The following is a 252,372-nucleotide window of genomic DNA, read 5'->3' as shown; positions in this document are numbered from 1 at the left end:
AGGCTCTGCAGGCTCACCCCCCTGGGAGACCCTTCTGGTGTGAGCAGGAGGGAGGGATCCCCCTTTTATCCTCCATCATCTTGTCAGGAGAATAGACAGTGCCTCTGGGCATGGACAATTTTTAAAAACCACAAACTTTTAAACTTTCTTTGGCCAAAATGTTCCTGATTTTAAGCAGGTAATAAGGAGCAAGGGAAAACAGTCTTGGCATGCAAGCAGGGAAGAGGTGCTGTACCACCAGCACTAACAGAGTTTTTACCGTTAATAGAAATATATTTTTCACAAGTGGAAAAACTCTTCGAATCTCTCAAGCCTAATTAGTCAGCGGCAGGTCTGGAGGGCTAGGGGCTGGGAACACTGCAAGCCTCAGTTCTCCTCCCCCAGCTATCAGCAGAACGAGGACCAGGCATTACCACGGACTGCGTGAAATCGCTCACCCCGGCGAAGTGCATTTGCTCTTCTTCTGGAGGTCAGGGATTATTTACTGGCTGCTGAAGAGAAGCCAGTTTAGCCACAGTGTCTATTACCTTCCTCTAGAAATCCCCCTGAGGAGAAGCTGAGTAAGCTGAACCAGTAGATGCTGAGGTCAGAGCAATGCTTTCCTCCTAAAGCAGCTGTTGCCACATACAACCAAACAGAAGAAAAAAACCAAAGAAAACAAGACAAGCAACAACAACAACAACAACAACAAAAAAAAAAGGAAGGGAGGGAGGAAAAATGTGCTCAGGGATTTGTTCTGTCACCATGTAGGTCTCTTGCTGTGTGCAGCTGCAAGGCAAAGCTGAAAAAATGGGAAGAATGTGTCTTTTGTTCAAATAAGGACTGCAGCAAGTCGATCCTGCTGTTCCTATGGGCTTGGGATTCATCCTTTTTTTCCTAACTAACCAATCTGAGGTTTAGATGCGTGTGTTTTCCTCCCTGGTCCTGCAGGCCTGCTGGAAACATCTTCAAGCGTTTCCTCCTCCAGGCAAAGGATCAGCAGAAATGGGAGATGGGGGGAAGGCGTCTCAGCTCATGGGCCAGAACTTCTGCTTCTACAGAGTTTCAGAGCAGCAGAGCGCTGCAGGGGGCTTGAATGAGACTAAGGTGGGGAACACAACTGCTTGTCACTGACCTTCTGATCAGCGTGTGGCCCTCCGAGTCTGTACACTCAGTGGAAATCAGGTCCTGACAGTGTTTTCCACTTGAAACCCTATGAAGGCGAATGAGAAGAACCCTGGGGAAATTGGTCGTAACCAGAAAATGGCATAAGGCACCTTACGAGCCTTATTGCGGTGTGTGGGATTCCCCCCTGACCTGCCTGGGGACACCTCCGTACAGCGAGCCATGGCAGCATCCCTGCCCGGCCGGGCGGCTTGGGGTCCTGGCTTGGACCTGGGAGCGGCAGAGGACACTGCCTGCCTGCACCAGGGAAGTAGGAAATGCTTCAGTAAGACCTGCCGGGTGTGCACTGTGCTTGCTTTGGTCCAGGTGATTCCCCAGAAAACCACAGTCCAGGCCAAACGGGTGGCTCAGCACTGGCACTGCCACAGCTCCGCTGCCACAGCCTGATGGGAGCGGCGCAGCAGCCTCTGCCCCCACTCCTGCAGCAGCCAAGCACCCCTAAAGGAAGAAAAGAGTGTGAGGACAGGAAGATCATCCTCCCAGCTGCTCCTGAGCCCACCAGAAAGCCCTGCCTTCTCCCCAGCATGTCCTGTCAGGGACTGTCCCTGGGGGGCACGGAAAAGCATCTTCCTTCCAAACCTGAGAACAGGAGTTGGTCTTTGCAAGTTACCACAGGAAACACTCCGCTTTCTGAGCAAAAACACTGAAAAAAAGCATCTGCATGGCACACCCATTCGCGCTGAGATCCAGTACACGCAGCTAGAAATTGCATCGGCTTGATCCAGGGGTGGTTTTGTTTTGAGGACCATGATTTCAGGCAATGTCTTCCTCGGCATCTCTCTGTCCCGTTCTGCTTTGGTTGCCTGAAAATTGCCTTCCCACATTGCTCAGAGTTTCTGCAAGTGTCTGTGTTGCTGCCCCCCACCCTGGCCCTCACTGAGTTTTCCTGGGTTCTCACAGATGTTGTGGGTAGCGTCACACAGTTACCATCCAAACCAGGGTGGGACTGCCTGCCCCAAGGCAATTCCACAGTGGCATCTGCTTTCTGCTTCTCCAAAGTGGGATCCTCTCCCACTGCAGGGTTTGGATCTTCCCTTTCACAGCTCTTCTGCAGTGCCTGTGCTCAGTGCAGCACGTCACCGGCTGCAGTGGCTTCAAGGCAAATCCACCCCGTAGCTCTCTGCCTTCTAAGGAAATGGAAGAAAGAAGGGCACTGACAGCTCAGCCACGATTTAAAGCATCCATGAAGTAGAGAAGAAAGATCAGCCCAAACACGTGCCTTGCTGGCTTAGCTAATTAGAGTGGAAGTGGTGAAACCCTCCTTGATGAGCAGTAGCAGGTCATGAGAGCTGAGTCACCAAGACACCTATCTGTCAGCAGGTGATGTGGGAAATGCCAGCCATCTCTCAGAGGACCCACACATGTGATGGCACGTGCCGCTCAGGTCGCAGATGTTCAAAGGGATCGGATTTAACTGAGCATCTTACTGAGGCAATGGAGGGTGGCTGTCACACCACGATTAACACAAGCGAAGGGAGTCCTGCATATAGCACCGTAAGGATACTTTTACTTTCAGTGCTGGCTTGCTTTATACAGCCTGGGTGCAGGCAGGAACTCCACCAAAACAAGTTTGCAAAAGGAACATTTTGTTTGTGGAAGGAACCTGGAATTTCCCAAGGTAAGAGCAGCGGGTTTAACTGATTGCATTTCCATCGAGCAGCTGGCACCCTTTTCAGCACCCCACCTCAGCCTCGCCAGCCTCCTTGCAGGCTGAGAGGGCTCCAGCTCCTCTGGCTGAGGGCCAGCCCTGGAGCTCAGCACCCGTCTACCTGGTGCCAGGCCTGTTTACCAGGTGAGCCCTCGTACGTGAGCAGAGGCAACGCCTGCATACTGGGACGGCAGTGCCGCTCGTCTCCTCTCCTCCCTGATGCACAGAGGCCCAGGGGGCTGCAGGGCTGGAGACTGATGCTGCCAGTCAGCAGGGTGAAGCACTGAGAGCCAGCAGACTCTTCCAGTTGTCTGTGCTTTCTCAATTTCAATAGGGCAGACACTCGGTCATGCAAGTTGCTGTTTTGTCTGGCAGTTTCTCGTGGCAGTCCCATCTACCAGCACGTCCAACATCTATTTCCCTGGTGTCCTCCTGGCCTTGGCTGCTCTCTTGAGGGGGGCCCTCTCCTACCTGCAACCTGCTCTGGGCTCCCAGGTGTTTGCAGGCAGTCCTACCAGCTTCTCCTGCTTGTTCCCATGATAAGCCCTCAGAGCCCTCTCTGTCTTTTTATACAGAAAGTGGACAAACTTCACCTCTCCATTCCTCTGGACACAGCAAAGCCTCTTTGCCTGCTGTTAGGAAGAGCTGCTGCTGCTGCCCACCCTGGTAACTTGGTGGATTTCTAGGAGGGGTTTCCTGCATGCACGGGGCCACAAGCACTTCTCTTCCTCCAGACTCAGCGCTGGAAGAGGATTTCAGTCTCCCTGCTCTCACCTACCCCTCCCGCTGAAGGCTGTTCCCCCTCAGATGGCTGGTGGGGTAATTAGAGTACATTTCCCTGTCTTTGCTTCAGGCAGAATTATATAGGTTAATTTAAACCCGTCTAAGCCACCCTGGCTGGTTCTGTCTGAACTGAACTAGGGGAAAGCTCATGCAATCCTCCCTGCCAGCTGCAATGCAGGTACCACAGTGGCCAGGCTGACCAGGGACCGTGGCTCTTCCCCCAGCAAAGCTGAGGCTGAAGCAAGCCCTGTCCTGGCAGCATGCTTCTCCACGAGGGGCCGAAAACCACAAACCAGTCCCGTGCTACATGGAGGCACTAGTCAGCTGGAAATGCCGAGCACAGGCTCTGCCTGAAGATCTGCCTCTCAACACCCAGACTCTTGGCTCAGCTGGAACTGGGTGTTTCCTAGGGTCTGGTGTTCGCAGCCTTTCTCTTTTCCTCCTGAAATACGCTAAAGGTGACAGTCTCCCAGGTGAACATAATGAACTTCCAGCTAGGGCATGCACCCAAGAAAGGAGTTTCTTGCCCCTCAGCCCAAGGGCAGCCACACACATCTCCATGGAAAATGGGCCCTGGACCCCCAGCAGGAGAGAGAGCAAGAAGAGGGGACGTGCTGTCCCCTTCCCTAATACCAGGGACTCAGGGTGGTGGTGCTGGGCCAGGCGCGGAGTGTGCCAGAGCATGGGATTAGGCTGCTCAGCCAGGAGGGAGAGAAGATCTAGCAGTCCTTCCTCCCAGAAGGGTGCATGCGATGTCCGTTGAAGGGTCCTCAGGTGAGGTGCATACCCGTGCAGACCCCCGGCTGCTCAGGGACCTGCAAGCCAAGCAGAGAGGAACCACTAATGAGTTGTGCACGGGGCAGGAGGTAGGCAGCTGCTGAGCACAGGCTTTCCAAGTGGCAGGCTGGGATACAGGCTTTCACAGCCTACCAGCATCCTGATTTAGGGTCTTAAATCTCTTCTGGGATCCGTGCCCAAGTGCTAATTTCCGCTATGCTACTGGAGAACAAGTAGTTTTTCCTGAAGCTGGGATATAATAGCTGCTGTATTTCTGTGGCACTTCAGATTACACTTCTGTGGGCCCTGCAGCATCAGCTCCAGCTGGGATTGGATTATGCTGCTCTTAATTCTCCTGCTGCTGGGTAGTTAAGATAGTCACAGACGTGGGCAGAAGCATCTGCCTGGACAGGTCTGCACTACTAGTTGCCTAGGAGCCTAAGCGATGGCAAGGTTATAGCCCAGTGTTTCCAGCATTGGTCATGGCTGAAGACAACACACCAGACTGGAAAGACGTCTGGGTTGTGACTGTGGTGGCCTTATTAAGTGTCAAACTCAGCCTGTTGCTCAACAAGCTGTTTTCTTCATGTAACCCAGTGTCCCTGACACAGCTTGAAATAGCCTGGCTGGCAAATAAATTGCAGTGCAGCAAGCAACGTGAGCAGCTCCCTCAGTGGCTCTGCATGCGCCCAGGGCTGATCATCCCCAGCACAAATTATGGGTTTGCTCAACTCTGAGGATGGGGCCTCTGTTTTGCAGTATAAGTATAAGAAAACACGAGCTCAGATTGCCCCAAGCACAGCTTTGATTCTTACGTTGCGCAAGTGCTCAGCAAGCGCGTGCAGCTACTGCAGCGCCTGCCAGAGTTAGTGCTGGGGCCGATGGAGGAGAGCGACCTTGGAAGCTGTCACGACATCCTGGATGCTGAGGATGTTGTTGCAAAACCTCCTGCTGGGGGCTTCCCTGCTCACGTAACCTCTGGCATCACCTTCCTGCAGAGTTGTCTCTGGTGGCCGATAGAGGTTGCCAGCTGCTGCGGCAAAACCTTCTAGGAACGGACTTGTTTATCCCCTTCAAACTGCTAAATCTGATTAAACGCAGCACAAGAGTTCAATGAGCTGGGAAAACAACTTTGCACAGGAGTCTGTGTGACCAGAGCGCTGGCTGTCGGAAGCCAGGACCGGCCGTGCTGGCGGCTCCAGGGTGGTTGGGAGAAAGAGGGAAAGCATCAGGATCACACCAGCCAGAGCAAACCCTGGAAGCTGTGCCAATTTGCAGGTAGCTCTGCAGCTGGGGTGGCGCCTGTCTCCAAGCTCTGGCACTGCTGTGTGGCTACAGCGTGTCCCTCCAGGCCTCTTGCCAGGAGCTGGAACGAGGTTGATGGCCCGTGGTTTTAGGGAGGTGACTTTATCTGGGTGATAGAAAGGTTTGGGGGTGGGGGGATTCCCAGTTTTACATGTCATTGGTGTTTGGGTGGCTGTGAACTCGTGGCAACAGAAAAGCAAGCTGTACCAAAATTAATTACAAGCTACTCCATGCGCAGCCCTGGCTGCTGAATTAGTGGCAGGATTCTGCCCAAACCAGGGCTCAGGGCAGCCAGGAACACGAACAGCCAGCCGGCATGCACGTGTGGGCACATGGAAGCGACCACGGGGGCAGAGCACAGCTCCGTCCTTGACGAGCGATCTGCAGGGGAGGATTCCTCTGACCTTTTCCCCGGAGATTTGCTGAGCACAGAGCAGTTACCCCGTATCTGCTGCCTCCCTGGACATGCTCACTTTTCACCCTTGGAAATTCTGTCTGTGCTGAAGCTGAGGATTTTGGCAGGCTGACATGGAGCAACCCCAGCAAAACAGCAGCTGGGACCAAGTCACTTGAGTGTTTGGAAATCCTGGACTCTTGGTTGCACAACTGCAGCGCCCTGGCTGTACTGCGCAGATCCTTCCCTCACGTACCGGAGGTCCATGCGTGCAACCCACTGAGCTTACCGCACGCAGGCAGCTTCTCTCAGCACAGGCACCTTTATTTCAGGCCAGGAAACCCCAAACAGAAATAGGGCAACCCCTGCCGACCCAAGCAGCTTGCTGGAATTTCTCCCTAGCAATGCACTGGGTGTTTTTTTCCCAGCAAACCATGACCCAGCTTGCTTGCAACGAGTCGCACGCTTTTCCTCGCCGCAGAGCTGAAGCCTACTGCTCAGACCCAGCCCCTTCGGCCAGCCTGCGGAGATAGGCCCTGCAGTGTGCCCAGCTGCCAGCTGCAGAGGCAAGGGCTGCAGCTCCCAGCTGCTTTGGCAGGGAGCCATGGCTTGTGTGCTGGGCTGCCTGCCCCAGAAGATCTTTGCATTTAGCTGAGCAGGAGCAAGTTGAAGTGGTGGAGTGTTAGTGTGGAGTTCAGCTCCTGGCTCTTTAGCTGAGTGTTACCTAAGCCTTGCTCAGAGCATGTCTAGATAGAAAATGCTGCTTTCTTCTAGCAAGATAATTCCTCTCCTGAGGGGCAGCACCCATGGAGTGTTGCAGTTGTGCATGTTCCAGAGGAAGTGAAAGGGGGAAAATATTCCAGCTGTTTCCCCCAGCCCTGTCTCCTCCTATGCAGAATGGGTTTCTGCTACCCAGTACTACAGTGCCGGGGAGCAAGAAAGGGCTGGTCTGCAGCACCCTGTGCTACCCCGGGGTGCACTCCTTTCTGTGTGCCCCAGATCAGGGGGACAGAAGGAGAGGCCACGGGAGCACTTTTCACAGCACAGCTCTGCCATTACCCCTGGTCCTGATTGACCTCCTTCTCCCTGCTGTGCTGGCCAGCCTGAGGCTGGAGGTACATCCCTGGCCTTGGCATTCCCGTTAGCTTGTGCAGGCAGCTCCTTGCTCCCTGTCCTGGGCACCAGATGTGCTCAGTGGACTACAGCAAGCAGGCAGGCTTGTAAAAGCAAGGCGATGCAATGCCTATCATTGTCTTACGTCTTTCGAAAGAGCTGGTCTTTTATCTCCCAGCACCACATCCCGCTGCCCTTGCACATCTATGCACACAGAAAAGTCCTTTGTAAGGAGGAAATGGCCTGTTTGGAAAATACCCTGCAATGCACTCTGCCAGCCGGTCCTGCAAAGAAAGCTCTGTGTGGCTCTGCACTTGCTGAGATGTGGTAAAAAAATCTCCAAGGAGCAACCTGAAGGAGCGACGGGCCTTTTCAGTAGATGCAGGTAAGTGCAGGGAAGGACCACGCAGCCAGGGTGTGAGGTGGGAAGGAAACAGGAAGACCTGTCACTGCTTCGTGCGTTTTACTCTCAAAGCAGCAGTTGTTTTCTCTGTTTCCCTTAAAAGAAAGAAAGGCAAAGATGATTCACGTCCCATTCCCCAGCTCTGCCTTGAAGCAGTGTTGGTGTGACTAAGGTACTCACTGCATCATTTCTTTCTCCATCTGATGCTGAGAAGGTGGTAGCAGGGCAGGCTGTGATTAAGTGGAATTTCTTGATGTTGAAAGACGTTTGAAAATGGTCCTGGTGATTAATAAAAAGACTTGAGGCTCCACAGGAAAATCTGATCCTATAAATACTTTTCTGAAGATCATGAACCTTTTGAAAGTCCCGTGTGTGAAAGCTTAGAGAATGGCATTTGCATAGAGTGCCTCTGCCAGCGGGGCTGAGCAAAGGTGAAACCCCACGCACAGCAGCAGCACCTCCCCAGCCAGAAATCCTCCTGAATTTCCACGTAGTTCTGGTTACTGGAGTCCACAGCCTTTTGCCTTACCTCTTTGCACATAGCTGATGGAAGCCTGCTGACTGAGTAGATCCTAAAGCACCTGAGGGAGGCCCGGTGCACAGGGACAGCCCAGATCTGCTGTCCCAGCAGACATCAAAGTGGGTACTACTTTCATAGCTGGAAGCACCAACTGCTTTAACACCGTAGGTGCTGGTTTAACCAGTTCATATTCCTTGCGGCCACACAGAGGAGGGGACCGGTAGCACATACTCTCTGGGCAGCTCTGCAAACACCTCATTAAAAGCAGTCCCTGGCCTGGGGAAAGCTTACAGCCCAAAACCGGGGCAGAGATCCTGCGGGCCAGAGCCTGGTGTGAGCTGAGACTCCGTGTCCTAGGGCAGCATTTTGTGTCTGCTGGTCAGCGAGGAGCAGCAGAGATGCAGCCAGCCCTGGCCTTTGCCAGCCCACGCAGCTGATGTTACCAGAACGTGCTTTACAAGAGAGGTGATGTTTTACATTCTCGATGTCCTAGGTGCTGTTAAGGAGCAGGCTGAGCCCTCCCATGCTGCAGCACAAACCACTGACTACCTGTGCCTCTGGTTTCCCCAGTGGAAACTTAGAGTGTTTGTACCACAAGTGCTCTGAGAGGCTGATACCACATTCGGTCAGACTGACTGCTGTTATGGCAATTCCTAATTTAAATTGCTGGCTGTTTGCTAGCAAAAACATTTCTTTCCCTCTCCCTCATTCCTTCAGTGTTGATCAGCCTGTTCTGTCCTGGCTTCTCCCAGGGAGGTTTCCTCCCAGGACAACTGTAGCCCCAGTTGGCAGATGCTGGAAGCATACAGCTCTCGCAGAGGCCCCTTCTGGGGACTCTCAAAACGGTGCCAGCAGCGTATCTGGCATTGCACGTGAGACCTGTGAGGCGCTGTGCAGGGACAGAGGCCCAACAGGTTGCTTATTAGCAAGAGGGAGATGCTCTGGGTTTATGCAGGAGCAAGTTCATTAGGTGTATGATTACAGCTGTGCAAGAACTAATTCAGCTGCCAGCAGTAACAGGGAGGGAGACACCAATGTAGCTGCTGCATGACATCTGAGAAGAATCATCCTATCTGCAGCTTGATGCAGCTCATGCCACATACACACAGTTCAAATCATTTCCTCTTTCTTCTACATTTCTTGTAATGCTAAAGGCAGCCGTGCGTGTTGAGCTCGTGCTTTTAAAGAGCAGACCTTCAGTGCATATTTCCATCGTGTCTGCGTAGGAGCCAAAAAAAAGAAGCCCCAGCTGGTGTGGATGGGATAAAGGGACTTACTCCTTAGCCAGGAGAGCTGTCAGTCATTGCAGCAAGACCCGTGTCAGTCATAAGTTACAACTATGCAGCTCGCTTATGCCTGTGCTCAGGAGCCACAGAGCTGAGCAGCTTCCCTGCTGAGGCCTTCGCGTCTTGCAGATATTTGCATTTACCATCACTGCCCCTTTTTCTCACCACTGTTTCATAAAAAAAGGTAAAATGAAATCCCATGCAAAGCAGCTCAGTCACTCCGCGCCAGCTTGCACTTTCCTTTCCCGAAGAGCTCCTGGAGGCTCAGTTCAGCGCTGGTGAGCTCCTGCTAGCTTCAACCAAGATTGAAAGCACCTGCTGCCTCTCTGCTTTAACCCTTAATGGGCGACATTTGCAGTGCTTGCTCTCATTTTGAAGGTTGCTTTCTTCTGAGCGTCATGACTTTACATCCACTGATGGTGAGTTATGCCTTGAAGTCTGGATTTCCACGTGCTGGTGGCAGACTGGTGAGGTTAAGCGGGACTGTGCTCTGCATGCTTCACTGATCTCACACATCTTTGACTTCCTCCTGTGGTTTGCTGAAGCAGGTCCCTGACAGCTAACAGGGCAGGGCTTGGGTGCCAGGCCCTGGGGTGCCGCAGGGATGGGGACACCTTCTGCTCCAACTGTGCACATCAGGAGCACTTGTGCCTGATGGCTGGCCCCGGGCAGGGACTGAGCTGCCACCAGGAGCCTTGTGTGTGTCACAGCACTGCTCCTTGGGCTAAGTGATGATGAAACGTGATAAAAAAGTTTGCCCTGTCGTTAGAGCACACTTGCCTTTTAGTTCACCCGTAGAAGCTCCCTTTGCGATGGGGCCCAACGGTGCTGCCTTCTTCTTCACCTCTGCCCTGGGCCAGGGTCATATCCAGCCTAAGGCAAAAGCTCTCGGGGCTCTGCAGTGCCAGTGGGCAGGCGTGGGGGAAGGGACACCGTGGGCCAGGGTCACTTATGCCATGCCAGTGACCGGCGCAGCAGCATCTTCACCGACAGCATTCACCGGCGCACCCCAGCTCAGGTGGGATGCTTGCCACCACTGCCTGAAGGGAGGCTTTCCCCAAATAATTTCTTTGCTCTCCTCAGAGACAGGTCTCAGGTGCTATGAGGATTGGAGATACAGATGATGTTTCACGTGCCATTAAGCAAAATGATTAATAAGGCTACATGGAGCCGTCTTTATCCTGTGCTTACAAGGAACATGCAATTTCTCTTGACAGCATTCAAGGGCCCAGCTGTAAACTCAGCGAAGTGGAACAGATGCAGAGAGAACCTTTTTCTTACGGCGTTGTTGGTTGAGAAGCCATGTGCGGTGGTGTTCCATGACAAATGTGCTTGCAATGCGAGGGACTTGCCTTCAGGAAGAGGACACACCGAGCTGCGTTTGCTTTACTGCTGAATGAAAGCATCTGCATGGGAAATACCTAACACTCCCCGGGTCTGTGCGTTGGCTTCACGCCTTGGGTTGAATCAGTCTCCAGGCATGGTCTAAGGCATGGGCCAAACATCCAGCAGTGGGACACCGGTTGGTGTCAGAATCAGCATCCGTTTACCTGCCAGAAGCCATACGCTTGCCACGGATTGATTTGCAGCCCCAAAACCTCCAGCACAAGACTGCCCTCAGGATCAATTTTGAATATATCACCTCCTGTGAGCTGAGCTTTCTTCTTGGTATATTTAGAGCAACCAAAAGTTGGAGGCGATGGGTAGAGGGAATAGGATGTACACGTGCGAGGGGGCTGGATGCTGTGACAGCGAGAGGCAGCCAAGCAGACCTGATGGAAGGCTGCCAGCTGTAAGGCGAACTGAAGACTTGCCCTCACACAAGCATGAGGACTTTAATAGCAATTATAGAGATGGCAATTGGATGCAGATTTGGGGGCTGGCTGTTCAGAGATGGCACGGTAAGCCCCAGGTTGGAGGTATGCCCAGTTCACATGACTCAGGAGAAGAGTAGGAGAGGAAATTCTGCTGTGTTGCAACTGCAAAAACTTAGGAGAAAAAAATGTTCAGGTGAGTTAGAAAACAAATACCTGAAGGTTCCAATAAGTAAGAAAAAATGAAATAAATTCTTGTCTTCTGAGTCTACAGAAGTGATCTGTTTCAGTTGGGAAGTTCTCAATATGATTTTAATCGTATGATTTTTTTAAACAATACATTGTTTCTAACTGAAACAAACCAGAGCAAAACAAAAAACTTGGCTCTTTTGAAGTATTCCACTTGTTCTTAAATTTGAAGTGGAAAATTTGGAGATACTGACACTCATTCCCAGGATGACGCCGTGCCGCTGGGCTCACACCTTCTGCACACACAAGTCTCTGTGAGAGATGTCTGTGGTCCTACTTGTGGCACAGAGCTGCCACGTGCTCTGCTGAGATGCTCTTCTCTAATTTTTTGCAGTGCATGGATGCAGCTCGGTCCTCTTGCCTTCCGCCCCTCAGCACGGCTGGTTTTAGGAAGAGGCTTCCTAAAGCACCATGCCTGGGAAGGCTTGGTCATGCTGCCGTTTGTCGGGAACTGCTCATGGAAGGAAGCCAACTGCCAAGTAACCTGTGCAGGTTCTCTTTCCTGCTTTGCCCAGACTTCTCTGATAGAGGAAACTACGAGTTATTAGTTCCTTACTCCACCAGCCCCTCAGATACAGGAGTGGCTTGCAGAGGGAAGTGGGTGATCAAGTCACCTTGGGAGCCAGCTGCATGGAGAAGGGAAACTGGCTTTGTGTGCCACGGCCCAGGGGCCGAAGGCAGCCCTGGCCAGAAGCCCTGGCCTTTCCTGGACCTGCTCACCTCCCATCCCCTGGGACAGAGCCAGAGGGGAGGATGGTGTGGGAAAAGCTTAAGCATTTCTGTGTGACAAGTGCTGCTGCTGGGCTGTGAGGGGGATGAGACCACCTCGGCAGTGGACCTGGGGGACCTGCTGGACCCGTGTCTGCTGCCAGTGATGTCTTGCCCAGCATTTGCACCGCGGTGGCACTGCTGCCATTTCCCCCTCTGCCTTCTTGCCATTTCACAGCTGCTGAACACACCCTCACGCTGTTTGATCGCCTGTTTAAACCTGGCCAACCGCAGGCAAAGCCTGCCAGCCTCCCACACCGCTGCCGGCTAACCCCGTTTCCAGCTAATTATTTCAGTTTCCACAGGTTTGAGCTCCGTCCCGCAAGCGTGATGGCCGAGGCAGGAGCCACAGCAGTTTGCCAGCTGTCCCTGGCTGCGGTGGGGTGCTCGGGCAGTGGGGCAGCCTGTGCTTCAGCCTGCTGCCGGGGTCAGGGCTGCGAGGATGGGGCACGGCGAGCTCTGGGGTGGACGGACAGGCAGGCGGTGCTGGATGTTTTCCTGCAGCTCAGGAAATTTCATAGAGAGGTGGATTCGTGTTGGAGAGGAGGTGGAGGGCGAGTGTGCTGGAGGGCGAGTGGGTGGTGTGAATCCCCCTTCTCAGGAGGGTTTTCCCCAAGCCAGGCTGCGCACAGCCCGGGGCAAGGAGCCTTCACGCAGCCTGGGGGAGGGCTACCTTGTTTGCTGGGGCGAAATGTTTCAGAGCAGCTGCTGCCAGGAGTCAGAGCTAAGTTTTTAGATGAAATCCAGAAACACCAGCCTTGACGCATGCCAGAATGGAAACCTTTCCACTTAGAAAAAACTGAAAGAGGAGGATGGTTTCATTCTGCGTGCTGCACAGGCTGGGCAGCCATCCTCACCAACTGGCACACGTGCTGGGCTGTGGCTGAGGCACGGCGTGTCCTCTTCCCGTGCAGAGAGGAAAAACACCCCACGGGTCCTCCCATGCTTTCCAACACCATCTCCCCATCTCTCCCATCTCCTCTAACACTGGCTGTGTCCCACTCAGCCCCTGGGCACTGCCCAGTGCAAACAAGGAGCCGCAGCCTCACAAAGACCTTCTGTAGGGCCTTGGGAAACTCCCTCCTCCAAGCTACTGAAATCCGGGGGTAATAATTAACCGAGTTAAGAGTTGCACTGTAATTGTAGCTGTGCACCCTTCAGGGGGTGCGTGCATGTGAAAAATATTTGTGTTCTAAAGCTGTTCCTTGCAGCACTTTGCACACATTTGCTCATATTTTGCTTTCAGCTGGAGGGAGGAAGAGCTTCCCCGTGAGAGATGGGCAGGAAAACGAATCTGAAGTAGCTTATGACTGGGAGTGGGAAAAGGATTTAAACGAAAGGGGTGTAGGCCTGTTCCTCCGGGGCAGGGAAGCCCCTGGGGCTGGTGGTGGGCAGGCAGGAGGCTGCACTCCCAGTGCCGCAGAGGCAATGGAGCCCAGCGCCGCAGCTCGCGGCTGCCGTAAAGGGGTAAAAGTGCAGAAGGGAGTGAGCGGGGAAAACCCCGGCTCTCTTCTGACAGGGACTGGAAAGTCCTGTTTGGAAAATTGGACAAGGAGACACTCCTGGGAAAATCTGAGCACTGGAGCAAGGGAAGGGAGGGCAGTCAAACCCTCAGGGTGTCGGGGGGAATTTCTGTTACAATCCCTCTGGACTTTGGCTTCTTACCTTATGGCCCGATAAATGTGTCAGCGTTTAAAGGGAGCCTTTTGGCCCTGATGTTAATGCTTCAGAGAGCTGTCTGAAGGGACAGGGAGGTGAGGGGTGCCAGGTATGTGACAGGCGCTTGCTGAGGATGTGAAATGGCTGTCCCAACAGCATGTGCCATCCTGGGTTGTGCAAGGAGACAGGGGTTTCCTGCTGCCTTGTCCCTTGGGATCCAGCACAGCTCTTGCTCTCCAGCAAAGCACTGGTGCTGGGAGCAGAGCAATGCCGGAAAATGCCCTTCCTCCAGCCTCCTGAAGTGAGGGCAGGCTTTCATCCAGGGAGAGAGAGGGCCCTCCCTGCCATCCCTGCTCTTCATTCTGCAATCCTTTCTTCTAGGAACAACCAGATGCTTAATTATTGCCACAGTCCAGATTTTGCAGAAAAACGATCTGTACTGGATTCCTGCCCAGCCCAGAGCCCACCACCACGGAAGATTTTCCATTAACACAAGTCACAAACGATACTTCCCGTCCTTCTCAGAGACCACAGTGGTTTTCCTCAGGTTTTATTGCTGGCTCCACTTTTTTCCTTCCCTCACTCAACCATCTTGCTCATCCAAATCTGAACTGAAGCTGCGAGGCAAAGCCAGCAGCCGTGGGGCTGCCACTTTGGGGGACAGATTAAAGGTCCTGGTGGCCTCACTGCCTCCTGGTGCATCAAGTCCTGCATCAGGTCGGCAGATGGGTCGGGCAGCTGGATGCAGGGTGCATGGTTGGTAAACACTGTCTGTTGGCCCCCATCTGGCCCTATAGTTCCTCTTGGTGTGTAAAATGCTTAGTCAACAGGGACCCCCTTCCTAACACCGAAAGGCTGAAGGCTGAGGAGGAGGACAGCAAGAGTCAAGGCCCCCAGGTTAGGACTGTGGCCCCTCGTGATGCCCCAGCCCATCAGCAGGCAGGCAGCTCCCGCGGCCGCCCGTCCCATCTCTGCTGAAGGAGCTGGGCCACCCACAGCTCTGCATCAAGCAGCGTGAGAGGAGCACGCTGCACTATAACCCCAGAGCAGCAGAGCGAGCAGGCACGGAGGGTTCACCGTTCAGCTGAAAGGGTTTTGCTTGTGACTGCAAAGGTCAGGCTGGCGCTGGAGCCAGCGGGACAATGAAGCCTCCTTGTGCACGTCCCCAGGTGCAGGGTTGCCTTTTGCCCTTGCTTTTAACACTTTCCAAAGCTGCACCGAATGGAAGAGAAGGGTTCCTGATTTACTAGGGGAAAATCAGGCCCTGGGCTTTGCTCTCCACCGTTGCCACCCTGGCAGCCTGCATTTTATCTGTCACCACCGTAAGGTTCTTGAGGAGTCCAGGGCTGATGCTGGGTAAGCTGAAAGGCAGGAGAGCAGGGACGGAAGGTGGCCCCTGGGTTGTGGTTGAGGCGAGGGAGGTCTGCAGGGAGCTGGAGTGTGAGGAGGAAGAGGAGGGTGTGGGAGGAAATGGAGAGTTCAGCTCTTTGTGCGCAATATAAGGAAGTATGGGAATATCCCTGCAGGATTACCAGAGATTTACAAGAACGGGCAGTGGGGAAAGGCTGAAAACAAAAATGCAGCCTCATGCTGTGCAGTGTCATGATGAGTGAATGACTTCATGGTGAGCTGGTGCCGGAGAAGAGGGACGGCAACCTGTGCAAAGGTGCTCACCCTGGAAGGGCGAAGAAGGCAAGCAGAGGCATATACAGACGTTGAGGGCAGTAAGAGTGGAGGACACAGGTATGACAGGAGCTGAGGAAAGGGAGGAGGCTAATGGAGAGAGGGTCAGAGTGAGGAGACTAAAACTGAACTTTACAGGACCTTGATCTGCAGCAGCATGGCTGTTCTTGAAGCTTGCTGAGCCACCCAGGGTAAGTGGTGAAGGTGCTGGGAGAGAATTTTGAGCCCTGAGCCAGTGCGGGGAAGCACTGGTAGAAGGACAAGCAAGAGCAAGCTAGCATGCTCTGCTAATAGTGGCCGTGGTGGCTGAATAAGGAAAAAGTGATGCTGGACAGAATAAACGCGTAAGGAGTTCTTTCTCCAAGTCCTACAAATGGGACTGTGCAACATACCTGCCAGTGTGCCAGGAAGGTAGCACAAAGGCAGGTTATCACCAAAACCACCCTCAGGAGATCTTTCTAAAGTCATAGGTGTGGAAAAGCCAGAGACAGGGTGGACATGCAAGAGTTAAGGGCATGTGTTCAAAACTGGGGGTGTGGGTGACCTACAGTGGGCAATCTGATTACAACATCAAGTGAACAGGCAGAACTCAGCACTACCAATGCACAAACACACAACATGCCCCAGCCTATTTTGCTAACAAACACACATTCTCGCATCAATCTCAGTCCCACTTGTTTTATCTGTGGTTCCTTTGCATATGATGGTTACTTTCGCATGACTGACAAAACAGTAGCATGATCAGCATGCGGTACCTGGGCAATGATTTATTTAGCTGTAAAACTTCCTTGTAGAATTTTTGCAAGATTATAGCAGCACCTTCCTAAGGTGCCGTTTGTCTTAACGTTGCAATGGGCAGCAGAGAACATACCACTGCCTCTGAAACTACTCGACCAACCTAGTACTACTGATAACTGCACTTTCCTCCCTCTCTCTGGCCTTCGAATAAAAAGTATTTGCATTCAGGTGGTATCTATTTAAATATTTGCATACTAGGTCCAGCCGTGTACCCGAGCACTTCCAGAACACTGATATCTATAGCTGGTGAATGCCTTCACCGGGCCTTGACAGCATTGCCAGCTCCTGTTTTGCAAGGGGGAAACTGAAGCGTAGCTAGTGAGAGGAACATTGCCTTTTCTATTTCTAGCTGTGGCGACATCGTGTTTAGTCCTTGGCATTCTTTGCTGTCAGAAAACCTGTAGGAGCAGGTGGATAAACCCTCCTAGTCCCCATCCCCAGCTCAGATTCAGCAGTTGTTTGGAGTGCAGGGTGACTCTGCAAGAAAAAAAGAAAGAGTTTGGCAGATTCTCACCCAGCCCCACACCTGGAAAACTGTGCAGGTTTGCAATGCGAGCATGACCCTGTCTGCCAGAAGGAAGTTTCAGCTCATACCTGGGCCACGCTCATGCAATGAGAGTGGAAGGGAAATAAAAATGACTCAGGTTGACAATTGTATATAATCCTTTCCACGGCAGCCTTTGGCTCCCATGCAAATAAGGAAGCACCCAGCCAGCTGTGCTGCTCTTCCTCATGCCATGAGCCCTCCTTAGAGCAGGCTGTGTGTCAGGAACCCCTCGGGAAGGGTAGAGCAGGAAAAGGACTAAGTGTCCCTGTGCAACCTAGAGCTGTGGCCTTCTCCGGAGCCTGAGCCGTGCCGGGTGCCAGCAGCACAGAAGTCCCCTGGCCGACGCTCTTGGCAGAGCTCAGTCCTGCGTCAGCAGCTCTGCCGCACCCCGTCCCTGTCCGGGGGGTTACGGCACAGAAGGAACAGGGCACGGTCACCCTTCACGCAGCCCATCCTTTACATGGTCACATGGCGAGCTAAAATCTGTGGCTAAAATTAGTCCTGTGCTGCGATGCACTGCCAACAGATCAGGTGCAGGTGAGAATTTGAGCAAAATGCTTCTGTCTGCCTGAGTGCTGCGGGAGAGAAATGTGCAGGAATAACTGAAGCGGGTTAAAGCCACATTCCCTGCTGCTGTGAACTGGGCAAGGAGAGCCTGCAGTGGGGAGAGCAGGAGGCCCACGCCTGAATTCCAGGGGTGGAAGGCAGCAGCACATGCTCCTGTGTGTTCCCTCTTCCCGTGGAAATCCCCTTTGGAAAATCCGAAGGTGTCCAAGTTCAAACGGGAGCCGGGCTGGGTGATAAACGAGAGGGCGAATGGGCATAGGACTGGGCTGCAGACCTCCAGCCTTCCCCGGCAAGTCCTGGCATGAGCTGCCCGTATTGGAGCTGGAACAAAAGGTGTCAACCAGGGTGGGTGGGTGGTTGCTACCACAGCCAGCCTCAAAATCCCTCTCTAGGGGCCGGGTGGCCTGGTGCTTGGGTGAGAGGGGGAACCCCAGCCCCCTGACCCGCCTGCCGCAATGGGTGCAGGAAACACCACCTACGACTACTTCCAAAATTAGCTGCAGCAGAAGGGCTGAGAGCTGTGAGCTGCTCAGATGCCTCGCCGCTGCTGAGGTGAACCACCTAAAACCCCTGAGCCTGTGACTTTATCGGTCTGCTAGGAGTTGAATGTTTCTTAAAAAGCAAACCAAGTGGATTCCCGTGTACGTCAGGACAACAAACTGGGCAATGAACCATTTCACAGACCAGGTGCAGTAATCTGACTTTTTTTAATAAATACATATCTCACATGTACCAAAATAATTATAAACAAAAAAATGTACACTATTTACACAATATACAATTGCTAAAAAGTGTAGCAATTATGACACACATGGTGTGAAACACACTGTTTCCAATGCCCACAGTTAACATTATTGCTACTTTCTCCTAGCAGCCAGGAGGTCCCCAGCGCCTGGGTTTGACTCCTCCGCCTGGGACATCCCACCGAGAGCAGCCGAGGTTGGTCAGGACGGCCAGGTTGCACCGCCAGTCCAAGACAAATTAACACGCAGTCTCCGAGAAGATGGGGTGTTGGTATGAGCCTGCTTTGCCACGAGAGGACACGTGTCCCTCATGGTATTTAATGCCACAAGATAGCTCTCTGTAACTAGCAGGCTGAATGTGTAGTTTGTTACCTTCACAGGGTTGAGAAGACTGGCTATGTGGCTCTATCAGGTGGTGTGAATAACCACAGATCTCTAGTGATGCTACACATCCCGCTCCTGTATTTAAACACATGCCAGAACCTGGAGCCGCCCTGTTACAATTACACACTCCTTGCTGGGCAGTGTAGTATTTCCCTCCTGGTTTTTCCCTCTGCATTGCGACTTTCTTTTTCAATGAAGAAAGTCAGTCCTTTTTCTATACATATGTACACAGTCACTCCTTTTCCCAGGAAGCTCTGCTTTAAAATGTCAGCTGTCGTCCTCCAATACGGCAGTCATCATATATAAGCTGCAAGAAAAAACATTAAGGCTGTTAATGCAAAACTCTTACTGGGAGCACCATATCCACTCTGGGATAACTGCCAAAGTCTGCATGCCCTGACTTCAGCAGCGTATAAAATTTCTACACTAAAATGGTTACGTTTGCCAGCACTGAGAACGTTAGAAAAACAAATGCTGGGAGGAGAAAACCACCCATTAACTTGAATTTTATCTCACAAGGTTCTGTGGGTGTCAGCAAGAGAACGGTGTTCAGAGAACCATGTGGCGTGAAGCTAACCTCTGTTCCCTTGTGTTATTTTTTACATTTTATTCTTATTCTATTTATGTGCTTGCCCCATCTGCCATCTTGCTGACGGTTGACAGCTTAACCTTACTTCACGGGCTATTTATACCCATCTGTATACAGGTAAGAGGTCACTCGAGCATGTCATCAGAGGAGGACCAACAAAAAAAACCTACACAGGGCAGGATTTTCCACTTCCTCTTGAAAAGGCGCAAACAGCTACTTACTTCATCCTCTGTGAATTCAGGCTCCGATTCACTGCTCTCCTCATCCTCGCTTTCTGGCAACATCTGCAGCTCGGCTGTGGTCAGCTGCTTCAGCTGTTCCTGTATGCTGGAGTTGTCTCTTCCCCATGTGAGCTGATAGGGGGAATAGCCCTGGTAGGTCACTTTGTTCACATCTGCCCCATGTTTCACAAGAAGCGACACCAAGTCTGAATTCTGCAGGTCGACAGCCAAATGTAGTGCCGTTCTGCCACTGCACGGCTCCTGCGTGAAAATAACACAAGGTTTGGCATGTTAGGAGAGCCAGAGCTGGTGCCAGACCCGTCGATTCTTATGACTACACAGCCTTGCTCATTTAAATTCACGGCGTATGTTACATACCTGAGCATTTACATCTGCTCCCAAGGACAGCAAGTATTCGACAATAGCCAGGTATCCTTGAATAGATGCCAAATGGAGACATGTATGTCCTGCAAAACACAAACGAAGGGAAAATCTGAGTAAGGCTAACCTAATGCCCTGTCATTCAGTTAAAATCAAGATGACAGGACAGGACTGCATCTAAGTTTGCAATTCATCCATGGCAAAAGGGTGTTTTCCAGAAGAGCTTTCCAGCTTCCACTAAGTATGAATAACAGGGTTGGATTTTGGAAAGGTTTCTTAGATATTTTATTCCAGTGTTTGACTGCAACTTTTTACAACCCAAAAAACCAGGAGCACCGCAGAGGTACTCACTAAGAAGGCAAAATTCAGCACCATGAGAGCCAATAATCAACAATGAAGAGGCCTACAAGGCAGTGACATTTTAAAGAATTCAGACACTGCTGTGTGCTTGGGGGTCCTCAACTCTCACATGTGCATAACGATCCTTCTCCACCTCTCCAGAGATCTTTGAGCTCTATGGGACATCAACCCCAGGCTCAGCACAGCACACCCACAGTGTTGTACAGCGGCGTGCCCGTACCATTGTAGTTGGTTGCCTGCAGGACAGCGAGGAGATGGTGTGGCTGGCAGTACTGCGTGAGGACGCTGACGCTCCTGAGGGAGCCCTGCTGGCAGGCGATGTGCAGAGGGGTGTTTCCTCGGAAATCTCTGATTTCCAGGTCACATCCAGCCTTCAGAAGATGCTCAGCAATTTCAGGCTGATCGGTGATCACTGCCAGGTGAAGAGGAGTCTGCAAGCAAAAGAGAAAACGCAGACCCATAAGTTACACTGCCAGCCTGGCAGCAACATCTGGACAAAGAGACTCTTTGACCACTTGGTGATTTGTTCCCCCAATTAAAACCAGACCCCATAAACTCAGTTCTTTATGCTTCCCAACATATTGTAGAGTTGCCCTTTAGTCTGGAAGGGATGAGCTTAGGGCTCTCCGGATACTGAGCAGTCAATCCATATGAAGGGTATCATTACCATCCCGGCAAAGAGGGATGCAACCCATTGCATCATATCTGAAAAATGCGGGTGTTAAATGCCACTCTCGGGGAGAGGAAGCGTTGTACTAAGACCGGCTGGAGCCAGCTGGGGACTTTCCTGAATGCAGGCTTTGAGTTGAGTAGGCTTTGATTTAATCGATTCCGTCAATTAAAAAAAAAAATATTCAAAGCAGGTCTTTTTATGGGGGGGAATTCCCCAAAGGGCTTTCGTGGGGCTGGCAGGGGCTGATCTGGGTTCCAGGCTGCGGAGGTGTCAGTACCTGGCTGAGGTTGTTCTGGAAGTTGAGGAAAGCGCGGTCCCCGGCCGTCTGCCGGATCGCCTCCAGGCTCAGGGCCTTTTCCTCGTGAATGATCGCCAAGTGGAGAAAACTGCAGGGAAAAGAAAAAAAAAAACAGTCATAAAAATAAATAAATACAACTACACGTTAACTGACGTTAAAAGCCCCGGACCCCACGTCAGAAGCCCCCACAGCGCCCAGGGGGCAGAGGCGGGCCCGGGGCAGGGTCATGCGCGGGTGTCGCAAGCCGGGGCTTTCGGCGGCCGGGGTTTTCCGCGGGCGCGGAGCCGCCCGGCCCTGGCGCCCCTCCAGGGACTTTCCGCCCGGCCCTGCCTCCCCTCCCGCCTCCCCGCCCCGCCGCGGCACGGCACGGCACGGCACGGCACGGCACGGCACGGCACGGCACGGCGCCTCCCCGCCGGCAGCGCATCCCGCCCCGGGCCCGCCGCCCGCGCCCCCCTCCTCCCCGACCCCCACTTACGTGTCCCCGTCCTCCGTCAGCTGCTGCGCCCAGGCGGGCGGTTCGCGGGGCTGCAGGCGTATGTCCTCCAGCTCCTTCACCAGCTGCCGGTACTCCTCCTCCTTCATGGAGTCCAGGCCGCTGTCGTGGCGATCGTCGAGCGGGAAGCCGCCCTGACGCTCTTTCTTCGCTTGCTCGTAGCCCTCCATCACCGGCGGCTCGACGGGGCGGCGGGCGCGGATCATGGCGGCGGCGCTGCGGCTTCGCTGCGAGTGAGTGGCGGCGGCGGCGGCGCTTCGCATATACACCCCGGCGAGGGGATTTCTGCGGGGGAGGAGCCGCCGAGGACGGGAATTTCCAGCCAGTCAAAGCCCGACCGACGGGTCTGGTCCTGCTCGGCGCCGCCGGCGGTGGCAGGGAGGGCGGATCGGCTGGGGCCGGTCCCGGCCCTCCCCTCGCAGCCCCTCCCGTGGCGGCGGAGGGGAGGGAACAGGCCGGCCCGGGAGGGGACTTGGCGTTTTTCCACGGCAGGGGGGAAGTACTCGCCTCCCCGGCGTCCCCGCCGGTACTTCCCTGCAGCGCCCCGGGCGGCCGCCCCTTGCCGGCTTTCCCGGGGGGCTTTCCCCGTCCTGCCCGGCCCTGGGGCTCCCGGTGCCCCCTCCCCGGCGGGCACCGGCTGTGCGCACCGCCGCGGGGTCCCGCTGCCTGCTGCGGGGGGGGCACACACTGCGGGGGGGCACACGTTGCGGGGGGCCCGGCGCGCTAAGAACCACCCGGAGGTGCGGGGCACTGCACCCTGCACCCCCCCTCCCCGGCTGTGCAGCACGGGGGGGCTGGGGGGGCTGAGGCCCGGCGGCCGGGCTGGGAGCGTGGGGAGCTGGGGTGACCCCCCCGGTAGAAGCTCTGCCAGCCGTGAGCTGCCCCCCGCCGCCCACACCTGCTCAGGAGCAGCCCCTCACCCTGCCAGGACCACCGCTGCTGAGAGGCGCTCCCTCGGGAGCCAGCGCTGCTCTTCAGAGCAGGAGCAGGCCGAGCAGCCAGCCCAGGGTACCAAGTTCTTCCTGAAAGTTCAGGGGACCCACCAGCACCCAGAGCAATGCTGGGGCGGCAGCCCATCAGCACGCTGCCCGGCATCGCTTTCTGGAGAGATTCGGGTATGGCTACGGGTGTCGCATGGTCACGGTACCCACGCGTGTGCGGGTGCTGCATCAGTGTTCAGAGCATTTCACATCTCTGCTGTGGAAGTTTCCGCTCTGTTTCAGTGGAGTAAAAAGGAGAATCCTGCACCACTCCTGTATGCCCAGTCTGGTCCAGCACTAAACAGGCCCCTTTCAAAAAGTACATATCCCTAATGAAACAAACCTTTTTAAGAAGAAACAACACCTTCTGCCATTATTCTTACTTTCTCTGGCCATTGCTAACGATTCCTCTCTGCTCCCTTTCACTGCGGTTGTGCCATCTGCGGGTAATGAAAACTGGGTAGGTGCAGGCTCTCATAGGGATAAAAGGCACTGACTGCAGGGCTGGCAGCACTGAATTTTTCCCTGGTGAATTTTTGCTTCTACTTCTCTGATGTGGGGGATTCCCATGAAGAATTTTTCTTCTCTTGCAACTATTGCAGCCCTCACTGAGTAACAGTGTCTGCATTTTTCCCCTTTTGTCATTTTCCCATGGGATGGCATCCCTTTGAACAAGAACTTATGAGAAAATCCAAAGATGAAAGGAGGAGCCAGAGGAGAGGGTGAACATCTGACTTTCTATGAGCAGATGTTCCTGATTTTCAGCCCAGCTGTGCCATTCCTGGACTTTTTTTCATCGTTCATCACTCGGCCTGGGACAACCCGGTGGTGCTTTTGGGCAGGTTTAGAAAAAAGCCGTACAACTCTTTTATAGGTTAAGGGTTATGAAAGTTTTGGGAGCTTCTTGAAACAGTTTCCGCTTTTTGATGTAAATTGGCAGGAGAGATTTAATTAACAAATGAATCCCCTCCTACCTGCTTCCCTGCAAAAAAAAAACAAACAGGGAGGGTGGGAGTTGGAAAGCAAGCTCCTGCTCTGACTAGCAAGGGAATCGAGCCCAGCCGGGACCACGCTGCCTCCAGTTGGGGTTTTGCTAAAACTAAGCAGAAATTAAACTTCAAAACTTCCTGTCTTCGCTGTGATGGCTGCAAACCGAGTTCAGCAAAGCGAGTTCTTTGCTTCCTTCTGTACGTGACCTCCAGCTGCTCTCACAGGCGAACGCGGGGCTATTTTTAGGGAGCATTTGCCAGCAGAAACCTCTTTTCGGAGGCACGCGAGGTGCTTTTTATTTTGTGCGCGTTTCAACTCGGCAGTGCTGCAGCCGGTTGTAGGTGAGGGAAAGGAGGTGGAAAATGTTTTCTGGATGGAAAGTCGTGCTCAGGCCAGCCCACTTCCTGCCCCAGGGAGATGCTGCTGCCCCACAGCGCTCTGTGGCCTGGCCCTGGGTGTCACGGGGGGCCCCAGACATGGGCCAGCACCCCTGGGTACGAGGCAGCCAAAAGCACGGCTCGGGAAGGGAGTCAGCCCTAAACCCCCACCCGCATGTAAAGCAGTAGCCAGCTGCAGAGGCAGGGGCAAGCAGAACCTTTGTTAACATTAAAACAAATAAGGCTGCTGTCTTCTCTGTAAGCCCCCACAGCTAACGAGGTCGTCAGTTCTGCAGTATTTGCCTAAAGGGATGGCATACAGAAGATGGTATAAAGGTTTGGAAGTGGTGGTGAAGGTTGTTGATGCTGCTTTTGTGCTGCTGAGGTACTGTCCTTTTTTTTTTTTTTTTTTTTGTAAATTAACACATTCTAGCACTTCTATACAATTTTCTGCATGGTCCACATAAGGAAAAAGAGTTTAAAGAAACAAACTTGCCTTTTGGATCTATGGGTTTTGGGTATAGGGTGGAGCCTATCACAGCCCTGGTTTCCTATGTGGCCTTCACCCGGGTGTTGGAGTTCTGGGGGGCTCAGACAGAGCAGTACCTACCCAGGGACAGGGGCTGGCCCGGCTGGAACAGGAGCCGAACTTTAGGAACACTGCAATCATCTGTGCCAAACTGAACCCTCTTTGTCTTCTTGTGCATTCTGATTTAATATCTCTGCTATGTCTGCATTAATTTCACAGGGGTGGGTTTTTTACGCTCATCAGCTTGAGAGGAGATTAGCATTCTCTGCATTATTTTTTTTTTTATTTGGGATTATGTTGATAGTCTCCGCTGCCTGGTCCAGCTGGCACTTCAAGAGCAAGGGGCTACCTAAAAGTCACTTTAGCAATGTAAAAGGCCGTAACCACAAGAGGTGGTTTTGCACCTGATACCTAAGGGCGAGATTTTGCAAAAGCCTGGTCCACCCTGGGTGCCCAGAGCACTCGACTGGCAGGGCTGTGGAGCTGCAGGGCTGAGATGTTTGTTTTTATTCTAGCTTGCAGAAAGCAGCTGGCAGGGCTCCGAGAAGCAGCCTGGCGTGCCTGAATGCTGAAAAGGGGCAGTAGGGTTTTAATCAGTTTTTAAAGTACATGAAAGATTCTCGTGCTGCTTCCTCCAGCAAACACATTAAACTGTAATTTCCTGATTGCCACACTAATCATGAGAACCGTCTAGTGCTGTCGCTGTGGTGCTGTTGATTTACCAGAGTCAGTCCCTCAACTCCATCCTTTCGCGATTGCTGCTGCAGATACCTGTTAACCATTTCCTCTCATTTAATCTGGAGGACTATGCATGGCTCCCAGTAAATGTACCAGGAAAGGCAGTTCACAACATCCAGCAGGATCTTGGTCCAGGCTGTTAAAACCAAATGCAAAGCAAATTGGTGAAGTAAACCTGCTGTCTGCACGCGTGCATGCACATGCAGATACCCCTCTGGAACAGGACTCCAGTTTATTGCTCCAGAACTCTATGGACTTGGCTAGTGTGATGAAAGCCAGGGAACACTGAATGTTGTCATTCTGATAATATTTTGCAATTAAAATCTGCATATCTCAGTCTCCCATTTGCTGCTGCTATAGAGATAAGGACCAGGCAGCTCCAAACAATTGGTCCAGTGGTAAACAAGGAAACCCTATTTCCCTCCTGCTTCCTAAAAATAATAATATCTGTCACTAATCTGAAAGCTTAAAAAAAATGGCCAAATGAGAAGAAGGAAAGTTGAGCAAAGTCCATTTTTTTCAGCTGGGACACCCAGGTTGATGGTGTTACATGTGCCATATGGCCTGTATCCCTATCTTCTCAAACTTTTTCATCGAAGGCTATTATGGGTCAGTCAGATACTCCAAAAAGCAATGTGGTGGATGCAGTAGGAAGCATTTCTCCACCTTATTTTAGCTGATACACTATCCCAGCAAACAGTCTGGGGAGTAATTTTTGGCACATAAAACCAGGGTCAAAATTAGGGCATTTAAAATCCTACCCACATCCCACAGGTACAGAAATGGAGTTAACTCAAGTGTCGTGGCCAGAGCGTAATGGACCTAGATTTCTGGCTGGCTACACTAGTCTCTGGTTTTATTTTTAGACTGCAGCTTATTTTTGGCATCTCCTAAACTGGTGTATTGCATCCCTAAGAAGATCTGCATTTCTCTGTGTGAACTGTGGGCCGTTTATGTATCAATTGGTTGCATTTCTGGGGATCCTTAGGGATGAGATGTACTATATCAATTTAAACGGCTTTTATTGTTATGCCTTAAGGGTAAATATAGGTCAAGTAATTTGAAATTGGCAACCCCTTGGAAGACAAGTTTTCCCAGGTGTCGTTCCCATTTCTCACATGGAAGTTTTGTTAAAGCATGTTGCTTGTAAAGCTTCAAGCTGATGCTCGCTGCCTGGTGCAGTAAAGCTTGCTGCCACATGTGTTTCATGTAGGAAAGAAGACACTTGGGCTGGAGGAAAAGAAGAAGCAGAGGCAGGTCTCTCGAGCTCGTACAATTTTCCCTTCAGCAATATGAATAACGTTGCTCCCCATCAGTACAGCCCCCTCTGTGGTTCCAGACAGAGTGGAAGCACCTGGTGGGGAAAGTATGAACTGGGAGCACGCAAATAATTAAAAAGGGACTTTCCCTCTGCAGGGAGCTGTGACATTTGGTAATGCTGCAGTCTCTTGTTCTTCCCAGCAAGTAGGAACCTTGCAAAGGTGGAGAAAGGAGCACATGCAGACAAGTGACCCGGTGAGAATTCGGGAGGGAGAGCCCTGCCTGGCAGAGGGTGAGCGTGGGCAGCCAGCAGGGCTGGGCCAAGGAGGGAGGTGCCTTTCCTTACTGTTTGGGTTACGGATCCAGAGGGTCAAAGCTGGATCTGGATAGAAATTTCTCTGTTGTACCAGATGGTATTTTGAGAAAACTAAAGACCTGCGCTGTGTTACACTGGGCTGTCCAAGCGGGAGGCTGTGCACAGGCAGCGAGAGCATCCATCTCAGCAGTTTGCTCCGAGCCTCCTTGTGCTCCTGTGCAACCCTTGTGCCTAAAGCTAACGGGTGCAAATCATCCTGGATAAACATAAAAAGGCCAGTACGCTGCTTCTCTGAGCAGTGGGGGCCTGCCACGGCAGACAGGCACATGGCAAGCCTTAATTAGAAGCTGAACTGCATGTGGGCCCAGGGATTTCCCTGGGGACGGATGTGGCCAACGCAGGGGCTAACGCACCGCACCGAGAGCTGTAGTGGTGTGCCTGAGCTAGCAGGGGAGCTGCCAGGGGAGGAAGCAGGAAATACTAGACAATACTAAGACCATAACCCTGAGAGGAAAAAAAAAAACCAAAACAACAAAACCACCAGAACAACAGAAGATGAACTTTGGGCTGGGTGCTTCCTGAAAAAGCCCTGGGACTGCCAGCTGAGGGACTGTCTCGAAGCCATTTCCTCTGGTGCACACCCTCTCTGGAGGAGGGCATGCTCTTTGCTCTCTGCTCCTGCTCCCGTGGAAGTCCTTTGGAGCCCCAAAGCCCAGCAGACTGCATGGCTCTGGGAGGGGTAACCCCCATCTGGCACCCACAAATGGCCTGAGGCTGGCAGTGGGTCTCAGCAGCAGCTGCTGCTGAGATGGTGCTAAGTGAGGCTTGGCTTTAAGGACGCAAAATGGCCATCAGGGAGTTCCAGGGCTCTGCTTGGGAAGTTCCTATGGTTTTAGCTTCAGTTTTTTCTGGAGCGGTTATGGGCTGTGCTCGGAGCCAAAGCATTGGCTGTGCCAGCGGGGAGCACGCGTGGCATTGCCAAGGGCTGGATATTCCTCTGGTGCCACGTCCTGGGCCAGCCCATCCTTCTGCCTGCAAATGGCTGTCGAGAGTGGGACTGCTGTGCCTGGGGCAGCTCAGTTATTCTTGGCAGAAGAGCTCCAAGGGACAGCAAAGAGTTCGGCTGCATTTATAGGGGTGTTAGGTGAGCTCTGATTTATGGTCTGAAATGCTAAAAGCAGGCTCAGGGGGGTTAAATGCAGATTCTTCCAAACTCCAAACATCCCATGCTCTGCACTCTCTGGGTATCGCCTGCGCTCCCAGGACACAGGTTCACCAGATGGGTTATAAAAGAAATAAAATCCTCGTTTCCTCACACAGCTCCTGTTCCCTCGTATTCCCATTTATTTTCATGCGGCCAACTGCTTACTCTGAGCATGACCTCTCCCGGGGCAGGTGATGGCTGGCAGTGAGTTTGGGGCCACCATCACTTGTGGGATCGGGGGGACAAGCAGTGCTGCCCTGTGGGGCTGCTTCACCCCTGCTGCTGGGCCAGTGGCCAGCGGCTGGCTGTGCCAGCCGGTCCTGCGGTACTTGACCTGTCTGTAGTAAAGGGGAACTGGAAGCAACAGTTTGTCTTTCAGAGGGTGCCAGGACCAGTGATTCATTACTGGAGTCACACTGGGGAGGAAAAGGGAGCAGATGGAGGCGACACGCAGATTTTCCAGCCTGGATGGAGTTTAAATTTATCTCTTTCCAAGACTGCATCCATTCCTGGGATGATTTCCCATTTAGCATATGCCTTTTAGGGCTCTGATTTCTTCAGATTTCGTGGGTGTTGTTTACTAACTTATGGCTGTGGTGTTTTCCAGACAGAAATATCTCTCTGGGATAGGATTCTGCCTTTCTTGCACAGGCAGTTTGTGCACAGGCAATACATTCAGTTCTTCTGCAAACTCCCTGCCCTGTGTGTGCACCATGGTGACATCTGGAGGGCCTGCACGTGGCATAGCCCAGAGGGCACATGGTGCTGGCCTTCCCTAGATGTCCAGGAAGCCTGAACAAATGGGGAAAAGCTAATCCTTGATTTTTTCCCAGGCCAGATTTCTGAGCAGGGAAAAACATAACTTGCCTGGGAAAAGTCTGACCTCTGGCAACGCAGACTTAGGGCCATGGGTTTGGTTTTATGCTTGAGACAGGAAGATTCATGGAGGCTCTGACACACATTTGTGGGAAAGCCAGCAAGGGAAGTGAGATGGGAGGGGGTGATTTTCCCCAGAGCACTGCAGAGAAGCCGTATCGGTCCCTCTTTGAAACAAATTTTTGACAGTCACACTATTTAATTCTTTTGCCTGCACCCACAGGCATGAACCTTTTTCTTGGCTGCATCCCCTGCCTCCCAAAGCCCAGCATCCCACTCTGGCCATGGCAGCTACCTCCTATAGCCTCACCATCTGGCAATTCTTTGCCCCTGGAGACCTGGAAGGCAGAAGACATCACAGTCAAAGTATCCTTATCTCCCAGGAGCCTAACAGGACCTTGTGTCTCACCTTCCATGTAGATACAGCAACACCCAGTCCATCATGCTATATTCGTATCTTCTCTTCTAAGGGCAGTCCTCCCTCACCCGCACTGTCTGCTGTTCCTGTCACAGTGGTGTCACTCAGTGTGTCTGTCTGTCCCACTGGCACTTCTGTACGCTGACCTCTGCCCAGGACAGCCTCCTGGCACTGCTCAGCAAAGCTGCATGCCCATGCGGTCCTGCAGTTCCTTAAGACATCTGGGGTGTGTGTGAGTAACGAACAGCAGAAGGGCACCTGTGGACGGTGTGCATGAGATGCCCTCTCCCACCCTTCCCAGCGAGCAGCATCAGGTCCCTGTTACCTTAAGGTCACCCAGGCTGCCTAAGCACGGAGAGGGCTGAGCCCTCCTGCGTGGGGCTGTGCGACAGCCCCCCTTGCTCTCTGGGCTGGGGGTGCAGTGCCTCTGCTCCCCTTTTGGTTGGGAACCACCTGCCAGTCTCTGTGACCCCTTGCATATGTTCAGCTTAGCTGACCTCAAGTAACATGTAGTGGAATGAAAAGCGAGCCAGGTCACCCAGTTTCACATACACCATGACTGTGAGACCCAGTCATGCTCCTGTACCCCTTAGTGCCTTCCCTCAGCTGCCTCATCCAGAGGTCTCTGGTAAGCATTGCTTTGATGCTACTGATCCTGAGGTCATCAGTGGTCTGGGGAGACCTTGTACCTGGAGAAGATGTTGATCACAAGGAAGCAGGCATGGCTACACTTGCTGCCGTAGCAGTGGTCTGCTCATTTGGGCTTTTCCAGACAGGTTCAGGTGGGAAAACTTTAACATCAGCTCTGAGGTCTACATGGGCACTGTGCTGTGCAGGCAGAACCTCATCTGTGTCCCTCTGAATGTGGTGAGGGACACCTGTGGAGAGATGCCCGGAGCCTGACTACCACATGAGCCCTCCCATGTAGGCAGGCACCGCTGCAGGGCTGGGGCTCAGCCTGCGCTTGGGGCAGCAGGGCTGAGCCCCTCTGTGGAGGAGGGGGCAGGGGAGCAGCATAAGCAGGGTCTTTGCTCATCAGGGCAAGGGTTGGGTGTGCTTATGAGGGTGGAGGAGGAAACAGCTTATGTGGGCTGTTGCACTGCTGCTCTCACAGGTGGCACCCACTCAAGCAGAGTTTGGAAAAAACCCGTTTTGGCTTAGTTTAGCTCAGTTTTTAACCCTGTTAGGGTGAGCTGCTGTAAGAAATCATCCCACATATGATCAGGCATGCACTGGTGGAGGCAGGAACAGTTTCCAGATGGTTGCTTTCCTAAAGACCATCCAGAGGGATCCGAATGCACCATCTTACAGAAAGGATGGGGCCTCTGGGAGGTGGATTGGGCAGAAAAAAGCCTGTTTGCAGGAGCCCAGTTGTACACTAGTTTCAGCTGCATCATGAAAGTGAGTCATTCAATAAAAACAATTAGCTGAAGAAATATCACTAAACAGTAATAATTATCCAAATGTCCTAGCATTGACCATTTAGATGACTAAATCCACACAATCAATTGTGTTAGTGAATGTTAATTCAAATCTAATAACCTTCTGGTTTATTTGATTATGTATAAAGGATTCACCTGCAGTGCTGTGACAGGATGGGGCTGCAGAGCAGCCGGGTGCTCGGGCACCTGCCTGCCTTGTGGCCTCCGTGCACGTGTTGTCCCCAGACTGCCAACAGCAGATGTGTTGTCCACCGGTCAGGCTGGGGAGCAGAAGAGCGGTGAGATGATGTCTAGGGACCCTTCGGCTGGGCAGGCAGCAGCTATCATGGGCTTCAGAGGGACTTGTGCCCACACAGAAATGTGGTGTGGCCTCTCAGGAGAGGCTATGTTCTCCTTTCTGGCTCCCTGTCTGAAAGGTCTCATGGGGGTCTGAATCTCCTAAACTGGATGACTGGGTGAAATCACACAAAGACCAGAAATCCACGTTGTCTGCCTAAGAATAAAAAGGTAAGGAGGGAACGCATGCTCAGAAATTATTATTACAGTTTCAGCAAAGAATAAATCACAGTCTGTAAGTCATGTTGGAAACTGACACTCTGGAGCCGGCTTTTACTCTCTCCTTGTGTCCTCCTCACTGTGGTACCTAGGCTCTGGAGGCACACAGGTCTTCTCTGAAGTGCTTCAGGCTCTGGATGAACTGTGTGATACATGCTCCATTTTATTGTGGATGGATGCTGCTTTGTGGTATCTGGACATTGGCATTATGAGTATCGAGAAAAAATGGATGTTATAGATCCAGTGGGATTCAGCTTGGTGCTGGAATTGCCCTCAGCCTTTCTGCAAAGGTGCAGTGAGTTCCTGCATCCCTGCTGCCCACAGAGCCACTCTGAGCTAGTATCTGTGGGTGTTTGGAAGAGATGAATTCTGGAAAGCTTGTTCTTTATCAGTATTTCAAGAAAGGAATCATCAAGGGTACCAGGAAGGCAGCCTGCCCTGAAAACTGATGTCTACTGTGGTATTTTTACATCTCTGTAGAAATCATTATGTTTAGCTCTCCTTGCGGTCTGCAAATGCAGGAAGAAGCGAGCGCATGTGGCGCAGGGACCGGTGATGCACTTTCACAACACGGGGTGCCAGGGATGGTGAAAACCCAGCGCCTCCGAGCTCAGCGCCCATCAGACTGTGCTCACGCCTCTCATGCCCATGCCCCATCTGTTGAACCACGTTGTTCCCCCCTGGTGAAAAACGGTGCTGGCATCGACAAGGTGAACTTCTCGCTATAGTTGCCTGCTATCTGTTCTCGCTATGACATCGCAGGGTTTTCTAAGCGGGGCTAACACACGGTAAATCACCACCGCATGCTGCAGCAGGTCCGGCTCCATCCCGCTTGTGCTCAGCATCCGTAGCAGGTCCGGCGGTGGGGGCAGGAGCTGCCCCAGGATACTGGGAACATTGACCTGCTGAGGGAGCCTGGCCGCGCTGTGGGTAGCACATGGGGCAGCAGGGGCAGCCCTGGTACCACAAGGGCAGGGCTTCTCTGCCTCTCTGCTCCTGCCAGCATTCGTTGGCTCTCTGAGGCCGGCTGGGCTTAGGAGTTTTTTTAGGTCATTCCGTGTAACACGATCATATTGGAGTAGAATTCTTCTACCTAATCAAATGAAACTTCATGCAGTTAGTTTGTCATTAGCATCTACTAACGAATGTGATTGTGGGGATTTAGCTTCTCACATGGTTAATAGGAAGGCATTTAGATAATTACAGCTGTCTAGTGTCTTTCCACTGCTAATCGCTTTTACTGCCTGGTTCATTTCCAGACCAGCAAGTGAAACTCTGGCACATAGTTGTGCAGGGCAACTGCCGCTGTGGTTACGCATTGCTGTGTACCTGGTACGATGCTTTGTAAGCACGAAGTCAGTTCCCAGCTCCAACATAAGTTTCATATGAACTTCAGAAAGTCACAGCCTTGCTGTGATCCAGCTTTCCCACTTGGCTCCGCCATGCCAGGTCATGTAGTCCAGCACTCTTTCTCTGACATCTAGGGAAGAAAAAACAGAAGCAGATAAATATGTAATGGTTCTGCTCCTGGACGGTGAATCCAGCTTTCAAAGCTTTAGGAGCTTTCTAAGCACCTGTGTTTAGCAGCTACTTTTCCTAAATGCTGCAGTGAATTTATCTAATCCCTTGGTGGGCTTCTCCACATCTTTGGTCTCCACAATATCCTGTGACAATGAGATTGAATTATACATGTGCTGAAAATAAAACTCCACCAAAACTTCCTGGTGTTTATTTTAAGACTACGAGGTGGTATTTTAATTGAGAAAAAGGAATAATTTGGTTACGTGAAACAGGGAATGAGATTTGTTCTTTACCTTTTTAGGCCACCTGGGATGTGACTGGGTTGTCACCACCCTCTGCTGCCTCTTTTCCAAGCTTCAGCTCATCCTGCTTCTAACCTGGTTGGTTTTTGTTCATATGGGAGCCTTTCCATACCTGGTCACCTTTTACAGAACTTATATTTTTTCTGGTGATCCCTTTGATACAGAGTGCAAACTGTATTTAAAAAGGTTTTATAGAAAGGCGTCCTTTCTATAAACGACATAAAGAAATCATGTTTTCTGATTTTTTCTCTATTTATTCCTACTAATTCTGATAGTTCTTTCTGCAGTTTTGTTCACATGGGGTGCTGATATCAAGTATCCACCGTGGCTCTGAGATTCCTTTCCTAGTAAAAATAATTAATTTAAAGCCTTTGACATATATAAACAGATTTTCCCCCTTAAGTACTGTATAGTGCATTTATTGACGTGGAATTTAATGCAAAATCTGACTTCTTATTGCTCTGCTACATCACATTGCGAAATATTTCTGCACTTCTCCGCTGTAGTTTAATCTTTTCTGAATAATTCTGTACCAGCTGCAGCCTTTGCTGCTTTGCTCCATTTACTAGATCGTTTATGGATATGGTAAAGAACTGGCCACTGTTTTCTTTGAAGACAAAACCTAGGGGAGGAAAGACGTCTATTATACAAGCTCAGTGTCGTATGTCCCAGTGATGATGATAATGATAATTCTCATGAACTTTGGTGTGGTTGCTTTGTCCTTTGATGGCTCTTTGGTTAGTAGCAAAAAATGCAGTAGCTGTTTGGAACAGTACTGTCTTTTTAGGAGCTAAATGGGTCAAGGGTTTCCTGACAGCAGGGGAGATTTTTGTACTGGTGAGATGAAAAGAAATGGAAGGAAGCTGTTTCTGGCTAACAATTGAATTGAAATTAAGAGCTGTGCCCACTGGTCTAAGAGAGGGGAGTAGCCGGGCACCCTGAGACACTTGAGCATCCCTCCTAGCAGTCACTCCTCAGTTTATTAGGCCTTTTACATTTGAATATTTTATTTACAACAACAATTCTTCTTCGATTTTACCATGACTTGCCCCTGGCCCTTTGCCGTGTGCTTCTAGGGCAGGTTTGGTGCGGCACCCCGCAGCGCCCGCAGTGCCGGTGCGGGGGTGGCGGGAGCGCATCCCCCGCCGCGGGCGCTGGCGCTGCGCAGTGCGGTGCGGTGTTTCCCTCTAGTGGTGCCTGAGCCCTCCAGCAAAGCCCAGCGTCCCCGCCGAGGCTTTCCGAGCCCGCAAACCCCACCTGTCCTTCGGTGACCGGCCCCCGGGGGTGGCAGCTTGCCTCCGGGCGAGCAGCAGCGGCTGTACAGCAAAACCAGAGCCGTGTCCCCTTCTTCATTAGACTCCCAAGGCATGTCTTTATGAAGGAGGCTTGATCTCTTCTTGTACACCCCAAGTCATCGTTAGCTGTTGCTCTCAAGTCCACCGGTGTTTGGCACGGCAATCGTGGCACAGCCAAAAAGCCTACTTGCAGGAATCCGTATTTGGGCAAGTTAGGGTGCTGGAGCATGGAGGCTGTTCCCAATCTCCTGCTGCATCTTTGGGGAAGTCCATGTCAGGCTGCGTGCCTCTCTCACTGATTTGCTGTTATCTAGCGTGACAAGCAGCAGGCAGAAACCGAGGAGAACTGGTGAAAATAAGCATGCTTGAAATCTCCAGCAAACAAAGCATTGAACGTATTGGGACTGAGGCAAAATACCTCATATAGACAAGAAACTCTTCACAAATAACAACCAAAGGTATTCTCTAGCCACCACATAAACCTGGTAAGCTCCTTCTTCACAGCAATTTGGAGGGCCTTCAGGCTTTCTAGAGATGTTCTGGGTCAGGGGATTTTCACACCCTTGGAAAAATATCCCATGCCTCAAGGCAGTTGGAAATGGGTAGCTAAATCCTTCAGCTCCTCTTAGAGCTGATGTAAATGCCGTCAACAGGTGAGTGTATTTTAGAGATCTTTAAAGGCACAAGCTCAGTGCACCGTGGAGCTCGCCAGCTGGAGCCCAAAGGTGACGGAACTCTGCCCGCAGGGTGCTGCCCAAGGACAGGGTGCCCTGTGCCCCACCTCCCCGAGCAATTTGGAGTTACACGGGGCAAGCATCATTGAATACAAGAAAGCCCGATGCAGGTGTTTGTAACCTGTCCTGTGCACCATTCAGCAAATCAAAGACTTGGGAGGAGCCAGGTGCAGGACATGCAGACCGCAGCTGCCAGGTCTGTTTGCACTGCATCGTTACCTTGTGCTATCGTGTCACTGTGTTTCAGAGCAAACCTCTCTCCTCTGGCTCAGTTTGACTGCACAGTCTCTTCTGAGACAAGCAAGACTGTGGGTAGGGCAAAGGCTGAGGGAATGTCACCTGTTGCTGATCCATATTTGACCATCTTGGGACCCTCATGCTGGCAAAGTCAGTTAGATTCTCCAGTACTACCTTTGTCCTCGCTTCCTCCATGTGCTTTCCTGCTGACGTGCCACCTCTCTCCCAGCCCCTTCAGCAGCAGCTGCTGGAAGCCATTGAACGGCTTCTTCTCATCAGTGTCTTGGTGCAGCTCCAGCTCCCGAACCCTCAAGCTGCACTGACTGCTGAATTGCAAACCCTCTTTTTAATTTTTCACATGTGTGCGCCATCATGAAAATGGCATTTTGCAAGGATTATCAAAAGTTCACCCTAGTAAAGCTCCCTAAGCATAGAGCATCCTTCTTCATATCTGGTTTTCCTCTTCCCCTTCAGAAAGACCTCAGACCTGGGGAGAGTAGGTGGCATACTTAACAGGTTTGGACAGATGAATATGGGAAAAGATTACATGGGTCTCTTGATGAGAAAAAGAAACGTTGTTTTGTTCCTCAGCATGTGGTAGGGGAAGCAGGTGATTCTTCTGATTATTGCTCTTAAAATTAAAAAGCTGTTACGGGTACTTTAGAACCGTATTAGTGTGTTGAAGTGGTAATGTTAATAGTTAAAATAAATAATATTATTAATTTATGTTCATTAATGTTATATCTTTTAAATATTATTGTTATTATATTAAGTCTTGTAGGAATAGCTTTAAAGGTTCTTAATCAACTCTTACTCAGGCAAAGCACCAGCACCGGGAACGGCAGAGCAATGTCTGGCAGATGCGCATCCAGCGCTGGGAGGGATGAAATCGCAGCACTTGGGCGGAACTCAGACACTTCGGTTCACAGCTGTGATGGTGAGAACTGCCTCTCAGCAGCCGTCTGACCCTGTCCTGAGGTCTGTCAACGCCACACTTCCAAGTGGCAAAGGACTTCAGCCACTGAGAGTCCGATGCTTCAGCCCCCATGCAGACCCAGGGCTCTCTGGGATCCTCAGCCCATTACCCTGCAGAGGCTTGTGTGAGTGAGCTTGGTACACGGGGGGCAGCTGGTGCTTTCTTTAGAAACAGCCTCTGCTCTCTTTTTTCACCAGGTCAATAGTTAATGTACTAGGAAGCTGGACTGCATCCCTGCCTCCCGCTGTGTCTTGGCAGCACCCAGGCAGTGGGTCTGCCATGCCTCACTTTCGGCACGGTGCTGCTTCGTGTAGACTCTTCAAAATTTTGTTTGTTGCAGAAAAGAGCAAATGGGAAAACATTTACACAGAAGAGGTGGTGTCAGCTCCAGCCCCTGCTCACAGATAGCCAGTGGCTGTTTCGTGGGAAAGAGAAGCTCTTGCTGGAGCATGGCCTGAAGCCCTGGACACCCTTCTCCCCAGGCGAGCACTCCCTTTCCTTCACCATCTTTCGCGGTCTCCCGAGGATGCTGAATGTTTACAAGAGGTCAAAAGTGAATGGACCTCTATCTATTAAATCTATTAAATACAAAGACGCCACTGAAGAATTGCCTGAGCCAAAGATTGCTGGCTGTTGAGAGGATATTCACAGGAAATAATGCTTTATGCTTCCCTGTTCCTAGACTTTTCCTCAAGCACCTGCTTTTGGCCACTGTAGGAGACAAAATACTAGGCTAGATAGGCTTTCAGCAAGCAAACAGGATTTTTTTAATAAAAATATATTTATAAAATCTAAAATATAAAAGATAGAATATGTTTATATTTATAAAGCTACATAATGTTAGCATGTTACAAAACCCCAAGGTTTTCGTGAATGAGTCTTTGGCAGTGATTCTAGTTGGATCAGAAAGATAAATATTTATCAAATAATAAAGTAATACAAATGAGAATAACAGCATTAAGGTTGCAAAGTTAAGCACTTAGAGAGAAGATGATATCAAAATAAGGGGGGTTGTAATCTTAGGATTGTAACTTGTGGAAAAATACGATTCTGTTGCCCTCCTGTGTGTACTGGGAGGTAGACTTGCTTTGTAGAGTAACAATCTGTATCTGACATAGTGTTGCTCCCTGGTTCAGATCACAGGGTGGAGGGCGACGAGGGTCAAATTAGCAGCACAGGGTGAGGGAAAGAGTAGCCTGCAGAGTCCGACCTCCACGTCCTGCCTGCGGGAGCCTGTGGGTAGGGAGAGGAGTTGCTGGTGAACACGGAGGATGGCTGCTGAGCACTGAGACCCTGCCTCTGGGAGCATGCCAGGGCAATGCTGGGGGTCAGTGCTGGGGGTCTCGAGGGGAACCACATTTTTCAACAGAGGGCAGAGTCGGCTTCTCGTTTCTGGGTGCTAACTGAGGGCACCTGGTGCTGAGCTGTTGCAATGTTTATCCCCGCCGCACCTCAGGTTAACTAAAGCTGTGCGTGGCTGCCAGCTCCACTTATTATCTAGCAAAATTTCTACTTCACAGCCCAGTTCTAAATTTCTTTTTCACAGGAAACAGGATTAACTCACAGTATATGTAAGTACATACTTTGAAAGATGTATCTTTGTTTATGCAGTGTCCAGGTAGTCATTTACAGTTATGTACTTTAATATAAAAAATAAGAGCGAGTGCTTTGATGGCAACAGTACTGATAGCCAGAACGTTGTCTAATGCTTTACATGCAAGTACATGCAAAGGGCGTTCTTGAAAAATGGTATGTGTTGGTATAAACATTCTTGCATTGTGATCAGGTATGTGTATACAGGTAGCTCGTCATGTTGCTAGCCTGATAACTCTGAGCAGACAGCAACTGATACAGACAACCTGTCCCCTGACAGACAAGCACTGTTTGCATTGCCTGATGCTGCAAGGTGAAGCGATGATGGCCCCTCTGTGCAGGACCTCCCCAGCCTGCTGGGCAGATGTCCTGGCAGCCTTTGGCACCTGAAGGTGGATTCTGCTCCCTTAGCCCCCAGATTTTCATAAGCCGACAAAGGTTCTGTGTTCCTGTCATGTCTCATCTTTCAAGTTCCCTGTTTGTGTCTGGTAACACTTCCACGTACCTTAATAGTTGCCTTCCCACCTCAAATGTAATATTTTTATATTTCAGGGTCGTGGTTGTCAGCTTTCCCCCTCTCCATCTCTTCTGCTTGGGGAGCCTTCCCTCAGTGGTGGCATTGCTGGACTTTGGGGTGAGGTTAGGGTCAGGGGTGGGCTATGGACACCAAATGTTGCTCATGCCTGTACAGGCTTCTTGGTCTGCAGTAAAAATAAGGGGAGTTTCCTTTGGAACAGCCATTATGTGGGAAAACCCACAGAGATTAAAGGTGGGTTCATCACGCCTAGACTGAGTTGCCTGTGATCCCAGCTGGGCCACAGAGAGACCAAACAGGCTGTCTGGAAGGTCTGGGTTAGGCTATGGTGAGTTGTCTCCGAAGATGTCTGTCTTCCATTGAGCATGGAAGGTGTTTAACCAATTGATTTAAGTTACACACCTATTTTTTTTAAGGATCTTAACATTTGGTGATGTGAGGAGGAACATCCTGACCATATGATCCTAGAGTCGGTTATTGTGACATGAAAGGTGCTTTTTTATTAAAAAAAAAAAAGAAAAACAAACAACAAAACCCTAGCCAGTTTCATAATCTATTAAAGGATGACTGAGAGCTGAGCAAAATAGTGCGCTTTTCTAATACGTTGCTGTAGTTGTGCCTTGCCTGGATAAAAAAGTTACCATGAAAAAACACACCTGCAACTCGACCTGAAAATTGCCTCCCAACAGTTAATGAAGATATTGCTTCCCTCTGTGATGAAGTTAAAATGTAATTAAGATTATGTTGCTTTGGAAAAGTCATTGATGATGTGGTGGGTAGAGGGAGGCAAGACTGCTGAGATGAAATGTGCTGGAAATTAGCATGAGGTGTTATGCACTCACAGCAACCTTCTGCGTGTTCTGGAGGTTTGTCATGAGAGTGTCTATTGAGGGAGGTGATGCTTTGACTGTGATACGCAGCATGAAAACATGGGATAAACAGGAGGGCTGGTGTGATAGGGAATTTTCTAGAGATTTAGGTCTAAACTCAATGTAAGCAGATTACTAGGAGGGTGGAAGTGTGTGTAAATAACGATTGGTATCGTTTATCTCTGTGGAAGCATGGGAGAACTTCCCCTCGAAGTGAGAAGAGCAATCTCTAAAACAAAAACTTCTAAAAGATTCTCTGCTCAGATTTTGTTACTTCCCAACATGTCTAGAAGTTACCGTGGAACTGCAGCAAAGAGAGTGAAGTTTTATTTTTGGTTTTTTGTTTTTATTGTCCATTCTTATAATTAAAATAATTGGAAACTGTCAGTTAGCAGCAAAGTTAAAATAAAAAGAAAAAAAATTGCACAAACTACCCAAACAAAACAAAAAACCCTATAGGTGTTGACACATCCTATCATCAGGTTTAGAAGGTAAGTACAAGAAAAACGATTGTTATCAGGTGTGAATTAACATACAGTGAGTTTGCTCGCAACTGAAGAAGGTGACAGATATAACATATGCATTAATAAAACTCCAAATGAAAGGTATGGCCATCATTAGGGATGGTACTTGGAGAAATGCTATTGATTCCAGAAATTGAATTTAATTTGATGGCTTTTACTGTAATTAACGCAATGGTTTGTACCTCCATAGATCTCTTAACATTATTATCTAAGGTGACAAATTATGAAATTAAATGTTCATTTAAGATGTAATTCAAATTTTCTAAAGGTTTTCTTGAGTCAATGGGTCTTGGTTAATTTCCTTAGAGCTAACAGACCTGTGCTGGTTTTTTTCTTATCCTGCCAGTTTTCTGCCGATGATAGTACTCCTGATTTACATCCACGCTGCAATGAAGGCAACATACACAAAGGAAACAGTCACAGGCTCTGATGACTCCTTGTCAGCCCATATTGCATATATTTTGCAAGCTTGAAAGGTATTTTCTTTGTAGCATTACATTTTAATGGTACTGAATGTAACGTGCACGTATAATAACAATAATTCACTTTCCTTTTGTTTGCCTATTTACCTTGTCATAGATCTGCTAGATGCAGGGTCTGGTTCTCTTCTCTTTTACACCTGTTTTACCCGAGAGCTGTTTATTTTGATGGAGTTACTCCTGATTTAGACCCGTGTATATGAATCTGTTATCTGAGAGAGGTAAATTAATGCTTTTAATCAAGACCACTCTTCTGCCTACCCATCAACATCAAAGCCTAGACATGCTATTAGTTATTGAGAAAGGAAGCACAGTGTGAGTAAGCAGCTGTCAGCTATCTCTGGCTCCCCCATTACCAGAATTTTAGCACCATTACCTCCAAACCATGAATACTTTTATCCTCACAGTCACTTGGAAAGGCTATATATCCCCATTTTACAGACCAAAGCCACAGAAGGATGCAGAATTTAGGCAGAAATGAGGCACCTAAGTCCAAATCTAATCCTCAAGACCACTTTGTGCAGCTGGTACCCAAAGTCTCCCTACTTTGAAGGTGCCTTTGTGGGACTTCAATGTCCACAACATACCTGAAGATTTCTTTCTGGCCATACCTTGAAGAACCTCAGTCTTGCCAGGGCATAGTAATGCATGGCTAAGCTTTCACATAATCAGAGCCTGTGGCTTCAGGCCACCACATACTCTGAGTGCGCTGAAATCCTCAAGCCAGGTTTCACATTTAATACCAGTGGAATCACTTTTTGGTTTCTTCCCTTTTGCCAGATACAAAAAGCTCTGGCAGCCTTATCACTGCTCTCACAGCTGGTAGTTGAATGAATAGATCAGCCAAGCGGGTGTAGGTGAGATAGCAGCAGACCCTCTGGGAGGATTCAGATCTGTCTGTACATGCTTCCAGTTAACTTTTTTTTACCGATTTGTATCCAATTTACTGAAAGCCATGAATCTCACTGAGGCATGGTGAAGAAGATGCAGTGCACCATCTCCATCTCTGCATGCCATCATCTCAGGCAGAACCATGCCACTGTGCTGAACTTGTTTCCTCAGAGATAGGTAGGAAATATGGGATTGTGTGCTACACTTCTTGTGGTCTGGCCGAAATATTCCTGTAGGCAGCCCTGCTTTAAGGTGCTTCATGGAATAACTGTTAGATGGAAAAATATGAACCATTCTTGGAGCAGGGGCTGGAACAGGTGGCTAAATTTTCCTCTGGTTGTCTTAGCCACCAAGTAACAAAGTTGATCTCCTTCTTCCCGCCTTCTTCATGAGTATTTGAATATTCTGAGAACAGGGACCTCATTTCTACAGGAGTGGAGAGTGCCCCAATACAGCGGACTCTGTCATCAGATGGTGAGGGACACTCTTAGGGCAGGGAAGGGTGGGCTCTCCCTGGACAGGTAAAAGCATTGAGTCTGGTTTCCAGTGTCTCGGGTGAATGTGCTGAACTGTCGTATGAGGGTGTAAAACATGGTGTAACACATTACAGAAACACATAATCCCTCCTTCGGTTTTCCAAACAGATAGCTAACATGCCTACCTGGGGAAGAGGGTGCCGGTCTCCGAATCCCAAGCAAGCAGAGGCACTTGTAATGCAGAGCTGGGGCATGGAAGTCCTAAGGAAGGTTGGAAATTAAGATGTAGGAGCCTTAACATTGTCCACTCGTGTGTTTCCCTGCGATGGCCGCTGTGCACCGTTCTCGGCGCTCCGGGAGATGTTGGACCCGCAGGGAGGGGCGGCGGCGGGTACCGGCCCGGGGGGCGGGCGAGGTCCCCCTGCGCGCGCTGGGAGTGACAACCAGGTTTAAAGGGCACTGAGGCGCTTCGGGGCAGGGATAAGACACGTGGCGGGGCGGGGGTCTGCCCCGCTCTCCAGCCTGCTGATTAACGGGGTGGGGGGGGGAGCAAGGGCGGGGGGACCCGCGCCTGGGGAGGCGGGGGGAACCGGGGGAAAGCGCGGCGGGGCCGGCCTGGGGACCGGGGGAGCGGCGGGGCCGGGGACACGGCGGGGGGCGCGGCGGGGCGGGGCGGGGGCAGCCCGGGCGGCGCCCGTGGGAGCTGTCCCGCCCCGCGGTGCTGAAACGCCCCGTAACGGCAGCGCCGCGGTGGCGGCTAATCCCGGCCTGGCCCCGCGCTAATCCTGCCGCTCTCCAGCAGAGACCAGTAAGTACCCGGGACGTGAAGAGCAAGGGCCAATTAATTTTTTAAAATACACGGTCCCGCGTATAGACTGCAGTCCCTCTTTATTTGTCGGCTAATTATAGCTGTAATTGCTTTGCTATTTATCCGTGGAGCAGCTTCCCTTATATTGAGGATAACGGCATTAGGAGGCCTCGTGAAGAATACTAATTACTTAAACCCAGAACTTTAGATTTCAGGTCTTAAAGGCAAACGGAGGAATTAATTAAAAAAGGAGATTCGAGCCAGGGTAGGCTGTTAAATGCACTGAGACAATATATGTGCTAGGCTGCTGACCTGAGCAATATTCCTTACTGACAGCACTGGCAGAAAAGAAAACGAGGGAATAAAATTGATAAGCAATTCAGCTATAGAATTATTTTAAGGAGACAGAAAAGTGCACGTTTAGCAAAACAAACATCGTGCTCCGATACTGTTGTAATATTAATTGATGAAAAATTAGTAATAGGTACTCCCAATGGAGAAAGAGTTCTTTAAGCTAAAAAACTAAAAGCTAAACTTCTAGTTTTACTTCTGCACATGTAATTTGTCAGAGAAGTATTGAAAAAATTATAATTAATAGTAAAAAGACAATAAATTTCTATTAATGCCTACAAATACATCTTCGTTACTCACATAATGACTAATAGAAACATTCAGAAAGTAGTTAAGAGAGATTTTTTTAAAACCTAATGGCCAAGAAATATAATCGTACCGTACCTCAGTAATTGTTAAAGGAAGGACCCATTATCTTAATTATGTTTCTGGAGCAAACATTATTTCAATGTGATAAAAGATGACATGACACTAAAGGTAAAGCTACAGCAGATGTTACATGAGTAACAAGCCAATATGCCCACATTCTGGTAATTTCTCCCCCCCAGACATGTTCTCATTAATCTGTGATTAATAGGATTTGAGTATAGTAAATGATGTTGATCTATTGTCTGTCTTTGTCCCACACCATAGAGAGAGCAATTTGTCAGCTTGGGTTTTGTGTGACTATTTAATAGCAAAGAGAGGGAGAGAAAAGACGCTAATCTTCTAATTGGCATCTATAGAGAAAGGTCTAAGAACACTGCTTGCCTGGAAACAGCTTGCGTGCAATTCCTATGCCTGTGAGGCTGAGGCAGCCAGCCGTACAACCCAGGGTGCCTATGGAAAAGGGAACTGTATGGATCTATCACATAATCACCCACCGTTGAAAGGGAGACTGGAGAGCATGGCACGCCGTAGAACAAGGTGCAGTTGCTAACTCTTCAAAGTCTGTTAAGTTTCAGCCTGTTACATGTCAAGGGAGTACTTCTTGACTGGTGTGACTTTAATAAAGACAGAAAGCTTCGTCCTTCCCAGAGCAGAAAGAAGAACGAGGCAGGGGACGAACGGGGGGCAGTGACGGAGACCAGAACATGGGAATCAATGGAGGGAACATGAAGTACCCAAATGCCTTTCCAGTGATGTCAGGTGAACAATGGGTTCGTGCTAAGATGGTGCCACTTATAATCTAACTGTCCTCCTTAGGTGCTAAGGTTACCTAACAATGTGATTGTCCCTCCCATAGGACAAAATACAAAATAATTTCACAATTAAGTCACTAGTCCCAGCTCAGGAAAGCATGCAAACTGCTGTTTAAAACTAGGCATGAGGACAAGTGCTTTGCCTTTCCCCCACCCCTGGCTGTCTATTCAATGTCCTCCAAATGGTCAGAATCAAGACTTGATTCTGAGTGCAGCGGAGGAATGGATCTCTCTGGCACACCCACATTGCATAAAATGTGGGTTTGTTTCATGTAATGATTTGTTGAGTGGTGAACGTAGCTGTGGAGTTCCTCATTCAGTTTAACCACCTGAGATGTTCTGGGGCAATACAACTATTTAAGGTAGTGCAGCAACTCTCTAAAAATAGGATTTTTTTGGAGGACTTATGCCAGTTTTTTACTGGTGCAATTTAGGGCACATTTCTGTAAGTAGTTTGATCAATCCAATGGGTGGAACCAGTAAGTTGCATTAAAGAAGGGTGGGACTATCTTAAACCAGCTTTGCCACATGGAAATTGTGCTGTGGACCTGAGCGTAAAGTTGTTTCTACCTATATAACTCTTCAGTGGCTATAACACAAAAAAAATCTCTGCTGTCTCTGTTTTAATGCTAATGCATGTGAGCAGGATTTAATGGAAACTGATGAAGGATAAAGACTGGATAAAAAGATGTTTCACTAGAGGAAGAATAAACGCACAGACAGAATTGACTCTGATTTAAAATGGAGAATAGTGTAGGGAAAAGAGCTGATAGTCATGAGGTTAATAAAAAGGCTTCCAATAGTGTGTATTTGAGTTTACAGTATTTACTGCCACATTTCATAATCACATCCCTGTTTGAAGCCACCAGAGTCCACTGTTCAGGTGTATGAAACCAGCACCTGGGCATGTACAGCAGCTGACGTGGTGGCCGGGCTCCGCAGTGAAAATGTTGTCGGGATTTGGAGAGCAGATGTGAGTCTGGGCAGGGACAAAGCACGTGGGGAAGTGGGGAGAATTGTAGCATCTTATATATGAATTTACAAAAATCGAGCATTTCCCTGCTGCTTGGTGATGTTACTTGTGGGCATGCTGAGCACAATTATCACCAAGCACAGAGGGTAGCCCTTTTTCTGCCTTTGGGGGTGAGCACTGACATTTGTCCCCATTTCAGGCATGGCAGAAAGAACACAGCCAAACTGTCCCCATGGAAACACCCAAAAACTTTCCCAGTGGAAAGAGCTCCCTAAGTAGAGATGCTGGATCTATTAATCCCACATCAGAGCGTGCAGTGCCAAAACCCCTGCCTGAGCTGGGGCCGTGTGAGTGAGCTGCAGTGTAGCAGTATATCCATGTCGGCACATCTCTGGTTTCTAGCTTGCTTGTCTTTCAGAGGGAGGAAGATGTCTGTCTTGCTTTGCCACACGAGCTTGTGCAGCACAATGCCAGGCTGTCATGCAATGTAGATTTGTGGTCTGAAACTTGGGGGTCTCCACCTTGTGCTCTGGTCTGATGAACCCCGATGGGACACTTGCTCTTCTTCTGGACTGCTGTGATCAAGCAAGGGAGGATTTCATCCTCCAAAACTGGAAGGTCTTGGGGCACCTCTAGGGTCAGGGTACGACAGCCTTGGAGAATTGCGGAGTATCCTAGGTGATCTGGTTGCCTCCACCACCCTCCTCAATTCCCTTGGTAGAGGAAGGAGAGGGCCTGCAGCCTGGGAGGACTACTTAACCAGCCTGTTTACGGAGAAGTTTTCATAGGTGTCCCTGTAGTGGTCAATGGGAGAAGAGGGGCAGAACACACCCTCCGTAACTCCAGCCTTCTGCCATCATTTGAGGCTTTTCTTGTTGTTGGGCTGTAGTGGCACAGAGATAATAAAGCCTTCGGAGCCTGCACACATCTGTCTGCAGGCAGGCGTTGTGCAAGGACAGGGGAACCACAGGGAACCAAAACAAGAACAGATAGCCACACATCCCTTTTTAGAGGTTAGGGTGCTTTATCCTGTCCCAGATAGAGAAAAAAATGTTCCAGCTCACAGGGAGTTTCAATCTAAATGCATACACCTAGGTAAGCTCAAATCTTACGTAGTACTTTTGCACAGATATACGTTGTGGCCAGGTTCAAATACTGCAAGTTCTAGTTCTTTTATGATGAGGTTAGGTTTTATTTTTAAAATGCTCAGAGCTCTGAGAATGGGAAGGTTTGTAAGGAAATGAGTAATCAAAATGCCCCCAAATGCTCTCTCTGAGTAGACCAGGAGGTGCTGGGAGGCTGCGGGTGGCTGTCTGTGATCTGGACTTCATCTGACAAAGTCCTCTGCATCAGGACATAAATTTATTGTGTCTGTCCATCAACACAGCTCATTACACGGAACTTGAACTTAAGCTGTGACATATTTTCCGATAGATTAATCTCTATCTAGCATGTGAAGTTGTTGCGAGCACTATTTGTTATTTGATATTTCATGCTCTCAGCCTGCTCAAAAAGCTGCTGAGCTAAGGAAGATCAAAATGCAGAGTGACATTTCTCTTTAGAAAGCCATTATTATAGAAAGACTGTTAAAATGTGAGAATACAGTGATAGTAGCGAGTGTTATAAAACTGTTTATTTAAAACATGACCTGCTTTCTGCCTGTCCCTTAATATCACTGTGCTTAGAGGGGGAAGGAGGCTGTATTTGAAGCAGTTATCTCCTAGGCTATAGCATCTGGTGATATTAAAATGTCATCAGATGAAAATATATGCAACAGTGTCAACCTCATTTGAATATGAAATGCAAAGACAATCCAAGGCAGACAACTGCTTGTTTAGAGTGATATCTGAATCCAAAGGCTGGATCATCAATAATAGATTAAGGGGTTTTTTTGCTTGTTGTAAATTAGAGGTCGGATGGGTATTGCTGTTTTGTTTTTTAATCATTTATTACATTAGGAAGGCTGGCTGTTAGAAAACACTAAGCAGAGTAAAAATGTAAAATACAAATTGGGAAGAATTAATTTTAAAATCTGACACTAGAATAAAGCTTCAAAACCCTGTATCAACTACACTGAAAATTAGATAGTAACATTCTGGTAGTTCTGTCAAAGTCAAATACAGAAGCAATTGTTAAGTGTTGATAGGCAGTGGACAGAAGGTGTAATCCACTGGGAAGGTTTTGATCCAAAATGAAACAGTTTTCTACCCCTGCTAGTCAGGCAGAAATCTAATTACTCTCTTTTGATCTCTATGGAGAGGTAAACCAAAGAGTTATAGGTTATGGACAGTTTTATTGATTTTTATCTCAGAAATCAACAAGTGCAGGCTTTACACTTTACACATACTTGCTTAGCTGGTGTTAGGATCAAATATTTCAAACTGGCTTTCCCTGCTACCAAGTCAATAAGCATTTTAGTTGTTTTGTTCAAGTTGTACTGTTGATGTTAATATTGCAGAACTTTTTTGCACTTAGAAGCTTTGGGGGAAAAGATAGCCAGGTTTATATCTGGGTGTTTTAAAGCAGAAGTCTAAACATTTGTTTATCCATTTACTTGTTTTTCCTCTTGCAAGAAGCAACGTTATATTATGGCAGTAACTAGACAAGTATCTGTATTTTTAGCTTTGCGTATGAGAAATGGATCTTCATGGTAAAGGCAGCAGAACCAGAGTCTGAACAGGAAGGGTCTGCTGGTTCCTGGAGGTTTAGAATCCCTTCGATTGACAAGGTAGAGAAGGGTAACTGCCATGCAGCCGGTAACAGCACCTAAAACCATTTCTGGAGTGCTCCCAAGACATTTCTAAGGTAGTCCTGGAGTGCGAGGGAGGAGAAGGCTTTCTGCTTCTGGAGTTTGCAGTGAAACTTTGAGACCAACCAGATGCAAACTCCACTGCTCATATGCTAGCACAGAAACGTACCTCAGTCCTTTGTCCTGTCTCTGTGGGTGCAGACATTGCCACAAACACCCACTCTCATCAGCTGCAGCTTACGGCAATATTTAATCTTTAAACAACCCCACCCATTCTTCTCCAAGCTACTTACCATAAATCCTATGTAATTTTGCAGGATGAGTTCAGACACAGGCCAAAATGGTCAATGGAGAGGGAAGTCCTTGTTTTTCACGCAGACCCACTATAGGCATTTTTGATTAAGTTTAAATCTACGGGAAAGATTTCACTGCTACTCTTACCCTTAAAACCTTGGCATGCAATCGTGTCCCTAGCTCAGCAAGCAGGAGTTGTGCCATCAGGCTAAAAGATGTCAAGATTTCATGCCAGCTTTTTAAAGGTATAATTATTTGGGGCCTATTGTTGTTAATTACACATTTTCATGCAATCTAATTGGTCTTCAAGAATGTGCATCGAGTCAGGCTCTGCTTGTTCATGCACACAAAAAAGCCAGTCATTCGCATTTAGCTCCGCTGTCAGAGCCACAGGCACAGTCACAGAACCTAGGATGAGTGTAGCTTCAAGATTATTTTGATAGCTTCTCTTCGTCGTGTCCTGGGAGATAAGGCTGTTTCTCCCACAGCTGCATTTTTTCCTGAATGACTGACAACCCCTTTAGAGGAGATCAGCCCCTTTTTGTGCCCTTTCACTCACTCGGAGGTTATCAGCTAAAACTGCACTCAGCATTCAATCACATCTTTCCCCTGTGGCCGTAACTCCTGTTAACACAATTAACCTTCTGATGGGAACATAAAATGAATCTAGGGAGGGAAAAAGAGCAGAAATACATTCCCATGTTAAGGATTAAATGGCCATAGTGCTTATAGCAGTGGTTTTTCACCTCTTTCCATAACACTGTGTGGAAGGGGCTATTAGCAGGAATTCACCTGCCACAAAATTCTCCCTAGCAATCCCAGCAGCTCTTATTTTACCAGAAATATTTTTACTTCAGGGTTGAGGGAGAGTATTATGGGACATAAAACCAGATTTCCAGCCAGATGAAAATCTGTATTTGTTTGTGTTTTGGTTTGCTGACCACCCCTCCGAATAAATCTAAATCTGAAAGATACCAATTGACAGCCAACGTTTCCCTTTTGGGGGGAGGTGGGGGGATGAGGGGGACAAATAACGCTTCTTCTTTTGTGTTTCTTTTTCTATGACAGTATTTTGAAATGATAAACAGACCCATTGCATATTCACCTTTGTTGTCATTTACTGGCTGTGTTTCTGTCCTGAGCTCTGGGTTTCTCTGCGTGTGTCACCCCGGCTGTGCCCTAGCGTGTACCTACTCTAAGCATGTTTTAGCCCATGGTATTTTTGAGTGATCTAAATACACCCCCAGCCCTCCTGAAGCTGAAATATGAATATTCATTCATTTTTTCCCTTTTTATCTCACTCTCTGCTCCATGGGTGGCTCGTCCTGAAGAGGCAGGGGGCTGGGGTGGAGGCCAGCAATGCCCACCTTGGGTACCATGCACAGGCTGCAGCATGTTTTCTGGTGAAGTTTAGTTCCTCTGAAAGGGAGGAGCAAGCCTGACATCAGCTTTCCTCACTTTAATTACTGTAAGTGATGCACGCACCCCACAGGTGCTCTGCTGGTCTGGCACTGAATAAACCTCTGGTCTGGCTCGGCATCCCACTCTGGTTATCTTGAGCGAGCTAATGCTCTGCTTGGTTTTCCTCTACAAAAATGTCTGTGGAGGATCTTCCCTCAATTTTAAGTGCACCAAAGTCCTTGAGCAAAGACCTGGGCAGGTATTGGAACTGCTGAGGCAAAGCACTGGGAGGACACTCCCTTGGGTACATTGGCTCCCAGCGGTGAGGTGAAGGTGGAATGGGGTTGGGATGCACTTATTGTCCAACCAGCTGAGCCTTTATCCCCTCTGTGGTCAGGAGAAGGGCTTGGAGGTGCTGGGCCTTTCGACTTTCTCTGGTCTTGCCTACTCAGAAGTGTTGTCCGGCAGCAGATACCTGGCTGTGTGTGGTTTCACTACTCCAGGCATTTGTAGGATGCTGCGGTGAAACCTGTGACTGAACAAGGGATGGAAAATAAATACCACTTTTCTAGCCTAGGCATGTCCCCAAGCACAGACAGTGGTTCAACTAAGCAGCAGCTAAATGAGATGAGGACATTTTGTGTTTTCCTGTAGGATTACAATAACGCTGATTTTGACCTTGCCCCATTTACCAGGTTTGCATAAAATCAGTAAGTGTCTGGGTCTAGCTGCTGACGGTGTACCTGCACTCTTCCTCTGCTGGTTGAGTCGGTTTAATGCAATGCCTCTGGTAGCAGATCTAGGGAACTTTGATCATTGTAGCATCAGGTATTTAGCATGCAAGTGCCAAATTTGTATTTTCAGCAGAGTAGAGCTAATTGCTTGAACAGTAACTGAAGCAGGCAGCGAAAGAGAACAAGCTGCTTTTTGATATCTGTAATTCTTACAAGTTTTTACATGTTGCAATATAAGGAATAGGTTTATAATGCAAACTGTAAAAACAAACAGACACAGCAAGATAATTGAATTTTTGGGACAGACTTTAATAATGCCCAGTCTGCTTTGCATGTTGTTACATTTTCAAGTTTCTTCCTCACTTTCTTGCTACAGCCCTGCCTTCCTAAACAGGGGTCTGGGGGACGATCCCCGTGTGTATGGACTTTCCAGTGTTGCTGCTGTCGATTTGCAAGTGTCATGACATTAAAACTTGTGTTGAAAACCCCACAGTTAATGCTGGAATGTGTCCCTGGCAAAATAAAAGAAAGTCTTTGCAGCTAGAGACAAATGCCTTGCACTGCTGAAGAAGAGCCAAGGGAGCTCTGTGAACCTGCCCGTTTGCAGATGAAGCAGCTGTTGGGCTTGTAGGAGAAGAGCAAGGAAACACAGCTGATGGGGAAAGGAAGATGCAAGGATATCAACTGACAACCAAAGGTTGGGCTAATTTTCATTGTAGGGTTTTTTTCTCTGTTTTGTAGCTCTTTTCCCTTTTCAGTTCAGATGAGTTAGCCGTTCGCCTGTCCTTGTCCTGAGAATTGATTGTTGCTTCCATGGGAGATTGCTGGCATGAAGAAAACACTTACAGTAATTAAAGTGAGGAAAGCTGATGTCAGGCTTGCTTCCCCCTTTCAGAGGAACTAAACTTCACCAGAAAACAGTTTTGTTTCAAAGCAGGCTTCATTCCAGTGGATGGAGTATCCATACAGACACAACTGAAACACGGCTTATTGTAGCTCTGCATCAATGGAGCACAACTGTGGAGCTCTGCGGTGGAGATCACACTTGAGGTAAGGGTACAACAGAAGAACTGCACATAAAAAGGCCAATAAAGGACGAGGCAAGGTTAAATAATATTGCATCCCTGGCTCGCTTGCCACAAGAGACACCAGTTAGCTGCTGCCCTTCCCCGTGCAACTGCCTCCAGCTCAAGCAGCCTCTCGCACATTCCTGCTGTGGTACCTTTAAAGGACACAAAGGCCAGGTGTGTTTGGCAGGGTCGCAGGGAGGTGGCCACCAGGAGATGGGGTGTGTGCTGGGGCAGGGGGTGCGTCCAGGACACAGTGTACAGAAGTGATTTCTGCTGAGCTGAGCTGGCTGTGAAGCTCGCAACCTGCTGGGCTGAGGGCAACCTTTCAACTCAGGTTTTCCCACTGAAGAGAGAGATGTAGATACAAACTGAATGGCTGAAAAAATGTGAATTCAGGATGTAGTGAGCAGCTCTTATCCTCCTGAAAGACATGTGCACTGGGGTGTTATGTAAATCCTGAAAGGATACAGCTGCCAGCTCATCCCGTTGTTGAAAGGGATTAAGTCTCCGCGAGCACTGGGAGCTCAGGGATTATGGTTCAGCATCCAGAAGGGGATGCACCCAGGGTGATTTACAGTGTTTAAGGGCTTTCTGCCTTCACTCAACACCTATAGCTGTTAGGATTTCTTTTGCTTGGTTTCTGGAGGTGGCAGAAAATATACTCTTACCAGGTTCTGCTGAAATGCAGAACATTGTGGACTCTCTTTTCCTAGATCCACACCTGGATGTGCTACTGAAAAACAGTATTTGAGAGATGGCTGTCTTTTTCTGCTAAACCAGGTCAGCTTTACCCAGAGCAGCTACCACGTATGTCCTCCTTCATTGCCCGAGACCCATGTCTGTACCAAGTGGATCTGTCACTGATCTTCTCCCAGAAGAGCCTTGCTCTATTTTATAGTCCACAGCACTTCGGATTACTTCTTCATGTAAAAGTTCACTGTTGCGGGTCCAGCCCCTGGGAATTACAGCATCTGAGCTGGCTCTGCAGTACTGGGGTGATGCCGTTATTAATCCTTCTGATAGGGCTGGAGCAGTCACTGTCTGGTGGAAGAGCTTGTGCATTACTACATAATACATCAAACCTCCGGTGTGGCAGCTTCTTCCAAAGAGCAGATAAATTTTCCACTGCCCTGTGTGCCTCTGTGCAGGGGTCTGCCACCGTGTGTACCGGGGATCTGCTTTTCAGCATCAGGGGACTCAGCTAAGAGAGGGGCAGGTGAGATTTGACTATTCTGAAAAATGTGACCTGCTTAAGATACCACTTAACACGGCCATGGGGTTTTGTAAGAGTCTTCTCATAAAGTTCTTGAAGAGAAGTAAAAGGGTCTTAACTGGGAAATACACGGAAACAATTCTGTAATATAAATTATTCACTCTTCCTCATCTTTTGCTGGTGGAGGTGGTGGGACAATCTCCTGCACCAGTGACTGTGGGAAAGCCATACCTTTGCCCTGCCTTTTAAATATATTTTTTCTTTCAGATATACTCCTTTTGTTAAAACTCTGGAGAATAACTGAGGCTGTACGGGTCTAGGCTGTCCACTGCTGTTTTACACTCTGCATGATCTAGTTTTGCTTATCTGAGGATGAAGCTCAGAAAACAAAAAAGAAACCAAGGGAAGATGCTAACAGGGTTGGACCTGCTGTTTCAAAATATCTGCTATTCTCCATTTTTCTGGGCTTGTGCTTCCTATCCCTTTTGTTCCAGTAGGCATCACTTGATGAAAAAGAAGTACAATCCATTGGTCTGCATTTCAGAAAGTAGTCTTTAAACTTCCAAACACAGAAGACATTTTCACCTGTATTTTCCAGGCACAAAACCTGCATGTGTAAAAATATCAGAGCAAAATTGGCAGTGTGTGCCTGGAGGTCCCTTTGAAAAAATGGATCCATTCAAAATCGTATTTCACCCTCAGTCCTAAATAACTGATTTATGTTCCAGGTGAATTTCTACAGCAATTTACAGTTCTTCTACTTTTTCAATTATCCATTTTCCCCCTATTGAGATCTTACTCATTTTCATTTACTTCTGCAAAATCTTTTTTCCTGCTCACAGCACCATTATGCCTTCCCCGACTACTTCTTTGAAATTAAGTGCTTGGTTCTTTATCTTTTCATCATTAATTACCAATGTCTTTTTGACCTCTGCTTTGTAAGCTACCGTGTCGTATTTCTACTTCCTATCTTCTAGGCTCGGTTTAGATTTTTTTTTTTTCTTCAACAGCCTGCTCTGAATAGCTTTGTTCTTGTTTTTCAGTCCATTCCCAGAATGGCCACACAGCCGAACCTTTGCCCTCCTCTCTTGTTTTTCATCTTGTCTGTATTATATCAATGGCCTAGTTAAAAATGCATTTTATAGCTCTCTGAGGCCAAGCTCCTCTCCGTTGTTCTAATTACACTGATTATAATCTATACAGGTATCTCAATAACCTTTTGCTACGCCTGTGGGCCAGCTAGCACCTCTCCTTTGAGGGCCAGATGCAGTCGGGTGCGAACAGAAGCGGGTGTTGCTGTAGGACTGGGGGTTTGGTTTAGGAGATGGGAATAATATGAACAGAAGCCACCCTGTGAATGTTGGCTTAGTGAAATGTTGGTTTAAAGGGCTGAGGATTTTTTCTTGCGGAAAAATGGTGAACTTTTATGGCAACCTCTTCAGTGAGATGGATGACACTTTGGTAGTTTGGGAAGGTTCAAGCCTGTCCTTAGGTATCCACATTATTTCTTGGGCTGGTTCCACATAGATCATTTCACCATACATTGCAGTGGCCTTTTCATTTGCTTCTTTCTTCATAAGCATTCCCAAAGTTCTTTATTTTGTAATTGAAAAAAAATCAAATAGTTCATCAGTTATTTTCCTGTCTTTGCCAAATCTCCCATTAGCGTCAGTGGAGCCTCATTTAGCCAGCGAGGTTAGACTCCACCATCGCCTTTAAGTATTCCTTTCTCGGGAGTGATGGCTAGGAAGGAAGGATGGCTGGTTTTTTTTTTTTCAAAACCGTGAGAGCGGCTGGGCCTTCTTGCTGAAATATATTTTATAAATGTGTAAAGGGAGACATGATAAATGCAGGCATTTGCTGTCATTTTGTTCTTTTAAATAAATAACTGAGTATAATGAGTCTCAGCCACAGAACGAACATAATGAACCTCCAAAAAAGATGTTGTCTGAGAGCAATATTTACCACTGAGGAAGGGATTGTTACAGAAACAAAAATTGTTTAGACGGTAGTGGGTGAGATAAGAATCTATTAAAGGAATTAAAAGAGAAGATGATTCATCACACATTTCTGCTTATTTGTAAGAAGAGACACATGAAAGGCAGGGATTTCAAAACATTTATATTAGAAAAACATCAATAACAAAGCCCCCTGATTTAATTTTTCAGTCTCTTGGGCTTCAAAAGAAGATGTGACTTTTCCACGTTTGCCTTGAAAAACAAACAGCACTGGAAACTAGCAAGGGCTCGGTTTGCTTCGCTGCATTTCACGTTTAGATCAGCCACCTATACATGGTATTTACACCATTTTCTTCTGTGTGAAAAACTAGGAACTGCTTTTGTTGCATGGACAGCCAGATCGCCAATTCGTTTCAAAGGGGTGAAGCGTTTCTCCCGATGCTGCTGCCGAGGCTGCTTGCGGTGCGCCGAGGAAAGCCTGTCTCACCTACTGCTCGTCCTGCATACGCTCCCGTGCTCCAGTCAGCCTGCTGCCCTCCCTGCTGAGAAACCCTCTGCAGCAGGGATCGGGGTAGTCATCAACCGCCTGTGTCCTGCTTTCCCCTGTCACTGGCACGAGGACATTGCAATGGTGTGATAGGGACGTACTTTTATAAGGTTATTTGGGTACTGGAGCAAGGTCTCGCAGCACAACTATGGTAGAAAATTTTTCTTCAAGTGTTATTCATAGCAGAATACAGAGAATGTAGATAATAATATCATGTAACAATTGATATCGATAATGTATGATTAATCTATTATATAACATAATAACACAGGATTTCTGCGGGTATGTTTGCTGTAGGGGGATAACAGAGAACAAAGCAATGAAAGCAGGAAAGAGAGAAAGAAGTGAAACCAAAGGAGAACGTGTACATAAACAAGCAAGCTGTTAACCAGCGTTGTGACTCTGTTGGAAGAAATCAGGAGTTACAGTTTAGAAAATCTCAATTCCTTTTGTTGTACAGCTCAAGTTTTGATGAACAATGTTTTTTCAGCTGTCTCCTGTAAGTTGACATCTACTAAACAGCCTTTGAAAATGAACTGGCTTGTACCCGGTCCTGCTAATTTGGATGGGGCAGTGGGTAAAATCCTGACATGGTGGAAAGCGGCAGTGACTTCCCCAGCAGGGGAGTGGTACGTCAAGGACTAAACACAATTCTAAGGTTGAGCAGCAGTTGGGAAAGACAGAGCCGGGGAGGAGAGGGAAGAGCAAGATTTGGTTCTTCCCTGAGTGAGTGGTGCCCTGGGGAGCCGGAGCCGCCTGGCCGAGCATCACTGGGAAGAGCTGCATTGTTGCTGCAGTGCTGCAGCTCTGCTCCCCTCCTCTGACTCTGCCTCAGCAGAGCCCAGTGCTATAGACCTAGTGCTATAGACCTAGCCCTACAGCTCCCCGACTCCGAGGGAACGTACAGCATCTTCAGGAAAATGAAGCTGAGCTGAGTTCAGGGCCACGGGGTCAGTGTCAAACTCCTGCCAAGCTTCTCCAGTTCGCCCCATGGGCTCATTCCCATGGATGTTCCCATCTCCCAGGATACAGGGTACTGGGAGGGGAGGGGGGATGAAAGGGGTGAGGAGGCCCTGGCATCTTGCACGGTCCTTTGAAAGGTGCTCTTAGATCTAAGAAGGTCAGTGGAAAGTTAGGGGAGCTACACCCCTGTGTGGAGGCATCTGCCCCATCCCCCGAAACACCGCCATCCCCTCAGGGGCTGGGCACAGCAGGCTCTGGGGCTTTGCTTTTTAGGAAAAAAAATTACTCGTTCCTGAAGTACAGCTTGGAGGGGGGGTGGGGAGGGGGAGAAAACCCCCATTTTGAGAATTAAGGAAAACTTTATCAGGCTTTTTTATTTTAATGGCAATTTTTCACTTTACCCTATGCCATTTAAAAATGCTGAACTGCATTTTCGCTCCCACTTAAAGGTGCGATGAGCCTTGTAAACATGAACTGGGCACAGGACATTTCAGCCCGAGAGCCGACTGTTTTGCAGATTCATAATGGTCTAAAGAAAAGTGCCTTTACACTAAGAAATACCACACAGCCATAGGAGTCACTGCCTTGTTCGCTACAACACCCAGTGCTTATTTTAAATCCCAACTCCGCTATTCTTTATTGCTATTTTCATTTCTGATACAGTTCTGCTTGTGTATCTTCCAACTGAACATACTGTGCTTCTGTTTAACTGTCTATTTATAGTCATAAGAGAAATAAACATATAAAATAAATGCATCTTGATGCACAGCTGTGCAGGAGTACAGATGTTTTATTAATGAAAATGAATCCAGCTTTTTGTAAGTCATGGCAGCAATATAACATATCATTGTTTGCTTCTCCGCTAGATGGTCCCTGCTGTTTTTACATAGAAATTCCTGTAATACTTAATGGACATCTGGAAGAATTCAGCCAATTAATCGAATTCACGCAGGAGCTAGGCTAATGGCTGTCTGAAAGGCAGATTACATTAAATCAAACTTGCAATATGAATGAAAGTACTTAATCATACATGCAACATTCATTAGACGCGGCACAGCAAGTGTTTTGATTACTTTAATGAAAGATCAGGTAAAGTGCATCAACTGAACAGATTGAAGAGACAGCATGCTTACAAATGTTTGATTATGTTGACTATCAACAGAAACGGTGCCAGTAATTTATAGCAAAACATATTTGGAAGAGGAGGAGGAGGATGGAGCTGGCAAACTTGGGAGGGGAAGTGAAATTTGGGCCTCACCTCCAAGTGCTTTAATTAATAGTCAGGATAGCGAGACTTTAATCAAATGTCACGAAAGCAGCAAAACAGATGTATTTGGAGAATCCTGTATGGCAACAGCTAGGGATCACTTATGTTTGCAGTACTTAGAGCCTGATGCTGGTTTTGAGTCCCCTGTGTTTTGTCTGACTCTGCAGTAAACAGAGCCAAGTCCTAACCGGAAAAAAATATTTTCAAAACAATGAGATTCATGCTTGATTTTTCAGCCTGCAAAAGGTAATGATTTCAGCTTGGTGCCGCTCTTCCCTTCGGGCTCTGCAGGAGACTCCCCCCAGCCGCCACTGCCCTCTGCGGCGAGCGCTGGCTCCCGGCGAGGACAGCGGGGCTGAAGAGGAGCTTTGGCTGCGGGATATCCCCAGGCACCGCCGCGTTTCCCCTTCTCCGACCTCGTCAGCCAGTACAGCCCTTTGTCGTTGCCCCTGGGTGATGACCCAGCAAAGATGGGCAGTCTCCAGCCTGGTATATCTGCTGAGAGCCAGTGCTGCAGCATCGTCCCTCCAAAGCTTCACGCACGGTGGGCATTTGCCAGGTCTCATTTGGGGACGAGCAGGGCAGCTGACTGCAGAGGCCAAAGGCACACTTTCAGAAAAGAGCAGCAGGTCTCTGGTCAGTGCTGCTTTTCCTTTGCCCCTGCCCCTTCGTACTCCCCACACAGAAATGAAGCACTGTTTCCTTCTGGGAGCTGTCCTGCTCCTTCTCGCTTTTGTAAGAGGCAGGCACCCAGCTCAGGTGTGGCTTATTTCCTTGTAATGCAATTTTCCTACTGGTTTCTTCAGGTGCTGCTCTGCCCAGTTGTTTCTAGCCAGCTTTCTGTTGGTTTGCTCTCCTTCCCCCATTCCCTGCCACAGTTTTTCCTTACCACTGCCTCCCACGCTCCACCTGCCCCTTTCCTGCGCTGCCATCTGCTTTGCAGCGGCCAGGATGTGCCTGCACCTTATTCCTCAATAATTCCTGCCATTCCTTTGCATAGGCAAGCAAAGCTGCAATAAAATCCTTCTGGCAGAAGCTACCTGCAGCTTGGGCAGGCCAGGGAAGTGGGAATTCAGTGGGGCCTGAAGAAAACGGAGGGAGAAGTAGACAGGGTGCCATGGAGAGGGGCTGTGAAAGGTCTTGAGCGACAGCCCGGAAGAATTGCCTGTTGCCTCTCCGAACCAGAGGAGTTTCATGGAGGAAGCTGGCCTTCGCACAGGGGCATGAAAAAATTCTTGGTGAGCAGAAAGAAGAAAAAGGTAAGTATTTTCCTGAGCGCTTAGCTCCCTGAACCATGTTCCTGCAGGACTGGACGTGCTCCAGCACCAGCAGAGAAGAGCAAGGCAAAGTGTGGCCATAACAAAGTATGTGTGGCTGCGATTCACCTGGTCCTGCTCTCTGCTCTCCAAAAGCCTCCTGGATTGAGCCCTGTTGGGACATTAAGCAAACTGCAGGTGTCTCTGTCCTGCCTGAACTTTACTGGAGGTAGGCATGGAGCGTAGACACTGCTCCAGAAGCTTCATTTCCTCCTGCTGCCCTCCTCTTGCCTCCTCACTCCTTGCTCTGTTCGCATGCAGAACTGCTCACCTATCTGCATGTACATCTGCACGCAGTGCAGCTGCGACTCTGCCTCGCTGAAAGCCACTATTGCTATTCAATATAATTAATAACTGTGACCTTTCTGTACAAGGAGTATCTTTTTCAGTGAATTACAACATGTAATGATGTTTGTAGGAAACAGACTGCCGAGTATCTCATGCCAAAGGAAGCCAAAGCTTCCTATTTATGACATGGGGAGATCAATAAATAACTCCATTACAGGCAAATCTGTCATAGCAAATGGCTTCAGCCTGTGAGGTACAAGCCAAAATCCAGCTGAAATCTGTAATGAAATAACAAAAGTCGTAACGGTCCCATCGAGGCTCTCGGATGACTTGTACGAGTTTGGGAATGCCAGGCTGCTCCCTGGAGAGGACCTGGTGTCCCCGCGATGGGCTGATGCAGGCAAAGATGGGGAAGAACCCAACACGCGGGAGCACTCATTTGGCCCTCCCGCTGCTGCGTACTTACGGAGCAGGGGCCTGAGCTGCAGCATCACTGTCCTCTCAATGTCAGCTTAGTGATGGCAGCATGGTGACATTAACAGCATCACTTCATTTATGAAAAAAGAGGAAGGTTGAGTATTTCCATAGTGTCTTCAAATCCCTCTAGCCTGAGTACCTTCACAGAACCGTGTTTCCTACCTTCTCTTACAGAAAGCTTTTTGTTAATATTTGAGCAATGAAGAAAACAGCAGCTGTTAGCATCGTTTTCCCCTCGAGGCAGATTGTCCTCAGGTAAAACGAAACACAATTAAGGTACCAGCAAGGTCAGTTATATTAGACAATCCATATCCTCATAATGCAGATATTTCCTTCAGTGTCTGTCACTAGCATCAAATCCCCAACTGCAGCAAGATAATTGGCAGCTTCCTTCTAGGGGGAAGATAAAATGGCTTGTGCTGCCACCAAAAACAGCTTGGATTTTGTTTGTGTAAGTGCTGGAGCCTGGGGGTGGTATCGCTCATCTAGCTATATTGCTGGACAGTCATGTATCAAGGACAGGCTTCTGAGGCGGCTTCTGTCTCCCTCCCATTTACTGCTCCTTTAATTACAAACCAGATGTTGGGGGAAGATTTAAAAGTCAACTTTATTTGAAATTCTGAAATATAAAAAACTCAACCACAACAATTTTTTTTGTGGTGGGGAGGGGAAACATGAAGGAGAGAAATGTTCTTTAATCCTTTGCTTATAGTGTTTTTCTATTTTATTTTTAACTCTTATTTTTTAAAGTTGTGGTTATTTTTTCTTTTATTAAGTGGCCAAAGGCATTTTTCTTTTTTCTTTCTGCCCCCTCAGCCCCCAGAAGAGTTTTTAGGCTTTTCTCTGAGAACCAGACCTCACTCGAGACCTCTTCCCTCCCAGCCGGGATTGCTGTCATACATTCCTTTCGCTGTTTATGCCCCGAGACTGTTCAGAAACATCAAATGCAGCTGCCTGCTTGCTTGACAACCTTTTAATTGGGGACCACATTGCACCTCCTCTCCAGTGTCCACGTAGGCTCCCAGGTGACCAGCAAGGAGCCAGCGCTGGCCTCATGCTCTGCTGGAGACATGGCTGGGGCTGGGAGCAACGGGACTCCTGCCTCGCAGCCACAGATTGTGGTCCCTGGGCGGTGTGAGGGCGCTGGGACAGAGAAGGACCTGGGTGATGAGCTGCTGGTGCTGTACTCTTGAGGCCCCTGGCAAACAGATGGAGCATCCTCCACAATCATGGAATCATTTAGGTTGGAAAAGACCTTTAAGATCATTGAGTCCAACTATTAACCTAGCACTGCCAAGTCCACCACTAAACCGTATCTCTAATGGAAGGCACCAGGAGCTCTCTGCTCCAACAGGTGAAGGTATCTAGAGGAACCTGAAGCCTGGTCCTTGCTTTGGAAGGTCCTCAAGAAGTTGACCCTGCCATCATTGAGTCTGGCTGCTGAATCTTGACAAGGCTTGAATGGATCCCACAGGCTTATTTTAGCAGTAAAGTTGAGTGTACAAGGGTAAAGGTCCCCTCACACAAACCAGGAAGCTTCTGCCAAAAGGGAGGCAGAGCAGTGCCGTACCACTCACGCTCCCGTTCCCTAACACACCAGCATGCAGTCCCAGCCAGAATGGAGAGAATGGTCCGAGGAGGCAAAGGATGTAAGAAGATGTACTGGTTCCTCTTGTTCTCAGCCTGCCAGTTCCCCACTACTGGAAGTTTGATTTCCTATTTACTGTGGGATTAACACTTTGGTTAATCTAAGGTCATCTAAGGATGACTCTCATACCTAAGTGGCCAATAGGTTTGATCAAGTCCAACCTGATTTTATCAGACTGCAGAGAACGCACTGTAAGGTCAGGAGCAATGACATTGTTCAGTTCCTCGCTTAGGAAAGCCTCAACCTTAAATAAAGTTCCCCTGGTGTATGATGTTCAGGCGGGTTAAGTGCTGCACTCTCAGCTACGTGATGGGACTAGCGGCATGCAATAAGTCAATGGGGAAAAAAAAATCCAGCAAATTTCTACAGGATGTGTGTACACACAGAATTGGTAAATATTGTTATAAATTATCTGAATTTTCTAATTGTACCATTTTTTGGAGGGAATAAAAGCTGCAGGCAAGAAGACAAACCCATGTAACAGTCTGGAAAGCTTAGAAGACGCAAGATCTGGGTGTAATGCTGGTCCCCATGGTTAAACTCACTTGTGAATGTGGGGAGGGAGGGAAAATAATCTGCAATCGTAGAATAACGACCCTGCGAGTGGGAGTCTGGGCACTGGGAGCCAGCACTGGGGCAGGGGCAGCCTGGGGAAACCAGTATGTTCACTGAGACCACCAAGGCACAAGGTGGTTGCAACAATCTGAATCCCAAAGCAATTTTGCTGTGGTTTTTGTTAAAGATCCACGGGTGCTGGCACGTGCTGCACCAAGACCAATGGCGGGATGATGGGTTCCGCAGTTTTGGGCCCCACCTCAGAAACCGATAATTGGGAGGCAGGCGGGGAAGGCTATGAGAAGGCTGCGCTGCGAGGGCACTGCGGCACACGGCACATAGGGGAGGCACAGGGCCCCACGGAATCACGGGGAAGAGTGGAGGAGCGCGGCGGGCACGGCAGGCACGGCGGCGGGTGGGGGTGTGGAGCAGTGACTCCACCTCTGCCACTTTGGAAGGGGAGGCTCTAAGCTACCCCAGGGCCATGTCAGACCATGGCACTGGGGCCTGAAGATACTCCCCGTCACAACTCCAGCCTCTGGCTTTTCCTGGAAAAATGTTCAGAATGCCAGTAAAGGTGCTCAGTGCACCTGCTTTCCAACCAGCACTTCACCTCCTGCTCCTCCTCTGTCGGGAGAGGCATCGCTGGGTTCCTCACCCCTTGGGACAGAAGCGGAGCTGGACGTTCCTCCCACAGGCTATTTATGCAACGTGACAAAAGCAAATGAAATATTAATGGGAACGTTGCTTGCAATGGGAAACTGGAAAGACTATTTAGGTATGGCTTGGAGGGACAGTACAAACCAGTGGGTCTGTAAGCAGAGATCCAGCTACTCAGTGAGAAATGTAGCTGGGAAGTCCCAGTTACACTTGTCAACGCAAATATTGGGCAAAAATCACACAGCAAGTCAGTGCGCCTAGTTGGCCCCAGTTACAGCGGTTTGTACTAACAAAAGGTGATCTCTAGCCCGCAGAGCCTATAATCTAATCTAAAATTCAGTGCAACCATGAAAATGGAGGAAAATGGGAGAGTAATGTAAAACATGATTAAGACTTTGCTAAGCAAAAATAATCTGAGCACTTACACAGACAAGCGGTTGAGCGTTTTGAGCAGGTGGGGCAGGTTCTGTTCTTGCACCAAGGCTGTAAACCTTTCTTGCCACCTCTGGAAAGCCCCCTCGACCTAGAGGCGCCGGTCCTCCCTTGCTCCCGGTGCTCCCTCGCTTCTCCTGCTAGGGGATGCTCCCACCGCGCCGAGTGCGCCCGTGCGCCCGGGGCCGGGGGTGTCCGTCCCTGGGGAAGGGATGGAGGGAGGCTCCAGCGTGGTCCTTGTCCCCTGCACGCCATCTTGTGCGCCGTGCGAGCGGGCGGGCTGCGGGCAGGGCAGCGCCGTCCTGCCTCCCGCCGGGCGCGGTGAGGGACCGGGGGCACAGGGGCTGCGGGCACGGGCGGGGGGGCGGATGGCTCCCCGCCGCCGTGGCACCGCGCTCCCCACCCACGCAACGGCGTTTCCGAAAGGGCCATTAGCGGTGTGGCGGCACCGGCACTGCCTTGCCTCGGGGTGCCCGCGCTGCCCCCCGGCTCACGGCACTCACGAAGGGGCCGGGCATTGCACCGGGGCGGGGTGGGGGTGTGTGGGGGTGCGGGTGGGGGTGTGTGGGGGTGTGTGTGGAGCTTTGGGCCCTCTTGCAGTTCTGTGCAGCCACCCACGGGTGAAGCCGCCGGCGGACCGCAGCCGCTGCACTGAGCGGCGATGCGGCGGCTTAAGCGGGAGCGGCCCCGCCGCTCTTCCACCGGGAGCCCACCGGGGCACCAGATCTTTGCGGCTGCGGTGGGAGAGCTGCTGTGGCGGTGCCGAAGGACGGAGCGGGCTCCCAGCTCCCGCTGCCCCTCAGCCGCCAGCCACGGGGGCGGCCCCGGCGGCGGGCGAAGGCTCCGGCACACGCACCCACCGCGGGCGCCCCCCCGGCCCGCGGTCCCTCTCCCGTCCCGGCGCACGCTGCCGCTCCCCCGGCCCCGCCGGCCGCCGCGTCCCCCGCCTCCGCAGCCCCAGCGCCCCCTCCCCGCCAGCGGGGAGCCCCGGCCCGGCCCGGCCCGGCCCGGCCGCCGCCTCCCCCCGCCGCCAGCGCCGGCCCCAACTCCTCATTGGCCGCCGCCGCCGGAGGGAGGATGACGCCCGGGCGGGAGCGGGGCCGGGGGTATAAAGGCCGGGCGGGCCGGTGCCGCCGCGCTCCCGCCGCCCCGCCCCGCCATGCCGCGCGGCTTCCTCGTCAAGCGCAGCCGGCGCCCCGGCGGCTCCTACCGGGCGCGCCCGCGGGAGCGGGATCCGGAGCGGGACCAGCCGCCCGCCCCGCCGCCGCCGCCCCCGCCGCCCGTCGCCGGGGACAGCCCCGCCGGTAGGCAGGGGGCGGAGGAGGAGGAGGAGGAGGGCGAGGAGGAGGAGGGCGCCGTCGCCGCCGCCGCTTGCCCCGCGACGTGGCCCCCCGGCGGCGGCCGCGGCGGCCCCGGGCTCGCCCCGCCGGAGGGGCCGGCCGCCTGGGGGGCAGCGGGGCCTTGCAGCGCGGCGGGGCCGCGGGCGGCTCTCTTCGAGCGCTGCCTCAGCTCCCCCGCCTCCGCCGAGTCCTTCCCCCTGGCCGCCTCCTTCCCGCCCGCCGAGAAGCTGCTGCTGCAGCCCCGCACGCCGCTGCCCGCCCCGCCGTCGCTGCCCGCGCTGAAGCGGCCGCCGCGGGCCAAGGCGCCGGGCAAGAAGGGCAAGGCCACGCGGAAGCTGAGCTTCGCCGACGAGGTGACCACCTCGCCCGTGCTGGGGCTGCGCATCAAGGAGGAGGGGCCCGAGGGCCGGCCGGGGCCGGCGCCGCCGGCGGGGCGCACGCCGCTGGGCGAGTTCATCTGCCAGCTGTGCAAGGAGCAGTACGCGGACCCGCTGGCGCTGGCCCAGCACCGCTGCTCCCGCATCGTGCGCGTCGAGTACCGCTGCCCCGAGTGCCACAAGATCTTCAGCTGCCCCGCCAACCTGGCCTCGCACCGCCGCTGGCACAAGCCGCGGCCCGGCCCCAGCGCCGACGGCCCCGCCGCCCCGCCGGGCAAGGAGAACAGCCCCGAGCGGCGGCCCCGCGGCCCCGCCGCGCCCCCGGCCCAGCCGCCCCGTCAGCACCGCGGCGGCGCGGAGAGCGCCGGCGGCGCCCCGGCCCCCCCCGGCCCCGCTCCCGGCGGCCCCGGCGGGGAGGCCTTCGCCTGCCCATGCTGCCAGAAGCGGTTCCGGCGGCAGGCCTACCTCCGCAAGCACCTGGGCACCCACGGGGCGGCGCGGCCCGCCGCCTACGGCCCGCCGGAGCGGGGGCAGCTCGCCTTCGCCTGCCACCTCTGCGGCGCCCGCTTCCCCTCGGCGGACATCAGGGACAAGCACCGGCTGTGGCACGCCGTGCGGGAGGAGCTGCTGCTGCCGCCGCCGCCGCCGGCCGGGCCCCCCGAGGGCGGCGCGGCGGGCGGCGAGCGGCAGGGCTTCCCCTGCAAGCACTGCCCCGCCACCTTCTTCAGCGCGCCCGGGCTGGCGCGGCACGCCAGCAAGTGCCACCCGCCGGAGAGCAGGCAGGTCCTGCTGCTCCAGGTGCCCGTCCGGCCGGGCTGCTAGGCCGGCGGCCGCCCCCGCGATGGGATCGCTCCGGGAGCCCGGGCGAGCCGAGCGAGTCCCGTCCGTGCTGTAATTCCTATGGAAAGTCGCCGTACTCGCAGCTACCACGGCGGAGGAGCCGCCCGCGGACCCCCGCCTCCCCGGCCGGTGGGTAGCGGCGCCGGGCACGGCGGCAGGCGCTGAGAGCCCCGCGGGGGCGGGAGGCGGAGCTGCCCCGCGCTGCCGGGGCCGGCGGCGGCCGGGCGGGGGGACCCGGGCCCAGCCGGGATCTGCCGTGGCGCGGGCAGTGGCCGGGGGGCCGGGGCTGGGCCCGCCGAGCGCCCGCCGTCCGTGGCCAGTCTCGGGTCGCAGTGCCGCGGTGCGGGCCGTGTTCGGAGGAGGGGAATTATTTTTCCCGAGAGAAGGAGCCCGGTCTAGTGACCTTGTTTAATAGCCTCGGCCCCCGAGCTTCTGCATTTCGGTTGTTGTGAGGTGTTTTGTTTGCTGTACTCTGTACTAAGGTAGTCGAGAAGGTAAATGTTCATATTAAGTCAATGTCGAGTCCTATGATAGCTAGCAAAACGTATGGAAAATTATTCGTGCTGTCAGCTTAACTGAAATACGAGGTGTTGATCTATAGCCAAGTACGCAGCTCCCGCTTCCCCCGCGTTCCCGGGCGCCGGCGATCCGCGCCTCCCCGGCAGCCGCCCCTTGCACCACCCGCCCCGTCGGGGCGCCCCGGCCCGGGTCACCGGCCCGGGCGGGCACAGGGTCCGGGTCCCCGCCCCAGCCTTTTCGGGCGGCCTCCGCCCCCCGCTGCCGTGAGCGGCACCGCTGCCGTGCGCTCCGCCGAGCCCCGGGGGCAGCGGGAACCGTGTGCGCGGGTGACGGGCTCCCTTGTCCCCAGCAAGACCTACCTTTGGCAAAGCAACCCGAGGGGCGTATTCCCTGGCTTTAACGGTAGTCTGGCCAAACGCTTGGAAATCCTGTCAAACGTACCAGCTACTGACATTTCGGTCGGTATTTATTTATTAATTTATTTATTTATTTATTTTGCCACGCATCGCTGCTTCTTTCTAAACGGGACTGCAGGTTGAGGCCAGAAATAAGGGGGAGCAAATTCAATAAAGGATTCAAAACAAAGCTTATGCCTTTCTTGAATTCGGCAGGACAAAGTGGCTCAGCCGGTGATTTCTGAAGAATTGATCCCGACCGTAGTCTTTGTTCTAACACTCTGAAATGAGCATGCAAAATATGTCAATCTTTTGATTAGCATCCTCTAAGGCCATTATTTTTGTAGTTTTCTATTTTGTTACACCCAACAAAAGATTCACGTGTATCATGCCCAAAGGCTGAATGCAAGCGATAAGTGCTTTATTTTCAATGTGCTTAACGGACTTCCTAGTTTTAGTTCCAGGACCTGGACAAATGCATTAATACAATATAACTTAAAGCAGCCAAGATTTGCTGTCTGATGAAGGAGGCTAAACTTGCAGCGAGCTCTTCTCATATGCCAGAAATAAAGCATATTATCTTAAGTTGTGCATTTTTCCATCATTTGTTGGTAACGGACGCTTAGGTAAAAGTGCCCATTTATGCAGTTAAATGAGTTCTCCCCTGGAAAAGGTCACTACGTTTTTTTTTTAAATCATCGCTCTCCTTTCTCCAGTTGTGCAGCCAAAGACGAAGGGCTCCGGACCACAGAAACCTGACAGTTATTTATTAAGTGCTCCTGCAGTTAGTGCTCAAACCACCAGCCTGCAGGCGGGAATGTTCTGCACTCTTGAGTTCCCTGCGGAGCTACGCGTATTGTATTTACAAAATCTGGGGAAAAGTTTTCAGTATGGCATTCTTGCTTTGGGTTGGGAAAGAGCTCCTAAGAACTCATGTGTACTTATGAAATACTGATGAAAACTAAGCTGTGCATTGCACTTAACTGCTCCATGCGCAATATGCTATTCTTCTATAAATTGGAGTAAGAATCTAATCGCTGAGGTGAATGACTAATATACAAAAGCTGGTAAGAATAATTTTATTGTCTTATTAAATAGCATGTCTTCTCTTCAACCATTACAAATTTGTAGATACTACATCAATGACGATACATAATTTATCTTTTTATTGTTGCCCATATGATATATTTACACATGCAGTTAGTACTGATGTCATGCTACATTTTGTTAACAGCATTTTGTTGTTTGCCAGACTCAAAATGTGAGCATTTCATCTTCTGTAGGAAAATACCTCTGGGTGGGTGGAACGTGTGTACTAACCTGCACTCACAGGGTTGGAATTGTCAGCATTTCAGGCCAGGCTCCTGGAGCACGTTCCCTTTTCTTCCCTAGTACACATCATCAGAGCAATGAATTTCTATCAGGAAAGTGCCCTTTTTTTTTTTCCTTCCTTTTTTTTTAATGTAAGAAATAAGAATGTATTTCTAGACCCAGCAGCCTGGTGATAAAGGCTAAAACCCATGAAACTCAATGGCATTTACTATTGATACCGCTTGGAAAAGCAAACGTTATAAAAATATTTGGAAGCCAAGCATAAGTAGAATTTCAGCACAGTGGTGGTTTTTTTCTGGCATAGATTATGGCATCACCTGCACAGTTAATGAAATGATACATTGCTTCGTGAAGAAAGAGTTGGTGCTACGAGCAAGTTATTTTGTTTGGACTCTGTAATGCTTGAAAGCCCGCTGAACTATTTTATTCTTAACATAAATAATCTGTACACATCCTGTGCATTAACATTGTGACATCTGACAAAGACTTTACAAACGTAACTTCAATTTAAAATTGTACATTCATTTTCAAATTGTACATATTTCTTTCTTTGTTACAGAGAAAATTGCAGTGGGGCACAATAAATATAGTGTAATCAAACTGCAGTCTCCAATTCCATATATGACTCAAGATCAACCAGCGTTAAAAATGACTACTGTTAAGATATCGCAATCATCCAGGAAGGTAAAAGGTGCAGAGGACAAACTGCACTGCACTGCACTGCACCAAAAAAAAAAAAAAAGTCAGCCTGGAGTTTGATAAAAAACCCAAAAGTTAAAATATTAAAGTAAAATTCCAGTGTCACTGTTTAAAAGAAACATACAGAAAAGGGGGATGCAGGGGATGGGCACACACAGATTAGAGACATTATCCTTTCATTGAAGGCGGTGAGTCACTGCGGGAAGGGTGGCCGACCGCTGGTCACTGGGAAGCTGCAGGCATCTCGCCACTTAGGACTTGTTGGCTGAGCCAGAGGAGCGGCGCAGTTTCATGGACATGCGGCTTTTGCTAGTCCGAGGAGACATTGGAGAGGCTAAGTCTGTTCCATCCACCTGTGCTGTTGCTGCTGCTGGAGTTTCTCCCGGCTGAGTCTCTGGGCAGAAGCCTGCAGAGGACAGCAAGAACCAGACAGGTCAGTGCTGCCTGCCGCACTCGCAGCACGGGATCTATTTCAGAAGGGGCAGAGAGGAATTTCAGTGCTGCTGTCACTCCCACAGCCTCTCCTAGCCCTTTACCGGCTGTGGGTGACGGTACTGCACGCCGAGCTAGCAACTGCCACAAACCCACCTCTAGAGAAATGATGCCAGAAACCACTGAGCTACAGGACTGCAGACCCCCCCTCACCCTCAGCACCCGAGGCAGCACTGAATGGGCGATGCTCTCCCGCTAACCGGGAGAGCAAGCACCTCCAGTTCCCTCGCGGGGATGGGGAGCCTTTATCCAAAACACAACCCAGAAGAATCCAGTCTTTAATGAGAACATGAAGGTTAAGAGCTTGTTGCACATGAAGGGAGCTCTGGGAATGCAGCTGAAGAGGTGGAGTGAATCAGGGGCCAGCTGGGAGAGGATGTCTTCTCCCATCCCAACTTTAGTTGGTGCTTCCAAAGGCAAATTCCTACAGGGCCCACAAGGCAGAAGCTTGAACAGATCCTACTAACTGGATGCACTATACGTTAACGTTTCTTTGTAAAAGGAACAAGATGAATTTGAGACAACGGCATGTCGTGCATTAGCCCAGCGCCCAGAGCTGTGCTCCAGCGTGCCCCGCGCCCTTGCTGCAGGAGGACAGGGCTCCTCCTTACAAACAGCCCATCTCCAAATCTTCCCTCGTAGGCACACAAAAGGAAAAGGAGAAAATACGACATGAGAATTAAGCTCTCCTTCCCGTGTGCACAAAATTAACGCTATGCACTCACATCCACAAAACTGAATGGCATTTTAATTAGCCATTTACAGAGACTGACAGCCTGATTGAACTCGACTACCTCAGTGGCCACCGATCGCTTCTGACCCATATAAATTACGGACAGAAGCTTAGTCCCGCAGAAGTCAATGGGGAAACCCCTGCTGACTTCAGTAAGCCAGAAATGACTTGCTATTTCTTCCACATCATGCTATTACTGGTAATTCTTTAAAATAATAATGCAATAATCAGAACCGAAGATCTCTCCCCCTCAGTACACATTTTATATATAAGGGGTGCAAAACCCATTCAAAACCGATCACAATTTATTTGGAAAGACTCCTCTAAAATCAAACGAGGCCATCAGGTAAGGAGTCTAAGAGTACATTTAAAACATACTGTCATAAACCTCTGTGATTTAGTGACCTGGCTGTCCTCCTTGCCTGGTCCATCACCTGCCTGCTCCAGAGGGAGGGCACAGCACTTTCTATCTTTTTCAAACTGACACAACCCATCGAAGTGACAGGGAGGAGAAAGGGCTGTTATTTGCTCCCCAGCTGGTGATGGTAATTCTGTTCATGAACTAGGTACTTCATGGCCAAACAATCTGGAAAAGCACAATAATGCCTGACTCACTATGCCTTATACAAAAAGGCAGGCAGGGAAACATGCACTCTCATTTTCTGAAATTCTATCTTGTTCTAATTTTACAAGGAATTAAAGCATTTCAAATGGTGGAAGTTAGAGAACAGAAAATAACCGTTGTTGTTTTGCACAGCATACCATTCACAGCTAGCGTGAAAGACCTTCCGTTTCAAGCCTTTGCCCTTTACCTTGATGTGGCCAATGCTTTCTAGTGGAGGTTTTGGAAGGAGAAGAAATATCACAGCATTTCTTTCTTTGTTGAGAATGAAGAAGTGATGAGGAAGGAGTGGAAAGAAGTGAGGAAGGGGGAGGAGAAAAGATAAAAGATAACAGGTGTGAGACATGAGACACGAACCGCAGAGATTGAAGGGTATTAACAGATGAGCACAGAAAACGGAATTTCGCATTTCATTATGCAATTGCTGCTCATGCTACAGGTTAAAAAGAGTGATGAGTTAGTTATGTGCAATGAAGCAACAGCTCTGAAATCCAGCATCATACTTACCAACTAAGCATTACAAGAAAAAAAAAAAAAAAGAAGGGAGAGAGAAAGAAAAGATTTCTATAACATTATCCAGATCCAGCAAACTTATTCATAGCAACTGAGATACATCCTAAACATTGTCTGAAATGCTTGCTTAAAGTCTGTGAAAACAGTTAAATACTCACACACATACACACAATTGAGAAGGAAAAACAAATGGCAACTTGATATATGGCTTCTGCTCCCCAGCTGTTTCACAGTATGCTAAAATTACAGCCAGTCTCAACATGAGACACCTGAAATCACGTGAAGAATAAAACCCAGAGTATTTAAGCTAGTCTGCATCTAAGGGTCAAACCCTAGTGTGAAATTTTACCACGGGTTGGATAAAGACAATCTTAACACCTCCCTCCCCCCTGTTATTTCAATTACGGTATTATTTTGGTTGTATCTTAAAATTAACGCTTCCAATTCCTGCAGGCAGAAGCACTGATTCACACGTAATCCCATGTTTTTAAAGAAACTGACTTAAAACTATTGAAGAACAGAAGTCATGTAAAGTGATTTTCACATCTGAACATACCACACCAGAAGAGTGAAGAATAACGGCACTTAAAATAGATTTAAAGGTCTGACAGCAATCAACAAACTGATTAGTAACTAAATTTCTTTGGATTTTAGATAAGCATATATATCTATATATACATACATACGCACATACACACACGTGGATATAAAATGTGGCATACAGAAATTTTGCAGGTTTTGTTTCCCCTTCACAATTTTAAAACCTTCACTGTAAAATGTTATTATCTTTCTCTCTCTAGACAGTGAAATATTTAGTTATCCAAAATATAAAAATAGGGTTAAATAAGAAGGCTTTATTGACAACTGACCTAGAAACGGAAAGTTCTGTAAAATAAGATGTGTTGAGGTTTTTAAGAGTTTGAAAAATGTCAGGAAGTGATCCATATTTTTCAACTCTTAGGGCTGACAAGCGACAAATATCATAACCTGATGGGCTATGATATTTTGGGGCTGTAATGTAAGGCCATTTCAGTTGCTTCTGAACAAGGAGGTGGATCAACAAAGTTGAAATGCGACATTTTCACCCTCCATTTGAAAATTTTAGGATCTCCTATTAATAGCGTGTTGGTTGTTTGACTCGGAAATTAACTATTTAAATGTAAACCAGAATCCTAACTACACACAGACTTAGAAGTGAGGTGAGGTGGAGGAATCCAGAGGTATCATAACACACGCATTGCCATGACTCATCCCACTCATCAGTTCTGACTTTCAAAGAGGTGAGAAATTCACCAAGCAGAACTGACAGGGTGCTGGTAAGCCAGGGTGCATGGTAAGGCTGCTCTCAGTGCTTCTGGCTTTATCGCACCTTGTTGCCTGGGTCAACATTTTCCTGAGTGCCATCTCTGAGAATGACCACAGAGGAAAATATAATTTGTGCATGTTGGTAGATTTTGATGGTCCTTTAAGATACTTCATTGCCCCTCACCTGACCTCTAGGGAAGATGGCAATCTTTTTTGTGCAGCTTGTGCCCTTTGCCACTCTTACAAATTCCAGTCCAAATCCAGCCAAGTCATCCATGATGCTCAACAGAGCCTTGCTAGAGTCAAGTCAATTAAGTCTCTCACTAATTTTGGGAGATGAGGAAAGGAAGCAAGAAGTGGATGCAGAAGGACTGCAAACGCAGCTGCAAAGCGAGATGATGAGGAAGAGACCGTCTAAAGACCTAGGCGACTGGAACTGAGTAGGAGAGAAAGAACTAAGAGCCAGACACAGGAAAGAACACAGCAAAAATGATGAAGTTTATGGCAAAAGAGCAACAGAGTCCACGTCCAGTGAAGAATGCTCTTCAGAACCTGCCTGGAAACATGAGTGTTGGTCAGCTAGTATCTGTGAAACCTACTGGCAGAATTCCCAACCTTTCCACTAGCGGAGATTCAGGCAGAGATCAGACAGCTTACCCTTGCCACCATTTACTGCCCTATCTCAGTCTGCAGGAGGTGGGGCTGGATCTAGAGGTTGCAGTTTTGCTTATGAATCATGTGGCTGTTCATCAGTGTTAGGGAATTTCTCTTTTGCCCTACGCCTTAAAACAAAAATGGAAGGAATTACACAAGGAAAGTGTTGTCACAAGACAATAAATTCCTAAAGCCAAACGTTCAGAAACTAGAAAACGTCAGGATTATAATTTCTTTCTGTCCCCTCGCGTGTATCATGGGATGCTTTTTAATTGCACAGTCATATTCTATTTTTTTCAGTAAACCCATTTCATTAAATGTAGAAAGTTGATCTGTTTGGGTTTCTAGCTGCCCACACTGAATTTACTGCCTCAAAGTGCTGAGGAGCCTCAGCTTACCATCACCCAAGCAGTTGACTTATGGACAATAGTTAACACGTAAGGTTTCAGCTTCAGTTGTTCCAATACGAAATTTTGGGAAAATTTCAGTAAGTTTTGAGGTTTTGCTCTGATTTGGAATGAAAAAAACACTTCCTAAGTTTGGACTGGAGAAGGGATAATGAGAAACTCTTCCCGGCCCTGCCAGACATACCAGCCCTCGCTTCTGCATCTCAGCTTCACTTCCAATCACAAATTTCAACCAGCACCATCAACAGATGTTGCTCAGACCCTTCTACGGTGAGAAAAGCACCATCACTCTCACCCCCAAAGGGGTAACACAGTCCCAGAAAGATTCTCAGTTCAAAGTGACACAGCAAGCAAGCAGCAGGCGGGATGAAGATGCAGGCTGCTGGGGTTTTGTGCCCGGCTGAGGTGCTGATACCCCGACACCCCCCTGCCTCCTTGCCTGTACGGTGGCATCCCACTTACTTCAGGAGCGGGGCAGCAGAATTGTTCTGAGCAAGGCTCAGAAACACAGGCTCAGAAAAATACTGGAACGATTGTTGGGGTCAAAAAGTCTGATGCTAATGTAAAAAGACTAATGTAGAGATTGATAAGATTTACTGTTCTGAGGCACAATTTTCAGTAGGAAGAGAGGGGACAAAAGATAAGAGAAAACCCAAACCCAAGCCGTCAGTACATTTTGAAGCTCAGAGTCTCAGCGTTATGGGGTCAATACGCCCTTCAATATCATCGAGCTTACCATTGACAGTTCCCTCAGCCCAGTCTGCTGTCACAGAAACCTGGGTTGCTCGATCGCTCTGTAGGAGGGGTTACTCCCTTTAACAGAGTCTTTGCAGTTATTTCGTTTAACAGTCAGCACAACATAAAAAATCCTGAGGCAACTGAATTATATTCTGTGATTCAGTGCAGGTAACTCTCATTTTTTTTAAATGCACACATCTACTACAATAGTCAGGTTCCTAAACACGGGACGGTGGACTTGTCAGATAATTTGACAAGGCAGACTAAGTATCTCGATAAAACAGCAGCAGCCACAATTGTGCTGAAGAACAACCACTGTAAGGAAGGAAACAGCTTCTGCTGAGGGCTGAGCCTTTGGTAAAATATCAATTCAACCTGGGGAAACAGTTTGTTACCAAATGGCATGCTCTCTATTTGCTCCGATTATCATAGCTCGAATGAAAAAAACTGGCATGCTGAAACCGGCCAACGGGACCCCAACAACAACAAAATTACAACACCTGGTGATGGGCTGTAGGAGCTTCACAGTTTCTATAGATCTTTCTTAGAAGAAGAAATGGTATATAATATTTTATAAAAATTAAACATATTCAGCAATTGTAATCTTTGAGATCATAATCCAATTAAAGAATCAAGTCTGTAATATCTAAAATGTGGATTTTTTTCTAGTCTTTTCTGGTCAATTAATTTTCCTTTTAAAAATACACACAGACGAAGTAATTAATATTTAAAAAAATAATTGTGATGTATTTTTAGAAGCTGGTCAGAAATTTTCAGGCGACATGGACATGTCTGGCAGGGAGCCTGCAAGGTTTTGTCTGAGCCATCTTGGGGGTGATGAGTGCGTGTGGATTCCCAGGCAGGACTCCAGTGCCACTCCTATGTGCAATCCTGGCACAATTCAGAGCTCTGTACCGATTTTTCAAGAAATCTGCTTGTTTCAGGGACTCTGGAAACTTATGGGTATCTATCTTTTAATAGCACATCTGGTGGACTCTTTCTTGGGATGATGGTCCGTCAGAGTTCTGGGTCATCTGTAGCCACCTGGCTTACAGGTCTGCCTTCGCCAGAACTGGAAACCAGTGGTTTCCAGACTAACCCCAAGCCCTGGGGCAACCTTTTTGGCAGATTACTGCCAAATTTCTACCTGCCTCAGGCTTTAGAATTTGTGCCCTCCAGAGTCAGCTTAGAGGCAGATGGTGTGGTGTTACTCCAGGCACTCTGTCCTGGAGCCGAGTATCCGAGCTGCAGGAGCCCCAGGCGGAACAGGGCTCAGCCAGCCTCCAGGCTGCAAGCGGGACTGCCAGAGCATCCCCCGCTTCCCTGGGCTGACATGGAAGCTTAGAGTCTGGCAGGTCTGGGGACAGGTCCTTGGACTCTGGTGCCGGGTCACACTGTGCTGCATGTCTGTCCTAGGAAGCTCCTGGCTGCTCCTGACACTGACGTGTTGGTCAGGTCCACTGCACAGCACAAGGTCCAGAAGAACGTGGTCCTCAGGACCAGACATCACGTTTCACAGTATACACACACGCATACACGCGGATGTGAAATACATCACAAGCTCCTATTAACGAGATTCCCACAGAAAATTGTTACATTTGATAGAAACGTTAAGTCTAAAATCAAGTTTCTAAAAATCATAATCTTTTTCCAGGTCACGTTAGAGAATGCCAAGGATGACTAGGACAATTTTTAAAGGCATACAGGAATTGCCACTGTAGAGCAGCGTTCTCTGATGCACCAAACTAGTACAGAAAAGCAGCTTTGCTTCACCCTGAAAGAATGAACTAGAGGAAGAGGGCAGAACGATTTAGCCTGGAACGAGGCTTCCGAAAGCAAACAGGCAGAACTGATACAAGTGCACTAGAATATAGAATATATGCTAGCCATAAAGTGTCTGAATACTTACTGAGTGCATTAGGTAGGAAATGTGGCAAGGACTGGTACCCCTGGTTATTGTTTTTAATGTTTCTAGTTACAGATTTTTTCCTACTCAAATGCTTTCATACGTTAAATTATATTACTATTTTTAATACTGATTTAATCAGTTTTAAATTACATTCAATTGTTTCTCTCTCATCTTGACTATTTGCACTAGCATAACTATTATACCACTTAGACTTTGAACCTGCACCTCATTTCTACTTATGGTTTATACTTTCAAGTGAAGGAGTCTCAACGTTTTAACATCTCTGTCATTCTTTCTGCAGTCATTATCACAACTCTTCTATAATTTAGAGTTTATTTTTGCGATTAGGAAACAAATTTTGATGACAACTTGCCCAATTGTTCTTACAGAATTTATTTTATTTAGTTTTACAGCTTTTCCACAGAAGCATTTTGATTTATTCATCATCAAATAAAGGTTTCAGAACCAGGAATTTCAAGTGTTACAAATTCTTCTTCTCCTTCTCTCCTATGTTATCACTGCAGAATGTCTTACAACATCAATGAAAGACAGTACAGGGTACAAAACACACCACTGCCATCCAGCACTACTTGTCATGCTGAGAAACAAAGGTCGACACAATAAAGTGTTACTCATTCAACAACTGTCTCTATCATTAGTTACCTTAATCCCAGAACCAGTGTTAGTGCTTCATGCAGACCTGAGGTTAGTAAAAGACTAAAACTTTAAGAAGATGTAGTGTTCATTTCTCAATCAGTGTGAAATTCTTTTTAGTGTGAACAAGGGCAACAAGGAAAGTTCGCATACAATTTGGTTACAAGCTTAGTGCTCTAGTAAAAGTAAGAGGAACAAAGGGGGTTTTTGGACACTTTGTCTTACCTTCAGATAAACAGAACTGATATTTAATGATCTAAAAAGAGGGGAAATAAAATAATGAAATAATCATAAGGAGTTCAAGAAATGTCAGAACAGGAAGGCCTTGAGTTACTCATTTTCTTTTACTGATTTTTCTCATTAGTAACTGAAAATGCAGTATCCTCTTATAAAACAGGTATTTTACTGGAAAGCAGAAATGACCTTAAAACCAACTTTGCAGCTAATAACCTGGAAACGAACCGGATGATTGCAAGGCGCTCAGATTTCCAATTTAAAACTTTACATTCTAAAAATGTAGTGAGCCATAAAACTCTCTTAAGAGGAAGGTGTACTTTATATTAAATAATGTATCTACCCAAATTAGCCCAGATGAAGGAGTACCAGTGCTTCCATGGAGACTTTATACAGGGGAATGTGATAAAATTCACTGTAAAAATACAGGGTCTGGTTGCTATAATTGAGGCAGCTTGCCAACTCTTAATGCCAGGCATTGGCTCATGATGCCAGGCAACAGAATAAAGATTTAAAGGCAACTTTGCCCTGGTTCTCAAATATGTACATACAGTTTCTCCAATTAATGGTAACTCTTAATGATGTCCAGAGGTCTGAATTTTTAGTCTTTATAAGTAAAGATACTGCATTTCAAGTAAGAGTGTAAAAAAGGAATTATTTACTGTACTTCTTACCTGTCTCTGAGGGCAAATGGTGGTAAGGTGCTGGACAGAAAACCTGAGCAGCAAAATCCTCAAATGTTGTAGGCTCTAGATGATGTTGAACAATTGTTTGCAGATATCGAGCTCTCTCCTCATAACTGGTTTAGCCAAGAATTAAGGATGAATTTACATCGTGTACTGTAACTGTTAGATATCAGTGCCTAGTAATTCAGGATTCCTGTTTTTGTTAAATACATGTCATATATTTCACTGACTGTACACACTTACTTTTAATTCTTTACATAACTATAATATTATCTGAATCACTGATGTAATATTAACTGTAAGATAAACATGATTAATGTAAACCTTACAGTTCAACTATCTTTTCATGTCTGATGCAAAGTTTTCTGAAATTTTTTTCAAACAACAACCACTTAAATACTCTCTTCTAAATAACTGATTGGCCTGTACTCTGCCCACAATTAAATATAAAAATGTCACAATTTTTAAGCGACATAGCATGAAAAATAACCTTAGCATTAGCAAAATAAATGATTTTGCACTTTTCTGTAACAAACTGCTTCCTTAATCCCTAAACACACACACACAGAGTTAAGATAAATACATAGCGAAATTTAAGTATTGGGAAAACCACCTTGCCAATTATGCCATGAAAACAAGCAAGAACATTTGTAAAGAATCCGCAGGACCTTAAAATACTGGCTAACGGGGTGTCGGCAGGGCACTGACAGCAAAATACTGTACTTCTTCCTTTTCCCTGTGTTCTCCCTCTCTGATATTATTGACAAGAGACTGGTATCTTGAAGTGTTGTTGCTCTTGAAGAACCCTCTCCAGGCTCCTTGTTCCAGCAGGCCTGATTGTGCTGTTAGCACAGACAGAGCGAGAAAAAGAGAGAATATTTCTGCTGTTCATGAAAGCAACTATGGAAATGGCTGTCAAAATGTAGAGCAGCAGGCAGCAACATACAATTATCAAGAAAAACTACCATGCTGACTTCATGTCGTATAGTTCCTGAACTGAGAAATCAGTTAACCTTTTCTCTCGCAACTTTCAAAGTCCTCCAACCGGACTCAATACGTTGAATGAGGGGGATGTGCTGCAGTTATCTTATAGAACCGTAAAACGATCAGAAATTTTCTGTGGCATCTACACTTGTGCACACTTTTTTTTTCATAGTTTATTTGTAGATAGTGAGATTCATTTTCTCCTTCTCTCGTTCTGTTTTGCTAAAAACCCCCAGAATAAATCAGCATGTTGTGGAGGAATGGGCTCAGAATCAGCTTCTTGAAGGTTCTGGGTTCTGACTTCAGGTTTGGGGGAAAAGGGATAGTGAGAAAGCCACTTTTCTGGATCAAATTCACCACCTGTGAAATGGGGATAATATTAATCTTACACACATTTTTTTAGCAATCCCAACATAAAAACTGCATTACAAGTGGTAAGTATTCTTAATAAGTGCAAACATTTAAAATAGATAACAATCCTATTTGCAGTCATGATAAGCAATAAAATTCCTAGCCCTATTAAAGCTGGAAAAAATACATTTTGTCTCAGCTTATAAAACTATACTTCAACAATTACAGAACTTTTCCCATGAAACCTTTTTCCAGTTGCTTTCTGTACAGTATTTATAGTAGATTTTGCAGGATATCTAAATAGAAAAAACTTACAGAGAATATACTATTTGAAAACAACTTGTAGTGAATTAAATGATCTTCATCGCATTTCCTTAGACCATAACTCGGTTACACAGTGAAACAATTTTTCCTCCAAAAGCCATGTTCCAAATCCTTTCTGGATCCCAAGAACCTCAGCAGAAGTCTCAGTCTGGAGAAGCTATAATAGGAGCACTGGGACAAGAGAAAATACAAAAATCTCCCATTGTAAGGGTTCTTAGGTTGGGGGATAAACACAGCACTGAGCCTTAACAGACACGAGTAATATAGCACAGTTTTTAAGAGGCTATGTACAAGTGGTAGAGGATGAAACTGATGGTTGAAGTCTAAATAATACTATGTATCTCACAACTTGTTGAAAAGCACTTTTTTCATTGGGGGAGATTCACAGCTGCTGAATTTTCTGCAGTTAATAGAGTCCTTTGATTCACAGCAGTGCCCCTTGCACAAAAAATACTGGCCTTTGTGTATTACCAGAAACTAATTTTCTATTTGGCTGAAAAGGGAAAAATGGGGTTATTGCTTCTCCCTCCTACAGAGCTTTTCATTATGCCTGATGCACTCAACTTCTAAGCTCTTCTGAGAAAAAAAAAATAACTGAAGAGGCAAGAGGTAGAAAAATGAGCTTGTTAGCACATTAGAAGTGAAGTATCTTGGTGGGCCCTAGAAATTCCCAGTGGTGTGTTAACTTATCACTCTATGCATGCTGGCACTGATAGTCTCCCAATTGATCACTCTCTTTTCGCACCAAAGGTGCTGCCAGGAAGCAAAGGCTGAAGGCCCACAGGAGAACAGGCTGCTATCAAAACAAGCTGTTTTTAAAAGTCTGCTTGAATGGGTAAAATGTTTCATGAAAAAGTAGGGTGGAGACACCTACCTGCTTTTAAAATGCTCTACTTTCAGAGGTCTCTAAAGGAAACCTTTTAGTTTATCCTATTATACCCAAAGCTTATACACAAATAAGGCAAAAATGAAGGAAAGTTACTGCTTTGAACGTGACAAGGACATTCCCATTCTCCAACCTGGGTACCTATCTCTTAACCAAATAAAGGAGTCTTGACACAGATGCTGACTGAGGAGGATAATGATGTTTTCATTACACAGTGGAGAGGGCATGCTTGTATCAGTTCTAGAAGTTTAATTCAAATGCACACTTGGTACACTCAGAGAAAAGTAATTCAGCTGGCCAGGTTGCCACTCGTCCTAACAATCCACAAAACCATCTGCAGCTTGTTACAAACAGAACCGCACTTAAAAACTAAACAAAAAACTGATACCAACACCAAGTCCAAAGCTTGCTGTATTCTGTGCTAAGAAATGACACACTCTCCTCCAAAGAACTCCTTCACTGCATTGGAGACTGAGTAGCCGGGATTGGGTTACTTTTCTCTTCTATTCACTTACACTTTGAGAACATTTTACTACTTTAAAACTCCAAATCTGTATGCTTTTGTGGCTGAGACAATCTTGTTCCATGTTGCGTTTGAATGCAACTATCTGCAAGAGCGACCATAAACTCACGGTAGTTAATTTCTACATTACTTCTAATAGGCTGGATATTTATTTCTTTAAAACGCTGCTCTCTAGGGAAGAGTTATCGGCACCTACAAATTGAGTGGCACATACAAACTCAATGGCTAGTAATAATCGGGCAATGAAAGCTGTATTCTTACTGTGAGTGGATGTTGCCACTGGCGTCAGCAATTAAGATGGAATGGGAAGGATGCATGGACAAACCAATGGATAAAGACTCTGGCACAGAGAGTGACTAAACACTTAAACAACAGCGTTGTGGGCTTTCTGCTTCTGAAGAAGGTGCTAACTGGAACAGAAGAGAATGGATAAGAAGGTAAGATATACATTGATTATACGGCACTCACCCAAACCTGTCAGCTAAAAATTTGCAGATCTATAATCCGCAAAAAGCGTAAGAACTTCTAATGAATTCGTTATACTTTTTTCAGAAGGTATTATTCTGAAAAATACAATCGCTACAAGAAAAAAGTCAGGGATCGTACCTTTATACGTGACTCAGGTTGTAGTCACTCCAGCTAAAACTTCATCTGCATTATAATCCATTTTACTTATCAGCTAAATCTGCAATTATTTCCATTAATACTGAAAATACTGTACTTTCCATTATTACCACAGACATGCCATTTTTTTAGACCCGTTGATTTGCAGTTGGGAACAAGCACCACAATCCTGACTGCCAGATCACCTACTTATGCTTAATCTGTCCCAAAACCAACATCTCATGGCCTCACCTAGTAGCTCTCCATCCCTGTTGACTGTATGATGTTCTGTTTTAACTCCAGCTCTGGTTAGATTCCGATGGCAGAATACATTACAACTTGCAGATTCTTTTTGCATAATCTAAGCTAAACCTTTTTCTAGCCATCTACATGAACAAATTATCTAGACTCTTACTTCACATCCCGGTTACAGCCATATCCTCTTCTCTGGCCTCAACAAATGAATTTTAATTCCTCCTTACACCTACACTGAGCATTGCAGGCACTGCTTAGATGGGTTATTCTCTTCAGGTACCGCCATCAGTCTGCCACCTCCTAGCACAAAGGCAGGCTAACTTACTTTAACTTTACAGTCCATACCCATTTGATCCATTTTATCAAAACTGCTCTTGCCTCCCGTCAGTTAATGCAGACAGTCCCTCTCATTCATCCTGACATTTTTGCACCGGCACTTTTGGACTTCTTTCCATGTGGCTGCTTCTGCCTAGCACCAGGTCTCCGCAACTGCCCACGAAACAATCCCCCCTCAAACTCTCCCCTTTGCTATGATGTTTATTGAAAAAGAAACACGGAAAACACCTTGGAAGACAAGTCTGTTGCTGTGTAGGCTACACAACTATTTGTGCCATCTACTATTGTTTCACATTTCCCTGAATTTGGCATCTGCCTTCACTTGTTGCCTTCGGTTTTATACTTGGCTTTTTTACTTCTGAGGGACAAACATCTGTCTTGTGCTGCACTCCCACCTCAGCATAGACTGGGGGGTTTGTGCCACAATAATGCAAGCAAAACTTGTCTCTTCATCTACCATCTTAACTTTTTTCCTTTACATCCATAACAATTCCCTCACACTGCTGCTTTTTTTTTTTTTTTTAATCCATGGCTTTGTCATCCCTCAGTTTGGTGAGAAAATGGTTGCTACATTTCCCCACATCTCTAGTTGTTTAGTCTTTATTCTTCCTTTCCTGTATATTTAACCATGCAATCTCCACAAAATCCCATGTTCCCCATTGTTCAGCCTCTTCTACCGTCTCTTTCAAGTCCTTCTGCTGATTCATCTCCTCATAGTCATTTCCATAGATCTACTGTGTCATCCTGACCATGTGTTTTCTTCCCTCTTCTTATTCACACCTCCCAGTTTTAGAACTGAATAAAATGCATTACAATAAATCTATCTAGTATTTTGCGGTTAAAGAAGAGTGTATGCATGATTAGTAATCATGCATGATGTTACAATCACCCAGGGAATACCAATCCTAAAATGTCATTAACCTGAGGCTGAAAAAATGAACAAAAAGCAGTTTCAACACAGAGTAGAATTTCCAAGACTTTAATTAAGGATACGGCACTTGACAATTCTGTAATCTGCTACCAGAGCATCTAAGCGCTAGGTTCACAAAAGGGCTGGAGAAGAAATCCTAGCGCCTGTTCCATCTGATAATAAACGTTTTTTGAGCAGGGACTGGAATCCAGGGACTCGACTCTCCCAGGGAAGCACCATAACCATCAGGCTATACAGATGCACAGGTACTTTCCCTGAGATTCAGAGGACGTCTTATTTTATGAAACGAAGGGCAATTTCAGCAGTGAACGGAGCGTGCCTGATTACAAAATGTCCTCAGTCCCAATGGTTAGAACAGTTTTGTGAGAGGCAGGAGATGTGGCTTCAAAATTGGAAACCGCTCTCATTTCCTGGCTGATTGATATAGCGGCAGTTACCTCCCGGTGTGTTTGTGTGGGCTGTAATCCAGCCAGTACACCTTCAGAACTCCTAGCACTGCTGCCTTGCAGGCCAGATGAGCAACGAAATAGCTACCTACTCGTTGGATAAAGAGAGGCATGAACTGGGCATGTGGCTATTGAGGATACAGCAAGGACTCAGGCAGCTCCAGTGTGTGCCCAGGGAACAGTGGCAATGAAAGCTTTAGATACCTGTGACCTTCAGAGATATCCAAGACTAGGCATTTGCTGTGTGGACATTCTTATCACCTATATTTTAGACTCGGGCACCTATAAAGGCCAGGCAGGAGGAACTTGGGTCAGTCATACAGAGTATTTCTGTAACAAAATGCTCTCAAGACTTCTGGGATAAAAAAATACAGAAAATTTTTTATCAAGACCTATTTCCTCTGAAGGGAAGGATTTATGCTGGGGAACCTACTCAATGACAGAAGCTTAAAAAAAGGCTAAAGAGATGCACAGTTCATTAATACATTAGAACGGTGATGGAATTATTTGTAATGTCAGATCAATATTTCATTTGTTCAACAAAATTTAAGAGGAATCCGCTTGTGAAGTACCTGAAGTCATCAATGGCAGAAATTCTGTATTTTTCCAAAAGTCAAAAGAAAGTATTTACCACTTCAGGTACCACAATAAAATGTTTAGCCTCAGCTTCCATTTTAGTAGATGGCTTCAAGACTATGTCTGGATGACTTAAAATGCATAAAGATCACTATAGTTTAAGAAATAACCTCGAAGGATGAACTTCCAAGCTGTAAGCTCAACAGTGCTGCAGGCCTCCCTACACCCCTACTCATGGGCTGGTCAAGTCCAGTACACTGACAACAGGACTTCTTTTTTAGGAAACAACAACAACCACCACAAAAAAAAAAAAATAAATCGGGATTATAACAAAGAGGACTCTCTTTGTGAAAGGGAGTAAGGATGTAGGCTCTTTGCTCAATTTTCTTCCATCACTGTGTCTCATGCAGAAAAAAGGAACAAAAGTTGCAATGAGACACTTCCATGAAAGTCTGATTCATAAATCCTCCCTCCTGATGCTTATGTATTTATATATATGTGTACACCTGTGTAGTATATCACAATATAACTGTATATTGGAATATATGACCACAATACTGACGGTGTGTAGCACCTGAGATTCTTTGATTCCAGTGCTAAGAGGAGGTTTTGATGATTGCCTAGAAATACCTGTCAGAAAAAAGCCAGAGAATGCACTTCTGAATAGCAAGATAGACTTTTTCAGGTTAAATTACAAACTACTGTCGGAAATGCATGTACAGCTGCATCATTGGCAGTTCCACCTGCTAGCAAAATCATCTAAGAAGTCAATATATATTGATATGATTGTGGAGAGTATGACTTTGTCACCCAGGCATTTGGAAAATAATTTAGACAAGCAGAAACCAAAGCACCGCTCTATCCTTAACCAGAAAATGAAAATCCTCCACCCAGAGATACTCGCTTACAGGATCAATGGGCACTTGCAAAAGGTTTTTTAATTGCATGTATATGTTTTAAGTAAAGCTACATAAGATGGCACCCCCTTGTTTACCAGATTTGCCCCCTCAGCAAATTTAGAAGCATACCTCTTTTTTTCTAAAAAAAACCCCAAATCTGTAATATTGTCAACATACAAAAATGCTCCCGGGACATTAAAGACCAAAGGAAACAAAGAAACAGTGAGGCACAGTGAATGGCATATGATGGCAAGAGATTTTAAGTTTCTTGCTCTCTGGCCTGAAAAGGCATGCAAAGCCCACAGAATTAACTGCTACAGTCTGAGGTACTTCAAATGATGAAAGCATCAAAATTATCGGGCAGACTTTTCCTAGTAAATTACAAATCCTGACATCAGCATGTAAAAGGAGGATGGCCTCCTGTAAAAAGATAACAAGTACAGGTTAGGACCCAGGTTTCACAGAAGCTGAAAAGTAAAGTTAGCCACAGCAGAATCTGACTTCAAAAGGAAGACAAAACCCACACATCCCAGAGATGGAAGTTTATTCTGGGAAATCTTGCTCTGAAAGAAGAGATTGTGTAGTGGTTGTCAAACCTGCTGAACTCATACTGAGTCACAGCAATTTGTACTCTTTGTTGGCTCTTAGAATTAAGGATGTGAGTTGGGCTGCTATTGATCCAGCGTTGGAAGCCCTGCAACTAGCTGTGTTTTGTATGTAGGTGGGTGATCAGTATCAACTGGCCACACTGAGAGGAATAGTTACAAAGTTCTCTTATATTCTGAAAAGTGACTCTGTAGAAGTGGCATCATGGTGTTCGCTATTTATTGCATTTCAGTGATTTCCACATCTAGTTTGCACAGTATACAAATAAAGAGATTCTTTTTTTTTTTTTTTTTTTTTTCCCCCAGCTACAACTTCTGTTTACTTGAGTCAACTCGGTTTCTCAGAGTCTGTCTGGTCTCTTTTCTGTTTCTTAAACACTGCCAATATTGAAAATGGCATATAAATATTTTGCTCTGTGCATCTGTTTACACAGCTATGCTGTAAATGAAAGCAGCTTCTGCATATGCAATTGGAACTTAGCCACCAAGCTGATGATGTGTAAAGCAGAATTCAGTTCATTCTCCTCATATCTGATGCAAGTTATTCAGGTGAAAGAGAAGTAAAGAAATTATTATGCTTGACACTACCAAACAGGGGAAAGAATTAAAAATTCTACAGTCTTCTAAAGTAGTTTTTTTTCTCTACTGAAACCATATTTTTAATACTACTGACAGCATTTTGGAATAAAATGTAACAGTATATTTTCTTAGTCATAAAAATGGAACATAAAACTCAGAGGAATCAAAGTTACATTTTCAAAGTAAACTTTTATGTTGCATTTCATGAAAATATTTTAAAACTGCAGAAGAGGATCAGTGTTAATCATCCAAAATCACTAACTTTAAGAAATACGATCTATATATGTCAATCTACTAATTAAAGTAGGTATCTCATTAAAAATGAAAACAAATATGAAAAACATGTTAACAAACTAAGACTGTAGAGTTTAAGAAAACATAAAAGTTAATAACTAACATATTTAATAAAAATCTTTTTTCAACACAAGTTGTAATTGCAAAAGGGCTTTCTGAGGCAGTATCTGAAGTGTATTTCTTCATGAAGAAAATAAGGGAATACATAATAGATAAATCCATAGAAATTAATGCCATCACTCCAGATCTTGCAATTTGTTTCCAACACATGTAGTTGCATCATTCTTTAAATGAATATAATGAAAATTACTTTGCATTTTTTTACACTACTAGAAAGTTCAATACATCTGTGATAAATTTAAAGTGATCAGGCCAATTATAACAACACATACTTTTGCCATTTAGAGGCTTTTTTCTTTAAGAATACTAACCTTACCTAAAGGAGATTACTTCCAGTATATCTACCCTATGGCTAAATGGTTACAAGTCCTGCAAGGTAAATAGGCTAGATGAAGTTGCAGCCACTGAGTGTTTCCCAGTCAATGCTATTTCCGCCTGGTTTACTAACATGTTATATATTGAAAGGCGTTGACTCTTATCTGAATTTATATAAGAATCTTAATTTTTACAGTGTAAGCACTTTCAAAATTGCTAAATTACTGCAAGAAACTGTAATTGATGCTGACATTTTCATTTAAAAACCCAATACTTTTAACATTCTGCAACACTATCCTTCCAGGAAAATCCTTGATATATTGTTTATTTTTATGCTGCTCCACCAGATCTTACAGCTAACTAAATTCTTCAGTGGTTTATAACATCAGCTGGGAAGAAAAAGCTGTGATTCATCAGCGCAGACAAAGCTGAGCTTTAATCCATTCCTATAACCATATTGCCAAGTCTATATTGTTTACATTGCGTCTCAATTAAGAGACAGGCAGGACACCTGGTACTTCTTTATCTAAGTCCCACGGGCTGCCAGATGACTCAAAATCCATAACAGGTGCTAAGGCAGTGTGAGTGTAGCACCATTAACACAGGCTGGAATTGGATAAAATTTGGACTATGCTTAACCACTTAAAACACTCAATTATGAAATGAAAAATGTAACCAGGAGCACCAAGCTCCTTCACAAAAGGCACTTATAAAGATACGTAGAATTGAAGTGCAAGTGTAACAGACTTAATATAAAGTCTAATTTTAGTATAAATATTCTCCAGAATTAAACTATATAAACCCCAGCTATCTAAAATTAAAAAGCTGGGTTTTTTTAAGCTAACCATATAAATATATCTACTTATTAAACTGAATGTATTCTAATTCTGATCATCTGCTTAGGCAGCAAAACTGACAAAACTGATGCTCAGGCTTCTAGCAATTTCAAAGGGAAAAAAGTCTGAATTAACAATACTTGTTGTTCAACTCTGCAGAACCCAGAATTTATTTTATTTTAAGGACTTTGGCAAGTGAAAGCATCTTACTGAAGGATTTATAAACAATGAAGTTAAAGTGAAAACCGATATGAGAAAAGATGCTCCTTTGCACCAAAAAGTGCCCCTGCAGATCTCTTTTCAGCACTTTTTCAGCTGTGGTGACTGAACAGAGTATTAAGCTTAGACACTGACACAACACACTGCATGAGAGAAAAAACGAGTATCAGAAATTTTACAGTGGACAATTACTTAAGAACTATCTGTATCTAAATGTGCAGTAATCCAATTAAGTTTCTATTTAATATTGTAATTATCGAGAACACAATATAGTGATTTTATTTCCAGAGTAAGCAGTAACAAAGTACAGTAAACTGTCATTTAAGACAGTGTCATAGTATCTATGATAAGCAGCATATTGGCTTAAACTAATGCACTATATGCCTCTAGGGAACAACAGGCTCAGAGACTGGGTTTTAACATCAGAATCTATCCATTAATCTTGACTTAAATATAATCTACTCTGCAGAAAGAGGAAGAATGGGCATTCAATGAATTATCCGTTTGAAATACAGCAGAGGCATATTAACACAAACATATAGCAGAAAGGCTCGGTTTCGGTACTGTTTGTTGTGTATTGTATGTTTTACAAACCCTGAGCTGCATTTTAGCATGAAATTAAAAAGACTGTAAGATCAAATGGCTAGCAGTGTCGGAGGGATAAATACCTCAACACTGTAACAGATTACTCATCAGCTTTACCGGCCGTGTGGTTAGAAGACTAATGACAGAATTTACAAACACCCCACTCGTCCGTGTTTTACTAACAGGCTACAGAGGTGAAAACAAAACAGTGAAGGAAACGGTGCTGAAGCCCTTATGCGGGCAGAATTCCTACTCCAACTTCCAGGGAGGATTTATCTTACTAATGTATCCAAGATGGGAATCGATGAACCTATAAGGTATGTTGTGCTAATTGTTTTGAAGCCCATTACAGCTGCCACGGCTTCAGGCCCTCTTTGGAGCGATGCTCCTGCCAGCAGACAGAACAGCTCGCAGGCAGCCGTGGCTTCGCAGCAGGCAGCCGCGGCGGCACAGGGCCAACGGGCCAAGGGACTGAAGTTTATTAAGGATGTGGCACCAAACGTGCCGACGAGAGATGCTGAGGTGCTGCAGGCACCGCTTCAGCCCACAGATAATGTGGAATAGCGCGGGCCAGGGGGGAATGCACAGCCCCAGGCATTAACTCCTGATCGTGGGAGGGGATTTACCCCCACACCACACTCAGCATTGCACCGGTTTTAACTCAAGTCATCAAGGCTGACGAGTGTAAAAATACAGAAGTAAAGCTGGCTCTTTGCTCTCTGGTGTTAGCATGAATGCTGAAAGCCCACTGTCTTTCTATGTTCAAATATTTATATTTCTACCTTAAATATTCTCTCTGTATATAGACATATTCATCGATGAAAGAAACAGTAAAGAAAGTGCCTTTCATGAAGATACCACCACAATCTGTAAAATCACACAAATAAAAATTATATTGGTATTAAATATTGCCTACTAAAAAGACTGCACATACAGATACATATTAATTTGCAATTCTACACGACCCAGTAACAAAGCAAACTCCTCTCATGATACATTTCGTCACTAATTACAGGCTGTACCTTAATAAACTTTAGAACTGCCTTCCTTTTTTTCTTTCATACCAATTTCTCTTTACCCTGGGTTGCTGCAGTGCCGGTATGAGATAGTCTACTTACAAGTCACTTTGGAGGCTATTAAAGTTGGTTTTAAAAACAATGTAAAACTCGAAGACAGGCTTCTGCTATTTAAAGGAAGGAAAGAAATATGAATTTTCAGTTACTTCCCTCTTTCTTTATTTTGAAGGGCAATTAGCGAAGCAGCCCCTTCACCCTCCTCCCCAATGCTGTCAAGCTGTTGAGAGCAGTTTGCAGCACTACAATGGTACTATTGTGAACACAGCCTGGGCTTCCTTCCCACAGAGAGTTAAATGGGCAGTTCCTGCTGCCCATGATTGGTGTCCAGCGAAACACTACTTAAGAGCCAGGTTTTATCAGTTCCACGCCAAAGAAGTGAAGCCAGGGAACCCAAGCCTTCCTATCATGCTGAACCATATGCCAACCCTGCTGGCCCCAAAGGTTTATCACTAAGAATCAGGATCCATCATGTCCCCTGTGAAATTTCACTTCACATACCTTCTGTGAAACGCATGGCTTCGCTGAAAACTGACCTTTTTCCACAATTGGCAAGAACAGATGGACGGTAACTATGGTTTGGCAAGCAGAAACTAAAAGATTTTCTAATAGTCTGCATTCTTCTGTGTTTGGGAGGAGAAGCATTCAGAAGGAGATAGATGTATTCGTGACCCACAGATCTATTCAGGTGCAGTTAATCAGCAATTAAACTATTTTCTTAACATCTAGAAAGTACTGACATTAATGTGATCGGCCAGGCTATGATTAGGACTCATGTCCTTTGGACCACCATATGGTAATTCCAATTACTATAATACTAACTTTTAATCCTTGCTTTATGCTAGTTTATTCTGTTTCTTTATTAAGTATGCGGCACATAGAGAATAAACAATACAAATACACCCTTCCTTATTATAATTTTGACCTGTTTAATTTGTGAATATTGTTACATGAAGTATATTCCATCTCCAGCTAGGTATTTCTACATACTGACAGGTATCATATATAACCTCTTTTTTTAGTAACTGAAATACAGACCTGTAGGAGAACAAAGACAACCAATGTGCTAGCTTCTATTAATCTCCTCATTATTTTTTTTTTGGTACCTATCATCTTCTAATCCCTCTGTTGGCACTGGAAAGCATGCCCCAACAGTCTTGATTATCATAAGTGGAATGACGCAGAAACAGTTTGCCAATATCTTATTCAACTCACTCAAAAATATCATTTTATCTCACAGACACTACTGTTTGTCAGTTTTGCTTGTTACGAATGATCTCCCGCACTTCCCACCTTATATTAAATACTCCGATATAAAATATTAGAATCAACCATATACAATGGTATGTACTTATTCTTTATATATAGACACAGCTTTTACTGTTTTAATGTACAAATCTTTTCAAGTTGCTTGCAAGTCACTTATCTATTATTAGGGCTGAATTTATGACTAGAAAGGATCAAATCAATAAACAATGCTGTCTTTTTCGACATAAAAATAGGGCTATAGGGCTTAAAGAGTTTAAAAACATTTATTTCTTTAATTTTTAGAAACACCAGGAAAAATTGTTAATCTTCCCTGCTTTTATTCAGAGACTTGTGAGAGCTATCAAAGAAATCTGTATGAATTTTAATACCTTAAGGGGGCAAGAGTCTTAACATTTTAACAAAGGGCTTTTGTTATCCAAAATGTTTAATTAATTAATAAGGTTAAGTAGGTATTAACAAAAAACCTGTCATTTTGTGTTATGTACACAGCAATCAACTCTGTGTAAGATTGAACCAGTTTATCTTTTTCATTCCAGTTTAAGGACTCTCAGCCTTCTCCCTGCAAATTTTTGTTTAAAAGAGGGATCTATGCACATTTAAAACACATTTTATAATGGAAAAGTCATTGTTCTACTAACTTCCAGTTTACAACAGACAAAAATTTCTTACCTTAAAAAGATGCAGTAACAAAGAGGAACTCCCCTCCCTCAAGCAATCTGTACTGACAGATCCAAATTCAGGAGTTCTGGAAGGCTGACAAAGCACTTCAATGCTTTTCAGGGTAGCCCACTAACATCCTTTTATTCTAAAACAAAATGCCACTGGCATAAGCCTATCCATATTTTATACAGAAATCAGCAGAACCAATACCCCCCTTTGGATGGGTAATTCAGATGGGTGCAATTTATAAAGAATGCAGAAGTAAAAGAACCTAGAATATATTTTTCTTAACAGCATAAAAAGATTTGAGTCTCCCCATAATTTTCTACAACATCAGCAAAGCATTCAGCTCTTTATAAGTGCAATTATCAGCAGAAAATTGTAGAGACAATCAGTTTTGTCTCCTTTGATATTTTGCTTTTTTACCACTTTTAAGAGTCTCATACATCTCATTAGAGAAGACTAACTAGTAAATAAAGCTGTACTACCAATTAAAAACCAAGTTATATATATCTTGCGCCGATGATAACAGCATTATACTTACACCCATGTGCTTACACACACTATAGCTCTTCCAGAGGCACTCCCAGCATCCCAGTTTGTATCTGCGGATAGCCCGTAAGAGGCGGCAGAGCCAGCAGAGCTACCTGGGCCAGGGAAGGTAGGTTATGTGGGATTAGAAGCGGGGCAATTACTGAAGAAAATATGTTTACCTGAACATGTACAAATCCAGAACTGCTGCTAAAGAAAAGTATGTATGTGTTGCGTGAAAAACCGCGCAGACTATACACTACATTACAACATAGCTTTCAAGCCTCACACTTCAAGTTATTCCTCACATTAAAAATACATGAAAGCCAATTGAAATGATGTGTATGTCTACATGAAAATGCAGCAAACCCAGCAACTTGGTACACACAACTGCAAGTATTTCTCCAGCAGTTATTTGAAGTGTCTATATGACAAATGCTAAGGCAAGAGTTTAAAAACCTATCACAAATGTTCATTCAATCAGTTGTCTCTAGTGGCTAAAATCAAAGGCATTTAAAGTGATGCTTTGGAATTATTCATTGCAAAACAATCCTATTCTTTCAACAGGTAACTAATAAAAGATGGCTGAGAACAGGCTTGCACTACCCCTGAGGTCCAATTGTTACTCAGAACACTGCCTATTTTTGCTCCCTGGTGCTGCATTTTAACTCTAATTGCATGATCAAGGCAATAAATTGGACTCAGGGGACAAAAAAACCCTACAAAAGTACCTACCCTGACAAAACCAGAGGTTGCAAGAAAATGCACTTCAAACAGAAGTGAGGCAAGACGAGACAAGCGAAGGAGAGGTATCAAGGCTGGAAAGACAGTCATTAATACTGACAGATCACTGTAATTCTGGCTGTCAAGGTGATCGATTTAAGCAGCATATGCCAATCAATACTCTCCTCATTTACTGAGCAGCATGAGATATATATTTAGGTAAGATGTCCCTAAGACAGGATTTCAAACCATACTTAACGAACATAAATAGCACAATTTATGCTTTGGAATCTTAGCTGTCTTTTCATTTGGCCTTTTTTTAATCGGGCAAACCTCAGTGTGATGTTATCCATACGAAAGTTATTTTAAATGATTCTGTTACATCACACTGCCATCATGTATACCATTTCTTTATGTGAGATACTTTGAACTCTACCAATTTTCCATATAACGTATTAAAACACTAATCTCGAACATCAACATTCTTAAATGCAGCTGCTATTTAAGTACTGAGCATTTTGCTTATTTTGCATTAGTGGTTTGCCATTCTGAGTACCACCGCCACCCATGGTTTACAAGAAATCCAATCTTCCCGGTATTTCCCCTAGAATTTTCCTTACAACAGTCTCTTATTGTTCAAATAGACTTGTGACATCAAAAGAAAATACATTAATTTGATATAATAGTTCAGGGGGAAAATTCTGTGAGGATAATAAAAACAGCTCTTACTGTGACTGCACACTTACTGCATACCACACGCACACACACATGCATGACGGTATATTGAGATATAAAACTTTCCTCTTATATTGAGGTCTTATACAGAGAAACTGTTACATGATTTCTTGAAACTGAAACACCTGAACAGATACTTATAAATGCCTTGGAAATCTTCAGTTTTTCATGTTATACCATTGTATGTAGGCATTCAATTAATCACATTTTGAATTATAAAAAGATCAAGTGAGCTGTCAGCAGAACTAGGATTTGGAAGAACAGCAAAACTGAGCACATCAAAGTACAAGAAAGACTGAACATCGTATTCCCCACCTGAAGATTCTTGCTTGAACTTGGAAAACCATTTCCATTGCTAAACAGTAAAACAGATTTTAGAAATAACTCTATGTTCTTCCAGAAAAAACAGCAGGGGTCATATGATGAACTCATCCATGGCTCTTACTTGACTTCATATCAGATAACCCTACAACGGTATGATTCAGGGATGGGATATTCACTAAAATCCTAAAATTTTCAATTATTTGTTGTAAAGCATATAAAGTAGTATCTACAAAGTGCATCATGCATTATTTCTAATGTCTATTTTTTCCCACCTATGAGGTAACAGGTATGTTGAAACCTTATTAAATGTATCAAAATTGTATTGGCAGAAGTATAGCAAAGTTTGCCAAGATTCTTGGCATATGGCAGTTCAAAAAAATTCTAAATCAGAACATATTAATGGCATACATTATTCCTTTCACTATAACAAAATTAATGGCCCTGTGAAAAATAAATTCATGAAATATATTTAAGGAGACAGAGCACCCCTTATGGCTTTTCCATTTGATACACAGTTATCATTGATGCAGTGTCACTGTAATTTTATTTTTTTTTTTCCTTACAGACGCTCATGCTTCTATATGATAGAAAACTTACTGGACTTAAGAGAAAAGGAAACTGGCATTGCCAAAATCAGTACTTTCCAGCTTTAGCTTCTAAGTTTGTGGTTAGTGAGAAATCTCCAAAATCTTCACAAATTCTAGTTTGAAAATGTAAATCAAATAAATAATCTTAATTAAATGAAACAAATGTGGCCAGAGAATCTGAAGAATCTCTTTGCTTGCTATATGTCATTAATAACAAATACTTTCTTTTTAAAGATAAGCTTTCCAGTGTCTGCAGTTCTATCTTCCGGCAGATAATGGTCAAGCAGGCACAACAAACAGCGATACTACCAGTTCCAATAAAATCCTTTCTTGTTTCACATAGCTGAGTATCACATAAGAAAGCTTCTTCTGAGCTATGAGTTTTTAATACAGAGGAAACTTCTAACAAACCACTCAAAGATATTATTTTATTCATAAAGAAGTTACTGTCTTGTCAGATGCCAAGCAGGGTTAATAACTTCCCTTTCTCTGGAAGACGACTGTCTAAAAAGGTTAGCTACAATGCATCAAGTACCAACTGCTTAGGCATACAATGTAAAAAAAAAGATGGGGGATATGTAAATCTTCTAGTTTTGATAAAAGAATATTAATTTACCCAATCATTTAGGTTAAGCTTTATTCTCTAATATTTTGTAGGTGGAATAATTAAAACAGCATTATATTTTTACTATTTTAATTCATCTGTTTCATATCACCAAAAAAAAAAGAAATTCAAAAAAAGAAATTAGGTCAAAGGCTTTGTAGATTATTATAAAGAAATGAAAATTATGCAACGCTGGTTATGGATAAAACAGTCATCAATATTCCAGGTTCTAAAACTTCAACAAACTGCGGATTTCAAAGATGCTAAATAGCATTTGTTACTGTGTGTCTAGCTACATATCGGGTAGCAACCTTTGGGAGAGGAATACTACATAAGGCAGAAAGCACGGTGTCTGAATTGCACTATCTGAAGCGCAGATCATTTGGAGTAATTGTTAACACTCTGAAATTTGTGTGCAATGTGCAAAAAGTGACACTAGTTGTTGCACAATTGGAATTTCATTCCCACAAGGTTACTAGTACTTCTCCTGTTTTGTTGTAATAATTTTAACAAGTTGGATCACTGGAGGTGCCTACCACACCAAGTACAGATTGTTATCTTGGTGCGCCTCTTGGCATCTGGCTAACATCTGTTGTTTATTCAGGAAGTTCAAGTAAAATTTCATATGAAGCCACCTTTCAATTGTTCAAAATATTTAGTATTGATCCATTTCCTACACATGGTAGATTCTAAATTCAGAATGTGGCAAAGTGCTTGCTCTGAGATGCAAGCCATGAATGAAACTATTCCTATCAGGAATTTCTTTGCACTTTAGTAAATAAAATATTTAACAATCCCCTAAACATTAGCCTCCTTGTTCTACATCAGGGTGAAAACAATTGTTTTCAACATTCAGTCCCAATACCACACCTGCAGTTATAAGTCTTGGAAGTTTTCCTAGCGTGTCTGCAGCTGGAGTGTATTCAGGAGATGGCATGTACTTCTTAAGATAAGGACAAACGCAATCAGAAGAAGAAACACATCAGCTATGAGATAGAGAAGGGGTGCTGCTGCTTCATTAGCATGACAATACAAGTATTCTGTATTGTCACTTGTGGCTGTATGCACGCATGCCGCCTGTTGGTGAGGGGGTACTGTTAACGACAAAGCCAGGCCACCAAAATATAGTGAGGGACTGCAGAATCGTTGAAGGGGAAACTAAAGCAAATGCCACAAATCAATGCAGACTCCCCCCAAAACAGCAATATCCTCTTCACGCAGCTGCAGTGATGAATATGCCAAGCATCACGTTAAAGCAGGATACCTGCCATGCGCGACTGATGTTGGCTGATAAATTGAGTAAATTTTTCCTCTTAAAATACTACAATACAGAAACATACCACTATAGTATTCTGAGCAAAGAATAAAAACCCGCAGCAGATGAAACCTTTGAAAATCATTAATAAAATCAAATCTTCAAAGTGTTTTGGTATCCAAGTTTGCTATCAGAAGTGTCAAAACAATGTCAGAAAGAGGAAGGTGATTGACGGAGTATGTCAAACTCAGAAAGCCACTTCAGCCCATACAATACATGCTCGAAGTCGGGGCAGACTATAAAAGGGAGATGAGCAGAATTTCCTGTATCCATGCAACCATTATTATACTATTCACACGTACTACCCATTGCCACATCCTGATTAACAGACTAGTGCAATAAGGAAAAAGTTGCAATCAGGTTACATGAAGAGGACTGAATATCCCTTCTGATTACAAATGGCAGCTGATTTTTTCAGTCAGGTCTGCACTTAGAAAATGCACTACCTGGGAGGATGGATAAGCCCTCCTTGGAAGCAGGAGGGCCAAATGCAGTGCCACTTTCTTACCATCCTGTACGCAAGCAAATCAACACAGTCCTAGTAAAATTAAGAGCTTACCCTGATCCATCTCCACAAAGATCTACAAAGTGACATTGTAAATATTCCTCAAAAGCAGACAAACACAAACCTACGCATGTATCACCAACTCCACGCTGAGTCAAAACGTGCCCACCAAGTATTACACAGCACAGCAAAACAAACCACACAGCGGCAGGCACAGAGTCACCCAGACACTGGTGCTGGCTTTGAAATGAACTATTTCTGCTGGTCTGCTACGCTAACAGGAGAGCTAATGCAGATGTGTAGGGCTTGAAAGGGGTTGTTTGACAGAAGCTGCAAGCCTTCTTGCTCCTTAAGATGCACGTTCAACTGAATGTCTACTAACCGTCATCAAAGTTCCTAATAAACTGACACTGTTCCAGTATATTTGATACTCATAAGTAAACAAAAATTAATTTCGAGCAGATTGCTTCAGAATTCTCTTTCACTGATACTGATACGGTCCTGGATACATGGGAAGCCTTGATTATCGGCTTCTTTTTTCCAGCTGGGTCTCTGTCTTTGGTGTACTTTCTAAAAACCAGCTTTTTTGTTCATTTTTTCCCCCTCCCTCTTCAAACATACTGCTTTCACCACTCTGAGCCCTCTTTTTCTTTGCTCCAGCCACACTCCCAACACAAGGAAAGACCACCTTAATCAATGAGTCCTGAATTCCACAACAGACATTAAGTCTGGCGGGGTCTCCAGAAAAGCTATTTAACCACAGACCATAAAATACTCTTCCCCACAGCCTTCAGTCCACAACAAACTTAAAAGCCAGTAGTGAATTGCTTCAGCCATAGCTAAAATATGCCAGAGGAAAAAAGCAGGAGACACTGAAGACAGTCCTTGATGTCTTCAATTCCCTGCTATGGCAGGAACATAATTAGATTCAATTTTCAAATACTCCCAGTTAACAGACCATATCCATGTTACAGGAAACACCCACCAGTCTTTGCCATTCTTGTAGGAGGGAAATTCCTTCTTGACCTCAAATTTGGCCATGGGTTGAACACCAAGAACATGTCCATGACATTTTAAATCAAGAGTTTTTTAAACCACTGAGAGCCAGGCCAAACTTTGAAGTTTAACATTTTTTTGCTGTTCTCCACTGACACAACTGACTCAACCATAGCCTAATTCAAGCCAGGGAAGTTTGCAGAGTATTTTCTAATTTCACGCCAAGCAAACAGCTTTTGAAGAAGTGCCCACACCCCCATTTTTTATTTTTAAAGTATTCTAAAATGCACTGAATATAAGATACCCCAAGCCAGGTAGAAAAAGAATACCACCAACTACTTAACAAAGCTGCCCTTTAACATCAGTGCCTATCAACTGGTGCTTCATAAGCTTACCAAGTGATGACACAAAACCCATCAATCAATACTATATAATATTAAATATACATAATGCTTTCCAGTTACATGCTAACCATGTTAGGAGACAAATATTAACATTTCAGTGGAGGCCATGTTATGTCATAAATGACATGCAGTGCTTTGATGCACATAAAAAAGTACAATTTGGAGCACTGAATTCAAAGTGCAATACGCAGCTCTTAGGAACGGGCCAATTCCCAGACACTGAGCTGGCAAGCTATGTCCAAGGAATTTATTACAACTTCCATATTCTGTAAAGAAGCTTAAACATACAAGGCTGTGGGGGTTTCTGGTACTGAAAGTCTGCTATTTCAAAGTGAATTGTTTTCCAATTGCTCATCACTATACATCAAAATAATGCTATAAGCCATCAGTTTTCATGGTATAACGATGATAATACATTTTAAATTCTTTGATTAAGCCATTTGAGTAATGACAACAAGATCAGACCTCTCCAAACATAAAAATACAATGAATCAACATCTGTCAACTACAGAAATGGCACAAACGTCATTTAATGCGATCACATCAAACACTATCCATCATTCATCTGTAAATCCACTTCATCGTATCTAAGCCAAAACTCTGTCAATAATAACAGTGAGCCTTAGGAAAACCAGAGAATTTTAGCAACAATCTATCACATGACAAATACAAGTATCTCCAGCTTGGGCAGAAATTAAGCACAGAATTTATTTTGGATCAAAATTTAAACATCTTTTAATTTATGAAATGAAAAAATACTATGTTCTTGTTGTTTTAACTAACAGGTATATAACAGAACTCAATCTTAAGAAAGAGAGGTATAAGTGACTGACTTACCTTACGTTTTTTAATTTCTGGTGGTAAATCTGTTCTTCTATGATCAGCCCTTTCAAAAAAAACTACAATCTCAATTCCAATAAATAAGAGAGATAATATTTTCTGACATCTTTACAAAGACATGAACAACGTTTTGACAACAACTTTGTATTCTGAGCAGAATAATACAATCTGTATGACAAATATGTAACAAATTTCTCATGTTGACAGAAAGCTGCATTCACATCCTTTTTATAACTAGAAAACAAAACTAAGTCACATTAATGCTTGATAAATACTTAATAACTTTAAGGAAAGAAAGATTATTAACACCATGACATTGCTACTTTAGAAAGTCTACTCACAAAATGGTCATTAAAATAATTTTGTTAACAAAAAATGATAAGTACATGTTGTAAAACACTAGAAACGGGCAATTTTTCAGCATCGGATCTATTCTTCACTTAATTAAAAAAGCTGGTCTTCATCTAAATACTATTCTATGTGTATAAGTTTCCTAAGGGCACCATCACCATGAAACAAATAAAAATATTTTCCCTATGTTAATGGGAAAAAAATATGACAGATATGAAGATCGTATCTGTAGAACTGCAAGGGAATGTATATACTCCAGAAATCATGTGAGTGAAAGGATACAAGTTTTGGTATAATGGGATTAATGATTTCAAAGCACGGCTTGCATTTATAGCTGTTGCACGAACCATAATAGGAAGAATTTTTCCATTCACAATAGCACCATCAAAGAGTGGACCAAAAAATGGAACCTGAATAAAAAAATTAAGAAATTCAACATAAAGCAAGATCTTAGCTATAACAATTAGCAATCAACATTAACAATAGAGCACTCAAATATATCTTTTTTTCCCCTCCTCATTGCTAGATAATCAGACCAGTTATTGTGCTCCATGACAGACCTTTTCTCTTGTGGAAATATACAGCCATATAACTGCTTGATATCCTTGGTAACAGATAACACAGCATTTGAAGAAAATTAAGCAACCATCTGAATATTATGTCTCATCAAAGCATTTTTCCACGTTTGCTGCAAAAATCCCAGGTACAGTCATGCATATGATGTTTACGAGGTTGAAAGGCTCGATGACAATATTGTAAGCGGTAGTAAACAAAAGGACTAATTGCTCAAAATAATATTTATCATGGCTTTAGATATAACATGTTCATAAGGACCAACTCAATGTGTAACTGTCATACAATTACTGGTGGACCGACCCTCACCTCCCATTTTCTTTTCTTCTTCTATCTGCACTTTTTATCTATAGTTTCTACACAAATGGACTGTAAGCCCTTTACAAGAGAAATCTCTGGTGAAAGTTTGGCCTCTAGACACTAAGTGTAAAGCTGTATTTGTGACATCAGTAGAAAACCTTGATGTTTAGTACAGGTAACACTGAAAAGGTTTACAGAGCAGATGGTTCTATTATTTTGGCATTATATTTCTCTCTAATCAATCATCATTTTGCGATTAAAAAGGACAAAATTAAAACTCGGTTAAGTATCTTCATTTCCTGTATATGTGAATAAAGTTCGGAAGCTGCTAGCATAAAAGCATGTGAAGAAGAGCAAAGTTCGGGCATCAGGCCAGCATAGGGAGCAGTGTACACTAAATATTCTTCCTGCTAAGATGAAACAAATGCTGCAAAAGAATTTCAGATCCCTGTATTATTTTTGCCCTCAGTCATTTAATGTAGTTTTGAGATGGAAGGCACTTCTCATGTACAAGGACAACTGTTGGACTTAACAACAATCCCTGCTCTTCGTAGTTTTCTTAACCTGCACACTCCCAGTAACGCAACTCTGTGTACTTAAAGTAGTAAAAGAAACACAAGAAACCCAGTAATAACAAGACCATGTACTGGGTATCGTTTCATGCCTGTCATCAGATAGGGGCAGTCATCATATAGAGGGAATTCCTATTTCTGTCATACTTCATTTATTAATATTAGTGCTTGTAGAAAGAATTTTAATAGTTAAAGTACAGAAATTCATAGCAAGTGACATCACACAGAGAAATTACACAGTAAAACCACTCATGACTACTTTTACTTCGTCAGTGTTCACTACCTTAAACCACTGTATGAAGAACAGGGCCAGCACAGACATTTGAGGAACAGTCGTTAGGAAGAGCATGTGCTCATATGCTTAAGAACTGAATCGCCTTGCTTTGCTACATTAATCTCCACATTCTGTGGAGGTAAAGCTAAAGTGAAAACTAGCTTTGTGACAAAGAAAGGGGAATATGACATGGATGGAGAAAGCTGGAGAAAGCTATTATTCATCCACCACAGTCACATATCAAATTTGATTTAAAAGTTTGCCAAGTTCATCTTAATATTTACATGATTACACAAAATATTCTAGCTTTGTTTCCAGTTTATGATGCTAGCAGATATGCTTGGCAGGATCCGGCCTTTGCAATGTTAAATGGCTGATTTTACTACGCGTTGTACTCGGAGCTCTTCCTCCTACCACCACTGCAACTGTCAATGCTAAAGACACATCGCTCTGTGGATTAATCTCTTATACCAAAACCTCAGACTGTAAACAAAACTCAGTTCATATCAAACATACAAAGGCAACACACAAAAAACCCCAAACCACCAAACTCTTACCTCAGGCTTTTTCATGATCTGGATACTAAACATATGGTTTTTCATGGGGTAGATAACTATAAGAACATCACCAAATTCTGTCGGAATTATTCCTCTTCTATAATCTCGAGTATGCTCCGACCAGACAATGTGTACTTCATCATTTCCTAAATGTCTTAGCTGGAAAAGCAGGGATAAAAACCCATCAGTTTAAACATATTCTATAGCCATACAGCTACACTAAATGCTCGTATTTCAAAAGGACAAACCCACTAAAATAAATGAAGAAAAATTAGTAAAATAACCAAATTACACTATAGTGCTCTTACAATTTCAATGACAGTATTAGTTCGTAGTATTGGGTTGTGCTATATATTTGTATACATTGGTATCAGTGTCTATTTAAATTAACATATGTCAAATTAAAAAAACAAAACCAAAACCAAAAGATCTGTTTTCTACTGAAAGCTAAATTTTTGTTGATAGTCTCTCAAGATCACAGAACGAGTCAATCTCATTTACTAAAATGCTTTCAAGTTGCCATCACTGACAGCCAGCAAACTACTAAATTCTATATGAACTTTTAAAGGATATGAATGAACATGTGTTTAAAAGTTTCGTATGTAAGCAGTCTTTAACCTCATCATTCTAGCCAAATTCCAAACTGGCTACTACAAATGAAAAGCTGTTAATGGAGAATAGCTACTGCATTTTCCATGGCCCCCGGATTAACTAACTAAATGCTCATTTCCCATGAAACCTGTATAACTTTGTAAAAACAACACCCTGCCCCTCAAAAACCCCAAATGGCTCTTGATTTGGCTCAGAATGGCCAAATGGGTTCCTCAAAATCCACGCTGTATGCTCAATTGTAATCATATAACCAGATTAAGGAATATCTTGAACACTTTGGAACTACCTGCACTGAAGCTCCCAAAATGCTTGTACTGCTAAGCATTACCATCTGATAAACAAATGTTAACATCACGGAGAGAGGCTTTGCATATACTGATTAAATACACTTGGATTATTAAACGTGAGTTTCGTTCCAGTAAGGGATATTTCTGAAAATTCAAGATGGAATCTCATTTTTTCCTTGCTTCACCAGTTACAGCTGACAATTGTCTTCACCCCCAGTTTTCAGTTTGTTTGCACAGCCTTAGGTCAGTAGAATTTGTCAAATAATCATCTTGATGCTATGCAAAAGACAGCACTGTGAACTGCTGTTAACGGGTAACATGCAGATACTAATCTGAACACTTACAAGAAGTTACTGTGTATAAAAAGACAACAATTTTCTGTACTCATTTTCAGAATGCAACTGTACTTTAAATAAAAGCAAAACATACACAGTTATCAGAAAATTTTCATTGCAAGTATTCACTTGTTTATTTTACAAAACCTCCTGGAATGCTGCCTTCATCTTATCTGAAGGCTTATATTGGCTGCCAGAAGCAGACTTACGGAAAAAAAAAAAAGGTAAAGTTAAAAATTAATCTGCCTCCGCTCTTCTCTGCTAGCTTTAAATTCTATCAGACTGAAAAACAGGGCTGTATTTCTGCAAAACAAATATTTTCTGCAGTGTTGGACTGGGCAAAGGACAGATGGCATCAATACCCTACATCTTGTCTGATGCTCAAAAAGTGATTTATTTTGCCTGGACCAGATCATACATGCATCTAACCCACAATGACTGCAGTTCCTTTTAAGTGAGCTGGTCTTGCCTCTTCTGTGTGTAGATGGCTGAATTATTCCGAACAACGCTTAGTTAGGGATGCTCTTGTGCCAACTGTAAACTCAGCTCAACAACAGACCAGGTTGCAACAACATTCTCTATGGTGAGTTTTATTTGAATAGATCAGAACAAAACCAAGCAACAGACTGAATGACTGATATGCAATACACACACACCAGCTAGATAAACCCTGGCTGACACTTAACAATGGCAAACATCACAGGAGACAACTAAGTGTAGAATTGTTCTGAGGGCTTGAACCTCTCCTGCCTTCCTTGCTGAAGCGCCAGTCAAACTATCTGCTGAAATATGACAATGACAGAAGGGTACGAGGGCCTGATGGCCCCACGCTTAGAAGCAAGTGAAAAGCTCAGGGAGGATGAGGCTGCCTAACTGAAGAGAAAGCAAGAGGCAAATCAGTTTAGGTATAAAATCTTGTGGAGTGTGAAAAAACTACATGATCCTAGATTGAGGGGTGGCCATCTGGTGCGCTGACTGAACTGAACTCATTGAACTGGCTGCCAAAAAGCAGAACTAGGACTGACGGACCCACCACTGCTCTGCACCAGCCCTATTTCAGCAATATTTAACTATTTACTGAAAGAATTAGCCCTCCTTTACTTACCATCTATGGGTTCAAAGACAACAAACTCAGAAGCAGGGATGGTGACAGTGTACATCCCAAATAAATGGCGTTCAAATCCAAAACATATAGAAGAGTTCAGATAGTGCAGCTTCTTGAGGGCATCGCTGCCTCCGAATTTCATTTATCAAAGGCTGTCCCTGTGTACCCGTCACGGATACCCGCAGCCAACCAGACAGGGCACCAGCTCTTGCACAGCTGTGAAAGCTACCCAGGCAGAGCATCACTACTGACACGTGCTTTCACATCAGACTGACACTGATTTTAGTGGGATAAAAGCATACTGTGCCGTTTTTCCAGAGGAGGAGTACTGACAAGGGATATGTGTTTTTTCGTGCCAAGTGTGCTGAAGCCGTTGGTGACTTTTTTCAAAGTTTGCTTTATAACCCCATAGAGTGAGGTGTGAGGATACATGCCAGGCTAAAAGCACTAACTTCTTCAGAGGAAAAGGAAAATGGATCAGATTATTCCGAGGAGTTTCAAGTCCCGCCAGGTGTATTTTACCTCATGATTACTATCAAGAACGATGTGGCAAAGATCCAGGTTAGATAAAGCACAGAATGGCATCTCTGTGTCATACAATGGTTTGAGAGTCAAAAGCAGATGGTGCAAGCAGGTGGATGAGGGTATAAACCATGAACGGCGGTTTAGAACCAGATGTAAATACTCAATATCAAAACTATGATCAGTGCCTTGTTTCCATTATAGGAGGTAGAAGACTAACAAAAATAAGAGACAAATAAACAAGATTGGGTGCTGCTGATTTCTTCTTTGTGTTTGGAGAATAATTAGGTTCTGGGTAAGTCATTCTGTTCCTTTTTCAGGAGCAAATCAGAAGAAGTTCTGACACTAACATAGTGCTCCTTATTGCTTCTTTCAGATGTCCACACCTTAGTTGGCAAGCAAAGCTTACAAAAAAGCAAAGCTTATGGTGGTAACTTGACCCATCAACACTTGATTCATGGAAGAGTTCCAATTGTCTTGAATTGTCTGAAATTGTCTTGAAAAGATTTCCAAGGTCTGCTAGATTTTGCATAAACTTTTTAAAAAGACAAATTTCAGGTTTTCTTAATTTCAGTTCCCTACTGAAGGACCTTGAAATTGAGCAGTGCCCCATGACAAGGCTCTCCTGCAAGCACAGCAAACATTTGGAGAATCCATCATTCACTGTAACTATTACATCACAGGGGAGCCAGAGATTGAGCTCTTCCAACTGTAATCTGGATTCTTTGTGTCTTTGTATTGAATTGGAAGCATCCCAGAACTTGGTGTCCTGGACACAAGAGGGACAAAGAGCTACAACCACCTCTGCTCATTGAAACCTGAAGGACAGACAGCAACATGATTTCCCAAGAAGAAGGCGTGGTCCCAGTGTTACCTAACAGAATCAGATTTGGTGCACGCAGAATGTACAGGTGCCAAGACTGAAATCTGTGTCAATGGTTACTCAAAACTCACCACCAGTTGTGTAAGCCACTACATCTTCACACTTGTTTCCTTGTCTTCCCAAATTTACAGCTTTGTACGTGCGTAAATCACAGTAAGCAAAACAAAGCGTAAATCCTTATTAGTGATGCAATAATATAAATAATAAAAAGCTCTAAAATAACGTTATACTTCAGTAAGCAGTAATACACTATAGCTGCAACATCTGGAACTATAGGTTACACACCAATATTCTAAAACTCTAAATACTGCATAAGTTCAGATCAAACTGCTATAAGGAGTTTATTATTTAAGCCAAGGCAAGACACAAGACAGAGATGGACAAATGCAAAGAAATTGTAAAAAGGCATTAAAGATTAGAAAAAAGTCTTTTATAGCAGCATTCTTCACGACCGAAAGTGTCAAGGTCAAAGAAAGGAAGGTTCAGCTATGGAAACAGTTTGGGCTATAGTGGATAAATTTTAACTGTGTGTATGGAAAAGCTATGTTGCAAGAAATGTTAGGTAGAAAAAAGAATAGAGTCTTAAGCACAGACTGAATGTAAGAATCTAGAAAGTGGACCAAATTAAAGATGATTTCAGGCTATGGGCACAAGTGACAGGCACAATGGTCATGTTATCCGTGGTGATCCAGAAAGGTGGCAATGAGAAAGAGATTAAGAGCTCTGTTTTAGCCATTTTAAACCTGAGCTGTCGGGAAGACAGCCCTGAGGAGATGTCAGAGACAAACAGATTTTTTTAGGCTTGCTTTGAAACTCTACTCCATTAAAACAAATATATAAAAATGACCGACTGTTAGGTTACCTGAAATTTCAAATTTAACTCAAAATACTTTAAAATATTCTTACTCTATAGCCATCATCATGTGTCAGCTCTCCTAATACATTTATGTTAACTGAATACAAAAGAAACGTGAAATAAATATAACCAGGAGGGATGATCAAATCTAATTTTGATACATTAGTGTCATATGCTGTACATGTTACAATAGCAGCCAGACTTAATACTAAGCTGCAGGCTATACTGAAATTTCCAAATGGCAGATTGTTCTAAGTGATACCAAGTATAATTGAAGTAATAAACGATAGTAAAAGCAAAGCACACTGTCAGGAAGAATTTAAGTATTTACTTTTTAAAATTAAATGAGTTAGGTTTGGAAAGGCAAGACAAGTGAAATAATGCAGGGCTCAATTTACAGAAAATTCCTTTTATTTATCTGTTGCATTAACCCTTGAACTCTTGCCAAAATTACTGTAATTTCTAATACCCACTTACCTAAAGGAGGGAGGAAAAAAGCTATTATATTTTCTTATGATACAACAGCTAGCCCCAACTTTTTTCTTCTTCAAAAATGGAAGTGTTTATTATAAAAAGAACAGAAGGAGCAGAAACATCTGAAGTAACGGCTTAATGCAGCTACTTTTGCCCACTAAATGTAAGCAGCACTGCTGTCTACAGCACACGCACCCTCTAGTTGAATTTTTCACAAAACTTTGTTTCAACAATTATGGTGTGTTTTTTTTTTTTAAAGCAACATGTGTATTTAATTGTTACTCCAAAAAATATTGTACTAATAATTTACATCTATAAACCTCCAAGTTCCCAACACATGTTAATACCACAATAAAAAAGCTAGCTATAAATACCAGGAGCAATAAATCTTTTACGTTGTTAGGACAATGTCACACATAGTCTAGAATCACGTTATACACCCAAAGCCCAAGATGAACTAGTATTCCGATCATTAACAGTATCACTACTACTTTTCATTTACAGATCTTGTGTATAATATTCTCACCTGCAATGCCTTCACTCCTTTATCAGGCTAAAGAAGGAGGAGCTAGACAGGTGATAAGCTGCAGAAGCACACACATAGGCTTTCTCACTCTGTGAGCTGAGCCTTCACAGTTTCACTTAATCCTGATATTTGCATTGCAAGTTTGTTCTTGTAAGGGTAGTGCAAATACTTTTTACTCTAACCTTTAATTTTAAGAAAACCAAAAGGGATTGCATTATCAGCATTAAATCTTTAATCTACTACTTGCAAATTAAATACCTATTTTATATAGGCATTTTAATGTTAAGTTCCTTTACACATTCAGAGGATTTTCAGCAGTTCTCTCTAAATTCACGTCTTTTCTTGCTTTCATTCACATCTTCAGAAACAAGTGCTTCAGAGGTATCCAAGACACTTAAAACTTTTATTTACTACTCTGTAAGACTGATGGAAAATAAGTTTAAAATTGGCTTAGCCTCTGCAACAGCAGAATCTTGATTTTGCAGTGGTTCGACTGGCAGGAAGAAGTTCTGTTTTAATTTAATTTAATTTCCATTTATAAGATGAACCTATCATGCACCTCTAGGCACATTTACAATATAAAAAACAGTGGCAGTTCTAAGCCAACTACTGCAAGTTTGCTTGTTTTTATCCCACTGAATGAAATAAGACAAAGGAAGTACATGAAAGACCTGCAGAGAAGCACAAAACTAAGTTTCTTTGGAGGTCACGAATAGTACATGCACTCAGAACAATTAAAATTGTTAGCACATACACAACAGCTCTCAAATTGTTTTTGAGGTCCCCTGTAGTGTGTGTGAGCTGGACAGCATCTCATGAAACACATTCCTTTTGCAGTCTAAGCAAATTAAGCCTAAGAATTAAGCCTGTTTTCCTACTCATGCCTCTTGATATCACTTGCTGGTTTCTCCCAAGATGCAAATTTCAGTTGATGTTTTTCTCAGGTTTGGGATGATTTTCATAGCATCTCTCTATGGTGCCTGTTACTTGATGTCTAATGCTTCTTCTCCTGCGGTCTTACCTGCTGAGTAGGAATACAAAGAGTCCCCCTCACTCTATCTCCTTTACTTATCCTACCTCCATTAAACATACGTGAATTAACACCTTTGAAATATGTCTCTACTAAATTCAATTGAAATGGGCCAAAAGGGCTTAGGGAAGGGAGGAGAGACATAAAGGCAGCCTCACAAGCCTCCATTCACAGGGAAACTGGGCTTAAAAAGAACAAAAACCACACATGGAGAAGAACAGGGAAAAGTGTCACGCAGAAGTGAAGCAGCTTGACCCAACAGCCCATCAGCAGCTGAGCTACAAATACAATCCCAATCTTTTGATACACCCTACATATCATACAGACCTCAAATACTCCAGATTACTGATGAGTGAGACTGTGGGTAAAAGAGGAGAGAAATAGGCCTGGGGCAAGCTGCAGTTGTTACAAAATCCAGCTGACACCATTTTCACAAGCTAAAATGACAGGAGGTCTGGACCTGCACCGAACCTCGCCTGGCAGCAACAGCTATACGTACACCGAGGTGATCGTGGAAACAGACACGAGATCTTCCCTGTGTGTTCTGCTGAAGTCCACATCATTCCAAATTATTTATTATTAATTAATTTTCACTCTGACCCATCTTCCCCCTTGTCAACATTTTTAATGTTCTAATTCAAAGAGATTATAACTAAATACTATGAGAATAATTGCAAGCTGTGTCATATAAAACCAAGTTTCTGTTTAAAAAATACAGAAGCCAGTCAAGTTAAAAAATATATATACACACACACACTGTTCTATACTAGAACAGCACCAACAATCTTCTTTTTAAATTTGCTATTTTTACTAGTAAACCACTTTTATAAATCATTTAACAACCTAAGTATTACCCTGGCTTCTACTTCAGGAAATAAAAACCAGAAAGGATCCAGCACCACGGGCGTATAAGAAAAAACATTTTTTAATTAAAAAAAAACCAAACCAAACAAACCAACCTAAGATACAACAGTGACAAGTTAGAACTTATAGTCAGTCTATAATAATAACAATAATATTTTTTTCTTCAAGTTGAACACAAAGAACAAAAAAGTCATTAATAATTGAAGCTTGCCAGAGGCATGGCTATTTCTCTCTTTACTGTCTACTGTCTAATTTAATTACAAGTATTAAACTCCTTGCTGAGGTCAACCAGCTTCAGTTCCTCCAATATTACACTTCAACCAGTGCTCATTAACGTGTCTACTGAAAGGATTAGCACATCTGAAGATGTATGTATGCAGGGCCGGGGACAGTCTAATGATAGCCAATTGTTCATTTATAATAGGACACATGTTCGAGACTGTAACTTATTATCACTAATGTGGAATTTATTAAATTCTAAAGAAAAAAATACCAATACAGCAAACCATTTTTTTCTTAATGTGGCTATGAGAGATCATATCACTGTTGAGCATCTGTGCCTGCTCCAAGACAAAACACCTTATATACAATAATCACTGTTGAATTCTTTACATTTTTAACTTTTTTTTTAAGGGAAATTAAGAGACAGCGCATGACTCTTAAGTAAATACAAAATCATCTTAGAAAGTTCTCACCACATATGTATTAATTGGCATTTAAAGTCTGAAAGTACTAAAACGTCATGCAGATGCAATGCTTTTTCTTCTACACAAATCATTACCTCCCTGCATTTTTCAGAACTACATGTGTGATCCTGCCAACAGCTGCAATGATGGCAAAAATCACCGGTATGGCAAAATTAGAAATTGATAGAGAATAATTTATATGGCTTAACCTACTTCAATAAAATACCAACTATTAGCAGGTGAAGGTGTTACAGTATTTTATGGTTTTTTAGAAAAAGTTACTGGATTTTCTTTGTCTCCAATTCCTCTGGGTTTATTACCAAAAGAAAATCTGTTATTCAGAAACACCTACCTTTTTTGTTAAAGAGTCATCTGAATCAGAAGGCATTCTTGTTGACACATGGAACATTACTTCTACTGTCGAGGTAGCAAAATATGGAGTGGTCAATCCAGTGCTTTTGTTTTTTTGCAGTCCTCCCATAAAGCCACAATGGTTTGTGAGATTCACCTAGAAATAAAGCCCAGAAAGGATTACAAGAAAAAAAAATTATCAGCTGATAAATACATTCTTTACACTTTAAAATGCGCTTTCAACTGATTTTTTAAAAGTGAAGATTCTTTTCACAACAGCACAGTTATGCTTTTCTAAAGAGCTCAGACTCGCTGACTAGACTGGTAATAAGCTGCAGCACAGTGGCATTCTATATTCCATGGTCAACACAGATGCTGCTGTGAGGATGAGGTTAGAGAAAAGGAAAGTTGTGTAAACGAATATTTACTGCATTATGCCCTGATCACTTGACTGCAGTCACTTTCATGTGCTTTTTGAATTTTTCAGAATTCTGTGATATTACATCAGCCTTGACCTGAGCTCTGAAGAAACCCCTGTGTGTGTCAGACAGTTTTAAATTGTCTTTTTACCTTCCATAAATTTTCTTGAGAAATTTTCATTCCGTGAATATGAAAAAAAATCACAGGACACTAACTGGTAATTTGTAAATAAGTCTGTTGAGTCTCAGTTCTATGGGATATATATTATATTGAAATAAGTAAGATGCTTAGTGTGCTATTTCACTTTTAAAACACTGCCTAAAGGAAGCTATGTCTCCGATGTGGATACATTTAATCTCTGCCCACATATATTTCCTTTTCTATTAATAAAGGATGCAGAACTTAATGTTAAGAGGTTAAAATATTAGATGTTTCATCATGGAATATTAATCTAAACTAGCAACTCTTTAATTGAGGTAATAAAGGCCAAGAGAATTAACCTGCTAAAGAAGGAAATTTGAAGCCACTAATGTGGCTTGCTTTTTTTTCCTTCTGAAGAATCAGGAATGTGGGAAATAAACACCTATGTTCATGACAGTCATAGACTTCTAGCAGTTTTTCTATGTTCTTGTGGAAAAGTCAGAGCCATTACCCATACAGCTAATCTGGTAATGCTCTTGGACACCTAAGGAGCAAAAAAAAACCCCCAAAACCCCAAAATGAACACTCATGTGGACATTCCTGATGAACGCAAGTTGCAAGAAGAACAAAAACCCTTGCAGTTTCTTATGCAGCCAGCCAGGAGCAGGAGCAATTCCTGTACTTCTGTGCAATGGGCTGAGTTGAACTTCACTTCCATTGTAATCCTGTGTGGTCAGAAAGGAAGGATGCAAAAAAGAAAAACCTCTTAACAGTATCAAAGTAGTGATGGAAGAGCTGCAAGCCCATATAGATGATGGGGTATTTCTGGCTGCTGGAAGAGACACGGAGTGGAGTGTGTGAACAGATACATGCCTGCAGTGGAAGGCTGGAAGAAGGGAGCAAGAGAGAAGCTGTGCATTTGTACTTCTTGGATTCCCAAATTTGAACAACGCTCAAACTTCAATGGACTTAACACTTTAAAGGCTTACAAGGAAATCAAGACGCCTCCTAAACAGTTCATGAAAGCCAAGTACAGGACTGCATGTTAAAGAATCATCTCTGGCTGCACAAACTTTCTTGAAATAACTAGTATTGTTAATGAAATTAAAATGGAAATTCTTCTCTACATCCTACTTGCTAACCAGTGTATTTCAGTACTTGTGAGTAATGCTGAAGAGCCAAAGACTTGTAATATCTAAAGGGATCTGTAATTTTCTCTGTAAACAAACTCAGGATAAAATTTTTTTAATAAATACCTCCCAGCCAAGACCAGCTACAAAATCCTCATAGGCTTGACTTCCCCCAGTATTGGTAAGAATGGAGTGTTTATCTTCTTGTCCCTCGGCAACATAAAACACTGCAATCTTGTGTGTCTCTCGGCTGTAAAACAGAGAATGGTCAAAGCATGACAGGGCCTTTACTAATATGAAAGCAAAATACGCAAACAGTACAAACACAGCATGGCTTTTAAAACAGCAAAAAAGATAGTGGAAGTACAACTATATGGCTTCTTTCTGAAAACCCTCTGTACTTCCATATTCCCATTCTGTCTTTTCTAGTCTGGTCTTCTCTAGAGCCTGCAGTTTTGCTATACGCTAACAGCATTTACCCCTTTCACCATTTCGAAGGTGTAGGATGGTGCTGGCAGTGCCAATCACTAATGGAATAGCCGAGCTTCTGAAATAAGCAAAACCTGTGACACAGGCATCACCGACACCGCACTGCCCATTAACAACGACACTGCCTTGTGAATGCTGTGCCATATACAGCTTATGCAACTAAATGAAGAATCTTTAAGTACTATAGCAATGCCTTCAGTTCTCATCTTGTTGTTAGACACTGGAGCAACTGAAGGTGTTTTCTCACACTTCTAAAACCTCCAGGGATTTTATTTTAACTTTTACAAAACCAAAGGTTTTAATCCTGTGCCACAACTCCAACTAGAAGTCCATGTCTTCAAATGCTAATAGCATGGGAAAACAGCTAAAAATTAGCCAAAGCTTAAAATGTGGAAACTGATATACCAAAGCTTAAAATGTGGAAACCGATATACCAAAGCTTTAAAACTCTTCCATGTTATGCATACAAATGGTCATAATTTCAAGTTACTTTGAAGTTTGTTCCACGTCATGATATTCCACTTATAGAGTCTCACTCTGCAAATGACACCAATGTAACTTCAATATAACACCAATAACTACAACACAGTGCAAAATACATGAATAATTTACAAAACTATCTTAAAAATTAGTTCGGCGCTCACATCTTTGCAATTAGAGCCTTTTAAGTACAGACACACTTTAAACAAATAAGTAGACAGCCATTAAAAGAATTTACCATTGTCTGGAGTCCAAATTTCTGAGTTCTCGAAGTAACTTCTCATTTTTCTTCAGGAGATGAAAGCTCCTTCTAAATAGAGAAATTTGTAACTCTTTTATCACTTGTTCACTAATGGATACAGAACAGTACAAGAATGGTACAAGAACATTTCCAGGTCCATTCAAGAACAGTCAACAAATGCTTCTACCTTTTCAATAGTCCTTTCTTACATAAAATATTAAGATATCTTTTAAAAAATATACATGCATTTTTTTTTTTTTTACTCCAGGAAATCATCTATATCCATTATAGCCCTGAGCACAACCTTCACTTCCTTCCACTTTCTTCTGTCAACCTATTTGATACAACTGCAATCGATCTCTTCTCTACAGAAGAAGAGATGGAACTCCCCTTGAAACATATGTAAGCTGTACACTTTATTAGGCCATAATATATACGCTCAGTGACAAAAGACACTCCCATAACCTACTGTCCTAGGGAGTTAGTGCATTAAACACAGAGCTTTTGCTGTTCTGAACTGCAGAAGAGAGCAGAACACAGCTCACTAGTCACCCAGCCAGCTGTAACAATTTAAAGAAAAAAACAAACCAATATGTCAGAGCAAGAAAGGCACTTTTAGTTTCTTTTAAACTGTGCTTAAGATGCTTCCCACAAAACACAGTGGAATGAGTTTAAGAGCAGTACTGTTCAAAACCAGACTGCCTTGAGGAATTAAAGACCCAATCAAGAAGGGTTATAACAGCAAAGTTTTCTCTGATTTCAGTGGTATTTCAGTGACACAGATTATTTTTGTTTTACAGAATACCCATTTCCCTTTCATAGTAAGAAAATATTTCAATGCCATTATTACGGAATTTGACAAGCCATGGCTAAAGAAGATTTCAGAAACACCCTTAAATACTAGGATGCTAATATTTGAACATACCCATATGTATATGCATGCATACACCTAACAACACCCACACAAAATTAACAGTGTAAACAGAGACATTACTGTTGTAACTGAACAGGGCTTGTCTCCTGTTGTTCTAAACAATACCCAAACATTGCCAACATTGAAATAAATAGTAGGGGACACGTCTTTCTTGTTAGCTAACTCAGATGCAATGCTTTGAGGATGCATGCAAGCATGCTCTTAGCAGGCAAAGCAGCAGGACACTGTCCAGCAACACAATAGCTGAGAATGTGACACTTTCAGAGTCTCATTCTGGCATAGAAAGGTACTGATCTTTGCAGGCACATACGTGGGAAGCAAAGAAAGCAAAAAAAGATGCCTTCTTTACCCATGGTAGTACCCCTTAGTACAGCTGGTGAAAGGATTATTAGAAAAGATACCACTCCTTCAATTTGCCTTCCAACACCGTTCTAAGGAAAGAACGTAAACAGCAATAAAGGCAACAGGTTCCTCCTTTCTGTCTCTCTAAATGACAGGTTGAAATGCAGAAGAAAACTGCCATTTCCCTCGTAGTTGCAACCCCCCTCTCTTGTTGGCTGGCCTGGAGTATTTTTGGCTTAGCCACTCTATGATCAACTATTATTACATGGTAAGAATAGCACAATTGCTTAAAAGAAAGCTCTTAAATTGTGAACCTTTTCTTTTTACCTTTTATCCCAAGAATTCATTCCCAGTATACTGAGAAGTAATCTGCAGTAATAAAATGCTGACTGGGGCTTTTGTGAGGTTGGCTCATCCTGCTCCATAGCCCTCATATTTAAATCATTGAAATGTTTTTCAACAAACTCCCTCTCTTCTGTGTGCTGTTTCAGAATTGCATTGATGACGTCGTTCTCCTGCTTCTCTGAGATGCAGACTGGTTGAGGAGCAGGAATGTTGAGTGAGACACCAGTTCTCTGTAAGCATTCAGGGCTTGTAACACCTAAATACTGCAGGAGCTCATCAAGGGCATCTTCTTCATCCCTAATCGTATCCCATGTTGGTACAGTGTCTCTAAACTTCCTTTTTACTTGGAGTGTAATTCCATCCCTTGCAGACACATCCTCCACATGCTCGAAAGATGAAAGACCATCTTCTGGTTTATCTTGTTGAGATAAAGAAAGTGCAAAAGATGTTTGTTGTGAAGATCCACATAAAGATGATGGTCCGTACAAAATGGCCGAATCCCACGAGTATTTGCCAGACAGATCACGCACTATAATCCTAACATTTGAATTAGCAGATGCAAGTCCAGCAGACAGTCCTCCCCCAGGCATGTCGTGTTCTGCTTGGATTTGTATGCAAGACACCAGAGAAGTATTGTTCAACACAAAGAACTGAAGGTTTGGGTTCTCAAAAAGTTCAGGAGAAAGTTCAGGACTTTCACTGTATGGGTTGTCATTGTTTTCACACACTTGGCTGGTTAGCATAGCAGGACCTCCGCTCATGGGATAGTGGCCTAAGTGGTTCACTAGATGTGTTATCACAGTACGAGCAGCAACAGAAATTAATCCTTGTTGCATGTGAGTTTTCACTACGAGAGAAAGAACACAGGCTTTTAAAAGAAGAGTTCAGAAAACAACGCTGAGATTTACATATTTCTTTTGGTCTCTGTCATGAGTTTGAAACGGGATGAGCAATGCAAGGTTAGGATACATCCAAGTCAGTAATGGAAAACATGTATTTTGATGAACTCTGGTCTCATACATCAATAGCATGAAAAATCACAGGAATGTTAAAGAAGCACCTTCATTATTTTACAGCCTACCATACCTCCTTTACCATAGTTTTGTAATCAACACGGTTCTTCTAAAATACACAGTTTCTTAATATAGTGAAAATAAATCTTAAATTGCTGAAGAAGGAGAGATGATAACTGCGTTGTAAGAAGTCCATTTCCAACTGTAATGGATTTTTATATTTATACACATCATTACGTTGTGAAAAACAAAGGAACATAGATGCACAAAACCTCTAATCCATCTTAATTTCCCTGGGGAGTATATAGCTGTAGATTAGGCTGAGAATACTACTGAATGATGTTAAAGTACCAAATCAAAGACCAGGCTATCTATACTGAACACGATCTAACAGTAGCAAAAATTTTCAAACCCCAAATCTCACGCCCTAAGTGCATTTTGAGAAGTTTCAGGCTGGAAAAACTTGGAGGAAGAAGCGCTTAGCTGTGCCTCTCATGTGAAATCCATCTTGTGAGATGAACTGGTATTTCAATATGGTTTTACAACCTCCTCCTTTGCTGCACACCTTCCACTTGGATGCAACGTTACCTGAATTCACAAAAGGAATTTCTTAATGTTTATAGCACACCCAGCTAACCCAGTACTTTATTGTTATTGGATTCTTCTATCAAATCCACTTTGCATTATCCATGACGTACAGAGCTGGTCAAAGTGACTCTGTCAGGCAGACAATCCTCAACTGGCTATGGGTACCCACCCATACACAAAAGTATTACAGTGCAGAATATAACAGGTAGAACACAAAACAGGATGAATATGGCAAAGCACACATTTCCCTCTTGTAACAGGACCTGAGTGTCCTAAATTTGGGATTTACAAAGGGAAGATGAATCAAGACCATACTTCCTCAGGATTACATCATATATTTTAAACTATACTAAATACTGAAAACTCCTGCAAATAATTCCCACCTTTTTTCTCACCAAAACTGCATCAAACAAGAACGTTCTGAACCACGTTACTTTTTCATTCAGTATTTACTGAAAAAATGTCATCTCTTGAATGTGAAAGTACGCTACAATTAAATTATCTCCTTTTATATTATGTATACACAATAAAAACCATGTTTACTAAACAAATTTCTTTTTGCAGTTTAAAGTGTCTTAATTGGTTTAACGGGAAAAATACAGGTAAATTTGTAATGCACATTGACTGTTATGACAGATCTTTAGTTTCTGAAGCACTGGGATGCATTCTCATTACAAAAATAAACAATTAGTACATACTTGCCTCCCTGCCCCAAGGTTTGGGTAAAGCATGTTAAGAGATGTTTGGGATTCTGGCTGTTCTCTACCTTTAGGGAGCACTAGATCTGAACTGCAAAAAGGGAAACACTTCATCCAGTAAACAGTTGGCAAAATCAACTAATTGCCCAAATCAACTTAATATTTATGCTATTCCAAAACTCAGATAAACTTAAATATTTTAATGAGCTAAGGCCCTGAAAACTAATATAAACAAATTAGATATTATAATTTCATTATCTATAACCTTCTCGCGGTTTAAAATCTACAAATACAAAAACATGCAGTGAAGTTGAATGAAATGCTCAAACATTGATAGCGTACAAGGAAATTAAGTTATAGTGCCATCTGCTGAAATATAAGAAGGAACTGTGAGCAAGTTTATACTAGACAAAGAAGAAGTAAGTTGGATTCTTGTTGAATAATTTATCAGTGCAGTACCAACCAGCACCTGGGTGATGAAGAGGCTGGCTCATCTCTGTCAGGATATTTACGCCAAGTGTTTAGCACTTGGCACTGCACACGTAAGGTAATACTCTTCCCAGGTTCCTAGGAGCAAAGACATGTGAGCTTCCCTGCCACCTGAAACCTCACACTGTGTAGGTTAAATGCCTTCCATTAAGTTCTGCAGAAAAACATGAAGAGATCAGAGGGACCTGTTAGCTTAAAAGTTATTACTATTACTGTTTGGTGACAAACCCTAAAGATCTCAAAACTGACCATGGCTGTATTGTGCCTGCGTGCATAAATTTACTCTCTTAGGAGCCTAAAGGGACACATGGAAAAGAAAGGTGATACAGTGATACAAAGAGTGGAACATCAGATTTAAATTTGGAAGGTCCCTTCCCAGTCCCACCACAGTTTTTCTCTGAAAAATTTGCTCTTGAATTAAAATAAAAAATAAAAGAATTGGGATATAAATCTGTCATTGCCTCCTTTATAAAATGAGCACAGTACTCCTCACTTGAGTCTCCTCTTAGAATACAGTACTGTTGATCTAAAAATGACACAGAAAACTTAAATCAGAAATATGAAAAGAAGCATACTGAAAAGTAAATGGTAAGATGTAACATGTAATCGGTTATGTTGAAATAAAATAACGCAATCAAAGCATTTTTGTCACACAGCAAATCAGATTCTGGTGATGGTTTCCCTTAGCAAAAAAAACCAATACCCCAAACTCAGTAATGCTTTCTGAAAATAGGACAATTTTAAATTAAATTTGCAACTTAAAGTTTACATATTAATAATTTGTTCCTAGAAGCACATCTCCTCAATCAGGACCAACTGGACAATCAATACATTAGAACTCTTTAAAATGAGTATCTAACCCATGCTCTTTGTTTCTGGAGGGCAGATTAAAATACACGGTAACGCAAGCCATCACAGCTTTACCACAATTCTACAAACTAAGTCATATCATTACATGTTACAGCAGCGTAGCTGGCTGCTTCATCAACCTGTCTTCCTGAGTAAACACATCTCTGCTCTCTTTACAATAGTACGGTCTTTTGCTTGGGCAATGTAATTTATACATGTACATGATCACTCAGTAATTTTCTGGAAGCATGTTAGATTAGCTATTTTTCTCAGTCCCTGAAACTACCTTTTGTGGAAAGGCTGAAGGTCCATCACCACTAATTTTATCAGTGGCATGAATGGAGGATTCCTGAATTTCCTCAAGATGTGTTGTTAACTCTTTAATTCAACTTTGGCTGAACAGCTTCTAAACAACTACAGTTATGCAGCAGAAGGAAAAAGTAATGACTGAGAGTGGAATTTAACTCTCCTCACCCTTTTAGCTATCTAAAGAATGATGCACCTGTAGACTATTCATCTCCGTTAGAAACCTGAATTGGAGAAGGGATGAATCACTCTCTAGAAACTCTTCTCTTTCTCCATGACATTTAGAGCAAGCCTAAAAGAGTTCAGTTTAGCTTACCTACCTGTATTTTACATTAGCTTACGGAAGTCTCACTCCTTTCTGATTTTAAACTTCAGGTACAGAGAAGATGCAGTTACAGAGAACGCATCTGTAGAAGACCCCTCAGAAAACACAAACTGCTAATCTGGATGTACCACGTATAAAGTGTTTTTTTAAAAAGTGTACTTCTTGTCTCCTTTCAGGAAAAAGGCAAACAGCAAAGCCTTAAAAGTATTTCTATTTCTTAAAAGAAAGCTAAGACTAAACATAAGATGGGGAAAACTTTTTTCTTCAGAAATTGAAATACATTAGGAAAAATTATTGATCTATGCAAAAAGGTTTAAAATATGTTTGAGGAAATATCACAAATGGAGGGAAATTCATGAAATCAATAATTGATAGAGCACTGTGTCTATGCAATGCGACTCCTACCTTCCAATCGCAACTCTAACCGATCTGTGATCTATGAAGAACAGGTTTCACAATGTTTTTGCCCATAATTGCAAAAAAAGGCCCATAAAATATTATTTCCTTATGATTAGACTATTCAATAGTTTGATTTTGCAACCTCTTAACGTTAGAAGATGTACAGAACTTTTTGTTTAATGCTACATATTTTCACATAACCAGGTTCCCTGTCAGCACCAGCGTCACAAAACCCCCTCAGTTTTACTTTTTCCTAAACATTTGCATCATTTAATATAAACAACAAAGTTTTGAGGGAGAGGTTCCCTTTCATTTCTCCCTCATATACGTTTATGGTCCTGTAAGGACAAGTCAAAGCCCAGAAGCTGGTGAGCAGATCACGGCACAACACAGTCACTTAGCTAGGCTGCACAGTGAATGGCTATAATGTACCCTGCCCTTGCAGAAAGCGTACCTCTTGTCAGCGTGACACTGAAACCAGGCTGCTTAGATGCCATTAGCACAGGCAGCACCTGTGTGCCTGTACTGTAGCTAAAGGAAGCTGTTGTCAATACTAGCTAGAGGAACAATTCCTCAGCCTTCATGCAAGGCAAGCCCTGTGGTTCCTTAGATGTATGAAGGCACCACAGACTTGCTGTCGGCAAGTTCTGATGATGCCAAGAAAAGCTTCCTACTGATGTCTCTATTGTCAGCTGCTAAAAGTTCATTCTGGTTTAAATATAAGACTTTAATATATTTAAAAGTCAATTTCAAAATTCTTCTTTGTGTATCTTGTATTGCAATCTACCACTTTACCCGAAACCTCGAGAGGAGACAAAAACAATTCCACAGATAATCCCAGCTGTAACAGATGCCTTGTGAGAGACAGCACTTGGAAAGTTACTGAAACAGAGAGGGAAACTGTCCTCTCCTCTCCCCACATCGTCTGTTCCCAGAGGATTTAACGCATCTTTGCCCTGCCACTTGCTGCAGGGCTTGCTCCTGCCCCTCAACAGATCCTGTCCCCACTACACAGCTGGAGCACTGAAAGGCCCATATCCTCATGGTCTCATACCACATCATACTGTGGGGTTAAGCGTCCATAAAACTTGTAATGGATTTGACCTTGAACTACCTAAGGCATAACAGGGCATGTCAATGAAACTGATCAAAAGCACCCTTAAGAACTGTCTTAAGAATTGTCTTAAGAATTGTGGCACTTCAGTACTTTCAGCTTTGCTTGTGACCTAAGGAAGGAGTCTAGCCATCCCCACCTGGTCTACGTAGAACTTCCCTATTTCCCTACAATTGCTGTCCTGCCTATTTCCACTCCTTCAAAAAAGATATCACGATAGCACTTTTACTCTGCTAAAAAAGAGGTTGATCCATTGGCATACTGCTCTGCTGGTAGGTTGTACTAACCGACCCCCCCGTCTTGACGGAGTCCCAGACTGGTTGTTATCCACTAACTTTACTCCTCTCACTCCCCCAACAATGCCAAGGAGAACAGATGCTGTGCAGTCAGTTAAGCACTGCCAATTTTATTCTCTGCCTGGCAATGTGGACGAGAACTGCCAAGGCTGCAAGACCAGGGTTGCATTTTAATGCTGTAGTTTGCCAATTAAATATCACGATCTGACTTACAATTCCAGAGCCCTGAAACTTTAAAAACACATCAGCCTTCCTTAACTTATCTGTAGAGATAAAAGGAACATCTGAAATTAGTTTTATTTAGAAATTTTACAAGAAATCATAAAAGAACAGATCACATGCGGAAATACAAAATGAAGATATTGATGCTAAGGCTTTGTACAACTACATTCATTTAAAGAGAAATCTATTCAGGGTTGTCTTTTCAGATTGTCAGATTAAAAAAGCCACACAGCATTTGCTGCTAACCCATAATTACAGATTATTACAGAATACAAAAGATGCCAGGCATAAAAAGCTACTACAATTCACTACACTGTAATAGAACATGCAGTGGAAGTTAATTTTGGCAAATACTTTAAATATTAGCTTTACATAATATGTATAGGTGAGACTGTAATTAGGACAGAATGAATCCTTCGAAGCCTCTTTCATTCTGACCCAGCAGATGATTACTTTTTACTAATAAGACCACAGCCATTTGACAAAAAGCCAACTATAGTACCTTGCTTCATTCTTCAGTAAATTTAATAATTACAGCTCCTCCTGCCAATAGTTCTCAAATCAGACTTGTTCAATCCAATACTGAGCTTATTAGGGGACAGCTCTATGTTTAGAATTCTTTGGCCAAAAAAGTACTTGAGGATGATGAAGCATGCCTTAGACAAGGGCACAATGATTAGCCATTTTCTCTACATAAAAAACAGCACGTAGTCACTACAGACCACAAAATCACCTGCTGTTAGCACACAGCTGCTACAAAGAGCTGCTGCATTTATCTGATTCTTAATACCTTTAAGGAAGCCTAAATGGAACAACTTAATATGGAAGGAGAATAGCACTACACAGAGTTTCTGGTATCCGTATTAATCTCATCTTTTTCAATTTTCTTCCCAATGTAGCCATTTGATATTTACCAGATACACTGCATAATACATGCTACTCCTCTGCAGCTTAGTTTCTGGATTCTTTGTTTTTATATTCAAGTTGTGAAGAAAACATTCATTTCTGGGTCTCTTTAGGTTCTAAGCAGATGAAAGAAAATTCCTCTCTTTATAGACAACTGTGGTTTTAAACAGTGTAAACACAAACAACAAACCATGATAGACTAAAAAAATTGACAGAAACCTTTCAATATTGAAAGCTCACATAGGAAAAAAATCCAGATTATTCTTAGAAAAAGAAGCAAAATTAAAAAAAAATTAGTTTACTGAAAGTAAAATGAAAAGCAACATTTATCCATGTTGCAGTACTGAACACTTCTTGCTGACAGAGTGCAGAAGCATCCATATCAAATCAATCTTCATGTCATTCAGAAGATACTTATTTCAGTTAATCGAACAGTAATTGCTCAAAATTATGTTAGCTCATTCCATACTAATGGTCTTACCTAGTGTCTAGGTACAATTTCAAACATGCTTTAGACCAACACTTCAATACTGGAAGCCAAGATAAAATCTTTTTGAAAGAAAATGTATTTAGGCAATTTGACAAACCTTCAGTGACTGGCTGAAGTTTAGAAGACCTCTCCGAGTCTGGAGAATGCAGTGGTTCTGGTTCCTTCAAGCTTTCTAAATGCATAAAAGGATCATAATCCACGCATGCCAAATCAGAAAGGCTTAGAGGAAAATATTTAGGGTTGCTAAAACACTGAGACCCATAGACACATCCATGCAGAACCTAGAACAAAACCAGAATTTCATGACATTAACTAGTGAAATTACTACTTGATAAGATTTAGAAGGAATGAAGTTTATTTTTATTTAAGGTTTTTAACTGTTAGAATAAGGTAGGCAGGATAAAATTTGGAAAATTTTAAATGCTTAATGTTTTCAGAAACAAAAACTGGTCTGCAAAGAAAATTGTTAAAACAGCATCTACACTGAAGTGGAATTTAACAACAAGAAACAAAACTTACAACAAATCACTAAGCTACCTTTATTTTTAGATCTCCTATTTTCTTTAATTACATATGCTAGGTCTAAGCTGCTGGAGGTTTTAATCCCTTTCCCTTGCAAAAAAACCCCACCACCCTATCTTTGTTCTGTGTCCCTAAAGACAGTAATTACAACTTGGTGCTTTTTACTTTGCTTACTGCTGAATAATATTGCTTGGTATATAAAAGCTACATCCTCCTGTCTTAAATGTATAGCTGGTCTCCAGCAACACAAGCGTCTGCTATAGATATGACACACAAAAAGGAACTCGGTTAAACATCACAAAATGTAAACCAAAATCAACAATTCCAAATATATCAAAGATCAAGCAGTTACAGTAAAATGTACAAGAATTAAGGCAGCACTCCACATTTCAGCAGTAGAACAGAGGTCAGATTACAAAAACTTGTCTTTATTTCCACGAAAACTGACTACCTCCATACATAGCGATTCTCATTTAGCAAGTAAAGAAACATGTACCTTATATATACAATTAAGAACGGATCTTTCAGTCTTATCGTTTTCTGCTCCTGTAGTGTGAAGAGGCTGCAGCAAGGTCTTTAACGGCAAGGCCATTATCCAATCCAATAAGCACAGAAGTAAAGAAACCACCAACTAGAACAAACATTTTCAATTACAAATCAATTGAATCAGAACGTGCTACTTCACATTTATCACTGTATTTTACTTCTCTGTTTTACTTTCTTGTTTCAGTTCAGCAGAGTCAACCTTCTGCAGTAAGGGCAGATCACACTTGTGTAAGAGCCACTGTATCAGTAAACCCATGGCATCAGTAAAAACTTTGGCTACGGAGATACTTAACATAGACCAACCATACAACAGTTTCTCATCATGGTAAGTCTGTGAGCAGATGCTGTGCTTAAGAAGATACCTGTGATTTTCAAAATTGATTTGTAGGCTGCTGTTTTTAAAATGACAAATTACACAGGTCTAAATTAAGGCTGATGCGTCATTTTGCACATAAAGCTCACTGCAAAGTGAATCAAGGATTACACAAAACTGAACTATTCCAGCTGCATTTCAGGCTTTATAAATAGAATTTCCTTCACAACATGCCAATAATGCTATGCAGCACCAGGTATCATCTGACAGAAATGCAACTGCCTTCTGTATTGTAGGCTACTCAGGCAGCAAAAGAACCAACTCCCTCTAGGGGATGTTTTTAAAGACTGTAGAACAGAATTAGATTACAACCCACATGCACACCAAAAAATTAATAATTTACTGGCTTCAAATAATTATTTCTAATTTTTAAAACTTATCTGTGGAAGAGGAAACTGTGCAGATAAATAGCTGCAAGATTTCCTTAAGTATTTCCCAAGTTAAATAAAATTCTTTCAAAGAAAATCCACTTAACTAATTTACTAATAAAACACATATAAACATCAAGCTCATTTCACTAAACCACTAGAAGTTTGTCTCTCAGAGGCACTGTATAATAAACCTAATAGTGAAGGGCTCTGAGTATTTTTATATTAAACCAATTTTTAAGAAACCAATTAGGACTATGTTTGTCAAATTAGGTAAGCCAATTTTTTATGTGATATTTGACATACAATGATCAGCATTAGTTCATGGGGAAAGTTTTTAAATTACAGGAAGCATCCTCAAGTGGAAAGGTGGCTAGCTTGGCATACCACTGTAGTCTACAACAGCCCCTGACTTCTCGCAAACATCGAGGAGAGGCAAAGCAGAGCTCTGGAGCCCAGAATGAGCAACAGATGAATGCCAGCTCCGGTGGGAATGGGTACCCCAGAACAACAGAGCTGCCAGTGACAACTGCACCAAAGTGCCCAAGTTTAAATAATCATCGAGTCCCACAGTCCTAGAACAAAGCCAAATAATTCAGAAGAGACACAGCTTTCAGGAGGCAGAAAGTACTACTGTGAGTGTCAGGTGAAGAAAGAGCCCATCTTAGCTAGGGGACTCAGGCCTCCTGAAAATAAAAAAAGATAGCAATCATTTTGAAGGATGATGCCAATCAAATTCATCTGAAGACTACTGGCTATCCTGCCTAAGAATGTACTGACAATGGAAAGAGCAAACAATCATAGCCTTATAAATATTTTGTAATGTACTCTCTGCAAGTTGAGAATATATTCTCACTATAAGACAAGTTTGAAAAGTCCACGTTACTTCGATGTTAAGTTGACCGAGAATAAGGAAAAAGAAGACTTTCTAATTATTGAAAACAATCCATCTCAATTAATTTTAAAAAAATATATTTTTCCATAAATACTTTAGAAATTCACTTACATAAAAAAATATTGCTATATTTCTGGGAAGACTATACTCTTTATACTTAAAGAGCTGAATTCCTGCTTTAAAACACAGCTTAAATTTTGTAACAAAGTTACGTCATGTACCTTAGTAATTAAATTGACACATTAAAAAGAAGTTAAAAATATTTACCCTCTTGTCCTGTTCATAAGAGGACGCTTCTGTACTGGGTAGCAGATGTGTAATAGTTGCTATCAGAATCTGGGGGAAATATAGCATAGTTTCTTTTAAAATATAATCTAAATATTTAAGTTTAAAATAATTTTTTAGGCAGGTAAATGCGACAAAATACTGATTCTATTATATTCTATTAAAGTTATTTTGAGACAAATTACAGTATTCCCTGCTGCCGTTTTGGTTTGTTGGGTTGTTTTTTTTCCATAAAGGCAACATTGAAGGAATATGTTCTGCTTGACTGATATAGGTGCATTAAGGACAATGACATTACATAGCCACTCCAGATATTCAAGCAGGAAGATAACTTGATTCAACACACTTGTAAGGTGCAGGAGGGAGCCTGACACGGGTCTGTGTATGGGGCTATCTGAGCTCCGTTGTTCTTAGAACTGCTAGAATCTGTAAACACCCTGTCCCTACCTGATCAACAATATGACTGCAGAGGAGCAGAGAAATGCCTGCTATACCTCTTAAGAAGCTACTACACAATTTTCTTTTCAGTTACCTGGGAGACCTCTGTCTGTTCTCTGTAGTTCATACTCACAGAGGCCATAGTCTACTTCCTTGTTATTTAAAGTGTGTCCAAAATAATTATTTTTGCTTTATACTGAAACTCCTTAATGGATATGCAAAACAAAATTGCAGATTATTTTAAGTAATCACTTTCTCACTAAACTTAAACATATTTGAAGATATTTAATTTTAGAAGTTTGGACTTTATTGACAACGTTCTCATGTAAATAATGACATAGTGGTATCTGAGAAAAAATAAGCATGATACAGGCATTATACATGTTAATACTGGCGTCAGCAACTGTGGTGTGAATCCCTATTGCTAATGTTAAGTAACATCATGCTTTTACTAATTCAACGTGTTGTGAAACATACTTGTCAATATTCAGGTATTTTAATTTCAGGAAAATACATTCTACTGTTGCACTTAAAGGAATTAAAAATTTCAAATTTTTAAAAATTACTTACTTGAATAATTCTTAAAGGTGAATCAGCTTGATACACTTGAAGCCTATGTACATAATGTATCAGCATGTTCAGCATACTGCAGGCTACCTGGGCTACTGTTTTATTTGGAAACTAGAAAAGAGAACACAGCACAGTAACAATGACTATGTGGTTTCACGTAAGAGTACATTAGGTGATAAGGTGGTCAGGAATTTCAGTAATAGTTTTATACATAACAGCTTCTTATGTACCTATTTACCAGAGGAACAGAATTAAATTTTACAAAATTTAAAGGGAATTATTTTATAGTCATAAACAACATTAGCAGCTAACACCAAAGGTTTGGGATAGACAATCAGTGAGTTACACACAATGAGGGAAAAACGAGAGGAGCTTCCTAACTAACTTCAGACTGGTTAGTACAGTCTCGTGAAGCCAGGAAGAACAAATTAATTTATTATTACCTTAATGAATATTGCTATTAATGCATCACTGCACAAAAACAAGGATCCAGTTCTGAAATCAGAAGTCTTTGTTGAGAACCAAGGTAGGTGAACAGCTGCATACCAAAAATGCAGGATACAGCACCAACAGTGAGGCTACCTGTTCAGTTAATTTGCTGGTGTACAGCAATGCACCTCAGGTTCTGTGCTTACTCCACTTCCCTCTGTTAACTCTTCAAGGCAGGAGGATAGTGCTGCACTGCAGCCTGCCTTCAGCATTACTGAAATGTTTAACTTACTGTGCCGGTCACAGCAGAAGGCAATGCATTTGTACAATTAGTCCCCAGCCTTGGCAGTGGATGCACACACTGCCCTATACGCCTAAGCAGGAAAACAATGAAATGAAGAGACAGGGATGTTTCCTTAAATTGTTAATGTATAGGATATAATTGAGGCTTCTTCCTTCATTGCACTTGTTTTAAAAACAACATTAAGCTGTGCACCAAATAACAAACACAAAGTGCATTCTACAAGCAAATTTTACAAGTGAATTTTACTCATCTAGGAAATGAAAATCCTACAAATCCGAGCTAAAGACAAATTTGAGCAAGACGGTTATTAGCACAGCAAAACTACAGACTTCAGAAAACAGTACAAACCACGCAGAAGAAGAAACAACAAGCAACAGCCCCAGGGGAAGGATTTAAAATACATTCTTATTCAACAAAATACTCTGTCTTTACTGAAGACAAGTATTCCAAATGATAATGCTGATGAACCTCAAATCACTCGGAAAACAATTAGGTAATTCACGCTTTAATCATGACAAATCCTGTTCTATTTCTCCAATGAAGATGAGTGTCATCAGAATTCCTGCATTATTAGAAGAATAAAAAAGTAATTTACATTTTTTAATGGCACTTTACTCAGCAGTGAAGCTTCACAGGTGTGTGCTGCAAGGTGGCCACCTACCTCTAAACTCAGAAAAAGGTACTATGTTGCAAAAATACTTATATTTAAATTCTTGGCTTCTTAGACTGTTTTCTTACTCAGTCCAGTTCTATTAACCTTTCAGGGAAGGGTGTATCCCACAAACCTTAAAAAAAAAAAAAAAAAAGGAGAAAAAAAAAAAAAGAAAAAAAGCTTTAAGAAAGCTGAAATGCCTAGGGAATGAAGCCTGAGGTGAAAATTCAGGATTTCAGAATAAAATTTTTGAATGGCAAAAATTAACATGTGGAAAATACACTGGAAGAAAACTCTGTCCTGGGCCCCAGCTCTTATCAAAGCAGTGCTATCAATTTTTAGGTTTAAGGTCTTGAGAAGGTACAAGCGTATGGAAAATGATGAAGTTCAAAGCTTTAATTAACATTTTTTATTTGTGGTAACTACGTAAGCATAAAGAAAGACTATGACTGGCTCTTGTAAGTCAGCCACAGAGACAGAAACCAGAGTGCACAGGGTAAATCCTTGTTCTGACTTTCCCTATTTCTCAGTGGATGGTTTCACGTTGTTGTCAGCTTCTCACTAAAACACGGCAGACATCTCACATCTGCAAGTCTTCCCAGAACTTGTGACAAGAACACCGGTATTTTTTATCCCTCATGAGACAGCCTCTCTTCATGCTGTGGAAAGTACCCTGTAAGAGCACAGTAAGCAGGGTACAGATTCTAATGTTCAAGCTTGAGTGACAACCAAAAAAAAAAAAAATTAAATAAAACTGAAAGCATAACAATTTGATTATAGAACTTGAGATCAAATGCAGATTGCTGGAAACATCCTTCATCCTTACAGGCCTGCAGGAAAACCCCAAAGTCACTGGAGAGGACAAAAGGGACGGCCAAACTATAGTAGCTTAATATGGAGTATCCAGATCACTGATTTTAAGAAAAAATTACCTGAGAAAAAGGTCTGGAGGCTTCTTTTCCAAGAGCCTTCAGAGGTGGCACAAAGGCAGCTGTGCGATGCTACATTTTGCCCACCATTCTCTATCTCTGGAAACTGCTGATTGTTATAAAGAATAAGAATTCACTACTGCGATATTTTAAATGTAGTAGTGTAACTGTGGACATAATTTTTTAAAAGTCACTTGATGGGAAAACAAAAATCAAGCTTTGAATGAACTGGCACTTTGCCTGGTACCTAACTCTCAGGGGTTTTCTCCGAAAGGTAGCCTTACCATACCGTTCATCTTTGCAAGGGTCAGCTGCTTTCTAGATGTTACATTAGCAGTTTAATCCTGTCCATGCCTGCAAATAACCTGCTTAGCAGTCATCCAACCGAGCCTGTACAACACAATTTTGTGATGTACCTGCAGCGTTTTTGAGAGGAGCATAACATAATCGTGAGATGCAGGGGTCTGGATGACAGGTTAGGAACCTTTCTGCTCAGCCTTGAGCAGAGGTTAACGCAGACATGGCAGTATCACATGCCGCTGGGAGACATCCCAGTTATATTCCAAGTGAGCTGCTGGACCACAGTTCTGAATATGCTTCTGTATTTCAGAAATAGGCATATAATTGTTGCTAACATTTCTACTAAATGTTAGTTGCTCAGTTGTACTTATCAGTAAATTGGATTAGGACTATAGCTCCCGATCCATTCATTTCTCCTGAAAATAAGAAAACAATCCATTCTGGGAGTTCAAATCTCCAACTGCTTGGAAGCCAGGAGATTGCTTAGGTAACAAATTAGAGCTAACTGTTTCTCCCATGATATATTTATGAACTTTTCATTTCACGATTAAACTCGATTGTCAATGTATACCGCTGCTCAGAACAGCAGAAAAGCCAACATACTCTGGATGCTTTTGCCAACACAAAGCAAAGCAAAAGAGAAATATAAAAAACTTTGTTTTCTCATTCAAGAAGTAATTTACATTTAATAATTGAAATACAAATAATTGATTTAATAAATACGTCAAAGAAAAATAAGAGAAGTCACAATGAATGTCAGGATTAAAATAGTTACGATAAATTGAAGAAGAAAAAAACAACATAATTTGCCTAATACCAAACTTGTACAGGAACTTGATAAAATGCACTAGTTAAGGGATATTAAAAAGCAAGAGAGTATTTGTGAGGCTGCAAAGGATGAATGTGATTTTGCAAAACAGGAAATTGCAATTTAGAGTCTAATACTAAAAGCCCTGAAGCTGATTTTAGACATAGACTCAAATCCTGCTTCACAGGATGTGATCAGCTGATTTGCTAAGATACTTTACAGATTCCCATTGCTGAAAAGAAAAGCATAGTTAGTCCCCAACATCTGACAGAAACCACGTACAACAGGTGTACACCCTGATTTTTATCAATATGTATATACAGAAAGACTACTGGTCATTAAATTTTGATGTAAACAAAGAACATGTTAAAAGATTCTGAAAATAAACTGAGAAATATTTAAAAAGTTGAAGATACTGTTCAAGAACATTGCAAAATGCTAGAAAATATGTTTTTACTAATATTCTGATTGTTCCATAAAATATGAACAAATATGAAAAAGATCTGCAAAACATAGGAAGACAAAAACACTCATCAAGGAGAAAAAAAAAGCCAAGTAAGTGCAGCTTTTTAACACAGATGATGAAAGGAATATACTATTGATATACTACCACCAATATAAAATCTCATGACCAGAGCTGAAATCCGGTGTGACTCGATTCAGCATAGTCAAAACTATCATTCACAAAAAGGCAGGCAGACAAATGCAGAAAATCTAGTCAGAAGCATCTTATAGGCACTGCACCACAATGAACCAGCTGTATCTGAGTAAGCTGCATTCCCAGGTGAGAACCTCTGTGCATACTAGTTAGGTTTAACAGTTTCAATCAAACCAGCAAATACCAAAACAGTCAATCATCACAGATTTCAAGAACTTAAGAGTGAAGGTGTTTATATAGAATTGCATGGTGACTACCGGAGACTGTAAAGTTCTACCTTACAAACCAAGTTTCAGAACCTGTATTGGTGTAGGTGGGAAGGTTTTGGTAGCGGGGGGCTGGGTGGGTGGCTTCAGTGGGAAGGGGCCAGGGACCCAACTGCTGTTCTTTGTATGTTCCCCCCTCCCCTGCTGGGGGTGCTGGGGATGCAGGACTGAAAAAGCAGTTGAGTGAGAGTCTGGCTGCTAGTTGGGGCCAACTCACCGCGCCCATTAAAAAGGAAAAGTTAAATAGTTCTGAAAAACTGTAAATTATTGAGTGTTGCAGCATGCTTCATAAAAAACGCAAAATAAATTCTAATGATAGCTATAAAAACAGGTGCTCTTTACTTCTCACCAACATTAGAGTTCTCATAATTCCCTTGCAACAGGTAGTTTATTCACATAAACTTTGATGCCAACTCTTGACTCATCCTTGGATTCAGATTTTTTTCAAACAGGTACTGGCCTGAATCACGTCCCAGAATGAGCACAGAAAAGCACTTTGCCACAGGAAATCAAACATCCTCCAGTGCTTCCATGCATGCAGAACAGGTAGTCTACATCTCTCTCTCAGTGCCTAACCAGGGCCGAGAAGCAATGCTGCATAATGCCGTGTCTCTCCAACACAGAAGCGAACAGGCATAGAATGTAATGAGGATAATGGGATTTGGTTGGTGGGGGCAAGAGGGCAGGCGAGCAAAAAGCATGAGAAGCTTTGGGAAACTTCTTGGCCTTTGCATTTGTCACCTTCCCATTTTCTTTCCTGTCCCCTGCTCTTACACTGGATGCTGCACTCAGTCTGGTAGCCAAAAAGTACAAGGCAGCCACTTGGCTTGGGACAGACTTTTTGCATATGATGGCAGATGGCCCCCAAAACTGGGATCCCTTCTCGTTTCCTCTCTACCCTGGCCTTTCCCTTTTGCAATATCAGGAGAATGTACCACGGAGGCTTAAAAGTACTATTAATCAGGGCTGGGGAATGCCAATTAGTGAGGAATGTAACTTACCTTGCCATCCATGGCTAGCCTAGGCAGAAGACACAAATGCTGGAGAAGGAAAGTCTCCAACACTTTTGTACTCCAGAGTCTTTGTATGGATCTGTACTGGGTGGACACAGCAAGGTCTCGGTAATGGAGGGGCTACGGGGGAGGTCCCTGCAGTGGGCCCACCAAAGGACACAGCTGAGCCCATCTGCTGAGTGTGTGGCACCTTTGTGAAAACATATTTAATTTAAAAGAGGGCAAAAATGCCACACAGGCAGAGAATGAAAAAAAGAAGGAATGAGAAGCAGCAGGCGCACATGAAGGTCAGAGGAAGAGGAGGGGGAGGAGGTGCTCCAGGTGCTGAGGCAGAGATTCCCCTGGAGCCTAAGGAAAAGACCATGCTGGAGGAGAAATCCACACTGCAGCCGTGGAGTACCCCACACTGCAGCACTGGGTATTTCCTGAGGGAAGTGCAGTCCACAGACAGTCCATACTGGAGCAGGCTTATCCTGGAGGACTGCAACCAGTGGAGGGACCTACACTGAAACAGGGAGGAAGGAGCAGCAGACAGGAACCGTAATGGACTGACCATAACTCCTATTGCCCATCCCCTCTGCACTCCTTGAAAGAGGCAAGGGGAGGCAGAGAAGTTGGGAACGATGACTGCAGCTGAGTCTGAGAAAAGAGGAGGTGTTTCAAATTTTGTCTTTGTTTCTCAGTCCCTAAATTATTTTGACTGGCAATAAAATAAACTGATTTCCCCAAGTCAAATCTGTTTTGCCCATGATGGTAGCTGGTAAGCAATCTCCTGTCTTGATCTTGACCCACAAGATTTTTCACTGTTTTGTCCCCCTGTCCTGTTGAGGAAGGGGAGTGAGTGAGCAGCTGGGTGGGAGTTTGGCTCTTACTTAAGGTTAATCTACCACAGGCTCCTAGATCTAATTACAAATAGATGCAGAAAACCCTGCTGGAACCTTGGGTCCAGGATGTGGGAAGGGGTATAGCTGGACAAAGTTGGGCAAAGACAGTAGTGGTTTTGCTGAAACCTGAATTGCAAGGATTATTAATGAAAAAAAGGGTGATGGACAAACTATTATGCTTCAAAGGGTAAAGGTCAGAGTGAAGTGGCTAATGATAGGTATTAAGATAGAGATACACTGGTTTACTTCCCAACACGCCGTTTACTCCAAACACACCATTTCCTCCAAACTTAAAGGGTACAGATTTCTTTTCACAGAGTTAAGAGATTCATCAATTAAATTTAATTCAGTCTTTTGTAAGAAATGACAATGAAACTGTGAATTAAGGATGCTAAAATGTGATCATGACTTTGGAAAGATAAAGTATCTTTACAGATAAAGACAGTAATACATTGTAAAAGTGTTAGTCTCCCACCTTTAAAGAAACACAAATCACATTCAATGCTTCCTTGATCTGGGGATGATGTGATTCATGAACTAGCTCCTCACAGATCCAAATACCAAGGCTGCAAAGAGCAACGCATCTGTAAAACAATGTTGGAGGACAAGTTGTTGAGAAACATGCTAGAAGAATGTGCAATCTTTACAATTCATTATATGTCTTGCTAAAGTCTAACTTATATATTTTTAATATTCCAAAAAGAACTACACAGAAACCTTTATAATGCTGTAACACTTGAAAATGAGCAAGAAATCCCAAGTATCCTGGTGAGGGCACAGGAAAGGACAGAAGCAGCACCCTTCTGGGCAACTGAAAAATCCAAAAGACATCAAGAACTCCTGCACCATTATGTGCTTTTTGGATTAAAAACACTACCAAAAATTAATGTACGGGAAATCCATACATATTTTCTTAAGACAAAGTAAAACTGCAGTGAGAGGCTCCTGCTCTCCAGCACGAGAGTTTCCTCATATTTGTTTAGAACTTCTGGGACACAGAAACAAGAAGGGGGAATGTTACTTGTTCACAGATAAGATTTTAAAGCTACACAGAATCGTGAAACTGCTAACAAGTAGCAAAAATGCATCTTGGAATTAATTCTACATGATAATGTAAATAAGTTGTCAAACCACCCTGATTTGTTCGTTGTCCCTGCTGAAATCTCAATTGCAAGACCACCTCCATTACATTTTGATTAATACAATTTAAGAATAAAGACAAGCTTGAGGAAGTCTAGGAAAAAAGTGACAAAAGTAATAAACAGCTTTGGGAAATATTGCATATGGAGGAAAAGTTGAAGGGTGTACTGAGTCTAGATCACAATTAAGGAAGGAAATGATAAGAAATCCTATGACATGCAGTAAGTCACTGAAGAGTTTAATTTGCAGTAGAAAAGATTTTTCCTACATATTGGTCATAAACCCAATCTGACCGTAAAAATTAGAGAAGTACAGGAACAGTCTACCTAAGATTTTTTTAACTTAAATTTTCAGGACCATTTAGCCAAGGTATTGCCAGGAACATTTTAAACACTCCAGTCTTGCAGCAGGGGCAAGTAATCTACACTTCCGCTATTTCCTTACGCGTTTCAATCTTTTTTGAACAAAAAAAAAAAAAAGAGCCTACGCGTTTCAATCTTTTTTGAACAAAAAAAAAAAAAAAAGAGCCTAGCATGGATTTAACAATAAATGTAGACAGTTTGTGCCAGGTGACTCAGAAACCAAACCTTTAGTACATAGAAGAGTAGACAGCTCTAAGTCTGTGCTACTATTCAAAGTTTCCTTGATGCTACTGAGAAACATTCCACATCTGATGACATACTGATATGCAAAATATCCAGCAGTCTGTGAGGTTTCTACTAAGAACACCCGTTTTGTAATCACTATTCAGAGTAGTCTCTGAAAAACTGTGTAGTTACGTGGCTACAATGTTGTTATTTAAGTATCACAGCCTTAACAGCACAAGCAGAAGAGATGAACACTGAGTTCACCAACCTATCACTTCTTTTTCAGACTGTCAGCAGCAGGAGAGGTATTTGATTAATACAGTTATTAATTTTTGTAGATGGAGATCAGAGAGTAGAACATACTTCAGATAACTGACTTCCCTGAAGCTCAGTTGGGTCAAGTATTTAATGAAACACAAAACATTGAGCCTCTGTGGAAGAGATAAGGAACAGAGATTTATAGCTTATAACAATAACAGCACTCAGACTTGCTGGAGATATACAAAGCTATGAAGTTCAAGAAATCGAAGTTCTCCCCTGAGAAACTGCAAAGGCAATTAAGCCTCTACTAGTGGCTAAGCCGATGCTGCAAAATTGTAATGCAGATCCTAAATATGACCTCTGATAGTAACCCAGGTGAACTCCGTACTGCTGTGAAGCAGATGGTATCAGAGAAGTTATTACCAAAAAAGACAGTGGATAAACTGCCACTGAGGAGTAAGGCAGTTAAGCTTCAGGAGCTGTGGCAACATCATTATCCCTGCAATGAGGACGTACCCTTTCATCTCCCAGAAGGAGAAGGGCACAGGTAACCCAAGGAGATGGTGGGAATCTATTCTTTTTTAATCTTCATTTAATGCTGTTACCCACAGTGCTCTGACTTTGCATTTTGGGGGCAGTGTAACAGCTTTCTGAAAGGCTGGGCATGCACATGTGCCTCTGCTCCTCTGTATGCACCCTCACAGCCAGAGAGGATATGGGGACATGCACAATGTTCCCTTCTTTCCAGCCACACTGCCAGAACTGAAAATGACAATACTGCGTACTTCAGTGCCACAGGATCAATAACAATATTCTGAACCAACTTGACTTAAACCACCTTTTTCAAAGCAAAATGGAGAGTGTTATGATTTTTAGACTGAAGTTTTGTAAAAAACCATGAAAAATGAAATGAAAATGATGTCAGAAAATTCCTTCTTTGCCTGTGTTGAGTGATATTACCAGCTTAAGTGAAGAACAGGTAAGTGGGCTGATGAAAACTGCTTTTGGTTTTCCAGCAAAATGTTTAAAGTTTCAATGAATTGACCTTTCCGGTAACATTTTTCAGGAATGTATTTTGCATTAACAAGTGACCATATATTAGTTGAGCATATATAAACACTCCACTCAAATACAATGGCACACAAATGTGCTCTTCCTTGGTAGGCATTATAGATTCCTGCTCCAATCCCATATGCTGGACTCCGTAACGAAGCCTCTGGGGATGGGTAAGGAGGAACAAAATCCTAAGAAAATTAAGGAACAGAAAACAAAACTGGTATCCATCTTCTCTGAAGTTCTCGATTCGATGAAGATGCTTAGGTTTAAGCATCAGTGCAATCATTCTCAGTTTAATGCTAAGCTCAGTATTTTCTGCTTCTTTTCCATACTGTAAAGAAAGGCTCATGTACCTTGCATTATTTCTGTTTTTCAAATTAAATCATGTGGTCTAATACAAGATAACCGTACCTCCCTCATAAATAATCTTGTCCTTAAAGGAAAAGATGCCTCTCGTACAGAAAATCCCTGAGCTGAACACCAGGGTAGGCTGGGAAAGCACACAGCTTGTACTCTTACCTATATTGACACTCTTTCCTATCAGCCACTATCAGATAAAGGATACTGGGCTAGACCAGCATTTGGTCTGACAGAACATGTCTATTATTTTAAAATCTCTGTTTACAAACAATTTTGAATTCACACAGTGAACCACAGTTTTGACAGTGGTGAAGAAAACCATGAATAAAATACATATAAACTTTTACTCTAAGCTTTCTAATATATCCACCTCAAAAGAGTTTAATAAAGAAACGTATCTATTAATTTAGCAGCTTCTTTTTGTATGACTTACCGTGCAGGACCAGATGGTTCCTCTCTTGCTGAACTTAACACAGTTTTAATTATGAGTTCCTAAAACAAAGAGGAAAATACTCACTCATTTACCAGTAACTCCATCACATGAAGCATCAGAAAATTAGAATTTTATTATAGCACACACAGGCACGTTGCCTAGCTGAGTCTCTAGGTTTGCGGTCAGGTTGTTTGCTTACTACTACTCCAAACTTCTAGTCTGCCCCAGATGCTCATTATTGTGCTACCCCAAGAATAACCCACAGGTTACTATCCTGATTTCTGCTGATTAACCATTTATTCAACTCTTGCCGATAATTTTCCATAAAATATCAAGGGTAAAAAAAACCCTGTAACAAAGGACTCCCTAAAGCTAGCTTCTGTGAATAGCACTCAAGGGTATTACAGAAAAAAAATCTATTACTTTGAGGTTTAAACAAGCATTTTTTCAAAATAATTTTCATTTTAAAAGACTTTGGAAGTAGTTGCAGAACAAGCAACTACAGTGCCTTAAGAATGATGTCAAGAATTTTGACTCAGCTGCAGCGAAGTGTCCCTAAAGCTGTAGGTTGTTCTCAATAAAGCTCAAGTAAACAGCCATTATATAATAGGAATGAGAAAGAAGGAACTCAAAATCAGTCGCCAAAAGTGAGCAAGGTATAAAGCAGCTTCCAAGCCATCATCTCTCTCTAAAAAGAAACAGTTTGGAAACTTACCGAGAGCCTTTCTTAGAAATAGTAATCATACCTGACAAACATACAGCAATTAAACACACGGACTGAGCTCTGCCCAGTTCCAGTATACTGGCACACTACCCAACTCTGTGTTACGATGGAGAGGGGAAGGTCTCCTTTTGTTTTTTGTCTAAAAGAACATACTGATGTTCAGAGGTTTTCTAAAGCCCCCAGGAACACAGGCAGATTTCAGCAGTTGTGAATTCTTAATAAATTAAATAATATATCTTGAACCTCTCAATCTTCTCATCTCAGCTGATTAGATCTGAGACCTGCAAATAGCCCTAATGAGAGTAGGCTTGAAGAGTTGAGGTAACACATCAGTGAGATAACACATCATTTCCTTTTACAAACACACAAACGCAGTTTATTACTAAGTTAATAAAAATTATAAAGTACGTTTAGTAGTATAAGGTTTGACAAGATTTTATGGGAACTTGAGCTTTGGTATCTATTTGAAATTATTTCTGAAATTTTTTAGAATATTAGAATTTTAGTTAGTGTTTCCTGGAAAAACATATTCAACATGTATTTGGTATCTGAATACCATCCAAATACTCTTAAAATTCCTACCTTAACATCCGTAAACTGAGACACTGCAATGTCAGGAATGTTTGGGTGAAGAGCTGGTAGTTCATGATATAAATTTGGGAAACAGACTAGAGATCCTAAAAGAACTTGTGCTTCAACTCTTGGTGCCTAAAAGAAAAAAAGGTGGGGAGAAATACATACTCGTACTGCAATCAGGAAGCTGGCATTTCTTAAAAGAGAACGACAGCTGAAACTACACAGCTATTTCTTTTCTCTTTTGCAAATTCTGTAGAGCTCGGCAATCCAAGACCACGCCCCCATGGATTGCTATTCATGCACACCACATGCTCCCATTTTCCAAGACGGTCAAAGGAAGCAGAGGAATTGTTAGGATTAAAGACAAATGACTGGGCTGCTAACTAGGTTTGGGTCTTAGGGTCAGCTAATTGAATGGGGATGGAGAAAAATGCTGGACATGGCATGAGGCATCGCTGGACATGACAAGTAATGATAGAAGAAGCTGACAGAGGCTTCAGGTAGTACCTTGAGGGCGGCTGGATTTCATAGCTGGTTGAAGGGGGAATTATGTGAGAAACAGTCAAAACTCACAGACAATTGGAGGGGGAGTACTGGGGAGCTTTAAGAGAGAGTACAGCCATGCAAGGCCAACAGCACCTAGGTAATCATATCAGTATTACTATTCGAGACTGAAGTTGCCTGGGTAACAATATCAGAAATACATCCAAACAGCGCAAACACTAGCAGATTTGAGTTCTCAAGCCAGATCATCAAAGTCATTGCATAGCGAAGGTACAGTCAAAATGGACATTTATTTTACAACATCTTAAAGCACAGATAAATGGCAGACACAATTCCAAGACCTCTGAAGTAAAAGAAGATTCTCTGCTCCAATGACAATATTTGCATTCTTCATGTATTTTCTGGAGAGGACTTGCATGTGTACTGTTCTAGAATAAACCACTGACTCTTATCTGTATTTGCTAACCATGACATTAAATGCTGGGGTCAAGTTAACACCCTAGCCAAGGAAAAATACTGCTCAGTTCTCTCTCAAATCCTTCCCACTTGCACATAAATAAGAATTAACTAATGAATACTTACATTGAGGAAAGAAGAAGCAGCCACTCTTCCCGCTGCTACAATGAAATCCATAATAAGCATAGTGGCACCAGGCAAACCAAGTGAAAAAAACTGAGGAGAGCAGTGCTTGATGATTGTATTAACAATATCCTTGCAGAAGGAAAACGGAAAAAAGGAAGAGTATCAACAAGGCAAACAATGAATGAAAAGGAGGTGGGTATTTACCAAAGGTAGAAAGTAAAAACACAAGAAAGCAAATCCATTGTGGCAATTAAGACACTCATTACTGAGCAAAAAGTAGCATAATAAATGTCTTAAGTATACTCCTATATTAATACAAGTAAACTGTGGTATACTTTATAGATCAATTTAAACTTGGACACTACTGTATGAGGTCACACCTTATTTTCATTTACATTTAGCTTTTAAGATTTCTATAAATTATTAACCATTCATTTAAATATGTACAGAAGAGATATAGTGAGATGACCACCTATTACACCTTCTCAATGACATGCGTAATCCTCTCTGACAAGTATCACCTGACTATAACTTTAAAAAAGGCATTAGCCTTTTATATACATCCATATGGAACCAAATATAAAGAAAGAATTATAATTGTTTTATAACATTTCTGATACACAGTAGTCATTCAACACAGCATATTATGTTCTTCTAGACTTAGTGAGGAAGTTATTAAAATTAACCTACATGATGCAATGTTTTCAAAAGTACTGGAAAAAGTATAAAATGTTTTAATTATTAAAAACCATCCCAAGTTCACAGATAGACAAAAAATATAACTCTTTTCCTCCTTTGAATAATTCTCCAGTAGTAGTGATATCCAACTAAATGGAAGATTTGCAATCCAGCAAGAAAAGCAGCGTAAACTGGTTGCTAAGAAGACAGAAGCTGGCAATCCACCCTACCCATAGCTGTCTGTGGAATAATTCTGGACGAGTTCTATTTTGCCCAGTTAATGAAAACAGGGTTGATTGAACTTTTGATCTCCCTATGCCTCTAACCGCTCCTCAAAAAAGTTCACAGAGCCAACTTTTTAAAACACTTCTGATGCAAAGCTTTAAAAAGTGTTTAAGCCATGTGATACTTTCAGACTTGTTCACATTAAAACCTATGAAAAAGATCTACTCCCACTAATTAGATGCACTCTGTATGTCTTTGCTGGTTCCTATACTTGCTGTAGAAATAAACTATTCCAATATAGTGAGCACAATTTACTTTCCCACTAGCTAAACTGTTGCACCAGAGAGCAAGTAAGAAGGACGGCAGACCTTAGAGAGATCTGCTTCCTCCTCATTCTTGCATGCTCCAGTCTGTAACATACAATCAGTGAAAAATGAAAGAGTACACTTTTCTGCCCTTATATTTGCTTCAAATCGACTACAAAAAAGCATTTCTGATTACAACCAAGAACAATAGGGCCATTTATCAAAGTTTAGAAAGAGTATCAGTCACATAACATTTTCAAAGACAAAGTTAAACTACTTAGCTGAAAATCCATTCAGTATTTTTGATAAAACAATTTTATTTTTAGTTGCAATATTGACATTAACCTGAATTCTGTAATTAAACTTACTTGATCAACATGAAGAAGTCCACAGTGCATTATATTGTAGAAATGAGTTAAAAAATCCCTGTTTGGAGAAACATCTTGTCTTCGCTTCATTGTCTTACAAATGAGTTTATAAGCATGTAGCTTTCCTTGTTTGTATTTGTCAGTCAGCATTGTTGCCTACAGTTTTAGAATGATATTTATTATTCATAAATCAAAGAATCACATTAAACACTGTTCTACACCCACATGAACTTTTATTTCTGTTTCACTGCTTAGTTCTCATATTTACCTTGAATAGCCATGGTGTTAGAATTCTCAGTGGTGGAATTAAAACTGGTGGAGATGGTGAAGTTAGGTTATCTGTTGAAATACCAAGATTGTCTCTTATCTGCAATTATTAAAAACAAAACAAAAAGACAAAATTTTAAGGGAAATATATATGGTGGTGTTTTTCTCCTTCTGAAAATCCTGCCCTATCAGGTTAGGTTGGAGAAAAGGTTCAGTTCTTTTACCTTGGCCAGATTCTGCCACAGTTCACACAGGTAATCAAAAACCTGGGCATGAATCTCTGGATCCATGATGCTGTTGACATCTCCCAAAATTCCTAGCATTCGCCTCCACATCACAGTTGCAACATCTGCATGCCACCCTGTAAGCGTTCCCCCAGCCATCACGCTACAACATTCTGAGGGGAATTCACTAGTTTCTGTAATGGAAGAAAAAAGTATAGTGAGACTCACCTCTCCAGAAATATATCTCCTGATATAACTATTATATACACAGTTTTCTTAAAATAAAAAGAAAAAAAAAGATCAGGCTTTCAGAGTAAGATACTCCTTACCCATTCAGCCACCTCAATGCTGGATATGTTTAACAATATGTCCGTTATCAAACTTGGTAGAGGAAGAATTGCCTTGTTTCTTATGTCCTTTCCACTGGTAACATTTGACGTCTCTACTGGAGCCCTAACACGGATCTGACGGACCTAGTAAGGCCGCTCCTTTTGTAAGTGCTGTCTTACATTCTTTGGAGTCAATCTCCAGAACTACACTTGTCTGCTTCCAAGTAAAATTACATTACAACTTTACATTTTTCCCAATAAAACAGAAAGCGGATTTTATTGCAAATTGAAGAGAAAGGTGAGAGTAAACTTGTCTCTGGCTACTGTTCTTTAAGCAGTAAATTTATGTATGTGGAGAGGCATCATTCAGTAACGCAGCACCACAGCTTAACTCTCACCTAGCTCTCTCTACACATCAGTGTTATATGGATGAACGTTCTTTTTAAGGTGAAAGACAGTTGATCTAGTTTGTCCATACAAAGAAAACTCTGATAGATTACAATGGCTAAATTCTACTCAGCTTACACTTAACTAGCTAAACAATCACATAAAACTAGCTAACAAGCCAGTTTTAAAGCAGCAGGCACCCAGAATCTCCTTTCTGCCCCTCTCAGATGGATTTTCAAAACACCTCAACACCAGAATTTGCTGAGATCTTCTGAAAATCTCACAGTTCCCACAAAATCAAAATTAAATCTGAATTCAGCCTAATCATATAGCCTCTTCTTTTGAGCATCTGGACCACTGTGGTAGAGACACTAATGGTTGCTAGGCTAAAGATTTCAAAGTACAAAGCAAAATGATGATATTTCTGTCTATCAGTAGGCTACTTAAAGGAAAAGAGTCTGAAATATACATCAGAAACAATTTTCTTTCCGTAAGACCAAGTAAGAAAGAAATGTGAACTTTGTATTTACAAAGTGAATGTATTCTACAATTCAATAGCTAAGATAGTAGAAGTAATTGTAAATTTGTTTAAATATGAAAGGGAAAAGAACTAAACTTCCAAGAAGAAGTTATAACATTACTTTAAAATTATGTCTTAGTATTTGTCCATCAATGATGAAACAGTCCGTGGCAGGGCCACATACTAGGTTAAGCTGCCGTAATTCCAAGCATCAAAAAGAATAACGATAAATGTGTGGACTATTAATTCACTGCTAATAATTCCAACAAAACGCAAGATAAAATGTAAAAGGTTTTTGTTTGCTTTTAAAGGAAATAACTGTAATTAAGTATTTTTAAAAGCACAGACGAAATAGCCTTGTACAGGATTGTTTACAATGTGTAACTGTGATACTAGCTACTTCACTATATTGCATTCGAAAGAAAGAAAGAACAGGTTTATATTTTCTATTCCAGATATTGCCTAGGTCATCTGGCGTCTGTAAAACAGAGTGGTGGAGCTTCTCATCCAGCTGCAGATCCTTCTGCTCAATATGATCTGCATGAAGAGTGGCAGGAGAGGGTGTCTGTGATCGGGATCCAAGAGCAGATTGGATTGGAGAAGCACTTTCAGAGCCTGCAAATGCAATTTTTTAACAGTTACCTTAAAAGCCTTTTCTATTTTCTTGAGCTACTGAAATGTTGTCTAAACACAGCATTAAAAAAAAAAAACAAAAAAAAACTGAGCTACTTTTATGTATCAAGTTGGGCCAAGAAAAGATATAAAAACTGTAAGCAGATCTCCCTGTGAGTGGTGCTCTGAAAGAAAACAAATTACATGCAGGAAAGCTGAGTGATGAACATCAAAATCAGACAGGTAAATGGATTAACAGAGCTCTATTTTAGGTCCAAAAAATTATAAATGTGTTTCCTCTGCAGCACTTTCAGTGTTCTGAACCAGTCACATTTCCCTCTACATTCCCTCAGCAAGAATTTTCTCCAGCAAAGTGTTTAAGCAGACATTTTCCTGGAACAACTGTTTTTCCAGGAAAAACATGCAAGTTAATTTATAAATAAAAGCTCAAAGCAGTAACTGACAATCAGTAACTGACAATCTTTGATGTTTATCTGCTGACTGGGCTGAGAAAATCCATATGGAGGGAAAGTTCTGTACAATTAGAGGAATGTTATTTCCTCAAAGACAGGAAAATAAAAGTGTTTGAATGGCAGTGCTGCAAAGGCATTTTTCGATGATCACCACTGAGCAACCTCTCTAGGCAACTATTTGGTCTCCTCTACTGAGAGATCTGCGGAGAGCGAGCAGGTACTTATATTTTTTTCTTCTGCACTACCTTAGTTTCACTTCCTGAATTTGCCTAAAGGTCCTTATAAAAAGCTGAGTTCAGCCAGAACAGTCACATGGCAAAAAAGAAAAGAGAACAGATATTCACCACATACTTCCCTACACATCAGCATGTTAAAATGGAATAATTCAAATCTATTCATCTTGACCCTTAGATAAGTGCAACTGGCACCCAAAAATATTATGCATGAAGTTCAGTATTAGAGATAGACTGAACTTTATGGACAGCAATGAAAAAGTGAGCCTTTTAAATTTGTAATTTTCACAGGCTGGCTGAAAAGTGTTCTTTCTTGCGAGGAAAGCAAATTGTTTAAAGAACTTGACAGAAAATGTCAGTGTTACCAGAACAGAAATTGTGGTAAACAATCTTAATTACATTGTTAAACTGAAAAAGTCTCTATCTGCTTTAAATGGCAAAAGCAATGAAGCTTTTAATATCAATTTAAATCAACACTTCTATGCAGGAGATGGGCACTACTGCTTCACACAAACTACTGTTTCATGCAACAGGTAATGATACTCTCCTCTTGCTACTGACCACTTGTTTTCCACATGCTCACAAAGATAACGGAAAATACACATTTAAAAGATGTTCAAATAAATGTTTTTCTACTTCTCTTCCATTCTGCTCATTAAGTGGGGATGGATGAAAGTAGATCAAGAGAAAGAGTGAGAATGAGCAATGGGGAGGAGAGAAAGTGATGGAGAGTGGGACAGAGAGGGAAGGAAAGGGAATGATATGGAGAGAAAGAGTGGGCAGGAGAGGGAGGGAAAGAGACCTTCATATGATGGAAAAGCATGGACAGAAATAATTGTGGAAAAGTTGCCAAACTACTGGAGTCTTATAAGAAGCACTAAAAGATACTCCAGCATATGTGGGTCCAAATTTGACTAAGACTACTATGGGTCCAACTTCTTCTAGGACTAGTAAACAGCAATCAATAGTAAATGCAATCATTTGCTAAGAATATGAAATGATGCGTATATGGCAACAAGAAATTTTCCTTCCTCAAATGTTCAAAGCAAAACTGTTTAGAAACAAGTGGTTTTCTGAGCAGCAGAACCACTGAAAACTCATTTCTTATGAGCATGTTTTGAGGTTGAGTTTCTGCACAGATTTGTTGGTATCTAATATAGTGAATTCAATTGCAGCCTCCCTGTCATGGGACTCTGCATAAATGCAATTTTCACTAGACAGCTGCCTCTCTTTCATCAAACTTTGAAGAAAATAATGCCCTTCTTTTTTCTTGTATGTCAATTTAGCAGAAATTAGACAATGAGGTCCAACACTGTTGGAGGCGTGGAACGGTCAGACAGAGACAGACAGTGTAACTGCACGAGTCTTGATTCCTCAGGAAACCCAGAGAAATGCATGTGACACACAAAAACTGCCTCTCTAAAACAGTGGTCCAAACAACAAGAAAAGACAGCCACAGAATCTCTCACTGGACAACTCAGTCATTAACTGCAATCTTATCAATTCAATTGTAGTGCAAACTTGGACAAAAATACCAAACAGTAATGGAATTACTAACATATAAAACCAAACAAACAGAAAAAGAACAGATTTTCTGTGAGGACTGCCAACAAGCACACAGCAAAGAGAAAAGAAAAAGAAGAGAACAGAAGTCAAGCTGAACGTTGTTGAACAAGCTGAACAACAATGTCCAAGAAACCTCATACCAGGCTTCTTTCAGCAGAAGGGCAATTTTAGAAAGTGAAAATTGTGGCAGGGGAAGTAAAGATGTCTTTCAGTATCTTTGAAAATGCAGAGTTGGTTTTCTCACAGAGAACAAGACACTATGTAGGTGTAAGCTTTCACCAAAAAATAGGTACTTGTTCCCAGGGCTGTACTAGGAATGGTAGTGTGTAACAGTTATGGAACAAGGAGCGTGAAAATTATATGGACATCTTTACTTCTCATGTATAAAATATGGCAAGAGAATGTTCTTTCAAATACTCATCAAAGAGGAAGACTCTCTCCTTCAGAAAGGAGCCCATCCAATCGGGGTTAACTGCATCACTTGGTGGTTGCTAACCTAATGGTTACTCTTTCTTCTCTTTCTCAAAAAATTGTTGCAAAGTAAACTGGTGGAGCCTCAAGCTCATCAACTGAGGCTGTGAAACACTGCTTCCTAACAGGCTTACTTTTTCATGAAAACAACAGGGAAAGTGCTAAAAGAAGAATTCTGAAGTTACACAAATGGAAACTGATCTCACATGGCACAGTAACTAACATTTTGCATATTAAAAGCCCCCAGTTAGACAACACAGAGGTTAAGACAGACATATGTAAAAGAATCCCATAATAATTCAGTGTGATACAGTATTTTGAAAGACCACTGTCAAAGCCTTCCAAGGAAAAAACTCTTCCTGAAAATTAGCAATTTGACTACCAGTAATGAAAGGACACTTGTAAGAGATCTAGCAGACATTACGCAGTAAGAGTTTTCTCCGTGGTAGTTTTATAGATTTTCTCAGGAAGCGTTTAAAATACATTTAGCACCAAGCCAAGGATCATATGGGTAACTTAAGTCAGACAAACCTTTTCCACTTATGTTATTTCACCCATTACTTTTCAACAGCAATCAAAAAGTAACTGAAATCCAAGAATCATCTTATATAGAATACAGATTCATTGCAGAAGCTGGAACTTGAATTCTTCAGGATGGATGGAAAATTTCTGAAATAAATGTGCTTTTTTAAGGTGTTTTTTTTTTTAACTACTTTACCAGTAATAGTTGCAGCTTCAGCAGACAATGGTTGCTGATTGAGACTACTTGTTTCCGAATCTATGTGGAGTGTAGTTAGACTGGCCACTTCTTGCTCCTCGGCACTCTGTTGCTGTGCTGAAATTGCATCGTCAGTGGAAGCTGGTGTCCCTGCCTCAGTGCCAAAGCTGAAATCTGTATGAGGAAAGCACTGTATTAACTTACAACCTAGAAATACCACTAATACAAAAAACCAAAAGCCCAGGACCTCCAAAATCCTCTATGGCAAACTTGTATGTGTATCTCCTATGCTACTAACACACCATTGCAAAATTTACATAAATGTAACAGCAGAAAGTAATTGACTAATATGAATATTCTCATTTCTGTCCCAAAACTGTGACTGTACTTCTGCAGAAGACATTCCTATTGTATGTCCTGTATTCTGCTTAGTTGCTGTAAGTGCACCCACATGATAATAAAGTAAAAATAAGAGAAACACACATTAAGGAATTTATTTGCAAAAATTACAATCTGGAAGAAATATCCAAGTTGGTTGCTGAAGCACCAACTTCCAACTAAAAATATTATGGCAAATAATATTCTAACAAATGTTTTTTCAACACTAAAGAAAAAATGTCATGGTAAAACGTGGGTTTAAATACCATCACTTAATTGCATAACATCTACGTATCTAAACCCTTGTAATTTGTTCAATAAATTCTACCATACAAACATCATTTCTCCCATAATTCATGAAGTCGTAATTCCCAGCAACCATAATAACCCCTTCTGTTGAGTAAGAGTGGGAATGGATAAATGAAATCAATAAAAAACATTATGTTATTACATAAAGCACACTAAATTTAACAAAGCATACTAATTTTACCATGATATTACACTCAGTATCTTGAGTAATCTATAGCTACAGAAAGACCACTGTAAAAATATTAGAAGCCCTTCTTTAAGTTTTACTTAAATGTTTTCAAAAGAATCAAAATAACTTCCAAAACAAATAACCTTTCATTTCATATTTTGCACAAAACAGACGGATACAGTCCAGGGAGAAGACAATATTGCTTTCTAACTTCTGTTTACTGTTGTTCTGCTTTTTGCACAGTAGTATTCCAGTTTGTTTAGTACACTATAAACACAACAGCCTCTCTCAAGAACTCTGCTTGCTCCATTAACTTGCTAATGATTTCAGTGGGAAATCAAAACGAGCTCTCTTTACAGAAACCTGCTGGCATGCAACTTTACAACAACAACAACAACAAAACAACAAAAAAAGGGAAATTCACGAGCAACCCATCAAAAATGCTATGACTTATGGAAAAATATACTTGCTTTCAAATTTGCGGCCATCATACTGGAAGGCACTGAAAGAGTCGGAGTGGCTGTCTGAACTGATGAGGTCACTGCTGCCCGCGCTGGCAGGGGATGTCCATTCGGAAGGCACGCCTGGGTCATCTATAGGGCGCATTTGGTTCTGTTTGTTCAATATATCAGGAAGGTCTTTAGGAACTTCCAGGCTGCCAGGACTGCTTCCTCTTCTTGTCACATTCTAAACATTGAAGAGCCATAAATTATCTTACAATCTTGGATGGCTTATTTACATAAAATGGAAAAAGCAATCCCACATTTGCAAATGTCAGAGTGGAATGAATAGTTCGCAAGTACCTAAACCAGAAGTTGTCATCATCCTACATACATAGTCAGGACTTTCCAAAACCCCAGACACGCAGCAGTAAGGTGAGGAACACATGCAGTCACAGAATTTCATAAATACAAATTTTATTTGCACCATGAATTTTTGGGCATATACCTTAAAAGGCTAAGATTCAGACTAGGATGTGCCACACATATATTAGGTAAAAATTGAGAGTGAAAAATAGTAAAAATAGTGCATTATCTCCATATTATGACTAAATTACTAAAGAAAACTTCTTCACCTGGGTTCCAGAAAAAAAAATGTCAAGGAATTTTGTGTTTTCTGACCTATAGGCTACCATGCTATATGGAAAAAATCTAATGTACAGCACAAGCAAATGAATTTACTAATTCATGCATTCATTTTTCTCATGATTAAGCCAAAACTTTGGTATTGACTTAGACACCAAAGCCAGCATATAGCAGAAATAAGGCATATAGATTTGTTCACGAAAAAGTAAGGTGGTTCTATCTGGAGTCTTTCTTTAAGGCATTTTTTTCACAGTAAGATTGTTTGCTTGAGAGGAAAGATAAAAGTAGGAAAGCCATTTTATGAAATGGCTTGAAATCTTTATGCATTATGAAACTGATGATGACTTCCTTTTACACTAGGCCCTGTCACTTCTCTATTCTTCTGCTACCCTACTACTAATTAGAGATTTACTCTAACTGACAAGCTTTTCATGATACAAGGTTTTAGCATTCAATAGGAATAACAACTTTAAACTAGTCTTAGTAAGTTGGTACTGTCTTTTAAGAAGGCACATCTATTTTTGTGTGCTAGATTACAAAATCAGTGGCAGTTTCAAAATATTTATTCAGACTTATCTTGGCTGTTTTTTGCTACCTAAGAAAAGTATCAGTTCTCTTGTCTGAACTATTAATATTCAATATGCTTGCCCATCTATGTAAAAACAAACAGTATTCCCTCTCCTTCTCTCTTCCGTGATCACCTGTAATGATTTCTGTTTTATTAATTTGCAGACTAAGTTAACTTTTTTTTTAAAGACTTCAAGTTAATATTTTTGTCTTGTAACTCCGCACTTAATAACAAGAACAGTTTGCACCAACAGTAGTTTTATAAACATGAGTTTAATACAAAAGAAAAAAAAGCATATCTGTGGACAAACTCTATAGGTCCTCTCTTCCCATTTATAAAAGGTGATGGTAAATAACAAATTTTTCTAATAACTTTGAAGAATCTTTTTCTGCCCCTTATTAGCAACAACTATACTTGTTGACAACTTTCTACAGGAGCATGTCTTAAAATCACTTTCTTAAAAAAAAATCTTTAAAATTTCTAAGCAGAAAAAAGAACTGAACAACTTTGAAATGCTACATTAATTTGTTATCCACTTGTTCTTGATTTGCAATATTTTTTTAGTACTTCCCTTTTTGCTGCTAGTTAATAAAACACTTATTTCCTCAGATCAGTTGTCTCATTCTGTAAGCATTCAACAGTAACCAGAAATTCTTAAAACTGATTAAAATTTCTCATTACGAATGACATCACATTCAACAACACTTCTGAAGTGTTGGAAGAAAGCATACGAAAATTGTTGGTTCAATTAGCAGAGAACTATTCATAAAAAATTCCTCAACACTTGTAAGTGAAATAAAAAAATGAAGGAAAAACATAACACCGGTGTAGTTTTGTAGTCTCTTGCACTGACTATACCTGTAGAGAATAGTACCATACTGCAGCACCGTACCTAACTACATACCACACCGAGGACTGCAAATTCACACATGAACTATTATTCTGAAAGTATCTGTGTACAAAGATATAGGTGCAATTAAGGCTGTTTTATTAAATGAAACTATTCATTTGACAGTCTGTGCTGCTTCCACAATGAAGATTTAATAGATATGACAACACAAATGGCATCAAATGTCATGAATCTATGTCAAAGGCAAGTGATATTCTTAATTCTTTCCCATTCATAAAATCCAGGAGAAATACATTTTAGTAAACTGATTATAAAGTCATTGAAGAGTTCACACATATAAGCAGACTTACGTATTACTTATTGCATATATTACATATATGCAGACTTACATTTTACTTACATATTACTTTTAAACAGAAGTTTAAAGGCTTACCAGTGCACTACCACTGCGGAGTCTCTCAGCTATAAATTCATCCATGAGGTCAGGAACATTTGTATTGCTACTGCCAATATCACTATCAATAGGGTGCAGCTTTTGACTCATGTCCTCTCTATTAGCTAAAAGCAAATGAACAACTGTATATAGTAAAGAATGCACAAAGACATTTCCAAACCAAAAGGTAACAAATGAAAAAAAACCTGCTAATTAAAAGAAATTAAAAAATAAAAATTGCCAAACATGCATTTTAAGAATTTCCCTCTTTTAAAGCAGATTCTACTTTAAGAATTAGTACGGCTTCTTCTTCCCACTAAGCAGGGGTTAGTCGATTTCCAATACCACCTTTAAGAGCAAGAAGCTTATAGGTAAGCACTACTCAAAGTTGTTAATGCTTGTTTTAAGGATACAGCGTATATTCTTCCTCCATATCACGACAAATAAGTAACCAATCCTAAAAATTTTATAAGATTCCTACAGACTCCTTCATTGCATTCCTAATGAAGAGCAATGTAGTGGAAAAAGTAAACTAGGTTGTAACGTCCTAATGACAAATGTCAACATGGCACTGTATACAGCTAGTATAAATAGTGCAAAGAAAGTACTGTGTAATAAAATTACATGCTAGTACATGGAATGAAACCTCAAACTCTGGTCAACGGTTATGAACAATTAATTAAATCCACTCATTTATCAGCATTGTATTTTTGATATAACTATACTGTTCATATTTAACTGTGGCTGTTACCCTTGACTTCGTGATCTTCACCTTTGAAGCCTTCAAGTTATTCCAGTTCATGTTTTCTCCATAAAAAAATTTTCCCTCAGGGTCATCTCTCACGAGACCACAGTGTAGCTAATTCTAACAATGAGGCTCCGTTAAAAATTACAGATTCCAAAGAAGTGGTACTTCTAAAATTAGTGCTTTCTAGACATCTCTTTTTTCAGAAGTCCAGATTCTGCAGGGAAGCAAATCGCCTTTTTGAGACCCGTGACAGTCCCGCTCTCCTGGTGCTATGCTTACAGACTGCCCTCAGGTGGCATTAACATCTCGATGCAGGATGCATTACAGAATCTTCTGTTAATCATGCCAGCATAACAATGGGGAAAAAAAGAAACCTACATTACTGCTGAAAGTTAATTTGTTGTTCATTTAAGGTTATGTGAACTAAGACAATGGATATTAGAATGACAGCCTTCTTTTTTGATCCGTCCACAGAGGTCTCATAGTTAGCAGAAGAAAGGCTAACATGAGACCTTCATGAACATCCATGATTCGAGGAAAAAAGAAAGCAATGAAAGATGTTGCCAAGATGTAACTGCATCCATTTGGATGAATGAATACAGAAAGGCCTACAGCACGGTTTGAAAAAGACTCAAAATGCCCCTTATGATTAGACTCACAGAGAACTGTCATAATGAAATTCATTTCCATTTCAGACTATTTGTTAACGGTTAACTAAACTGACCTCCAAATGTAAATTTGATGGGCTTTTTTGTTTTGGAGGAGGAAAAGGAGGAAGAGGAGGAAGAAGAAAACACACTAAATGAACCAGAAATACAATATAGTCCAACCTAGCTGGTCAAGAGCCAGGTCCTTCTGACAACAAACTACACTCAGAGTGGAATAGCAGATTTTGATAAAATATGCATACGCCAATCATTTAGTAGGCTGAATTTTAAGGCTCTGCACGGTAGATGAAAATTCAGAACGCTCCAGGCTTAATCCTTTATTAGGTCATTTACTGTCTCTTCCTCTTCCCTAACATGATGGTCTTCAGCAGCAAAGAGGTTCAACTAAGTATCTTGAAAAGGAAAATTAGTAATTTAAAGTATGTAAAAGTAACTTATGCTGGGAGAAAAATCAGCTGGCTGTAGGCGCATGCATAACCAAACAGGGAAAGCAGTGATCATCCCAAAGCCTTTTGATTGCTTATCAGAGCTTGCTTCAGTTGCATTAAGCCAAACTGGTGCTGCCTTTCTCCTTTTGCGCTCTGCACACTGTTAGTGCTCACCTGCAGCTTTCCTTCCAAAATAGCCCATTACATGACTGTACAGATCCCTCAGTGGAGCCTCTGCTGGCATTCTGTTCTGCCTCTGTGGGGAAACATTTGCCTTCGGCTTCGAAAGAGCATGTACAACAGTTTTATAAACACCACCCAGGGAGCCCTGCTGTTGTGCTGACTCCTGACCTGATGCTCTAAAGGCACTACGATTATGGAACTGATTAACTGCGATACCTTCTTTTTGCAACATGGCTGCTTGAGTTTCTGTGGATTCCTTAATTTGCTTGCTGCCAGCTGGAGCAGCATTGATTGCATCTAGAGGTCTATATATTCCAGGTTTAACCAGCTCCGTGACAGCGGATGAGCTGGCGCTTGCATTGGTAGTGCTGTTGCTGCTACCACTACTGCTACTACTGAAGCCACCGAGTTTACGAAGTCTTGCTTTCCAGGCAGCCTCTTTGCTCTCAAGAGGATTGTAAAATTGAACCGATTCTGTAGATGGCCTAAAAGTAACATGAACGCTATTTCTTTTTTTAGTCGTTATTTTCATGATTTTGGCCCTATGAGTTACGGTTTCAGATATACTCCTTTTAGTTGGTGACAGTTTGCTTGTGCCTGTGTTGTGAGGCATCTGAGGGTTAACTTGTGCTTTAGGTAGAATTTTCTTTGCATGTGTAACACGTGAGTTGGTTACTTTTTCATTACACTGGGCACTTTTATGCTTTTCAGCTACCGCTGCTTCCACAACTAAATCTACATCAGCTTCAGTGGCTGCTTGCCTGTACAGGTATCTCTTCCCTTCTTTGCTGCTAGGACTACTTGACCCATGATCAAACACACTTTCATACTGTTTATCAATATTTAACTGTCTGGCTTTATCAAGAGCTTGATTTCTTGTAAAAATGTCTACTTGAGTAGGTGCAATATTACTTATAAAGCCACTTTGGTTTTGTTCTAGGTGCAGCTGTGTGTTATCGGCTCTTTCTGTAACAGTGATGCTATTCGTGCATTGACCAGTCTGATCTCTATTTTCTAATCCATCCAGTGGTAATCTATCATTCCTATTTACTGATGTATCACCTTCGTGAGCAGAAGCCTCAGATTTATCTATCTCAAAGTTACCGCAAAGTTCTTCTTTTTCTTTAAGGTATTCTCTCAGAGAGGAAAGGAGATCATCTTCACCTTCAAGGTCAACATATTGGCTTTGTTCAAAGGCTGTGTTTGCAAATTCTACCGGCCCTATTAAATGACAAAGATGGTCATAAATACTATCCCCAACTTCCAAGGAGGACTCTCTGCTATTTGTATCAGTGATATGGCTTTCAGTGGATCTATGCATTGAAGAGGTCTCAGTGGAACTCTGTAAGCTTGGAGCATGATGGGATGAACTGTCAATGACAGGAACTGCACCTTTGGCTCGTTCAACTGCGAATGGTTCCAGGATGTCAGAGGTGCTGCTGCTTCGTGGCAGTGGCTGTTCCTCATTTAATGCACCAAAAACTTCACTTGGAGCATCCTCACTCTGTGAAAAATGTCTGACTCGAGGTGGACGTGGAAGAATTTGAGCATCATCAATGTCTGCAGGAAAGAAGTATATGTAACACGCACTAAAATTTACATACAGAGACAATAATTAGTTACCACCACATCATGATTACGTGACTTTAAAAAGCCAGGAAAGTCCACAGCCTTGTTTTCTTAAAGTACAACAAAAATACTTTTTCCAGTACTAGAGTGTTAAAAACACACGCACATAATATCCAGTACAGAATGTAATATAAATGAGTTAGACCATCAGAACACAGTTTTAAATGTTAACATGCATGAGAACGAACAGTGAGACCATGGAACGTTTGGAAATACAGTTAAAGCTAGGGCTGTGCCAATAAGTTCAGTAATCCAACCAATATTATTCCAGCTATCTTGCTCAGGAAATGGATACCTGGAATACAAATTAGCTTAACGGTAGTACCCTTCACGGAATTTTCATCTTCAGAAAAATGCACAATTCCAAAGAGAACAAGTAAGTTTTCTGGAAAATTAGAAATGTCTACTGAAGTGGTAAACTATTACTTCTTCATAACTTGTATGAATAGGTACAAATGACTGAAATATCAGAAAGAATACTACCATACAATTATGAATATTATAGCATACATAATACAGTAATACCAGATGACACCTAAATAAATACATAATACCTAAAGATTGAAGCTTTTAAATGACAGGGAAGAGCTGGCCCTATACAGAAGACGACTACACACAGTAGACAATTTAAAGATATACCCTTTTTCCCTAGGAGGATGTTTTGTCTGTCATCTTCAAAATGCAAAACTAAGTACTTGATGGAGGCTTACCTCCCCCTCCTCTTCCAGTTTTACTCAAGCACATGTGACATTTCTGAGAATTACCAAATTAAGGACTCTGCTACTGAAAAACATCCTGCAGCCTCACAACAGTTAACATTAGAATAAAACCACTTTCGTTTATGAAAAGAGCAGAACATTTGTTATGACCATTTAAATTAGCGATTCCTTGTCTCTGTTGAGACTGCTAATACGTTAGCATCAGTACAAGTCATAGTTAACTGTAATGAAAGCTGCAGTTCCTATGGGGATCACCTAGGAACTGTAAAGAGGTATCTTCAGCCTGCTTCACATCACCCACCAGGATAAAGAATCCGCATGCTCCTCTTCAGATTTCATGATACATTACAGAAACACTACATACTACCAAATCACCGTTGTAGGCAAGACTAAGTATCTCTTAAAGACAATTCAACTAATTGCAAGAATTTGTGCTACCCCTTGCTGTCTTTTTACAGGATAGGCACTTGAGCAGTAAGGTAAAAACAGCTTTGTCAATTTTCTATTGTTTCTTTTTTACAAGATCCTTTATTCCCCAGAGTTATTTTTAACTACCTACAACTTAAAAAGTTGCAGATATGCTTTTAAAGTCAGGAATAACAATAAGAAGCTTATATGAACATCCACAAGAGTTACTTGCCACTATGAACAGACTTACCTTGTTGTTCTGTCTAGAGGGTTTATCTTCAGGTCCGCAATGGTGAATTTACTTAAAATCATCACAAAATTTAAGCCCCTTTCCCTCCCCTAAATCTGCTGTGTTACTGCCAAAGTAAAGAAACTATGTTGATCTGATTTTAAAATGTTTCAAACCGTTACTTCATGGATTTCTAGGCTTATTTCAGTATTATTTAATAATGATAACCTGAAGTCACCTTAAAAAAAACCTGTTTTAAACTTGCTCACACTTTTCAGAGAATGCTAAGAGCTGGAGATGAATTTCTCGTTTTCCTTCTGAGCGAAGCATAAAAACCGAAGGAATGAGATACATCTGTACTGAACTAAATGTACATGTTGGAAGAAGATGAAAAGTGTTATTTCCACACTCAATTTTTCAGAGAAGTTAAAATGTGAAAATTAAAGTTTGACCTGATGCAAAGTTTACTGAACTGTAAAGAAGCTATTAGAGAGGAAATAGAGCGCTCTATACTGGAAAAAAGTGAGCAGATATCCAAGTTGTTTCAGAAAATAAACATAAACTCCATAATCATCACGTATAACACAATTTATTATCTCTTTCCCTCTCTCTAGCTTTGATAAGCAACAAATTCCTCATCACTGTTCTTATTCAAGTTATTACTAACTATATCAATTAGCACGCTGAAATGAATGGTGTCTCTCTAGTTGGAGCTGTTAATTCAAATTCTCTATTGACTTCGGCAGAGCTTAACACAAGTTATGCTTATATAGTCTCAAAGCTACATTTTATAGCTGCAAAAAAAGGACCATAGAATTCAGTCAAAAATATGTATGATGTTATATATACGTAATTAATTATACTGTATTAATACAGGTAACAATGATACACAGATCTCATCTTGAGCCCTCAATATGCATCTTTTGTACCTTTTATAAACTCAACTAAAGCAGCAGCCTGAGGATTGCATACTGTGCATGCATGCAGTGACTATGATTTTCTAGGATGTTAAAAATTACTGGATGGAGAACTCCAAATGCACACCAAGCAGCTCCACACATTGAAATAAATTTAGCTAGATTTATTTCAATGTTGATCCAGCGTTAATCTTAGGTGCTCACATATGCGTGTCTAGCACGTGCAAATACACAAACGTTTCCAAACAAACATGTAGTGCTTGTGCCAACAGAGATTTCTTTTTTGTAGAAGAGAGGAAGAAATGAAGGAAATAAAAAATATACTGTTACTGCAATATCAGCACTGAAAATATAGACAATGTTTAAAAACCCAAACAGCTCCTTTACAACCAGGGCTCGCCCTTGCACATGGGGGGTATACAGTCAGACTGGGACACCATCAATTCCTAACGAGTCTTCACTACCTAGATTGCAATTGTGTGCCAAAAGGTTGTGTATCTGACACACTGCACATACTTAGGAGAAATGTGGGTCTGGTTCCCAATATGTTACAGTGAGGAAGAGATTGAAACTGGTAGTTCTAGCCAATCTCATCCAGGCACAACTTTCCTTAAATCAACCCTTACCTCTCCTTTTTCTGCTAGAATGCAGAAAGAAAAAGGTATTTATTCAGCATCAAGTGGGAGACAGAGATGCTAAAATACAAACTCTGGAGAGCCACATTCTGGCAAGACAACATGAGTGCAAGCAGAAGATTCCCATATAACGTTGGGACAGGTTTATATTTCATCATGGAAAGTTAGTTCAGCAACTGGAGAAAAAATAACATGTTTTGCTTCTAAGCTTTCATTTCACTTGTTTTATAAGAACACACTCATCTTGTGAGTTTCTGGGATTAAAAAAAAAAATTTCAGCCATACTGGCATTACAATTATGATTTCTCTGTATTTCATCTTAATGATGACTTACTGATTAGGGAGCAAGGCTTTAAAGGCTTAATATGTGTCTCCCTTTCAGGTTAAAACTTCCTTTGATTCTTTCAGTCCCAGTGGATAAGGAAAAATCTCCCACCTGCAATTCACGAGTCTGCCATTGTGGCCAATTGCTTCCAGGAATCTTGCCGACATCTCACTGCCACTTTTTTTCACAAGCAGTCTTGCACCTGAAAATCCTCAACAGTTCAATACATGAATAGTTCTTTTGCTAGTTACCCTGTAAACATGTAAGACTGTATTTCCTATGATACTAACAGGCTAAAAGAAAAGTTCTTTTCAGAAACATTGCAGATTTCCAACAACTGCACTATACCAAACCACTTTACTAACTAAACATCTTAAAGCATAAATCTCCACTTCCACTTTCTGGATCCGATTTGAAAAGCTGCAGATATTCTGCACATGGAAACACAGCATAATTTAGAAACTACATGAAGGAATTACAATCTTCGGAAAAGCATCTTCCATGATGCTAGATGATGATGTAAATATTGAGCTTTTGCAATAAATTTTGTTAACCTACTGACTGATCTTCAAGCAGAAACATTGTCTCGATAAATAACAAATTATAGTGGGGTATTCTGCCTTACTTTCGAAAATTAATACACTGTACTGTATATAAGGTAAAAGTTCTGGCAAAAATGCTTTCTTTTGGACTATCTATCAAGATTCACTAGTAAGTAATTCAGTGAGTCAATCTTTCAATAAGGAATTTCACATCTAAAAAGGAGATGAATACTATTTCAGAAAACTTAAGATTAGAGCATCCTATTCTTTTGGAATCATTTGAAATATCCTCTCCTTCAAGTTGTGTCAGACCTGAAAGTCAGTTTGGATAACAGGGATATTCATATAAACATGAAATAAAAGGAAGGGCTGTCACAGCTAGCTAAACATCATTCATTACCGAAAGTATGCTTATGATAGAAACAATTTGATTAATTGCCAAATCACATGCTGTAGATCTGGACACAAAAGGCTTGCAAAAAATCATGTATTTACTGTAAGAAGAGAAGGCAAGGAAAATCATAAAGCTCCATGTTTAAAAAGAAAGACTAAAGAGTGAGAGCAATAAAAAAATGCATAAAATTAAAAGAGCAAAGTGCACTCTGATCAGGTGGATAGTTTTTCCTTTACTCTGCTACCTCCCCATCAACACTCCAATGGCTTGCTTTTCTTCACTGGAGCTTTTTAGTTTTCTGGCAATGTTCAAGATTCCTCGGCACACTATGAAGCTGTTTCAAACCCATCTGTTTGAGAAGACACCAAAACCAGGAAGCGTCTAGGACGTTTTCTATGTTAGAAATGCAAAGGTCTGTAAAATTATTTCACTTTTAAATAAAATTACTTTGGTCATGCAGTTTTTGTATCAGATGAGTATCAACAGAAAGGACAACAGCAAGAGAGCCATCAGGTTTGGGACACATTAGAAGAAAGATGTAAGCCAGGACTTTTCAGAATCATGGGTGATAAAATTGACTGCAAAAGCACTTTTGCCTTCTTTACGACAGGATAATTAAGTTATCAGTGACTATATGACAAAATAATAGTTCACTGTGAAAGCCCATTCCCTTTTGCAGGTGCTCTTAAGATGTTCATTAAGAATTGACTATTTCAACAATGTTATGGACAGATAAGATCTATTTCCTAATAGGTCACTCGTGTATGATTCCTTTTAAAAACCCTATCTTCTAAGTTCTAACAATTTATATCTCAGAAGAGCTATCCTTTGCACTCATATGTTTATTAATTTATTACATATAATTTGTATTTTTTTACTTTTTGTTTGTGGTGTCAAAATTTGCATTCACAAACTTTGTAGTTTTTCATTGTGAAAGTCTGGTCTCTCTAGAGTGGGTTCCTTGAACTTTCCTGACTCTCCACATATGTTTTCAGATTGAATACTAAGGCACCAAGTTTCTGTTTCACAACAAGACGACTTAATTTGGGACACATAAAAAAATAAAATTATGAAAATACAGTCCTTGGTACTTTCTGGGTAATAAAGGCAGGCAGCAGGAGAGACAGAAAAGAAGAAAAAGGAAAAAAAAAAAAAGAACATATCTTCCATTAAAGAATTACTGCCATTAAGTCCTTATATTTATACACAGTTTTGACTATATATATAGTCTTCCACTGTGCTTTTTTGTTTTTGTCACTCATTGAGACAAAGGCATAATATGACTGTCAGCCTTAACACACTACTAATCTACATCTATGTAATAGCTGGAGCAGAGGGGGAAAAAAATAACATTATCTGTACACTTTCACGCACTCTATTTAAAATCTGTGCCAATTCTAATTGTTGAACCTCTTTGTCCAGAGCAAGCTGCTGTCAAGCTTCTAGTCAACCACCTTCCTGGACCAAACGTAATGTTAAGGAAAACTACAACTCTGTAAAAAATGGATCATTCGGAAAACACCACCAAAACACAGCACTTCAGAATTCCAAAGTGTATATATAGATTTTTTTCATGGTTTTATGTAATAGTGAAAAACAGACATGCTGGTAAAGCGTATTATCGGACACCATATAACTCAAGACATTCTTTCTGATGGGAACTAAAGTATATCATTATCATGGCTGTCCACACAACGCCTATGATACTGAATTCAAAAATTTATATAGAAAGATGTGAATTGCAAATCAAAGTAAAATTACTTTCTTCCTTTCCCTCCCTCCCTCATCACAAATAAAAAATTTAGATTAGTTGTACTCTCTGGTAGACAGAAGCTACATCATTGCTTACCAATAAACTGAAAAACCAAGAGATTTCTCTATTTTTCACTTTTATGATTGTAAACATTGGCACAGCACTAACTTCTAACAGTTCCAGAATGAATTGCAAAATAGCATGATATTTTACATAACTCAAAATATTAATTCTTAATCTCTTCCCCTCTCCCCCCATCCCCCAATTATTTTTTACTTTGAAAAATTTAATGACTTAGCAGAATTTGAAAGCAGAAGGTTTAAAAAAGTGATAAAGGGGGTGCAGAAATTAGCAGAGGTGGCACTACCTGAAAGCTCATCAGAAAGGGGAGTGAGAACAATATCAGGCAAGAAGGGTTTGGAAGTATGGATCAGAACAGGAGCACTTTTAGCACTGCGTATATAGGCCGATGGCAGAGCACATTCACCAATGGATCGGCTTCTCATGGCTTTAAAAAGGAAAAGAAAGAAGTGGGGAAGGAAAAAAGAAGAGTGACTATAATGAAAGGCTTGTGTCACAGAAAAAGCAGCAACAGAGAAAACAAAGATAAAAAGGAAGAAAATTCAAAAATTAAAACATTTCAGCACGGCAGATATTGGCAGAGCTGTAAGAAAAAAATCAGTGGACACATAAGACATTTTGAGTTTTAAACTTTTATGTAAAGCAGCAACAATGCCTTTATTATGACGATTACAGAGATTTTGCATTCAAATCAAGAAACTAATTAACACTTTTTCCCATTGCATCAGGGGTTGAAAAATCAAACTTAAAGTCGCTCCACAAGCACTCAGCACTTGAAACTTTTAACAAAAAAAGCAACTTACACTACATTTGCATTTTCCTAGTTTCCTTTGGTTTATTCCTGAAAAAGCATCTCTGAATTTTACACAAACCCAAACTCTTGAATTCATGATTGTCCAAAAGAGATTCAAAAGCATAAGGAGAAAATTACCAGTTCTGTGTGGAGAAATTTCCGATACAACTTTTTATAGTTCTACATTAAAAATGAAGTGACTTAAGTTAAATGGGTTGACAACAGAAAGTATTAATTTCTTATTCATAGGGTCTGGCTTTTAATCAATACTGGATAAATCTGGCTAAAGTGATCTTAATTCACCTTTTCATACCTCAAATCCTGCCAACAGTCCTACAGAATGGAAAACTTACATAAGAGTTGTGGTATCAAGATCAGGGCTCTATCTGTAGCTTTTCTAATAGATTTAAAATTAATCTTTATGACATTTGTTTTCCTTTGTCAGAGTAAAATACAGCAAGAACCAATACTGCATTCAATCTCAAAGTACACTTGAAGTAGTATTATTTCAAGCAGCTTCCTTTTCAAACTGTTGTATTTGATAACTTGTTTTAAAACAGTTGCTGATAAACTTCTTTTAAGAAAACTTAAGTGCATCTTATCTGTATATTGTCAGTGGAATATTTAACCAGTCTTTGAACTTTTCTATATATTTTTTCAAAACAACATGGACTGTAGACTTAGAATCATAGTGCTCCTGATCTGTATGGGAATCAGAAGTACACAAATGGAGTGCAGTGAAAAGTTGAGCACATCACACTACTAAATCAGGTTAAAAAGTTGTCCCTTAACAGCAACATGCAGGTAACTTGGGTAGGTCAATGTACATAGAGCAGAAAACACATCTGACAAATGCAGCACAACTTAAGTAGAGTCTTAACATCAGTTTGAAAAACAATTCAGAAAGACAGACATTTTAAGACTGAAGCCATTCTCTGTTAAACTTAGTTTACAAGACAGAAGCCAATTTTTTTTAAAAAAGACAATTATATGTAAGGCTTTAACATCTCTTTGTTTATGAGATAAGACAATTCAGGATACACTGATAGTTAGATGCATTACATTCATCATTATGCATCTTAAAATGAATGTAGGTAAGAGAAAAAATAACAACCTACATAGTAAATCTTAAGGGTCTTTTCTAATCTAAAGGATTCTACAGTTCTAAATAAAACAAGCTTTTAAGATCAGATACTGTGTTGATTACAAATCTTAACATAAAGTGATCCTTGTCATTTGACTGGATCTTTTGCACTGTATTACGTTGGTACTTGCTGGGGAGGGTGGGCAGAACAACCCATTCACAATTTGGAAGGTCGAAATCTTACAGAAATTTTTGAAGGAGAATTGCAGCATATTATTATTGAAAGCAAAATTAACTTTGAGATGCTGTAAAAGGAAAATGTAATCTCAATGAATTATCATTTTAAATGTGTGACATTCAATTAAGTAGTTAAGTTGAGGCAGACTTAATACCAGAATGTGGACTAGGTATTCGACAGTTTATAACCTTCCACTGTTGTCTACAGACAAAAGCAGAACAGATCAGTAAATTCTGATGCGATATTTTTATAGAACTAGAATCTGCTACCTAAGCCACAAATTCTGTGTCTAGCCTTACAGAAGATTTTTCAACCCATATGCATATCACGTTTAAAGGCCCTTTTCCAAAAATTACTTTACATAAGTTCAGGCTAAAAATGTACAGACTGCATATCAGAAAAGCTGTGATTGTTATTTGAGTAACACACACATACACACATATTTGGTGCAGCAATAAATGTGTGCTGGCATGACGATGGCTCAAAAAATAGAGGCGCACAGATGTACACAAAATGTGTACAACATAAAACAGATGAAAAAGAAACCCCAGCTTTTCCTTACCATAAAATATTCAACATGCACATCCCCCCCTACTCAAGATATAAAGAGTATATTACTCACAAAGGAAATACACTATATCATGCAACATATCTAAAGGTCTGACTCAATTCCAGACTTAGCTTGTGGAGCTAATGTTAAACTGAAGACCTACTAGCAAAATGTTCTATAGAAAATCTTACTTATTGTGACTATAAACCAGTATTTTTATTCTGTGACCCTGTGTTAACTGGCATAATTAAGAAGCATCCAAACAGCTCTCTCAGCAGACCTGAGAGACAATTACAAGTAACTGTTTGCAGGCAGTTAAGACACAGGCTTTTGTAACATATTCTTCATTAACATTTTAAAAACCCAGAGTTTTGGATTCTGGCTCTGGACACTCTTTTTGGGTTTTTCATCTTTTAAAATCATCCTACTAATGTGATGCTTGTCCACAGATGGTATTCTACACTATGAATACAGCTGAAATTTTAAATGGTTGCAGTAATACACATTTGGCATATCAATATGAAATATGTGAGATAATTGGAGGAAAGGAACAAAAACATGGAACCTGAAGTACAGTGAAACTAAAATCGGATTAGTTTGCTGCTAACCAGGTCAATATATAGCTTGATTAGGATAAATTTCAGTCATTTTAGAGCTAACATCGTATAAATAGCCATCTTTCAAATAGCAGCAAAACAAAACCATTAATAAATTGACCAAACAACATAACCTTCTGACAGAATATCTGCAATATTAACAGTTTGAGAAGGAGAAATTTTAATGTGAGCTTTACCTTGTTAAGACAATTAAGATTTAAAACAAAAAACACCACAACAGTTAATCACAGACCCTGCAGAGAAGCAGAAATTACATTTAAAGTATCTGTGATCCATAAGGAAAACTTTAGTCAAAGTAGGTGCTGTCAGCATGAGATACAGGAAAACTGTGTAGTATTTTAATGCATGAAAAACACAGTAAATTTTGGAGTAGTAACTTCATTTTCTAATGTGCCTATACTGCTTATAGAATAATTAACTCTCCCACACCCACAAAACCCTTAAGAGAAAATAATTTTTTTAAATGGAGAACTTTGAAGAATATTCAAATAAAAACTTTGGCTAAATGACCTCTGTGACTTAAAAGAAAAATAACTGCAAATCTTTTTGGAAAAAGAAAGAAAATGTTAATTTCTGAAAAGCTAATACAACTATATATTCAGCTGCCAATATGCATCCCCAGTTTCTAAAACCATCAGAATGTACCTGCTTCCATGCAGTATCAGTGAAGCAAGGCCACACCATGACTGAAACCACTACTACTACAGAGACAGTGAAAAAGCAAGAGATATTCCTTAAAAGGTAATTTTCCTTTGCATAAGGAATAGCACTGAGATCATCAAGATGAGATAACAAAGAAATTCATAGTCCAGTTCATGTTAAGATATGCTAAGCAAATCATATGAACATTAATCAGTCTTCTTTTGAGCAATCCACCTAAAGCACTGTTTAGCATCCCTCATTTCTAACACAGGAAACAGTACCTGCAAGTAATGAAGTTGAGAAATAGATGACTCCAGAAATGGAAAATTGCACAGATCTGTGCCAATCTTTCATTAATGTAAGATCCGGGGTAAAGTAAAAGACAACACATTTTATACACTATGCAGACATAGACATATTTCTCACACTTTTCTTTGCACAGCTGGAAAACACTCAAGCCTATTATTTTGTGCAGCTTATGAAAAAGTGCACTTAAAAAGCCTTCTATTACCCACTTATCCATACCATTGCTCAAACCATTTGAGCTTTTTTCTCTTTCATACACAGTACTAGTTTACCATTATAGTTAATCCAGCTTAAGCATGTGATCAAACTTATTAAGAATTTATACATAAACTGCATCACTTCCATTTGCAGTAAATGTCATTCTAGTAACACAAGCTACTCAGCTACCTTCAAAGCACATAAGGCTGCATAACATACACATTTAAGTAATTATTATAGATGGTATACTTTTGCAGAAAGAAGTTATCAACGTGGCTACAAAAGTCGATTATTAATTCCTTACCCTCTCCCAAATGTCACTTATATCAGCTTTTACAGATACGTACCAACTGTTTTCTGCCGCACTATGCTTCTTGCCTTTTCTGTTCCTGGAGAGCCAGTGGTTGTAGCACTGCGTTGTCTCATTGGTGCTTGTCCAGGCTGATCACGGCTCCAGCCTCTAGAAAAGGACTTATCAACTGAAGATTTTGGGAATTCATGCCCAACTCCTGCAAAAATAGAATTGCAAATCTATTCACTTCTATTCTAGCATCACCAAATATTTGTAGTTGTGTCCTTTCGAAGAGTTTCAAAGCTGGATAGAATAAATCATGTTATGGAACCAAGCATGGTTTCAAAAGTTAAACCAGCTCATTATTGGGTTTTAAATGTATAAATGCACTCAGCCAGCATTAACACTGAGGGGTACTCAAACTTTTTCAGAAGCATTGGTGCTGCTAAACTAGTGCAATTTTCTTTTCTGACCAATCAAGTGCAAAACCACAAGAAAACTGGGTTTACAAAGGTTGTAGCCTGATAAAATGTGTAACTATACAGATTTTTCTTTTGCTGTTCCTATTAGACAAGACACACAAAATCATACATTACAGACCATTAAAATTGTGGGTGTTTTTCAAATAATGTAGTGACATTTGAGGAAAATGAAATAAAGATGATAAAATATCTTTAATATGAAATGCAAAAGTAAAAACATGCGATGATGGGCTCAGAGAACAAGGCTTTTTGGAAATTAACAAAAACATACTACACTAAGATTAAGACAAGATGGAACATATTCAGATTAGAAATTTATATTGAAGTAAATAAAGCTCTATGAGGAGCTAGCAAAAACAACTGTATGTAAAAAAAAGAAGTTAATTAAAGAATATTTGCAGTGTATGCCCCTTATCCACACTGAACTCATGTAATCCGAAATTATACATGATAAACAATTACAATCATTAACAAGGCATCTTCTTGGAAAGTGAGCCCTAGTACAACATGTTCATTATTAATAGCAAATAAACAGGGCCAAAGAAATTTGGCATAATTTGTATGACATGTATTACTTCCAAAGCTGGATTTAACTCTGTGACTCACATTTAACAACAGAGGCTTTTTCTAGAACTCTGTTACTGAAGGCTAACATAAACTCTTCTCAAGTGGCTCTGTATGGGTGATAAAGATGATTCAAAATGGTTTTTAAGCCTATATTCAAGTAACTATACACATTCTTCTCCCACATCAGACGACTTTTTTTTTTTTAATGGTGTCTTTTGCAAGGAAAAGCAGAAAGCTGAGTATGTATAGTATAGGAAAACAAAAATGCATGGTTCTGAACAACTTCTCGGTCAGTTACAAAGAAATGTAATTTTGTCCAGTTGTCACACACCAGAAGAACAAAACAAAAGTGTGAATAATGCCTCTGCCCGAGATGAGAAATGTGGAAGCGTATGAAATGTTTTTACCAAAAACAGCCTACAGGAACATCCTCTTTAAGAGAGGGAATCTACATAGATTACTTCTCACTGACAAACCCTAGGATATTAGCAGGAAGTACCTTGCCTCACGTTTGACTGCAGAAACACATCAATCAGAATGCAGCGAGATAAGTAGACTAAAAATGACACTTTTTTCCCCATCTTTATTACTCACCCTAAATATAACCCTGCCTCTCACTATTAGATCTCAAAGCACTTTTTAAAGGAGAACAGTATCACTACACATGTTTTACAGAAGTGGAAACAAAGAAATTATTGCTCATGGTCACATGCAGAAAGTCAGTCCCTGATCTGGGAAGAGAATCCAGGTTTTGCAGTTCTCAATCCACCCTCTACCCAGTAGGACAGTCTTCTTGTCCCTTACCAGTTCTAGAACTGTACCATTACGTGGCAAGTAGCCACCTCCTCTCCCCATACTATGTCCTAGAGCATTTCCCGCATTGTTTAGGAATCAGTTTAAAAACTGGTACCATTCATATGGATTATTAAAAGCGTCTTTTCGCTTAAATAGTCCAACAAGGTCACTTCAACAAAATGCGTCTTCACTATGGCTTAGCAATGAATTAGTTCCCAAGCAAAACTATGTGCACCTTACACTTCATCTTTAAACAACACTCATTGGATTTCAGGACCAATAGTCCAATTGTGTTTCCAATAGCCACTTGCTAGCTAACTCTTACCAGATGTGTAATCTTTGTTACTTTCAAGAAGTTATGGTTGGGACTCAACTATTTAATTGCTTTGATAAAAGGAGAAAAGCATAACCCGTTACAGTGTAACATTTTAGGTTAAATTCAACACACCTTTAAGAACTACATGGCTATTTGCTAGACTGAATTTTCATGTGAAAGTTTTGTGGTGGTTCTAAAAAGCAGCCTCACCTTAGAGAAATCAGGTTATTTCAGGTGATAAGAAACACCTAATTAGGTATACTAAAAAGGCCAGACCAAAATTATGCTGTGCCCAGGATCTCATTACCCCAGCTCAAATTCAGATGAGGTGTATACAGTGTTGTCTTACCTTTGCCTTTGTGTTTTTTCTGCTTCTGCTCACTTAATTTATCCAGCGGCAGGTCACTGAGGTCCAGGCTATACAAGTTTCTAGCTAATACTTTAGTTAGTGTCTCCATTGTCAGTGACCACTCGGTGGCCAGCTCTTCCCAGTATGTCAGTGATGACATTACGGACAGCAAGTCATCCCAAAGTTCTCGAGAGATGTACACATTTAGATTCGCTTTGATCCAAGCTACTATAAGAGTCTAAAAGAATAAAGTGAGAAAAGTTGGGTTCTGAACACAAGATGACAACACTCAAATACTACTGCTTAAAAGGAAGTTTCTAACTGCCACAGAAATTTCTGTGTAGTCCTGACACTTTTTCCTCACTTGTACACACAGAATTTTCATGAATCGTCAAGTGTTACATTCACATGGACTTCTGACTTAGATAAAGGAACGACTGGTTTGACTCATGAAAAGTCTTTTGGTATCTTACAAGTTTTGCCAAAAAGTTTTGCAATACTGTTCTCATCACATTTGTATCTTGCGTATGCTTGTTTTTTCCCTACTAAAGAATCTGGAGACTTTACAGATCTCATTTACAAAGAAGCCACCACAACAACACTCTGCAACTATAAACTTTGAAAGCATCTCCTACAGCTTATTGTCAGGAATAAAAAAATCAGTTGGTTAGGCACAGATGGCACAGAAGATTTTGTGCTGACCTGAGCTAATTCTGCAATGGAAGCAGGCTAAAACTGTACACACTGCCAGTTATGCCAACTCAACTAAAGGACAGCAATTTTTTAATTTCACAGTACCCCAAAAACTGTTGTCACAGTGTCATTAAATATAAGACAGAAAGTAACAAATGTAGCCAGTTCTTTAACACACACCATTCACATGATCTGGGTAACAAGAACAACGATATAAGATGACAAACCACCAACAGTCATTGTTGCATCTAATCACTTGGTCAAAATTAAGCTGAATTCATTAAAGTGAATTTATGTTTAATTGCCTGGAAAAGAGGTCCTGCAAGTCTTCCAGCTAAAGTGGAGTTTTTTCTTCCTTGATACTGCAAGAAAGTTTGGGGTGGTATTTTCAGCACAGATTCAGTAACCCTGAGCAGCACAAGTAGCATCTGTTCCCTGCAAAACGATATTAAACTCAGAGTTACCATTTTGCTGTGGTTCTGTATACACCAGGATACTTTTACAGATAGAAACCGAGCTTGATTTGCTCAAACACACTCAAAACAGAACAGTGATTACAAACAGCCTGACTTGGTTCTTGCAAAAGAAATTACTCCAATCTTCTTTTCACACTTGAGAGTGAGGAAACCCTGTTGCCCTCCTAACACCTTCTGCCAGGTCATTCAAGTACTATCACCTTCAACAACCTAAAATTACAGGCAAAGTTTACATTATTATGAATGTACCTCATCAAATATTTCTTGCGGCACAACCTTTACCATCATAGTCTAGAGTAATTTCTTTACAGTAACATGAAACTGGGCAAGAAAACATTGATCTAGTGGAATCTGTTTTCTCTTATTACTCCCAAATTTCACAGTGTCTAGCCTTGAACTGACTCCTTATTTCCTCACAAGAGGAGACAAGCTTCACAAGGTATGTAATGCCAACTCAACTTACTCGGAGTTTAGGAAATGGTAGTGACAGACTCCATGCAAGTCAAGTGAAAATGGAGTAAATCAGCCATTTGAAATCCCCTTGGCTACTACTTCCTTGCAATGGAGAATGGTGGCAATATACTGCCTCATTAGAGATTGCTAATTAAAGGAGAGGGGGAAATAACAGAATGAAGGTGGGGTCCTTTGCACCTGCTAGACACCTTAAGCGCTAGAAAGGAACTAACCAGTTAAACAGTACAGGAACTCTTGTAAACGGTTACAGATCAAGAGCAACCTACATCTGATTGTAACAGTTATCCATGCTTATCTGAGGAATTTTTATTTATCTGTGAATATGGTTGTGAAGCTTCATGTATGTTTTTGTATTTTAGCACTCTGACACATGAGCAAAATGCCCTGGAAAAGGCATCAGTAGCTCCTTAATAGTAGTCTGCATATCCTAGCTTACTTGTTTCTTCACTGAGGGCTAACCTGCCTCAAACTAACTAGGTCCTTACTACTGGCTTTAACAGAGCAGATAACCCCTGCCCTTGTGGTAAATTGTCTGTAATGTTAAAAGTCCACATATTTACTGATTTAGAGAAACTGGTTCACATAGTCAATACCATTCTACTGTGTTTACCACGAAGTAAACTTTCACATTTATATTTTGAACAAATAATCTTAAGATAAAAGCATTAGCATTTTACCATGTCTTCTTGTCCATAGTCACTTGGACTACCATGTGACGGTAGATATTAAGAATGCGTTTACACATATCAGTGTGTTCATCCAGCAGCGCTTTGATTTCATTTGCAGGTTCAAGAAAGAATATATTTGAAGAATTTATTATAAAAACCTATAAGTAGAAAAGAGTGGATGTTATGAGCTTGAAGCACTTTGATGTTTTCACCAATTCAGTTGACAGTAACCAAGAGGAGAAAATCGATGATTAACAGAAAGGCTGCACATGCACTCAGAAGTATATACTTAAATGTAAGTTACCTTGATGTGATGATAAAGCAATAAGACTGTTCTTTCCCCATTTTTTTTTTCCTAAAAATATATTTGTGTATTTTTGCTCTGATAGACAGATGGTACAACAAACTACTCAATACAATTATTTTAATATGATGGAGAAATCTGTCCACTATCATTTTAATATGATTGAGAAAGTTCCACTTGAAAGCCAGCAAGTAACTAGTATAAAATATGGTAAACTACGTGAAATAGTCCTGGTAACAGTGTGTGCTTCCGCATAAGGCCTGTATTATGTTCTAGGAAAGTACAGCATTAATCCCACCGTGATCAGTAAGGCTTACCAAAAGTAGGAAACAGGTTAACTTCCCCAAAGTGGCTGACTTCAGTGGACAGTGAATTAGGGCTTTCAGAATGAAAATGATGGAAAAAAAAAGTAGGCAAGGACACTGTAGGTGTTACAGGAGCTACTACTGAGGTGTTGTTATATTTTTACCTACGTTTAGGAAGTATTTGACTCACAGTGAGCCCTAGAGTTACAATTTTTTTCTTTGTCTTTCTTAATCCACATGTACAGGTAATCATTGGTTCTACAGTTGTAATTTCCCTCTACTGACAGTTTTGGATTTTAATAATGTAAAACTATTAGTATGCAGCTTTACATTCACTAGCCTCAATTAATGAACCTACCCGACTCGTAAGTGCCTAGAAATAACTCTATGCAAGAATTAAATGGACAGAAGTCTTGGGTTCTTGATTCACAGAAAAAGCCAAATATGGTTCCAGTTAAGGAAACCTCTCAAATTCAGACATGGTACTGGTTTCAAATGATGTTTTGACTCCACTTCAGGCATAAAAATATATTTGCTGGCCAAATAAACCTTTGTCCAAAAAAATTCAACATGAAGAATCTCCCAGACATTCTCAGATGTGTAAACCTTAGTAATACACTGCAAACAGATAAATAGACTTCACTGCTTCTTTTCTCAGAAACACTTCACATTCTATTCATATTCATTGCATGCAAAGATCATGAAGTTTAAATTACTGTAACATATTTGAATTTAAAAGTTATTTCAGTTACAAAGTCTGTTTCAATATATAACAGTGTACAGCACAACAGGAAACCCTATTCAGGAAATCATTCAAGCTGTGGTAAAAATAGTGAGTTCTAATTAGCATGGGCACCCACAGTAAAAGTGCACGTGGTGGAGTGGCAAATGTACATGTCATTTTATTTTATTTTATTCAGAAACAATTTTCTTCTGGATAAAAGAATATTACAGAGGCTAGAGTCAAATACACACCTAGATGTATGTACGTGCATGCACATATCATATATAAAATGCACACATATGACTTTTAGAGCATTTCAAAAGACTCTCAAATTATACACGGTTGATTTTCTATATCCTCAACTTCAGTGAAGCATTTTGCTGAACATTTGAAATTAACATGATTTCTACCCTGCCAAATTTTCTAGAAGCAGCTAGAAAACTTAAGTTAGGGAACTTCTGCAACTCTCCCATTCCTTAAGGATATCACTGAAGTAGAGACTTGTGGTGTCTGATCAATTTTTTCAAAAACTTATGTACTCATCCAATCTGTAATTCAGATAAAGATGAGAAAATACACGTGTAAACTTTATTATTCAGATTAAGAAAACCTCAGGTTTGGAAGGTTTGTGTGTGGTGACTAATAGCTTAAAAGAAAAAAGCTTCTAAACATTCTCATTACACACTTAATTAAAATAATCTGAAGATTGCCACTCAAATGAGAATTTGTTCTGTGATACAATGCAGTGCAGAATGCATGTCTTGACTAAAAAAAACAAAAAAGTTTTTCTGTGTTATCCAACACTTGTGTATACACTGTCCTATGTAAAGTCAATAAAGATACAGTGAACAACTGTCATTATTCTAACACTATTTATCATCATACTTTTAAATTTTAAAATAATTTTTCAGTTCAGAGATGCTTTGAGGGAGCATGGGATTGGGATTCCCTTGTGCTATATCCCACTCTTTATGTGCTGATAACAAGAGCTTTATTATGAGGATGAAAATTAGATATCAAGTCTATTTCATACCTGCAACACTGACTGCACCCCAGCTCGTACATTTTGCTCCTCAGTATCATTTTCCGACATTTTATGCAACGTGTCTTCGTAACAGCCATTTCTTGCCCAGTTTGAATTTCTAACGTGACTGGAGTTCATCCCTTTTTCCTGAAAAATACTTTTTCTTAAAATCCCACAGATCTGTAGACATGCATTTTTATGTTTTTCCTCATCCCTTTATTTGTACGTAATTTTTATACAGCTGAAGGTTGACATACTGTATAATCCACATCTTTAGAACAGTTCATGAAACGATGAAATTTTATGCTGAACAAACCACATTAAAAATCTACAAATAATGGATCAAATTGGTAGCCCATTTATGTACTTTTAATTACCACTGATTTTCCACAACAAATGCTCTGACATCAAATTAAACCACATATAATCTGTTGAGGAGACCACTTCTCTGCCTACTAGTGTATCAAAAAGGTGAACAAATATTAACCAACAATCTTTTACCTCTTCTCTTTCCTTTGCTTTCTCTGATGAATTGTGGTCAACAACATTTTCACCACAGTCTACAGCTGTGCACTGCATTATTTCTTCAGGTTCTTTCATAAATAAAGGCTTGTCTTCTTGCTGAATCCATTCCTGATACACCTTTACCACTTTCCTCATGGCAGCTGCTTCACATATTGGCAACAGAAATGCCTGGGAGTAGAAAAAGAAACAAAAAACCAGTTACAACACTTGAAATCAAGTTGCCCTCTATAATGTACAAGTTCTAGGGGATGAGGGGGGAAAAAAATACAGCCAGTGCAGGATCCTAACAAATGACTTACTCCTAAACCTAAATGTTTTCTCACTTCATCTATAAAATGAAAACATGAATAAAAATGTTTTGACAAGAAAACTTGTCAAGAAAGTACTTTGAAAACTTCACTGCCAAACGAGGAGATATAAGCATCCATACAGGCATATCTACTCAACATCTAACCTGTTGAAATTAAGATTCACTCATCCAAAGTATGCAAAATGTGTCAGCAGAAGTTTCTACTACAACATCTTCCATCCACAGGGCTTGGAAGAGTGAAGTTAAATCCGTTCTAAATGCCTAAGAAAAAATCAAGTGACAAACACTGGCAGCCATGTACCTTAATTTTAGCCAAATGAGAGTTTACAAAACAGTAGCCTTAAAACAAATAACTCCCTGAAAAGACTTCAGAATTAGTTTCAAAAAATTGTGCATTTGAGTCAGTGCGATGGCTGATCAGCGCCCTCTTCAGGAGGTTTTGTGGATCTGCTGTGCTGGTAACAGTCACAGATCAGAAACTTCTACCATTAGTAAGGCTTTAACTAAGTATAAATTCATTTACCAAAGACCATGATGCCCTAATTGTATTTTAAAAAGAACAAATAAACTACCCTAACACATAGTTCTATGGAGTCCATGCTTTGAATGTTGAAAAATCATTGCCCGTGTCTTCAAGGAGCGCCCACTTGACACAAGCGGTATGTTCTCTCTCTGGAAGCAGACATTTCATACCAGTATTGCACACAAAAAATAATTTTGCTGTGTATTAAAGAATTCATCTGACAAGTTCATCAGTCACACACTATCATACCTCAAGTCCAACAGTCTTCTGCAAGCCCACATACATTTTTTTTTGTACCCTGGAGCCTACATTGCATTATTTTCTAGAATCTTCCCACCATTCAGTACAACTGAAACCTCCTCCTGACTGGAACAACTTAGCTCTAATGTTTTAGAAACATTGCAAAGATCTGGCATGTTAGAAATGAACTTACACTGAAAACTTCTGGATAAACAATGACTTAAATGAGATCTCACAACCACACATGAAATCCAAATAATCTACATAACTCAGAGGTGCCTTGTGAAAAGAACAAATAAAATTGCCTTTGCTGTCCCTTTTCCCCTGGAGGGGGGTGGGCAGTTTCTAAATAGACTATCAATAAACCCTTGAGCAGCAGATGAATTCAGGTAACTCCATTTGATCTTCAATAATGTGTCCAAGGCTCTTCAACACACTGGACATAGATAAGCTTCTAACATTTATTTGCCTCATTTGAAAATATCCATTTGATCCAGATATACCCAAGTTTTAAAATGTTTAGTCTTCTGCTGTTTAAAGCAGTTAGTGTCATGCATTTCAGTTGAAATTTAGTACCTTTTTTTTACTGTTACTCAGAAAAGTCTCTTCATATTTTACCTATAGTACAGGGCATAAAGAAAGTCTATCTTGTTCTATTTTCCCACACTGAACTCAAAGTTACGTATTTTCACATCATTAATAAAGACTCCATATTCTGGCATATGTTCTCAGTTTAAATTTGTCTGATAGCTTGCAGTTGAGAAACACTATTTTGAGTATGCTCAGCTAACGTTTCTGGTTGCAGTAAAGTCAGAAGCAGAATCTATTACCTTCTATAGCCATCTGTCCCACCCTTCTGATGAACACTGTCAAGGTAAGGACATTCAACTGCTCCTAAAACAGCTCTTTAACAGCTGCAGACTCCCACAGGAGGCTTATTTTATTACGCTTGGTTGTGAGCTCTCATAGCTACATGAAAAGATTAAACATTCCTGTCTAACAGGACCTGTAAAGTCCAAGTTAGATGTTGTTGAAATGGTTATTAAAAAAACACAATTAGAAAAAAACAGGAACCAGGGATATTCTAAACAGAAAATATTTCAGAATTCTAACTTTTCAGTTCCGAAACCTTAAAGCAAGATGACAGAAAAAAATCTGTAAGTTTATGTAATGTTCTACTTAGCAAATACTCTTGAAATAAAAAGACAACACAATGATCATCTACAATAATCAAGATTCTTGCATTCTAAAGAGGGTTCTTTACCTGTCGAAATATCTCAGTTAGAAAATTAACATTACTTCTTTTAAAAGAAAAGACTTTCCGGACAATTTCAATATCAGTTAAATGCTCTTCATCAATACTGCAGAGGCTCGAAGAACTTGGTTCTCTCTCTGTTAGAGTACTGGTATTAGAATGAGATTGTTCTGGCTCTGCATTTTTATCCTGCTTATCAGTACTGTCGTTTTTGCTGTCCTCCCTTGAAGCCATGCTAGCAGCTGCTCTCTGAAACAAAAATAAAAGGCATATTCCAGGGCTCATTTTCAGTAGAGCTGAACAGTACAATATAAGTTGTATACAACAGTATAACTTAGAAGAGTACAAAGAATTCAGAAAAAAAACCAACAATAGGATTCACTGCACTTCAACGTTTCTTATGTCTATTTGACTAAAAACATTTGAAAGAGAAAAAAAAGCAGTATAGTGAGTCCTGCTAAAGTGAATTCATAAGCAGAAAACTTCTTCAGAAATTCCTTTTTTTAATTCTTCCTTAGTTATAATTATCAGAGCAGTGCACACTGCTGACATAATCATTAAGACAAAAACATGAAAACAATTTTTTTGTATATTTGGGTTTACCTGAATATTCTTTGGCACATTTTCACCTTCCATCCCAGGAATATGAGGTCCTGCATGAGGTTTTGGCTCAAGCCAGAAAGACACCAGCCATCGAATGACAATAACACGAGCCTTAATAAAAGGTTCCTTTGTGCAATATATTGCCTCATTGGTTTCAGCATCTTTCTTAACCATTACATAGTGTGGCTTTGGTCTCATTTGTGGTATATCTGTAAGAAAACAGAATATCTTAAAAATATGTGCCGAGAGAAAGCTCTATTTAAGAAAGAAATCCTAAACCCATAACAAATACACGTGAGCTTTCAGAGGTGCTGTTTTTTCATATTCCCTGTTGCACAACTCATCCCAAGATGTGCCAAAATGGATGCGATAGAGAAAATAGACTAGAAGACATCAAAAGGCTGCAATTTTTTCCTGGAGGGAGACAGTATCATTCATCCAACAGACAGCAACTTGACTCTGCTATGCAAAACCTTTAATTTTTATCTGAAAGTGATTTCTATAGACTCACATCCTTGCTTGTGTTTTTTTTTCTAAACAGGTAAACATTTCATTGTTTTTAGCTTTTTGTAAGCTACATGCTATACTCAACGTTTAAAGATATATGTCAGCAAACTCACTACTTCACACTTTCATTGAAAACAACAAAGGAGTTCTAAGCAGCAAAACAACTGTTAGCTAGACTAGAATATGGCCTATGCTAGAAAGCTGTTTTCACATAGAATTAAGATATTGTCAAATCTCTTAATTTTTAAGAACTATTTACAGTCAAGTTACTAAGCAACAATTTATGTAACTCATACTGTTTTACAGCCTTTTAAGAGTCCTGTATGTTTACTTATCCCCTACTATCAAACCTACTGCGAAAAGCAGATGCAGTTCACATGCAAGGGATCACCAGATTTCCTAACGCATCCTTGGAAAGATCTCTATGTTGGTGGCCAGCAATCCACAATAAAGCAATATAACCAGCATAAGGGTCATCAATCCTTTACTGATACAGATCCCAATATCTAATCATGGCTACAATGGCAGAGCTGTAATTCCAAACTGTATCCTAACAGCAGTTGCAATAAACACGGCCACTTCTGACCCTGCAATAGGTGAAAGATGAATACAAGAGAGAGAAATCCTGCTTCAAAGCCATGTGAGTTTTGCAGCTTCATCTAAGACCATGTCTGCAATAGCTAATTTTACTGGATTTGCTACCAGAGCAAGGGCACTTGCACCTTCCTGTGACTTAGCTGAAAGATGATTCCATGGCAATAGCTTCTGTACTGGCTTGCAGGGGATGTAATGAACAATTCCCAGTAGCATGCTAGCTGGCAGGAACTGTGGTTACTCGGGATCTATAGCCTACAATTCCATTTCCTCCACCCCATGTTCTACATGATGGTTTAGTACCGTTTAGCTCTTCTGGTTCTCTCCCATGCTAGTGGCAAAGATGTTAACCGTTCATCAGTATTCCTGAATCTGCTTCAGAAAAAAGTGACAGCCCTTAATAACTCAATATGGATGGAATTGACATGTGCAGTAAATATCTTATACAGATCGGGGGGGTGTGTGGGGGAACAGATAGACAGCTTTTAACTCGTGCATAATGATGCACAATTCTGCAGGGACAAGTATCAACAGCCCAGTTCAACTCCAGCCATGCATCAGTCAACTCAACACGTCAAAATTTCTGGGTTTCACAACCCAAGACAGGATGCAGAACAGTTCTGCGATAATAATCATCAGTCTGAAGCAACTACGGAACTTTCAGATGCTAATGGCATTTCTCTTGGAGTGGTATACCAACTCTACTCCTAGTTCTAGAAGGGTGAGTATGAGACCTGCTCCAATACAGTAAGTAGTGGAAAATTTGTCTGTCAGAACACACCCTGCTGCTATTTCAGTATCATGATTTTCATCTGATGGCAGAATATTAAAAAACATACAAACAAAAAAAACAAACAAAAAACCCAAACCAAACTAAAACAAACCCCCACAACCCAAAAGGAAGGAGGCACGGAAAATGATGGTCCTGTCCTACCCAGATATGGAGAGTGATAGATTGGACAGAGATGGCATTTCAGCACAGTCTGACCTTCTCTAGAGCTGGCGGTACATGAGTAAGACATACACCCCATGGTTTTACAGGCCAGAAGGCAGTTCAAAGATACTAATGGTGGGAGTCAAAGAAGATGCAAAGTAGTCAGGCTGAAGAATATAAAGTTGTTCACTGAGTATATCTTCCTAATGCAAGGTCATGAGTCATTTTAAAGGATCCAGCATAACTTCTGCCAGGTTACAGTATCATAATTCAGGAGGAACAAATCTGGATAGTAACTGATTATTTCTTCGCTGCTATCTAAGCAATCAACTTATGACAGCCATGTATACTTGTAGGCATTTGAAGTGAATACAGCCTACCTGCCAGACTGCTGTAAAGGTTTTCTTATTAACATTACAAATACACAACATCCAGCACCAGCATTGAGGATATCCAAGCTGGTATAGCTCGAAGCCATTTCAACAGCCACATACAAAAGTAGTGATAAACTCATCATGATGCTGCCAAATTGAGGAATGTTTCCAAAACAGACTTTAAAGTTACAACCACTATTTTTAATGGAAGCGTTATTCCTAGAGGAAAACTACATGACTCTTGCATACCATCCACCTAAGTAAGTAACAAATGGACAGAATACTTTCCAAAAAGCTTATAAAGAGTTTATTTACTACAAATAAAAACCAGTACATTGTTTTCATTCTATGGAAAGCAGCAGGATAGTAAGAAAACACTAATAATTAAAAAAATCTTAAACAGAAGCATGTATAACAGCACAATCAGCAAATGCCTGGTAGCATGGTGTTTAAAGATGCAAAAATAAGTTCTCTCTGGTATCTATCAGCATTTAACAGAGTGTGAAGGCTGCAATACTGGCTGTATTTTCAAAAGGACAAGACATCCAGCAGACATACAGTAAACATGTCTTTGCAGCACACTGTCTCCTTCTGTAGTTTGATATCCTCTCTGAACATCCTCTCTCTCTATTCCCTCTCAACTGTGTTATGTCCTGCAGCTGCTTCTCAAATGTATCCTCCTTCAGTCACTTCTTGTATTTTCACATTTCTGTCCATCTTGGAAGTAGATGTCACTGCTCCAGATGAGGACGCTGATGTAAAACCAAAGCAAAACATAAGCTTATTAGATTGACTCAAATAGCACAAGAAGAAATATTCCCTCTCCCCAACCCTTCATTTTTCCTTTCTGTTTTGGGCTTTCCCCACCCTCTGCCCTTCGCGCTCTGGGAACTTGATGTAAGCTGATGGCAAAAAGGGGAGGAAGCTATAGGTGGTGGAAGACATACACAGGGTAGAAAATGAAAAGATCAGCAAAAACACAAGGTGGACACTTGTAGGTTTGACCATGCTTACTTTCTCAGGCAAGAAAGGGTTCAGAAGGAATGCAGAGCTGCAGAGAGCTGTAGGACAGCCCACTTTGTTTCCCTTTATTTAAAGGAGCACATCTAAATGGCTTGGAAATGGCACAGAAAGGTGCTATGATGGAATAAACAATGCCCCTGGAATCTTACTCCATACCTGTAGTTCTTACTAAACAGTTTCTAGAGACAGTCTTACAGGATCTAAACAGATGTTAAAAGAAGTTAAAAAAAATTATCAAAAACCCAATCTCATGGGCTCTTCTAAGCCTGTAATATTCAAACCAGGATTTGGAGGAGGCACAATACTATGTTCTTGTAACTGGAATGCTTGGTGCTTGTTATTGCAACCAACATACTTCTCTGAAAATCATAGAATCAGAATGGGTTGGGTTGGAGGGGACTTTAAGATCATCTAGTTCCAACCCCCTGCCATGAGCATGGACACCTTCCACTAGACCAGGTTGCTCAAAGACTCATCCAGCCTGGCCTTGAACACTTCCCGGACACAACTTCTTTGGGCAACCTGTTCCAGTGCCTCACCACCCTCACAGTAAATCTACCTTAACAGAAAGAAAGGAAAAAAAAAAAAAAAAAAAAAAAAATCAATCCAATATACTATCTCCAGTAAAGCCCTCTATCAATGCTTGCTTACTAGAACTAGTTTTGATTTGTATCTCATGACTTCTCCTAAATTAAACATTACCCCAGTAGCACAAGAACCGTTTCTTAGGTTTGCCCTGTTTTGTGCCTAATGGCTGTTAATTTTGCTCAGAACAGGCACAGGGTTGTTTTCAAATAAGGTGGGAAGATGCATGCCAGAGAAGAACTTAGAGAAAAGACTATTCTACTTACCAGTGTTTCTGTTGCTTTCATTACTGTAGTCTTCCAAAATCCTAGTCATTGTTCCTGACTTTGCAGTTTAAGGCACTGACAACAGTTTTGGAGGTCTGTGCCCATTTCTTCTTCTTCTTCCCCACTGTTCTCTTCTTTACTAAGACTCCGGAAGTTTCTTGTTTATGGTTCACAGAAAAAGAGAGGACTACAGGAACAATTCTATGGAAGACTTGAATCAAGATCTTCAGAGAAAGAAAAAATATTGTTTCCATATTTCTTGTTTCAGGATGTCAAGCAGCATCCCTCTTGCAGCTACTTTATCACTGAACCTCTTCAATATCTTCACACAACTCTCTTCTCCTGTTGCATATGGCTGGATTTACACTGTTTCTTCTCCCCTAGATGAGAAGGCCCACTGTTTGCCTTTCCCAGGAGAACATAGTTTTGAAACATCCATCTCTGAAGAAAGCCACAATCCCAATACTTGTACATGGACTGGCAGAAACTAAGACCTTTTCAACAAACTTCCCCGACAGCTTGATTTTAGAATATGAAATTGTGTCTGGAGAGCACTAGTAATCCTTGTGAGACGCTGCATCAGCAGGTAAGAGGAGTAGTGAGGTGTCCATATTACTCAAGTAATGAATTGACAGCTTAAAGCGGTGAAAATGTTGTTGACCACGATTCATCAGACACGGTATCACTGTGCAAACTAGAGTCTTGAACTATGCTGGTTTACAACCAACATGTGCATGGGTGCATGCAAACCTGAGCTAGCAAAATCAAGATGGGCAAACAATGTTCTAATTTAGAATGTGCTAAATATTTCTGAGCAGAACTCTAGTTTTTTTGCTAAGCGAACCTAACTAAAATTCCACTCTCTAGATGGAAAGATATATTCTAGCACCAACAGCTTTAAAGACTGGGTTAAACCCTAGCTTCCTCTTCCTACTGCAAGCTTTTAACAAAATACATTGACTACAAGCAAGCACTGTACAACCTAACCACTATGATTCTGTACAACTAAAGCCAACATCCCCTGAGGAACAGCAGATTAACACTTTTTCTCTCTGCAGCAGTAGTTTCTCTTCAGAGCATAATTTAAATCAACAACAAAGGTCACATTAAAGAACTGTTTTACAAGAACATTTAATGCACCTGAATCAGGTTAATATAGCAAGATTGACTCTAAAGAAAGGGTCAGGTGCCTCCACAAACAGAGAATTAAAACTCATGAACAGGAACCATAACATGTTCTTTCATAAGAAATAACTTTTGGAGAATGTTCTTTACAGTCAACGTGACTCAAGCAAAAAATGGCTTTGCTATGCTCTCTATTGGAGAAAATATGATTTTATCAGCTGTGTTAACACTTACCAAGTATAGGGTTATACAAGCTGGTCTCCTTACAGATGTTTGGAAAAATAGAAGGTAAGTAGTATTTCTTAAAATTTGAGAATAAAAATGAAAATCCCTTTTCCTGGTTTTCCTTGTTCTTCCATTCTAAACTCTTAACCTTAAAAAAAAGAGGTTGGATAAAGTAAACATCTAGAAGTAGAAGAGGAAGATAACTGATGATATTTCTTCTTTGTAAGTTATTTCTTTGGAACAAAATCATATGAATTGTAATAAAAAACTTCTAAAAGATGGAAGAGAAACTAGCTAGGAAATGTCAATGAAACAAAGACTTTCTCTTCCAAAACATTGCTTCAAAGTGAACTTGAACACATCAAATACTGAAACCAATAGAAATACATTTGCTTTTATGATCATCTTGCCAAGTCAGGGAGTAAATCCAAATTGACTGTTGTCTAATAGAACATTTCACAATGTTTTATAAGAAAAGGACAGCTACCCATGCTACTCTGAACACGTGTTAAAACAAAACGTCAAACCGATTTCAACCAACAAATGTCCATATATTCATTATAATAGGTACTTGGATTCATTCGTGTGGTTGGCAATATGAAACAAACAAGTCTGTCAACAGAAGCAGCACAAGATACAACTTTAAAGTTGAATTACACAAATCTACTTCCATGGATCACAAGTGCTAAGCCTTCCCCATTATGAAATATTTTCCTGCTGAAAAGCACAGGAAGTTCTTCTTAATAATGAATCCAACATGCAGTTTCCATCTTTGTCCTGGAGAATTCATCTGCCTGCAGAGCTGGGTAATCTGCCAAGTCCACCATAAATAAAATAAAGCAAGGTTTGCTTTTCTTTCCCTCCCCCCACTTCTTGGGGTTTTTTTCACCTTTTTTCCACTCTGTTCCCTACTCAAAGTCCACAGTTCTATTATGATCTATTTTTAGGGCAACGGATCTTTGGAATGAAACATACATACATATATATATATATATGTATGTGTGTGTGTGTGTGTATACACACACATACACACACACACACCCCCAGTTTGAAAAACAAAGTTCGTGACCACAACAAAACCCACACAAGAGCAAGCCCAGTTGATCCTTCCACTGGTTGAAGGCAAAAGGATGGGGAGGGGCAGGTGTAAATGGGAAGGGAGCTGGAATCAGCGTTGCTAGAAGTGACTGAGAAGTCTTGATTTTTCTCCGTACTCTGATTCAAGACACTGTGGTACCAGACCTATGAATCTTCACACAGAAAACAAGTGAAGATTTTCTAGAAGAATTTCCTTTTTACAAAGAACACTGGAAGGGTGATGGGGAGGAACGTTTAAAACCTTTTAATATACATTTGCAGTTCTACTAGTAAATGTCATCTTGAAATGGACAAGCAGGTGTTAGTTGCTTCATATTTGTTTGCTTGAAAACTATAGAACATACCTGAATTACTATGTATTTCAAAAGTGCTTCTAAGAAATAGCTTGTTAAATCTTCTTGTCCTTTATCTCCCGATTGTGGAGGAACAAGTGGAGTGATTTCCTCTATAGTCACTTGAGCTATTTAAACAAAAAGAACAAAAGAAGTACATCTAACATTTAGACAGTTTCTTCTCATGCATAAGTATCTACCAAGTTACTGGGTAAGCAGAGAAAGTTACAAGCAAAACAATCTACCCATAGATTCATGGAAATTAGGACATTTTTAGCTAATAAACCACCACAGAATTAATTTCTTGCCTAAAAACACAGTGGATAACAACTAAGTTCTCCCTGTGCACCCTGGAAATCTACCTGCCAAGACCCATTTTTCTAAAAGGGATAAGTCCATTTCTTTTGGAATTTGTGCAAACATAGTGTAACATTCCTGTTGCACAGATACCAAATCATTATTTACATCTCTCATGATTTTCTTCATTTAGCAGTTGATCAGCTATATCTGCGTTAAGTTTTACTAGCTCTGTCCTTCCTTTGTCTCTACAGTGAAGCTACTTCAGAGCTTATTTCTGTCTTGCTCCTGTAGTTAGAAGTTCGCATTTCACTCTTTGCACTCTACACTGCATTTCTACACTGCCTACATCCACTTTAGATTTGTTCCTTCTCTCCCACTGTAAAGATTTAACACAAAGTAACTCCAAAACAGGGCTTAAAATACGTAGCAAACTTTCATCTGCAGATGATACTGCTATGAAATGAATCTGTTAAGTTTCAGTAAATTTAACTACCAGTCAAGTAGACACTGCTCACTTCCACACTTGTGTCAGCATTAAAACATTGGGTGGAGATGGAAAAAAGATAACAGCAGCACTTAATGTTCAGAGGAAAAAGTGGTTAGCTACTTAGTCACATTTATGTGAATACAGTTTGCACTTGTGACCCCATCCAATTGTAATTCATTAGTAACGAGCTTAAAATCCTACTAACAGGAATAAATTGAGTTAGGAGGCAAGAGGCTGCCCAAAATAACCAGCATCTGATACTTACTGCTAGAGTGAACAGTCAAAGGAAAAACTGCCGTTAACCATGATCTTAAGAAAAAAAAAAATCATCCTCACTCTATTGATAAAAAATAATGATGTTCACATGAAAATAAAAAAATAAGTAAATCAAAACTGGGAAGTAGAAAAAGCTGATCTCAGAATGCTCAAGCCTTTCCACTGATGCAGACCCATCTGACCTCAGGTTTTGCAATTTACAAGATCCAATTCTTTTGGAAGATTCTGAGCCACAAGAATACCACAGCTTTAGTTGCATGGTCATACACAGATACAGCAGGAAGATCAACCATTGGGCTTTACGCACTGCCCTAACAACCATTCTCTTGAAGGCCATACCAGAAACTGCTCCGCATTAACTTGCTCTCTGGAATAAGGCCAAAGCCAGTGCAAGTGTTCAACACAAGCAGAATCCACCTGCGCAAGTTTGTAGTAGATGCAGCATCTGCTTGTAGTTCTTCAGAAGTATGACACAAAATTGGTCAGTTTATATTCACCTGCTATGTGTTAAGCCATACTTTGAAAAATAAGAAGAACACAAAAAAAAAAACCAACCCACCCTAAAAAACGATCAAAAAGATAAAGTTACTATTGCAAGAAGATCTGACAAACTGCCAAGAAACTCATTAAGATCTCCATAATCTCCCTGGGCACATATATATGTTAGTTCTTTGTTACTTCAACTTGCCTTTTCTGTGCTGAGATTTAATTACATAGAGAATTCAGTAATATTACCAAATTACTTACTTTCTTGAACATTAAGTGGAGGGTTAATGAGATTATCTAGCGTTCGGGGGCCATATTCAGATTGTGGTGATGAAAATCCAGGAATCAAGCAAGAAAACATCCATAGCTGTTCTTTACTACAGTTATTTTGAAGTGCTTGGAGCCACAAAAGAAAGAGACGCACACCCTCTCGCCGTATCTTAAGGGGGGGGGGGGAAAAAAGCAACAAGTTAATTTGTCCCAGAACATACAAAAGCCTTTCCATTTGTCCTGGGAGGGAGAAGAAGGGGAGTGGTAGAAAAGATGAGAACAGCCAGACCATAAGACCACCAGCATTCAGCAGAGCCAAGCTAGTGCACCTGCTGCTCTGGCTGAAATGCAAGGACAACCCTGGCCCCTTCACTGCTGTTTGCCTCACAGAATCTCTTTCACAGAAAGAAGTGCAAGAAAACCATCACGTGTCTATTTACTTGTTCAACTACAGGACTGCAAGATGCCATGTGAATTTTTCAGTAAATACAAAGACCATCATAAAATTTCTAAATGTGTTCATAAGCTACAACAGAGTGGAATTTCTGCAGCAGAAGGACCCTTTTACTCTCTTCCACTCCTTCTTCAAGAAGGATGATGGAGTCTCACAGCAGTCCCCTCCTGGCTCTCACACTAGAGAATCTCAGCTCCAGCCCAGCCTGCAGGTGGTTTACAGAGGAGTGGCAGAGTTGTTTGCTGCAGTACCAAAACTACACATCACACCTGGGTGGCTTTTGTCCCGTGGTCAACCATTATTACACTACTCATCAAAGGTCTCTTTGGTGTACATGATCTTCCACTTCCAAGACAGCCTCAGCCCCAAAACCAGTTTCCTTGCCCCTAACAATGAAACGTTGCTTTTGTGCAAAATCCTTCAAACCATTTGCACGCATTCTTAACTTGGCTACTCTATATAAAACACATTACTACTGTAAGTAGTTCTAGTGAGGTAAAGCTGACTTTATGTGCTTTCTCCATAAAAATTCACCTTTCATTCTTGTCTTAAAAACTTAAAAACTGAAGCAAAAGTAGTATGCAACTTTTTCCAATACCTTTAATGAATTTCCAGTGTGAAGAAGCTTCTTTAAAATCAACCCTAAAAAGAAGAAGAAATTTAAAAAAAAAAAAAAAAAAAAGGCTTGTTTATTCTTTCTTTGTTTCTTTCCATGTTAAGAGCTCTCGGTCAGACTTGATAGTAACTTTTAAACAAGTCCTTGGCAATCTCCAATTTAATCTTGGTGAACTTGATATCCTCAGGCAACTCTCTCAATGCCAGAGGGTGGGAAAGAAAGATCACCTTTCATAGCTTTCTCATAGCCCATAACATCTTTCACCAAGGGTTTTCTGGGGATGTGTACATTAAAAGTAAATTATTCTCAAGTCATTAACATGCATAACATCAGCATTCCCCTTTACAAATACAGATCTCACTCCATTTTTGAAATTTATTACTACGAGACAAAAAACTAGGAAAAAAATAATACAAAAGCAGCTTTCCACCTTCCCTTGTTCTTTCTCAACCACTATTCTACTTCCAGATTGCCAGATTTAATTCCATCTAGGAGGGCATTCATTACATTGGTGGATTTTTCTGCTTGCTTGTTCTTTTGGGTTTTTTTCTTCCCGTAGCTTGCAAGGGTTTCAAGACCATAATTCCTGTTATGCCACTTAAAGGTTAAGGATATGAGCAGCACAAACTTGTAATAGCTACTAATAAAACCTAAGATTTAAAAACAAAAAAAAAAGGAAATCAACTTACCAATACTATGAAATTGCCATCTCTGATGAATCCTTTCTGGAAGGAGTTGCAAAATTTTCTATAAAAAACAAAACCCAAGGATCTATATTGCAGGCATCACTCTCAGAATACCAAAGAGTGCTTTCACAAAGGCCACAGATTAGAAGCTGAAGGGTTAATTTAGAAAATTTCCACACTGCTTTCCTTGGAAGCATTACTGTCCTTTCAAGATAATCCCATTCCTAAAGCCAAGAAGTCCAAAGACTCTGACAGACTGTCTGGCAAGTCCCGCATTGGAGACTTCACACGCTACTGCAGTTTATCTGGCTCCACTGCCTCCCTGCTGGATATTGCTACTCACTGCAAAGGGAGCGGAATGGGATGAGTGTCCCAGTTGCTCTGGTTCACAAGAGGTTGTATTAGGTTATCCCACCTTTACAGAGGCTTAAGCTAGGATGCTAAGCTGTCAGCTTGCCTCTGTGACACAAGGAAACATTTGCTGCAGCCTTCTTAACAGAGGGGTAATGAGCTGCAGGAAAACAATGCAGAAAAGACCTGGGCTAATACCTCCCCAGTTAGACTGAAGGATGATCATCTTCAGATGGTAAGAAACAGAGTACAGTTAGTGATAGTGACAGAGGCAGTTAAAAATCTGTTATGTAGCACTTCAATGGTTATGCTAGAGGCATTAGCAACTTGTAAATAATCTGATTTCCCAAAGGAATTCCTGTCCACGGCCCTCCAGCAGCCTCTACAACTGCTTCCAAAGCACACATCACCTAACATCCCTTTATGCTGGAACCAGTGAACAGATGAACTACCTCTCTTCAAATTCACTCTCCTTGAAACAGTTAACCCCACAGTTTGAAGTACCAACGTACCTTACCAAAAAAACCCAAACAAACAAAAAAAAACAACTTGTATTCAGCCATGTGATAAGCATTCATCAACTTTCAATTTTAGATGTTTTCAAAAAACACAATCCTTGTTATAATTAGAAGCCTCCATGAAAAAGGAAAGAAAAAACCTTGACATTCTAAGCTATTTCTGTACTACAGTCTCTGCTCAGAAATGTTCCGATTTCATTACATTAGCTTCTAATTCATCTTAACTCAAAATATGCTTTTGGTGAGGATATTGTGAAATGCTATTTTCAAATAATAGATCTTTTAGAAAATAAAAGGGATCTGTAGAAACTAATTCTGCAGTAGTAATCTATTGTGAGAAAAATCAGAGATAGCATGCAATCAGAAGGTCAAAAAAATCATGACTAATCAGAGATCTCCCTTCTAAGAATTTTGAAGTGTGTACCACATTGGAATGGGGGTGGGGGAGGGAAACACCACCACCACAAAGTAATGAACTATCTGCAGACAGAGAAAACATTTTTTTTATATCTTCCTGCAAAACTGCAAGTCAAATTCTTTGTCTTCTCACACAAAGCACATACATTCAACTCTAAGCAAAGAGAAGAAGGAATGCAGTTAGATGTAAAGCATATTTCCAGGCAACTGTAGAATAGCTGTACTGTTACTATTTAACATGACTTAATTCAAAGCAAAAAAACTCATACGGGAATATACAAATGATCTTACCTCAAAAATAAAAAGAATAGAATCTAATTCTTCTCTTTGAGACTTGTGACCTAGATGCAATTAAAAATAAACAGAAGATATGTTTTCATTATCAAAACAAAATGTAAAGAGCACTGACAAAGACCCTTAGATGTGTAAAACAAAAACATGCATTTCTACAACTATAATTTTGCATGCCTTCTGCAATAAAGTGTATTTCATAGGTATGGTTTGTAACAGTTAAGAGTTTGTGTAACTTTCTATTACGGCATCAACAGCTGGTAGAGATTATGTTAAACAAAACTCAGAATAATTCTGCAGAACACAAAAGGTATTATAACACCTTAAGAATCCTCACATTGCAAAAAGGCAAAACCAGTCATCAGAGAACAAATGCTCCTTGCTCACCTCAACTGCACGTACCTCTAATTGCTCTGCCTTTTTTAGCAAAGTCAGTGCTTACACGTATTTCTGCACAACTAATGTTGCCATTTGTGACCACAGATACAGCTTCATTTATAACAACCTGCTTTATTTTATAACAAGAACACAAGGACCGAACCAAAAAGTGTTCTATTTTAAATACTTACCTTTTTGTTTAAGACCTACTTCAATAGTCACGAAGTTTTCAAAGAACACATAATATATATGTGAGAAATGTAGGTCGAAAAACTGTTTGAGATCAATTGATTCTGCATTCTCTGAAAAACAGAACAGAACATTGGGTTTACTTCTTTCAAATATTCAGTCAACCACTGCATACCATTATCCAGAAGTAGGAACTGAAGATACTTAAAATTATTATTGGTAAAGTTCTTGAAGTTTTCATTCTTTTCAATTGAAGCTACTGGAATTCAGTATGGCATGCCCTAAGTGCCCAGTCAATTTTATATAAGGAAGCAGTGTCTTGCACAGTCATTGTTTGCATGACAGTAATGCCTGCAAACTCCATTCATGAACCAGAATTCCATCAGGACTAGCACTGTACAGATGAATGTTGTTTTAATTGTTAATTTAATAGAAATAATGCTAACTATGCTGCCCAAACTCTGTATCAGGAAGGCCATCGCTGTCCCTAACTGTAATTTCTAGACACAGTTAAGCTTACTTAAGAAATGGGAGAAGGATGGTAAGGACGGACCTCGTCTGCTCTTTAGAGAAACAGGTTGGGAGGAAGCAAACAGCAGCGCTAAATTCCCACTGCTGCTTCCTAACTCCCTCCAAGCGCCAACATGCACTTTCCTTTCCAGTCTGGCCCAGTCCCCCATACTCCTTTGATTGTCTGGTCTCAGGAGACCAGAGGCTGGTGAGACATTCAGGGATATCCTGAGGTGGAGACACCACTGTGAGCGTAGAGGGGTACGCTTTCTTTTATAGCCCAGGAAGGTTTCCAGCCTCTCTTCCCACAACCCCCTAGATGGTTTTGTGCAAATCCCCAGCTAAAGAAATACATGATGATTTATCTAGATTAATTTTAAATTGATCATTTTAAACGATCAATTCTTTCAAGCCTCAGTACACACCAAACCAAAAGACACTCCCTGTCCTGTTATTTGGCTACAAAGGAGTAGAGAAACTAGGTGGACAGAACAATTGTACGGAAGCACAGAAGAACAGGGAGACAGTATTTTAAAAGGTAAAACTCCCCCCTTTCAGAATATTGATGTGAAACAAAACTAAAAAAAAAAAACCCAAAAAAGCAACAAAACAAAAAAAAAACACCACCAAAAAAACCCATGAAGAAAGGTGAAGCAAATGAAACCTTTATACCCTTCACCAGCTCTATACCTTGAGGCATCTTCTTTCACTGTAGACCTATCTTTTATAAGTCTTCTTCTAATTCTCTACTGGATCATAGGTTTTTAACCCTTTTTAGAATTACATCAATCTTTATCATCTCGCATGACTGGATATACAGCTGATACAGTATAAAGCACAGAAACAATTGATTGAAAGCATGGCCAAAAGCACGGCATATTTTCAATCCTATTTTATTATGTAGCTCTAGAGGATTGTCAATCCAATTTTATCACAGATCTTGCTATAAGAGTTTCCAACACATGTTCAGTTTTGACAGAATGCTTTGATACTGCAAATGTCTTGCATAATCAGTGTTGTGGAGCCAGAGTGTTTTCAAAGAAGACAAAAGCTAAGATCAACTCTTAAAGCAAAGCAGCTTGGATAGCAATAAACTTAGTGGTCCGGAGCGGCAAGCATGTGCCTGACAGTCTACAACTACCAAACCTCCAGTTGTGTAGAAACTGCTACACCACTTACAGATCAGCAGTTGAACTGCTAGAGGTTACAGTCTGAAATACTACAGTAAGGACAACAAAAAACAATTCCACTTCAAACAAACTAGGCCATGATTTTCAGGTGGTCAGGACAAATGCACAAGAAATGGGGCTATAACTAGAACATGGGCACAACCATTATAACCATGTCACTCACGGGGCAGAACCTTAAGTGAGTTCTAGATAATGGGCAATAAAATAGAGCAGGAAGCAAATCAAAAGGGTTTGAGATACGAGGATTAAAGGCGGAAAAAAGCAATGACTGAGACTTTCAGGAGAAAGGAGGGTGGCAGAAAAATACGTGGACTAAAAGATTACCAACTGTGTATGGGAACTGCTCATAGAAAGCAGTGCAACATAGATGCAGAGGAGCAGAAAACACTAGTTCCAAACACTAAACGGATCAGAAGCAGTTAAACAGGGTCTCTGCCAGTCAACACACAGGAATGCTGCATTTTTGCAGGCACATTAAAAGTTTCGTTTCCTGAAATAGGCCCTCATTCTTTCCCCAGACATGGGTCAACTCTGAAGCAGAAAAATACAGAAACCTAACCAAATGTATTCTTTAAAGACTCAATCTTAACACAACAGTTCATAATTCTCGGAGACACTATTTCCACATACTTCAGGCAACAGACTTAAGGCTTGCCTACATAACCAGCTGAATAGTGATTCTCGTTTTACCACATAATTACTGTGTGACACGTGCACACACACAACTGGCACTGTGGTAAGGCATTCTGCCTTTCCAGAGTTCTGTTTGGGGTGGGGGGAATTTCAAAGGATGATCCTTTTTTATTATTATTTTTATTTATTTCTTACTTATTTCTTTAAGAACAATGTGGTGTCAACCACCTCAGAAAAGACTCAGAGGTGCACTGGTAGACCTCCACTCCTACAATTAACACCCAATTAACACTAAAGGCATACCTTCAAAATACAGCTATAGTCTGGAAGAGTAGGATGAAAGTAAAAAATTATTTGACTTGGCATTCTAACAAACGCATTTCACCATAATTTCTTCCCAGGGTCACATCTGATAGCATAATCAAAAGCAAGTTTTTGGAATTCAAACCAAACAGTTAACAACTGAATTCTTGCAATAAATTCCACCACTTCCGATGGAAGAGAATAAAAGCATAACATATTATTTAATGCAATTTTGTCCTGGAATTATCTGAAAATAATACTTTTTTAAAAACCCAAAATTTCTGTTACTGCTGAAAACCAGCTTTCCTTCTAAGGGGGGGGGGGGGGGGAGGGCAGAATACACTTGTGCATCTGACAGGTTTGCCACTTACAGCAAAAGAGAGCTTCTGCTCATCACTGAAGGACACCTATAGCGATTCGGTAAGCTGCTAGTCCCAAAATTTGGAACCTTGTATCAGTCAAGAAGTTTGGAACTCATTATGCATACCCTGACCAAGAACTATGGTAAAGAAGAAGAGTGAAAAAAAAATATTAGATACAGCACGGAGGTAACAATGTAGACCTTCAAAGAGTCTGACCTGGAAATCAGCTAGTCTGGCCACCTGCACAGCTCATTCCATTTCATAGATGCCTCCACACTGAACACAATCCACATGACCAACACATAGAGAGACTACTGCTCTCCCTGATTACTTTAACGTTAAAACTTTCAGCTATACGCTGCTGTTACAGCTTTCTTAATTAAGGATCTGATTCTGTCCCCCCAAATAAATATCTGGAAAACATTCAGTTCACCTTTATCCTTGTGATCGGCTAAAGATACAGCTCTTCAATTCTCTCACATTAAGCCATTTTCTCCAACACTAGGTCACTGTCTCTTCCCTATGCTCTCCCAAAGGATCACAAATGCTGCATAGAGAGGTAAAAATCATCACCTCCACAAGGAGCACATGTGTGTCCTTTTCACATAGCCTCGAACCGGGAATTTGCAGGAAGTTGCTTGACTTTTTTGGCTACTTAATCTTTTCTGCCTTTTTAAGAAGAGAGACATAACCTCATTTCTACATGAAGTGGGGTTACACAGAAACAAGCTTTCATCCCTAACTTACCTTGCATATATTTATTTATTTATAAACAAAAGAACTTTGTATTCTCCTACCACAGATTCATGTAGCTAACACAAACTAATGCATCACTTGTGTTCTCGGTACTTGTGCCCAGACTGGGAGGAGAGAAGAACTCAGAAATAGATCTGGCACCATACAAAATAGTTCAAAAAGTTTCTCAGAATGGGAGAGGGGAAAATGGGACATATATTCCAAAAATGTAGCAACCACAGCTTCTACTCTACAAAGCATAATTCCACTACACTAAATTCAGGTTTCCAGCATCATTTATGGAAGCTGTTTGTCAAGAAGACGCAGTTCTCTTCATGCCTCACAAGAGCAAGAAACTTAGATCTTTGCTGACTTTTCCTTAATAGTTTTCTGTAACTTAAAAATTGGTACGGATCTGATCTCTGCATTAACTCTGTGTGTTCAGTGGTGGTTTTGGGCATCTTAAGGGTTTTTTTTTGTTTGTTTTGTTTGGTTTTGTTCTGGTTTGTTTGTTTGTTTTTTTTAAGGAGAAAGTTACATTTAAGAACAAAAAGACACTGTACAGCTTCTCTGTCCTTTTCTTCCTCCCATAAAACTTTTCTAGAAGTAGCTTTAGTTTTTTCTGTGTTCAGCATTAAGAAGCTAAGTTACCTTTTTGGTTTATGTTTTAGAAGTTGTATTCAATTTACAGATTTCTATTCTATTTTGATGCATGAAACAGAGAACCCAACTAGAAATGGAAAACTAGTTATCTAAGCTATTCATATGACCCTCGTTACAAGAGCATTCAAGTATCAGATCAACTGGAACACATATTTCCATTAAATCCACTGAAATTTGGAAGTTCTACTATTCCCCGCCTTATGAGAGCTGTAACAATGAACTAAAGAAAAAAACACCCCAACACAACAATCAAAACAAAAAGCTCTCCACCTCTCCTACCAACTACTGTGCTTACAGGTAACTGTGCTTTTAGAAACTTTCTTACATTTTCAAGTGGCCAACTCTTTTCTTAAGAACTCATTTTCATGTATTTTGAAATGGCCAACTCTTTTGAAGGTTAATTGTTCAGAACTTTCTGAAATGTTACATTCTTCTCCAGTATCTCAGTAAGATACTCAAAGCTTAAGAGCCCACAGTGATCATTCTAGTAAGGATAGATTCTAGGCCAAATTTTCTTGCAGAAAATTTGTTCTGACACAGAACTCTGCCTGACAGTAAACCCGTTTGTTCCAATGCTTTTATTATAGTTCAGTTATCAGCATATCCCTTTATAACCAGGAATAATTTGCATCCACAAAAGTATTTCAATAAAGATGTAATCCTTTAATATTACTCATTAGAGGGAGGATACTATTTCACCAGCATATCATAGTTAGAATTACAACACAAGACTACCACCTCAAAGAGCTTAAAAATTACTTTGTCAGACGTAACACATGACCCAGAAAAAGCAACACAGATTTTTACTGTGTATTTAAATTTATAAGGAATCACCTGAGCCAGATTCTGCAAAGCTTACAAGTTTACATGTACAACACCCCAATCCTCTGTAGAAAGAGGATCTCAGTGGGCTTTAACTTACACAATTCACCTTCTCTGTTTATTTTGTTTTCTACATACTACCCTAAAAATTACTATAAACTAATCCACAGCATCTGTTACATATTTATAAACAAGTTGTGCTAGCAAGGGAAATGTATCTATACTATTTAGATGACCACCTGCTGTATGGAATTAAAATACTATAAAGCAGGTAAACTTGTACTTTCTGCACAGATCAGAATTTAAAAGGTAAACAATCAAAATACTGAACTTAAAAACTATAACAAAACTCCACACAGATCTTAGATATATATTAACTTTCCTAAAGAGAACATTAACATTCACCAGTTCACACAAAGCATTGCAGAAATTTACCATGCCATTTAACAGAATAGTCTACATCATTACAGATCAAGTTGTGGTTAATTTTACATTTGATTTTAAGCATTTCAGAATTTAATTGTATGTTTATATCTTAAATTGATACAACAGTTGCATAACAAAAACATTATCCTGCTTTTAAGTCACTTTCCCTCATCCTTACCCAAAAATAAAACACCAGTGACAACTGCAGCAAACAATGACCTGGAAGACAGCCAAACTTGGTCTATTTCTGTGAAGTGGAGGCCCATTATAGACTGAAGAGTTCAGTAACAATCTTCAGAACAAATTGGTGCCATTAGAAAGCAAGAGGTTTCTAAGCATCCTCAGTTTCAGTTAACATACAATCAAAATGGCAATAGAAATTGCTCATTCTTAATTCTGCAAACTGAAAAATTTAACTGCTGCTTTACAGCAAAACAGTATAGAGGTTCAGTCACAGACAGTCTCTCAAACAGAAAAGCATGTCATTTAGAAAGGTTAAGTGGAAAACCTCCACCTCCGCTGGAACTAACTGGTGGCTCTGGCACAGTTAACAGACTGTCAAAAGTGAAAGACCTGATAAACCAGAGCATTTCAAACAGGGAGCTACAACTGCAAAAGTGTTAAGCATGGGCTTCACATTAGCCCTTACCGTTTCAGACCACGAACAGCTATTCTAAAAAAACCAAGTATTTTTTAGAAGATATTTTTTTCAAAGAAAATATTCTTGAGGTTTCTGGTACTGAAAAAGAAACACAGGAACTTTAGGAAATCTTTGCAAGTCCAAACTCCTGATCACCACCATCTTCTAGATTACAAATATACAGGGGGGAAAAAAAACCATGAATGAACAAACAGGCTAACAGCATCAACGAACATCACACACATACAAACTGCTACACATTTCACCAGCAGTGCTCTATATGAATGAGCAGAAGCAGCTGACAGCTCTCCAAGCTAATTCTTTCAGGTTGCTTGCAGACCTTAGAATACTTACACTAGTAAACTTTTAAGATATGCTTCCCTAACAACTCACGCATGTTCCAGAACTTAAGCTTTTATTTAAGCAATTTCAAACACTTCCATACTAATGTACTTATTTTCATCCCAAACTGTCACAAGGCTAAACCCACACAGACCTCTCCTTTGCCTGACCCTGGCAAGCGAGCCACACTGGCTGCTGCTGCTCTCTGCAAGTCGAGTGTAACATTAGCCAAAATCCTAAAGCAAAGCAGTTCTTCCCCCTTTGCTCCTGGCCAAAACAGAACAGAATGGGTTCAGGGTTAAGTCAAAACTGATAGAACATCAAGTCTCATTTCTTAAACTGCACGCAACCCACAGCCAAATCCGTGAATTACAGTGGTGAAATGTCCTCTGCAGTTAGAATTACCAGGAAAAAAATAAAATCTACAACTCTTGCCAAAAATAATAGCTTTGCACATCCACAGAAACTTCTGGAACAGCTTTCTCCAAAGAAAATTCCAAGCAGCTAGTTTTGCTGTAGCTTCTCACTTGCCTCTCACTTTAACAACCATAAAACATTTTTCATTTATTAGAGTATATAAGTGATATTGTAACGAGTGATGTAGATGATGTGCAACACCAATGAATGCCATCTAGCTGAAGCATTAGGGCTGAATGCCAGTGGAATAGATTATTTAAATTAAAATTCCTTTAGACAAATGCAATCTCTATTTAAATATATTGTTTAATATTAAACAACGTATCAGAATGGATGTCCAACGCAGTGTTTCATTCTGTCCAGTATAGCCTGACTGCTCCCTTTCAGAGATTGCCTACATGAGACGTTGAACACTAACCAACCACCAAGAATAACAAAACAAAATAATAAAAAACTACCCCATACTTCAAATACTCTGTTCTCTTAGCATATGTTTTACAGGCATTCTCTCCATGGTTCCCAGAGACGAAATCAGTGTATTTTTAAGGTATCAGATGCAAATAAAATGATTTATGAGAAACAATATATTCCTAATATATTCCTTTTTCCTTTACTCTGGATTAACAGATGACAGGCCTGTAAATCCTACTCTAAAAAAAAAAAAAAAAAAAAAAAAAGGGTGTGGGGGAACTTCTCTGACCAATTCAGCCCTAAAAGTAAATGTTAAACAAAGTATATTCATTTGACTCGCACATAATAAGATTAAACAGAAATCATTAAATATTTAGGGGGGTTAGCTTTTTCTTTTTTAAATACATATATTTACAAATTCTGACAAACTACAAATTCAACAGGTAGCAGCAACATATTTGATATCAAACTAGAATAAAACAAGAAGCTAATATTGTTAAGGTATGATGTTATGAAACGGTCCCATATCTAGCTGCCTTAATTATTTACAGAGTTCTCAAAGCACTGTTTTAACAAAAGGACAAACGAAGCATGACTTGATGCTTGAAGGATTACTAGAACAAACTTTCATGAACTATCATTTGAAACTCACAGAATTTTAGTTTGATACTGAAGTCTGATTAATCAGCGCAAAACTGGTAAGAACAGCGCAATGCTGTTTCCACGTTATTTCCTCTTAACAATCCTAAAAATTGCAATTAGTTGCTAATCCACTGGGGACCGCTAAAAAATTTTTCTGGAAGATCATAGGCTTCATTCTGCAGTCAATACCTAATTCCATAAAGTACACTGTGTGCCCCCGATCTGCTAGAAAAGTCTCAGTGATTATACCTGCACTAATTGAAGCTGGCAGCTTTCCTTATAGCAGGGCCTCATTTCTGACAAGGCTGAGCCACTGTCATACAAGGGAATTCCATTCGACGTTCCCACTCAAGGTTGATACGCTCTTAACCACCACGGTAGCGGACACTGAACAAAACTGTTACAGCCTTTCCAGCATACAGAAACAAGACAGAAGAATACTTTGACAAAAAGTCACATATTGAACAAGATTGCATTAGGGAACTGGATGAGACTGAAAGTCCTAGAACGAAGAAGTAGAGGGGGGGAAAAAAAAAAAAGAAAAAAAAAAAAAAAAAAAGAGGGGGATGAATACTTCCCTACTAGAAGAACCTAATACGACTCAAGACAATCAAATCTCTTAAAGCAGATAGCTCCAGCTGTGTCAAGAAAAATACAGCAGCAGGAAAACAATGAAAAGCTGATTACCTTCGCTCACAGACTGCTATGTCCCAGGATATGAGATGTCCGTATCTGTCCGATTTTTCTTAGTGATAATAATATTTATTACTACTTGGAGGTCTCCTAAAAGGCTTTAAGCTCTATTGAAAAAAACCTCATGCCTGTGACATGCATTAATTGGTCACATGTTATATTTACTTTAGCGAATAACAATATCAATTCTGAACTGGTCACCTGAATTTCACCATTTTCCTTGGTTCCTGAATTATGAAAAAGGCTGAATAGAGACATGCTGAAGCAGAACAGAGAACCAGCCAGAGACAGGACATTGGAGTGAAGTGGCAAAGAGCAGTTATCTACCAGGGTTTCAGGAAAAAAAAAAAAAAAAAAAAAGACACCTACACACACACCTTCCAACAAAAAAACCCAAGCAAATGCACCTCCTTGTATGCCTATAACTGATAGTTAGTCTAGCACTCAGTAGCTTCTCAAAGCAAAAATCTTTTACTGTAACTTCAAATTTGGTAGGCCTTAACAGACTTTTATTTCCTAGTCTTTTTCATAGATGTTTGGTTTCTCCATTATCTGCCCCTACAGAAAGAGATTCCAAAGCTTTCAATGTCTTTTCACTTTGAAGTTTTACACTTATCTGAGTCATTCCCATATCTAAATCCTCCATATACTGACAACAGCAGTAAGACTACTAAAGCTGCAATGACATTTGGTGTCATGGTACACCACCGTTCCACAAAGACACAAAATTTTCTATATTCTTTAGGCAGACTGTTTTTACTAAATTTAAACCGAGTTGTCACCAATGACAAGATACTTTTCCTGAAACAATACAACTCACTGCACTCCAAGTTATCTTGTAAAAGGCATTTAAATAAGTCCATCTAATGTACGCTACTTCTTTATTTGTTAAAAATAAATGTCACTTGCCTTTGTGCCATCCATTCACTTAGCTTCGTGTAAGGTTCTCAGAAACTGTTCTGTCTCTTCTGTCCTTTACTAACATACTGTATTATCTTCAATACTTTTAGATGATGCCTGACTTGCACCATTGCCTTGCAGGATCCAACTGTCAATCTTTTAGCATAATGACATTTTTAGATTTTCCTCTTTGGCTAATAGACAACCAGCAGTCTATAATTCACAAGCACTCACCTCTTTTCATTGCTATTCCATTATTTTAGCTTATTGGAGTACTGCTTTGGATGCCCCAATAAAATAGAGGGCAAGCAAATGTACTCCCTTTCCTCCCCTCAAGTCTTAACCAAGAATCCAAGGCCACACTTCAGTTTATCATTGCTGAACCAAAGACTAAAAAGTACAACAACAAAAATTAACTCTGGTCCCATACACCTTGCAGGCCTACTGAAAGGATTTTAAGCTTAAGAACAAGAGAAAATTCTCTCCTCCTGGATACGAAACAGCAGTCTCCAGTATGCAGGGGCTAAGAGCAATGAACAAGACAAATCATTTTTCATTCATAAAGACGCTGAACAGTGCTGAACTGAGATTTCCTCCCTTCTCCCCTCAGATAGTCTGTTGGCAATAGCTAGCTTGGCTCCCCTGAGCACATGGAAACATGCCAATTATTATGCTGAGGGAGTTGTCACTGAAGAAAAAAGATAAACAGGAAAATGCAGCAATACACTGCTCAAGCTGCAGGATGATGTCTGCATGCGAAGCCACCTCAGGCAGCAGTCTGTCTTAGGTTGGCACATTATTTCTGTCATCTGGTCCTGCAGACTAGCCAAAGAAACAACTGGAGAAGAAAGTGCATAGAGCTTATGCTTTGAAAACCAGTTTTTAGGAAGCAGGGAAATTTAATAAGGCAAGGAAGTGATCACAGCAGAAGATGGGCTTCAAATAATCTGCTACATACTCCTCTTGCACTACAATAGGAATACATAAACATCCTAGTCCCCTTGTCCCCCAAAAAAAGACCTTGCGTTTGTACCTTGCGCATCTAAGAATACCTGCACAATGATAAATCTTGTAGATCCACCCGAGACAGGCAATCTGAAGAGTACAGTTACAACCTTTCCTACTCACACAGTCATACACTGTATTCTGCCAAACTTGGAGAAAGGATATCTGGAGCTGTGCTTCAAAGGTTGAGACATACACGTGTGCAGGTGGGGAAAGGGGAATGGCCATCACATGAAAACATGCCCCAGCAGATTTAGTCTGTCCTACAGCCAGTAAGCAGAAACCTTAGACTAGACAGGAAGGAACATCTGCTTGACAGAAAGCTCACGGCTTGCACCTTAACAGAATGCATTCAAGTATCAACAAAGCTAAAGGAAAATCTTGTAAATAAAAGACGAGCAACTGAAGCATCAAATCTAGAATAGATTTGATCAAGATCACACAGACTGTTTTGCAGACTAAAGCAAAACTAGATATATTCAACATATTTTAGCATTAGGAAACCTAAATTCAGAGAGGCAGTTTCTTTATAATGCTCTTCCCTCTTAAGTTTCAACTGCTGATGTAGCTAAAAACAAATATACACCAACATAAAGCAAGCCACAACTGGCTCCATACAGCTAGTTAAGAAGAGTGTTAATATTCTGAGTGAGACAAGAGGGTACCTCTGGCTACTGAAGTGTCCTGGACAGCTAGCTACACAACTATTCCCCATTTCAAGTCTAAATAATTATTATGCTACAGAAAATAAGTTATGCAGCAGCAGATGCTGCCATACAGGAACACCTGTTCCTTCAAACACCAATACAGAAGGAAAAAAAGGAGTAATAACCATTTTCCTTTGAAAGGAAAGAATCCAGCTTTTGAGGCTAAGGTATTTAAATAACCCCAGACTATGGGCAGAACTCAAAATAATCTGTTCAGTACTCTGTGCTAAATACAGAACACAGTTGCTCTTGACCCAGCTCTGCTCACACGTTAATAAACTGCCAGAAGCAACACAGGCATTTACAGAACTGAAGGGCCCAAAAGGCGCTCTGGAGCAAACTTCTTTTTTCAAGGGCAGCTTGATGACAACGACTTACATTTTTATAAACACAGGCAACTAACAGATATTTTGGAATATTTTACTCTGTTTTTTCTCTACTTTTTTTTCCATTATGATATATATATATATTCTATATGATTACCATTTCTAATTCAGTGATTAGGTTAAACAGCAGCTCACATGGAACCGCGGCAGCATGTAAAGTGCTTATGTTCCCCCCTTGACCAACTGCAAACCAGAAGTGTTTTAGGACTAGCTGTATGAATGCTGACCTACATCTACTCTAGCGAGCACTTACTATTGTAGCTCTTACCTCGAAAACACACACAAACACAAGTCGTTACTGTAAGCATTTAGGGGAGATGGATTAATAGGAGGGAGTCACAGGCACCATTAGTGCTCCCAGCCACTTCTACCGAGGCGCACCGACTTAGCAGCATTTATGTAGCTCTAGAGAATAACTGACGGGGGAAGCGCACAGGCTTTTCGCCTCCCATCTACAGCTGCCAAATGAATTGCACCCTCAAAGGCGGTAGGAATCTGCCTGGCTCGGTACGACGGCGAGGAGCGGCGCATCCCCCGCCGCGGCCCCGGCACACCGCTGACGCCCCGCCGCCGCCGGCCCCGCGATACCGGGCACGGAGCCCCCGCCATGCCGAGGCGGGGCGAGGCTGGGTCCGGGCCGGGGGTCCCTCTCCGGAGCAGAGCCCCGAGTCCGCCTCCCGCTCCGCCGCCCAGCCGGCCCCTCTACGTTCCCGGTCCTTCCCACGGCAGGACTGGGGGCCGGCGGCCCGCGGGCCGTGCCCCGGCGCTGCCCCCCTCCCTCCCGGCCGCCTCACCGATGAGGACGCGCAGGTGCTTGAGGCGGGTGAGCGGGTCCTTGCGGGTGTCCAGCACCTTCTGCGTGGATTTCCGCACGTCCCCGTGCGGCTTCTTGGAGAACATCCCGCCGGGCCCGGCCCCGGCGCCGCGCTCCAGAGGCGGACAGCGGCCTCCGGATCCGCCCGCTCCGGGGCCCCTACATAGCCAGCGGCGGCGGCAGCGCCGCCTCCTCCTGCCTCCGACTCCGATGAGGCGGGGGTGGAGGAGCGCGGCGCAGGTCCAGCTCCCGCGGGCCCGGGGGGGGCCGGGCCGGGCCTAGACTCCCCCTTCCTCCTTCCCTCGTTCTCCTCCCGCTGCTTCACGACAGCCGTCAGGTACGACCCCAGGCGTCCCTATGGCAACCGCGCCGTGACGTCACGGGCGGCGCTCCCCCGCGCACCTCCGAGGCGCGGCGGGCGGGGAGCAGGCGGCGGGGCGGGGGCGCTGCGCCCGCCCGGGGATGGAGCGCGACCGCCGGGGGCTCGCTGCGGGATCCTCCGCGCAACGCGGCAACAGCGACTGGTGCAGGAAACTCTTATTCCAGCTGTTCATAAGTGAAATATAAAGCTCATCCCGTTACACAGCTGCTTCTGCCCATGCGGGGATCCTGAAGCGTAGTGATGTAAGGCAGGAATCCCGTGGGGAATAAGGAAATAAAAGCCAGGCGGGGGCCGTATCCACCAAGGCAGTGACTCCAAACCTTTACTCAAGCCTCAGTTGTGCAACCGGCGACGATGCGTCTCGTAGTTCCTCTTTCCACACCGGTCCTCAAAGTGCTGCAACTCCTCGCCCCAGCTTCTGCCCGGAGCCGCCGCCTCCCTGTGCGGCTGCCGAGGCTGAGCCGCCGCCCGGGGCCGGGGCCGCCGGGTCACTCCCGCTCTCGGTGGGGCGGTCGTCCCCGCGCTGCAACTACGGCAAAGCCGGGGACGGGCTGAAGAGCCCGCATTTGTGCCGGTGCACAGAGAGGCCCGCAGCAACAGCCAGGGAAATAAATGTACGCGGTGCCATGTAAATGCTGCCCAGGGCTGAATTAGTAATACTGAAAATGCCCAACGTGTCTTCTAAAATCCTGACATCGCTTTACAATAATGAAACTTACGACATAGAGGCTTCTTGGACTTGGCGATGGGCAGCTGTTCTCGTATCATTCAAGACTCATGATTTCCAGTGTCTCTTTGTCTATTTTTAAATAGTCCCCGGTGCTGGGTTTTGCCTTGAGGAAACCCAGTTCCCTGAGCTGAGAGCCTGATTGCAACAGCTGGAGCTTTTAATATTGGCAATATTTAACTATTCAGGACTAGTTATAAAATTGTAAGAATTGTCAGCATTTATGTACCTGTTACATAAATAACCTGAGTAACCGCACGTCCAATAACAGTTGATGTTAAAGGCATAAGGGCGGTGGGATCCAGTTAGCAGGGGATCAGTGAAGGAATTGGTGTGGTCTGCCCTAAAGCACCTCATATTGTACCTGTAAATAAGATCTGAAACTAGCAACGTTGGGTAATAGCTAATATTACAATTATTTATTTTACCATGACACAGTACGTTTTGGCTTTCTAAGATCCGACAATCACACATTACATGCTTTGTTTTCTAAATTCCATGAATTCTAAGCATATTTTTGTATTTTAACAATCTTTTAAAAATATCTTTTCTTTGGAGGTTTTCCTTGCTTTTCTGATAGCTTTTAGGTCTTTATCTCAAGACAGAGCTTTAAAAATAATAAATGACAGGAGGGAGCAGTGTTAACCAAGATAATAATGGCTTCTACAGAGAACCTCCTCAGGCAGAGCACACCAGGCAGGAAGGGCATGTTCTACGCACGGCAAAAGCCATGATCTTGCAAAGGCTTGACTCTGAAGCATGTGACTTCGATGCCTTTGATTATGCATGGAGGACAAGGTTAGAAAATAGCAGGATTAGTTAGGGAGGGGTTAGGTTCTGCTGCATTCCAGGTGGTTATTACTGTACCCAATTCTTTCCATTTCCACTTTACAGAAAGAACTTTTCAAGTCTTCTTGTCCAGCTGTGAGGGGACCCCTAAGTTTAACTGAACTTTTAAAGGAGTAGTGTAGACAATTAAGTGCTGCAGAACTTTTTTCCCCTTCTTTTAACTCTCTCTACACAGCCCCACAGGGCACTCAAAGTAGTGGGAGCAACTGGGTCACATTCATACCATCAACTAACTTCTCACAGTTCACCTAGGATTTATGATTTCCAAAGAATTAATCTGTTGCCAAGTACTTCAAAAAACATGAGTATTTTTTGATATATCAAAGAGAGCACAAACCCTTCAGTTCTAGCCTGCTTCAATAGTTCACATTTCAAATGGATAGATTATGGTTTGGATTCTTGCATTCACCCCCTGAAATCCAAGTTTCTGTAACTCTTGTTCAACTAATATTTATACCTCATTAACGTACATGATTAAAAATGAGCTAAAATTACTCAGAATTTCACTAAGTATTAACTTATTTCTGGTAGCTAGCATGAGTTATAAACCTGATCCCTCAGAGGTGTGTGCTTATATTCCACTGAAGAGCTTTTTGCCCTCACAGTCCTTCAAGAGAAAACCATAAATTTAATTTTTTTAAAAGTGTTCCACTGCTTCTTATGTCTTCGTATTTAGCTCAACAGCTGATCCTTTTGAGGCTTTTTTCTAAGTACTCCCATTTCTACTTTTCTGTACTACCCTCCACAGTTTCCTTCCTATAGGAGTTGTCTTGCTTTTGAGAAAGAAGCCTCTTTAAATTGCACCCTGGGCATTAGGATGGTGTGTTGCAATCCTCTGGGTATATGGCTTTGCCTGTGCTACAGTATTCCTGTTTGGGAACCACCCTGAGAAACAATTTTTTTAGTTAAATTAATTGGCAACTATTTAATTTGAGAAAAATACTCCCAAACCTAGATATTTAAGGTTTGAATAGCCAAAACCAGGGTTCTGTATAGTTTAGTACTCTAGTGTAATGTATTGATACTGGAGATGCTGGCCACTTTGACCTAAGCAGTCAAATTATCAGGATCCTGTAAGATATTTCTAATATGAGAATAATGGAACAGTTAGCTGGGGGTTTTTTTGACAAAATCCTGTTCCTGTCCAAAAAAAGCACGAAATCCCATTTCATTAGCACAACCCTGTACCTCACAAAAGAAATCTGGAATTTATATGCTTCTGTAATTAAGGGTAAGACCTCTTCATGAGCTCATACTCTCCTGAGCAACCAATTCTTGCTTTATTGCTTTTTTTGTTAAGCCGTGCATCAGCATTAATACCCTTGTGTGAGCATCTGGTACAAGGTCAAACAATGCAGTCTTTCCAATCACCAAAGATCCCGACTGAATGCATTTTTCCATGAGCTACAGAATTAATGAAGCCAGATTTCCTCTGAATTTGTATTCTATCCACTGAATGCCATGTATCACCTCCTTCCGTGACCATAAAACTTCCTTTGCCTAGTCCTCCCTACTTGTTTGAGATGGGCAGGAGGCTGGACTGCAGTTAAGTCTTAATTACATATATACAGGTTGGTGAACTCACCGCTGTCCTTTGGAAGGGTAAAAGCTAAGTTACACGTTTCCCGCTGTGGGACATTAATAGGGGTTCCTTGTTCCAGATACTGTGTCACAAAACACACAAAAACTTGGTGTCTTTAACACTTGTGCTGTTCTGTAAAATTAGGTCTAAATTAGACAATGGCTGCAAAAGTAGCGGGGAGAGTGCAAGTGAGAAAAAAAAAAACCAACCAACCCAAACCAAAACCAACCCAACCATCATTACCTAAGCTTTGTTTTCCTAACATGCTAGGACTATGTCAGCGATGCTCAAAGAACAGAAGGGATATATGGCCTATCATGACAAGAAACTTTCCTACATATGAGTTATTTTCAACTGATGTAACCATTACTAATTCCTCTCCAGTGGTACCAGAGAATTAGACTTTTGCTGTGCAAAGTCACCTCCAACTCACAATGTTTGAGTTCTAATGTAAGCACTAGCACCCATATCTGATATGAAAGAGGTTTTGAAATGTGAATGCACTGCTGATACAGTGGCAGTTGCAACTTCTTTTTTAACTGAAAGTACTCACTCTCTCTCAGCCACTGAGATGTTTTCTTTTTCTTTCCCAACTTATGAAATAAGTTATGAAATAACTTTTGCAATATTGACAAACCCACTAAAAAACTTGCAGAAGAGAAAAGCTCTGCAGAAACTCTGCATGTCTGCTAGCCTCTAGGGGAGACCCAATTTTTCACATATTTCTTCCTTTTTATCAAAGGAAATATTTTGCCCCCAATCTCTCCCCTTATCTTACCTGCAGAAGTAAGCAGGGCCTTTTATAAATAAGTCATATCTCTTTGAGTTTGTTTTGATTAGTAGCTCTAACCTTACTTTACACCATTTGCAGCATATATCAGAATATCTTGCCTAGATAATATACAAGCTGAGGGAGGAACATGATCCAACAGTCCTCAAACATAGCTGGTAGCTTGCACACCGTGACTGCTACTTTAACTTGTTGCTGACCTTGTCCTGCAGGGAAAATAGTCTTTTCAGTGTTCTTATGACCCACCTCCTAATACTGCACTTTGAAACTGAGGGTGAAGAATCTGATTTAATTTGATAGAGCATCCAGTGTATAATTTCTTTGTGTTACTAGATAAAAATTATTTCAAGTGGCATAATTTGTTTTGCCAGAGTTCACAAACACCCCACTACTACCACTTCTTTCTTAACCCATACTACAGATGAGGCCCAAGAACTGCCTAAAACCTCACATGTATCTTTCAGATAAATTTCTCATGAGTCTTTTCTCATTGTTAATAACACATACTGATAGACTTGGCTAATATGTTGATGCCCTATCCACTTTGGAGGACCTTACACCCCACAATAAAAATTGTGATGACCAATCCAAGACAAACTACATGTTCAAACTGGGAGAAACTCCCAATGAGAAGATACATCAAACTCATTAAGACTATATTGGATCAAATACAGTAAAAGCTCTTTCATCCCTGCTTCTCCTTGAAGGTTTCGTCTACATCTGTATCCTGCTGATTCATGTTACTTATCTTCGGCTTCTCCATAATCTTCTTGTCAGAAATATTCAGGTACTATGCAGTTACTCACTACAACAAAAGCTGGCAGTCAGGTTGATATTCATAAAACTAGTAACTGCTTTTCAGATTCTAATGATACATGTTTCCACTGTCTCCATTCAACAAATTAGGTGCAAAATTACAGCTCTGCTTCCTAGCTTTTTCTGAAGATGTCTGGTCTGATAGCCACCATCCTTGCACCAGGTACCACTTTTCTGTGTTTCACAGATGTGATTCAATAGCCAGATTCAGATAACTGGCTAAAGTGCCCAGATTAGGTCGTAGGAAGCTGATTGCCTGCATTTCCAGCTTTTCCTCTTCCCAAGCTGGGAAAAGAGACTTCACCATTTGTCAAGGTCTGCACTGGCCAGCATTTCATTTATAACGATTGTTATCACATCCAAATTTTTTTCAGTACCAGCTTTCAACAGAATTGCCAGTTTTGAATTTTACATTGTTGCCAGCTGGCCCTGTTAATGGACTATGTCTCTTTCTAATTGTTAAGAAATACCACATACCAGCTGTTAATCCCCACTTCACCATTAAATGTAGAGCCAAGCTGATAAACATGATGACAATCACCTTCTTCTTAACGTCTCTTTTAGTCTGATGAAGAGTATAAGACACGATCCAGAAAAATATCATAGTTTTATAGGCACTTAATGTTTCCTTTCACTTATCTTGATAAAGTTATCAATCTACAGCCTGGTCCTCTGGTAGCTGACTGGATTCCTGGCTGGTATGTGCACACAGTAAGACACAAATCTTTGCAAGTCCTCTAGTAAGCCAGAGAGAATTTAATCTTTCTCCTCTCCTTCTAGAACGTGTCTGGCCCTAGACAGCTGATTAAGATAGGTGTTGCCACTTTATATGTTAAGGGCTTATAGGTGGTCTGATTAATTTAATATTTCTGGGAACAAATTATAAGCTGCCACTAGTGCTGTGCCACCATATATAGTTCCTGGAAATATCCTTTTCTCTTAGCTTTTCTAGCACTCTATTTGGACAGTCAGGTTAACATCAACCAGTACCTTCCCTTCCCACCCCCCCCCTCCCCCCCGCCCCCCCTTCTTTTTTTCCTCTTTTCAAGACAGTAGATGTTTGTATTACATTAGCTGGGTAACGCCCCCCCTCTCCTGGCTAAAACCAGAATAGAAGCAGCATGTAAAATCACGTATTACTAAAAAAATTTCTGGCTCAATTCCCCATCTCAGTTGCTGATTTCCACTGTGGCATGGGAACTTTGATTCCCTTCCGGGGCTTATTTTTAGCTCCCTTAGTCTAGTTCCAGCTGTTTGGATAGGAAATTACAATCAGGCCAAAGGTTTCCTGCCATTCCTTTCCCTGCAACGGTTTCCAGCTTGCTTTTTTTTTCTAGTCCAGAGTGTTTGATTCCTAGTCTTTTTTATCTTGCTAGTCAAAACGCAACACTTGAATTTGGAATTCTTAGACAATTTTCGTTTCTGGTTTCTTTTTGTCAAATCCCAGCAGATCCCCTGAAGGGAAATTTCAGGTCCAGTTTGTGAAAGTCACTGGTTTTCTTTGAGGACATCTGCAGCTCGTTTCAGGCCTTCACCTGGCTCCTTTCAGCCATTTGAGTATCAGGCATCACTACTAACACTTTTGCTATGTTAGCTCCAAGGCTGGTATACCTTTAAAAATGAGTTGCGTGGTAAGTTTTTAAAACTTTGAACCAACACTCGGCCACCTTTTGGGTTCCTGCAAGTTGCTTCTAAACAGGAGAAAAAAAACCGGACACAAGGCAGATTGCTGTCGCTCTGTTAAACAACCGGGAACATTAAAACAACCCGGCCGCGCTGCTCCGGGCTGACGCCCCGGCGCGCTCCCACCGCCCCCGCCTCGCCCGGCAGCGCGGAGCATGCGCGGGGCGCGGAGCATGCGCGGCCGGCAGCGCGCCTTGCCAGCACCTTGCCGTGCCCCGCGGGCGGCGGGCCGGGGGAGCGGGGCCCGGGGGCGGCGCGGCGGAGCGCTTGGGGAAGGGTGAGGCCGGAGAAGTAAGCGTGTTCTCGCCACCCGCAGCTGCCTGCTACTGCGGATCGAGGAAAGCGCTCGCTCCGGTGTGCGCTGCAGCACTTTAAGAAATCATAGGTGTTTCTCGTCGTATACTTAAAATTATAAAAATTGCGGTGGGTGCAGAGAAAGCATGCCAGGTTCTGCTGGGTGCCCAGCTGGCTACAAAGCGAGAGGCAACGGCAACAGAAGGGATGGAGTTCACACAGTGAAGGATGGGAGGCCGTTAATTTTGTCTAGTATTTGTGTTCTTGGAGGAGAGGTGATGCACCTACCTGCACTCCTCTCAGTGGAGGCTGAGGGAAGTTAGTTGCTTTGGGTATACAGAGATGTGGGAGAAAAGTGACTAATGTACAGCGATAGTTACTTGTGGGCAAGGTGGGCAGCTGTCACCATGGAGGTGGACCAAGTCCTTGGGGAAGCTCAGAAGTTATTAACTGCCTCACAACTTAACCTGCTAACATCCTTCCAGACTGTGGAGGCTGACTAACTCTGAGTCTTTCAACGTGAACAGCTGCTACCCGGCAAATACAACCTCAGCTTTGCTGGAGCAGCACATCACATCAATGAGACACACAGTGCTTTCCTGCTGCTCCTTCACCTGGCCCAGACTTCAGAAGTGAGCCAGTGCGGTACACGTGAGCTCACCGTCGCCACAAAGATACCACCTGTGCTTACCTGTGGGCCACAGCTACCTGTGTATTTTGTGACTCTTTGAGAATTCCTGCCAGACTTGCATATGTGCTGAAGTGAAGCTGATCAGTCCCTCGTAGCAAGGAGACAGTGGGACAGTTTACTCCAGTAAGCGCTGCTTGTAGCCAGTACATCTTACGTAGCACAATTAACAGCCACAGGCAAACAACAGAAAAGTACTGATCCTCAAAGCCAGAAACCCCATCCCAACCCTGCACAAATTGCAGCGTATCTGCTTAGTCCCTTCCCCCTGTCTGCTCTCAGTGGTTGCCGTCAGCCATAGGGCACAAAGTTAAGTCGAATTTAATTTAAAGCACATCACACGAGCGTGAAAGTGAGGCACACAGGCTCTGGCAAGGAGGTGGATATTCACAGTGAACCCTGTCCTCTGGACAGAACCCTGAAGGCCAAGGGGAAGGCGAGTTTCAAGGGCCGCCTTGCCCAGCTCCTGGGCAGCAGCGCGGGTGCGGGGAGACGTGAGGCCCCGCGTCATCCCTCCGCAGCTCCGATAGGGAACGGCAACGGCTGAACTCCGGCCCCGCAGGCCCACTCCCCCGCCGGGGCCACCTGCAGGAGACGCGGGCAGGTGCGAAGCGCTCCTAACTCCGCCTGAGCGCAGTGGAGCTCTCCGTGGCGAGCGGCCCCACGCATGGCCGGGGCAGGGGGTGCGGAAACCCCTCACCCCCCGCCGGGCCCCTCACGGTCCCCCCACGGCACCTCCCTCTTCCCCCACGCCGCTCCCGGCAGACGACAACTCCCAGCATGCACCGCGCGCGCGCCGGCGTCGGCGGCTGGCGGCGCTCGGCCAATGGGAGGGCGCCGAGGGCGCCAGGCGGGGCAGGTTGCGCAGGGGGGAGGGGCGGGGCTCTGGGGCCGGCGGCAGCGGCGCAGCGGCGGCGGGAAGGGCTGTCCCGGGGCTCGGCGGCAGCGGGACGATGCCGGTCCATTCCCGGGAAAAGAAGGAGAACAACCACGATGAGATGGAGGTGGACTACGGGGAGAACGAGGGCAGCAGCTCGGAGGAGGAGGAGACCGAGAGCTCGTCCGTGTCCGAGGAGGGGGACAGCTCAGGTACGGCAGCTGCCGCGGGGGCGCCGCGGCGGTTCCCTCAGCGTCCGGTACGCTGCCCCGGGGGGAAACCGGTCCCGCCCTCCTGGCTCCGGTGGCTGCCGGTGCCCACCCCCGCCGTGACCCCGCCCCGCGGCCCGGCCCGGCCCAGCCCGTGCTCCGGCCCCGGGGCTCCTCTTCGGGCCGCCGGCCGGCGGGGAGGGACGTGGCGGGGCGCACGGGCCGGAGGCCCCGCTTGGCCCGGAGCCGGCTGGTGCCCGGCTGGGCCGTGTGGGCGCTGCGGGCTGTGCCCTGCTGGGCTCGACTGCATGGCCCGCAGCGGGGTCCTCGGTACGGGCTGCACGCAGCGGCTGGGCATGCTGGCGTACGTGCGGCACACATCTGTGTACATATATGTACGTGTTTCCTCGTATGCAAAATGTGAGTTTCAATCAGATGTTTTGAGGCCTGTCTTTAAGGGGGCATTGGAAGCCCTGTCAGTACGATTGGCCTCTTCTGCAATGCATTTCAACCTCTGTTGAAGATCCCTTCCTTTTTCCATAGCTTCCTCTGGACTGTGCAGTTTGGATGGTACTAGTAGGTGAAATCCAGTTTTAAAAGGATTACTTTTTCAGTGCTTGATTTCCACTGTGTTAGAAGAAGGTTATTATCTGTTCAAACTTCTCTTGTAATTACAAGGGGTAAATTATAAAATGGTCACTTATTGGGAAATGTGCTGATCATCAGATGCATACACCACTGCTCTGGAATCACTAGGTCTCCATAAGTAAGTAGGCCCCGTAAGCAGGATCTTTGTTACTTGAAGGGCAGCCGAAAAACAGTAGCTGTGTTTGTTCAGTGCTAGCTGTGGTCCTGACATGGGTTTCTGGCAGTTTAACTGATGTAGAGTGGTGTGCTGGGATCCTGTCCCATGCCTGTACTAGCACATGGACATGTAGCACGAGTGCCAGGCTTGGCACCTTGGAAGGAGTGGGACGCTGTGAACTAGACAAATTAGGGAGCTGTGAAATTATATTTTTACGTATGTTGGCTTGTGATTGATTTATCTCTGTGTGTTAAAGCCCTCAATGTACAGTTAATTCTTTTTTGTTATTAAAAGATCTGGGAGATCTTGAATATTAAATCCTATGGCTTTTATATTCACGCTGACTGATGCTGTTCAGGAAAAGTCCCGCTGTGGCCATTCCATGTGGACTTGTGGACCTTGCCCTTGCTTGGGCTGTGCATGAGCTAGCAGGGTGCTGGAGCCCCACAGCTGTGGTACAAAGACAGCCAAGCTGACTCATCAGAAGTAGAGTGAAGACTACTTGTGCTGGGAAGTGTGGCTGCCATACTGGGAGAGATGTCACTCTCTTAGACCTTGATCTGAGTTAATACTGTGCCCCAGAGTTGATTCCCCAGTGAGGCCTTGATTAATCCACAAATCCAGGTAATCTGCCCATGGTTTGTACAGAGTTTACTGAGTTTTTGTTGGGGTTTTTTGTTTGTTTGTTTTTTCCCCCCATGTCCATCCCCCATGCCTTTGAGCTGGCAAATATTGCTGACTGAACCCCATTTTACAAGTTAGGCTGCTGGTCCTTGGCTGTCCACCTGGATTGAATTGCTGGCTGCCATCCTTACCCGCCTTCCTGGTATGCTGTGCTTTCCTGTCCCCTTTGTTGCACTGTCTTCAGTGCTTTTTGGGCCTTTGTATGCTAAGCTGTCAGAAAGACAACACGTTGAAAAGGTAGCTGTTGAAAAGGTAGCTAGGGAAAACATCTCAGTGAAGAGTCTGGTATGTAAATGGCAGGCACTGGGGACTATGTGATCAGTGATTAGATCTGCTGCTATTGACCTGCAGTTTAACTTGTAACTTGCAATTTTGTGAGAATATGTAAACACCTCCAACTTTGATCAGTTACCAGGACACCTACACATTTTTGTGAATTTGGGACTAATGACTTGCATGGGTTTAGACAAGAGGTCTCCTGGAACAGGGAGTTCATTAGTTCTGGGCTGTTCCCTCATCTGAGGAAAGATCTTGCTTCTCTTGTCTAATGCAGTGCTACACAGGAGACCTCTTCAGTGAGTGAACTGTGGCCCTCATCAAGGTATGGGCTTGAAAGAGTCAGCAAAATTATTGTAAACATAGTGATATTTGTGTCTGTGTTAGCAACTAATTTGGTAAAATAAGCATAGAGAATAAGTAGTTCTGAGTAGATAGTGCTGAGGCTCCTACACCTCCAAAGTATGTGGGTTTGTTTCAGATTATGTAGCCTGAAATGAGTATGTATGGTTGGAAGCTGCTTGAAGGACAATTCATTGTTTCAGACCCTTGTGTTCTCCATAGATGTTGGAAAATATCTGGCCAGTACCTGAAGTGAAGCTTTGGGTTTAACTTGATAGGAAAAGAGCCTGATCCTGTGTTCACCAAAACTGCTGCAAACTGACCCAGCAGTGCCTGATAAAGTGGGCCAGTCATGGGGCTGGCTTCAAAGCTATGGTGTACTAAAACTTGAGTGTGTATGTGGCTTTTATAAAATTTGAAGTTAACATATCCTCAAAGATGCTTTGGTTGATTTTTATTGAAGGCAAATGATTCTGTTTGTTTACCCTTGTTTTGGTTTCTTTTGGGATTAGGGAGGAGGAAGGAAGAATTGTGTTTTAAGTGAATGTAGTCTGTGAATGTTTCTTTAAAACAATACAAGAAGTTCTCCAGATAATTTCCATTGAATTCCACAGAGAAATGCTTTTAAGGGAGCACTTAACAAGTGGTAGTTACAGGAAATTACATGCTTGTCTCAGTGTCTTGACAAATAGGAACATAGTCCATGGAAGCATATTGCTCCTACAGACATAAGATGATTAGCACCACAAAAAATAAGTCTTAATTAAAATTAGTAAAAGTAAGGATTTTGAAGGGAAGAACTTTTTTTGTTAAATTTGTCATTTGCTTCCATTTGGCTTCCCCTCCCATCCCCAGTAGATACCTGAGAATATGGGAGGTGTGGTTAGAAGCGTTACTTGCCCTTAGAGCTGGCACTGTTTCTGCCCTGTTCCTGTTGATGCTCTGTATTTGGTATAGGGTTTTTATTGACCAGGATATAGAATAGCACATTAGTACAAGTAAAACAGCCACAAATTATGCTCACCATCTCAGATGAGATTTTGGTCATTTTTTCGAGCACTTTATATAGGCCACAGCTTATTAAAAAAAAAGCTATTTTAGGCACTGTTACATTTTAAGTACTATGGGATTTTTTTGTCTTTAAACCAGGCTGCCCTAGTTACTGAGTTGGACTGCTTGAATGTAGTAGGAAAAGAATGACTGTGATTTTGGAAGTGGTTAAAAATTGCCTAAATTGTGCAATATGAAACTTTGTTGGAAATCTGAAGCATTGAGACAGGATGGGCCTGTTGTTAGCAAGTGATTTAATATGAAATGAGGAATCTTCTAGCTCTAGTGGTGAAAATTCTCAGCTGGAACATGAGATTTGATCCTAAAAACCACTTGCTTTTTCAATATTGCGTATTCCCCAATCTGTATGTTGCTTAAGGCCATGGGGAAGAAGTTCAGTAACTGGGGAACTAAGGAGATTTCAGGACTCTGAAAATCTTCGTTTTGAGGCAGGCTAAAGGTGAAAGAATTGAAGAGTGAGTTAGCGTGTGAATTGCCATTCAGTAGAATGTAGGCTTCTAGGCAGAAAGTCAAAGACTTTTAAGTGTAGCTGAGAGGAGATTGGAGAAAGCTATGTGTTACTTCATTGTCTACAAGAGTCAGCTGTGCCCTCAGATAGCAATGCATTATACTTTCCTTGCAACACAAGTTTAAAATGTAAGCAGCAGTCCTCTTCCCCTCTGACAGTGAGTGTCACACTGATCCTCAGCCAGGGTTACAGTTCAGTTTTCTTTATTTGTAGTCCCTAAACAGACACGAACAATAAAATCCATGTCAATTTAAGGAAAAGCTTCTGGGTGAATTCCTTACTAAAACATACTTGGAACCAAGAGCATAGCTGAACACATCTGAAACAAGTACTTGAGTTTGAGAATAAAGTGGGAGAACTGTTGGCATCCCTGTGCTTGTTCCTGTCTGGCTTCACAGGGAGGTGCCTTCAGATTATAAAAAAGCTTTATTTTTATAGCATATAAATGCTTTAGACAATTCTCTGAGTAATATGACTGCCACATTCCTTAAGTCTGACCGAGTTGAAAGTTGCCCAGTCAATTTTGGCTTGATTATTACATCAGGCATCGAAATGAAACTTTGCTCTTTAATCTGATGTTCAGCCTAATTCTGGGGTTCAGGATCTACCTTACTTTTGAGAACAGTATCTTAAAATAAAATAATGTCTCTTAACAGCCTGATACTCTCTTACCCCACCTTCCTCAGTGTGCTAAACATTCAGTGTATTTTTTTATCTTCTGTCTTTAATCTGCTTTCAAATACTTAGATTATATCGTGTTTTAAAACTTTGTACATGCTGTCTTCTTGTTCTAATTGTAATGTGTCAAACTGCAGTAGATCTTTGATTTGGACTTGCACCATTGCAATACAGATTAATGCTGCTCCACTGCCTGTTAATTTTCATATCCAGGCAGAGAAGGGCTAGTGTAGTTTTTAGTCTTTAAAAGCTTGCGATATTTTCAGGACGGAGCTATGTGAAGAAAACTTTATACACTGAGAGTCCAAGTGGAACATCTGAGTTCGTCACATCCTCTGAAGTAGCTATGCTGGCCCTGAAGCTGCTACTTTCACCTCATCATCTTTGCAAATTGCCATACTCTTTTTTGCAAAACAGTAAGGATGAAGACTTCTGCATGTCTTCTCCAACTGGTTGGTAATTGGTCAGTTGTACCATAATGGTAGAGAGCTAATTCCTGGAGATACTGCTGCTATAAAGCAGTTCCAGGACATGTAACTTCTGATTACAGCTTAACAAACCCTTTTTTTCCCTTCTGGGAAGGGTGGCATAGAGTCAAGAATTTTTTAGCTTAGATTTTCTGTTTTCTAGTCTAAGATAAGGTAGTGGAGGTAACAACTGATGTTTAGTAGATGTCTATGGCAAGTGTCAAAATTTTGGGCCCCAAAGTGGGTATTTATTATACTTTATGCTTATGTTTACTAGGTAAATTAAGAAAAAAATCAGCAATATAAATAATACAAAAACCAGTGGAAATAGTGTAATATTAATTCCTCTTGCTAAATAAAAGCATATAAAATCAAGTTTCTGCAAAATTATAGACTTCGCAGGTTAAGAAATGTTTCATTAGAGATGCAGTCATTTTAAATGGTCATTAAGATAAACTACAGATGTTCTTACATTAATATTTCAGCTTTGGAGTACTCTCCCAATTGAACAGCATGAAACCTGCTTTCAAAACCAAGCATTACTTTTTTTAAAAAATATTATTAATGAAACAAAACCTTGAATTTTATATGTCAGATGCAACGTTGAACCTGTACTTAATTTTCAGGACTTGCTTTTGCCCATACCAACTTGGGATACACTTGAATTTTCAGTGACGGTTAATAACTCTTTATGTTTAATGGTGCCTTTCTTCTGGTGTGATACACAATGTTTAGTTCTTCTGTTTCATGCATTCTTAGGATTAGTCAGGAAGTGTAACCTCTTAAAGTCTTACAGTGACAATGTTTCCTGTTTTGAGGAAGTAAAAAAAATGGTTATGGGGTTTCTTCTAGAATTAGATCAAAATTTTCTTACTTTGTAGTTTGTATGGCAAGTGATTTCTTGTATTCTGCTATAATATAATAATGATAATCTATTTATGGCTAAAATTCAGGCTTGCTTCACATTCATTTGAAACAAAATACCCAGTTTATTTAGATATATTACATTGTTCAAAAGAAATTACCTTTTTTTTTTATTTTTAGAAATGGATGATGAGGACTGTGAAAGAAGAAGAATGGAATGTTTAGATGAAATGTCCAATCTTGAAAAGCAATTTACAGACCTTAAAGATCAGTAAGTATTTTAATGCTTTTAAGTGCTTCATTTGAGGATCCATTCTGTGAGAATATTGTGTGCAGCTGGTGTTTCTTTTCTTTCGTATGTGAAGAATAAGGATTGGGAGTTCTGAAATTATTTGCAGGCAGTTCCTCTAAATACTTTTATGTATTTGTTTATTCTCTGTTTTGCTGTAGGAATGGTTTTGAAGTGTTGTTGCTGTAAAGGGCTGGTGTGAGTCTAATTGCATCAAAATGCTCTAGCAGAACCAAGGAATTGTGATGTTTAGTGAAATCTGTGATTTTATTTATTTTCTCCAGATCTTTCTCATCCTTTGACATATATGGGACAGACCCAAGCACTGTCTTTGCTAAGTAAGAAATTAGGGCTTTTTTTGCAGGGTTATCACAGCAGTTTTTATAGTTGGTACCCGATACCAATACTAAAAAAAATAGAAAATACTGTTAGCTCTCTGTAGTTGCCATAATATCTACATCAGTATTAAAGACCTCATAAGGTCTTTTTTACTTTAGAAGAGATTAAATTAATAGCCACAGTTATTTAGAAGTGAGTCTCATTTGTATTAGAGCATACATTGTATGTATTTTAAGTTTTTTCACAGGTGCACAGACAAGCTAGATACATCTGTTCCAATTTAAATTGGTGGTAATTTGGCAACTAACTTAATCGGGTACCTGACAAGTGAAACTTTGAGGAGACCATGTCTGTTTTTGGACATTTTTAACTGAATTTTAACTGAAAATCTGGTCAGTTGTCATTACATTTCAGATGTGTGTTTCTATTGTGAGATAGTTCTTTCTGCTACAGAACTGAGACATACAACTTGCTTTGCCTAATGGCACACTGCCAGGTCTATCAAATAGGGCCTGAAAAGGATTGCCCAACAAGCAATTTCTTGCTGCAGTGTCTAGAGAAGGCTGTTTGTCCTGCTGCTCTTCTTTGGGCTGAGCGTGGAGCTACCTGGGAGATGGAGCCAACCGACGAGTATTGGAACCAGTCGGTACTGACTGATTTGGCATTTGGAAAACTGCCAGCTTTTGAGTTCAGTCCTACTCTTCCATCTGTTGTGTGGCTTGGATGACTGAAAACAGTTTGTGGAAACAAACCTTACAGGAATAAATAGGAAGGAGGGTCATCTTCGGAAGGAACAAACAAGTATTTTGGGGGGTTTAGGGGTCATGTTTAGGAGGTGGTAAGGCTGTGGCAGGGTACATTGTGTAGACACTGGTTAGCTGAGAGATCAGGGTGTTTGTAAGGGCTGGAAGAACTTCGGTGGTGGGAATACTGGCAAAACAGCATTAGAATGATGGAAGAAGGATTATAGGGAGGAGCAGCTGTGAGTAGGGGGTTGATAAAGTTGGGAAAGAAGAAAAAGGTATATAAACAATAGGATGTGTAGTCACAACCAGTAGTAGAGATTAAGTGATTGTATCTGCTTCCTCATCTTTTTTTGGGGAAACTGAATTTGCTTGCTATGAGAGAAGTGGGATTTACTGTGTTGATAGTAGTTACACATTTTAGGCAAATCAGTGTTGGAAAGTACTGGATAAACAGTTTTACTCCATCAGCTGTTGCATGGTATCAAGTGCTGGGAGCACCCAGTCCATAACTGCTTGCTCTGATGTAGCTGGAACTTGGTGCTGTGTAACCAAATGTTAGTGACAGACCAAGTCATGCGCTGTGCACCCATGCTTATGTTCTAGCTAAATAATTCTGCTGTAGCTCTGTGTTAACGATTGTGCGCGTAGCATGCTTATCAAGTATTGAGCCTGACAAACTGGATGTTGATCGGCTGCGGGCTGTCAGTTGACTGCAGAACAGATTGTGTGTATCATACTCTTAATAGTTTGCAGGTAAGAAGGAGGGGAGTGATCATGGACTGTTGCTAGGTTAGGTATGCATGCCTAAACTACAGAGTTGTAACCAAAAATCATGAGCAGGCTGGTGGCAGATGGACAGGAACTATTTCTCAAGGAAGTCTTGATGTATCAGCATACATGAACTTTCTCTCATCTAGTTCATTACTTTATCTATACACTTTAAACAATTAAAAAAGCTACGTCCCTGTCCCAAAGACATCTGTTACATCTGTTTACACAAATATAACAAAGATATGTTTATCTGTTTACACAGATAATATTTGATCTGTTCTTAACAGAGTTCATGCATGTTTGCCTTAATTTTACAGCTTCTGATTGTGGGGTGCAAAGTAAAAAATGAGAACAGGAAAAGCTGGTTATACTGATGATTCTACCATTGAACACTATTTTGAAGTTATCAGTTACAAACAGCGGAGCTTTATTGTGATTGAAGTACTTGTAATTGATATTATATTACATTAAATTTTTTAAAATGCAAGCAGATTTCTTCATTGTCTGCCAGTAAATATCAGCTTTTATAGAAGGAATGAATTCTAGCTAAAATAAAATTATTTTAAATACACTTCCTTTTGGCAGGAGTGGAAGATGTCAGTTAGAAATTATCCCATGATATTTGTGATAGTATGCAATATGTGGATTTCCACAGGAGGTGAGATGAGGGTTGCTTCAATAAGAGCCTGCCTCTCTTTTTTTTCCTCAGTTTATGGTAGGGTGGGAAGAGAGATGTCAACAGAAAAGCAAATGGGTGTTTCTGTCCACAAAATGTCTAACTTTCTCTCCCATGATGTAAGCCATGTTGTTTTTATGTATTGTAGCACCCTTTCCTGTCTTCCTCTTCTGTGCTGATTCACCTCCTATTCCACCTTAATCCTATTAACAGCTGTGCGATTTTTTTTTTTCCTCTTCTTCCTTAGAGATGGAGATACACTTCATTTTATCATGACTTTCTACCTGATTGTCTGCATGTCTTTTCCAGAAAGGGTTAATAGACATGTGGAATATTGTTCAAAAAGAAAATATGTATTAGGAAATTCAAATGGTAACAAATGTTAACTTTGCTTCAGTGGGTGTTCCAAAACAAAGACATGCAGAATAGTTCTTTAAAGATACTTCTTCTAACTTGTGTTTGCTTTTAATTAAATACTTATTTTTAAATTTCTATTATTTTAAGACTTTACAAAGAAAGATTAAGTCAAGTGGATGCAAAACTACAAGAGGTCATAGCTGGAAAAGCACCTGAATATTTAGAACCGTTGGCAGCTTTACAAGAAAATATGCAAATCCGTACCAAGGTGGCAGGTAGGCATGTAAAATGAGTATTGCTGTATCAACAGTATGAACTTGCTATGCATTTTAAGGTCAATCTTAATTGTTTCTTCAGAATTGTTAAATGTGAGTGTGTTTTAAAGTTAGAAATACTGTGGTATGGTTTTAAATGTAAAATATTTTTCAAGTCAAAATGAATAGGTTGCTGAAGTCTTTGCACAAATTGCCTTATAACATTACACTAAAAATATGACTTTTTAATGTTTCATTTAATGGCTGTCTGCTTTGTGTAGTAAGCACAAAATTAGTGAATTAAAACCTGATAATTTTTATTAGAAGATTTGGGATCAAGTCTGCACACTGGTCACTGTTGAAGTGAAGAGATATGTAGGTGCTATCTCATAAAGGGCTTGCCAAATCATCTTAGACGATTGTGTTTTTCTTGATCTTCTAGTCTGTGTCTCTTCTACTCCTCTGCTCCCATCCTCCTGTTCCATCTGGGGAAGTAGGGAAGCTGTCCTTAGCAGTTTTATCTAAGCTGCATTTGAATTATTAAAACTAATGTTTAGATAGGTTTTTACGCTCATCAGAAGAAGCATGCAAGGACTTTGTCTTCCTACAATACCACTGTTCCATAAGACTATACAGTTGTACCCTGGAAGAAGATAAAAGTTCTGTACTTCCCTACTGTAAATTTTTTTCATGTTATAGCTAGACTCCTTTAGGAGTAATTCAGCTGTCTAAGGGTTACCTAACACAGGCTGTCAGAAGGCCGAAAGGAGAGAGTTGTGATCTCTCTAGCCAGAGAAGTTGTGCCACTGTCTTTTTTAAGAAATCCATCAGAAATGTGGTGCAGGCAAACTGTAAAATGGTAAACCTGCTTATACTTTTCATAATACTAGTGTTACTTGAGGCTATTCAGTATGTCTTCATTAGTACTTGTGGCTTCAGGCTATGAAGAGAATTTGAAATCTTTTGGTCCATTGCATTTCTCTCCCCCCTGGTCTATTCCATGACCCTTTTCTTCAGCTGGAATGTGTGGGGTTTAAGATCTTAGTCCAAATGTAGTTGACTAGTCCTAAGTAGCCCACTTGGGTTTCACAGAAGGTTCACAGTTGAACTTGCAGAAGGTTTGATATAAAAGCAACCTTAATCCAGGCTTTTGATTTTCAGTTTTAAGTGCAACTGTGTCAGTGCTTTTATGTAGTTGGATGTGGATAGGCAGCATATTATGGATTCTCCTGATTTGTCTTCAGCAGCACTGAAGATCCATGTTCCAATGTAAAAAGAGTCCAGCATAAAAACAATGAAGTTTCCTTGAAGTTGAGACTAGAAATCAGGATTATTTGGGGTTTTTTTTTTTTCTTTTGTCCTCAAGTGAATGAGACTGATAAAATTATTCCAGAGGAAGCAAGAAACTGCAGAACAGGCTTATTTGCTCTTTCTGTTTGAGAGCCTTGACAGAAGTGGGTAGTAGCAGGGCTTGAGCTCCAGCAGGTAGAAATAGGTCCTTAGTAGTTATGTGAGAGGGGAGGGAGGAAGGGGTGGTGGTGGGAGAAAGAAAAAGCACTGAACTATGGATGTAATTGCACCTGTAGTAGAGAAGAAACTTTTGTTTGTCTGCTCTCTAAGGCACTGAGCACTATTCACACAAAATGTAGGTCTTGACTTTTTCAGCAAGTCAGGAATACAGCTGTTTCTTCTAGATGTATTCATGCCTATACTGCTTGATTTCAGGCTAATAAGCAGTGATTATAAATTGGTAGACCTATATATGCCAGTCAGCCATAAATATTACAAAAAAAAAAAAGGCATCATAACATACTGATGTAAGAAAAGAACATCTTGAATCTAGATCAAAAGAGACTTCACAGCTGAAACATGATTGACATAATACTTTGCAGTTCGTTACCAGCAATTCCTCTGAAAAACAGTATTGTTACTTTTGTACTGTATTAATTTATAGTCAACTGAATTCTAAGGGAAGTTGGTTTGGGGAGTTCTTCACTTGCTAGACAGCACCAACGTGTGTGCAAACTTAACTGCTCAAGATGATAATCTGGAACAATTTGTGGTGTTGATTCCATTGAATATATTAAATCAAGTTCTATCTTTACTTGCCAGGTATTACAGTTCAAATATCTTTCAGATTATTTCAGCTGTTTGGTAGATAGGCCTGCAGAAATGTATAAGAAATGCTGCCAATACTCAAAAGCAGTATCCTTTGTATCATGAGGTGGCTATTTCTAAGAAAAGAACATCTTGTTAATTGATATAATTAAGGTCATGCGCTATAAAGTAAGCGTTATTCCAGATATTAATTTGTGAAAGCTTGTTCTTTCATTCAGTTTTCTAGCTATTTAAAACTTTGATTAGAGAACAGAACAGGCCTTTTAGTGCTTCATGGATTTGAAAACTGAGAATAGCCAGGATAATTTGATCAGAAATGAGAAATAGACCTACTTTGTAAAGTTAGTGTGACTGCTGGTGTAATTTGTTGACTGATAGGGGAAAAAATTAAAATAGCATTTATTTTTCCTTAGATCTTCAGAATTAAGGGATTACTTGTTCTTATTTCACTCTGTTATGCAGTTGGCCACTTTAAGTGCCTAATATAATATATCTGTGTTTTCCACTATGTGCATGTTTTGGGACTTGCAGGGAGTCTTAAAAAGAGAATTCTGAAATCATATATTAGCTAAAGTAAGTAATATTGCTGTAATTTGTCTGATTACAGGTATCTATAGAGAGCTTTGTCTGGAATCTGTGAAGAACAAGTATGAATGTGAAATTCAAGCCTCTCGACAGCACTGTGAGGTTGTGCCAGATATTTTACATTGATAGCTAATCTCATCTAACTTTACTGTGTCATGCTTTGCAAGTTCTTTGCATGTTTTTATTATTGCTGCTGTTTGCTATTTGAAAGAATTGCCTTGTGATATTTAAGCCCACATAAGAGGTTATTCAAAGCTTATAAAAATTAGCTTTATGTTAGTTTGGCTTTGCATATAAGTATACCTAAGGTTTCTTATTTTCATGAAGATTCTTATTAATAGATTCCAACATGATTTTTTAAACCTTTGTTATAAAAAATTACCAAGAACAGTAATGAAAGTATATGACATGATTTAGCAAAAATTACCTTATATTTTAATAACAACAGTAATAATAATAATAATGATGTCTTTTTAAGATGTCTTGGCCAGCTAGTGATAGAGTTGTCATTTTAAAAACAGTTACAGGAAATATAATTTCTTTCCTTGAACATAAACATTCCTGTTTAAACATTTAAATAGGGGGTACCGGGGTACAAATACTCAAGTACATGTATGCCCAATGCTGTAACACAGCTGTTCAGATCCTGGGATTTGCACCATAGTACTCCTTGACCCCCTGTTACAGTTGCTTAAAGGTGTTTTCTTCTGAGTGGTTCTCCATATTCCTGAAGTGTGTGGCTCCTACTATATGAATAAAGCAAGAATGTGCTTATGTACTTTTTTAAAAAAAAATTCCATTTTGTTGACGCCTTGGAGCAAGGTATAACTACTCATTACTGTCTTCGCTCCTGTGAATACTCCTGAGGTTGGACAGAATGCAGTCAGACTTGCAGGGTTTCTCACCTGTGATTGAATGATTTGCTATGGCTATATATTATTCTTCTTTAACATGGTCCTTGCCCCTTGTTTTGCTGTTTCTATACTGTGAAACCTTCAAATTTTAAATATTTGCCATTCAATAAGGGTCTCTTGGGAGAAAAGCTCTTTAAAATCAGCAGTGCTGCTTGTAGAATCACTGTTCCGCTGGAATATAACCATTCAGCAAGAACGCCTCTGATGCTTGTAACAGCTTTTCACACCTTGTTTGTCACCAAGTGCTTGAAGCAAAACATGTCTAAACACAAAGACTATTCAGTTTTAAAATGGAATTTTAAAACTGTCTCAGAACAGATAACACTCATTTGGCATTTCAGGTATATGTAAGAGGTTCTGCCTTTTCAGTTGCACTGGAATTTTTTTTATAATTAGGGTTTGAAAACTGTATGAAAGCAGGTCTTTGTAATATTTAAATACTTTGTAACTTGAAGGGAATGATAAACATGACAGCCATTTAATAGAGCGGGGTTCTTTGTTTTCGTCTATTCCTCAACTGTTTTGCTTCATTGCAGCAGACTATCTTAAACATTGGTAGAGGTAAGTTTCTGTTAGTATGCTGTGCTGTGGGCAGGAGCAGTTGAGGTGTAGACATTTGCTGACTTGGCTGTAGGGACTGCAGCTTCTGGTGGAGTCATGGTAGCAAATAGCTAGATGCAGTGACTTGTGCTGTTGAAAGTGTTTTTTCAGTGAGCAAGTCCAAGCCCTCTGTTTTCCAGAGTTGTTTAAAAGATGTTCCTCTGTTTTCTACTTCTGTTTTAGGAAGTGTGCAAGCAAATCTATTTCCTTGAGGCTTGGAACTCAGCTTAATTCCAAGTACTGGTTTAGAGAGTTTATTGGTTTTTTGATGCTGACTTTAAAAGGGTAACTGATCTATATAGCTACTGTGTAATTTTGGTATTGGTCCTAGGTGGTGAACTATAACTGAGAACAATTTACTATAAAGCTAATTTTCTTGTTTTGAAACACTTGGAGATGCAAGAGAGTGTAGACTGCACAAAGTGCTGTAGAAAGTTCACGTCGGTGTGGTTTTGTTTGTCTTTGTATATAAAAAGTGCTAATGCTACACCTAACATTGAAGGCATTATGTTAATTTATTTGGATCAGAAATAGCCTTTTAAAAGGACAAACTAGCTAACTTTTCTAAAGCAGTACTTTAAAAGTGTTTCCTACAGCTTTAAGGTAGACAGTTTTGCTTAGAACAACTATCTAGATTATTTTATGTGCTCAATAAGTTCTTCTGTGGGAAGGTATTTTTCAGTTCTATGAAAACAGACAATTATAAATACTGTGGTATTAGAAGATAATTCTCTATGAATGACTCCAGGTTTATTAATATTGGAGACAGCTTATTAAAAAGCTTTCCATGAAGACATTCACTTTTCTGATTTGTAATGGAAGGTGGCATAGATGTCACTACTTCACAGTTATTCATTGTGAATAAATCTTTGCTATCCAAAACTAGAATACTGTATTTGTGTCAAAACACAAACAGCATGCAGCTAGATCTCCAGAGTAACTTTTATATACTTAGTTATTCTTGGTACTGATATTTGATAACTATATTTACACTTATGCCAAGTGAGCGTGCTTGTCTTTAAGGACCTAGGATCTCATACTAAGAAAGTGGATAGAGGGAAATGTCATATGCTTTATGAATTGTGAAAAATTTTCACCTAAAGCTACTCTTACCTTTCTCCCACTAAGGCTTTATATTATCATATATATATTTAGATGATAGTCATGTAAAAATGTGTAATTTCTTGCTTTCTTCAGAGTGAAAAGCTTCTGTTGTATGATACTGTACAAAGTGAACTAGAAGAGAAGATTAGAAGACTTGAAGAAGACAGGCATAGCATTGACATTACCTCAGGTGGATAGAAGTTCAAAGTTTGGGTTTTTTTGTTTGGTGGTGTGTGTTTTGGTTTTGGTTTTGCTTTTTTACCTTAATCTTCTGGTGGCTACTGATTAGTTGACTGTACACATAGTATGTCTGGTGAGTTTTGGGTTATCCAGTAGAATGCTATTCAGCTGTAGACTTTGGGTGGGGAGTAGAGTTTAAGCTTAAAACAAACTTTGGTCTCTTAATTGTCAGAAACCCTTGTGTGTATTGAGAGTATTAATCCATTGCAACATAATCATGTAACACTTTCATTTTGTTCAGAAACAGCACCTCACAGAAAATGTGGTGCTTTGCATTTTTGGACAATGTTTTCTGCTGTAGAAAGAGCTAAACGTGTAAGCATTTCTGATTCATAGCATATTCTTATTATGTCTTTCCAGAATTATGGAATGATGAGCTACAGTCCAGGAAGAAAAGGAAGGATCCATTTAGTCCAGATAAGAAGAAACCTGTTGTTGTATCAGATATCCTTTTACTGAAATCATTGTTCTTTCTAGTAGTGTTTACTGTTTAATAGCTAGTTTTATTACAGATGTCATCAATAACGAGTTGAAATGATAGTGTTTTCTCAAAATAGATGTTTGTCTGGCAGATAGTATTCTAATTCAAATTAGAGAAACGATGTTGATACATCCCATTATGAAAATTGAAATTAAGGTTCTCTTAATCTAACTGCCAGTTTAATATAGAGAATATTTCTGAAAGTTGATTTTTCTAACTCTTCAAAACTTAGAGCTACAAGGCAAAAACACGAAAAGGTTAGGCATTATGTTTACAAAGTGAACTTGACTTGTGTAACCTCTCCTGTATAGCTTTGCTTCTCATACTGGGACATCTTTACTTAATTTGTTACATCTTAACAATTTCATAGACTTCAGAACCTTCTGATTAAAAGTTTAAAATTCCAAGAATTGAGACATTTGACAAGTTGTGTATTTTTGTGGGTCTGGGGCTCCCATAGAGTGAGTATAGTGTTTTAAGAATTTTGCATTGATGACTTCTTCATAGCTGTTGACAAGCACGCAGCGCAGCTGAAACTTTTAAAGATATAACACCAAAGAGACAATGTCATCTTTCTCCAGAGAAAGAAAGAGATGCCTTTGTAAACGGAGTGTTCTCTCTACTCCTACCCCCAGCTTAACATCTTTATAGGGTAGACATGCAATGGCTTAGAAGTTGTCAGAATCATGGAGACTACCTAAAAGAGACAAACTTCTAAGTATTGATGTTGTATGGTATAAAGGCCTTTTTTTATTGCGAAGTTACTGCAAAGTTTCACAAGGTTTTATAACATTAGGAGAAGGGGGAAGGAAGAAGTTCTGAAAAAACTGTCATCACTGGGATACCTTCCTTCAGGATGGTTGATTTACTGGAACACATCCCAGATAGATTATTTGTCCTAATAATGACTGTTCTTCCATTAGGACGTGTCATAAATTCAGTTTAGTAGAGATATTTTTTAACTAGTGCTTAAAAGCAAAGTGGTATTAATCAGTGCAAGTTTCTTTTTAGCAATTTCAGTGCCAGGTTGTGTGAAAGTGTATTTTCTTTACCTCTTGGTCATCCCTGTGTTAGGGATGTCCATATAAGTAGCATCAGATTCTATGAATTATGAGCTACCTTGCTATTTTAGAATGCATTCCAAACAGAAAATACTAACATAGTATTAGGTCTAAAACCCCAGCAATTTCAGGCAATACATAAAGCTGAGAATTTTTAAGTTGTGCACTAAGTTAATTTGCTCTTTTAGCTTATGATTTTAGAACACTTATGAACTTGACAGTTTGTACTGTCCTGTGGAAAGCAATAAAATAAATAAGCAATATTTATAAATTACAAATAAAACCCCCACTAAAATAAAAAAAAACCTAGAAATTTTACATGGTTTTTGCTTTTTAATTCTTTAATTTAGAAGAAAACAAATTTGAAAATGGCTAAACATTTTTAAAATTTCAAATGGAATGCAAGTTAAAGCTCTCAAGTCCCATTTTAGGAGATTTAGTTTTCAAACATTCATAGCACCTTTTTCTAAACTTGTTTTTCAGAGATGAAATGGGGAGAAACAAAGTAAGAACTGAAGACTGTTGTAATGAAATAGATGTGCTATGTGGAGTTTTGTTTTGAAGTTTACATATTGTTCTAATACACAATTTTTTACTTTACAGTTGATAGAAAGGGGCTTTGCCTTTATTTCCTGTTTTCTGGATATTTGATATTCAGAGGTGTGCTGTCTATACTTTTCTCTCAAACAAATATGAAGCAGAATACTGTAAAAATAATGATTTTATTATAGCTGATACTAGTGTAGATGCTGATTTGCAGTTGTATATTGAAATTGCAGTGAATTTTAATGTAATTTGTAGTATTGCAAATAAAATTATTTTTTAAATCATTAAGGATGGAAGTTGTATCACATTTGTTTATCTTATCCTCATGTTGAACTCCAGTAGTCTGAACAACTGTCTACATACTATTACTTATCTTTCTTAATAATTTTTCAAGTGTACTTCTAGGTTGCATAATTCAAAGATGCATTTATTTTTGCTGAGCTTTCACTTCACGTAGGTATTCTCTGTGTGAAAGATGGGCGGAACAGAGCTATTAATATATTTGTATAAACAAATTAGAGTATTTTTATTATTGCTGTTTAAAAGTTTTCCTTAACTTTTCCACGCCCCTATATAGTTTATATGTTACAAGATCTTGATATACTTGAAGACTGGACAACAATAAGGAAGGTAAGATGAAAAGACGAGTGCCGGTGGCTGTGTTCTTGTCTAGTCCTTTTGCCTCTTAAAAATACATAAATGTGTTTCTTGCATGATCAAAACTGAACGGGTTTTTATTTCTTCAGTAGTTAATTGCAGTTCAAGCTATGTTACTGCTGCTTTTTCTGACTCTACCCAAATTGCACAGAGGAATAGAATGAAGTGGTGGAAAAGGTTATCTCTAAAATGGGTAGTCCATAATTTGCCATGACTTATTGATGTATTTTAAAAAATATATTCAGCTTTTAAGTGCAGAGTGCCTTTTTCAGACCTTTGCCATATTGTTAAAGTAACTTTGTAATGAAATGCTATCCTTGCCTTGCACCTGCAGTCAGAACATTCCCCCTAGTACCCTAGTGCTTCCCAGCTTACGGAATAGCAAACTACTTAAGTGTATTCAAAAACTTGGTGGGAAATGGCTTTGAGTCAATTTCCATCCTGATTTATACTTGTACATATTTCCTAAATATGTAAGTAAATAAGTAGTAAAATGTGATGCCTATGTGATAACTTGTCTGATGTTTCTCTTCCGATCACATCAGAGGAACAGACACAAAATACCTTTCCCTTGGTTTCTTTCATGTAGTGTGACATGATTTTAAACAATAGCAACAAACTGAGAATCTACTGGGGATTTTGCCTTTTCTGGAAATAAGTTAAAAAACCAAGAAGTGAACAAAAAGAGAAACTTGTAAAAATGCTTGGAGTTTTTTAAACCTACTTTAATACTGTGTGTGACCTAGAGTTTATGTGAGTGAAAATTTGTGAGCTTATGAATATAACCTATGAGTCAAAAGAGTAGGTTGTTTATATAGCATTTTGTTTTTCAGAATGAGTTTATGTAATTTTGTATTTTCTTGACAGAAGTACCTAAACAGCAATTTTGAGGGTTTAATTTAGAAAATACCCTGAGTTATCTGAAATTAAAACTTATTAAAGAAGGTGATTTTTTTTCACCCTCAAAATGCTATTTTATTTAGTTACAGAATCACCATTGAACACACTTTTATTTTAGATTTGTTCTGATTCTGCCTTTTGCGTATAAAAGCAAGTATCCTGAGCTACACTGCATGTAACTTCACAATTATAGCTGGCAGTTAATTAAAAAAAAGACTATGCTTGCTGACTCAATTTTCTTTGTGTTTCAAGGCAATGGCTACACTGGGGCCACACAGAGTAAAGCCAGAACGTAAGTAAACATAATCTGGATTCACAAGGCAGAACTTGCTATGTGCAGTGATGCAAACTGCATCTAGGCAAATCATACTTATTTTGGCCCTGGTGTAGTGATGGAGGATGGGGTGAGGTGGCTGGAAGATGCGGCTTCTGTCTTTTCCCTCTCTCAGGTGCTGATCCTTGTAGCTCGATTGCAGGTGATGGTGTTGACAGGTGAATTCTAGAATTTTTTCAACAAAAATTTAGACTTCTAAAAGCGGGTTACACCAATTAGTAGTAGCGAGTTATGCCAGTGTTTACACAAGATGAGGCAGGAAATAGAGTGTCTGGACCCTAGGGGTGCTTTCTGAAGGATGCTCCCGTTCACTGCAAGCTACAGCCCTGAAGCAGAGCTATGAGAAGCACGTCAGTGGTCAGTGCTAGGTAAAATCAGATACTTGAAGGTGGTGAGTAAGGAGGAAAAGGGAGAGAGGAGACAGGGAGGTGGCGTATTTCGTTAGCAGCGTATTCCTACTTGCATGTTGTGGTAATGTGCTGATGAAGTTGTTTCAGGTTCTGCCATTTGAAGTCTTCTCTATACTGCATTACTTCATTTGTGAACATTCATACCTGCGATATGAAGGTTATGAGAAAGATAGCTTCTGTGTGAAAATGGAAATATAACTTATCTGGCTGGAAGTAAGGTGTCTTGCTTCCAATTTTCATGCATTCTTGCAATTATTAAGAGAGAGGCTACTTTGATAAAGTGTGTATTCTGTGTAAATAAGTTGACGAAATTGTATTTAAACATCTAATTAACTTCTGCCAAGTCAATATTAAATTACGTTTGTTGATCATTTTAGCACCTGTCAAATTGGAAAAGCACCTGCATAGTGCTAGATCTGAAGAAGGAAGACTCTATTATGATGGAGAGTGGTATGGACGTGGACAAACAATATGCATTGATAAGAAAGATGAGTGTCCTACAAGGTAAAGATTATTGAGTTTATGCAGCTCTGTACATTCATGTTAAGCAGTAGCTAGGATGACAGCGTTGAAGAAAAAGGCTTCTTCGAAAATACTGCTACCTTAATAACATTTATTAGTTCACTTTGGAAGATAGGCAATATCAAAGAAGGCTGAGTGCTGAACTTCTGGGAGAGGCTAGTAAAGGTTGGAATTCACCGAAGGTAATGAGGTGTTTGTCAAGTTAAGATGTCACTAACAATTTAAGCTGAATAGCCTTTGAGTAAGTTTTTTTGAGAATCTTGGGGTTTTGTTGCTTTGACAATTTGATCTGTTGGCCCACCCAAAAATAATTATGGGAAACCGCTTTATACCATTAAAGTTAAGCTTTGTTTTCAGTTGATTAATGCTGTGAAGGAAAAGAGGTGGAACTTTTTTTACAGTATTTCCCTCTCTTAACAAAGGCTCTACCTGGGAGCTGTCATTTTGCAGTGCAAATTTTGTTGAATGTTTAAGATGATACCTAAATGTATTTTCTCTGTATGGATAATATTTTTAAACTCTAAAAGGTGGGTATATTTAAAACAATATTTGAAATTAAATGTATATCTTACCTTTTACTGAATGGGGCAAATCAATCTAAGCACAGTGTTGATTAAATATGCACAGCTAACCAGGAAAAACAACGTCATATAGCAGTAGTTTACTGTAAAATTGGCTGTTTCTTTTCTTCCCTGCGTATGGTGAAGGGGAACAGATTTTGGAGATTCTGGTGTTTGTTCAGGGCTGAAACAGAAAGGTATTTTAGTAAACTATATATTCTTCCTGGAATGTAAAAAATTCTGAATTAGTTTAGCAGAACATAGCAGTTACACTGGGCCAAAGAAAGATCTTAGTATCCTGTGTCTGACAAAAGCCAAAAGCTGCTGATGTTTAACAGGGCAAGCATACAGCTGGAACTTTCCCAGCCTTTCGAGATTTTAGCAGCTTTTAAGGCTGAAGAGTTTCCTGGAGGGAGTTTTGTCATGCTCAGTGTGTGATAGATCTTTCTTCTGTTAACAGTTTCACTCTCTGGTTTTGAGCCTTTTTTTGTCATCAGTTCTAGTTGAAAAAAAAAAAATTTTCCTGGCATGTAAGGGGAGGGAGGCAGTTGTGTTCATTATTTGTATTAATGTTTACCACAAGGAGCTTGAAAGCAGGGTTAATGTAAGAATGGTTCAATAAATCAGGCTTTGACTTTGTTTCTTATGGTCTTGGTATAATGACTAACAGTTGAATACTTTTCCTGCGTTAAGTCTTGGGCTTTAATCTGTTTAACTTTTTTCCAAATGCTTTGTATTCAATGTAATTTCTGAGTATGTTTTCCAACAGATCTGGTTTTTACCATGGTAGTCTATTGTGTTTTCTATGGGTGACTTGTTCTTTTAAACAATTAACATAGTTGTACATGTTGAGAGTTTTCTCATAGGAGAAGAAAATAGATAGGTGGCTGAAAAATCAGCTACCTCCACTAAAGACTTTGATAACATGCAGTTATCAAAGAATTCTGTTAAAACTATCCTTACAATGCAGCCAGTATTTTTTGGGTCTAGCATTTACAACTAATGCATGTTTTTATTTACTGTATGGAAATACAGCTGTGGTTTTGAGGCTATTTATTAGCTTATAAGGTTTCTGAATTCTTCTTTTTTTTCTTCCCCCGACCCTTCTTCTCTCATTTTCTGTAGTGCCATAATTACAACAATTAACCACGATGAAGTTTGGTTTAAAAGACCGGATGGAAGCAAGTCCAAGTTGTATATTTCTCAGCTACAGAAAGGAAAATACTCAATTAAGCATAACCACAACTGACTGTTGCAAACCAGAGATGAAACAAGTGGTATTGCCATGCTTGATGTGCCATGGGGTGAAAGTTGTATTTAAGTGTTTTGTATTCCTTACAAATTTACAGCAGTATCTGATGTGTATTTGTAGTGCTGTATGTAAACTTCATATGGATGGCCTTCAGAAACCTGAGGATGTTAGATCATGTGGACGGATGTTTTACCTCTAAGTTGGGTCCAGTGCCTAAGATTATGAAGTATGCTCTTCAATTATAATGTCTCAGAACTTCTCACATTTGTAAAATGAAAAAAAAAAAAAAAAAAATCTCTTTGGTGACCAGTTGGTGTGATAAAAATGATAACCATAATTACCAGCAATTCACTTTGTTTTCAGTGAACATGTCATGCTTCTCTTGTGGATGTAAATTTAGCCTGTTCAGCTGTTGCTTTTGAATAGATTGTAACATGTGTAAGCATTCTTTTATCCAAGATGGACCAGTTTATTAAAATTATTGCCCTCAACAGCTCTGCTAGTACTGACTGTTACATTTTGTAAGGTTTATTATGTAGCTTGTTCTGAGAAAAAACCAATATTTCGAGCTACATTTTTTTGAGGAGCACTTTTCTAGTTTAGGACCCTATTCCACAGTAAACAAATTGTTGGTGGCATTTTTTCTTCTTCCCCAGATTGCCTAGAAAAATTTATGCATAAAATAGGCAGTGTTGCTCCAAACCGTGTTATATGTAGCCCACAAAGAACAACTGCGAGGATTGTTATGTAAATACTGTTGCATGCTCTGCTTGTTTGGTCCACAGTTGTATGAAATACTATGAATCTCTTTATCAAAAGGAAAGTATTTCCCCAGAAATCATGTATCTGGGAAAATTTACACCGACTTTTTCACCAAACACTTTTCCAAATTTCTGTACCCTACTTCATCTTACTCAACACCAGAATTATTTCATGCAGCTTAGAAAGCTGAATTTCTCTCAAATCTTACTGTCTAGGCCACAGAGAAAAGTCCTAAATCTTTGATGTTAGTGTGATGTGCTTGGAGCATCTAGAATGATAGATGGGATTGCTGAAGAATTATTAATGCGTTGGTTATGTGCACTTTAATCTCCACTTATGGTGATTCTTCTTGGAGAAAGAAAGCATCCATTTGCTTTAAATGATCACAGCAAATAAGTATTTTTATTGTAACATATAAATGTTTTATTCCTATATTGTCTCTTCTAGTGCAGGGTGGTAACTACTTTCCCAACGCCAAATCAGTTTCTGCTGAGTGATGCTTTTCTACAATTCTGTGACATTATTAATCAAATGTACATAAAGTATCAATTGACATGTTGGCTTTTAACAATATGAACTGTATGTATACAGTTGTTTGATAAAGTTTTTGTAATAAAATATTCGTATTTTTTAACTTAGTATATAAATAAATCATCTGTGGTAGTGGACATCTTTATGTTGTTTTGCTCTTTGGTTTTCTAGTCTTGCTGGAATTGCTGTTCTACCAAATGCTAAAGGGGAAATCTGTTTAAATTTCAGAAGGCCTAAATCTTCTTAAAAACATTTGACTTGCCCTTTTTTTCCTTTGAATTTTCAGTTTGTATGTATATATCTTGTTTCTTTGTTTTTACACTTTTTTTAAATATCTTATGGAACCACTGTTCTGTGCTGTTTATAAATCAAGTGTAAGCACTGTTAAGAACCTCTTAGCTATTGACGTGCTTGAAATGATCTGTATTTAGGGCATGCTGGGCACCCTACACTGTTTCTGTGGTTCACCTCTTTCCTCTTCTGTATTTTGAACCTCTCTAGATGCAATTGATTATTTCTAAAGCTGTTTCTAATCTGACCTCTTTTGGGTGCAGAACTTTGCTTTGTGTAGCCTTGCAGTTCAGACTGACGTTTGGTGAGCATGGCTGCTTTATTCAGAGTATCAACAGGACACCTAATAAGCACAGCAGTATGGGTTAGTGATCAAACAACTGGGATCTACCTGTTCTGTTGCTGTAAGTCTAAGAAACCGAGCTATGGCTTTCCTTTTAACACGTAATCACTTCCCTGTGTACAATTATAAAGGTATGAGGTTGGTCTTTTTTTATCATTGGCTAATTGTTTCATGCCTAGACAAATCATATTTAATACATGCTATATATCTTTTTAGTATTTGAACAGTTAATGGTTTGCGCACTCCATCATAAAATCTAAAAGGTATCTTCAACAGATTTTTTTAGTCCTTTGAAGTCCATTAGCCTGTTGTCCATCTGTTTTATCTTTTACACGGCTACAGCAAAGCTTTTCAAGCCTCAGTAGCATTGTTTTAACCAACAAATAGGGTTAAGATCTGTAAAATGCTGAAAGGAGAAAGACGTTGGGCATATCTTCTATTCCTTGAGATACAATATATGAAAAGGGAAGTAAATGAAGAGTAACAGGCATTGAATGACAAAAATAGCTTTCTCTACATGTACAGGAAAGGCTTCTGTATCAGTAGTTGTGTTTCAGAGGAGATGCGGTTTGTTTTTTGCCAGTCACACAGAGCAAGCTGATCTGTTCATCTTTCCCATAATGAAGCATCTGGTTTATTTAGTTGAAACGCAATTGAACCTAACAATGTTTAGTGCGTAAATATCATGTGGAATTTAGCTTGGGTGTCTTATAACAAGCAGCTCTTAAACTTTCCAGACACTCCTGGATTTTGGCACTTTTTCGCACTGCTTGTTTTAAATCTGAAAAAAAAATACTACTATTTACAGCCCATGGAACATCTTGTTTTATATTTGTAAGCCAAGGCCTGCATAACTAGCTCACCACCCCCATCAAGTGGCAAGTGGTGATTAAGAACTGAAATTCTCACTCTTTGAAGAGCTGTACTGTCTTCCACCAACAGGTTCAATTTGTTCTGAGTGGTTTTTTTCTCTGGTTTTGTTTTTTTCCTTTGAACTGAAAAGAAAAAAATAGATTTTGGCTTTTAGCAGAAAAGTACTAATGCTGCTCCCAGTCTCCTGGAGAAATTATTCAATTATTACTGGGGGAAGAGCTGCTTTTTTTTGCCTTTTTTTTTTTTTTTGAGGACATGGGGAAGAGGTAGGGAGAAAACATGTTCAGTAGACCTCACATTTACATAGTGAAAATCTTCGTATGGATATCAGGTTTGGTGGAGCCTTTGGCTGTTCCTCGTGGTAGCTGAATGGGCCATGCTTGCTTCTGTTTCTGCGTGCGGCAGCCCTGTCCAAGCACCCTTGTGCCTTGTCCAAGCGGCCAAGTAAGCTCTGTTCTGAGGGCACGGGGTTGGTTGTTCCTGAGAAGTTCCTCATAAGGCTGCTCTTGGAATTGAGACCAAGTAGCCAATATTTTACCTCTGGAAGCTCAGGTACCTCAGAGGTCTGACAGTCAGGGTGATCTGGGCTTCCAGGTAGTGCTGTCAGTAACTGTCCGGTGCCTGGAAATGCTTTAGTGTTTCTGCAACATATGTGTAGGTCAGCTGCGTGGAACATCTGCAGTAAATCAACATGGGATTTGCAGTCTGTGATTTAATCAAAAGCACAGCATGTATTCGCTAAGCCTGATATTTCCTGGAAATGCCAGCTTGACTGTACTTGCATGGCGTTGTGTATGCTTTTATTTCTCTGTATGGAAAATCTGGTCTTGATGGAACAGATGTGACTTCTGACATTTAAGACTCATTTCTGTTTTTTTCTGGAACTGTCGGACTGGAAAGCTGAGAAGCGATGTGCTGAGCTGACTCCTGTTTCTGTGCGCTGGCTCCTGTAGCCCTTATTTCTAGAAATCTTGACTTTCCCAGACTTTGTGTAAAGAGTTTGAACACAGAAACTGAGCTGAGAGATTCGCTAGCAGGCAGGCAGCCTGAGGTTAGGTGCAGTGCTGAATGCAGTGTTGAAAGGAAGAAATTCCTATTCCAGAATAAGGATTGGAGGGGTAAACTGAATAAATGAGGAAGCACGTGTCAGACACCAGCATTTTTTAAAAAATGGTAAGATGAGTAACTTAGCCCTAGTTACCCTGGGCACTGTCAAGGTGATTTCTCATATGAAAAAATACTGTATGATTTTGTACCTAAGGATCGTTTCATATGGCAATGGGTTCAAAAAAAGGTCTTTGTAGGTAAACTTTGTATTTGGCATTTCCGAGCTTTAAAAGTGTCAACGTTACTCTTTCAGTATGGTTTGTGTGTATGAAAGAATATAAATGTATAGCATTCAGGCTGTTTAGTAAGGCAGTAATCTCCATATTCTCCTAAACCAGTGTTTTCAGATGTGTTACATACAGACACAATTTTTGTGGTAAGATCCGATTTGCAGGATTTTTTAAAGACCTGGCTTATGTTTTTGAAGATAGTAATTTCTTTGAACAGTAGAAAAATACAGAAAGCACCCGGTGTTTGCGCAGTAGTTAGCAGCAGTAGAACCTGTATTCTTTTTTAGCATGTCAGTTTGGTAGGAAAATCTTCAGCCACCACCACTGTCTCTACAAGTAGAAGCAAGCTGGAATGGGGCAACACAAATGAAAATAAGCTGCGTCATTTCTTTGAACAGGGCAACAATAGCGGATCCTCCTTTTCCTAGAAGCAAAATTAATCTGCATCAGTTGGCACGAGTAGGAATGTTAAATCTGCCTTTGCTGCATGGATGTGGGGTGCGCGGTGGGGGTACCCCGGCTCCTGTGCTCTGGAGACCCGTGTTGCTGCAAGCCTGCAGGTGGCAGTGAATTTATGCTGGAGATACTTACTGGTAGTTTTAGCATGTTCTGTCTGGATCCTGCTAGGTGTTTGGGGTTTTTTTTTTTGTTTGTTTTTTTTTACTCGGTTTCTTTTAGTTGTAGCCGTACTACAACGGTTTTAATCCTAATGCATACTAATTAGGGATATTTGGAAAGAACAGATAGTACCCGGAGTTCTAAGGAAGGATTATCTTTTTGCTACTGTATCGTGAAAGAAAATTGCTATGTAAAGGCTTAGGAAGGAACAGAAGCAGATTAGATGCCTTCTAGTTGCTATAGAAACAAAATATGCAATTAAACAAAATGAAATATATTACAACTCTTACACTGATGAAAGTACTTAGGAAAGGCTGGACAATGAACGAGTGTTTTAGATTGCAACACCAAACCCAGAAATAAACAGAGGGTTCAGGTTTATTTTTCTAATGCATTTTTTTGTGCTTGGTTAACTAAAACAATTTTTTTTTTTTTTCCTAAAATGAATCTTAAAAGGAATGTCAATAATAACAAACAATAAATAATGCAGTGAGGATTTGCATCAATACTGTTGCAAATGAATACTATGTGATACTAGTGATACAATGAAATGAATACAAACCTCAAGTACATGCTTTTTTGGGGGAAAAACCCATCATTCTGTGAGTGTGAACTGTTTAATTACACTTGCTTGAAAATAGTTTTTAATCGCTTCAATGTTTCTGATTCTGTAAAAGTATACCAACGGTTTCGTACCCTTGCTCTATAGCTAACAATTTCATAACAAAAAATGTGTGTCAGAAGAACTTTCGTTTAACCGGAGAGTAAGCGCCGCGGTGGGTGTGGGATGCGTTTCAGACGAGCTGGCAGTTAGTGCCGGCTGCCAGGAGAGGGCGCTGGGAGGCTCCTCGGGAGATGCTCTTTACTTAAAAGTTTAAGTTCTCAGAATTTTCTTCCTTGTTTCATAAAATTTCACTGTGTAAAGTTCAGAAGTATGGCAGTGATTGTTACTTCTCTTCGTTAGTGTAAACTCTGAAGGTGACCACGTCCTGCTGTTTGTAAATTGAGGAGGCACGTTTCCATGGAAGGATCTCTTAGCACGTCTCAATGTGTGGTCATGGGACATGGGTGGACGTTGGTTGGCTTTGTATTTTACACCACTCCCCCTAAAAAAAAAAAATTATATATATATATAGAATGATGGCATATGATTCTTATCTCTATTGGTCAGAGTGAAGGAAAGGAAGGAAGATAAAAAATCCTGCACTCCAGTGTATGGTTTCAAGTTCAGGTGATTGTGATAAAACCTGGCTAAAATATGAGAATCTACCATGTGCAGACAATGTTTACCTTGGAAGTACTTTATGTGGTACAGCTGCACTTGTTTGCTAGTCTCCTTTGTGGAATGAATCTGGTTTATCCTTTCTTACAACCCTGATAAGCTCCAGGGCTCTGCACCTCCAGGTGGAAACAGTGGGAGACGTCAAATGGGCAGAGAGGGACAGCTCGGCTGCAGTGGCAGGGCATGTCCAGTCTACCTGCTCGCTCAAGACCAAGAGGGAAATAGAGGAAAAAAGGAGGGATAAAAATACATAATTGTTGCAGTTTTCTGAGATAATTAATTTCAGATCTGTCTACCTAGCTTTCATTCCTCCAGCAACCAGCTGCTTCATCATCAGGTGTGTGTGTCCTGTGTTTGGCTGTTTTTACACTGATTTCTAAAGCATCTTAAGTGTTAGCTCAGGTAAGCAACCCTATCACAGCATAAGTATCTTGAAACAAAAAAAACCCAACCAACAAACCCTAGAAAAGTGTGTTCTGCAGCTAGTCTTGCTCTGACCTTGAGCGTGTGTGTGTTGTAGATGAGGGAGATGTGCCAGAACTAGAAGAGAGCTGGGCTTGGAGGGCTCCCTGGTGGCTGAGGTGGGTGCCTGGGGTGTGATGTAGTTACCAAACAAATCAGGGTGATCTTCAGTGCTGGTGTTTTCAGCCTCTGCATCTCTCAAATAGCAGAAATGCAAACCGTTGCATGGTTGTGACAATGGAGATGAATGTGTCACAGAGGAAATTTTAAATGCACAGAAGATAAGAATAGTTTACCTCTTGCTGATAAAGACTTGCAGGGTGTTTTTCTAGTGTGGGAGAATTATCTGGTGGGCTGTCTCCAAAATAACCGAACCTCAATTGCCACTGGTAAAATACAGACTTATTTTGTTTTTCATATAAGTGGTTATGTCTACAGAATCATTCCTCTTCTGTCAGGTTCTTGACTGTGAGAAATAAGGTTACAGTGAACCATTTGTGCTTGATTATTTGAACCTACCTTGCTGTGAGCTGAAAGCATGGAGGGTAGCCATAACTTTGATGTGTTTCTTTTTCCCAAGCTTTGTTAAAGTAAATATTGGGATAACGTGTCAACATGCCTTTATTTCTAGTCTTGCTGAGCTTCAAGGCAAGATCCCCCGTGCACCCAGCTCTGCAATAAACCAATGTCAGATTTCTAAACTATCACTGAGTTTTCTTGTTTACAGTTTTTGGTAACAAGTACACAACCTTCAAATTCATTCAAAAGAAGGAAAATCTTGTCCCAACCACCATTTGGAGGAAAAAATACAGGACAGTCTCCAAGCAAAGTGTGGGCTGGAAAGGCACATGTTTTCATTGAAAGAGTAAAAGATGTGGCAAAGAGTACAAAAGTTTAATCTTTTCAAAGGAGCTATATAGTACTACTTATATGTATTTTTAAATATCAAGGAAGGCCATAGGATGTTATAGCATATTCCATTTCTTTAACTGAAATAAGCTGGGATACTCACACTAACTCCACAAGGCAAGGAGGGCTTTGTACCAGGAAACACAGTGGTAAATGTGAATCAAAGTGGGATTGTGGCTGGATGTGAGAGATACCGAAGTGCCTGGGACACGTGTCCAGACCTTGTGGACCAGAGCTGAAGGTCCTGTGCCATCACAGCTATTTTGAGCCTCTTGTGCACAGGACCCAGAGCAGCAGTTACGCAGCTGAAGCTCTTTTCAGTCGTGCCGGGTAATTACAGCGCAGCCGCTGCCTGAATACTGATGGTGCCCTAGAAATGAGAAATTTAGTGCAAGTTGAGCCCCTGAAATGGTGTAGGGTTTGTTGGGGTTTTTTTGTTTGTTTGGTTGGTTTGGTTTGATTGGGTTTTTTTCCTCCCTAACCCCACACTGCTTGTTTGTCACCTCTGTTGCCAGCCTCTCTGGAAGCTGGAGGCAGCCTGCAGAAAGCAGAGGGTGTTTCTAGTGGCAAAAGCAATTGTTTGCTATGCAAGAGACCTGCGTGCCAGTACTACGTACTAACATGTATCCAATAAGCATTGATGATAACATAAGCAACAACTTCAAGAAGCTCCAGTGCCTGAGGTTCAGGGCTGAGGAGGTTCTCTGCAGGTCTGGGACACGCAGTTTCACCTCTTCGGTACCTGTCCAGGTGTGGATGTGTGTTTGAATCGGGGATGTTGTGGCCATTTGTGGATGATGACTGTCTGCGTGCTCACTCTCACCTCAAAATCTGGCAAGGCTTTGCTGCTTGGTTCCTAAGTACCACGGAGAGTGTGGCTCTCCATCTCTGCCTGTGCCCATGTAACAGCAGTTCCTCGGTGGGAAGCTGTGGGGTTTAATGTGTTCAACACTGGTTTGTCGGATGATTTGTTGTGGGAACCCTAGAACTAACAAAAATAGCCAGTCATATTACACAGAATGTATTTGAGCCCAATACAATAAGCAAGTTATTTTGCATTGAAGACTATGAGCCGTCCAAGGCCTGTGTTGTTGAAATGATTATTGGGTTGAGTAAGTTGAGTGAGACAAAGTCTGTACATAGTATCCAACCAGTAGCTGACCATTTAAATTATTTTACCATTTTAACAGCAGGAATCAAATCACAAATCAGTTTTGTGAGTGTATTGCTTCTGCTTCAAGAATCCGCTCCTGCTGAACAGCCTAAAATTCAGCACCTGTGAAAAAAAGTTGAGATGCTGTGATAAAACGTACTATTAACTGCAAAACATGTTTACTAAATTCTTGTATTTGTCCAGGTTCTTTTGTTCTCCAACTGTGCGGTCTTGCTGCTTGTATGGCTGGAGTTATTCATCAAATCTCTAAATAGAAAGCAAAGGAAAGCTTTTTGGGCTGAAATGCGTTGTTGTGTTGTTTTTTGGTGTTGTTTTTTTTTTTTTTAATTCTTTCTTCCAGTGTTTCTCTTTTAAATAGTTTGAGATGCATATAAATATTCCTAATGATTAGGCAGTAGTCAGCCAATTCCAACTTGCCTACAAATGAACCATTTTTAATCAGGCTTCATCTGAATTGGGCTCTATCATAAAAATTTCACGTGCAACTCTGAGAAAGCTGCTTCTTATTTTAAGTAATGCTCTTTCTCTGTGGGTTTTTGTTTGCTTTTTAATTTGTTTTGTTGTTGTTGTTTTCTGGGTTTGGGTTTTTTTCCCTTTCCTGGGGTATAAATAGCCCAGTATTGTTTGGAATAATATAGAATCAAAATGTTTTCCTGGCCACGTAGGATTCAGGATGTGGGTTGTTTTACTGTTGACTTTATAATACAAGAAAGATTTTTGTTACAGAAGACTGACCATATCCCACTCCTAGTTTATTTTATGAAGGCAGCCATCACAGCAAGGGTTACCTCTTGATACCTAATATCAGGTAAACCTCATAATCTCCAATTTTAACTTTGGAAACGTACCTAACCAGTCTGTTGTTAGTAATCATTCAGTGATAATAATTTGAAAAAAATTTCAGCATCACCAGCTTTTGGGATTTGGCATCCATGCTTTGGAAGAGGCGATTCCAGTGTGGGTGGGCAGCTACTTTCCTGGCACTGAGGTTATAACCCCTTGGGCAGAACTGAACAGCAGAAGGTCTCCTGGTGCTTTAAACCCAAGAGGCAGAAGATGCTGTAGCTGGTAGAAGAGGCGCAAGAATGACCTTAAACCTCAACCTTCAGGTCTCCTCTGCCCGCTCCCTAGGGAACAGCAGTGCAAGCGGTTCTCTCCCACCCACGACTTCTCACACATGGTGTAGCCAAGTGCTTTTTCTGAAACCTCTCACTGCCTTGTCAGATACAATTAAAGCTGTTGAAGTTCAGAAGTTGTTAGTCAAAGAACTGATGGACGAACAGGTAGTATGGTGGAATAAGTCTCAGTTCTTTACAAGCTAGGTACATGTATTTAGTATCAAAAATAGTGAGCAAGCAAACCAAAGGCAGGGATAGGGTTTTGTGTCTTTTGCATCTTTGTTCATAACTTTTATAATGCTTTATGTTTAATTGTAAATTTAATTCCAAATACTCATACTGCTGCCTACTGTCCATGTTTGTTTTCTTGATACCCTGTGGCCTGAAAGTTACCTCAGAATATGTAATTTCTTTTCTAAACTGCTAGGAAGTAATTTAATATAATCACAAAGAGTATTATGGACATATTTTAGTTTTCTATGCATATCAGCATGTATAGCAATTTAATTTTTACACCCAGTGCAATAAGTTTAAATACATATAATAGATACAAATTTTCTTTGAGAGTTCTTTTTTTAATGTCATGAGGAATTCTTCAGTAAAGCAGAAAAATAAACAGGATTTAGGGATTTGCAGCCTGGACATTGCCACGTGCATCAGCAACGCTAGCAGGCATGCTCCGTGGCTCTGGTGATCCCAGCCAGGAGACAGCTGTCCACCAAGGAGCTGACGAGCCATGTCACAGTTAACCTGAGAAGCTTATTTAGTAGCTTATATGTTGTGTTTATAGCTTTGCTTTCAGGCTTGTGTAATGATGGAGCCTGGAGGCAGCTCCCATTTGGTACCAGTGATCGCACCACCCACGTGCCCTTGCCTTTATCTGAAAATGTGGCAACAAGTTCTCCTGTGAATGTTCTCTTTGTTTGACAGTAGAAATGAGTAGAACTGTAATAAGAAAATCCCATAAAATCTTGAAAGCCCAAAATGGGCTGGGATCCATGCAGCATGCTGTACACTGGTTGGCGACCCATCTGATGCTGTGCAGCTCAGGATACTCAGCATCTGAAGAGATGTAAAATCATCTGTGCTATCCTCTGCTTTTTAATAGTATTAGCTCCACTAAATGATATTTTAAGTGATCCTTCAGAGGGTTTGAGTGCCTTTCTTATTGGGAGCATAACAAACCAGGCCCCCTTGGTGCAGAGCAATGGTGTGCTGGTTTTAAGGGAGAAATGGAAAACCGAATGGTACTGCTCTGTGTTGCTGGTATGGCTGGCAGAGGGTAAATGTACAGAGAAAAGAAGAGTGCTACTCTAGTTGCTCTGAATGCCTGCTGTTAAATTCCAGATGTTTTGCATCTATTTTTTTTGCCATAGATAAGTCTATTGCTGTTGGTTTAGCTTTGTGCACATTAGGTGCTCTCAAAATGGGAAGCTGAGTCCTGTACCTGAGAAAGCTTTAGGTGAACTTTTGCATTCCTTGAAAGGCTTTACTGATCTGGAGTTGTACTGCAGAGGGATAAAACCTGCCTGTGTAGGTCTGCAGGTGCTGGAGGATCAGGTTTGTGGTGTTGAGAGAAGAGGGAGAATTACCCACCATCTGTTCAATCTTATATATAGAACTTGTGTAGTGCTAAAGCTTTGACTCTGTGTTATTGACAATATTTCCTCCATGCTGGTAGGTACAGGTGTGAGCTATAGTATCAGCTGAAATTGCTGTTGACTGTGTAATATATAATTTGTCTTCTAATGTTTTGCCAAGACCTGTTTAGGAAAGCGATGGGAATTTTTTTTCATAGTGGTCTGCAATTTAAAACAAAAATACTTAGCAGTTTTACACATGCAAAGAGAAGACGGGGAGCGACGCGGCTAGCTGCAAAGTGTGCACAAGGTCAATTTTTCTGTGGATTCGGGGTTGGATATCAGCACCCGGAGGAGCTCGGAGTCCTCCTGGCAGCACGGTGGCTGGCAGACCGCATTCCTCTTCTGATTTATTACTCAAATCAAATGGTCTTCGCAGTTTGCCACTGGGTCTTGTGGCTGCTGGGGTTGGTGCATGGGGAGAAATGAGGAGCAAACTCTTCAGTGCGTAGTGCCTGCCTGCATGTGCCCGAGGCAGCCAAGCTTTGTGGTCCTGGGCTAAGGATTTTGGAGAAGCCATGAGCGTGCGCTTTGAAGGGCTGCATAAGAAATCGGGTTGAATTCCTCTGCAAGGTTCTTGATTTTGTGGAATGATAGAAGTTTCATAGCAGCTTCTCTTGAATAAACAAAATGAATGAATTAAAAGTGAGAATACAAATGCAACTGTATGTTTTTTCCTTTTAAAATTACTTATTTTTCAATATAAATTTGTGTGCAGTGGGTACTTGCTTTTAGCAGCCAGTAATTTGTTATCATTCATGTCCCATAATCCAGACGGACAAATTTTGTGATTTATGGAATAAATGCATGTGTAGAATTCTGGTACTTGGAGTGTAAATTGATACTTGGTTATTTGGTTAATATAAAAAAATCTGATACTCGCATTATGCAATTTCCTTACAGTTGCAGACAATACCAAAAAATACTTGAACAACGAAAGCGTGTGCAATCTCTTTGCTGTACTGTTGCTATACATAAGTGATGAATGTTTACCAGCATTTGTTAATAAACCCTGAGATGCTCAGCATAGTGTAAGAGCCTTATTTTAAAGGCAGCTTCCAGTGTGGTGCACTGTGAATGGGAGGGAATGCTAGTAGAGGCATCGCTGTGTAACGTTTGCTCCACTACAGTGCCATCAGGTTTTCCTGGGTTTTTACAAAATTAAACTGTGAATTAATCCCCTGTTTTTTGTCTCAGATACAAAAAGCACATTATATTTCCAGAACTAAGGCTGAAAGAAACAACTGAAGGGAAGTTACCTTTGGGTTTTAGTAGAAGTTGAAGAGGTGCCTTTTGACATATAATGATTCTTATCTATGCAAATTTTTAATGGTATAGCAGGCTTTTCTTTTTCCTAACAGCAGAGAAATATACTTGCCTATTCTCAACAAATGTTTTTGAGCTTTTCATTAAAAAAAACCCACAACTGAGCACCTTTTTGGAGTGGTGTTCATGCTTCTTCATCTTTTGGTCTTGGCTCTCCATGGTTGCCAACTGCCGATTTCAGCCAGGCTACCTGGGATCTGATGCCAGTGTGACTGTAGGTGTCACCTCAAGTCCACTTAAAGATCATGGGTATCAATGCAGTGCATGAAGGTAAAGCAGAGAAATAGATAATTGTAGTGTTTTTTGATGTATATCTCCATTTCCCTCTGCTACTCCGCTTCGGTGAATTATGTATGTCCTAACAGGAGATGTTGACGTTGTAAGTGAAAGCCAGTTTAAGTGGCACTTTTTAACTTCTCTATGTGGGTTTGTTTTTATTTATTGGTTTGTTTTATTTGGGTGTTTTCCCACTTGGATTCTCATTGCATGAGACACTGGCACCTTGCTTTAGCTGAAATTTCAGTAGTACTTTTATTTTTTCTGTAAGATTTAGCCCTAAGCACCTTAGGTTTGGAAAAATGAGTTCTAGATACTTAGGTATTCTTGAAAATCTTCTGCCTCGAGATCACTGGGTATTTATGAGAACCGGGATGTTAAGGAACAAAAGCTGTTTGCAATCATATGCCAGTTTGCATTGTTACTGTTGATCTCTCCTTTATTTTTCTCTTGGTCACTTGGTTCAGACCTTTTTTCAATTATTAATAAAAAGTACACAATGACAAAAAAGTATTCACAGGTAATAATCAACCTTAAAAATAATGGTTTAAAGTTCTAAAAATAAAATATTAACATAGAGAAAGCACAGATGCTTATGCATGCAAGCACAAAGGCATTATTGACTTTCCAGTTACGTACCTGCTGTCCCAGAAAACTGAACGTTATCTATGTTAAATCTGGAGAGATGATTGTTCTACTCCTTGTGCCTCAGAGCAGCTGTAAATAATACTAGAAATGACATCTACTTATCTCATTCTAAAATATCTGTTCCAACTCTTTTGAACTCAAACTGCAGTTTAGTTGAAACTATCTCATCTGGTAATTTTCTCATTTGTGCCTTTAATAGTTGTGCAATGGGCTTGTGATGTTTCAGCAGTTAAAATGCTTCTCCAAACCAAGTCTTCAGGGGATGAACATGCAGTATCACGTGTTGTGTTCATGAGATTTCCTGAAAGACCTAAAATTTCAAGCTCCAGCACTTTCTCCTTCTCTTTCTGTCTGTCTCTTCTGAGAATGGAAGAAGTTGTCTTGCTAGAAAGTGGGGTTTGTTGGTTTGGCTGATTGTTTTTTTAAGTCTTTGATGTGCTGGAACTAACAGTAAAGCTGCTAAAAGGTAAAAGAAAATGAAAAATCTTTTCTTGCTTAAGTAACTTTGTAAGACATGCTTACCAGACATATTTCTGTGTTTTCAGGGTCAGGTGGGCCTCTAGTTTTCTCATACAGTCTGCACAGAAAAAGAATATATGGTAATTATATAAGTTAAGTATTAAATCCAAGGATTTCTATTCTATTCTGAGAAGGGCTGAAGAAGCCTTATAGAAAAAAAGATGCACAAATATTGAGCATTCTCATTATCCCATTCTGAGTTATGTCCTGCACTGTTATTTATAAGTGGCTTCCCTCTGATTAGATTTGAAATGTAAAACAAACAACTCTCACTGATAAAATAAAGATTAAAAAGTACAAGCACAGGCAATAACCAAAATCTTCCAATCTATGCAACTAATTGTATACCACATAATATATACATAATTATATAATACATAAATATAGTACTTTAAAATATTTTATATGGTTGTTAAGACAGTTTTATGGGAAACCGCTTCAATCACTAAATGAAAAACTAGTTTCCATTTCCAGAAATTAATTTTTTTCTTCTGTCCACCCCCCCCCAGCTGCAGTGTGGAAAGTTTCAGGTTTGCTCCATGCTGATAAAAATAAATCTTGCTGTATTGCCCTTTGCAAGAAAGAGGGAACACTTCATATTCATTAGGAAAACTGTGGGCCTAATGTAGAACGTGTATAATCTGCTGTTTCCAAATGCTACAAAAATAAAAGCCTCAAGTATTGTTAGCCAAGTAGGCATTTTCTGCTTCAAAGTATAAAGTCGGATTCACGTCTCCTTGAAGAAGAGAGGCCAAAAATAATATTATGGGAAAACTATATTAAGGAAGTAAAAGTCTAACATTCTAGCATAATTTACACTAAGATTACAACACACCCATACATATGTGTATTTATACGCACATGTATACATATATGCATATACGAATGTATGCCAGTCTCTCCAAAGACAGGCTGCAAACCCACTGCGCTACATCCAGTGCATGTAACTGACCCCCTAAACTGCTTGTCTGCTCTGATTTATCACAGCTCAGAAATGATCTTATTTCAAGAAATGAAGTATTTTGTCTGTGACTGCATGACGGTTTAGTATAGTGCTGTATCAAACCTATTTTATAAGCAGGGTTTGTTGGTGCAGGATGTGTTTACCTGTAGGAACACAAGTTCGGGTGCTCCTTGGTGACCCCATAGCAAAAGGTGAGATTTCTTCCCACGGGTACCTCGTGCTGCTTTGGCTGCATGGTGCCACGGGCGTGCGTCTGCCTGCACCCTGAGCACCTGCTGTCCTGCAGCTGGATATTCCCTGTTCCCTCTGCACGCTCCTCTCGCCTGTGTTTTAGTGCCCCCCCCGTCAGTCAGCCAGGCCTTTGCTCTGAGACGTGACCCTGCCTCGAAACAGAGGCTGTGGGAATGGTGAGCTCTTTGTTGCCATCTCAATTTGGCACAGATGTGCTAGTGGATGCTGTGACAGATGTGGCACAGCATGATGCCCAGCTCCAGCAGAGCTCCGCCTTGGCTAATGCCTGTGGCAGGAGGACAGGAGCCTGCTGGTGGCATGCCACTGGTTAACGTGCCATCCTTGTACCAGGCTGCTTGTGACACAGTGAACACACCGCTGGGAAACCGCAGGTCTGGGTGAAGGAGGTGACCCTGAGGCAGGCGCAGCCATCCCTGCCTGGCTCTAGGCTGACGGGCAGAGGCTCAGTCTGTGAGCGGGGCTGCTTCCAACATGTGCTAAACCACACGCTGCAATGCAACATGGTGTAGGTTTAGGCACATCGTGTTGGTCTCGCTTTTTTTTTTTTTTTTTCTCTTCTACCTTAAGGCAGTTTTAGCATAGCCTTTGCCTTACCTGTACAAGCTCAATGTATAGCCTGTATAGCCACATCTGAAATTTGCTCATCTGTTTGCAGCAAAGGCTGTGTGTGTGTTCTGTGGATGGCATATCCCATTCCTGGGGGCAGTGGAGCAATGGATCATAGAACAAATCCACATACATCACACTTACATTGGTAATTTACAGCTTAGAACAGCAGCCTGGGGCAATGTTGCATTGGAAAAGGTGAAGAAAGAAATACCACGCTATCCTTATAGTACAACAGGTGCAATGCACATTTAAAAAAAACCCAACAATTTGTTTTTTGAACACTGTGATAATATTAACAGATACTTTTTAGAGTATTAACAGATGGATGTTTAGAAAAGAGCATTCTTTCCCCAAAATAAGATCTGTAAGCAGATGGAATGGTGACAAATTTAATGAGCTACTGAGTAGCAGCAGTGTTTCCTTTTTGTTAGAATTAAAGAATTATTCTTACTGCAAAAAGGAGTCAAATATTGTGAATGTGCCTATGTATATATTTTTCTTAAAAAAAAGGTAAACTTGGACTGTTGGGCTGCGCAATAAAATGTCATGTTTGTCTGATCTTCCTTTCTAACATCAGATTTTGAAGTCATCTGTTGTGTTTGCAGGAAGGTGAACCCTGAAAGTGACACTGCCTGGAAATTCTGTTTGTTTTCCAGCAGCAAGAAATTAACTCTGGGCTTTGCCCTTGCCCAGGGACTCAGTGCTGGGGAGCAGGATGATGTGGAGCCCGAATGTCCAACTACTTCTTGGAGCCAACATAGGAAACCATGAAAGCTACCAGGGCTGGAAATGAGACTTCTTCATGAAGGAATGTTATTTTCTGCCATTCGTGTCTCGGGAAAGTTTTCTATTTGCTTTCTCTTTACAAAAAGATACTTCATTGATCTCATTATAGCTGTATGCCTCTAAAGCTTTGAGAATTATTTACTTACAGAAAAATCAGCTTTGATTGTTACGTAAGCTGATGCACTTGTTTGCAGATAACATGTCTCTCATCTTAAGCTGCTATGAGCTCATAAAGTTGAAACCAGTACTGTTCTTATTAATAGAGCTCTTGCAATATGCTGTGCTGACTATAATAGGGTAAGATTTAAGAAATCAACTAATCCTAGATCTTTGATTATATTTTGAAGAAACATATGCATCATAAAGCTTCTGTATGTGTTGATCTCTTACTCTTAGACTCATGCTTTTCTTTTTTATACCCGTTTCATTTTAACAGCCGGTGCACGTGCTGTTGCTCAGCTACAAAACACTTGAAAAAGTTGTGTGACACAGGTATTCTGCTGGGTGACTTTTGCTATATTTTTGTTTATCAGATGCTGTAGTTTCACTTAAATTTTCATTACAGATCTGTATTAGAATAGTTGCGTTTTTCTGTGAAGGGAGCTAATGTACTAAACAGTCAAACCCAGGGCAGTAATTACTCTGGGAGAGATCAAACGGTGCTCTTCTAAATCCCAACGGTTTGATGGGGGTGAGCAAAGCCAACAGTCTTTCTTTTGCCTTGGTCTCCTATTAATTTTCACCCTTGTTTGCTGCAGAGCAGGAGCTTTCCTGTCAATCCAGTGCACTGCTTGAAAAAAATCCATTTGGATTTCACAAATGCAATTTCAGTGGGCTGAGCAGGAACAACTACTCTTTAACTTAACCTTTCTCTTCTGCAAGGGACTCGTGAGAAGAAGAAATTCCTTGGGCAATGGTGTCTCCAAAACCCATCAGAACACATCACAGGGGGAAAGTGTATCTGAAGCCAGTGCCAAGCCCCGAGATGTGAGTTAGTCTGATTCTTTGGTGAGTGACAGACACAAACCATGTGTGATTTAAAGGCTGGGGGGTGGGGGGAGTGGATGACAGCCAAATACTCTGATGAGAAGTTGCAGAGCTGGACTGCTAATATTAACAGCTCCCTATTAGTATTGTCAGCAGAGAGATTTCTTCCTTAATGCACCCTGCTGAGCTAGATGATCTCTTGAAATCTATTTCAGCCCAGCATTTTTACGATTTCACAACAATATCTCAGTATTTTGGCAATTACTCCAAGTCCTGTTCTCTCTCCTTTCTCTGCCCTGTATTATCAAGTGGCTAGGGCAGAAAAAGAGGTTTGATTCAAGGTCCTTGCTCTTTAAAACAGGAGGCTACTGCTCCACTCGGGCAAGAAGGGAGAAGATGGGAGCACATCTGTGTTCCCCTCTGGTGCGGATGGAGAGTGAGGTGGCAGAAGAGGAGACCCTCGCCGAGCAAGGGGGGAAAGGTAACGCTGCCCCCCCAGCCCCAGCCCGCTGCAGGAAGGAGAGATGGAAGAAACTTTACGTGCTGGAGGGGAAGAGAGCATAGACGTTGCAGGATGCCTTAAGATGAAGTGGAATAGAAAGAACAGAGGATCACAGTGCAAAAAGTGTGCCATGGCCAGTGTTTTCTTCTCTTTACTGGTTGTCTCTGCCCACCTGGTGAAGGTTATTTTTATATTCCCTCGCATGGGAGTGGGGGAAAGCAGGTGTGTGGGGGCTTCTCTACAGGGTTAGTCAAGGACCTCTGCTACTACAAGCTGGTCTGAATTTTGATGCTGTGGGGTTCTCTGTTTTGATGTGAGTAGCTGGTAGATTGTAGCAGCAGTGAAAGGCTCTCCCTTTGCCTGGCTGGGAACCGGGCCAATGGGTTACCAAATAAATTAAGGCAAACTGGCAGTGCTTGCTTTCTTCTAGCACTGGGGGAAGAAGTGATGCTCACTCCCATATTTAATTCTTGCAGGACAGGGTAGCTGGAGTCAAATACTTCTGCCTGTAAGAGTTTGCACTGGAACTATATCCCAAAAATACTAATGATAATCCCAATAATACTAACTAAATACATGGTAAACCCCTTTGGTCATCACCTTTCGCACCAGGATCTGTGACGGTTTAAAGTTGTGTGCATTTTCTTAAGTATTTTTTGTGAAGGATGGAAATCCAGTTACAATTTTCCTACAAGTTAACCCTAGGCATTCTTTTGCAATAGATTTTTCTGTTGTTGTTTTTTGTCTTTGCATTACAGAATGGTCAAGAATGTGCTCAGCTCTGATCCGACTGGAAAGCTGCCCTGGTCTGTGCTGATGGGCCAAAGGCATCTCCCTCCCAGTCTGCAGCACGCCCGCATCCTGCAATGCCAAAAACTTCGGTGCTCCAGACACTGTAAAGTTGGAGACAATTGTTTTACGGTTGGGGGTTTTTTTTGTTATTGATTGTTGGTGGGTTTAGGGTTTGGGTGTTTTTTTGGTGTGTGTCCATTGAGTGTAGATGTAACACAGGATTATTGCGTTATGAAATGCTGGGAGAGGGGCTGTTGTCTCATTCTGCACCCGTAGCAGGTGGGCTGTGAATCCTCACGGCATGCTGACTGACTGCAAATACAGCCAAATGGAAATTATCGCTGTCACTGCAAATGTTCTAATTGTCACTAAATGTTCTAGGTTGTTTTACTGGGGATAGTCGTCATTTTCCACGTATGAGCAATCTCTTCGAGTTTAATTTTTAAATTATCAGACAAGTGTAAAGGCGTTTAATTCAGGAAGCCGTAATGCAACTTTCTTAATGCGATATGAAGGCTTTTAAAAACACCTCTTTAAAAAGAAGCCCATTTGCATGAAAGAGAACCTTTTCTCTTGCTGCTTTTGTTCTGATCTCCTCTGAAGTGACGTCTGAGCTCTATATAAAGCTCAAGTGCTGCGTATGATTATAGGAATGACATGATATTAAGTGGTTGACCTACCTATTATAGAATTTGTAAGGCACAGAACTTTTTATTTCACAGTGATAAATACCACACTACGGAGAACTGAAGCTGCTGCTTCCCATTTGAAATGGAGCCATTTTTAAGCCAGCTGCAATATTTAATACACAGATAGCCTTTGCTTTTTCATGTGAATAGAGAGAAATAAATCTTGATCTTTTTTTTTCCCTGTCTCTTCACGGTACCAACCAGTATTTCAGAAAATGATCCTGTTCTATATTTGGATATATTAAAAAAATATATTATAAAATGTAAGAAAAAATTGTTTAAGCCAAAGCCTGCTTTAGTTAAATGAACTATTCCTTTGAGTATAAACAGGCAGGTATGTTAAGCACGTTTGTAGGGGTGAGGCCTTACACCTTATACATACGACCTTCCAGTCCTCACTATATGTTCTGCTACCAGACAACACAGTGGGAAGACCTGGGTGAAGCAGAAGCAATGAGCGTTGCAAATCCTAACATTGTGAAAAGCAGGTAAGAGCTATTAGTTGTGATTTTTAGGAAGACTTAAAAAATATATATATATATATATATATATATGAATATAAATGTTATCCTTTAAAACACTGTTGTGCCAGCTGGGGACTGAAGGCTACTGCTCATCCCTCCGGGAGAGGCAGGAGGTTCCTCAGTGTGCCGGCTGTGCGGAGCAGCGACACAAGAGAGCAACTTTTAGAAGTGGAGAATCGGAGATGTGGAAGGAGAAGGCCAGCTGTGAAGTTATTGTGGTTTGTGGTTTTATGCACATTTATAAAGGCATCGAAGACTAAGTCATGCGGAGCAGCAGGGGTTTCTTTCCCCGCTTCACCATTTAAAGTTCCACAGAGATCTGCTGAGCCTTTACAGTCATAGACATACAGAGTAAAAGAAGGGGGAAATAATGAAAAGCAGGTGATTCTATGCTAAGTAAAAGCAGTTTTCCTTGGGGCAAATTAATTTCAAAAAGTTTCTCCTGGTGTTATTCTGGTAGAATCTTTTAGGATATCCTTTTGAAATTTTATAGCAGCATTTAAGGTCAAAACATGAAAAAAAGTCATCATCTCCAACAAGTTCCAGCTATAATGAAAATTATTACAAAATGCATGATGGAGATGAACACAGCGTAAAGGGTTCCTGAAGTTTGCAGGTTAGACCTCTTCTCAGACAAAATTCCTATTAAATTTTCTGGAACTTCTGTATGCTGGATGTGAAATGGAAAACAAGTAGTAAAAATTAATAAGCAATTATGTACTAGGGAAAACATTTATTTTATCAGGATATCCTTTGTGTTTTCTACTATCTTTCAAAAGCTCATAGAAGGAAAACAAACACATAGAGAGTTGCGTGGAAAGGGTCATGGAAAACCTGACGTAAATGGATAGATGTCTATGAAGGGCTTATTTGTGTCTGATGGCAATTTCTCTATAGTATAGAATTTAAAGCAAACCCTTTTTTTTTTTCAATAGAGCTGTCCTGTTACCTTTGATAAGTAATCATATATCCCACAGTCAGGTTGATTTAATGATTATTTGAAAATGTTATCACTTTGTATCACAGGTTTTTTATGTTATCAACCTGAATTTTGAATAGGTTAATTATGCATGAGTGAAGAACCCATTGATAAATAATGCAAATCATATCCAGACCATTAAATAAACAAACACATAAAATCTCAGTTCAGTGTTTATACTGGCATAACAAATTCTGTATTCGCAGCAATGGATTTTGAAAAAAATTGCATCATCTTGGAAAAAACCTATACCTTCTGATAGTAAATCTGGGTACCAGTCCGCATGATGTCAATAGGAAAAAAACCCTGTGTCTCATTAATCTTAAGTCTCTGTATCAGTTCTGCCATTATAGTGGATTTTCTTTGCACTGAAGTGGAGGAATGTTAAATCTGTTACTTGTGCAGGGCTGGCTGTTTCCCAGTTCATGTTTCTGGCCCAGTTTCCCTCCTGTTTATATGAAGTGGAAGATGTCTCCTGCTGGTGAGCTGGGAATTCAGGCATGAGCCAAAGTCCAAATAAGTGATTATTTCCCCCAGGTTGGACTGCTAGGGAATTTTTCCTCTCACCTTTATAGTGTGGTGCTCAATTATTTTCCTAAAATCTTCTGGGAATTGTATTTAACCAATTCCCTGTAGCATGAAGGCCTAGAACACCGGTGTGGTTTCTCCTGTTTTTTTTTTTTTTTTGTGTGACTCGGCAGTCATGGGTTTTGATTTCAGGTTAGTTACAGAGCTGAGGAAAGCTTTCTGGTGAGTGGTCTGTGACCATGACCTGTGGCCTGTCCTCAGTGATTACCTGTCATTGTGGGAAACACTTCTGGAGGGAGGAGCTAGCGGGTTCCCCAGTCAGTACTGGGGCCAGTACTGAGTCCAGTCCTGTCCAACTCACTCACCAGTGGCCTGGATGAAGGGGCAGAAGGTGCCCTCAGCCAGTTTGCTGATGATACAGAACTGGGAGGAGCGGCTGGTACCCCAGAGGCTGCGCTGCCATTCAGCGAGACCTGGGCAGGCTGGAGAGCTGGGCAGAGAGGGACCTGATGGAGTTCAGCAGAGGCCAGTGCAGGGTCCTGCCCCTGGGGAGGGACAGCCCCGTGCACCAGTACGGGCTGGGGGGGACCTGCTGGGGGGCAGCTCTGCGGGGAAGGACCTGGGAGCTCTGGTGG

General features: G+C 41.6%; 4 protein-coding genes and 1 long non-coding RNA gene across 17 annotated transcripts; 3 read left to right on the top strand and 2 right to left on the bottom strand.

Moving 5' to 3' along the window:
* Positions 1 to 18,166: 18,166 nt before the first annotated feature.
* Positions 18,167 to 21,960, bottom strand: NFKBIA (NFKB inhibitor alpha). Its single transcript, XM_056347246.1, has 6 exons — positions 21,606 to 21,960; positions 21,107 to 21,215; positions 20,377 to 20,587; positions 19,794 to 19,882; positions 19,416 to 19,676; positions 18,167 to 18,912 (listed from the first exon to the last, which is right to left on the bottom strand). Exons 1-6 carry the CDS (start codon positions 21,884 to 21,886, stop codon positions 18,865 to 18,867), a joined length of 999 nt encoding a protein of 332 aa, XP_056203221.1. The 5' UTR covers positions 21,887 to 21,960; the 3' UTR covers positions 18,167 to 18,864.
* Positions 21,961 to 40,246: 18,286 nt separating this feature from the next.
* LOC130153226 (uncharacterized) lies at positions 40,247 to 56,646 on the top strand. The gene is made up of 3 exons (XR_008823278.1): positions 40,247 to 40,370; positions 50,990 to 51,281; positions 54,844 to 56,646. It is a non-coding gene; the product is annotated as an uncharacterized LOC130153226 (long non-coding RNA).
* Positions 56,647 to 63,784: 7,138 nt separating this feature from the next.
* On the top strand, positions 63,785 to 65,296 carry INSM2 (INSM transcriptional repressor 2). Its single transcript, XM_056344946.1, has one exon. The coding sequence runs from the start codon at positions 63,785 to 63,787 to the stop codon at positions 65,162 to 65,164; it is 1,380 nt and encodes a 459-aa protein (XP_056200921.1). The 3' UTR covers positions 65,165 to 65,296.
* A 1,863-nt stretch (positions 65,297 to 67,159) lies between these two features.
* On the bottom strand, positions 67,160 to 200,053 carry RALGAPA1 (Ral GTPase activating protein catalytic subunit alpha 1). Of its 13 annotated transcripts, none has more exons than XM_056344932.1 (42): positions 199,689 to 200,052; positions 187,110 to 187,220; positions 186,541 to 186,590; positions 184,967 to 185,024; positions 184,260 to 184,303; positions 183,199 to 183,376; positions 181,401 to 181,516; positions 179,968 to 180,106; positions 174,326 to 174,534; positions 173,732 to 173,971; positions 171,371 to 171,562; positions 170,879 to 171,016; positions 168,522 to 168,670; positions 167,200 to 167,329; positions 166,202 to 166,439; positions 163,748 to 163,909; positions 159,259 to 159,399; positions 151,332 to 152,900; positions 149,314 to 149,438; positions 146,848 to 147,064; positions 145,522 to 145,695; positions 141,911 to 142,063; positions 140,213 to 140,406; positions 139,990 to 140,088; positions 139,722 to 139,877; positions 138,146 to 138,274; positions 137,066 to 137,191; positions 135,760 to 135,818; positions 132,398 to 132,506; positions 125,680 to 125,790; positions 124,654 to 124,722; positions 122,701 to 122,835; positions 121,780 to 121,963; positions 113,970 to 114,834; positions 112,364 to 112,435; positions 111,283 to 111,406; positions 109,467 to 109,622; positions 100,935 to 101,093; positions 98,941 to 99,068; positions 77,063 to 77,187; positions 70,115 to 70,229; positions 67,160 to 68,533 (listed from the first exon to the last, which is right to left on the bottom strand). In XM_056344932.1, the coding sequence occupies exons 1-42, from the start codon at positions 199,792 to 199,794 to the stop codon at positions 68,437 to 68,439; spliced, it is 7,851 nt and encodes a 2,616-aa protein (XP_056200907.1). In that variant the 5' UTR covers positions 199,795 to 200,052; the 3' UTR covers positions 67,160 to 68,436. The 13 variants fall into 13 exon arrangements, with proteins under 13 accessions (XP_056200907.1, XP_056200909.1, XP_056200914.1 ...); XM_056344934.1 differs by having other exon boundaries at positions 70,165 to 70,229; positions 199,689 to 200,051; XM_056344939.1 differs by having other exon boundaries at positions 152,733 to 152,900; positions 199,689 to 200,049.
* An 8,341-nt stretch (positions 200,054 to 208,394) lies between these two features.
* BRMS1L (BRMS1 like transcriptional repressor) lies at positions 208,395 to 231,446 on the top strand. The gene is made up of 10 exons (XM_056347099.1): positions 208,395 to 208,608; positions 214,481 to 214,571; positions 217,626 to 217,753; positions 220,458 to 220,537; positions 223,147 to 223,243; positions 223,654 to 223,737; positions 225,947 to 226,011; positions 227,191 to 227,230; positions 228,060 to 228,186; positions 229,890 to 231,446. The coding sequence occupies exons 1-10, from the start codon at positions 208,473 to 208,475 to the stop codon at positions 230,011 to 230,013; spliced, it is 972 nt and encodes a 323-aa protein (XP_056203074.1). The 5' UTR covers positions 208,395 to 208,472; the 3' UTR covers positions 230,014 to 231,446.
* Positions 231,447 to 252,372: the final 20,926 nt, after the last annotated feature.

Source organism: Falco biarmicus, chromosome 7 (assembly GCF_023638135.1).
Source record: "Falco biarmicus isolate bFalBia1 chromosome 7, bFalBia1.pri, whole genome shotgun sequence".
In the NCBI taxonomy this organism is placed as follows: domain Eukaryota; kingdom Metazoa; phylum Chordata; class Aves; order Falconiformes; family Falconidae; genus Falco; species Falco biarmicus.
The sequence above is the reverse complement of the archived record's forward strand: the minus strand, read 5'-3'. Positions and strand labels throughout refer to the sequence as shown.

Coding starts and splice junctions, on each gene's coding strand:
- NFKBIA (XM_056347246.1), bottom strand. CDS start 21,886: ATGCGAAGCGCCGCCGCCGCCGCCACTCACTCGCAGCGAAGCCGCAGC. Junction 20,588..21,106: donor TCCAGAACAACCTCAGCCAG/GTACTGACACCT, acceptor TTTTGCTTGCAG/ACTCCTCTTCACCTGGCAGT. Junction 18,913..19,415: donor CTGAATTCACAGAGGATGAA/GTAAGTAGCTGT, acceptor TTTTTCTTGCAG/CTTATATATGATGACTGCCG.
- RALGAPA1 (XM_056344932.1), bottom strand. CDS start 199,794: ATGTTCTCCAAGAAGCCGCACGGGGACGTGCGGAAATCCACGCAGAAG. Junction 138,275..139,721: donor GACTTCTTCATGTTGATCAA/GTAAGTTTAATT, acceptor TCCTTCTGCAAG/GATATTGTTAATACAATCAT. Junction 68,534..70,114: donor TTTCACGCTAGCTGTGAATG/GTATGCTGTGCA, acceptor TGTCCTCTGCAG/GCTTCTGCCCAGAGACTCAG.
- INSM2 (XM_056344946.1), top strand. CDS start 63,785: ATGCCGCGCGGCTTCCTCGTCAAGCGCAGCCGGCGCCCCGGCGGCTCC.
- BRMS1L (XM_056347099.1), top strand. CDS start 208,473: ATGCCGGTCCATTCCCGGGAAAAGAAGGAGAACAACCACGATGAGATG. Junction 220,538..223,146: donor CCTCTCGACAGCACTGTGAG/GTTGTGCCAGAT, acceptor TGCTTTCTTCAG/AGTGAAAAGCTTCTGTTGTA. Junction 226,012..227,190: donor ACTGGACAACAATAAGGAAG/GTAAGATGAAAA, acceptor TTGTGTTTCAAG/GCAATGGCTACACTGGGGCC.